Source organism: Rhipicephalus microplus, chromosome X (genome assembly GCF_043290135.1).
Source record: "Rhipicephalus microplus isolate Deutch F79 chromosome X, USDA_Rmic, whole genome shotgun sequence".
NCBI lineage: Eukaryota > Metazoa > Arthropoda > Arachnida > Ixodida > Ixodidae > Rhipicephalus > Rhipicephalus microplus.
This window is the reverse complement of record NC_134710.1, coordinates 253,677,987-253,966,344: the sequence shown is the minus strand read 5'-3', so window position 1 is coordinate 253,966,344 and position 288,358 is coordinate 253,677,987. Positions and strand designations below refer to the sequence as shown.

General features: G+C 44.5%; 1 protein-coding gene across 2 annotated transcripts; it reads left to right on the top strand.

Moving 5' to 3' along the window:
- The first annotated feature begins 128,244 nt into the window (after window positions 1-128,244).
- Window positions 128,245-274,334, top strand: LOC119161591 (uncharacterized). Of its 2 annotated transcripts, none has more exons than XM_075878946.1 (3): window positions 128,245-128,353; window positions 156,181-156,212; window positions 271,906-274,334. In XM_075878946.1, exon 3 carries the CDS (start codon window positions 272,112-272,114, stop codon window positions 273,321-273,323), a length of 1,212 nt encoding a protein of 403 aa, XP_075735061.1. In that variant the 5' UTR covers window positions 128,245-128,353; window positions 156,181-156,212; window positions 271,906-272,111; the 3' UTR covers window positions 273,324-274,334. The 2 variants fall into 2 exon arrangements, with proteins under 2 accessions (XP_075735061.1, XP_075735060.1); XM_075878945.1 differs by lacking the exon at window positions 128,245-128,353 and adding an exon at window positions 154,242-154,376.
- The last annotated feature ends 14,024 nt before the right edge of the window (window positions 274,335-288,358 follow it).

Here is a 288,358-nt window from a genome sequence, read left to right as displayed (position 1 = left end):
CGAATTCGCCGAAGGCCTTGAACGTGAAAACACTATTTTTGGTAAGGCGGAAGAATAGATGCCTATGATCTACAGTTAGATCTCGGCGCACATAAAGAACAGTCCTAGCTTCCGGAGCCTTTCACTCTGGCGTGCATCATAATGATATTTTGGTACTGGCGGAAAACAGCAGATATTATTACCGTTATTCTTAAAATACCAAAGAAATGTACCACTCTAGGGACCAATTTCATGCACCTTTTGTTTCAAGTTCCACTTATACTCAGCAGACCATTTCATGAAAGAGTGAGTCTAACACAAATTGGCTGATATACGCTGTTGCGAACAGTTATGGTAATGAATTGCGTCATGTTTCGAAATCATTGTTAATATATATTTCTTATTACGGCTTACAGATACATGTCTTTAAGCTTATAGACGTACACTCCTGGAGAAGGGTATAAAGAAATGAGGCACAACGTTCGTAAAGCTTTTTTTTTTTTTTGGAAAAGCACATCGCCATAACCCGATCGCCTTGGCAAACTGTATTCCAAAGGTTACTAGTGGTCGGAAAATCAGTTTTCTAAAGTTTTACCGCAAGTACGTTGTTGAAAATACAAGAAGTGTCCTCAAACATCTGAAGCAAGTGATTAAAAAAAAGAATCAAACTGAACAGTTGACGCCATTGAAATGGGTATCTAGGCCCTCGAAAAAGATGCGCGTAGTGCAAAAGGGAAAGCCAACGTTGCGGTATAGATAAGTCTACCAGGGGGGGGGGGGGGGGGGAGGACGGTTGAAGTAGCCGGCAAGAAGACAGGAGGTAGAGCGATATCCGACTTTTATATTGTTTCTACCCGCGCAGGTTTCGAAGTGGTCTTGCAGGAAGGGTGTACAATTAGGAAGTCCGTCTACTGTGAGTGTTCCTGCTCAGTCTCTCAAACGACACGCCAGACAAAAGTCACAGCTGCGTCCAATCACGTCCTAGCTCCTCTGTCATCGCCGACTCTCTTCACTCTCGGACGTTTTTCTGGTGCGCTGTTGCTTTTCGTACGCCCGTCGGATGAAACACCGTGGCGGGTGAAGCGAAACTACCCTTCTTCTTGGCGGCTCTTTCCACTCGCGCGGGCACAAGAGTCAGGTGGGAAGGAGCCGCTTATTTCCTCGCTGGTTTCCTTCGCACGTCAAACCTCCCCGCTCCTCTGTCTTGCGCACACGCGGCTCAGCAGCTCGGAGCCGATCAATACAAGAACGAGAGGGAAGGGTGTCCTGGGCGTTATCGCTTTACAGCCAGCGCATGCGCGGAGATGGAGAGACTCACGATCGCAGCGCCGCTCCCACAGGCTCAGTCAAACGTAAACAAAAGTGCTCGGAGGCTCTCGCGAGCAGATTCAACACGTAGCGAGCGACCCGTGCGGCAATCCTTAGCCGCTGGTAACGCCAGGGAACACCGCGACTCGCGTTGACCGCAGCGCGCCGTTCAAAGGGAACCCCGAGCCGGTGGGCTCCGGCGGCGCGTCTCGTCCTCGTCATACGGAAAACGCACGCCGGCCGCGTGTGGTCGTCCGGTACTCCTTTAGCGACGTCGCCGCACACGGTCTGCTCTACAGAAAGTTCGTCTCCTCGTGCAGCCAGCTTTGGTTGCCGCTAAAGAAAGGTAAGTTGCACCTGTCTGCCACAAATCAAGTTCAATGAGTACGCTGTCGCGATCTTCTCCTGCATTTCGGGCTGTGTAGTGTGATACTTTGTTCTCAAGTTTTAGATTAGTCGTGGTTATTCTCCACTGCTGCCTTGCGCACGGTGCGTGTGTGCTGTGAAGATGTGCTGCAGGGACGCGGTCTGAGTGTCTTGGCGAGGAAGTCTCCTTGTTTCAGCTTGTTTCTCTGTACATTGCGCTTTTGATGCTTAGTAATGTATAAAGATCGCGCATCAGCTTTAAACAGGCAGAACAAAATTAACTTTGGAGCCGTGACTCGCACTTCCAAATCAGTTTTGAGGCTCATAGAAACAAGCGGCACGGGAAAGCTGGAGTGAGCATTCGCAAACATGGAATACCTAACACTTCTCGACACTGACAGCTTCCGAATCTGATGTGATCTGTTTAATTGTTGTTGTTTTTTAATTCAGTGTGTCATGAAAACAGACATGTCCAACAGTTTGCTCGAGCACATAAGAACCGTACAAAATAAGTCATGGCTTGCGCCTCCGTAAGTTCCTGCACAGCATATAATACACCCTTTATTGGTTGGATACTATTCCCTAAGATACGCTACCGTTCTCTGCACCAGACAACATGACTTTCAATGTTGCGCAAAATGTACCCCGTCTTTCGTGTTTTGTCGGTCAATATTTAAAATGGTGGAACAGTTGTCATTGTTAATTACCTTGCTCGGGATCCAGTGGGCTGTATTTGCTGCCAAACTACACATGCTGGTAAACACGTGAGTGAAACGACAGCACGAGGACGTGCGCATGCATACAAAAAACAAAAACAACAAGAATAAAAAAAGCCAAACAACGCTGAAAGCTATTTATATTTGAATGAAAAAAGGTTTAGACTTCATTTGCTTCCTGTAAAATTTTCTTCCGAACTTCTGTAACGACATTCATATCATTCATGTCAGGCTCAAAGCACTGCTTTTATTAACAAGTAATCAAAAAACTATTTCTAAAAGCAATGCCCCCCACATCTTTGCGGGTATTCTGTACAGGAAAAATTAGGCATGAACGTTATAGTTTTAATCCTCGTGTCTTGCTTTACTAGCACGAGTACACGCTTGCACTGCTTCAAAAAGATATTCGCAGAATCGCCTTGCCTTCACTGTCTTTATCGAGCAACATTTATGGAGACGGAAATATTGAGCGTGCTTCGGAAAAACCAAACGCCATGGTGTCCTGTGCTGGCATTTTCTTAGTTATACTCCAAGCTGCCGTTAAATGATATTTCCCTTGTGCTGAGTGAAGAATGCTCAGGTGTTTGCTGTTTCTCTTAACAGACTGTTTTGGTCGACTGGCTCTGGCCTCTGCATACACGTCAAAGCCAGTATGTCAGAAGTAAGAACGTCATGCAGTAAGGCCTAATGAGAGCCGTATAGGGCTCTGATTAAACCAGCTCTCCATGACGTTTTGCTATAGCGCTCACTCCTATAGAAAAATGAGCGGCTTCAGAAAATTACCAGGTATGGGTTACACAAGCTGCTTTGTCCAGGGTGTATTTTTGAAAGCGTACAAAGACGGCATGTTCTTCAAATTTTTTTTACTTCAAGAAATATGAGATATATGTTGAGCAACAGGTGCGTGGCTCAAATATGTAGCACGTCATTGCGGAGCACCAAGTATACTTCACTTTGCCTCGTTTTTACATGGGAATCTGTTTGCGCAATCCTCACGCAATGGCGCGCTTAACGTTAGCAAGCGCGGCAAAGAGCGGAAAAAACCCATCCAATCACTCATTCACGCACCTATCCCGCCCCCCCCTATATATATGTATATATATAAAGCATCTCAATTACTTAAACACTGTATTTGACCTTCGGGAAGCAGCTTAGAGAAGAAAGCGTGAAGAGGACTTTTCAGCCTGTCTGTCTGTCAAATAACCTCAGTGTAACCAGATGTCTTGTGGTAAATTAAAAGATAACGTGAAATCCAATGCTTTATTTTATGTTTAACCCTTTGCTAAACGCGCATAAATTTAAGCACAGTAACACGAAGGTAGTACGTGAAGACGCATTTTAGGTTTTCAACTCGTTTTGGACAATATCTTTGCTATATCAACAAATGTAAGCTGTGAAGAAAAATATTTCGCTATGGTTTGCAAAATAGTTTGTTTGATTATCCTTAAAAACTATATAGGCAACCTAAGGAACGGCCTGATAAAGAATTTTCTAACTACTTCTCGATTAACTAACCTGCTGGCTTAATCGTAACGTTCAATATACAAATTTTTTCTGTGAAGCCGCCATTAGGTATTGGTCGCGAATTTTGGCGCCACATAAGCCATGTCTCTTTTAAGGAAAAAAAAATAAATGCTTAAAGAGCATCAGCAATGCGCACGCATTTCATGAACTTCAATCGCAGTTACTAAACCACCGTAATCTGCTGCTGGTCATCTGTCGTGAGCACTGCAGGATTTTTTTAAACTATTTCCTCAGTGAATGTCGTATGGCACATTTTCTTATTAGCCCCGAGAACAAACACTGGCGTCGCAGCAGTCGCGGCGAAGTGACGTCACGACTCGCCTGCTCCACCACCGACCATCGCTTCTCGCCGAGCCCACTGTGTACCCGCTGTTCAGTGATACGGTGGTCATTTCATCTCAGTTTCGAATAGCAGATTGCTAAAGGTACAAAGTAAAGGTATATATTGCTGTTAAAAGTTAACTAGGCTGCAGAAAGTATGAACCTACTGTGAAATTGAAGCTGCAGGACAGCGACACCACAGTTGTTTTCACCATGCACGTAGTCGAAGAAATCAATGCCGAAAAATATTCGTGCTAATGTGTCTGCGTTCATTACAATTGGCATAGACTACGTTAATAAACATTTGTGTTGAATTATTACAAATGAAATTAAAAAGGATTCAGTTTACTCACAACATTGCGATTTACAGTGCAAGTTATGCCTGCCTGTGCATTATTGTAGCTCATTGTAGCTTTGGAATGCAGGATTAGTTAAATTAATCTGTTTTTGATACACAATCGTTTATAATAGTGGGAAAAAAGTAACGCTGAATACCACAGAATGCTTTACGGAACTCTGAGACGTCTGTATACTCGGATCTCATGTACAGATTTCTTCTCATCAGTTGTCAGGGTTACCTAGTCGCCTACCCTGCTTTACGCGATTAGCTGACTCGATCTACCACCACATCCCAAACGGCAATGTTCACTTTTCGTAGGAGCACTGCTGATAGCGATTGGCGGCAAAACGAACCCCCAAAAGTCGAAATTAACAGTTTCGATGGCAGAGTCCCCTTCGTAGCCCACGTGATAATGAAACGTCCTTTGCCTCAATGAAGGAATGATTAGTCTCGCACGTCATGTTCATATACAGATTGATGCTGTTTTGAGGTAATCAGCCATGGGAAAAGTTTATTCATCAGGTGGCTATCTAAACTGGTACTTACAAGCGTGACAACACAGTTGCTAGGATGTTGGATGTAGACACTATCTGAAATCAATAGCATTTTCTGCAATTATCCTCCACTCGCTTTTTCTAGTGAAACGGAGCCCTGAAATTATTACCAAAAACATAAAGCTAATTAACGGCCTTAGACATGAGCAACTACACACAAGAAAAACTAACGCGCAGCGATATTCTCGGGTGAGAACAAAAAACAAAACGAAAAAAAAAAACCAGAAAACGCTCCCGCAGTTATTCCGATTCGTCCAATGCAGACACAAATTGTGGAAGCGACACAATCACATCTTTTTAAAGGAATTGCCCCTGAACAACGCAACTTGAAATGCAAGTACACTGTCGTATACGTTTCAGAAGTGCGACATGATTGTGAGGCACGCTGCAGAGTAGTTTTGGTCACCTTGCTTTTTTTTTTTAATCTGCTGCACATGCATCGTCTTGCTGGTTACTCCCATCGCAGTGTGGCTGCCGTGGCCGAGAATCAAACCCATCTTCGAGGTAATCGGCGCGACACCATAACAAACCTCATCAAAGGGATTACGCTGGAGCGTAGCTACCGTTGGCGATTCTACCCAAAAAAAAAATTTAGTTTTTTTATTGTTTTACCAGGAACATCATCGATCTTGCTTTAGTCATTTATTTTAGGCGTGAGACAAGCAAAATGGGAACGCTGTCAGCGCAACGGCGTTTGAGGCGAGCGCGTGTTATGTATGCGCGTGACACAGGAAGATTTGAAGAGTCCGTGCCATGACGTCATGCAAGCCTCCCACCGAGCGGCGCCACTCCAACTTCTCGGGGCTAATAATGACGTCGGTTGTTAATTGTTATATACAATGATTTATCTCTCATTTTACGCCACATTATGTGCCAACAAACCGGGTTGATTCCGATAACCTAATCCTAGGGAGGGAGGAGGGGGGTGGGCTATAGCCGGACTATAACGATAAAGGGCCTGAAGGAATTCAATGAGGAGTCGATCGCTACCCTCGGATGGATAACTTTTTACGAAAATTCTTCCAATGTGGGGATTTTCACGGAGCTGGTTTGCTGTTATCGTGGCATTATTCCGCTACACGTCTTTTTTACAAAGCCGCGGAAAATACTTTCACCATCTTCGAAGCTTTTAGGAAACTACGAAATTGAGAGTTGGGAGAAAAAAATAGGAAAAATTAAAGACCGACATGAGGAGCGTAAGAAACGCGTAGGTGCCGTTCAGTGTGCCGCAGGTCTACACTACACCGCGAGAGCGTTTTCCGTGGATTTGCGTAATCTTCTTTTGTGATTCATTTCTTTCTCTTTCCTTCCTGCCAACCTCCGTACATATTAGCACGCCAGAGCGCACAACCTCAGGCTGACAATTTTGTCTCTATTATAGAACAACGGATTCTCCGCATTTCTCGCTCCCCACAGCTTTCCGTTGCTTGGACGGTGACATTACGACTAAATTAGGTCAAAACATCCGCGGAGCAATGGCGCACTCGATAAAGAATTCAGACAGTTCTATACGTCGAGACGAGCTCTTCAAAAGCTTTTACTTTGCGGGAACTGTTTTTGAAGATTTCTCAGTGCCTTGCGACGCGAATGTATGATGATGGTGGGTACAGTTTCTTGGTTTGATAGTACAGGCGGCTATAGCCTTAGAGAGCGCTATTCCTGGTATTTGGTGCACGTGCGACGCATTTGAAAAAAAAAAAAAAAACAGGCAATACTACCGTCTGAAAAAGTTATTGCGTTCGTGAGAGTGTGGAGCAGATGTGCAGTACGAGGGCTGTTTCGTTTCTCTCTGATTTCTTCTAATTCTGCTTTCATTTACATGTGGTGTAACCTCAGAGTGAAAAACAAAGGGGGGGGGGGGGGGAGCCTTAAGCTTCGCCTTTAAAAGTTGAACGCCATAGCGATATTCTGTCACTAGCATGTACGGAGATCAAAAGCTTGCGTCAGTGAAGCTTTCGCATACGGATCCTTTCTGTGTAATGGGTAACATGCTTTAAAGGACGGGCAATAGTGCGCGTGAAATCATTTCGGACTTGCTAGGCACCCACTGTGTGGCCTTAAGGGGAAAGGCGAAGTATCGTGTGTGCCTTTTGTAGTGGGTAGCCCGCTTTAAACAATGAAGTCAGGATGATCATGTGTTCTGACGTCTGATCACAATGCACGCTTGATTGATATGTGTGGTTTAACGTCCCAAAACCACCATAAGATTATGAGAGACGTCGTAGTGGAGGGCTCCGGAAATTTCGACCACCTGGGGTTCTGTTCTTTAACGCGCACCCAAATCTGAACACACGGGCCTACATTTCCGCCTCCATCAGGAATGCAGCCGCCGCAGCCGGCATTCGATCCCGCGACCTGCGGGTCAGCAGCCGAGTACCTTAGCTGCTAGACCACCACGGCGGGGCGACAATATACACTTGTACTACGCATTCTTACTGCGATCGTGCATGTTGCATTGTGAAGCGTGCATACAAGACGCGTGTGTTTGTAAGGCACGCCAGTTACTTTCACGGCATTTCCAAGCAGAGCAAGTTATTTTCACTGTACTTCCAGGCAGACACGTGGCTCTGTGGTAGAACACTTGCCTGCCGTGCAATGATTTAAGGTCGATCCTTACTCATGCCCAGAATTCATTATTGTTTTTTTTTTGGCATCTGTCTTGATCTTTCAGTTGCGCACAAAGTCACTTTTTGCTCCCAACCAATGACACCGACGCCGACACCGGACTTTTTGTGAAATGAGGTCTTTAACGCTATAGCATTGAAATTCCAAGTCTGACGGCTGGTTTTGTGCAGCTACAGCAACAAAGCCTTTTGAGAGATGTTGTCCATGAACCGTCATTCACGCTCTACAGTTTGCTCAATTCTTAACAACAGACTCTTGAGTACACTTCCACAATCTGTGTACTCGGAAACGTTCATATTAGATTGTGGACACCCGCGACACCCTAAAGAACTGAGCTCTTAGGGCTATAACAATTTTCTGCGTGTGATCGGACGAGAACCGGCGCATTCAGCATTGGTATGGCCGATGGCAAACCAACCGAGCCAAGCTTGGTTAACCTCCCTGCCTTTCCTCTATATTTATCTCTCTCTCTCTCTCTCTCTCTCTGCGTGTGATCAACCCCAAATACAAGAGATTGCCGGTGTAGAGACGAATCCGGTCAAAGTCAAAGGAGAGATACGTGCACTACATAGAAAAAAATTATTGAAAACGCAAAGGGAGGCGGGATAATGCCAAGGAACATGTGTCTCGTTGGATAATACATTTTCGGGCAATGAGAATACAATGGAGTTCACGGAGACGTCAAAGAAGAGGTTGAAGGCGAAGGTAAAGAACGAATGATGCGGTGGTCCGGAAGACTCATCATTTTATCATTATCATTTGCCTGTAACTTGTACCAAAAATTAACACGGCTACACTTAATATTTTCCCTAAAATTCTTCTATTTTGTCATCGAATTGAGTAGCAGTACAGCTACATTGTTTCCAAGATGAATAACTCACCGAGCGCACGAATTAAAATGAGTAAAATGATAACATTAATTATGCACGTCTCTAATCTGTGACGATCAGTTTATCAGAGTAATGAAACATGCGTCATATCACTGCGGGCTACATGCAAAAGCATTGCGGTTGGGATCTGAAAAAAATTCTAAAAGGAATTGGCCCTGTATCGGCATGTTTAACTGCAAATGTCGTTGAAAGTTGATAGACTTGCGTCTGGAAAGAGTGAACAAAACGTTTATTTGATGTTTTGCGTGAGAAAATCGGTGAATTGTATTCTGGAGGTGCTGCGTTAGAGAGTCTCAATCCATGCAGCGAAGGCGAAAGTGCGCATCGAGGCACGTCAGACACGAGCGCTATCTGGCACTTAACTTTGAAAACGAAGGTAGGCGTATTGTCTTAACAAAGCGTTGGAAACAGTTGCCTTTTTGAGCAACGCGTTGCATTGTCAGGGCAGCGTGATAAACAATACGGTCCTCAGAATCTTATGTATGCCTTCTCTAGTATAAAGACACCCATACAAAAATATTGAAGTGTTGTTATGGTGCCTCAGATATGCGCAATAATTGCCTTTTAATTGACAATCGCACAAGTATGAACGCTGAAACTTGAGCAGTATTGGTGGGCGCTGCGGATGGGGCTGACCGTTTGGGATATCATTTGGTGCCGTTTGGGGTATCGTTACTATGAAAAAACAGACAAATGTACAAATTACAGACAGACAGACCAAAATGATTGCGTTGAAGGTCCTTAAGAAAGACTTTCTTCTTTAAATAAACGCGCAGAAAGCCTCATTCAGTAAGCGCATACGCAGCAGGCCTTTACTGTTAAAGGCACTGCGATCGTATTTTGCAGGATGCAGCAGCCACGTAACAGTAGCTGAGCTCTCGAGTTCTCTCGTTTCCTTCAGGGAAGTACGCGTGCTTTCACTCATTTGCACGCCAACTTTGCCTTTCGACAACAGTCTGTGATTTCTTCATCACTTACCCGTATAATTTCCAACCAAGTAAACACAAACTAGGCGTAGTGGTTCATGTGATACGCTGCTCGATTTTCATTGGTTGTCCATTTTTGGCTATCGCACGAATGGTTCTTGCGGCATTTCATGCGATTTCCGCTGGTATCTGTAGCACTTTCTGAGTGTCCCAGGTCGCTGCCTCTGTGACACGGTTATTAGCCGCCAATGTGGATACACGGATTACCCTGCGATCATGATGACCGTCAAACTATTTTTTCATCTTGCCCAAGATTCACCGTGGGTTTTAGGCTGTATTTGTAGAATTACACCAGAAGCCACATACACACTAGAAACACAACAGCTGTCCGGAATGGTTAGACCAGAAAGGCTGCTGCTAAACAAAGTCGTCTGTCCTGTCGTTTATGAGCCGTTCCATTCTGGTTTATACCAAGCCGGACGATAACCGAGTGTTCTAAAATAGGCGTCTGTGGGCGCATTAACTCTCGCTGAGAATGTATTTTGGCACCTATCTGCACTTGCAGGTGCAGAAAAACAAAAAAATAAAGCAGTCATGGTATTCTCGATAGCACGATTGGCAGGCGTAGGCCATTAACGCGAGGAAGATGTTTACGTTAAAAACACTTATTTGACGGAATACTTTGATTTATTGCCACAAATTGCAATAGTAATGTTCGAGCAATTATCTGGAACATCTTAAATTAGAGCTTATTATATGCTTGAGTGACAAATCGCTGTCGTTGAAATTAGGAGCAGCCTGACAATGCGCAAAGCCAAATAAGGAGGGAACCGAATCAAGCCAGAAAAAAAAAAAATGCTGCCAAAAGGACGGTGTCAGTGCAATATGTCTTTAGGTTAGATAGATAATGATGTCCTGGACTTTTGCTGTTGCTCGAAACGCGTAGTCTTGGTTGTCTAATAATACACACATGAAAAAGAAAATATGCACAGAGAGCCCCCGCAAGGATGTATGCACCAAAACTGGAATACACAATTAAACTTCTACAGCTTTTCTTTTTAACTTCTACAGCAGTTTTTTCACTATTCGTTTTCGATGTAATTTGTAGACGTATTTGTAATCGCGCAGCTACTGGTGAAATCATCTTTGTTATCACAATTAGCCCGCGCTGACTAACAAAACCATCTAGCATACAAGGCCCCTTGTGGAAACAAAAGCAGCAATGCCCGCAGCCTCCACTGGCGTGTGTGAAGAACAAAAGAAGCAGGCTATTGAGATCACTAGATGAACGCTGTTGTTGAGAAGTACGTCCTATTTCTGCAAAAGAAGCCCTACCAGTGCGTCAACCCACTGTATACTTGTTATGCCTTACGCAGTTCACCTTGATGACGATTTCCACGTAAAGACAAGTGTTATTTGCAGTCAGAAAACATGGTACAAAGGTGGTGGCTTGTAGCTTAGTGTGCCTTATCACTTTCAGAAGCTGTTTTTTTTTTTCGTTGTGGGGTCAGAAGCACGAGTAGACGCTTGCTGACTATCGGGAAGTATATGCCCTGTAAAAATCTGCCTTAGAATACCTTGTTCAGATAGTGCTGTAGAGCAGCACTACAAGAGGAGCGCTTTCGGGCTGTGCGCGAGTCTTTTGATGGCCACAGATATTATTACGCCTTCACAATATCTCTCATTCCATGATAATGAAAACGTATAATGTCTAGGAAAAAAGTAGACGAGGAAAAGGGGAACGGCTAAAACGAGAGATTGCTGTTAAGTAATTCTCGTATATAGGTATGATGCTTGACCATGTTGTCCTATCAAATACTGTATTACTGCCACCCCTATTATGCGGCACTCAATATCGTGAACAATTGCTTTAAATACAGACTGCTCGAGAAGCAACAAAGCCTTGGAACAAAGAAAAATACAGGACTGTTGGTCGTACTAGGGTCATACTCATCGCTCGAGTGAACATTATGAGAGGAACATGAACTTTCTTTTGTGAGTTCAGCTGACAATCACGACGCAGAAAGAAATTTGACAATGATATTACTACGTTTAGGTAATACAGAAGACTTTACAGTTGTCAAGGATTGAACACTTAAATGGACACTGCCATTAATTTTACCCACTCACCGAGCTCTGCATGACAACTAGCCCAACCTGTGACCAATTCAAAAATAACTTAGAAAAACGGTGCGGGCAAACAAAACTGGCTACCATCTTGTAAATCTAAATAAAAGCAGACAACAAAACACGACATACGATTTGGTGTTTCATTCACTCAGAGAGATAATGCGCAGCTTCGTCAATACATGGCTTAGAATTTGCGGTACTAACCTTTGTTCAAATTGTAGCCTTCACTGCAAGGTGCCGTCACTGTAACGTGTCTTTTCTATGGGTTGCGTTAACCATTTCGGCCGATACGCCGACCGCTACTTCCACTTGAGCAGAAAACGCATTCTAGGCTGATAGCATATATGCATTGAAATCGGAAGTTTTGCCGTTATAAAATAAATTGGTTCGCCCTGACACAGAATTGCGAAGTGCACTATGCTGATGCCGACAGCGCTTTGTTCATATGGTTGAACTGCACTGTCTGTGTCAAATGCGCGCAAAATGAAACTTTACTGCTCATATTTGTGTCTTTGTTGCTTGATGTAAGCAGCATAGCATATATGTTTGTATTCTGATACCCCTGTTAATAAGTACAGTGTTATCGCCCCACTGCGGTGGTCTAGTGGCTAAGCTACTCGACTGCTGATCCGCTGGTCGCGGGGTCCCGGCAGAGGCGCGGCTGCATTTTCGATGGAGGCGAAAATGCTGTAGTCCCGTGTGCTTAGATTTAGGTTCACGTCAAAGGACCCCAGGTGGTCTAAATTTCTCGAGCCCTCCACTACGGCGTGTCTCATAATTACATAGTGCTTTTGAGACGTTAAACCGCTCATATCAATCAAGTAGTGTCATCCACCGCTGTGTTAGAGCGCATGGAGTGCCCTCTTCGTTGATCAAAGCGACGCCTCGCGGTTATTGCAAAGCGATTGCGTGTAAAATCACGCATTGCACAACAAGCCAGAAGACCTTCGAACATTGAAATTAAATGGCGCTGACTTTTGTAACCTATTTCGTAACACCGTGTCTCAGCGTGGCTTGAAGAAGTTGTCTCACTGCGATACCGTTCAATTAAAACACGCACGTTCAATTTTTCGCGTCGCTGAGTATGACAAGTTGCATCTGTGCTCACCTATTTTCGATAATGTCAGCATCCAATAAGGCGATTAACGAAACGCGTGAAGTGTAATCATATAAAGTGTACAAAAGCCAAACGCCTTCACCGATTTCCTAGTTCTGCTACGGCTTCTCGAAGAACAGAGTAAATGGACATTTCCAGCACTCAGCCTTGCAGCGAAACGATTACCAGTGCATCATTCATTCATGCGTCAATCTAGGTCATCGTGGTGAATCAATAACACGAGCGTCACAAGATGTTCCGCATATTCAGCGAGACAAAGCAGCTTATTGATGCTCCCCAAGGAAAGCAGTTCTTCATGTATATTTTAAGCAGCGCGTGCCCATATACTCTCATTCTGTGACGTAGCAGCCCCTGCCTGGTGTCTCCCAGCAGAGAGTAGAGGGCCGTTCGCCTGCTCTGCGCAGCAATACGGTACTGTGGATCGTAACTATGAGCAATACATTCTTTATTCCCAACCAATCAATGCTCGTAGCCTAATACATCCTATTAATTTTCAGAAATTGTAGATGCAAGACATTACATCAGCGCGGAAGCTGATTTTCATATATGAGAACAATGAACGCATTTATTACGCCGTTTCTCACTGGCACGACAACCATCACGAAGTCTAAAAGTGCAGCAAACGTACAATAAAAACACCATGCATAATTATAGGTACAGACTACCTTTAAGGCATGTTAGTCGAGACAGAATGCTGCACTATCCAAATAATTGCTTTCATGGACATAGTCAACATTTCCCGAAAAGCCAACAACACCGTTCCAGCGCAGCAGTGCGTAGTTTCAACAGATAGATGTTGAACACTATGTACGTATACATGGAAGAGTGAGATGGACACAGCCGTGAAGTTGGTGAAAGCTGGCACCATTCAAAGAGGGATTCAACGAGCACATTTCACCTTCATTATTACTGAGTGAAAAATCACACAGAAAACAGGCATGTCATGCAGGAAATGCAGCCGGATTGGGGCCATGGTGTAGGAGAAAAATTGTGGTTGCGTGTTGATAAAGCAAATGTGGAAGTACAATGTATGATTATCCCGTGCTGCGGCGAACGCACGACGTTACTGTGCCAATTGCTATCGTTTGTGTCGGTATCTCTTACGCCAGCTGCATTGAATTCCTTGTGTCATGCGTAGAAATTGCGGGTGCGTTCTCAGATTTTCCCACATACCGCTACACATGGTGCCTCTTATAAAGGCTGATTGATTGATTGATATGTGGGGTTTAAGGTCCCAAAACCACCATTTGATTATGAGAGACGCCGTAGTGGAGGGCTCCAAAAATTTTGACCACCTGGGGTTCTTTAACGTGCACCCAAATCTGAGCAAACGGGCCTACAACATTTCCGCTTCCATCGGAAATGCAGTCGCCACAGCCGGGATTAGATACCGTGACCTGCGGGTCAGCAGCTGAGTACCTTAGCCACTAGACCACCGCGGCGGGGCATCTCTTATAAAGGCTACGCTTGGGGCAAGTGTACGTTGTAGATAGACATCGCAGGGAATACTTAAATTTCAGACTATATGCTCTCGAGACTCGAAGTACAGGTGCTGCAAAAAAAAAGAATCATACAAGCTGTGCCCAAATTGGGCAAAACTGCATGCCAGCGTATTCTATAAGATGTGCTGTAGGAAGCGAGAGTGCGTTGGCGAATCTGGCTAACCAGCGCTTCCTATAAATAAAATAAAGCTGGCGTTGGTTGGACCCATCTTGATATTCTGTGGCTTACCTTATCACCGGTTCGAGCCAAGGCGCGCTGCTACCATTACTGCTCATGAGGGGGCTCTTTCAAGTTTAATGCATTTCTTTCGTCATGATGAAATCTTCGGAGGTAGGCATTTTCTGGATAGCTAAAGATGTCACTCCTTTAGCCCCTGACGAGCAGTGATGGCTGTATCATGGCTTTGCTCAAGCTGACGATAAAGCAGATTATCAGAATATCGGGATGCGTCAATCGAATATGCCAATGAACTCTCGCTTTCTGCAGCGCATCTTCTGATAGAGCACACTGAAATGTAGTTTCATTCAGTTTCGCCACAGCCGGCGTGCTCCCTTTTACTTTAGGAACACCTGCATATGTTTCTGTTCACACAGAATAGCACATGCATAACGGTGTTGAATTTCAGGGTAGCCAGCCGGTCTGAGAACTGGCTAACCTCTCTGACCTTGTAAAGACGATAATCTTTTTTGGGGATTTTCGACGCAATAATTTTGGTCTGTCTGTTTGTTAGCCTTTAACAATACCCCAAACGGCACCAAACAATACTCCAAACGGCCAACACCATCCGTAGCGCCCACCAATATTGCTCAAGATTTAGCGTTCATACTTTTGCGCTCGTCAATTAAAAACCAATTATTGCTCATATCCGAGGCACCATAACCACATGTCATTATTCTGCATGTGTGTAGTTTCACTAGAAAAGGCATACATAAGTAATTCTAAGGACTGTAGCGCTTATCACGCTGCGCTGACGATGCAACGCTTGCCCGAAAAGACAAGTGCTTCCAACGCTTTGCTAAGGCGACACGGTGGGGGTATCTACCCGTCGCCTTGCGTTCTACACCTTATCGCCTCCGAGACGAGCGCACACGCCGCGCGCTTCGTTTTCTAAGATAACTGCCAGATAGCGCTCATGTCTCGCGTGTGACGTGACTTGATGCGCTCGTTCGCCTCCGCTGCACGCTAGAGGCACTCTAACGCAGCGCCTCCAGAATACTATTCAGCGATTTTCTTGCGCTGAACATCAAATAAACGTTTTGTTCAGTTACTCCAGACGCAAGACTATCGTCTTTAAACGACATTCGTAGTGTAACTTGCAGATACAGGGCTAATTTTTTCCTTCCTCCTACTGTGTTGAGTTTGGAACAAGCTTTTCGGTTTAACCTCTCTATAACTGAAAAAAGAGGAGGAATAATTCACTTATGAATTCGACGTGAAAATGTCGTATGTATTAAATCAGTCAATTATTATCTAATGATTTGTTCATTGGTTAATTTGGTTTGATGTACTGGGATACATTGAGTTAGCGACTGTATCGGGTTGTGACACAACTGCTGAGCTCTGTTCGCGTGATATGTTAGTAAAGTGAGTGAGGATAGTAGATATGTGGTGTGTTCATTATTCAGCCAGTTAACTTAGTGATGGCGTGGTTCGTTAAGCAGCATATTTTCGCCTTCTGATCGCTGCCTCATTGGCACTCCGCTGGTTCTCGCGTTTCTCACATCAAAACAACTCGCACAGTTCTTACCATATCATCCATCCTTTGGCAGACCGCCATTCGACGTTCTAAAGGCGCGAAAGTTCGAAATGCAGCCGCTTGTGCCATATCATCTACTTACTGCGGGAACATTCGCTAAAGTGGAAACGACACCAGCAGCAGCGGAGGCTTGTTTCTTGGGTCGCACCTCACTCAGAGCATTTTCTTGGCACAGTGAACTCATTTATGTAAAACTATTAAATTAGATCCTAAACTGTAGGCAAATGCGTTACAGATGCATTGTGAAGCTTGAAAAGCTGGACTGCTTGGTTCATGTTTAGATGCAAGAAAAACTATCGAAAAATAAAAACAAAGACCAAGAAGAAGGCACATTCAATCACACACCAAACTTACTAATGCTACTTTGTTGACGCCAATTCACGTACACTTAAAACACCTAACCCACTCAAGCGTACAAGCCACAACCCAAGGCCTATCGTTGTATTGTTGCATGGCACTGCGCGCCTCATGAAAATGGACGAAGATTCAGCGAACACACATATAACGGGCGCCTTTCAAATGATTTTCTGGCTGCTGAGCGCACATTGTGGCCATCAAGATGCCAGGAGGACGGTGGTGGGTCAAGACTCAATCTTATTGCGCTATATCTTATTCGTCCTGTAAGTTATTGCAAAACTATTTGTGCCGAGAGTGTCACTCTTTTCCTATTGAGTGTGGTGTGGTTTTGTGCAGCTACCTCACTCTCTTTTAAAGAAAAAGAAGAATCAAGGACGCTATACTTGAGCACGCGCCTAAGTACCAAAGGGAATAACATATTCAATATGTACTGCGTATATTTATTATTTAATATAAGACGGATATATCATGATTACCTATTTCTGTATAAAGTTATTCATAATAAACTCACGTCAGCATTCACCGTCGACTGTAACTTTTTGCGTGCTGCTCAAAGATTTGCGAAATCCCAGCATTTTTTGTGTGAGTGTGCGAAATAAGTTAGTTCCTATATTGGTGAGATACACATTGTTACACGCCGTGGACGCCAGCCAATTGATTTGCCTTACGGTCTCAGGATTATAGCCCATGTATTTGCTATTTGACTTCTGTCCTGAACTAATTTTGTCTGTATTTACTTATTTTCTGGCTACATTCGTGTACCACTGTTTTTTTTTCAGTTTTTTCTCAGTTTTTTATTCGTTGTGCATTAAATGTGCGTCACAACTAAGCCGTTTATGGGCACTTTTTTTCAAAGCTTTGATGAATGACCGAAATAATGAAAGAATTATTGATAGGAACAAGCTTCCGCCCTTCCCTCTCTCCACCTGGGAGATTAGGACGTGTTTCATAATTAGCTCATGAGGGTACCCGGAGACTTTCAAAACAACGCGTTCTCGGAGCTTTTCCCAAACCTGCCGCACGAATTCCTGCCACCCATAACCAAGCTTGCATGTTGAGTGCCGAAGCTGAAGCTAACCGGCTCTTGACGCGGGACCCTATACACTGAGAAGAGTCCTTGCAACACACACACTTGTAGCTTGAGCACTGGCGCTACGAGGCGCGCCAGTGACAGTGCTGCATGCCGTGCAAAGCGCTCTGCCCTTTGGCTTTCGTCAACGTCCAATCCTGCCTAAAAGTGCTGCCCTCACTGTACTAAATGCGTCGCTGGCGCCCTTTCCACAGATGAGCCACTTACGTGTTTCTGTCGCACGACTCTTTATTTTATGCGTTCCGACGGACTCAGCGGGGGGCTCAGACGACCGCTGACGCCGGAAGGTTGTCGCCCTCGTGTCCAGAAAATTTGCAGTGGGCGTGTTGCTGCGCATAACTCGATGCAAGCAATAGGTGCGGAGTTGCCTAATTCTAACAAGCGGGTACACCAACTTTGCCGGTCTTGACTGCTATTTCGGGCTTATGTGGACACAGTGCGTGGTCGCAATTAGTGGTTTCCCTAAGAAACACGCTTATAATTATGCACAAATCAGAGATCGCACTGGCGGTGCTCATTTATCATTCGCGGTTTTTTTTTTTCATTGCATTTGAAGCTTGTCGACACTAAATAGGCTTTTCAGGGATTGTGCCCGCATTTGATCTCGATATGCCAAACCTTTGGGCGGAAAGAAGCTCACCAGTACAGCACTGTTTTTCATCGTAGGTGTTGCCTACAATATTTCATTGAGCATACGACTCTTTAAGGGAGCGCATATCACTTAAGCACGTTGACGATACGCATTTACGCTGCATCGGGCAACAGCGGAGGACATTTAGGGAACATACACGTTACGGTAAGTAGCAGACGAACATCAGCCCGAGAAGTGCTCGAGCCAGGTCACATTAAGTAGGAAGTGGAAAGCTGTTTCCACTTATTACTGTTTCATCCATAAAAAAACAATTGTGAATGTGGATGTTTATATTCTGTCGTAAGACTGTACAGAATATTCCTATGATGCTCTTTCGTTGGTGCAAATTTTTGGTCAGTATATATACATCACCTTGATGAACTTTTGGGTACATGCATCAAGATTCGTGGACGCTGCACGTTCTGCGTGTTCGCAAAATGTAGCCTCTAAGCTCTACCCAAGACACCGGGACGACCTAAGCGCGCCAACCTGAAAATGTGATTCAATGAAATGCAAAAAAAAAAGAGGACGACATGATTCAGCGGTGAGTGATTTGCTGTCACAATCATGGAGTGTCTCACCGGGACTGAAAAATAATGAATGCATGTTCAGTCCATTAACGTAGGAATGTTGTGATGCGTTATTGATATAACAAAAAAAGCTTTTGGCTAGAACGTAAGCATTAATTGCGAAATATTTGGAAGCCCTGAAAATCGTTTGCCCTTAATAAAAGGCCTAATTAGGTAAATGATCAATACATTTCGCTACTAAAATTTTTATTCAATCAACTTAGTGCTCGTGGCTAAAATGTTCATCGACTGGGAAAGATTTCAAAATTAGCACCAGTTTTGGTGTAAGCACTGGCATGCGTTTATTCATGGTATTTTAATAAAATATCCCCATTGTTTGCGTGCTTAAACTGAAAGTTTAAAGGCACGCTAATGTATTTCATCGGAGACTATTGGCCTGCAGCTGCCACAAGTGGTGTTATCTTCACAATACGTTTTAAGTGTATTTTTCAAGTTAACGCCTACAAACTATTGATTGTAATATTCCCCGTGATGTTTCAAAATTGATTTACCTACTCGAAAACTTTTAGTACACTATTCATTTCCGTTTCTCGTGCGCGCAATGTACTCCTCTAGAAATAATCTAATTCAGGAAGTATAAGTTTCCTGCATACCCTAGGTTAACTTTACGCTGCTATACATGTAAAAAAAAGAAGCATTGTATATACATAATTATGTCACTGCTTTTTTTTGCCGTCTTCTTCGTTACTGTATACGTCCAATACTTGCTGCTCTTGCTACTGTACCGTTTTAGCATAGGCGTGCGCTGGTACTTTTATTTTATCGAAATGGTTGGCCACATTTTTGCGCTTTTATTACTTAGATCTGTGTGCTTCTGGCATACGCAAGTGTCCACTGAATCTTTTGAATGTTCTGTTTATGCTTTTATTTCTGGCACTGTCTTTTGTATCCATTCCCAACACTTGCCCCGCCGTGGTGGTCTAGTGGCTAAGGTACTCGGCTGCTGACCAGCACGTCGCGGAATTGAATTCCGGCTGTGGCGGCTGCTTTTCCGTGGAGGTGAATGTGCTGTAGGCTCCTGTGCTCATATTTGGGTGCACGTTAAGCAACCCAGGTGGCCGAAATTTCCGGAGCCCACCACAACGGCATCTCTCATAATCATGCGGAGGTGTTATTGGGATTATTGGGATTATTTTTATCATTCCCCACTCTTCAGGAAAGCATACATGAGACATGGCAGCTAGTTACATTTATGCTTTGTGAGGTTTTTGCCTGCAGTCCCGCACAAGGGGTCCAAATGAAGCGAATGTTTCTTTCTCTCTCGCTTTATATTTTCGTTAGATGAAAAAGATTGCCTATTTACGGTTGGCAAGGATCAGTGCAAACGACTGTGTTCCTTGTTTATTGAAATTACTTTTGATTGGGTCGCTTCCGCAGTGTCTATGCCAGGGGCCTTAATCACGCGGCCCGCGAATCTTTCGCTTGCGGCCCGCGGCTTCGCAAGTAATAAACACTCGTACCTGTGTGAAATGGCGTTCGCATTATTTTCTCGCCTATTAAGAATAACGCTTTGTTATAACAGAGCTACAGAGACGAGACTTGCCTCAAGTAACATCTTTCTGAGGTCATACGATGCGGTTATGTGTTGAAACGGGATCGTAGAACAGCAGCTCTGTTTCAGATTTTTAGATATTCTACATGTTGCTATTGATATCCTTTTCAAAACCTACGTGAGATCCCCCGCGGATATGACCCATGCATAAAATATGAAATAAATATGTCTGTCCAAATGGCAATGTCAGGCGATACTGCGCTTCCTCCCCTTTGCTTCCTCCCTGTTCCGAATTTCTGCAATCTACCGGCCCATGTTAAGGCGAAATTTTGGTACTGTTGCTTGCCAGTTGAGTCTGAGAGCCCTGGTCTTGGCATTTATATCACAGTGTTCTCAAACTCACTTCTTAATTTCAGTAGGCAAAATATGTCTGCTTTTCGACTGACTCTTGGTTGGTTAGCCTGCTTTTTGAAATTAGGTCATTTTATTACGCCGCAGCGACAACAAATTCAGGTGCTCCTTGTCTCATTTCTTGGCGTCCTTAGCTATATGCACAACATATCTCCATTATGCAAAATAGGTTGTGTATTTCGTTTGCGGGTTTAGCCGCATCAACTTTTCTATGAATACTTTGGATTACTGCTACTTCGGAAAAAAGATATTCGCAATTCGTAAGCAAATCGTCCGAGAAAACCTTGCGAATGCAGTATATCTTCTATCAATACCAGAGTTCTGAAATGCCTCCTCGCCTTCATGCTTTTTTTGAAGTTTCTAAATAAACCTGCCGGTAATTTCGGCATACCGAGTTTTCATGTTTTTTTTTTTCAATAGCAAGTGCGAGGTTTCTTCGCATGATCATGGCTGTAGCTCTTGGTGGTACGTGCAATGCGAACGCACGCATGCACGTGCCCCTCCCCTCCTCCCACATTCACACGCTCTTTCTTTCTCTATTAGCGTCTTTAAACTTGACTGGTTGAATGACCTTTCCCTAGGAGCTGCCCATTGTTCTTTTCAGTATGTGAATGTTCATACAGAGAACCTTTAGCGCCTAAAGCTTGTCTAGCGTATGCTACTGTTAAATTGTTTAGGGCCAAATTAATTGCACGCATCTCCACTGAGACATCTGTGCACTTTTATGGGGCGCCTCAGCTTTTCTTTATCACGACAGTTTGGTTATAGTGGCCTGAAATCATTACACACATTTCAAAATGAAGCACATTTACTTCCTTTCTCAAGCAAAATGACCTCATTTTGATTCGTTTGCACTAACCAGTGTCAGTCGCCTCAGAAAAAGTATTTGAGACACGAATGCACGAACAACACTGGGTGCAGTAGAACAATTTTTTCAGTTCTGCCATCTTTATTCTATAATCTTCCTTACTGTTGTTATATAAGTAAACTTGGTGGACAGTAATCAGCTGCGGTAGTCTAGGGGTGGTAACGTGCTCAGCTGCCGACCCAAAGGATTGAGTCTCAGTTGTGGCGGCCGCATTTCGATAGACGCGAAAAGCTAAAGGTCTAGGTATTTAGGTGAACGTTAGTAAACAAGGTGGTAGAAAATTTCCGAGACCTCCACCATGGTGCCTTTTACTGTCATGTCGTACTTTTCAGACGTAAAACCCAAATAATGATCATATATGTTTAATCTGATGGTCATGCGTATTTCATGTTATTTTTTATTTTAATTTTTATTCATTTTACTTTATTTTATTTTTGTTATGAGCCTAGTGGATTGGTGAAAATCACAACTTATGGTACTGCGTCACTGTAACACTTTATGGGGTCAAGGCGCTCTTTTATTACAGCTTCTTGAAATAGTGTTTCCTTTTGAGTAACGCTTCTTTTTTTGCGGATATTTCTTATAGTTCACCAGAAAATGCGCGCGCAGAGAACTTGTAGAACGTGTATAATTAGAATTGGAGCAGTGTTCGCTTGGCGTTTTTTGCTCATCTGAGCTGTTCATCTCATTCATGCGTTTTCACTTTGTCTCATAGGAGAGCAAACGAGCATGTCGTGATATAAAGTGCATAACTCACATTAACTGCGACAGCAATGGCAGAGAACGTTTTCCGACAGCGTCGTCGTGGGTACAGTGTACCATACAGTGTGCAAGTGCAATTCCATCCTACCAAGCTTTTCCTGTGGTACGCTCAAGTGTAGAAGAAAAAGTAAAGACGGGAGGAGTGCTCGCGAGCGAAGCCTTCTCTACTCAACGCCGCCTTGAGCGGTCAGGCTTAGGCAGGGGTAATGAAAGGCGGCGCGAGCGCCATATCTTGGGCGCAGGTAATACACGTTCATTCCGAAAATGGGTCAAGCCGGTTGTTGAGTGACTGTATATGCTCCGGCCTCCTTCGATCTCCCACGCCTAATGTTCGCGTTATCTTAAGGAACGAAGACGCAGCTGAACGCAACTGCTAATTTCTACTTGTGCCCTACATCACACCAGCATTCGGAAAGTTTGTGTTCGTAGTAATCCAGCTGAATGAATTCGTGTTCATCTCGCCAAACAACACCAACTAGTTGTAAATAAATAAATAAACAAATAAATAATAAATTAATAAATAAATCATGTTTGTGTGGTCCCTCCACGCCATGCCTGTTAGCTTTATTAGTACGCGAATGTTTGCTGCTGTGTACAAAGCTGACACAAATACCCATAATTTACAGCGTATAATGTCACGTGCTGATATATACACCTGATTATGGCGGCGTAGTTGTCTGCACCCGCCACTGCCGTTGTCCAGCGCAGATATCGCGCGAAATTGGGGGCAAAGTAAATATAGATTTAAAAAGGTGTATGCACGGAGGTACACTGTGTGGTAGTCGAATATTCGCTCACAGAGCCCCTACAGTGGTTCTGATGTTGGTTTTCTTTGTCAGGTGGGTTCATGTATAACGCATGTAAAACGCGTCAGCACACCTAATCTTATTGGGCTTCGCCAAACGCACAACTGTTACGCAGCCAAGGCACGCTTTACAGGGGTATCAGGATGAAAGCGGTATCCCTTGTATCGCTCTCCGCATTTCAACGGCATGTCATTTTTCAAGTAGACAATCTTTGATCGCCAGCCGCTGAAGTCAGCACTCCGAGAAAGAATCGTTTTATAAATTTATGAATATGTTACATTCATTAAATGCACTTCGGTGTTCTCGGCTGATCGCTGATATGGCCACTTTTCGATTGCGGAGTCATTCATTGCGCTCTGCACACATTTCACTCTCATTAGCACTGAGAAATGCGGGCGTACACAATACAGTTTCTGTTTAATGAATCACACACGTAAGCCTACGTTTTTTAATAGGTGACTAGTAAAAAACGGACAACAAAGTTAAGCAGACCCAACGTAAATTTTTGAAGTCTGACGACACAGAGTATGAACGAAGCTCTGTATGATAACTCTTACAGAAGTGTTTTTGAAGGTAGAGTTAATTAGAAAATGATTTTCAAACATGCCTGCGGGAACATTAGTGCTTTCCAGAGAGCCACAAGTGCTGGAATAACATGTTGCTCATCTTCTAGCTGAATATATACGTGACACCGAATTAGTACACATCTGGTGGGAGATTCGTTAAGAGGAAAAGAAACTGCGATTGCCGCATAGGTTTTCAGGTTAACCCTACTTGTGGAGAAGAACTGAACTAACAACGAACATATATCTTAGGAAGCCGCACGGCATGAGCTTTTGTCCACAACAGAAGTCGCAACGTTAATCTCACTTTCGTCGCCGTTGTGAAGCCTTATACAATTTGTGATCCATGCGGAAAAAAGCATATCAAGTTGGACGAGCGCCCGTGAATAACTCTACGCCGTGGTTCGTACAGAACGATGGCGCTTCTTGTGTGAAGAATGTTGATATTTCTTCTGTGTACTGAGAAAAACCACAGTCGTAATGCTTACTTAAAAAAAAACATGTATATAATTTTTGTGCCATAGCGCAGGACTTGAAGAAAATGGGCCCTGTGGCACACAGATAGTGTCGCCAGTGCAAAGAAAATTAGGTCAATCAAAACATCTGTTGAATATAATGCGCTATGTCATAAAAGGATTGATGTACTTTTAAAATATCTGTCAAGAGGTGTCGTATGATCAGGTTCTATAAATGACTGCTTTTTTTGTTGTAACAACATAGTGAGTTACTAATATTAGTATTGTCTAAAAATATTTGAGATGATGCAGTGTAGGACTTCGGAAATTTCGACCTTTCACTGTTATTTAACGTGCTTTGCATCGCGCAGTACAAGAGCCTCTACCATACCACTTCCATCAAAATGCCACTGCCGTGACCGGGATCAAAACCGTGACTTTCTGTCATCAACCGAATGCATACTTTAACTGCTACATCACCGTGGTAGACATGGTCGGCTTTGGTAGCGCTACACTGTCGGCCAACGTAAACGAGGTTTTTCACGTATAACACTGTTTTCTGTACTAGCCTTGGGTGTATACGCCAGATTCGCAGCCTCGTAAATGCATATAAATAAATGAATAAATGAAGCCAGGAGCCACGCCTAATCTGGAATGGTAGAAAAAAGAAGCTTCGCGTGAAAAGTAGTGAAAATGCTGTTTCACTGTGTGCTCCAACTAGCATGCAATTTTTTTTCACTGTCCAAAAATCTACCTTGAACAGCGCCTTCTCGTGAATGCTTCATCATTTTTTTTAAGAATACAGTGACCATGTTACGCACACTTGTGCCCAAGGCATGCTGTTATATTTGCATTCGCCGTTCATACGCCGCAGTCAAATAAATTCAGATGGCAGCGCGCCCGAGAGAGCCCCCTCCCCCCCTCCCCCCATCAAAAGCGCCCGATTAGCTGTAAAGCAAATCATGCGTGTAATGTTGTCCAGCAAAAGTGGCTCTGGTACTACAAAAAGGGTATACGTTGTTTGTATTCCAAGAAAACAGAAAAGGCGACACTGCCATTTTCTTGCAGGACTATTATTCAAGTTACGATTTTCTTTTTATCCCTTCCTAAGTTCGCTCATTCCTTTCTGGGCGGCTGATCGATTTTCATCACCTTGCTTAGGCCCCGTTTTGAGCAATATGTTAAACTTAAAGGAGCTTTTCACGAGCCAGAAGAAAAACAAGAAACAAGCAACGCAATTGAATTTCCAGCGAACGTTGTACCACCAAAGCCATACCGCTTTGCTTCTTGTTCCAGTAAGCGCTTGAGGATAAAAAGTGTTGTGCATTTGCACCCTATGCTTTCAACTCGTAGCGCTTCGACTTTCATGCCTATTGCACGCTTTTTTCTGCGTCGCGCACAACGGCATCGAAACGCTGCACTCACTATGTAAAACGGCTTCGCGCGATCTCTTTACACGCTTGAGCGCCGCTTGCGCCCTGTTTTGTCGGCATAGAAGATTTTTCGCGTGCAATACGTTTGAAAGGCGTGTATAATGAAAAACAAAAGAATAGAAATCAATTGTGTTTGTTGCGTTTCTGTGTGCATTAGACGTTCTGTCAGCTATAGTGACACCAATAAGTGCTTTGGTGCTGCGGAGCATACTTAGCTGTACGTATTCGCCGAAGTAGGGCATACGATATCTAGGAAATCGGAAAACGGCTCGGGAGAACAATTTCGAGTTGAAGACATATACTATGAATTTAAATATTTCGCTTACAAGCGGTCGTACACACAGGCGAACTTGCAGTTGCGAGTTTGTAGATGCATGGCGAACCAAGGTATAGTCGTCACGCGCAGTGGTATACACCCCTGCCTCCCCAGGCGGTCGAAATTTCCGGGGCCCTCCACTACGGTGTCTCTCATAATCATATGGAGGTTTTGGGACGTTAAGCCCCACATATCAATAAACACTCCTGCTTCCCCCCCCCCTAAACAGAAATGCATTACGAGAAACGCACTAAAAGCCGTTTTATCAAAAACTGATTAATATTTCGACAACAAAGCAATATGGTAAACACACTCGATGTTTTTGGCCTTCTTTTATCATGATCTTGATTTATAGCAGTAGGCTACTGATTTTACACTTTGACCAAGTACAAAAAAAGAACAAGAAGTGGATAAACTGGTCATCATCATCAACACCATCATCATCACTAAAAGTTGAAGAAAAAAAAAGAACTGCTAGTTAGCTTTTGATGTGTGTATCTTAGAGGTCTGCCTGCCAGAGGTCGTAATGTTGGACTCGTTATTAGCCCAATCTGATATGAATCAGGTCTTTAGAACGAAAACAATTGTTGCCTCGGTGGTCTCAAGAAGTAAGAATGCGACTCTTTTTCAAAAGACATTTTTAACTTGACAGGGTTAACGAGATCGTTTTGCAGAAATTCTGGCATTGGCGTCGGCGTGGACGTCGTTGGCCGAGAGCGAAAAACCGACCAAAAATTGAAAAAGGTTTAAATCAAATGAAGAATAAAGATTTCCGCTTTCGAGTGGGGATTGTATCCAGGCTGTTCCCGTGGCAAGCAGATGTTCCATGCAGCCATGCGTTTCCTTGAAAATACAGTAAAATAACTTCATTTGCTTCCAAACGCAGTGAAAATAGCTTTCATACTTTACAAACACACGTGCCCTATATACAGGCTCCACAACACAACATGCAATATCGCAGTATTGTTGCGTGGTAGAAGCTATCGGGCATCGAAATATGTGATTATTATAACGACTTTGTGGTATAAAGCAGGCCACCCATTACAGAAGGCACACACGTTACTGCACTTATACCCTTACTTAAGACCACGTAGTGATCTGAAGCAAGTTGCGATTGCAAGTTCGAAAACATTTGACGCGCGCAAGTGCTCATAATTTAAAGGATGATACCCATTACACACAATGTAGCTATATGCGAAAGATTCACTGCTACAAGCCACTTTACTCTTCATTCATTACGTTGTAGCATTCCACAATTTGAACTTCTCGAGGTACATCATACAACAAAAATCATGCACTAAGTGAATATTACGCACTATAAAAATAAGATATAGCTACCGCGTTCAACTCTTAAAGCCAAAGAATAGGGATTCCCAACCTTTTAAATACACCCGTTTGATCAGTGAATTCTGTGTGTTTTCCATGCTAAATCTCGAATACATTGATATTCATTAGCATGAAATGAACTTCGAAGCCTTTATGAAGGATATTGAGAAGCTTCGGAAGAAGTAATTGTATTGCGCGCTAACAAGCTTGCACCAATGCTTTGATGAAAGAGATTCGTAAAGGCGGTTTCGTGACAGTGTATCCCAACCAGAGCCATGGTGTCCCGTCAGTAGTTTTATTTCGCACTTGAATCGCTAGCTATGACATTTGAAACACTCCTCGTTGTTGCACAACGGCAAATCCGCAGTGTGAAAAGTCTATGCGTGGGTTTCTGATCTCGCGCGAGCAAGGCAAAGTTCATTTATTTCTGGCAACTTTGGACACACTGCTAGATCGTAAAGGTCATATAAATTAAAGAAGGCTTGAGCTTTAAAAAAAAGATATAGAGACATGCAGAGTAGCTGTGCTTTGCTCGCCACTTGAGCTTTAAAGTAATTGAGCGTATAGTATGGGTATGAGCTCTTGCGAAAAACATCATGCAAAGGAACTTGCAAGCATACTAGTTTGTGTCCTATATGCTCTGGTTGGACATAAAAAGCACCACATCCGCAGATCCTGTTTAACAGGAAGTAGGATTGCTCCACAGCTTCCAAAGATTTTCCCTCACTCAATGCACGGTATGCTGGTATTTACAGCCAGCAGCTCAATTATGTCAGTGTACATTTCTAATACAGCCCACGTGGGCTGTTATAGTGTAGGGTTCGTAGGGTGCCCATTGCGAGTAGGCGGTTAGTCGAAGCTGCACGAAAAAATGTATACGAAGAAAGCGCTGGGGCCTGAAGTTGGAACAAAACTCGTTAGGCGTCTTTCCAGCACGCACCCGTCGCTACTGCTACAGCGTGGCGTCCGACTCAAAAAGGAATTTAGATATCCTGTTCCATGGAACTTATCGTACACACGGCGGCAGCTCGGAGCCACCTTGGGCTGAAATCATAGTCCATTGTTCGCGAGAGCTTTTTGTGGTCGTTTGCTAACACATCATTGGAAGTCCCTGTTTAATAATTTCTATTGTAACGAATCCCTTTTATACTGCTACAAACTGCATCGTTAGTCGATCTTTGCTTTTAGGCATCAGTATTCTACCTGACCATCGCGACGGCGGGATAACTTTACTCGGAAAGCGGAAATGGGTGGAGCGGCTACTCAGTTCGGCTTCTCATTTAGCAGGCGAAGGGACCGGGATACGCGAGCGCGCAAAGCCTGAGCAAAACTTTCCATTTGCACGGTGTTCTCCGATTTTCCAATTTCTTTCGGAGCTTTCAGCCGGTTCGCTCCGGTTTTTTTTCTTCCAAGTGATGTGCTTTTTTGGTTTCCAAGATATTTCAAATCGTTGTCCCCGGAGAGACGACGTGCCGGATGGGCGACGACGCGTTCGGAGAACCGACCGACGGAGAGAAATAACGAAAGAGCCTTATCCTCGCTGGAGACCGTGGCGGTAGCAGCAGTAACAGCGTCGTTCATTTCCATCTGACAACACCGGGGACAGAATGTGGTCCCCTCTGATGAAAGAGAGGGACCGAATGAAAGGCCGCATGCGTGGCTTCGTTGAATGGAGTCGCCAACAAAGGCGACCGAGCCGCCGAGAGCGACGGCCCTTTTTTTGCTCTAGCTTCCTCATAGTTCCCGAGATCTTCGCCTTTGCTTCGCTGCTAAGGATGGTGGTGATGGCAGCGTTCGCTAAATGGAAGCTGACCACATCCCCCAACAGGTAGTCGTGCTAGTGAGACCAAATTGAAGTACGTGAGAACCACGGAAAAAGAAAAAGAAGCGCCCGCCTTCTCGAGCACACTATTTACCTAAAAAAAAAACAAAACTAGATTACCCACACCCTCTCAAGTGATCTCTATTTCCAAGAGATATCCAATCATTGAAAAAAAAAAAGCTGAAGATTCTGCACGGCCTTAGCAAAGCCAACATCTAATATGGCAGGTCTACCTTTAACACAATCCAACTGATGTGACCCCTTGGTCTGTAAAGAATCGCGTGCTGTGGTTAAAGCGAATGGAGTGTGAAAAGAATGAGACCAAAAAGATTTGAAAGTTAGAAAGAACAAATCTTGCTTATAAAAAAATTGAAGACACGCTTGAAGCAGCGCCGGGTCACAGATTCGGAGTTTATGCTGAGGATGTGTCATTTAGCGATAATCATGTATATTTGCAGCAGTACGTCTACTTATTCGCCATAATTACATGACAATACCATCATGAATTCGGAGTAGTGCACTACTGTAGTACGGTTAATGTGATAGCAGATCATGTTTAGGTATATAAGTTGTCGATGTTATATAGTTTACACGTTACAGTGAATTTCCAGGAATTGTTACAAGTAATACCTCAAACATTTTGGCCATGCACGCCACCGCTAATGAAAAAATATCCATCATTTTTTTAATGTGTCAAGGCAGTATGCACAACTCGCGCTTTTACTTGGATGTCGTCCACATGAAAAACTGCAGCTGGTGGCGTTCAGGTTTATTGCCACGCTATTATTACCCTCATGTGAAAAATTCTGCACACAATGATAATAAACTTATGATGCGCTTTCTTCATCTTTTTTAAGAATTAAAAGGAGGCGTTCTGGTTTATTGACACGCTATCATAACCCTCGTGGCAAAAAGTCTGTAGACAATGAATTTTAAACGTATTGTGTACTTTCTTCATGTTCCTTTCAAATCCAGACGCAGGAAAATTAGGAAAATATTGAACTAAACTAACTCCCCAAGCTATTCTGCTGCGAACTAATATTTCAAGGCTTAATTCATAGTTGACGCTTGTACACCTACAAATCAGCGTCATTCCGTCTGAGTGCTCCACGATTCCCTGCTTCTTTTCACCTTGGTGGGTATATGCTCTCTGTTGTGATGTCGTGGCCATGGGCGTATACACCTATATACCAGTTGTGAAGCAACCAAAATAATTGGAAGGCGCATTATTGTTATACTTCAGAATGTGTGCGAACGCCATGGTTGGTAGTTCATCTAGTGGCCAATTATAAACTGTACATGACACACTGACAAGTCGATACACGTATATGCATATTCTATAATAGCTTTATATAGCACGTAAGGCAACACACCATCTAACAGGCAGCAGAGACCTATAGTTGCCCCAGTCTTTTTTAACTGTTGAATAAAAGTTATTGTTACATTGTAAAGACAAGCAAATATTTAGCTCTTTTTAGACGCATAACCGTCATAGAACTGTCGGGCTGGTGGGGCCGAAAACATTTTGAACTTGAAGAAAACTATAGTGCAACTTTTGATTCTGCTAGAATAACCATGACTTCAACGGGACCAAAATTATGCGCAATAGTGCCGGAATAATGTTGCTTGTGATTTTTCGCATTATTGATTGCTTTAGTAGAAATAGTGATTGAACCTCACTGCTAGAATCTCATAAGTAGAGATTGCCAGTCACTTATAAACCAGCCCTCAAGCAAAGAATCCATTATACTGTCTGTTTGAGTAACAGGCGTTCTATATTTGACGTACGTGCAGATTATATATATATATATATATATATATATATATATATATATATATATATATATATATATATATATATATATATATATATATATATATATATATATATGACGCTATGATGACTGGGTGACGTGGCCCGGCTCATATTCCATGTTTATTTTGTTCTGCACTTCTTCCTTCTCTGCCTCTACTAACTATCGCTTTATACGTCACACGATTCCCCCTCCCCCCGAAAGATGGCACTGGTTATAAACTATAACAAATTAAAAAAGTGAAGGAACAAAACAATGCCCAAATTCACAGTTCCACGTCCAGACAGAGTTCCACAATCTCACTAAATCTTCAAGGCCGATTGAGCAGTCCGATGAATTTTATGGCAACTCTGGTGGGCGAGGTTGACTATTGCGTTCTGGCCAACAGAAGCACGCCTTGAACGTAGAAATTACTGATGACACAGCGATTCTTGTCATGAATGAAAAAGGGTCAAAGTACTTGTAGCATTTGAGAGTCGGATGTCGTAGGCACGAAGTTCTCCGTCGTAGACGCTGCTTTCTGTGTCGTGGCTGAGACATAACGAGTGCTTGCAGCCTGCATGTGCGAGAACCGAAGCTGATGGTATGATGCCTTTGTTCCTTCATTGTACACGTGGTAGCTGCACGTCTCTTTCGTAGCTTTCTGTGGTCTTCTCTCAGTTTGTTGAATCGTAGACACGGCGTTGAGAACTGGTGCAGAAAACTTTGTCGGCGTTGCTTTCTGTTAAGATGGTTTAGGGATTGACTGTGTCTTTGCTCCTTTAATTGGTGTTGTCTCCGATTAAGTCACAAGTGTACTAGTGAGGAGGTTTCACTTGATCGTTGTTCTTGTTCGAGTAAGCGTTGTAGTGCCTGGGGTTCTTGGAGTTGCATTTGTTCAAATTGCTCGTTTTGTTGTGAAAGTTGGTCAGATGGGTATTTTTCAGGAACATGAGTCTCCTTTTCTTTGCACGATGTTGTGATCACTAGATAGTCGGCAGTCGATACTCTACTGCTGGGCTCGTTTCGCGATGAAAGCAGCGTGACAGACTGATGAGAAAGCTCCCAAAAAGGTTGTGCGTCATCATTGATTGTAAATGCTTCTGTCAGTTGACAATGTTCTGGCATTGGCGGATTCGAAACTTCTGCGGTGCTTCGACTCGCATGTGTGTTATCACTTGACGATGAGGGCACAACAGACATGGCTTCAGGTGGTTCTGATGGCATATGTTTTTCTTTTTGCAGCGTAGTTAGGCTGACAATGTCTGTCGAACGACCCTGGTCCGGAACGTCAAGGTAGGGGCTGGCATTGGGAAGATTCACCAGCTCGTCACGCGTAAATTCCGTCGCACGCTCGAAACCATCTGGGCCTTGTGTGTGACACGAAGCATCAAGGGATTCGGGTGGTTCAGTAAAATGTGAATTTTTGTGGTGCAGTGAACACGTTGAAAATGCCGATTTCATTGTTCTTGGGAAAGCCGGCTTTAGGTTTACTCTTTTGCCGAAATGGTTTAGATTCCCTTCGGTATACGGAGGCTTTACCTTGTCTGTTGCGATGTGCAAGTTACCAGTCAGTGTTCGAATGCGTGACGTTTTTTCGGAAGAGTTATATGATGGTACAATGGTGGTAAATTTTCTCTGAGGTCTCGTTTGGGAAATAGGCTTACTGCGGAAAGACTTCGCGTAACTCTGATGGGCGAGTTGAAAAGCCTTCCGCTGATGAGGTATGGACAGGTCTTTATAGTATTCTTTGAAACGGGTGATCATTTCTTCTTTGATCTTTTTCCAAGACTCATCGTTCTCGAAGATGTGGGTGAGGTAAAATTTGAATGCCTCACCTGAGATGTAGTCAGTAAAGTTGATGATCATCTCCCGTTCCGACCAGGATGCAGCGGCGGCGTGGAGTTCGAACAAGTTGAACCAGTCCTGTACGGGTCCGTCGTCCGCTGCTCCGGTGTACTTGGGGATGGGAAGGTCAGTCGATGATTCTGTCATGGTGCTGGTCGCTGTGTGCGGCCAGGAGATGATTCCGTAGTCTATGTATGGTCAGGGCGTCTTGTGGAGAACTGCGTCGATGATGAGACACTGATGAAGTGGCTGGGAAGTCTTCATGCTGTCGACTTGTGTGACGCTATGATGACTGGGTGACGTGGCCCGGCTCATACTCCATGTTTATTCTGTTCTGCACTTCTTCCTTCTCTGCCTCTACCAACTATCGCTTCATACGTCACACACACACACACACACACACACACACACATATATATATATATATATATATATATATATATATATATATATATATATATATATATATATATATATATATATATATATATATATATATGTATATATATATATATATGTATATATATATATAACTGAAATAATGAACGCAAACAATATGATTCTCGATGGAAGGTCCTTACGTAACTGTTGCCTTATCGGCATACTTTCTGCTGCCTGCCGACATTTACTTTTATTGTGAGAGCAATTATAAGGACACTCTCGCCTGGATTTTGCCGCCGACGTCAACGTCGCCGTCACTCACCGTATATGTATACGTATCTATACTTATGAAAACGTAAGAAAGAAAATCCAGAAAATAATTCCGCCACTCGGAATCGAACTTGGACTTCCGAAACGTAAGTGTGAGGCGTTAACCACTAAGCCACCACAAAGCACGTCCCTAAACGTTCAAACCGCAATCTATTCATATCTACCGCCTACCTCTGGCGACGGGAATTTCAGGGGGAAATTAACTATCGTGTTCTCAGCATTAGCAGCAAGATGGTGCATTTAGCGTGCGTCGCCACATCATCACGGTGCGGCGTTGCGCGCTGTCATCTCCCACGCGTACTTTGTCCCGCAGTGGGGAGGGGGTGGACACTCACTCGCGCGCTTTTATCTCGCAGTGGTAGTACGTCTTGGCTGGCCTTTGGTTCTCACCGGAACGATTGTTGTAGTTGCCGGGCGCACAAAGGTCACTGCAATCGCTTCAGAGTCTGCGTTTCTGAATAGAGCACTATTTTCAGACACAGTGAAGAAACAACTGAGACGCTTATTCGTGTTTGTGTGTGTGTGTGTGAAACGCGGGGCACGTTTTGATGTGCTCGCCATACTGCGCGTGACCTTCCAATGTCTTGCTATCATGCTGATTCCTTCGCCTTTGAGGCAAAGCTGTTACTTTTTTGTGTATCGGCCACATTGTGATGCTTACATTTCTTATTTAGTTCAGCAAGTCAAGAGAAGGCTATTCTTTCTACCAAGTAGTTATTGATTGGACCGGGACTCACACACAGATTGATCGAACATTGTATGGCGTTTCTGCCAGTGAGCGTATATTGAGCGGCACCGAGACGGCGCAAGCTCCGCATTAGGCCTGCGCGCAGTTTTAGTGTTCCAGCAACCGTAAAATTGGTGCGTCTTCAAATAATCGAAGTAACGTTTTTATTTCTTATTGGTGAAAAGTTCCAGAAGGAGGCTTATTTATGCCTGCCAGCAAAAATCTGCAATCTAAATTTTAGGTATGACGTTTTAAAGGGGCCAGCTCAGTGATAGGAACTGCTCGCTCGGCTGCGCCCATAACTGTTCGATAGAATGGGCGGCCTCTTTAAAGCTGTTTGTTTTGGGGATTCCCCAATTGGTGATTCTCCGCCAAACTTTTCCATACTCTCCATCAATGATTGTTTGAAGAAGGTTCCCTACTTGGTTCGCTGGTTCACAAGATAAAGAACAGTCGCCGTCCCGCAACACATAAGTTCATCGTGGCCTAATGATATACTTAAGCAAATCAAGGCACATTATGTCAACGAGAATGACAGTCAGCTATGGTCGTCAATATATGGGAAGAGTAACTATAGAAACGACGGCACTGGTATGTTTCATAGTGCTAGCGGACATGGTTGATGCTGTGGAAGGAAGATGGTGGTTTGTGGAAAGGGAAAATGCTTATTTCTTCAAACCATAAGTGAGCATCGTGCAGTGCCATTAGAGTGAAGGGGAAAGAAGCGAAGGTAGAAAGCGGGAAGGGACAGCCCATATATTCGGGATATAATAACCCGCGTCACCCATTGCGAGACCTGGAAATATCCCTCGTCAACACAAAAACTGCTGGGTTTCCGGCACCACTAGTAATTGCACTGGAATTCGAACTATGGGTGGCGCAAGTCCAGACAGCCAGACGTTCACCGGAATTCGCTGAAGTATATGTGGTGGTGTTTCGCAGAGAGTGGACTCAGGCAGATGGGGACTAATGCAACGCACTGTATACAGTAAACTGTGAGCCAATTACAGAAGGCTGTATAATACAATCCTTAGCCATAGAATCAATGTTTTTGTATCTCCTTGATGCTGTTTATTGCGTTATATGAGCACTCTGGGGTAGTTTTCTGTCGCATTCACTGTCTTGTCCAGTACATTATATATATACATACATACATACATATATATATATATATATATATATATATATATATATATATATATATATATATATATATATATATATATATAACGTAATTCAGAAAAGCCGACTCCGCCGTGGCGAGTATGGCCTTCAGCATACACCATTTGTTGCTGGCGGTATACACATTGCCCGAAAGCTGTTCAGCGTGTTTTCTTTGTCAAAGGTGAGATGGTGCAAAGCTTGTCGTCCCGTTTGTGGTGATACGCGCTGCTCCTACCTCTACCACCTGTATTTTTCTCTATAGGGCATGGTCGATTGCTTGTGGGCGCACGCGTATCACGTGATAGCGGTGGTTCGTAGGCATTGTGCCTTCTCCGCAAAATTTGCATTGAAGGTACAGAGCGCACGAAAGTAAGTTCGCTTGTGGCAGCGGTCGCGCTCCCGAAAAGAGCATGGTGCTCAAACATATAACAAAGAAGACGTTTGTTAGTTCGAGCTCGTCTTGTACGTACGGGCGCGTTCATTTCGTACGGAATTCTTTGTTACAGGAGAGCGCGTTAAGTGGTGTTGAGCTGTGACAGTTGTGAGATTACGCGTGTCTTGTGTGTATTCTTTTCGTGCACTTTTTGTGCTTCAGTGGTGAGGGGTCAGTTTGAACCGGCTAGCCATTTTTCTCGTGACCCACCAATTTGTTGCTACTTCCTTCATTGCTTCTTACTTACGCTGAAACTGTGGCTTTCGAATGCGAAACATTTTTCAGCAAATCAAAAGCCCTTTAAGTGTTTCTATCTATCTATCTATCTATCTATCTATCTATCTATCTATCTATCTATCTATCTATCTATCTATCTATCTATCTATCTATCTATCTATCTATCTATCTATCTATCTATCTATCTATCTGTCTGTCTATCTGTCTATCTGTCTGTCTGTCTGTCTGTCTGTCTGTCTGTCTGTCTGTCTGTCTGTCTGTCTGTCTGTCTGTCTGTATGGTCTGTCTGTCTGTCTGTATGGTCTGTCTGTCTGTCTGTATGTCTGTATGGTCTGTCTGTCTGTCTGTATGGTCTGTCTGTATGGTCTGTCTGTCTGTATGGTCTGTCTGTCTGTATGGTCTGTCTGTATGGTCTGTCTGTCTGTATGGTCTGTCTGTCTGTCTGTCTGTCTGTCTGTATGGTCTGTCTGTCTGTCTGTTGCTCTCGGGATTGTCTCTTTGATTTGGTGTAGACGATAATTGGTGTGGCAGAGTAGGCGAGTTAGACAAATATAAATGACTTGTAGTGGCTTGAATAAAGTGAAAATTCTGTCGCGTATGTCATCAGACAATTTTCTCTAGACATGTCTGACACAAACCTGTATACCACGGGGTATGCTATGGGGATATGCGTGATAGGTGGTTGATGGTTTATACCAACCCAGCAACAGCGAAATTAGACAGTGGTAATTTATATGCGAGAACATTAGAAGAACTGACATACGCAGTGTTGACCCGAGGATTGCATATAATGAATACCGGGGTTGCAGCGGGCAGCGAACTCAAGCACTCTGTGTGACAGTCAGATATTCTGCCCGATATTCACAGCAGGTCCTGAAACTCTTTGGGAAAATACCCCATTCAGGCTTAATATCAGTGTAATGTCCATTATGGTCAGTGCTAGCTATTCAATTTTTATAACAAAGCAATAAACATTACAATGTACTCCTAGGACACATTGGGCGATGTTGGGTTAACGTCAATTGTGGTTTCAATGTTGTTACCTCTTTTTAATAGGATAATTCTGAGTTCACTTGTGCTCCTATATAATATTCAGCAAATTACACTTAAGCAACGCTGAACCTTGAAGGAATGCGCTAACAAAATTGCTTATAATATCTAAATCAACGCACGGTTGAGTGTTCTTCGTTTCTCTTACTCTGATCTCTGTGCTCTTGCAACAATGATGAAGGTACGGCATACCTTACACACCTGTGTAGTAGGCGTTCATGTTAAGTGCACGAAGTACATACAGACACTAACTTTGCAAAATCACGTCGATCCACATCGTAATGCTTGGCTTGAAGCAAAGCAAGCAACAAGCAAGCAAGCAAGAAAGAAAGAAAAATATGGGGGGTTGAAAGTTGCAGTGCAGGCATGTAGGCAAGGGGGGCTCAGGCGTCCCCTTTTTACTCCGAGATTCGTACGGTCGGTCAATAACCCCAGAGCAGACAATCACAAGTACAAGCATCAGCGTGTGCATTTAAACAAATGAATTAAAAGCAAATGGTTTTTAGGTAACTAACCAAGAACAGCTATCAAAGATTGCTGAAAACATGCCAACGCTCACCGAGAAATTCAGCGTCCAGCCAGTGAATCAACACCACAACAGAAACACCAATCACTCATAAGTCTGAGGCGTCAGTGAAACTAGTGCCTGTTCAGGAAAGAAGACATCCGAGTAATTCACAAGCCTGCGAACACATGCTCTGTACTTATTGCCAAACACCATCCACAGAGAAAAACGGTAAAAGGCAGTCTATACATGAATAGCCTAGAAAGGTGAAATTTAGTGCAGACTGTGGCAGCTTCGACGACCCATTATTCCGTACGACCCCACCTGAGTCCATGCGAACTCCCCGACCATTTCTCCGCTGCCTCGGTTTTCGGGCAGGCGCCCGCGTAGCGGAAAGAGTAAGTAGGGTAAACAATTTGTTACAGTTATGATACCCAACTGTTGAATAAATGTTTGTGCAACTTTTCAGTTAATTGTCTACTTGGTGCGGACGGAAGTGCCATAGTTGGCGAACTTGCTCATTACTCTTGGGAAAGTAAGCAGGTGACCACCGCTCTTATTTATGTCGTTGAGCGTGTGGTCTCGCGATGTTCCCTTTTCTGTTTCCACTGAAAAAAAAAGCTGACCTGACGTACAGTGGCAATTATTGATATGTGAAGCACGAACGAGGAAGGTTGATATGTCGCTTTATTATCAGTAGAAGGTTATGAGTCAGATGTGAATTATGCTGTACATCACTTCCATGACATGATTTCATGTCTGGAATTTGTGTTCACGGTGCGTTCACGTCACATATTATCAAATTTGGTATATGCTATGTGAGCAAAACGGCCGCGAGCATGCCAAGAGCGCAGCTTGTAGTCATGTTTTACATGACACCCATGTAATTATTACATGTTTTGACGTGTACTTCACCCTCTTTGTCCATTCACGTCACGTGATACCAAATTTTGTATATCTTGAGCCAGTGAAACGGCCACGAGCACGCTATGAGCGTAGCGTGTAATCTTGTTTACATGACACACATGTCATAATTATTTTGTTTGAACATATAGTTTACATTCGTCGTCTCTTCACGTCACATGATACCAAATTTGGTATCTGTGGAGGTAGCGAAACGGCCGCGAGCGCGCTATGAGCGTGGTATGTTGTCATGTTCTGACATGACGAGCATATCATGGTTATCATGTTTGGACGTGTCATTTACCTTCGTCATCTATTCACGCAACGGGATATTAAGTTTTGTATATGAAGCTAGCGAAATGGTCACGAGCGAACTATGAGCATAGCGCTTAGTCATGTTTTACATGACACACATGTGATGATTATCACATTTAGATGTGTAATTTACCTTCGTCTTCCATTCGTGTTCCATAATTATTGATTGATTTGTAGGGTTTAACGTCCCAAAACCACCATTTGGTTATGAGAGACGCCGTAGTGGATAGCTCCGGAAATTTTGACCACCTGGGGTTCTTTAACGTGCACCCAAATCTCAGTACACGGGCCTACAACATTTCTGCCTCCATCGAAAATGCAGCCGCCACAGCCGGGATTTGATCCCGTGACATGCGGGTCAGCAGCCGAGTACCTTAGCCACTAGACCACCATGGCGGGGCATCCGTAATTATTGGTTTGGTATATGTGAAGCTGGCGAAATGGCTGCGAACGCACCATGATCGTGGCGTGTAGTCATGAATTCCCCGTTAGGGTCTGTCTGTCACTTATGATACCATACCAGTTTTGCAATATGTCATGTGAACGAGAGCAGCGCAAAAGCAGCAGGAGCATGAAATGTAAGTCAGGGCATTCGTGACACACATGTCATGATTTTTTTTGTTATGACTTGTCAGCTATGCTAGTTATACACATATGTTCTGGCATACCAATTTTAGTGTAATGCCATTATTGAAACGGCCAGGAGAGCTAAAAGTGATAGGCGGCAAAGTAGTTAGATAGATAGATAGACAGATAGATAGATAGATAGATAGATAGATAGATAGATATATAGATATATAGATAGATAGATAGATAGATAACTATACTAGAGTGATAGATAGATAGATAGATAGATAGATAGATAGATAGATAGATAGATAGATAGATAGATAGATAGATAGATAGATAGATAGATAGATAGATAGATAGATAGATAGATAGATAGATAGATAGATAGATAGATAGATAGATAGATAGATAGATAGATAGATAGATAGATAGATAGATAGACGGACAGACGGACGGACGGACATTTCTTGCCGAAGTTCTTCAAGAAATGCGAAGATCTTCGCGTTTCTTGCCGAAGTTTGCCAAGAAATGCTTCGCATTTAAAAGCAACGTCTTTGCATGTGTGGTAGCTGAAACTTCTATGGATGTCTAACAATTGCTCTGAGGGGGCATGCTTAACACTTACAAAAACTCGCCCGCAACTCAGTTTTACTAATTTACCTCAAGGCCTTATGAGAAAGAGCGACGGAAGAAATAGATCGCTGCTGTGCGGTGGGACATGCGAGCCACTCCGACATTGTGCGAATTAGTCTGTCACAGCTTTCGTTCTGCCGTATTGGCGCTCCTTACATGCACTTGTTCATGTTGACACTGGTAAACGACGAAAATCATCGAAGCTTAAGCATGTAGTGATTCCGTTCTAGCACCGTGCAAGGGCACTTCTCTCGTACGTTCGGTATTTATTATTTATAGAAACAGCAATGCGGCAATTGTGGACTTCAGAAAGAAAAAGCAGGGATTTAGACTTCGCATTTGTAATCGAAACAAATCGGATGTTCACAAAGAGCTCCACCTCATATCTGGGCCTTGTTACGCTGGTCTACGCGTAGTTCCTGTGATATTCGCCGGCTTGGTGATTCACTCTACGTAGATAGCAGCGCTGACGGGTCGTTCACCTTCGCAGTAGGAAGTGATCACGTCTCCTCGACGACCCTCTTTAAAACTTGTCACTGCTCCCACGGCGTCATTTACCGATACTTTTCAACAGTCCGACTGACCGCACTACACCACCAAACAGGCCTCCTCTGGTCGAGCGAACCACGCTACCCTTTGAGCAACAGACTTCGCTAACTGTCACCTCACTGAAACTTCCCTCCGTGTCTCCGTCGCCGCGCACTTGGGCCAGCGAAAACGCAGCACAGAGAAAGCTGTGGGAAAAGGGCCACATCCCTCTCAGAAACTTGTCTGTGGAATCGGACGGTGCCAAATCTGTTTCTAGAGTACTACTGACCTTGGCCAGTGACGGGGCTCAGAGGTTAGGAGGATCCCACCGCTGCGACCAGTTTGTTGGGACTTGGTCCGGCCGGTCTCGACTGTTAGCTGGCCCTCGTCACCGGGCCTATCTTTTGTTGTGAGGAAATGTATATTTGCAAGACAGGTGGCTTATATAGTCTTTGGCTTATATAGCCAGCAGTCTGACAGCCCGGACGCGCCCGGTGTCTTAAGCTTTCGCCTTTGAGAGGGCTCGAAGGCCCGGCGGCAAGGATGAGACTAACTTAGGGGAGAGAAGAGGGTCGTTGACTTCCAGGGGGGCAGACGCTCATCGGGAATGAATTTCCAATGGATTTGTACACGCGTTGCTCGTCTCACTCCCTAAACCTTTGTTTAAGGGACGCCTTAGCTGTCCTATACATTGGACGGGCCTTTCGCACAATTAGTTAACTGTATTTTCTTTCGGGTGTCACTAAAAAGGACAGAAGTCCTGGAAAAACATCTAAAAGCATCTACAGTGTCATTCAGCCGGCTGCGCTGATATTGTGAAGCAAAGTGTATGGAACATCACGCTTCATTTCATTGCTTCGAGCAGTGCTTTTCTTGATAGTTGGCTCTCTTGAACAGTTCTTGGAAACGTTCCACGAAAAAGCAACAGCGTCCTCCAGTCATTGCCTCCATCAGCGAATCTCTTCGGCCAGCTTTTTATATGTATCACTGTAAGTGAGACATTCTCAGGTTTCACACTCCGCATGTCTGTGTATCTGCAGAGCACATATATTGGCACATGAGCGTCGTCTTGTATATAGTAGGTTGACTTGGTGCTGTATAAGCTGGAGGAGATGGCAACTGACGTAAAGGCGAAATTTCGCAAAATATTTTCTGTATGCTGCAGAGTGGCGGAGTTCGGAGTGAAGCGAGAAATTCTAGGGGTGGTAGGAACTCAGAGATACCAGACAAATTATGATTGAAGTTCTGCGGAAGTTCTACGTAGTTCTGTGTAAGTTTTGTGAATTGAACAGGCGAGATTTGTTAAATTCGTACATAGACGACCTGGAATCTTCCCTTAAAAGTCGCTTTGCAAACCATCCAGAACACTGACAAGTTTGCGATTTGTGTTGCCAAAGCATGCCTCAAAAGGCAAATTTGAATCTGTGCAACCGGCTTATGATTTTTACCTGAGAGATATTACAACAGCTCTTATCCTCACACTAAAAGGTGAGTGGGAAATATGGAAAATAAATGGCAAGCCATGCAAGAGGAGGAATTTCCTCGCTTTGCGACGGACGCTTTAGCTGCAGGAAAAAAAGCCCTATTCCCTAACAATCACTCACTCCTCGAGATATCAGCAACGCTCCCAGTGAGTACAGATGGTGAATAACGCAGCTTCTCGACATTGAGAAGAGTGAAAACGTATTTGAAGAGTCGGATGGCTGAGGAGCTGCTTCATGGTCTGGCCCTTATGTCCATTCAGTGGATCAAAGTGAGTGTCGATGAAGTTATCGCGGTTGTCATGAAGAAACTGCGACACATAAAATTTAAACTGTGAACCACTCTCATCGTCCTGACTTCATGTTCGTTTTTTTTTTGCATTGACCTTTACTATACGGTGAAATCATTCGCAATGCTATTCTTTAAAATTGCTTGCTAAAGTTAATGTTAACGTTCTGCCTCTTTTGTGAGCAAAGCATCCGTGTTTAGTTCTTTGTTGTCTAATAATTTTTTTTCACAAATGTGTCTTTGTTTAACAATTTATGTCATATAATGGCTCCCGTTTTTTTTTCGCAGGCCCATTGTTAAGACAATGTGACAAGCTCGGCAAAGAAAGCCTCTGATACCTTTTTTTTTTTTGCCGCACGTGCGTAAGTAGACGACCCCAGGCCTTCAGTTCCACCCATATCTCATTTTTTGTCTTTTCGCTACTTGTTTTTTATTACTAACTCTGTATGGACCTTTTTGGTCGGGAATATTCGGTAGAAAAGCATTATTTCTGGAGTACACGCACGAACGTTACTCCAACGTCTAAATCTCATTTATATCGTTGAATAAAGCTCCGCTTGTGCTGCATTCCAGATGTTCTCAATTTTCTTCCAATAATTAGGCACAGTAATTCTATATTGCCGGGCAACTTTCTTTCTCTTTTTCCTGAAAAAATACTTTTTCAAACAATTACACCTTGCGCCTCCCTCCCCTGGAAAAAAATCCTGGCTACGTGCCTGATGCAGTGTTTCAAGCGAGGCTTTTTTCATGGGGCGATATGGGTGCCAAGCCTGAAACCGGACTTGTAGAGAATTGTGTTGTGTTTCCACTTCTCAAGTGCCATCGCGATTCAGTTTACCCTTATGTGATTCCTCTTACCACCACACCCGGATTCAGTTTACCCCTACGCCATGTAGTGAAGGGTATTTCTATTCTAACATTGTCGGGTAGTTGTTGCGCTAACTCTCTTCTTTTCTGCGGCGGCTCCATTTCCGATGGAGGCGGAAATGTTGTAGGCCCGTGTGCTCAGATTTGGGTGCTCGTTAAAGAACCCCAGGTGGTCTAAATTTCCGGAGCCCTCCACTACGGCGTCTCTCATAATCATATAGTGGTTTTGGGACGTTAAACCCCACATATCAATCAATTTAACTCTCTTCTTTAGCATTACTAGTAAACAGGTGGCAAGTAGTGGGATTGCGCCATTGAGGCGAAAACTCGTTTTAATGATGCACCATTGCTACATGACACACTGTGACGACAGGAGACACTGATGAGCCTAGCTCCTAAGGTGCTTAGTATAAATTTCGCATTAATGCCAAATTTATATTAATGCCAAACAGTCAATTAACTGTTACTCATTCACTGCTCGGCATGAAACAAATTCCTACAACACGTGGGATGTGCCGAATGTTTATTGTTCATGTTTAGTCACCATGCCTACTTTTATGTAACGCGAGTCACTGAATTCACTATGTACTTTGAGGTCAATGTATGTGTATTACGCTCCCTGCCACGGTAGTCTAGTGGCTAAAGTACTCGGCTGCTGACCCGCAGGTCGCGGGTTCGAATCCCAGCTGCGGCGGCTGCATTTCCGATGGAGGCGGAAATGGTGTAGGCCCGTGTGCTCAGACTTGGGTGTACGTTGAAGAACCCCAGGTGGTCGAAATCTCCGGAGCCCTCCACTACAGCGTCTCTCATAGTCGTATGGTGGTTTTGGGACGTTAAACCCCACATATCAATCAATCAATCAATGTTTATTACGCTGAATGATAAGTTATTGATGCGCAGTCGATCAGTGTACTGAGTATAGATATCTGAATTTTGTGAGCCACATCGCCTGCCCAGAATTTGGATGTTTGTTTTTTCAGAGACAGTTTATTTTTACTGCTGCAACAGTGAAACTGAAAGCTGAAAAAAGAACTTGGGCCATCTCCTCGAAGGGAACCCAAATGGAATGCGAAGCAGCAGCGTTGTGCACAGGTGGCGTCTTGGGCTGAACAGTGCTCATGTGGGCTTTGTGGTGATTACTCGAAGATTCGTTTGAAGCGATGGTTGGCGTAGTTTTTCTAGGTGACATGTACAGGCATGTTTCAACGCGTACGTTAGGCATGCGTTATGTTAATTGCGTGTGAACCGACGAGCCGCTGGTGTAACGAGCGGTGGTCACGGCAGATGTTGCTGGTGAACGGACGAGAAGGAAGCTGCGGGTGCCGCAGTGAGTGCGCTGCAGGCGAGAGAGTGACGTCAGCGCACACTGCGAAGGGAGTGTGTTTGCAATGCTTAGCGGTGGCGTGACCTGCTTGGCACCACACCAACACTTGCGGCGCGCGACGCGTTCGTACGGGGCCAAAGCGTTACGCAGGTTAGTCAAAGAGCTGCTTCGCATATAACAAAGGTGGTGTGACTGTCTTCAGCTGTTTGTGGGATTACCCCTTATAAAAGACGAAGACAGAGAAGACAGCACGGGTGGCCGCATTTCGGCTTAGTTAATGAAGAATCGCTCATTACCACCCATGTTGTTGTTTCGTGTTTCCATCCCTGTTTTCGCCTATAATGAAGCGCAATCAAGTCAAGCAGTAAAAACAATCGAGGTGAATTTAATGATATTCTTATGGTTTCATATTTCGTGGGCCGTGAACTGGCACCTCTAGCCACGCTTTGCTGTCTCGTCTGAAGATGTGGATGATATATGTAGATGTGAGCGATTGACCTTCGGGCAAGTAAGACTTTACTATGGCTAAATTAACGCCACTTCTATTATGCCCTATCTAGTGAATTGCCAAACCGAATGAGGCCAAGAATGTACAGGGTGTGGAAGATAATAGGGCATTTTTTGCAGTCTAGGTAAACCATACGGTGAGCACGGGCGTGCCAATACGTCGTCGTCGCAACGTCACTATTATGATTTGCAAGACGTGTGCCAGTTACTGTAATCATTACACCTTGCAACCGCATGCATCAAACAACTGGCGGAGCTAAAATTTCTTAGGAGTAACATCTGGCAGTGAACGGTGATACCTTAGCTTAAGCGACATGCATATAGTATATCTCTGACTGCTAAAACACCCTACACACTTCGCCTGTGGCGAGAATAGCACATTGCAACAGTGCAGCAGGAAGAAAGAGAGATAAACGTTTATTGGGCGAAACGGTATAGTGGTGCAAGTTCCGCTTCTACCCTAGGTGGGAGGTCTCCTCATTCCAGGAACCCTCTGGCTTTTACTGCCTTCCTTGTCCTAGCGACGAGACTTCGTTGTTGGTCCAACAAGAAAAAAAATTACGAAGAAACATGGGCTGTACATTGGCAGTTACGCTCGAATACGAAGCAGTAGCAACAGAGGTTGCGAAGACGTTCGAATACCCACTGGAACCACTTTTTTTTCCTCGTTCAATTGAATTTGAGGCAACCTGCGCACAGGTTTTTTCTGCGATATATTTCTGATAATTCCCGTGTCACAGAATGCGCCAAGTAAGTTTTTTGCTTTAGAAAAATAAACTATTGATTAAATAAATAATAAAGTGTGCACTGCATAATTCTTCTCGGTGCATTATTTTTTATGTGGACGAGAAAAAGAAATTAAAAAGTTGTACATTGCGATACACGCAATGTACATTGCGATACACATTTGGCTTTATTACGTGTATTACGTAACAAAGACAGTTTGGGCTTTCTTACTTCCCAATGTAAACGGTTTATGCGATTATTCGCCGCTGCCTCGTTTCTGGGGAGAAAAGACGGTGGAAACGGAAACGATGAACGCAGTTGCGTATTGAAAAAAAAAGCGTCTAATTGGTCACTCCATGTTAGAGAAAGGAAAAGGGAAGTAGAAAGATGAAAAAGAGAAGGGAGTAGGAAATATTCAGTGAATTTATCAATAGCATAATCAGCAGCAGCACATGGCTAATGAAGCTGCAAGGTATTATGCCCTATATAAATATTCGCTCCAGGAGCACTCAACAAAGATGGTTCAAATTTGGAACAATGCGATACGTGACCGGTCGCTTTCGTTTCTTCCCAGTAATTGATAGAGTTGTTATAAAGCGCTAACGTCACAAGTAAAATAGGACCTTCCAGAAAATGCCATAGAGCTTGGGGCGCACTTGTCCTACAAGCTAAAGCAATGATAAAATTTTAAGACCTCTTATTTGTGCAAGAAACGAAACTTCCTATGCTATAATACAACTGTTCGCAGAAGTGCCGAATCAGATAGTTTTCCTTGCTTCATTCTGTGCATGACCATTCTACCGACTTCTGCAAGCCTGCTCTCTTGTGTTCAAGTAACGTAACCCTCTCCAAATTTCTTTATTCACTCTAACTGGCACCTGCCCAACGGATTCTCATACATTCAGTGAACCGCAGCTACTGTAAACGGTAAGGCTAATACAAATAATCAGTGATTTCTGCCACAAGATCGGTGGCTTGAAGAGTTCCCTTGACTGCATTGTTAAACCAGAGTTTTAAGCAATCGGTTAATTACCACATCAACTGCTAATCTCACGTGCAATTTTCGTGTAATTTGTAAGGCATAGTTTAAACTAATAATATTGGTTCTTATACTTTATTTCCCAGTACTCTCCATGGAACAACATTGTGTCTGTACGTTCATCATGTTGCGTCCTTAATCCTTCTATATATGCGTAATCTGCCTCATGGGGCTTTTACGAGGTAACGAAGTGAACGAGGAGTAAACTACAATGAATCATGATAATATAAGTATTAAAGACAGCGACCAATCAATGTAAAAGCACCTACGAACAATTTGGTTTGTATATTTGGTGCCAATGACCGAATTGGTAGCGTTCTTAAAAGCCAGTAGTTTTATCATTGGCCAGGTGAATTCACCACCCAGGTGCGTGACATCAGATTGCCTGAAACTTACTCTTGCGTAAACTTTTACAGTAACAACTTCTGCTCAGATATAGACTCCAAGGTAAGCGTTTAATGTTTGTAAATTATTAGCAACATGTTCTCCAATGCTGCGCATTGAAAGATAGCTCGTGACGTGTAGAATAAGATGATTGATAATGCATTATATTTTTTTATTAGAAAGCATGAAAACCACATATACATATATGTATTGCAATAATTGCCGAGACAAAACTAAGACAGCCAGGATCACAAATATTTGCGTCGTTCCGTCTCTAAAGCATCTCCTTTGTTAACAAAATTATCGGGTATGAAGTAGTTTTTTTTTTGCTTTGTTAGATCCATTACCCATTTGACGACTGCCATCGGTAATGACGTATATATAATTGCCATAGGCACGATCTATGAATTCACGAGAAACTTTACCTTACCAACACATGTATGTTCAGAATTATGACTTCAGTAGATATATTTGTAAGTATACGTAACGCTAGGAGCCGTGTAATGAAATAGGATGGGTACGCCTTTATCTCTTCGTCCCTCTACTTTCAATATACAGTTGATTAGCTTGTAGACTTGTTTAATGAATTTAACGTCCCAAATACACTTGGGCTATGGAAGACACTGTAGTGTATTGCTCCGGGTAATTTAGACCTCCCAATGCTCTTTAACATACACTTATATCGAACTGTTCACAGGGCTATAACACTTAGCCTGGAAAGACCAGGATCAAACCAGCGTCTTTTGAGTTGGCAGCCGAGTACTGTGACCACAGACTTTCAATATATGAAAAACAATGTTTACCCTTTGTAGCTTCTCTATTTGAGTAACATTTTAAATTCATATGCTAGGATATCACATAGGAAACTTTTTTCAAGGAGAAAACAAAAGAGGTTGGAGGCAGAGAGCGATTAAGCATCAGCTGGTATATTTCCCTGTTTGATTATATGCCTGTAATATACGACAAACACACGGCACACCTGTACAGCAGTGCAGCGGCATGTACAATTGGGGTGAGCCCGAAAAAATTTTAAAGGGGAGGCCCAAAATGACGTCTCCTTCCTCCACCATTATAACTTTCCACCAACCTATATGTGCGTGCCTTCGAGGAATTCAAGAAGACAAAAAAAACAAAAAACAAAGTGCCGAGTGCTTGACAAAACATGACGAGAAAAGAAAGACAGAGAGTTGTGTAAAATGTAGTTATAAGATGGCATTCATTCTGGTCCTGATGTTCTACAGCGGTGCAGTTTACATCGAAGGGTGCGGAAATTAAGAGCTAATTAGAGGAGTGTGATGCGACTCTTTCAAGACCGTGCTCGAGAAGCACTGCTTTCTACACCACTGTATACCTAATCCCACTTATTGACTATTCCTGCCAACAATATATTTTTGGGGATTTGTTTTTCGCCATTATGGAACAATTTTAATTTCTATATAGGTATTAGGCTTCATACACTAAATTTCAGTGTTCTACTGCATTACGTAATTCAATATTGTTTATTCCAAAGAGATGGAACCACCAGCGTAAGGATTAATCAGTCATTAGACTTATTAAAAAAAAGAATACAGAGAAGCGTAGCATGACCAGAACGCTTGAAAAAATGATGCTTACGCAAATTCTGGAGACAAAATTTTAAAAAGTTAAATAACGCAGCGGCGATCTTTGTATTATTGCTGGCGAAAACCGCCTAGCCTGTGGTTCTTGACCTTACAAAGCAATGACTTGGCAATTACATTATCGTTTTAAACCAAGAACGAAATTACTTGAAATATACCTTAAATAGAGAAGTTGTGTTCGTCATATAATAAGGACAACTCTGTACAGGGATACGGTGTAAAGATGGGATACACGGAGATAGCGGAAATAAGCTGCGTCACTGAAACAAAATTATTGTGACCATTCACATAGCCATGTCATGAATAAAAATAACATGAATAAAAAGGTCACGAATAAAAGTAGGTGAACTCGGCAAAAGAAGGGGCCGACAACCCGTGAATAGACACGGGCCTTATAAAATACACGGTGAATAATTATTGCTGGGTTCACCTACCGGCTCGAAATGCATATACGATAGCGCTGTCAAGAGCGGAGAGCCCACAGTTGCAGCCGTTAATCATGGGCTCTTGTATTCGTGGGTGCTGGAAGTCCTAGAAGCGTCCGTCTCTCCCTGAACTGTTATCGATCGCCGGTTTACTGTTATCGTGCAATTCAATAAAATAAAATGGGTGAGAAATAAATAGTGTGGTATTCGAATAAGATTAATTTGATCCTGGCGTTCAGTGATGCCGGTCAACGCCCAGTAGCGCAGTCGTCAATAATCTACAGGAGCGCCACCAGCAATCAAATATGAAATATTTCAATCTGCCATAAAAGCCCTGTCTCACATGTCAGTGTCGCGAGGTGCAAAAATAACGGAGATAGAAGAAAAAGGTACTGATTATGAGCGCAGGAAGCGCCGTTGGCTTGTAAAAGCAGTCGCTGAATAAATAGCGGTTGCCGGCGGCAGGCGGGGTTCATAACCGGCGAATTTTGGGGCTCTTTTTGCGCTGAAATGTCCTTGCTGCATTTTGCTGTGTGTACAGGTACAATAGACCCACTACTTCTATTTTCGCTGAAAATCGCAAATGTTTGAGTGACCGTGTCAGGCCTCCATCAAATCTACAAGGCGGCAAGATCGTGAAATCTTTTTTACGTATTTTTTTGTGTGGATGTCTGAATAACTACTACAAAACCTGCATACAGTCGCAGAATCGAAAAATTGCCCATTAAAATACATTCATGGAGACTAATATAGCAACAAAAACTTCAAAGAAATTTTCTAAATTTAGATTTGTCGATCTGCACATTCCCTTACCGGCCTCGACGCTATCTATAGGTGCGCTTTATCTGTTATTGTTATTAGTTGGTAGCCTATAGGTTGGAACAAAAGCGCAATGAAGCTCGGAATGAAGGTAGTTGCTTTCCACGGACGCTGCTCAATGGAACTTTTATTTCTTGGGCCAGCCTACTTTTTCTCGATGTCGTGCAAGCGTGGCAGTGGACCAAGTTTCATTAACCCGCCTCTCACACCCACGGTCGTCAAGCCGCCATTGCTTGCGTAATTACGACCCTGCTGGCGTAACGTGTCCGGCAGGAGTGGCCACCGAATCAGAATAAATGGCACCTCGAGGACGTCATTGAAAAGCGAACCGAATCGAGACGCTGAGAGGAAAGAAAATGGATCGGAGTTGAGTGTGACACGTTTCATTGGCGTCATGCTCAGGACTGATGCAACCACACAACTGATGGTGGACTCGCAAAGCGCGCTTGACGCAGCAGGTGCTCGTTTTATTGGAATCAACGTCGTGCCTCTCAAGTGGTCACTTCAACCATATTTACAACTAGAAGGGTCTGCGTCGCCCTCGTCATTTGTGGAATTTCTCGCACAATGCCTGAAACAGTCGCTATTATGATTACGCGGAGTTGTAGCCACGGAAGTAATTCGACGTGTTCTTTCCTATCAGTTTTTTTCTTTTTTTTCATTTTTCAATCTACGCAATAGCAGAATATCGGCAGTGCTTCTGTGAATAGCGGTAGTCAATACGCATACATGGGAAGAAATCTGCATTGTTTCATTGTGTGCAACCTGCCAATGTTCGCCATTAAAATTGGCAAGGGCTCACGCATGAGAGCCGGTTTGGCGAGTGAACTATCCAGTGCGGTAACTCAGCAGACGTTCCACTGTTTAATAGGTGGTTTATTTCCCGTTCACGCCTCATGAATTTTTACCCGAATGGACTGCAAAAACGTTTAGAATTATTACGTATACCAAAAGGACGAACAGCTGCTGGGCGCCGTTATGTACGAATGACAGGAAAATTGGGCTGGACTTTCCCATTCCCCACAACCTTCAGAAGAGCCCTAAATAACTTCTAGATGACAAAAGGTGCTGTTAGGACAGTGTGACATTCCACCATGATACAAAATTGTATAGTCGTAGTATTTCAGGCCAAAGATGCTGTATAAGTCCTCAAGGTGAACCAAAGTTGAGAAATGCCCAAAATAGCACCGCTGAAGGGACACACTATATAAACAGCTACAAGTTTTTTATGGCCGTGCTCTGGCTTGGGAAAGTTAAGGCCCATTAGTCGAATTCCAAATAGCTTTGTAGCTGTTGCCCATTCAACCGAATCGTCCGCCACATGTTTGTTGATTTTGATCCAATGGTAATTTTACGTTTTCAATTAATTATTATGCCGTTTTACCAAGTTTCTCTTTCACAGCTGGTGAATGCAAGTAGTGATGAAATTATATCGATCACGAATTTGTATTGCGTTGGAATTTTTGTAGGGAAAACTATATTACGTTATGTTACTTTAGCAAGTGCTGCGGCGCGACAGCTAAATATTTGATAGTTTGATAATAAGGTCAGTCAGGTCTAAATATTCTTTAACCTTTATCGCCTAAAATATTGCTCATGGTGGTATTATATTACACTCTCTCTTCCCTCTCCCCCTCCCCGCAAACGTCATATTTGTTTCTCTCTCTATCTTCGAGGTATGCATACAATAATGTTTAGTATGTACAGTTTATAGTGAAGGGATTGAGGGCCACATCATGAGGTGTCACAGGGGCACAATCTAATGCTAATGTTCCCACCCCTCCACCTCTTGAGAAATATTTTCCATGCAAATGGCCGAGCTTCAGTTACCTGCCCTAAAGCGGAGTGTAGCAGTCTTAACACATGAAGACCCTGGCTGCCACCCCTTTTTTGTATTTTAATTTTTTTCCGAAAACATCACTCGTATTACTTGCATAATAAACTCAATGTGAAAAGAAGCCAAGTACTTCTTATTACTCTAAGCACATTCGCAAAATGAGGTAGTTTTACAGTTATATCCGCAAGTAATTAGACCTGACTCTCTATGTTCTCGTGTTGTTCTTACTTTGAAGATAACACTTACCAAACCTCCAGAACTAATAAAGAAGTGATACTTAAAAAAAACTAAACGCGCCCAGCAGTCACACAGGGGGGGGGGGGGGTCTGCTTTTCGTTTTTTTCTTAGGTTGTGGAAAAGTTACATTACATTCAGTTTCACGTCTATGGTAACGAAAGTGCATTCAGCACGCCAGCTATTGTTGTATGTAATGCAAAAAAATCCAGAAAAGCTGCTTCAACATGCATTGCTCTCAATAATTGTCCTGTCTCCACTTTATCTGTGCGTAAGTGTTTTGATAGAAGACTGGTTTATGCACAACACGTTGTTAAGACTTACGAATATAAAAAAGTGCGTGAGAAAACCAATACCAAGGCACAAAGCTATGTCGCTATTTAGCAGATAACAGCGTATTTGACCGACAGCATATCCACTATTACAAGAAAATCACATACTAGAAAACTGCGCCTCGAGCTTTCACAAGTTCTTGGTATATCATCTCTTAATTTCTGGTTGTGCTCTCTCTTCCATTATTTGCGCAATAGCTTCGCTCACGGTTGTGTGTAGAGGTGGAGCGAAGAAGGCACGGCTGACAAAAGAATGCAGGCAACGATAAACGGCAGAGAGAAATGCGAAGATATGAAATTTATATATTTATTTATTTATTTAATACCCACAACGCTCATACAAGCATAACACGAAGGGGAGAGGGCACAGAAAAAGAACAAACATGAAAATGACAGGTTGGCATATTTATGAAAAAAAAAAGAAAACTATACATTACTTAAACAATAAGAGCTGTATCACAAATAACACGTGCTGAGAAATTAGGAAAAAAATAAAGCAGAAAGCATAATGATAATATTCATTCGAAATGCGAAGAAAATGACAAGAAATTCCGGCACGGGTAAATGCTACAGTAGAAGGTACAAGGAAAGCGCTGAAGTGAAATATTTGACAAATGGGTTACGGTACAGATCATGGTGAATGCGAGGCGTAAGCACCTTTGAGGCGTTAGCACTTGCGAGGCGTAATATATTGCAATGTTATGCTGTACATCCCTCAAAAGAGGAGGTAAGAATGCATGTTTACAGAGCTCGTCCTTGCTCGAGTGGGTCCAAGGTTGCTGAAGTCTATAGATAAGGGAAAAAAAACTGGATGGTGAAGAGGGGGAGGGCGGGAACAAAGGCTCAGTGGACGGAGTATACGCCGGAGGCTGCCGAGGAGAAAGAACCACATAATGGGCCTGTGTCTGTCTTCGTCGAAGCGCGCTTTTGCGTCAGTAATAAGTCTGGAGCCTATCTTGTTCGCCACACCCGGGCTAATCCGATTCGATAGTGGCAGCAAGCTTTGCCCGCCTTCTCGGCGCACAACGGGAGGAAGAAGTCCCCGAGAGAATGGTTCTGGCGGGTGGCATGCCATACGGTCGGAGGGTGACGGCGTCGCTGAGCGAAAATCAAGATGCCAACCGGAATGCATCAGCGTAGAATTAGTCGCGAAATTGGTTTTTGCGAAACCAGATGCTCCTCGACCCACGCTGAAGTTCGTAACAGACAGCATATCCCAGCGGCCGTGCGTCACCCGCGGGGAATGCGGCTCACGTTGCCCAAGAATTCATTTCGACCAATCGTGAAATCTGGGCAACCACCTCCGGGTTCTATCAAATTCAGCCGAAGAAAAAAAAATAGGCAGCTCGGTTATTTGGCATGTGTTGCTGCATGTTGCACGTGGCCACATTTGCTCGTGAATGTTCAAGAAATATACTGCGGCAAGATGGCGAGTTTGTTAGGGCACATTATCACCCTGAAGCACAAACGCAAAAACAAGCTGTCGTAGTTTAACTTAGGCCACACCAAACAAATTCACAAAGGCAAATCGACCGCATCTCTTAAGACATTCCAGTGGTCACCAAAAACATTTCCACATTCTTGGAAATTAAAATACTTATGAAGCAGCACTATGAGAACATCACAGAGATGGCAAGGTTTCATCCCAGCGACAAAAGATCGCTGCATTTTAAGAACAACGGTTTTTATAGGTGCAAAAACGCGTGGTTTGCTCGTAATTGTAAAGACTCTCACTTATGTCATATGGTAATGGTTACCCCGGCTATAAGCTGTACAGATTTATTTGTATTTGGACAATATAATTGCATTGCCCGTGGTAGACAAAAAGATGTGGTTTGCCTCTTGACGAGGTCCAGCTCGCGCTGAGCGTAACAGCGGTAGTGCTAAATAAACATCCACAATTTGGAAGAACATTGCTTATACATTCGGAAAAAAGTTATTACATGAAATATACATAGTCACAAAAATAGCCATCAGCTTGACAACAGAACTCTGCACTAGATGATGCCTAGAACAAGTAATACTACTTGACACAGTTGCCATATCCGAGCCCAAGGAGGTTAAAAAGCAAATAACAAGAAATGCATGCGATTGCGAACAGATATATACACACATACATCACCATCACACACACACACACACACACACGCGCGCGCGCGCACGCACACACGCACACACACACACACACACACGCACACACGCACACACACACACACACGATTGATATGTGGGGTTTAACGTCCCAAAACCACCACGTGATTATGAGTGACGCCGTAGTGGAGGGCTCCGGAAATTTTGAACACCTTGGGTTCTTTAACGTGCATCGAAATCTGAGCACACGGGCTTACAGCATTTCCACCTCTTCAGGAAATGCAGCTGCCGCAGCCGGGATTCGATCCCGCGACCTGCGGGTCACCAGCCGAGTACCTTCGCCAATAGACCAGCGCGGTGCCCCCCCCCATATATATATATATATATATATATATATATATATATATATATATATATATATATATATATATATATATATATATATTATTTATTCATTTATTTATACATACTCATACACTGAACCACTCTACACAGCATTCATAGATTACGAGAAGGCATTTGATTCAGTAGAGATAGTAGCAGTCATACAGATACTGAGAAATGAGGGTGTCTACGAAATATATATAAACATCCTGAAAAAATCTACAGCGGATCAACTGCTACCATTGCGCTTCATAAAAAAGTGACATAATACCAATAAAGAAGGGTGTAAGACAAGCAGATACGATCTTCCTAATGGTATTTACTGCATGATTACAGTAAGTTTTCAAAGGCCTAAAATGGAAAGAGTTAGAGATAAGAGTTAATGTTGATCTCTATAAAGCTCCTCCGCTACTTTAACTATCCTATTTATATTAATGATTACTTTGCCTTCCTTGTCCCTTAGTGCATACATATGGTTTTTGTCCATCGTAAGTTTTTTCTTCACCACTTTAACACTTCCTCCGTTTTTAGAGCATGTTCAATTCTCTGTATATTATGCCAACTTGCATCGGATACCTTACGCCTAATAATCGACTCTGAAAGCTCTGCCAGTTCTATTTTGTCTATTGTGTTTGGGGCCTTATGCTTTGACGTTTCTTAATGATTTCTTCGTCTCGTGGGACAGCTTCCTAGTGTCTTGTCTAACTGTGTACCCAACATCCACTGCAAACTCCATAATGATACTCGTCAAATTAACATTCATTGCGTCAGCGCCAAGGCCAGTCGCCTCGATAAAATCCTAATATCTCTTTTGAATCCAGACTGCATTTCCCTGCATTCTTCCTCTCAGTGCATTTTCCTGCAATTTCCCTCTCAGTGCAAGCTCATTGATTTGCTTCTTGCGTATCACTTTATGCCGTTCCTTTTTCAAATCTAGCTGAATTCGAGACCGTGCCATTCTATGGTCCCTGCATCGTACCTTGCCAAGCACTTTCACATCTTGCACGGTGTCCAGATGTGCACCCAATATGAAGTCTATTTCGTTCCTTTTTTTGTCATTAAGGCTCCTGCATGTATACATACGGTTCACTCTTTTTTGGTAGAAGATATTCAAGATCCGTAAATTATTGCGTTCTACTAATTCTACTAATAACTACACTCTGGTATTTATAGTACCGATGCTACAATTCTCTACTGACTGGTCTTTAGTCTGCTTTTTTTCTACCTTGGCATTGAAGTTGCCCATCAGTATAATATACCGTGTTTTTACCCTACTCATTTCCTATTTCACTTCTTCGCAGAAGCTTTCAAATAAAACGTTAACATGGCTCAATGTACGCCCGTAAGCCTGTACCACCTCCATCCAGTATCTCTTATTGAGTTTAATTACGATACCTGCCCCCCCCCCCCCCATTCATATATGCTATAGTATTTTTCTATGCTGCCAGCTATATCTCTGTGAATGAGTGATCCCACGCCCAGTTCTTTTCTGTCAGCTAATTCAGAATAGAAAAGGATGTGTTCATTCTGTAACACAGTGTAGGCCTCATCTGCCCTGCAAACGTCACTCAGCTATATTACATCCCATTTAATACCAGCTAGTTCCTTGAATAACACAGCTAGACTTGCCTCAATAGATAAGGTTTTAGCGTTAAACGTTGCCAAGTTCAGGTTCCAATGATGACTTGTTCGGACCCACACATTCTTAGAACCCTCTGCGGCGTCGCAGATCTGACCACTACCATGGTCAGTTGCTTCGCAGCCGCTGGAGACTAAGGGCCGAGAGTTGATTGGCGTATCTATGAGGTACGTAGTTTACAGGGATCAGTAGAGTAACCGAGACAACCATTACATAATGTAAGAACTAACACTACCCCAGAATACTCCAGACCAGTTATGACTCAAGTCAGGAAATCTTTAGACGGAATGAAAAAAGGCAATGCTGCTGGTGAGAATAAAGCAACTTCAGATTTGCTCGAAAACAGAGGGCAGATTGTGTTAGAAAAACTGGAGACCCTGTTTACGAAGTGTCTCCTGACGGGAATGATGGGGGAATCTTGGAAGAATGCTAGCATCAGCTCAATCCACAAGAACGGGGACAACAAGGACTTCAAGAACTACAGGCCGATCAGCTTGCTCTCCGTCGTATACAAGTTATTTACAAAATTTAATTGCTAACAGAGTTAAGACAACACTAAAATTCAATGAACCAAAGCATTGGGCAAGATTTTGCACAGGCAACTCACCAATCGACCACTTTGATACTATCAATCAGGTGATATAAAATGCTCAGTATGCACCCAACCTCTATATACAACCTTCATAAATTACGAGGAGGCATTTGGTTCAGTAGAGATATCAGTAGTCATGGGGACACTGGGGAATCAGGGTGTCAACGAAGCACGTATAAACATCCTGTAAGAAATATACAGCGGTTCAAATGCTACCATTGTGTTCTATAAAAAAGTGGCTTGATAATAATAAAGAAGGGTGTAAGACAAGGAGATATGATCTCCCTAATACTATTTACTGCGTGCTCACAGGAGGTTTTCAGAGGCCTAGAAAGAGAAGATGTAGAGATAAAAGTTACTGTAGAGTACCCTAATAACCTGTTGTTCGCTGATGGCATTGCCTTGATGAATAACTCAGGGAACGAATTAAAGCTTATGATTACTGAACTGGACGCGGAAAGCAGAAAAGCTTGTCTGAAAATTGATATGCACAAAAAAAGTAATGTGTAACAGTCTCGACAGAAAGCAGCAGTATACGATAGGTGGAGAGACGCTGGAAGTTGTAAAAAATTATGTCTACCTAGGACAGGTAGGAACCACAGAGCCGAATCTTGAGAGTGAAATAGCTTAAAGAATAACGAACGGATGGATCACATTCGGCAAGCATTCTCAAACTGTGAATTATAATCTGCCACTAACTCACAAGCTGATTATTCTTGAGGCTTAGGACCTTACTTTTTAAATCCTAGCCTTCCAAAGGGCCTGTGCGAGGGTGGTCAGGTTTAACCTGACCATCTTCGAGTGGGCCTAGCCAGGTGACGCTGAATGAACTCGGGTCTGTTGTGGGCCTAATGAAGTTATTACACTCACTCACTCACACACTTACCCTCAAGAGGAAGGTATGTGACAGCTGCATTTTGCCAGTACTTACCTACGGAGCAGCAACATGGAGGCTTACAAAGAGGTTTCAGCTTAAATTGAGGGTGATGCAGTGAGAGCAATAGAAAGAAAAATTACATATAACCTGAAGAGACAAGAAGAGAGCAGAGTGCGTCAATGAAGAAACCAGGGTTATGGATGTCATAGTGTAAATAAAGAAGACGAAATGAACATGGGCTGAGCACGTAGCGCGCCGGCAGAAAAAACGCTGGTGAATATGGGTAACTGACTGGATTCCAAGAGAAGGCAAGCGTGTGAGGGGAGACAGAAAGTTAGATGGGCAAATTTGATTAATAAATTTGCGGGTATAAATCATCAACGACAAATCATCTTTTCTGTGGCCGAAAAATCAAAAGCGTCGCAAATAAAATAATTAATAAAAATCTTCGGTTCGAGTGAGAAAAGAAAAAAAAGGCCGTCTGCATAACAAGTAGTTCTACCACACACTCACGATGTGACTTATAACTGCTTGCGAAAGAAAAAAAAACGCCAGTCCTGCGCTCAACACGCAGCACAGTCACAGCAAAGGCTAGAAGAGCGGCATTTAAGAGCCTTTTTTTAAGCACTCATTGGGTAGGTGCTGCGCGCACATTTCAAAATGCCCACTACGCCATTATTCATTGTGTAGTAAGCAGTCATTCACTATTCCATCCTTCATCACTCTTCGGAGAAGCGTGGTACCTGCTGCACACTTGCAAGCAACTGCGTGAAATTTAGGGGTGTGGCTGACGACCATGAAGAATTACGCAAAATATTTTGTAATCCTCACAATCCCCTACAGTGAGCATGCGCCACAGTAATTGTTGAACAAGAACAAGCTTTTGTAAAGAATTGGAGATTTTGACGACGCACTCGTTGCTCAATTCGCATAATCTGACACCTGGTTGTTCCTGTGCTGCCATATAACACTTTATTAATCATATTAACGCAATTCAGTTCCCGACATAGAGCCTGCCCAGGGCTAATTTGTGATCGCGTAAGACTTTTAAACTTGGCATAATATTGTTCTGAGTAACTATGTCTTGCCACTGCACATTAGCAGTGATAAACACGGTAGTGAATTATTAGAAATCATTCTTGTACACGTGGGGTTCCCTGAGGCATTGCGGCATCAAACTGTAATGTATAAGTTGGTAACTCAGAAAAAGTTTGTTTTCCTTGAAATGAGCTTCTTGTGTTTTGATTGGTAGTCTGCGCAATAATTTTCTAAGGAGCTATTCTTTGCCGCCATGAAACGCCCTGGAGCAGAGCGAAGCGTGAGCCCTATCGGAGTCATGTGAAGTGTGAGCAGCGCACTGTACGCCCGGCCAGTCCAAGTCGTCTAGTGCCGCCATCTAAGATGGGCGGGCCCTTGTGGTAGTCTATATTTTTGTGTTTGTTCCCTTTTGATTTGGCTTTGGATCTATCTGCCTACGACTTTTAACTCTCCTGGCCGTTTCGATAATGGTATTGATTCCAAAATTGGTATGGCATAACATGACTGTATGATGAGCAGAAGGGACTAATCATAACTTGAAAGTCATGCCATGCATGTAAGTTTTGAATGTTATGATTTGCATTTCATGGCCTTGCTGCTCTTGCGTTGGTTTCATCCATATCACAAATTGCAAAACTGGTAAGGTATGACATGACTTCATGGTGAACATTACTGACAGACCCTAACGTGGAAATCTAGGCATGCATGTCATGTAACCATGACTACACGCCAAGCTCATGGTGTGTTCGTGGTTGTTTCGCTAGCTTCACATATGCCAAATTCGGTATTACGGGACGTGAAGGAATAACAAAGGTATATTACTGGTGCAAACATGATACTCACGAAATGCGTGTCATGTAAGAACATGACTACATGACACGCTCATGATGTGCTCGCGGCCGTTCCGCTAGCTTCACATATACCAAATTTGGTATTGCGTGACGCGAACAGACGACAAAGGTAAATGACACGTCCAAACATGACAACTATGACATGCGTGTCATGTAAAACATTACTATATTCTAAGCTCATAGTGCGCGTGCAACCGTTTCCCTAGCTCCAAATATACCAAATTGGTGTCACGTGGCGCAAATAGAGGAGGAACGTAAATGACACGCCCAAACAAAGTATTCATGATATGCTTTTCCTTGATATGTAGGGTTTAACGTCCCTTAACCACCATATGATTATAAGAGACGCCGTAGTGGAGGGCTCCGGAAATTTCGACCACCTGGGCTTCTTTAACGTGCACCCAAATCTGAGCACACGGGCCGACAACATTTCCGCCTCCATCGGAAATGCAGCCGGGATTCGATACCGCGACCTGAGGGGCAGCAGCCGAGTACTTTACCCACTAGATCACCACGGCGGGGCACTAGCTCAACTTATACCAAACTTATTTTCAAGGCACTTGAATAGACGACGACGGTAAGTGACACGTCTAAACATGATAATGATGACAAAGAAGTCATGCACGCTATAATTTATGTCCACCTCGTAACGTTGTTACTGATTTTAAAGTGACAAATCAACCTTCCGCACTCGTTGCCCACAGCGGTACTTTAGTGGCTGAGGTACTCGGCTGCTGAACCGCAGGTCGCGGGATCGAATCCCACCTGCAGCGGCTGCATTTTCGATGGAGGTGAAAGTTATGTAGGCCCGCGTGCTCAGATTTGGGTTCACATTAAAGAACCCCAGGTGGTCGAAATTTCCGGAGCCCTCCAGTACGGCGTCTCTCATAATAATATTGAGGTTTTGGGACGTTAAACCTTATATATCAATAAATCAATATAATGTTTACCGCGCGGGTGACCAAAGTGGTCGGTAAACTTGAGTTAGCGACAGCGAATATGTGACCCCGGTCGACTGCCGTTTACGCGCCAACACGTCCGACGAAATCCTGCCGTGCCCAAGTTACATCAGTCACCTCGGGACGCTTTTGTTTAAATATGCAACTAGGTAATACAGAAGTGCTTTTCTTTGAATTTACTTTGAACAAACAAAAAGCGATAACAATGTCTGCTACGTGCGCCTTTCTGATATGCCATGGAAACAGCGCATGTTTTAATTGTGACTAGAAACTTGTCTTGCTTACTGTTTTCTTGAAGTTAATGCAATTGCATTTTTTATCGAAGAGCGTTATTATTATTGTAACAAGGGGTTTTTCATAAATAGGCATGCTGAGAAAATAGTGAGTAATATTCACTTTTCTGTCGTGTGCCCTTTTTGAAATAAAAGCCTCGAAAGTAGGCAAAAACGACGTTTTCTGCGTCAATATTGAGATTTTTTTTAAAAATATATGCATGCACTACCCAGAGAAGTGAAGAATTGTTGAACGTAAGTAAAACATGCATATATTTAGCCAAACTAGATTGAAGTACTTATCTTTGATATATTTTGTGTAATTCATCACCAAAGTGGGAGAGGACAGCGGAGCATGTAAGCGCGGCACTCACTTCTTCGTCATTATTGATTTACTCGGCTTCGAAAAACATTTTCCTTGCAATACCAACCGCCCTGCCGCGGTGTTTTAGTGACTAAGGTACTCGATTGCTGACCCGCTGGTCGCGAGATCGAATCCCGGCTGCGGCGGCTGCATTTTCGATGGAGGCAAAAATGCTGTGGGCCCGTGTGCTTCGATTTGGTTGCACGTTAAAGGACCCCAGGCGGTCAAAATTTCCGGAGCCTTCCGCTACGGCGTCTCTCATAATCATATGGTTGTTTTAGAACGTTAAACCCCACATATCAATCAATCTTGCAATACCAACCGAGGATCTCTGCTTTCCACTCATTAGGCAAAAATCTATACAATTTCGAAATAAATTTAGGAAGTCGACCAGGCATGCTTTGTTCGATCTTTCGTGAAATGACCCTGACCATAATCAGATGCAAAGGCACAAACAAAGTGAATGGCTGCAGCCACCGCGGTGGTGTAGCGGTTAAGGTCTGCAGCTCACCATATTGTGTCAGGTTGTATTCTGGCCGTGGTGGTAGCAATTCATTGAGGTGAAAGACTTGATTCCTGCACCTTTGCGATGTCAGTGCACGTTAAAAAACACCAAAACAATCAAAATATTTAGTGCCCTGCTCTACGGCGTTTCTCACAATCATATCATGGTTTTCAGAAATAAAACCGTAGATATCATTAAATGGAGCAGCACGTAGGTACTCGTGTTGTCTTGCCGACACGTAGTGATGGTATTTTTCGTTAGTCGCGAATTGAAGAATTATGGCGTTGTTGGCACTTAACAACTCTACTTGCAGTAGGCACACCTTGAAAGTTTCAAACGGCCAATGTTACGCGCACTGTCATTTGTTTCCTTACAACCTAGTTGAGGAGTGCACCAAGAAATTATGCTAGGCCATCCGACTCGTGCGCTGCGGCTTTGAGGGTTACTGGTGGTGCCACCAACGGCGAACGGCGGCGAAAAGCAGGCGAGCACGCTACTAACCGTTTTCTCTTTTAATTCAGTTTATATTCTGCTTGGACATTTTCACTGCCGAAGCTGCTCCACTAGACAGCGGCGATGGTTCTAACGTCTATTGTTCTATTTTATTTCTTGAATACTCAAGTCCGAATGCAGTATAATGCATGCATTTCTAACGTGGACGCTTTGAACTAGTTTGCGTGGCCAGCTAACACAAACGAAGCAAATGCTGTTGCAATGTAGAAAGGTCTTCTTATTTCATTGAAGAACCTGAACAGTAGAATAACAACGCAGATAATCATTACATGCATGCTTAGGAAACTCACAAAAGACACATTTTCAACTTCGTCCAGATAATTACGCAGAAAAACATCAAAGTCAAAGCTAATTAACGTTGTAACAGGTGTCACACAGTTGCATAAGATGTGTGAAAGCACCAAAGCAAATGACTAACAAAGCCCGATTGTTATTTTTTTTGTTTAACAGACCACAGAAAAATTATGAGCAACTTAAAAATGTATAACAATCACGTATTTCTGAAAATGGAATCAACACTATTCAAATCTTAATTTTCTGTAAAATGTACTTTTAATTACGCATGAAAAACTGGGGTTTTTACAGGAAGTTTTTTGTGTACATTACTAAGATTTAAATAAGAAATGCGCACGCGTGTAGTATACATACATCGCACGCTACATTCTCCTCTGCTACGTCAAAATCCACAAGACATGCGATTCTAGAAGTAATGTTTCTGAATTAGCGAAAATATATAAGGCCGACTTACAACCTCACTCACCTTTGTAAAAACAGTATTCCAATAGCTATTAAGCATTAACCAACGCAACAACGATAGCAACACTTGTTACCGCACCCTGCTGTGAAGTAGACGCGATAGGTCAAACTTCGGGCTTCAACTGTAGCACAATCGTGCGCGTACAGTAACGTCGTAAATGTTGCCGTCGTACCAGTGGTACCCACCATGTAACACCTGTTTTCTTTGTTGCGTCAACAAACTACCGCGCGCCGAGAGCTACACACATAGCTGACTGTCAGGGAAAAAGGCGGTCTTGTAGGAGGCCATCTTGCACAGCGACCAACAAACAAAAGTGCACGTCTGAAGCATCTGAAGCATCACCGTTGATGCGATGACAGCTGAGTGAAATCAGGGATCGTCCGACACATGGTCACCACGTTTACGCAATTTTAACTTTGCAATGCCCAAGGAAGACGCAACGGCGACGAAAGAGATGAGCCCAGCGGTCTTGTTGGGTGCGCTGCCGACTGCAGAGAGCATGCCTCCCACGGTTACCGAAAAGTTTTTTTTTTTAAGTCGAAAGAGGGGTTTACTTGGAGCCTTGGAGCGTGCCAAGGCGGTGGAAGCGAAGAGTCTCGTCGTTGGTATGAAACACTTTGAAGAGATGGCGCTCGTTTATTTTTTCACAATAGAAGCGCATATTTTATTCAGAATGCAAGGAATCCTCCGAGGGATTGTGAGAGGGTGCAATTGTTTTCTCCTCATTAGTCGAGTGGCGAGCCGAGCGGTGGCGCCATCATAATGGTGAAAGAACCGTATAGCAACTGGAAAGGCAATGCGCCGAAGGCCTGATCAGGCTATGGCGTTATATATACTCTTGAAGGCAAAGCTGCAGCGCCCTCTAAGATTTTGTGTTACCGCATATGCCTATATTCTGGTGAATTGTGTCCGTAGACAAAAGACGCGAGAACCAATTTCCGGCGTCTCTTGCGCATCGCTCCCTCGTCACAGGATCCTCTCGTCCCCGCCAATATCTTCCTCACTACTGTCACAATACTCGGTGACGGTACTTCCCACGAAGCGTTGTGTCCGCTTATCTTGTAACGTACGGATTGAGCTAGCACTTCTAAGAGCAGTTGCCCTTTGGTATTACTATAGGATGGGCGCGTGTCGATCGCTCGAACGAAAAACAGCGGGAATTCAAGGAGCGCCAACGGGCACAAAACGCGCGAATGGGCGCGTAAATGACGTGAGAGCCGCTGCGGCAGAACGGGCAGCCGTAGCCGCTGGATTTGATGACTTCCATCTTCATAATAGTGGAAGGGCTCTGATTTTTTTCTCATTGTCTATTGTGCAGCGTTATAAGTGACTGTTGAAGGGGGAAAAGGAAGAAATAAGCGCAGTTTCGTTACTGCCTCAATCTCAATTGAGGGCACCTTCACAGTTCTGCGCAGGGGATAGGGGTAAGGAGAGAAAACAAAAAGATGGGGAGGAATTAAATCTGTAGAGATAGAGAGAGGAGCAGGAAGAGGGAGAGGTGCAGGGACAGTCACGTACGGAAGTAAGGAGAAGATACGAAAGATGGACACGGTCGCAGAAATCCGAGTACGGGGCGCCACTCAGCGAGAGCTCTTGTCGGCGTCAGGAGATGGCATAGGGCGAGCCAGTCGGCCAGAGCTGCGCTGTCGTCGGAGATCGCAGGGGCACAACCGGTCGGCACGAAATACAGCGAGCGGGTCTTGTGCAACGTCGTTATGAACTTCGGGACCAACGTCAAAGAATTCCGGCACCCATTTGCTGGCATACATGCTCAATGCAGACACCTTTTTTTTTTTTGCTTTTTAATGAATCAGGGCACTGGAATAAACGAATGAGTGTTGTTTGAAAGAGACACATCAGAGCCAGTTTGAGATTTATTTATTTATTTATTTATTTTTTTATTTATTTATTTATTTATTTATTTATTCATTTATTTATTTATTTTCTTTATATATTTATTTATTGAGAAAAAGAAAAGTGGCTCTGCAGAACAAAATCATATATCTTGCTTGCGCAAATCTTGAGAGCAAGGCAGTTGTCATCGTAGGGAGTGCGTGTTTAAGACTCCAAAGTTATATTTGTCACCAACTTGGTTTTAAGCTAGCGAAAAAAAAATATTGGTCTTGACTGCTTTGGTGCACCGCTGTCACATCTCAGGCAAGTTACATTAGTTGCTGCTGGCTTGCCTTCAGGCTGTCGCTGTTGTTTCATCCTTTCGGGGTAATCAGCTTACTTTTTCTGGGCAGTCTGCTTTCCTACATTGTAGGCCCGTGTGCTCAGATTTGGGCGCACGTTAAAACACTCCAGGTGGTCAAAATTTACGGAGCTCTTCACTACGGTGTCTTTCATATAATCATATGGTGGTTTAGGGGCGTTAAACTCCACATATCAATCACCAATGCTTCCCCTCCTAAATTGTATATAATTATCTCGTTCTTGAGTTGTTCTGCAGAACCCTTTAGGACGAGATTTGTCACTCGCAGGTTTAGTGCTGTGCATGTTTACCTTGCTTTTGACATTGACTATAATGATTCTAAGATTGCTGAAAACATTTCTGCTACTATGTTGGGTATGTTCTACGGGAGCTGAATTGGCTTAGTTAAGTCAGTCGTATGTACTATGGGAAAAATTTTATCTCTGAAGTAGCATGCAACTGTCATGGGCGCCAGGCTATAGAAGGTGGATGCTATATGTGTTCTGAAAGTTTTACTGTTATTGTGTTATGTTCGTCCCAACAGATGTCGATCTACAGTTTCTATAAGCTTGGTCAATCATTGTGCTGCTCCCATGAGATTGCGAATATATAGCATCCGCTTTTGGTAGCGCGATGCGCTTTCTGAAAGAAACATTGCATTCCTGTTACACTGAAGTAAGCGAAAATGGTTCTCCGTGCGGGACTGACATTATATGAAGTGCAGGTTTGGATTGAGACTGATGATGGTTTTCAACATTGTTAGTCAGGATCGCAGAGCGAACCATTGTAATAATGCCGTTCACTTTGCTTGCAACTTTGTTCATCATATCTTTTCACGGCTTGAGTTTGTTTCCACGTCTTTTATTTCGCTTTCTTTGTCAAGGGTTTATTAATCACAGTCAGCTTCCTTCAATAATTTTATATGTGCTGGCATGGTTTTACCAAGGTCTGGTTCATTTTGTATAGATACCAATGCTAGTCCCAAAGTTTGGCAGTGTCCCTTATACCTCAACAATATATAAATGCAAAACCAAATACAAAGCGAACATCTCGTGCTATAGTTAATTTACTGCTGAAGAGGCCCGTTTGCTATTATCAACCTGTCTTGCATATGTCTAGCAGTGTTCACGTACAAGTTTTGTGCCTTTCACAAAACTTGCTTCACATGTGCTTCAGCTGCAAGGAAACAAAAAGCAGCCCTATATTTCAAGACAAGCACGTCTGCAGAATGAAAGACGTATACAAAAACTGAGATGACTTCATCCCTGCAATGGAATTCATGCTCACTCACAGGAGCAGCACATAGAAACACTTTCATCCGCTTCCGATGCGAGCAAAAAATACCAGAGACATTTTTCTACGCCTACGAGCGATGATTCGAGTGAGGATTGGAACGAACATAAAAGATGGCCCAAGTGCCTCTGCAACACAACGGCTAACGCCCCCACGAGTGAGGGGCATCGCGCGCTTGGCATGCAGCTGTCAGCATTCCGACTTGGGCGTACGATGCTTCCTACCCAGTGGCGCATTTTCATTGCGCCAACTTGATAGATTGATATGTGGAGTATAACTTCCTAAAACCATCATATTGTTCTCCCATTCATTACATAAGCCTATAATACGGCAACGCAAGCGACAACAGGCTTCTCCCCTTTTTACCTCCTCTACAGCCGTCACCCCTCCCACACCATTGACACCATTTTGCCCTATCGACCAGACGCGTCCGAGTGCCTACCGATCTTGGACGCCGCCAGACACGCAGAAGAATGCCGCCAGTTAGCTCGTCGCTTTACCTGCGATGACCAAAACAGGCAAAAAGCAATTCATGATGCCCAGACCTCAACTCCCGTTTTTCTTCCGGGTTCTCTTGTATGGCTGTCAGTGCCGCATCGCACACCAGGGCTTTCTTCCAAACTTCTGCCAAAGTACGATGGGCCATATCGTATTGTCGAACAAACTTCGCCAATAAACTACCTCAATGAGCCTCTTACGCCACCATCAGACTTGCGACGTCGCAACCGCGAGGTTGTACACGTCCAGAGGCTCAAGCAATACCACGGTTCAACGCCGCCTGCCCAGGACTAAGTCGCCAGGATGGCTCCTTTTTTCTCCGTGGGGCCATTGTAAAGAAGAGGAAGTACTCCGGCGCAGAGGCAGCAGCATCGAGTGTGCAGCAGCGGCTCGAGCTCGGAAATTGCGGCTGGAGCATCGCCTTCCAAGCATCAACCTTTCTGCTTAATAAATCTCCTTTATAATATGATTATGAGAGACGCCGTAGTGGCGGGCTCCGGAAATTTTGGCCACCTGTTGTTCGTTAACTTGCATCCAAATCTGAGCACATGGGCCTACAGCATTTCCGCCTCCATCGGAAATGCAGCCGCCGCAGCCGCGATTCTATCCCGCGACCTCCTGGGGAGCAGCCGAGTACCTTAGCCTCTAGACCACCGCGGCGGGGCATTGCGCCAACTTCCAGGCGGCCAGCACGCGGCGGGCGTTCTGGCATTCGCTGTGAAAGCAGTCGCTGCAGCTGCTGCTTTCGTTGTTGCTGCTGTCATTGTTGTTGTCGTACGCCAATCTCCCAATCCATCTAATGACGGGGAAGCGAAGCTGGTGGTTGGTCTCGTTCTTACCAAATTTTTCCTTCCTTTTTTTTCTGGATGTTTGCCGCTTTAGTGCTTGGTTTTCAATGCTGTAGCTTCATTTACTATAAAATTACAATTACTTAAATTACTTAAAATACAAGTACATTTACAATTACCTAAATTCATCGCTGTGCAGCGATAGAAGCACAGAAGGACATGGCTCCGTTGTAGGGTTGAGGCTCCGTAGGCCGTGGGTTGTTCTCTCCGCCGTACGTAGTATGTATCTTACTCTACTTTATGTTTTGCTCAATAGATGGCGTTGTGTATATATGTTCTTGGGATTGATATACCTGTAGACGGCGTTAGTGGTTTCCGCAGCATATCCACGAATTGAATGATGATGATGAGCGTGGCGAAACATCCACCCTTGCATCCGTCTGTCCAACCGTTCGTTCTCCCTTCCATGCATCCGTCCATGCGTACGTCCATCTATCTGTCCGTGCATGCTTCCGTCCATCCGTGCCTCCATCATCCGTGCTTGTGTCCGTCCGTCGGTGCGTGCGTGCGGCCATGCTTCCTTGCATCCGTTCATGCGTCCGTGGTTCGGTCCATCCTGGCTTCCGCCCACCCGTTCCTCCATCCGTGCTTCCTTTCATCCATGCGTTCGTCCGTCTGTCCGTGCGTCCATGCTTCCCTCTGTCCGTTCGTTGTTGCTTTAATCCATCCATTCGTGCGTCTGTCTATTCGTGTGTACGTCGAGATACATACAATTATTTGACGTATGCATGTGGAAGGTAGTGGCCAGATACTGCACCAGGGTGGCCAATCCTTCTCTGGTGAGGGAGTGCATTCCCGGCGGTGGTTACCGCTGAGGCCGCGCCACAGGCCTCGTAATGTAGTTTCATCACTACGTGGATTTTTTTTTATCCGGTTGGGAACTGTGCGGCACCGGGATTTGAGCCACGGCCCTTTGGCATGCGAGGCGGATGCTCTAACCACTACGCCATCGCTGAGGACATACAATTACGAACTTGTTAACCAACGGTTAGAAAGCCTTCACAAAGTTGTCTTGCAATACTTCTCCAAGTAGTAATCGAATGGGTTCATTGAAGCAGTTTATTGCTTCCCGATTCAACAGCTGTACAAATATTTAGAATTCGTCAACTACGAGCCCAGCTGATGCTGATGACCTCTGATGGATGGCACTTACCCACAAAGGGGGATGGGCCAAGAACCGGGCGGCAGGATACTTAAATGAAACTAAATTGAGAATGAAGCCAATCTGAAAAAGTAGCTTAAAATAATACTACCAAAAAGCAAAAATGTTTGCTGAGCAAGCGGTCAAACCATCTTTTGTTTTTGAAAGACATAACTACGAATTATAAACTAAAGATCTGAAAAGGTAGGCGTTCACTAGCATGGTAACCTTTGAGTTGCGTTGATGTAATCAAACACAGCGGAGCATACGTCCCTGTGGCAGTAACCAAATGAAGTTCCACCAAGTGACAAAATTACTGGTAAATTTACTTGTATTCTTAGCTTTTGTAATGGGGCTACTAAAAATCTTTTTCTCTGATAAGAATAACGATGACAGAATAAAAAGAAATGTTCAATTGTTTCAATTTCGTTGCACCTAATGCATAGCGGTGACGCCTTGAGCCGAGGTTTATTACGGTAATAATTTACTTGTGGAACTACACAGCGCAATCTGGTATAGGTGACCTTTAACTGGCGAGATACACACCACTGTTTATTCCAGCAATAGCTCAAATGCTCGAAATCTTTGAATTTATCCAAATTACCTTTTCCCCATTGCAGGCAAGCATTTCGGAACCTTAGCGCGGTTACGTAAGCCGTATCTGGCAAAACTGAGATGGTGGGCCCACCCAGGGATACTGCTGCTAAAGAGTCCGCCATTTCGTTCAAATATAATCCGTGGTGGCCTGGTACCCATAGCAAGTGCAGTTGTTTTTTACGTTTTTCGGTACTAAATGCCGAAACGTATTCATCAGCTCTGAATTTACTGCCGCAGAAAGTGCATTACAAACTGATAACGAATCTGTAATGATAACTGCTAATGATTCGCTTGAGGGTAATATGCGTAGGGCAAGAATAATGGCCAATTATTCTGCAATGAATACCGGGGTATAATCTGGGAGTCCAATCGAAAAGGACCAGTCCAAATAAGGAGAGAAGATGCCAACCCCAGCCTTTTCTTTTGACACAGATGCATCAGTCGCTATGATATTGCTTATCTCTAGGTGAGCTAGATAATCTGCTAACTGGTCATTTAAATACCTATATGCCAATTGTTTCGCGTTATGAGGAAATATATCATCGAATTGTATGCTAAGCATTGACTTTAGGTTGTGTATTGGACCAATATGTCTAATTTTTACATTCAGTTGCTTTAGTAGCGCTTGTGCAAATACTATTTGCGGGGTGTGTAGTCGCGACCAATGGGTTTCGAAAAATAAAGTCGGTTCTTGAATGAAAGCGTAAAATGAGAGTCTTATATGTGAACTGTATATCTTTAAAAATGCTTGCACAGTAAGAATTCTAAACCTATTTAGCAGAGAAGGTAGGCGAGCTTCCATATACAACACGTTATTTGCTACAAACTTTGGTAGACCCAGACACAAACGCAACGCTTCTCTTTCCAGCAGTATTAGTGGTCTCATTTTATAAGCTGCGCTGCCAGAAAATAATACACATCCGAATTCCATGATGAGCCGCACATAAAGTTTATATATCATTATTAGCACATCTCTTCTTAAACCCACTTTACGGTTTGCAAGCTTCCGTAGCTACCCCATGGCCCATGTTGCCTTGGAGTACACATCATCAATGTGACTTCTCCGATTTAATGTGTCACTATATATGATTCCCAAATATTTAAGAGAATTCGCCTGCGGAATGAGCTCATTACTGTACATTAACGAGATGTTGATAGGCCGCAGAAAAGAGAATGCAAGAAGCACACTTTTCTTTACGTTCAGGGTCGTATGAATATTTTTAAGCCATCTTTCTATCATATTGAGATAATTTTGTAGACTGGTGTAATGATTGAAGGTCGGTATCAATTGCAAAGAAAGCAATATCATCTGCGTACACATATAACTGAATATCCTTAGTTGATGGAATGGAGCTTAAGAAAATGTTAAATAAAAACTGGCGACAGGACAGCCCCTGTGGTACACCACGTGTCTGCTTATATCTATTCGATGAGTACCCATCTTTAAAGCAGTAATATTCTCTCTCTCTTAAAAACTCCGACACCCACGCAGTGATGTAGTTGGGAAAGTGGTGATATTCCATCTGTTTTAATAAAATTGAATGCTCAACCCTTTCGTACGCTTTAGCCAAATCTAGAGTAACTAAAGCACAGTATTGGCGCCGACGCCGAGCCAGTTGTATTCGACTCTCTAAATCAATACCAGCTGGAGGCACGTGTCGCCCACTTAAGCACTTTCTTCTTCCTTTCGTACCACGGAGCACGGTTAAAGCTTCACAGAAGGAGTATGAAGAAGTGGCAAAAAGCTACTACATCCGTTAGTCCGCGCGTCAGGAATTTCAGCGTGGTTACGTGGCCACTTTCCGAGGAGTCCGCGGTAACTATGCGGCTCACAAAACTCCAATGAGTCAATCGCCGGGGACTTCTCAATTAAGGCTCCGCCATTTTGGTTTGTGGCGCCATTTGCTGAGCGAATACGGAGTTACTTCTAGCAGACTTCGAGAATAAACTGTGAATTTCAGGCCGCGTGCTGCATGCGTTGTAATGTTAAACTCACAAGTTCTCAGGAATCTCGATTACAGATCGGAAGCGTTTTCTGACCCTGCTCAGAAACTGTTGCAAGGCCCCTATAAGTAGCAAATATAAGAAAAAAAATTGTTCACAAACGTGGCAGAGTTATTCGAAACTTGAAGCGCTCATATGTATAGCAATGAATGAGATCATAGCAAGAAATGTAGTTAGTGCTTTTTATTTGACATTAGTCGCTGTCATCATCATCATCGTCATCATTATGAGCTCTGCTTTCAATGTTCACTACTGTTAGGACTCCGGGTCCTGCCGGTCTCGTTTTCGGTAGCTGGCCCCGTCGCAGGATCCATCGTCCAACAATTCAGCGAGAAGAAGCGCCCGAACGAACAACAGAGATTTATTTACATGTGGAGAAGTGGTCAACTGACCCAAAGAGAGAAGAGTGCGTGTGATACAAAACGTCTTCGGCATTTTATAGCGCCGCGCCGTTGACACTGGGCGCCCCGTCCGCATCGTCAGCCAATACGGTGTCTCCGGCCCCTCGGCCACGAGAGAGGGGGAAACACACCTCACAACACATAGAGTGGCACATCCCAACACGAGGTCCATATATGGTCACGGCGCCCTAAAATGTTACCAAACATGGTCACGAACGCACAGCAGACCCCGGAGCTCTCCCGGCGAGGAGGAACCCGAATGGGGAGGTGGGGGTGGACGACACCATCAGGTCAAGAACCGGTTCTCCCCCAAACTCCTCATGCTTGGCTCCCCAGGGCCGGTCGTAACAGTCTCTCGCGCGGGGGGGTGAAGATCTCGATGGGCTGAGGTTTGCAGCCACTGTCCGGAGAGATCAGCGCCGGCAGTCGGTTTGGTGACGACCGTCTTTGATGAAGTAGAGGGCAACACCTGCTTCATTGAGGGCTCAACAGACATCACATACGCACATGAAAACACAACTACTCAGCCGGTGAGCGCCGGACAATTCCGCCAAACTCCACCAGGCAATTTTCCCCTTTAACTGATATTAAAGGAAATACACAATTTATTCAAAATGTTACTCACACTTTAAGGTGACACAAAACAACAACACTGGAAGCACACCGAACCCGAAACCCTGGATAGCCGTGTCTTCAACGTTTTCAAACAAGTACACCTAAAAGAGTAAAAAAACAATCACTAGCTCTTGTCTAGGTCAGCAAAAAAAATGCCAGAGTTCTCGAGACATCTTCTCGCGTCAGGGGCATCGACTTAAGCCATCAGCGTTGCCATGGAGTACACCCTTTTTGTAGCGTATTTCAAACGTATATTGTTGCAAAACGAGGCTCCAACGCAGCAGGCGGCCGTTCTTAGAGGACATGGTCTGTAGCCAGGTGAGAGGACAGTGGTCCACTTCCACAATGAACTTGCTTCCGGCAATATAACAAGCCAGTTTCTGGACTGCCCAAACCAAGCACGCACATTCCTTTTCGCTAGCGCTGTAAACCTGCTCGCGAAGGGTGAGTTTCCGGCCAACATAGAGGACGGGATGCTCTTGATCCCCCTCATCCCTTTGACTAAGAACTGCCCCCATGCCTCTATCACTAGCGTCGCATTGGACTATGAAAGGCCTCGAGTAGTCCGGTGAACTAAGCACAGGTTGGCTCTTAACACTCGCTCCATCACGGAGTAAAGCTTTTCTATCGAGTTCGACTGCGGATGGTAGAATGAACTATGCAATAATTTCACGCCACACCGCTCTAGAAAGGTTGTCGTTAAGGCACTCGTGAAAATGGTGCCCTGGTCTGATTGTATCTCGGCAGGAAAGCCTACCCGGGCAAACACGGACAGAAGTGCGTTCACTACTTCCACGGAACTTAGCTCTTTTAGCGGGACCGCCTCTGGAAATTTAGTAGCGGGGCAGATTAAGGTCAGGATGTGACGGTAGCCTGAAGTTGTCTTGGGCAAAGGACCTACTGTGTCAATTACCAACCGACGAAAGGGCTCAGTGATTACGGGTACCAGCTTCATTGGAAATTTCGCCTTATCTCTCGGCTTACCCACTCGCTGACACACATCGCAAGATTTTACAAACCTCTCTACATCTTTAAAGCATCCAGGCCAGTAGTATTCCTGTAAAAGACGATTTTTCGTCTTCTTTACGCCTAAGTGGCCTGACCATGATTCTCCATGCACCAAACTAAGCAAATCTTGACGATACGCCTGAGATACGACTACCTGGTCAAACTCTACTCCTCGCCTATCTAGATATTTTCGATAGAGTATGCCGCTCCTCTCTTGGAATCTCACATTTCGTTTGGCGATTCCCTCTTTCGAACTGTCCTGGAATTGCTTAAGCGTCGGGTCCCCCTTTTGTTCGGTTATTAATGAAGCGGGACTCACCTGCAGCAGCCGACTGAAATTATCCGAAGTTGGCATGACACACAACTCTTTTGTATTTCCTAGTACCTGGAATGTGTCACCCTCTGTGCTATCCTCTGTACTACCAGGAATCGGCTTAGGAGCAACGGCATTTTCTATTTGCTCGGTCAACGAGGCGTAATTGACCCCTTCCAATTCGGGAGGAGGTTCATCGTCGCCTTTAGGAATGGTTGCTTCCGCTACTACGGCTTCTGCAGCCTGTTCTCGCACAAGTCGATTTGTTACCGTGGTGTCCAACTCGCAACCAGGCCCGTTGTCGATTTGAGGCTTGTTTGCCTCAGTGAATGTTGCTCTTGCAGCCAGCGCACGTGCCTTCGATCTAGTCAGTGCCTGCACTATGCCTTCTCCCAACGTTAGACCTTTCTCCTTCAGCATTTGATCTGACTTATTTGAAAATAAGTAAGGATACTGAGGGGGTAGATATGGCGATACCGCGGCTTCCGTTTCCAACGTACTAAATGCGCCTTTAAGGACAACTTTAGCTACGGGAAGGCACTGACTGTTTGCTTCTACGGCTTGTCTAATCCAGGCACAGTCTCCTGAATACTGTCCGGACTGAACAAAAGATGGATGAACTACGTCCATAGTGGCTGCGGAGTCTCTAAGAACCCGACACTGCTTGCCGTTCACGGTAAGGTCGTACATATAGGGCTCTAACAACTTCATGTTCTCGTCGGCTTCATTTATAGATAAAAAGGCCACCTTTTCTTTCGGGCAGTGTTTCGCGAAGTGCCCTGTTTCGTGACAATTGAAACAAGCAGCCGGTTTTCCCGCCTCAAATTTCCTTTTGCTTGCCTCTGCCGACGCCTCATGGTTAGATGCCTTGTTTTCCTCACCCTTTTGTGCGAGACTTGTCGGTTGTTTTCTAAACGGCGCCTTATTCGGTCGTAGGAATTTTTCCCTTTTTGGCTCGCTGCTTGCCCCGAGGGCGCGGCGCGTAACGAATTCTTCAGCGAGCTCTGCGGTTTCGTTACGGTGTTCACGTCCGGTCTATCCTGCACCCAGAACCTCACCTTTTCTGGTAACCTTTGAAAGAATTGTTCCAGACCGATACACTCGAGCACCTTGTCGTGATTCCCATACGCCTTTGCCTCTTTGAGCCACTCCCCCATGTTGGCCATTAACTTGTAAGCAAACTCCGGGTATGAATCATTGTTCTCTTTTACGGCGTTGCGAAATTTTTCCCTGAAACCTTCCGCTGACAACCTGTATTTCTTGAGAAGGCTCGGCTTTACCTCACTGTATTCGTCAGCCTCCTCTTTTGTGAGGCGCGCGATTACTTCTGAGGCCTCCCCCGGAAGTAGGGACAACAAGCGTTGAGGCCATGTATCCTGGCTGAAACCTTGCCTTTCACACGTTCTCTCAAAGTTGACGAGAAACAGCCCAATGTCCTCCCCTAGCTTGTACGATCTCATTAGGTCCGTCATTTTGAACCTGACCCGCTCTGCGGTACCGGATGCCTCGCTGCCTCCTGTTCTACTATTATGGCTAATCTCTAGCTCGAGGCGCTTCATTTAAAGCTCGTGCTTTCGCATCTTATCTACCTCAGCTTCTGCCGCTTTCCTTTCGGCCTCGGCCGCCTTTCTTTCGGCCTCTGCCGCTTGCCTCTCCTGAATCTCCTCGACACATTCTGACAGCTCGTCATCCTCTGCCCCCAATGCGAGAATCGCCTCTATCAGCTCTGGCTTTCTTTGAGAGTCCGACACCTCCAGATTCAACTCCCTTGCAAGTAGCAACAACATAGACTTTCGCAGGGATTTCAGATTCATGGCTGCTTCCAGTACCACTGTCTCTGTTCCACAAAGATTCCTGTCCTGCAACTAATTAACCTTGACGGCAACGACAGCTCTAGATACCTGCCTTGCCTCAAGTTTTCCGTTAACTTAGTCTACAAATAAAGCTTCAAAAGCTCTTACACGGAATCCTGCCCTGTCACTGTTAACCTTGACGCCACTGACAGAAAGAGCTTAACCAAGCTATCAAACAATTTCTGCCTGACGCAAGTTACCTGTTAACCCAATGACCAAGACAGCCCCTCTCTACCAGCTTTTACTTAACACATAGAGTAAATGCCTGGTAAAATTTAACAGAGAAAGCCGGCACTCACCCAGTTCGCAGTCATGTCTCCGGCGTCGTGCTTCTCTCAGAAGTGCCGTTCGATTCCCTCTGGAAGTCGATGAGCTCTTGTAATCCTTCTCCTGTCGTCCCGTTGTTGAACTTCGGGCTCACTCCGTCCAGTGGTCGCTTTCGGGGTTATCAGCATCCCGCCGCTGCCATCCAGTTGTTGGGACTCCGGGTCCTGCCGGTCTCGTTTTCGGTAGCTGGCCCCGTCGCAGGATCCATCGTCCAACAATTCAGCGAGAAGAAGCGCCCGAATGAACAACAGAGATTTATTTACATGTGGAGAAGTGGTCAACTGACCCAAAGAGAGAAGAGTGCGTGTGATACAAAACGTCTTCGGCATTTTATAGCGCCGCGCCGTTGACACTGGGCGCCCCGTCCGCATCGTCAGCCAATACGGTGTCTCCGGCCCCTCGGCCACGAGAGAGGGGGAAACACACCTCACAACACATGGAGTGGCACATCCCAACACGAGCTCCATATATGGTCACGGCGCCCTAAAATGTTATCAAACATGGTCACGAACGCACAGCAGACCCCGGAGCTCTCCCGGTGAGGAGGAACCCGAATGGGGAGGTGGGGGTGGACGACACCGTCAGGTCAAGAACCGGTTCTCCCCCAAACTCCTCCTGCTTGGCTCCCCAGGGCCGGTCGTAACACTACCAAAGGAAGGTATCTCGTCACAGTAATTTCCCATTGACCCTATCTTGCATCAGCAGGTTCCATCTTATCCATGAAAACATTTTACTTTTATTGTTCCTTATTACTTGCTGTCGTTTTCGACTTTTTTTTGTCTTTTTCCTCGGTACCCTTTTTCTTTCCTTTTAACTGGACCACACTTTGCATGTGGTACGCATTACATGGCCGGCCAGGTCTTTCTTTTTTGCTTATTCTGAACTACAACACCAGCTACCTTTGTTTGATTCCTGTCCTATTTTTCTGTCTTCCTTGAATCAGTGTTACGCCCTACAATTTTTTGTACTATTGCGCAATGCGTAGTTCAGACTTTTTCTCGAGTTTCTTTGTTATCCTCTAATTTTAAGCCCCGTTTATCGTAAAGTTTTAAGCAGACTTTGTGAATCTGCATTGTTGACATAATATCTCTTTATCTAATAAAGCAACAGAAATATGGCTGATGCACTTTTCTTTTGGTCGATCAATCCAAAGGGCTTCTACTATTTCCCTCGCAGTTTTGTCCTGGTCTTTGCATAAAAAAACAGTGCCTCCAGGCTGAGGTGTGCCTTCACATTTTTTACGGTGCATGGCCTAATGCGTGATAGGGCGACCTTTCAGGCTGGACACGTGTTTCCTTGGATCTGGTGTGCAAGCAATGCCGAGACTGCCCCACGTACGCATACCATACGTCATAGAAATGTTATAGACTGCATTAGTCGCGCAATCCACGAATTGTTTCTTGCTCGGATGTTCGATACTGCATTCTTTCCATGCCCCGCCGGGGTGGTCTAATGGCTAAGGTACTCGGCTGCTGACCCGCAGGTCGTGGGATCGAATCCCGGCTGTGGCGGCTGCATTTCCGTTGGAGGCGGAAATGCTGTAGGCTCGTGTGCTCATATTTGGGTGCAAGTTAAAGAACCCCAGGTGGTCGAAATTTCCGGAGCCCTCCACTACGGAATTTCTTATAATCTAATGGTGGTTTTGGGACGTTAAACCCCACATATCATGCATTCTTTCCATATTTCCTCTTTGCTTTTGAACATCTTTTGAGCTTGTAGTACACCTTTCTTTTATTTTTATAGGCTGAAAGCACTACATTAACTCTTTGTACCTTCTGTTCCTGTATTAAGTAAAGAAATCTCGCAGCTGTCTGCATGTCTCTCATGACGTTTTCTTTTCATTTGGTCAATGTACGTGCGTTTGATGTGTTTTTTTTTCTTTTTTATGAGTATATGTGGATGTGGACGCGATGAGACCTTGTAATCCAGAATGATTGGCATATGCGCGGATGGTTTGCGCTCTGGTGGAATCGCGCAAATCACGTTGGGGTTTAAGGAGACGTTTATTCTTAATAAATTGGTTAAATGGCGCTTGTCTGTGTGTCTCCTTTCTTTGTCCCCATTTGTTCCGCGCAAAGTACTTCATGAATTCGTTTCAACTACACCAGCTAGCAGATTTGCTTACAACTGGTGAACTGAGATCACGCTGGCATGTTTTTCTTCTCACCCACGTGGTATGGTGTGCGGAAAAACAAAAGAAGTTGTAGAATGATTGGCCTCTTGATGCCTTGTTGGCGACTCCGATGAAGAAAGTCCCATTATAACTGAAAAATATTGGAACCTAATGACTCGCCCACATCAATACCCATTTACCAGGGCGTAAGGACGATCCACCGTGCTGGTATTAAAAGCTGACTCCACCTGTAGGAACATAATTAAAATTACGTGGAAATGAACATTAGGTGAACACGTGTGCCTGATTTTTTTCTATATTTCGCAGAACGTATTGTAATCTGCCATGGTGCTCTTGTTTATTATCCTTCGTGTATTCACAAAAAATCACTGCCCAAGCACTTCGTACAAATGGTTAGCCAGCGATAGCTGAAACGTGCGGCCCCGGTATTTAGCCGTGGGTCCAACCCAATGTGGCACTGAAGCCTTTCACACTTATTGATTACATGTTCGTGCTTCCTAATAAGGTTAGAGACATATTTGGTTTGGGTTAACCATAGTGTTTATTTCAAAAGTTGTGCATTGTTCATCGAATGATCATGGTCATGCTGGAGTGTAATTATTGGTTAAATGCGTTTCTAAATGCGTTAATCATGATGGTTGTTAGCGAGCCTAAGGTGGTAACCGACGTTGCAGCCAAAACCTATGTGCCGCTGGGAAAACTCCCGCCGAAAGAGGGGTTCGCCCCGACGAACACGCTGCCGCACTCATCACGTTGACGCCGCAACGACGTTGCTAGCGCTTGACATCCCGAGCTAACTCGGTGGCGTGGTTTGCAGCATCCGCCGCCACCAGCGCTTGCATTCCCGTCCATTATTTAGCGTGGCTTGGAAGGCTGTCGGATCATTAGTACGCAGTTTGTACCGGCACTCTGCCTCCCAGGCCTGTTTTTGTGCCCGGTCTGCACCATCTGCCCGGCGTTCGGCGCTCTTCTAGAGTTGTCCGTATCATACCTATGTGGAAGGCGTCAGAAGAAACTAATGCGTGGGCGCTCGGAGCCACTTCTGTCACGGGAAGCACGACGTCACTCACAGCGCAGCCAATGGCGTGCATTCTTTGGTAAGATGCAGCGAACAACGTAACTGACAACACAGCCAATGGAGACCGCTCATGACACTGCTACCAGACAGATTTCCATTTCTCTTAGCTATATATACAGCTTTCACTGTAAAAACTGTATGACAATACTGTGGATATTACAGTAATCACACATTCTCGCAACGGAGTTCTTGCTGGGGGAAGCTAATACTTTTTCTCTACAACATTCAGAGTGGTGGGAAAGAAAGACGTAGAATCTGTCGCATAAACGTAACCCCAACAAAACCTCGCTTAACGCAGCTGCGCCTATGAGCAAGCACCTTTTTAACGTGGTCACACACTCCACGCATAACTACCTCTCCTGCATCGTTATTACTGAATGTAAACTGCACTTCAGCGTGAACGAAAGATCAAGAACGCCAGAAGAATTTGCTTCGGTACGGAATGCCAGAACCATCCGCTTCAAGCAAATTAGATCATTAAAATTTGTACATTGCTCAACTTCCTCGATCAGCGTGCGCAATGACTCAGGAAATTGCAATGAAACGCGTATATATATATATACATATACATATATATATATATATATATATATGCGTTTAATTTACTTGAGTGAACTTCGAAAGATACAAGCAGGATCCAAGAACTACTGAAGGTTTTTTAAATTGAATAATCATTAATATGCAGAACAGCCTTCATCACAACAGATATCAAGATCAAGTCAAAAGTGTAATAAGCAATTTATTTTAAAATAATTGTGTAATTTTAATTTGTAAAGGCACCCATAAAGCGCAAGAAGATGAACAGCTGTCCTGAGACTGTGTTTTTGTGCAGTGCCTCTCACACGGCTTGTTGCTGTCACACAAAGTCTCGCTGCTTTCTATTAAATGCGAAGCATTTCTTAGTGAACCTCGATGACTTTGAGCGTATCTATCTATCTATCTATCTATCTATCTATCTATCTATCTATCTATCTATCTATCTATCTATCTATCTATCTATCTATCTATCTATCTATCTATCTATCTATCTATCTATCTATCTAGCTGCTTAGTTTGTGTGCTCTCGAAGATACCCCCTTATCTTGGCGTGAACCAAAATTAGCATTTAAGGGTAAGATGGTTTGAAGAATATGACGCGCTGATCAAGACATGAATAATGTCACAATCTGGTCGCGTACATCGTCAAACACATCCCGCCAGACAGTAGCACATACCCACGGGTGGGTATGTACCGCTGATATGTGGGTATGTGCCATAGGTGATTGACTCTTAGTATCTACCCAGGAACGACGAGAACACAAATGGGCAATTTTAATGCGCCAGCGTTTAGAAATACCAGACACCAGTAGCGTTGACCCGACGAATGCGAAGAATAAATGCCAGAGTCCCAGCTGGAATCAAACCAAGGCATTCTGCGTGGGAATGAAATATTCTACCACAGAGCTACGTCACGTCTCAAAACTACTTTTCAAATAGACACTCATTTTCGTTAAACGTCAATAGTGCTTGCAGTACTGCCTACTCAATTTTTATAAACATTACGAATGGACTCCTTTGATACAGCCGTCACGTCAAGCTAATATCAATTGTGGTTAGTTGCCACGCGATGAGTTTTATTTATTTAGCATTGTCTAGGGCCAGCATCCTCGCAAGCATCGGCGTTTCATATCGGCATCTGGTGCTTAATACGCATGTTCCAGTTGGCATCGTTGGCGAGTGCGAACAACTGGTCATATAAACATCTGCAACTATTCAACATATGTCTGTGCGTGAAACATTTGTACTTATATTTAGCGTCATTTCATGACGTATCGCTCAATGAAAAAATTGCAACACGGTCACCTTCCCTCTGCATGCTTCGCATAACGTTGATTCCCAAGTACGTGGGATTTCTTACAACCTTCACTACAACAACCTTCAACCTTCACTACAACAATCTTACAACCTTCACTAGAGATGCAGAATTTGAACCTACCTCATTCATTGCACATTCATCGCACTCTTTTTTTTTTCGCGCCACCGTGGTGGTCTAGTGGTGAAGGTACTCGGCTGCTGACCCGCAGGTCGCGGGATTGAATTCCGGCTGCGGCAACTGCTTTTTTGATGGAGGCGAGAGTGATGTAGGACTGTGCGCTTAGATATAGGCGCACGTTTAAAAACCTCAGTTAGTCAAAATTTCCGGCGCCCTCCACTACGGCGTCTTTCATAATCATATGGTGGCTTTGGGACGTTAAATGCTACACATATCAATCAAACGATCTTCTTTTTTAATTCTAGAGGAACGCGCTAAACAATTTCCAAATCTGATTCCAAATCTGATACTTCTGTACCGGTACGAAAGCGCACACGGCTTGTTTTCGACTTCCGCACGGCCGCTTTGACTTGGCGACACTGCATCAACGCGTGGCCTGCTCTCTGTGGCGGCTGCCTACAGCACCATCAACCGAGAAGTGAAGAAAGCACGTTCGCTTTTCGGCGTCATATATGGCCACGCAAGATAACGAGTGATGGCCGGTAGACAAGCGTTGCTAGATTACGTTCCCTCCCCACTCCCGTGGCGAGCAATATTCGGCGATTACTGCAGCCAGCGCCGTGGTCGCGCACAACGTCTGATGTGTTGGCAGTGGACTATGCACTGCAGGCCTGAGCAGAGAGGAAGTGAAATATAGCAGCGCTTGTCTACCGGCTATAACTCGTTATTATTTTTTTTGCAACAGATGACGCTGAAAGTTTTTTTTTTTTTGCTGTCGGTTGATAGTGCTGTAGGCAGCGGCCACCAAGCGCAGGCCCCACGTTGGCGTGTTTGCTTTCATAAAGGACGGGCAGTGAACGAGCAATTTTAAATCACCGACGATGGATGGGTGACTTCCGATGTCACGCATATATATATATATATATATATATATATATATATATATATATATATATATATATATATATATATATATAGCTCAGTGGTTAGAGCATCGAACACGTTACTCGAAGGGCGTAGGTTCGATTCCTGCTCACGGCTGGTTATTTTTTCACCCACTTTTCTTTCTTATCTACATTCCATTGGTTCTAATAACTTCCCCCTGTACATTCCTTGGCATTACTGTCTGTTAGATCTCATTAATATTGTGTCAAAAACACGGAAAAACGAGCCCTTAGGTATACACTTCTTTCTCTTATATATATATATATATATATATATATATATATATATATATATATATATATATATATATATATATATATATATATATATATATATATATATATATATATGTGTGTGTGTGTGTGTGTGTGTGTGTGTGTGTGTGTGTGTGTGTGTGTGTGTCTGTGTGTGTGTGTGTGTGTGTTCATTTTTCATTTTATGCCAAGTGTCCCAGGCATGGCGCCGGACCATCGCAGATTCTGCCGTTAAAACTTACACCCTTAGCGTGCATATCCAAAGGAGTAATGCGGCCAGACATTCTTTCTTTAAAAAGTTTTCCAAGACCATGACACCCCATCAAAGTTCACTTGCTTTTCCCAAAGTGGGCACAAAAGAAAATATATATAAAATCAATATTTTTTGCAGAACTTCCAAACAGAGCGCGCTTGGACAACTAAAAAAGTTTTTTAGTGTTACTACTGAACAGTACAACATTTTTGCGTTTACTTGGCAGCTATAGGTCTTTTCGAAAATCATAAAAATTTTTTATGTTCGCCATTTTTTATGCTTGCTGAAACACTCTCAAAGCAATGTTGGCGTTATTGTTATTCTCAGTAATGTTTGCTTTTGTACAAAAATGTCTAGGGACGCAACAGACTTCAAATCTTTTGGAAAAATATTTTGAAATCAACAAATTTGTGCAATTTGTCCGATATTTGACCCTATTTTTCGTAATAATTCAGTCCAAGAAGAAACTCTAAAAATACGGTGTTCGGCAGAACACTTTGGTCTAAGTAATTAAAAAAGTCTAATCCAATCGTTTTTTTGTTTTAAGAAAAAATAATTTTTGAAGTTGGGCCTCAAAACGCATCCCGCATTCCATTGTTGCCACTTCTCTGCAAAGCTAGGGGTCGCCCTTTTGTCTGACACTCGTCACAAGAAGTGGCAAGGTGCGGGAAGTATGTAAGCGGTTTGTGGGTGGTCGAAATTTTTGTTGGTTTGATGTCAAGGCCACGAGTATTGAGTTCGCTTCACGATGTGAGGAAGGTAGTATGGAAGCTGTAGAGCAGTTTCCAGTACCGTTGGCACATTGTGCTACAGGGCTCTCTGCACCACTAGTACAGAGAGACTGAGACAAATAAAACACATTGTGTACATTTTCGCTTACGTGTAGTATTGTTGTAAGTTTCCAAATTACCGTTCCATATAGCATATTCAACCCTTTTAAGAAGCCTGCCAGTATATAAAAGCATCTGTGAAAACAGCGAGCAAACAATGCCGTTTCAAGTTTTTTGAAAAATATTGGGCACATTTCTCGAAACCATATATATATATATATATATATATATATATATATATATATATATAAGACCTTTCTTGGCTTGCCAAACTGAAGCATGCCTAGTTGGAAAAAGAAACCTACCTTATTGTATTTGTTACTTTGACAAAGTATGGTCCACCAACGAAACGTTAGTGAAAATATACAGTGCCAAACCAACGAAAATCTTTATTCTGTATTTCTTATTATACTGGGGGCCACGTGGTATTTTCCCTTTCTCTCTCTCTCTCTCTCTCTCTCTCTCTCTCTCTCTCTATATATATATATATATATATATATATATATATATATATATATATATATATATATTTACTGTGTGTGTGTGGTGTGTGTGTGTGAGTTTGCGTACTGATTGCATGCCTTCCTCAACGCACTGACCTTGTCACAGGCCATAGCAAGTACCTATACTCTACTACCACTCGCAACAATAAATATCTCCCGACGAATAGTGAATCCGAGCAATATCCGTATTTTTTTCTTCCTCATCGTCCCCCACTATGTACTAGTTCATCCTACTTTATTTATGGGTTCTCTCCATCCACAAGAAGAACAAAATGCAACATAAGACATTTCTAGAGAAGCACTGTGACGCCGTGGCCTCATGATCTCAACAGGCCACAGTTTGCTTACATAGTACCAGGTTATGTAATTTATGGCACCTCTGTGGAAAGCAGCCACGTGAAGAAGCTCGAGGCGTCATTTGTAGACGTACATGACTTACTCTTATCATTTGACGTGGAAATACATATGCACTTACACCCAAGTCTGTACAGAAATATGCACGCACAGGTGCACATGCGCGCAACCAGTTCCCGCTCGGCCTTTTATTTTTATTTATGGAGTCCGAGAGTGTAGGAGGTTCACCTGTCATTGCCAGAAAATGCTATGGCGTCAAAGTGTGACAGGCCATTCATTCATTCAAGTAGTCTTGGTCACTGCAGGCTCTACGACGTAGGTCTCCACGCAGCGACAACTTGTACCTGCTTTAGTATAGACATTAAAATAAACTTTCGCTTAGAGGTGGGGCTCTTTAAGACTGTGTGAAAGGCAAAAAAAAAAAAGAAAGGCGTGGAACCTTGCTTCCAAGTGGCATAGTTAGCAGGTGCGCCCACGCGCAGGAATTCGTCAAAGGCGACACTCGATGCATACAGACGCCACCGATATATTGCATTCACACAGTAAAACCATAAAATTACTACAATATGAAAGAGGCACGTGTCTGCGTTCGGCAACGAACGCGTATATATCACAATTCGGTTGCACAATAGCACGCTCCTGTTGCACCCTATGCATCGACTGTGAAAGTCCAGCAGTAACCGAGTGTTACGATAACGACAAAAAAAAACTTCTCAAGAAAACTGCTCGCATAAGAGCGGAGGAAGAAGAGCGTATCAGTAGGAGCCTTGAGGGGCAGACCTTGATCTTTGATTGATTGATATGTGGGGTTTAACATCCCAAAACCACTGATGATTATGAGAGACGCCGTAGTGGAGGGCTCCGGAAATTTCGACCACCTGGGGTTCTTTAACGTGCACCCAAATCTGAGTACACGGGCCTACAACATTTCCGCCTCCATCGAAAATGCAGACCTTGATCTTTGAAGCTCTTTGAATTGATGCACCTAGGCAACATCATAGATCGAGGTTTAACATTGAAACCATGGGTGCTATGAAGGATACTCTGAGCTCGCTATACGGCGTCCATGACATGAAGAGAGTGTGCATCTTGATATAAACTTTGATAAAGATTGCTGTAAGAACGCGCGTGGCGTTGTAAATGCAAGTTAAACAATTGCGGTGTTTATGAAAGAAGCACCGCGTGCGAACACGTCAGTGCCACCACTCAGTCAACATTTTAACAGTGCAGCGACGTCAGCGTGATTGTCGCACTATCTTTTTGCCAACTCGACACGCGCCTCCCACAGGCATGTTCGCGGGTGTTTCCTCTTTCGGAGATATTCTTTCATTCCACCTGCAGCATGGAAATTTCTGCTTTCGAAGGCAGCAAGGATGCACACGCAGCACTCTCGTGCCGCTCCTTTCTCTTCTATATATTGCAGAATAATATAAGGACAGGTGGTCGCCAGAGGCTCTCGCCTCATTTCGGCAACGTGGTTTTGGGAGGATACGTCGTGAGCGTGGTGAAATTGAATGTGAGACATTGTAGCCGCGTGCTGGTATCACTTTTATTTTTGTTTGAGTTAGTGCTTAGTCTGCGCAATAAAGCTGATAGACTAATGATGACGCTCGACGTGTGTACTGCTTCTCGGCAAGAGCAAATGTGGTGGGTCTACCTGATAATTGCCGTCGGCGTGTGCCAATCAAACTGATTGACGCGTGAACTCGGATACGAACTCGTTGACTATAAGAAAGAAGACCCCAGTTCTGCTCGTCAATGAGATGGGGCTGGTATGACAGTCAAGGGTTTGATGCGGTGAACGCTAAGGGGCATATTCTCTTTATATAAAATAATTTTGTCAGCATCCACAAAGATGGATCGGGTGCAGCCACATTACTGAAGCTTCAAGCAACCGTAACGCAAGTTCCACACATGGTACAACGGGTGTCAAACAAAAAACATGGCTTGAAAGAACACGACACCATCAAATTGATTCAAGCACTCATCATTAGCAGAATTACTTATGGGACCCTTTTCTTCGATCTCAGGAATTCTGAAATTGAAAAAGTGAGCACTCTTATATGAAAAGCCATCAAAACTGCTATAGGAATATCTGAACCTGCTGGCACCAGCGACTACTACGCTTAGGCCTCCACAACACCTGGGAGAATCTCGTCGAAGCACACAAAGTAACTCAACTCGAATGGCTTATAGACTAACTGAAACTGGGGCAAGTGACACTTCGAATATTTGGTTCTTTTGAAGCAAAGCAACAATATGATGAGAAAAGAAATATTCCACCAACAATTACACAGAATATCGCAGTAGCCCGCATTTCACAAAGTATGCATGCAACCTATCATCTCCAGAGAAGAAAAGCCAGAATAAAGAAGCTCCGAGAAAATTACGGGCGCAATCCGCACACAAGATACACTGATGCAGCGAAACATCCAAGAATCTCACCCATGTTGTCAGCGTAGTCTACAGCGATGGCAAAGAGAGAACGGCAGCTAACATCTTAACTACATGCAGAAATCGACAAGGCAGAAGAAGCAGCGATAGCTCTAGTATTCTCAACCTGTACTGACACAGCAGTACCGATTCGCAAGCAGCTTGTCGAAATTTTCAGAGAGGGAGAATTTCCAAGCAAGCCTTAGAAATTATCGTCACTGCAGCGAAGATGAAACTACCTGACACGTACATCGTTTGGAATCCAGATCATGAGTCTCTGATGGCAAATGAGGCAGCCAATGCTTTTGCCCGAGCTCATGTTCACCAGGCCATCCCACAGGACGCGCTAAAGAGGAAAAAGATGTACCTAAAAAGTACAATAATATATTGCAGCACTACAATCTTAACAGAAATGTTTATCCCCCAGCTCACTCCAGTCTCGTTCGGGAAGAGGCTGTAACTCTCAGGAAGCCGCAAACTAACACCTACGTTTACGGTACGCTGCTTCACCGCATCGCACCAAGCAAGTACTCGTACAACTGCAAGCACTGTGATGTTCCAGTAACCCTATTCCATATGGTATGAAGATGCAGACAAAGCCCTCGAGCCACTACACTAACCGAAGAGCAGTGGGAGGCTACGTTATTAGACCCGGGCCTGAAGAATCAGCGCAGCATGGTTCAACGGGCGCGGGAGATGGCGAAGGCTCGCGGCTAACTGGAATAAGGAGGCCACCCCCACCTTGGGCGCACAATGCGTTTGATCAAATGAAAGTTTATTGTCCCTCCTTTTCGCTACTTGTGCAAGGCTGGAGCCGTGGAGGAGCTTGTGATAACCTACCTTTTTCCAGCTTTTTAAGTTGGTCGTCTTTTCATCTGCTTGGTCGGCTTCGAAGTGAAGACTGCCTCAGCTCTGTCTCAATATTCATTATACTTATTGACTAAGGCCTAATGACCATTGCACTGAGCTGTTTTATACTCATTGATTTTAATAAAAGGGCAATTATCTCCGGTGCACTTAGCAAGGTCTTGATAATTATAGAGCTATGGAACGTAATCCTGATCAACACAATTTAGTTATCTCCATATTAGTAAGCGCTAACTGGCGTGCGGTTACTTAGTGCGCTCATGATTAGTGTCGCGTTAATTAGCACGGTATAGTTAGCTCATCGACTAGCATGCTTTAGTTACCCAGTCATTTACATGGCTTCATAAACACAATATTTTTAAGATGTGGCGTAATTACCGTGGCATGGCCTTACTGGCTACGGTAAGGCCGACACTTGGCGTAATTAGCTTGGTCATAGCATGTCCTGGCCTAAGTAGCCAAGTATACCGTCCAGCCAAACAGCTAGCAAGCCGGGCGGACGTGCTCGTGTGCTGGCGGACGATGAAGATGACGAAGAGGGTGCACACTGGCTAAGCAGCATTCTAGATTGTGCAGGCCGATTATGATTATTTAGCTGCAGTTTAGCTGCGGTCGCGATGTTGTAAGATTGTAAGATACTCGGCCGGAACTAATCGCAGGGGATACCGTGCTGATTATTTCAAAAGAGACTTAGTGCCCCAAAATAATTTGAATACCCCGTGCCTTAAAAGTATCATCACGAAAAGTTTCCGACACCTTTATTGCATGGGTGCACTTCTGCACTCAGTTGAACGAGAAACAAACGGAAGAAGATGCCTCTTGCTTGAAAACGCCGCCAAACTTTGCCGACAATCCTTTACGCGATCGCAAGATCCATCGTAACCAATGAAAAAAACAGTGCGCTTAGGGGTGTATTTGACTTTTTCGTGCTGATGGCTCATTCAAAAGGGGGTGTCACCAGAGCTCAGAAAGATCCCGAGTTTCACGAAACTCGGTCGATCCTGTATGCACCCCAAGGTTACGTATACTTCTGTTCATTTAGAGTGCTTAACGCCGCGGGAAATGCGCAAGAAGTTTGGTGAGCAAAATATTATATAACACCGCGTGATTTGTGGTAGTCATTCTTCGTTTATTATTAACGGTAAAGGTGCAGTAAAGATCCCGACACAAGAATGGTTCACACTCTAGCGCTATATGTATATGTGCGTGCCATCTTGGTGTCGTTTTCTCTGTAGCATATTTACTGTTTTTAAATATATGCTGAGATTGTCGACTAACATTGTGCCCAGATTGTCGGTGTGGCCAGCTTTTATCTCTGTCGTTTCTTAAGTGAATCGCGCACCAGCCATCGTGTGAGGCGTCTCGACAGGCTTGTAAGGAAAAATGAAAGAAAAAAATCAATGAAGGGCTAAATTATCTATTACCAGGTATTAACAGCCATGTAATGCAGTTCGTATATTTCTAAGGCGCAATACATTTCTACTTTGTACTTATAAAAAAACACCAAACTATTTCTTGGTACGAACAGATCTACTGTGAGCTGCCTCGCTAACCTCTAGAGCATTGCGCAATACGTGTAAAACAAGGTATAGGGCAAAGCAAGCCCGTAGCCGGAACATCTATTTTCATCATGTGTTCTCGACAAAACACCTTGCCCCCAATTGAAATTTCAGTAGGGGGAGGAGGGTTTAGGGTACCCCTACTTGCTACGCGCCTGGCGCACTCTCCGTCACGCGCGCACTCTAACATGAAACATGCAGGTGCGTGACGAATTCTTATAGCAGTCTGCGTATACGCACTATACGTACTTACACGACCTTCAGTTCCCCGGGGAAAGAGGAAAGAGAGAAGCGCACAGGGATCGTGGTTTCCGAAAACGATTGCCACGTACCATTCATCCTCGTCGTTCTGCTCATGGAAATACAAGGCATCATATCATGACACGTCGTAAGACCGACTACCATCATATCGGCGACCCCAAATGTTACATATCCAGCGTACACGCAAACCTTGTAGCTCGAAACCGTGAAGACGTATACAGCTCTATAGGCACCTGCTGCAACCGGGAGAAAATCCAGCCTGCACATTGTATAAATGAAGTAATCATTTGCCACGTATAACCACAGGACTTTTGTAATACATGATAAGGCAATCCGCTGAATTCCGGAGTCTGCGTAGAAAAGGCTCCATTTCCAACTTTTTGGGAGCGCTGCAAATGCCACGAATGAAGACGAAGCATCATGTGGATTCATAATTTTACGGTGCTTGTAAAATATTCACCAATTTTATGTTCAGTTTTGGCCCCACGTGGAGGACATTTCACTTTTATTGTGTTCCTTCATTATTTTGTTCTTCCTATTTGTTCTTCCCGAAACAAAACGAAGAAATCTGCCCCGGTAACAGTTTCGTTTGTGTTTGAATGGTAGGATAAATCGGCGCTCGGTGATAACGTACGTGCCCGTTCGTGGTGGCAGCGCTAGCTATATATAACTAATCTATCCGTATATATCCTGGGCGGGTGAGAAATATGCTCCTCCGGAAACTCGCATTGCACATGCCTTCAGGTTATGTGCACGACCTTAACAATGGTTGTCGTCGCGCTTGTCAGAACGTGTTGAAATCTTCGCCTAATAATAATGCTGAAATAAGACCTGATAATATTCAGTACCGTGTAAATACTGGCCTAAAAAATGCGAGATGATGGTGTAGATGCTTTGCATCTACATGTGCTCTTACAATCTTTTTCCGATTGGGCGATGTTTGGAATCACACTGATCGGCGTGTAGGAATCTCATCGATTCGATATGCAAACAACAAACGCCTCCGGGAAAAACAAAACTTAAGAGAAATGTACCAGCCCTGATAAAAACTGTTTGATAGAAACTATTGAAACTTGCTTCAGTGAATAAACGGAACACCTAAACAAATTGGTTTGTTACAGTGTGCTCTCGTCGTAACTCTGCGAAATAATTGTTACGCTGACCCAAGTTGCGGGCGCCCTTTATGCTACTCTTGATTTCACGAAGCTTTGATATGCAGGTTCGCTATCGATGCTCCACAGCTGCCCTTGAGCTTTCAAAAAAAAAACACACTTCCTTGAGTGTCTTAAAATAAAGAAGAAACAGCGTCAATATTCAAAGGTGATGGAGGCATAAATACGGTAGACCCGTGTCCTCAGATTTGGCTGCATGTAAAAGAACCCCAGGTGGTCGAAATTTCCGCAGCCCTGCACTATGGCGTCTCTCATATTCATATGGGGGTTTGGGAGTGTTAAGCGCCACATATCACTCATCAATCATAATTCAAACGTGGAACATGTTGAGCAATGACGCCAGACATTCGTGTGGTAAATGCGATAATTATTGAAATGCTTGAGAGATGATGAGAAAATCTCCTAGCTCCAATGGCAATGGCTAAAAAAAGAGAAAGAAATGAATGTATCGCCCATAAACAGGAATTTCAAGGAATTTTACAAGCACGAATATTCAACGCGGCTGCATGTAATACATTTTTGCAACATTCGTGAATATTTTGCTTGCTGTTTTTCTTCTTTCTTTCGAGATAATATCAGCGCGCCGATCCTCGAAATCTCTTCCCGCGAATCTCTGCTGGTTCCAACACTTCTTTCGCTCAGTAGCTTAAGCATATACTCTGGGTTCAATTGTTCACGCATCGTAAATGCCGAAGTTGCCAGGCACCTCAATGGTTCCTTTTTTTTCTTGTTTTCTTTGGAGAGTTCTCTCGGTGGCCACTCTCATCTGTTTAGCCCATCGCGCACTTTTGCGAGCATGTTTGCAATGTGGGCGCTTCCTTTTTTTCCATTATTGCGGAACGAGAGCGCCGCTTTTCCCGACGGTTGCAAGGCAAATCGGCCGGCAATACCACCGGCCATTGCACAAACAAGCGTGCCTACGCAAATCGGATAGGTTTGCTCTATTAGAAAAATAAATGAATAAACCAAACAAAGAGCAATGAAGTAGGGGTAGAACAGGCTTGGTTCTCAGTGAGCGATGGTGTTTGAGTCTAGACGCAATCAAGCCATCCGTGGACGGGAAGCAAGAAAGAAGAGCTCCAGGTCCGCAGCCGTTTGCCGAGACGAGCGGTGGAATAAACACCATCAGCACAAGCAGCAGCTGCCGTGAGTGAAATCCGCAAGCCGCGATTTTCCCGTGGGAACAGAGAAGCAAAGCAACTGGTAGCGGACAGGGTATACATTCTGCCGAAGTTGCAGCGAGGAAGAAAAAAATGCATACATATATCATCGTCTCGGGAAAGCGTGGGAGGTTGCTCAAAGGTACTTTTGTTATTTCTTTATAGGAAGAGCCGGAACAGAACGCATGCCACTACAGGAGTGAACATTAAAAAGCATTTTTTTCTTGGTTTTGGTAGCTTTCGAAAGTACAAGAGGAAAGGCGGGAAATTTATTCAAAAAGTCCGTTTTAACTTTCTTCCTGTACGAGTTTTTGTTACTAATTAGTTAAAGAAATTATTAACTTTTTTTTCTACACCATTTTGCAACATTTAACCATATGGTGTAGTAGCGCAAATTTGACGGGGACGAAGAGGACAAGAAAACACGACACTCGCGTGTTTTCTTGTCCTTTTCGTCCCCGTCAAATTTGCGCTACTACACCATATGGTTAAATGATGTCTCACCAACTAGCCCAGCTATCAACCCTACTGAACACTTTTGCAAGTTGTACACAGCTACATGCCTTCTCTAAATTGATTATGCTTCTCCGATCTGGAATGAAATTTCTAGTTTCAGTAGTAACAACATTGAGAGAATCTAGAAAAAAATGCTAAGCACATACACAAAACCATTGCTTCACTAGGAATGACCCTGTATCTCATTATAGCGCTTGTGGATTACTATCATGGCCATCCCTTCGCTGTGGACAGAATAGCACTGCTCTTCTATTTGTATTAAAGTGGTGGTGACACCAAATTTCGAGGCTATCAAGCCTGTTGTAGGTTTCCTCTTTATGCAAGGACTCTTCACACGAAGAGTTGTACACAACAAACGCGTAGAATATATTTCAATTCACTTCTAAAAGTGTAGCTGAATGTTCACTTTCGCGATCTAGGCAAATCGCTTGCGCAGCAACATTGACGTTTCAGATTAGGAAAAGCAATGGCAGTTGTCGTGACGTCACACCAAATCTGCAGTGACGTGAGTGACCTCCGGCATCTCCGAAACACGTTTTGTGAACAAGGAGAGAACGAGCACGCCTGCTGTTACGCGTGCGCTGCGTTCCTTGCAGAGACACTGTGTGCGTCCCTCAAGAAGTCTGAGTGCTTTCAAAAAGACACTTGACGCGTCGTTCAGACACGCTGCGTGCGTCCAAAAGCGGGGCTGTCTCATCCTCCATCAGCATCTAGGCGCCTATAAAGGGCCGGCGCATCAAGCGCCGGGCGGCTTCCTCGTCCACGTTCTGTACATACGTTGTAAATATAAACACTTTGTTTCCTTCTTGCTGCCTTTTGCCTTGCCACTGTCTCGATGCTACTGCAGCTAGCCATGGCGGCTCTCAGCACGTTTGTTTTGCTGGCGCTTGCTGTGGCACGTGTGTATGAGAGCAGACGAAACTCAACACGATGTGCGTCACAGCCTTGTGTGCTCACGTGACCAAACCACCTATGCATCGACGTCACTGCCCAATTCAGCACCGCGTGATCGAAACCGAAAACAATCTACATAAGTAGAGCAATAATAAATTATTTAGCGAAAATACACGAAACTTGGTGTGTGTATCATGCTTACTGTAGCTGAAGGAAACGCTCACAGCAAAGAACACGCATGCCACGAATTCGGTGGCGCCACTCTTTAAAGCTTATCCACGGTATCATCACCTGCCCTGAAAGGATTCCCTGCAATAATTTTAAAAATCATCGTAAGATAACCAGAGAGCATAGACCATTTCACGTATTTGCATGCACCTGCCAACTCTCAATCACACACAAGATATAAAGACATCATGATGCTTACTTCATTGATCTCCCTGAATTCTCTTTTATTGTTGTTCTTCCTTCCTTTCATGTTTTTCACAGCTCACAGTTTATATTTTCATCCGAGCTTTGCGCTGTATCAACATTGTGTCGTGAATTTTTGCATATTTTTTCCTCCGCTATCCTTCAGCTTACCTTGCACATTTTTGCACATTTTTAGTTATTTTATTTGACATTGTCTTTCTATAGTGTTCACGTTATCTTATTCCTTTTTAGGGGGGGGGGATCCTGAGGTTTTTTTCACATTTTAGCGTTTATTCATTCCTTTATTGTCGTGTAGACTGTCTCTAGCCCATTGCTTATCGGTAGTATCTATTTCGTTCTACGCCAGTATCAAAAACCTTATGAACTTCCTCGGTGTCAAAGTAACGATTCTTTATTAAGGCATTTGTTTTAATGTAGCTGGTTAAGTAACCCACCTTTCCATTGTTTAAGCTACAAACGTGTAAGACAACCTTGTCCTTTAAAAATCACTCGTTTTTCTATGCCGCGCAGAGCAAATTGCGGTACTAATATTACTCACGGGAATAATACGGTCTTTTTGACCACCGCTTATACTGCTGGGGCAAACATTAGGCCACTAAGTAAGTTCACAGTTAAAGTATTACGTCAGCGAAACTTGAAATATTTAAAGGAACACGTGCGATATGTGCACTATGGTAATTTTTTTGTGCTGTGATTTTTGGCTTCAGCGTGGACTTGTGAACATTATGCTTTAAGAGTGTATTTCGCACAAGGCTATTCGATGCCCCTTACCTTGCCTCAATGACAGCACAGGCGCAGGGGAATCGCCCAACACTCTGAATGAGGCGCTCACTTCACGCGCATGGGCCAGAACTTGGCTTAGAGCATGCTGCACAAGTCTTCGTCCTTAATGTTGGGTTCTTCCCTGGCACGCTTAGAAATATGTATCAGGCATTTCACTAAGCATGTGGAGAGCTTCACTGCGGCATACTGCCAATTTTACGGTAACTCTGAGAGACGGCGTTGATAATAACAACTTTATTTTCCAACAACAAAGGAGGCCCCCTATTCTCCGTCCTCGTGACACAGGTCTAGGAGACGGGTTACGGCAACTCCGCGACCAAAAGCAAGTAAAGAAGTCTTGATTCTTCGCGACTTTATTCGGCAAGCGCGGCGAATGGCTTGTTGCTCCGAAGCAGGGTTCCCGCTTCGCAGGAGTAATTCCCAAGCATCTCTAGAATTTAGTTTTGCTTTAGACCGTGGCGCGCTGTCACATTCCCAAGCTATGTGGTCAATGGTCCCTCTCGTCCTACAGTGCTTGCACTTATCGTTTTGCCTACCATTCATCTGATCATGGTATGATCGGACGAGGTTTACAAAGTTCTCAGCTGGCCGGAAACTTGTCGGCGACGTCGCAGTCGTGCTCTGTACTATGTCCAAGTGCGATAATATTTTATTGCGCATCGGTAGACACAGGGGATATACCCCCGCATTCACAAACGCTCCCCGACTCGACCCTTCACTCGAAGCGCTACTTGAATGGCGTTTTCCTATTCACAAACCACTCTTCACTTAAACGCTTCCTTCGCTTGAGAAAGTCTCGAGCGTTTCCTTGATATTGTCAAGGTAGGGAACGAGCTACCTTTAATAGTCCCTTGAGTGAAGTTTCTGCGCCAACATCGTCCATGGCGGAGCCCGTCTAGCTTTGACGGCGTTTGTCGACCAATTAGGCTGCTACCGCCGCGTTCTTTCGACAATGACGGTACGCATTTACATCAGAGCTGTCTTTGAACGGTTCGGCAACGGCTACTGTGGCGCCGGGACAGGCGAGCGTGGTGTCAGAGGAGCGCTCACCAGTGTAGTGATGTGTTGTGTTCCGTGCATGAGCCAGTGGATTACCTGCCTTCGGGCGTGCGGATACTCGTGGTGTGAGTGCTTCAAGACTTACTGCAGACGCCATTGCTTTCAAGTGTTTCGATGAAGCTCGCACACCACATCAGTTCAAGAGTGGTGTGAAAGCTTGACAAACAAGCGGAGAGGAAACGTAATAGCAAACTTTCGACGCGCTGCTTTCATCGTACTCCTTAGCGGCTTCTTCTCCGGTGAATCTTTGCTACCTTAGCCGAAATATACGCGAAGCATACCTTCGTTAGATGATCATCTGTATCAACGAGAAGGTAAGTTCTTCTGTTTTTTTAGTTAATTTTCCCCCTGCTTAGGTCAGATCACTATTAGAGACAGTTTAGGTAAAACAAAACACAATGCAATTGAACCCAGTGAGTGTGCTGTTGTTGCTACTACGAGTGAAACATACCTTCAATATATATAGTGCCTATGCAGGTCACAATACCAATGAACAACCAAACCCAGCAGAGGTTCCTGCTCTGTGAAACATGCGTGTACACAATAATGCATGGAGTGTCGTATAAACGCAAAAATGTGAAATATAAATACAGCAGATACGTTATAAGGTGTTTTTTATGGTTGAACCTCCCCCCGCCCCCCGAAGAGATATTGCTGGCTACGCCAATTATTCGTGCAATCAGATAATGAAATTACATAACCATATGCCTAGTCAGCTGCCAAAGTGCCTGAGCCAAACATATGTCAAAATACTCAAAACTCAATAAATCAACCATGTCTGTTCTTCATTGCAAGAAATATTAATGAATGCGAGCACGACCGGAAGTAAAAAAAAATGCGGCTTTGTTGTCCTAACTCTTACGGTTTTCTAATAATATTTGTTGCCTTTTTTGTGCAGGGGCCAGGCTACCGACAGAAGAACACTGAGGGAAAGTCTCCTAAAACGTGCTGTATTAGGAATGCATTGCAGAGTTTGCACGACTGTATACAACAGGACAAAATATGCAATGAATGTGTGCAGCTGCACTGCATTAGACACGCTATTGTGTCTACTACCTCGATCTTATTTATGATGTTGTACAGGCTCGAACTTTATCTTTACAGTGTGTCAGCTGCATTTGCTTGATTGATGAACACTTGGCAGTTGCACTCTTGTGTTTGCCACTTTGCATGCGGAAAACTTGAGAGTGTGTCCTGAACCAGGGGTCATCATAGGCGATTTCAATGTGCACCATCATGCATGGGGAAGTACGCGGACAAATGCAAAACAACGCAGGTTAGCCATCATCGCCTACAACTATGACCATACTTTCCTGAACGACGGTACCGCCCCTTTTCTTCGAGGGGTGACATACGGCAGCTGTTTCGACCTTGCTTTTATTTCCATTTCCCTCGCGAGATACTCAAGTGGTTTCTAGATGTTGAGACACGATGAATTGATCACATTCAAATCTACCTTAACAATAAAGGCTTGTCTAGTTGTGGTCCATGGACGACCATTCGAGCAGTTCAATGGACCAACTTTATATCTGACATGGAAGATGCTTGCAGCGATGGCCTACGATCTGAGTTAGAGCAAACAACTAGGAGCACAATGCAAAACACTACTCGCACAGTGACAATATCTTCTGCGCAAAATGATTTTGACATGGAGTTGGAGTGACTCCGAGCACTTCGACGCCGTGCGGAATGTCGGTATCAGCGCACGAGATCAAGTCACGACCTTAGGGCACATTCAGCGTCACATAGATTACCGTCGGAACGTTGGACAACGTTTTGCCAGTCACTAGACCCTCGCAATCTACTCTCACACATTTGAAAAACGGTGCAAGGTCTGCGCCAACCTACGGAACAGCGTTTTTCATCCAAATTGCTCGCGCTTTTTTAAGGGCGGCAAGACATTGATGTCGCAGATTTCTGTGCGCGGATCACCGTCCAAACCACTCGTCGAGATTCCCTAGTGAGAAGTGACGTCCCTTGTTCCCGTGACTACAACATGACCTCCTTTTACAATGAAGGAGCTCAAGGCGGCACTAGCTTTCTGCAGGCGTTCAACTTCTCCGGGTCCAGATGGTATTTCGTACCGAGCCTTGTGCAACCTTGGGGAAGGTGCAAGGAGAAAACTGTTGAGCCTTTACGACATCTTGAGGCAGAATGGCAATGTTCTTGACGACTGGAAAGTAAGCTGCTTGGTACCCGTCTTGAAGCAGGCCAAATCCCCACTCAAACTCGCCTCATACCGCCCAATAGCACTGACCAGCTGTGTAGGAATGATAATGAAGAAGATGATACTTGGCCGCCTCGAATGGTATCTTGAATAGTACAAGATTTATCCGAATTTCATGACTGGTTTCTGACGTGACTGCTCTTCCATAGGCAATGTCGTTGGTCTAGTTTCGTACGTTTATCACGAAAGATCACGAAAGATCTTTGATGTTAGATGTGAAAAGCGTGTACGATAGTGTACTACATGAGGCCATTTTGGGTGCTCTTGTGGTGGTTGGCCTTGGTGGGCGAGTCTTACCGTGGATTTCGAGTTACCTGGCTGCAAGGTCATTCTTTGCGTTAACAGAAGACGGCCCGACTACGCGGCGCTATACTTCCAGGTGTGTTCCTCAAGGCGGAGTTCTTAGCCCGACGCTATTCAATCTTGTACTATTTGGCCTTGCTGAATACTTGCCAAGTACCATTAGGATCTCAATATACGCAGACGAAATCTGTGTCTGGAATTCAGCAGTCACACATCCTCAGATACGTGCCCGGCTTCAAAGAGCAGCAACTATGATTGCCATATACTTGTTAAAACAAGGTCTAAGCATATCACCAGAAACATGCGCGCTGGTGGCCTTCACGCGCAAAGCAAGACCCCTTATGCCATCTCAATCAGCAGGTGACCCGTTTTTACATCAGAACCCACCAACTTTTGGGCATCATTATTGATAGGGACCTCTGTTGGAGTCCGCATGTGGCCCGTATGAAGAAGCGCCTGACCGCTATTTCCCAATTGTTCAAGTTCTCTGCAGGAAAGACGAGGGGGATATCAGTAGACGCAATGATGGAACTCTACAGAGTCCTGTTTCTCGGTTTCCTGAGATATAGCTTGCCCGTGCTTAGAAATACCTGCAAGACCAATGTTCGTGTTCTACAGGCAGTACGAGCCCAAGCACTGGGAGTGTGCCTTGGTCTTCCCAGATATACGTCAACAGAGGCAACAATTGCAATTGCTGGTGACTATCCAATACAAACTCGCATGGCTGTAGAAATCCTGAGGACGCACATTAGACAATTTGCGCGTGCTCCCGCTCATCACCTTGCACTGTTGCCTTCAGAGAGGCGCCAAGCATCGTTCGCTAAAATGATTGTGAAGTACAACGACAAACTTCCCTTCGACTTCACTCCTGCATCTAAACCATCGATACCCCCTTGGTGTCTCATTCGACCCACAGTGCATCTTAGCGTACCAGGGATCCGGAGGAAATCGGAGCTTTCGACACCTGTGCTTTAACAACTGTCTCTGCTTCGTTTGCACGAGAAATATTCAGAAAATTTACATACATATACCGATGGCTCCGCGAACCAGGAATGTTCGTCCGGTGCAGTAGTTTTCCAGCAAGAGGTGCTACCATCAGTGTAAGGACTGACCACTCCACGGCGTCTACATGAGTGGAACTGGCAGCTTTGCGCACTGCACTTTGCGTGGTCAATCGGGAACCACCGCAACAATAGTCAATTTTCAGCGACTCAAAGACCTCCCTACAATCTGTGCTCTAAGCACTGTGTCGCGGGCAATATGAACAGCTTGTTTTCGAAATTCGATGCCTTCTCCACACTTCACATGAGAAAGGGCACCATGTGGCGTTTCAGTGGCTGCCAAGTTACTGCGGCGTCATAGGGAACGAACATGCCGATACTGCCGCGCGGGCCGCTCTTGAAGATACACAAGAAGCCATACCACTTTCGTGGTCCGATGCTGCCAGTCTTTTTAGACGGCTTGCGCGGAAAATAACGATTTCACTATGCTGCCCACCAAGCAACCAGACCACCCAGATGAGTCGTCAACACCACCTGTCCTCTTTGATGGCTCTCCGCATGCCCACTGGGCTCGACTGAAGAGAAACCACCCTTCTTCATCGCTTATGGCTAGGGGTGGCATTTACAAAATCTTATTCATTTATCATAGGAATGACAGACAATGCTCTCTTTTATGCACGTCGTTACGAAGAGACGCTACACCACATCCTGTGCGACTGTCGGCTGTATGACATCTATAGACGAGTCACTAGCGTCCGTTCTTGCACGCATCGACAACAGCCAAATGTCTGTGGACTGTATTCTTTCAAGTGCCCAAGACAAGACATTAAAACAGAAGGCGACAAAAGCACTGTTTGAATTCCTAGGCGACACGGACTTGATCAAGCGGCTGTAACAGCAATGTCACACATTACGAAAGAGAAGACTCGGCTATGATTGAGTGTTTAGGCGTGTGCTGCTTAATGTGCTGTGTTTCTCTCTCTCTTCCCTCTATCTTCTCTATCTTTCATTTCCTCATCTCCCTCTCATGCGCAGGGTAGCAAAGCGGCTGCCTATAGACTGGTTAACCTCTGCCGTTCTATTACTCCTATTCTCGTTCATTCCCTGCTCTTCATCTGCCACATGTATTAAAAGTTCATTTTGAGATTCAAAATTTCTGCCTTGTTCATTTAATAATACTTGATTATCGTCATGTTTCTCATTTCAGGAGGAGACAAGATCACAAAAATCCCTTTTCTGATTCTACAGGAAAGCAGTTTCACAAAAATCAAACTTGTTTAATATACAGCAGCACAACTCCCCTTACACAAAATTGAGATGGCGTGTTTCCAACGTGCAGACATGCTAATGTTGCAACAATGGCGAATATTTTTACAGGGTTCTGACCAGATGTATCCGTGATAACTGCAATGCTCTTGAGCACTTTTTACCACTTTTTGTCACTGGTCTTTGTTAAATCAGCAGGGTAAAATACTCTGCTTCTTGACAACACTTTTTTTCAAAGTTCAAAGAACCCACACGATCGTTTTTAAGACAGAACAGCGCCAAAAGACGGAAACGGCTTCAATTTCATGATTTCCATAAGAATCACACATATACTATAAATTAAGTACTGCCGATGTTTTCTGATGCAGCACAGACACTTCGATCATTTTCATGAGGTATTCTTAGCAATCATACTCTTCAAATAAAAACCAAACGCCTTTGTAATGTGATAAAGTAAAAATTACTCACTTCACCAGGTTATTTGTTAGTTGGTTATACTAGTGATCAGAAGGCTCTCAGCAAAGCGAAAGCGAACAAAGCAACAAACCGTGTGTTGTGCTTCATGTTATCACTCACGTATTTCGTCCCCACGGTGAAAGTAGGGTCTCAAGCAACACACACGCAGACACTACCGTAAATATAAACTACAATTAATGACGCATACGGGACGAAATAAACTAAGCATGTAAAAACGTTCAGCAGCAGACGAAACGCCATCAGTTGTTCGCTCAGCTGCCTTGGTGCGGCTGTTGCCAGACTTGAAGCGGAGATTTCGTTAACTCTACCGGCTCAAGGCTTACGGAAACCAAGCTATCATTCTAAAAGCATGTATTTTGTTGTAATGTCAGTATATAAAAAGAATAATTAAAAAAAGCATTCATTTATTGTAGAGAGATGGTCAATTTTCGACCACAATTACAAATACTCTCGTTATCAGGCGTTTTTCTCAGCCCATGCAGTTCATTCAAGTGAAGGCAACATTTACAAGGCCTTCATTGGCGAAGGAAGTGTGGAGTAGCGTTCATGAAACGCAGCAGCTCCTTCAGTGGAGGAGCATGCTCCGACTTGACTTCGTCAAATCGAGTGGAGCCCTTGAGTGAAGGAGCGTTTGTGAATATGGCGGTTAGAGGCACGAGGGATACGGTGAGCGCACTCGAATAGGACAGGCGATGGGTGACAGGAGAGGGTGGGTGGGGCGATAGAAACTATAGCTGCGCGAAAAGTTTCTAATAATAATAATAATAATAATAATAAGTAATGAAATATCTATGCTTTCACGTCCGAAAGCGACGATATGATTATGAACGACGCTGTATTGGGGTGCTCCTGGATATTTGCACCGTCTGGTCTTTAACGTGCGCTTGTATCGCACATGGGCCTCCACCATTTTACGTCCAGTGAAATACGACCGCTACGGCCGAGATTAAACCCACCACCTTTGTGTCAGCAGCCAAGCACCGCAGCCACTGATATATGGTTGCGGATTGAATACTCCGCCTGTGAGTGTATTCGTGAGAAAGTTAATTATGGCTGCGGCAAAGTTCGTAAAAAATGGCGAAGCTTGCATCAGGTCGCGCAAGCCTAGAAACAGTGAAGCTGCGCGATTCTTATGTCTAAGCTGGTTGCTTCCAGAATGTTGCTCAGCTTTAGCTACGCGATGCCAGACTGTGGCTGCTTCTCAGTGCTAAGAAGTTTGGGTTAAATCACATAGTCACAGACATGATACGGATGTCAAAACTCCACAAAGACAAAAACTTGCACTGAAACTGACATCTCGTTCACCTAGGGATTCCATCGATTTGGGGTCTTCTAACAGCCCCCATTGATTTTCAGCTTTTTCAGTTTTCTAGAAATTTCCCATTGTACGTAGTCGAGTTTTTCGGCTCGCCACTATTGCGTCGCAGTCATTTCTTGGGGTGACTGAAGAATCCACTCGTCGTCGACGCTTACAATCTCAGCAAGCAGGACAACGCAGGACAACGCGATTCTTTGTAAACGGCTTCTTTTTTGGCAGTGCGAATTGTCCTCGGCCTCCCTATGGCTAATTCTAAAGTGCCACCACAACTGCACAAACAGTGCGACGACTCGGAGGAAGAGGAGCGCGTGCGCGGTTTCCAGCCACATCATGAGATTTGGAGGCTAGCGGCTTTGAGCAGTGTAAAGGTCAGTGGTGGTGGCCTTCTTCATTTGTAGTGAACGAGTGGCGATTAGTGAGATTTGCTGAACTACTGTGGCACAGAACCGATGATGATGATTTTTTTCACACACCGCAGTTTTTAAAGGGTGGCTTAAACGGCCATCTTTTTAAATAACAGCGCTTGTTTGTGTCTTTTCTCCTCGTCCCGTGAGTTTGTGCACTGTTACTGCCCATAAAGCTAAACGGCTCCGCTGAAATAAAAATCACAGCATATCTACAGGGCGATTGATGACGAGTGGTCGAAGCTTCGGGGGATCATTAACTGTGAATTTCCCCATACATCGCCAGCACTGACGTTTCACTGCAGCTGCGCGAGCCCTCGCCGCCTCTGGATCAGCTTGTCGACGTTTCCGTGCCGGCGTAGCTTCGCGAGCTTTCAGCTCCGGGTTGGCTTGCCGGCGCTGCCGTTTCGCTGCAGCTTCGCGAGCTCGCAAGTCTGGATTCGCTTGTCTGTGCTGCCGTGCTGCAGCTGCTCTGCGAGCCCGAAACTCTGCACTGCGTTGCCGCGCAGCCGCGCTACGTACTCCATGACCACCACTGTCGAAAGAAAGAGAGGGAGACAGCCGCGCCCCTAGCGGTATCCTTTTAAACCACAGCACGCGCTAACAGCGAGCGCTGGCACCACCCTTCCCTCTACCGGACGTTTCCAGTACTAGCGTGTCACGCCGATGGACAGAGAACGTTGCTTGACCCTAAGGAGCTTCGCCCCTAAAAGACAACCGGTGCGAGATCAGTCTATTGCTGGCAATTCTTCAGTGCTTTTCAACGATCACCGGGCCAGTCGCTTCGTGATACTGTCTCAGCGGGCATCTCCGAGTCCCAGTGCGTTTACAGTTGAAGCCCACGTGTTCTTGAAAAAAAAATAGAGGCAATTGAACGCGTTCGCTCACTTCTTCCTGCCATTTTCATAATGCCAGAGTGTTGAAAGACAGTGTCTGCGATCAGTGAATGAGATCTGCATGGAGGCACCACACCCATGAATTCAATTACTATGTGGATGTTCACATCAAAATATGAGGCGAATGAAACTACGCATATATCTATAGGAGATGCTCGATGTATTGCTATCGCTGTCAGTGCATTGCCTCTCGGACGAAGTTATGTTTTTTTTTTCTGATTCTAAACTTTCTACACAGTATTAAGAAACTGTTTAACCACATCGTCTTGTCTGTTTACTTTATTCCTAAATCACGTTTTAAATTATGGTGCGCGCAAAAAATAACTGAAAAAGGTAGTATTATTTCGTTTTTCTTCGGTGGTGCAGAGAAATGAAGTGTGCGTCGCATGCCTTTGCAGAGGTCAAGTTCCTTGTAATCAGAAGATATATGTACAGTGTCAATTTTTATGAAAGGGAACGCGGGAGCGTCTGGCCTGCGTGCTCCTGCGACTGCTGGCAGCGCGTTACAGTGGGAGCGAAAGCAAGTACAGCGCCTTTTTGCGTCATCTTGAGGCGAGCAAAACAAGCTGTCATTGGCGATATGAAACTAGCGGCAAGACTGCAAGCACTTCCACATTGAAGGCAACTATTCAAGCGGTTGGTAATCGCCATGATAAAGGAGGCGGTTGCAGTCTTGCCACTGGGTTCATATCAGCAATGTATCGATCCCAGTTTAATGCGCTTCCAGCAGCCGTCCGAGCACGCAGGCCACGCGCTCCTGTGTTCCCTTTATTAAAAATTGACACTCCACTACGGCGTCTCTCATAATCATATAGTGGTTTTGGGACGTTAAACCCCACATATCAATCAAAAATTGACACTGTACACGATGGTACGTAAGGTATTCTGGGTGCGATATAGCGCCTATGATAGAAGCTGAAGTAGAGAAAGCCATGTATATACAATGCAGATGGTCAGGCTTACATGCTCGTGCTCTTCTGAGAATTCACTGTGAGGAACCCGATGAAAGAGGAATAATAAGAGGGTTAAAAGAAGACACTTCATGGCCCGCAGTGGTTTTTAGCTCTACCTTACTTCTCGGTATATACTTTTCAAGGCTCTCATAACGGGACGAGCTGCAGGACGAGCACGTCATCAAGTTATTTACTCTGGGGAATAATATATATATATATATATATATATATATATATATATATATATATATATATATATATTTATTTATTTATTTATTTATTTATTTATTGAGGCAAAAACCTTCTTCGAACATACTAAATTATTTCTAGTTTCGGTGCTATTTTGTTCTTGAAAAAAATAAAAAAATAGAGGCAATTGAACTCGTTTGCTCACTTCTTCCTGCCCTTCTCGTAATGCCAGCGTTGAGAAAGATAGTGTCTGCGATCATTGAGTGAGATGTGCACAGAGGCACCACGCTCATGAATTTATTTCAATTTCGGCGCCTTTTGTTAACCGTCACTCGTAGACGACGTACGACATTTATGTGTTTGCACGCGAGCTTGCAGAGAAAGCTAAGTTCCTATATAGCGGTGAGCATAAACTGTAATGAATAGAAAACACACATAAGACTGATTGAGTGCGTTGAATTCACATCGCTACGCGATCTAAGGTTTACGTGACCGACGCCTGAAACACAAAAAAAACATTGCGAAAAGTGAGTATGTGGCTTTGGCGGTTTAAAGAGCCCACGCATACTGCACAGCTTTACCGTCAATTCATGACCGAAGCTACATCCGAAATTACGGCGAAGATCCTAGAAACACACATGCGATATCATTCCACGATGATGTGGTGTCCCGCACTCATGGGACTTGAGGGTAATGAGAGACCAGATGGCAGAGCTCACGGAATCAGTGGGCGATCACCCATCTTCTCGAAGAACCTTCTAACACCTTCGTGATATCCTTGAGGCACAAATAAAACAAAGGTGGAAAACAGCGTGGCACAGCCCAAACCATAAAAAGGGCTAGCCAGGGACTGGCGTCAGCTGCAAAATGAACACTTACCCCGATCTATCAATTCCCCAGTAAGATTCTCTTCCTTCTTTGTTAAATTGCCCAAAAGCATGACACACGTCTAGTGTCAGGAGCGGCCATCTCTCACCCGCATAAAGCGAATCACGCCCCTTCTTGCCTCTCTCGCAAAACCAGAAAATCACCTCCACCTCTATCATCCAGGTGTCGCAGGTCCCGTAAAAGAGGAAGGCGATCGTTGGGCTAATTCCAAGGGCCGAAATATCGCTCTCCGAACTGCACCACGAAAGCGCAGACAATTTAGAAGTGGTCCTATTTGGCACATAACCACACGCCGGCTTTGGTCCAAAGAACAAGTCGGAGCCGAGAGTTGACAAACAAAACAAGTATATACTCTCGAATATGGCAGATTAGACGATACACAAAAATGCACACTCGACAGTGGTTGAATACAATATGTCACCAATCAAACACCGTACTACAAAGTACCATCAGCTACACTCGAAACAATGAATACAAACAACAATACGCACTACAATGCAATCACATGCATCGAACAACCAAGACGCTTAAAGACTAAAGAGTTCGAAAACTTATTCAGTCCAAAGTTATAGGAATAAAGTCTGAATGCTACTCTCCCAAGAATCACTCACTCAAAGTCCAGTGCTGTTGTCGATCCGCTGCCCCCGAAGTTTCTCTTTTAAGAAACCTCGCGTCCTCAATTGGCCGCTCTCCAAGCACCAAACTTCTTCGCCAGTAACACGTCAGCTTCCCACGCGCAGCTGCTGCAACGCGTCTTCGCTCGCAGGCGGTAGACACACTCATTTGCTTGTATCACGAATCTTCACCCCTCATGTGGAAACTATCTTCATCACCTGCTTTGTCACTGAGGACAGAAGCCTTCGCCGACAGGGCGAAATGACCCTACGCACACTTGCGCAAAACTTTCTTCATCTCCTGCCCACGCACACGGGCGTAAATACTGTCCGCATCTGCTGCTTTCCTTTCTCCGCTCCTCGCTTAAATAACTTTCGCGCTAGACTCCAAAAAATTCTTATCGTTTCGTCGGCGCGATGCACAGCCAAGGCTGGGGAAAGAGCGAGACGTTTCGAGGACAGTCCGTGACCCGTGACGCAACTCTACATCACCACGGCCCTTTCCTTCCAGATCTGTCTGGGGCTTGCTCGGCTGCCGATGTGAGGAGGTTGTTCGGCGAAACTACGCGTCCAAGGGGGAGAGACGGCGCGCCCGCGGAGTCCTTGGATGCTTATTTTATTGTTTAGCGTTGACCTTGAGGTACCCCTCCGGCGCCCAGCACCGTCAGCACCGTCTGAACTCGGCGTGCGCCCCCTTTCTGAGCACTCGTTTGTGACACCAGGCCAAACTCAGTCTGGTCTGAGGACAAAAACTCGTCTACCAGACACCGGAAATGCAACTGAGGCTTGGCCTGAACTCTTTAACGTACATGCGCCTGATGATTGACGTCAGATTTTGACAGTAAGGGGCACTCAGTCTACTTCCTATATCGATTAACAGATCTATATAGAGAATTATTCACCGTGGTCACTCGTCTAGTGAGTAATATTTCTGTGCTCATGAACACTATACTGACACCGGTAACTGGATGCGCGTATAAAAATGGTGGATGCCGATAATGCAGCTCTCACAACTGAGAAGATTAAGCGCAGCACCAAAGTTTTGATTACAGGCCCACGGGACAGCACATTCCAGTCGTATAATTCCACCTACGTGCAGCTGTAATTCCTGTTTGATGCAACAATAGTGCGCACATTTTTTCTGAAAATATTTTCCCCTTCCCCATGGCAAGATAACCAAGCGGGTGCCGCGTCATCGTAAGAAAGCCAACTGGGCAACGCAACTGATCTGCATTTAACATCTCTACAAAAGGCATTACTGACCGAACAAAATTATGTCTTGTGTATTGAATTTAAAGAAAAATGATCGGACCATGTTAATGCGGAACAATTTACTATCATAAAATAGGATACTGGTACCTTGCCCATGTTTTCTTGCATGCATAAAGCAACAAAAGCCCAACAGTGCTACTTAAACACGACGGGATTTGAAGAGTATTTGTGAACCAACACCGCAAACCCGTGTTGTGTGTGATCACACTAACTGTTGATTTATTCTTGTTCTTACTCTTGTTGTTTCTTTTCTATTGAATCTATTATTCCCAATTTCCCACACTCTAGGTATAGGGAAGCACACTGAGTCAAGCTTGGTTAACCTCCCTTACTATCTCTCTTTATCACTTTCTCGAATCACAATAGAGGGCACGAGATATAGAGAGATGCTGCTCACATAGACTAGCTTTCATTTTTTTCTCTCTCTCGCTTCGTGTGAGTGTGGGGGAGGAAGGGGTGTGGGGAAAGGGGGGTGCTCGTGCACGTGTGTTTTCTGCTCGTATATTTCTACGAATGTAGCCAAATTCGGAGCCGAAAAATTCTCGATTGTCACACAAAACCTCGGTAATGCAGTGGGGAACGACTGAAACCGACATTCTCAAAACCTCTGAACTTCAGTAACGTTATCCAGTACCTTCAAGTTTATAGTTCTCCCAAACATTTTATCTTCCTGACTCCACAACTATGCATGAAAAATTGTTCTTCACAGAGCGTATGCTTTGCTAATTGAGATGTTTCTCTCTTTTCGTTTCTTCAGACGGGGTCAGTCCGAGCACGAACGCCTTTCTGTCCACTGTGCGCTCGAGAGGTGAGTATTGCAATTACGGCTACCGCGTCGAGTTAGCAATCGAATGGTCGCCCAGCGTGCAGGCCACCGCACACGCACCGCGCCATAATGGGCTACATCACGCCGCGTTCTGGCGCTGTGCGTCGCGGCTGTGCCACCCCTTCCTCCCCGCGGAGCACGAGTTACGGTCGTAATTAAATTCCGCCGCGCCCCGAATAGCGCCACGCAGGCCGCGGGGCGCCGAAACGGACTGGTTGTTCGTCCTCCCCGTCTTCGTCGATGCTCAACGACGCAGCTGCATGTTTGTTGGCACTGCTCGCTGGTTCTAGAAGACAGCTTTGTTTGTAGCGCGCACGTGTGCTTGAGATTAAAACGCGTAGAGTCCAGCAAAGAAAACACACTTCAGTCTTCTGGAAACTCGAGGGTCCAACACATGCTTTCAAATGGAAGGCGTTCATGCTTCACGCAAAAAGAGCATGTATAGGATAAAGAGAAAAAAAAACCTGTGCCAAAAGGAAAATGGGTATGTGGGCACGTGCGGCAGGAACGATGAGCGTCACAGCAAGGGCTAATAAAAAAGTATCTGGAAATAGTGCAGTACGAGAGGAGACCAAGTTGTTTATAATAGTGTTTTTAAAGAACATTATTCGTGCGGCTTAATGTTAGGCGACGCATGATTTTTATCAGAAAAAAACTGGTATCTTGTTCATAAAGCTTAAAGTACGCTTCAGCAGTTCTTAAGAACTGGCACGTCTATGTTGATGCTGGGTATTAGTAAAACACTGCATAAAAACGTTTTGCGACGCGCTGAAGCATACCCACGATTCCATGACGTTATTTTTAATACACTATGATTATAGCGACGTGGCAGGATAAAAAAAAAACACTTCAGTAATTTCAGCACGATCCTAGCTTTCTTAATTCACCATAGAAACTCATTCTGATGGTTATCGCACCCACAGATAGGAGCAAGACTTCATTTTTTAAAAGGTTAGCGAAAAGCACAAACACGTTGTAAGCGTGCGATCGAATGTAATGATGTTTAGACGTAGCGTTTTCTGTCACTTGTAAAGCCGCACATATACTAGCATACATGTGATTTTATGAGTGGCATTATCTCCTCTAATCAAGGTGTGGTTCGATGAGCATGCTTCCTTTCAAGCTTTTTGTTAATGTTTCTCGTCTTAACCTCATTGCAAAGACGCTCAGTAATTAAAAATTTCCCACTACCACAGAAATAAAATGTAGCACCGTTTTTTGCGACTTCAGCAGAGCTTTCTGTTCTTTGCGACCAGAACTAAGTGCGCGTCATCATAATGGTCACTTAATTAAAAATGCTGCTCTTTTTTGTGATCTCCTGTCATGTACTGCTGTTTATATATATAAATAAATATATATATATATATATATATATATATATATATATATATATATATATATATATATTTAGAAGAATGGGCGGGCGAGTACCAAAATGTTTTAAGTCGCTAAAAGCTGTTCATTTTTAATACCCCATCCCGCCGCCCCCGCTCTTGTTTTTCATTATTCGGTTATTCGGTGTGCCGTCATCAAGGCAGAACTATCCAACTAATTACTCTCAGAATTTCGATTGCGTCGCTTTAATTTATACTCTCCAAGATGACAAATTGCCTGACTTCAGCTGTATCACATTAGACGGCGGAGGGTTTTGTCATGAAAGTATTTACATCACAAAGAGAATCACACGCGCAGGATCTATCATCTCTTTCCAGCTGTTCATAATGCCCTTGTAACTTCATTGTTCTCACTTGTACATAGCCATCATCATCGTTCCTTCTCGTTGGTGTTCGGAGTCGAGAGACAAGTCACGGAATAAACGGTTCTGGTGGCCTTGCGGTCAAGTCTTCCTGCGCTTTTATTTGTATGTATGTATGTATGTATGTATGTATGTATGTATGTATGTATGTATGTATGTATGTATGTATGTATGTATGTATGTATGTATGTATGTATGTATGTATGCATGCATGCATGCATGTATGTATGTATGTATGTATGTATGTATGTATGTATGTATGTATGTATGTATGTATGTATGTAGCTACCAGCACCGAAAACTCGCACACGCTGGCACTGCTGAGATATTGAGAAACAAGCACCACAAGACAACGGGAGAAAATGGCGAAGAACGGGACAAGTTGCCGGGCTGCGCCTGTCTGCGCGCTGGCAATTTGAAACTGCTTTGCCTGCCTTTGTTCCCGTTTTATTCTGCTATGGCAATTATATAGACACTCTCAGCTGTATTTATCCCGGCATTCACCCTATATATATATGTATATATATATATATATATATATATATATATATATATATATATATATATATATATATATATATATATTCAGTGGGGAAGTTCAGTGGGTCTGGTACGTATAAGAAAAGAAGCTGGTACACGTACGAGAAAGCAAGCAGTTACTTTATAGATTTACGTTTCGGCCGTGGCACGGCCTTCGTCAGAGAATAGACAGTTATAGTTTAGCGTTAGCAAGATAGCGTAAGTTAAGGGAATGGTGTTACCGTGCAACAAACGTTCGTTGTGGGCAGCATCTTATAGTTTAGCGGGATAGCGTTTACGTGGTTTACGTGCCCCATATAGGTAGCGGCGCCACCTATTATATGGTTAATAAATTAAACAGTGAAAATGAAAAGAAAACGAGAATGTTTGCCTATGCCACCGCGCGAAGCATTCTTAGAAGTTTATTTCAGTGATAATAAAAGTAAATAAATTTGAACCACGAACCACACGCGAAAACATCTACGTTGCCGATTTGTTTACATCGATATTGTAGTTAGGCCTAGGCGCGTTCGAAATTGGAAGCGATATCAAAAGCTACGCCAACTTATCCGTAATACTCGGTCATCGAAGCTAACTGAAGGCAAGCGAAGCCACTTTGAACAGTCGTTTGCTGCAAACAAGGTGAATCTTTCAACAACTACGCCAAAATCACTTCGAAGCGGGCGTCCGAGAGCAGCGCCATGTTTACGTACACTACGTACACCTACGCTACCACGGTAATGTGAAATCTGAAAAATACCGCGCGTACGGGAAGCGGTACGCGTGACGTGCGTATCTGCGCATGCGCACTTCGACTCTGGTATCGCAGTACACCTGGTAACCCGGTAAGGCCGGTATACTATAACTCTCTCATGACGAAGGCTGTGCCACGACCGAAACGTAAATATATAAAGGAGCTGCTTGCTCTCTCGTACGTGTACCAGCTTCTTGACATATATATATATATATATATATATATATATATATATATATATATATATATATATATATATATATATATATATATATATATATATATATATATATATATATATATATATGTGTGTGTGTGTGTGTGTGTGTGTGTGTGTGTGTGTGTGTGTGTGTGTGTGTGTGTGTGTGTGTGTGTGTGTGTGCGTGATCGTACAGACAAGAGAGAGAGAGAGAAAAATGAATAAAAGTAAAAGCAAGGGACAGGGAGGTTAACCTATAGAGAAGAACTGCTTTGCTACCCGGTACAGGGGTGAGCGAAAAGGGTCGCAAATAGGATAGAGATACAGAGATATCAAATAGATTAGAAAAAAAGCACATGCGAACACATTCAGAGAGTTCCGATCACAGTCGTTTGGACAGACCGGTTGAACGCAAGAAGCGCAGGATTGCCTTCACAGCCTTCTTCTGCGACATAAAGTCCTGTCGGTAGCGCAGGATTCTTTCTTCCGAAAGAGTCTGGTTGTCCAGTTCGTCTAGTGCACTGCAGAGTGACTGTCTCTGCGAGCAGTATTGTAGGCATTCACACAAAATGCGCCAAGTTGTTTCGTCACTGCCGCAATGTTTGCATGCAGCAGTGTCAGCCATTCCTATGCGGAACTTGTACGCATTGCTAAATGCAACGCCCAACCATAATCTGCACAGCATAGTAGCGTCGCTTCGGCGTAATTTTGGAGGAATTCGAAGACTGAGAGTTGAGTCTAAAGTACATAGTGGTGCATGGGGGAAATTGGACTTGTTATATTGCGACGTGGTGCGCTTGCGAGCAAGCATGCGGAGTTTCCGTGCAGCGTGAGTTCTGTAGAGCGACTTTGATATTTCATCGCTTTCAGTATGGGCAGAAAAGGCAGCTCGATTGGCCCATTCATTGCCAATTATTCCATAATGCCTTGGAAGCCATTGAAAGGCTATCTCATGTTCTTTCTCAATAAAATTGTGAGTCTTTTCTGCAATCTCAAATACCAGCTCTTCGTACGGGCCGTGGCGTAAAGGTGATAGAAGGGATTGCAGTGCCGCCTTTGAGTCACTGAAAATTGTCCGCTTTTGTGGCTGTTGATCGCTGATGAATCGCAATGCGGCACGAAGAGCTGTGAGCTCTGCTCCTGCTGATGTTGTAAGGTGGGAGGTCTTGAATTTTCCTGTCGTGTCTTTTATTGGTATAACAAATGATGCCGTTTAACTGACAGAGCCATCGGTGTATACGTGTATAAAGCTTTGATACGTCTCGTACAACAAGAGCAGAGCAAGCGGCCTAAGAGCAGGTGACGACATATCTGTTTTTTTTTCTGAATGCCAGGTATAGTTAGATCGATGTTAGCCTGAGTCAGGCACCAAGGAGAAGTCGAAGGCTTGGCGGTGGGTGTGAAGCATGTTGGCAAAGAATCGCGATATGTGGTTGCCATTTGGCTAAATGATGAACGTGGTGTGCTGGTAAAGAGGCTAGGTGGTGGCAGGGTGTCCGAGCAATATGCCTTATATGTGTCCTGAGTGCCACAAAGTCGATATGTGTCGTGATGACGTGGTCACTGGTGATTGCTAAAGTAGCCATTGTCGACGCACTATGAGGCAAGCCGAGGCGAATCCGGAGTGCCTGGAACTGAACACTCTGTAACGTTCGTAGGCTTGTTTTACTTGCATTGGTCAATGCCGGTAAGCTGTACCGCAGGAAACCGAGAAACGGTACCCTGTACAGCTGTACCATTGCACTGGGAGACATTCCCCAAGTCTTCCCTACAAAGAACCTCAGTGTATTACCGATGTCTAATAACCGTTTTTTTTCATGTATGAAACGTGATCGCTCCATGATAGATTCCTGTCAATTATGACGCCTAAAAACCCTTGCGATCGAACGTATGGAACACTTTGACCATTTATGCTTATGGTGTACTTATCCATAGGTTTTTGTGTAAAAGCTACGAGGGCGCATTTCTCGGAAAAAATTTCCGAGCCTCGATTTCCGAGGTATCGTATTGTTTCAGTTGCAGCTTTTTGAATTCTCGCTCGCAACTGCAGGCGTGTTACAGCCGATGCCCAAGCGCAGACATCATCTGCGTACATTTATAGCCTGGCTGTGCTTGGCAGATGCTCAGTGAGAGCAATTAGCGTCAGATTGAACAGCACAGGGCTGAGTACGTCACCTTGGGGGCTGTAATGTGGAGAGGTTTGACCGTCTTCAGTGTTCACAAAGAAGGATCACATTGACAAATAACTACGTATCCAGCGATACATCCGACCACCTACTCCTACATCTTCAAGAGCGGTGAGAACAGCTTCATGCGTTCCTAACAGACAATAATTACAAGGAAAGTATAGCGGAAGTTATTAAACCATATTGTAATGCAAATGTGAAGAAAGAAAAGCGGTTGAAACGTTAACTTATCATGGGCAGAAACTGAACCTGCACTCTTCGAATAACGCGTTCGATGCTCTACCACTGAGCTAACACGAGAGCTACCCTTCCAGCCACTTTATTGAGTATATACGTGAATTTACACGTGGAAGTGTCAGCCAGTGCCACCAGTAGCCATGGCGGCGAGTGTGACACACTGTTTATGAGCCTGTTTGGTGTCAAGTAGCACGTTAACTTATTACGAGGTGGCAGCTGACCAATAGTCCCTCGTATACAACCTAAAGGCACCAAGTCTTCCAGTAAGAGACCCTCGTTAATGAATAAGGAAATGAAGTGTATACTTGAGGGCTCGTTTTTCCGTGTTCTGACAAAATAATAATGAGATCCAACAGACAATAATGCCAAGAATAGTATAGAAGAAGTTTTTAGACCGAATTGTACTGCAAATGTGAAAAAAAAAAAGTGGGCGAAAAGATAACCTTCCGTGGGCAGGAACCAAACCTCCAACCTTCGAAAAACGCGTTCGATGCTCTACCACTCAGCTACCACGGCGGCAATCCTCCCAGCCACTTTATTGGGTATATATTTGAAATTAAACGTGTGAGTGTCAGTCAGTGCCACCAGTCAAAATGATGTGATTACCCAGCATTTTTGGAGCAATCTGAAGTATTATCACTAGCAAGTTTCAAGTTTCGGTATGTTTTCTTCAATTCAAATATCCTAAGAAGGACGGCATATGGAAGCCTCACTGATTCTCTCGGATACGCCGCTCAATTGCGATAGGCAATGGGCTGGTCTTGCAGCTGTGGTGCTGAGATGTTTGTGCTCAGAGCTGTACATGCTCGAAGACTGTGTGTCCTCCGTAAAAAGAAAGATACAAAGGAAACCTGATAAGGCAAAGTTTGGCAGTGTACTGGAAATATATGAAAGCAGGATGGAGGGCCGAAAGCAATGACGGAAGATTGAAGAGCCCTGCAAACATAGGCACGCGCGACTGCTCAAGGGCCTATTGCGCACGGCCGCCTGTCGCTCTTGCCTGCCAGCTCCGTTCTTGTTTTCTGGATGATTTTTGGATACGCGATACGTTTTCTCTTCTACGGACGCTGTCGATGACGATGCTTTTGCTGACTATGTTACAGGTAATGACAGAATTCTGGTTTTGCGAATGAAGTGGCAGTAGTTATTTCAGACCACAATAGTTGGCGTGATCGCTTGATATTTCAGGCGAGAAAACAGGGTTTCCCTCGGCCAAGAGAAGAGATATTAATGCAGTGGGCTGAGCCGACGATCAGCTGTGTCAGCCTATTTAAAAAACAAAAAAACAACGAAGAGATGGCATCAACTAGAAGTTGACCTGCGAGGCGAGGATAGATATAATGTTGCAGTGCATATGCTGTGGCATGATTCTAAGTATGGTATTATCTGGTACTCTTCAAACGTTGATATTATCTGTAGGGAAGAGTACTTCAAGGCACGCTTTTGCTTTCGGTTGCGCCATACGCGGTAGTGGAGAAGCCGCTCAGTTGTTTTGCAACTCGGACAGCCCGACTTCTTGTGAAGTTGCAGGTGACATATTTTCTCTGTTGGCTCAGGCATTTGGGCAGATTCCAGACAAGAGCAAGCTTTGATTTTAAAGAAGCGAATCTTAAGTTAAGTGAACGGTGTTAGCGATGTCGTTTAATTGGGAGAAGTAATTGCCAGTTATTCAAAATAGCTACAAATTGAGATGAGCCATACTTACGAGAGTTTTCAGCAACTAACGGCAATTTTGCCCGCTTATTTGTGCTCATGTGTACTATCTATGCGTCTTTGTTATTTGTATATATGCCTTATAAATGGCAGAAAGCTGCATGATACATACTCTGGCTACTGACGTACAGATAGTCCACGTACAGCTATCATTTACCACCAGCAAGCGGAGCGCTGCAAGGCCGGCGAAACACGCAGAAGCCTGGAGAATATAGAACCCCGCTGAATATTTTACTTGTTTGGAGTGCAAACCACTCCACATATTGTGCCGCTTTTCCACTTGCACCTGAATGATTCAAGCGGCTATTCCAAACGAAGTGAAATAAGTGTTGTTCTGTAAAAAATTGCCAGCCACTCTCATACAAAGCATCCGTACTTTACTTGCCGAAGAGTAGCTGGTACGCCTTTCACTTAAGGAGAGTTATGACAAACACACGTTTTTTTGTTTTCAATATATCTAAGCGTCTTCGATGTACAGACTCAAAAGCACCGACCTGCATTGGATGTTGTTGTTTCTGGAAGTTTAACGTTAACGTAATGCTCGAGGGATGTTAATGGCTTAGTTTCAAACTCCACAAAATGCTTGCGAACTCAAACACCCCTAGAGAGTTTGCAGCCAAAAACGTGCCCTGAATTTTGCATAGCACAGGCGTCGGCGCGACAGTGCAGGACCTTAATCTGGTGAAAGAAAAGCACACAAAACAGACAATTGCATAAAAATAGAAAAGAAGATGGCGACAAGAAAAGAGAGCACCAACTTACTTTTCGATTGAGAATCCTTTTACGGGCCACCTATGCAAAATATATTTTCATAGGGAAGCGTAACTTCCGAATAGAGTGAAGTGACTTCTATTTTTTTTTCGGTGCATCAGGATATCTCAATCCTGTCCGCTGTTCCAGCATCGTTTAACTCGACGGTAGTAGAAATCTCGTGCAATAAATAAACAAGGGAGCATTCTAAATGCGATGTTACGGTTGAGAACCACGCTCAGTCAACAGTCGCTTTCTTCGTAACACACCTAGCATGGCGCGCCTCTTTTTAAGGGCTTTTGAAGCTGTCAGATTTCCCCAAATGGCTATCTAAGGCAAACAGTAAAGTCACCTAACCCAGAGTAACGTAAACCTCAATATCTCCGACGAATAAAAGAGCAGGCTGCTCAAAATATATCATGACGACGGGGCCACGTAACTCATTCTCTATTGTGGATGAAGGTGTTATCGTCGGGCCGCCAGCAGTCACGTGGTGCTGTGTATATATATGTTGGCTTATTGGAACACAGCTGTGTAGCAGTGTGATGCCCGACTATAGTTTGCGCATAGCTGTCAGTGTTAGCGCACTATTTCTGGGCTTTAACGTCTCAAAACCACCATATGAATATGAGGCACGCCACAGAGGAGGGCTCCGGAAATTTCGACCACCTTGGCTTCTTTAATATGCACCCAAATCTGAGCACACGGGCCTACAGAATTTTCGCCTCATCGAAAATGCAGCCGGGATTTGATCCCGCGACCTGGGGGTTAACAGCCGAGTACCTTAGCCACTAGAGCACTGCGGCGGGGCTCAGCGCGAAAAGTATACTTGGTGCTCGAACAGCAAAGAATACACGGCCCGCAGTGGGCGAGTATAGACGATTTTCTGCAGAAGCGCCCGCGCGCTGCCATGTTTGATCACGTGACCGTAAACTGGCCTTCTCCTAGCCATAGAGTTTCCCAAAATTAACTAGAGGGCACTCTGGCGCTGCGATCGTTCAGCGACCATGAGAATAATGGGTAGTACACAATATTGCCTTGTCTTCGTACTTGCGGGTGCCGAATCGTACTTGCGGCTTCGTTTATTGCTGGTTACGATTTTGTTTTGAATAAACAACGAAGCCTTTTGAACTTAGTGATTTGATTCCAAATTGTAAGCCTAAAAGAATAAGGTTGTGAAACGCAAATGGTGAACATTTGCTTTTTATGTTTTCGTAAAAAAACAGCTCCAAGCCACACGAACACACACGGAGCCAGAAGCAGGCCAGAAGTACGAAAATTAGACAAATGTGTGTACTATACCCATCATTCCCATGCTCGCTGAAGCGCCGTGTGTTGCAGCTCCCATATACACTAGCGCCAGAGTTCCCTCTAGTGTTTATGAAGAAACTCTATGCTCTTAGCCACTTGCCCAAGCCAACGCATTGGGCCAGTGAAGCGGCCGTGGCCGTAAGCGCAGGTAGCGGGGTTTATAAGCCAACATGGCAGCACCTGGGCAGACGCGACCGCCCGCTTCGATCTAAACTCACGCTTCCTACTCGTCCACTGTTGTCACAGCATTGATTGATTGATTTGTGGGGTTTAACGTCCCAAAACCACCATATGATTATGAGAGACGCCGTAGTGGAGGGCTCCGGAAATTTTGACCGCCTGGGGTTCTTTAACGTGCACCCAAATCTGAGTACACGGGCCTACAACATTTCCGCCTCCATCGGAAATGCAGCCGCCGCAGCCGGGAATCGAACCCGCGACCTGCGGGTCAGCAGCCGAGTACCTTAGCCACTAGACCACCGCGGCGGGGCTGTCACAGCATTGAATAAATAGTGAAATCAGCTACCGCGTCGTGCCGTTTCGCGCTGGGGACAAGACATCAGGTATGTTTTGTCTTTTTTTAAGAAGGTTAGCTTTGTTTATTTGCGCCTACTAAGCCATGTCTCCAAAAACTCGAGAATCAATTTAGAAAACACTGCAAGCAGCGACGAATAGATTGCTCTCGAATCTTCAGCATGTAAATATAAAGCAAATAAACGGGTGCGTTGCGAACTTACGGGTCACGCAGCGCAGGATGGTGACGTGGTAAGATCGAAGCGGAAGGAAACTGCACCCTTACGCACCTCCATATTGTCTTTTTCTACCGTGGCTTTCTTTCTGTTGTGCCCTTCTGCGGCACTGTTGAACGTCTGCGTTGCTTCGTCTGCTTGGCGTCCCCATAGCGTCTGCTTCGCTTTTACTCGTGGTCACGCAGACGCTATGGGGACGTCGAGCAAACGACTGAAAGAGGTTGTTGAGCAGTGCAGCAGAAGGCCACTCCAAAAAGACAGCTATGATACAGAGACGTCTACGTTGTCCTGGCTCCCTCTAGATTTGAGTAATCAAACAATCTGCGGGATATGGTTTAGAGTTTATGACCAATGCAGTATTTCTGTTTTTTTTTCACAGACTTCACCTGCTGCAGGCAATAGATGCGCAAGCATTCATCTTTCTGGTGATCTAAACCTTGCGCTCTTTTTATCTCTTACCCCGACAACGCGTGGGCGTGGTGAACTTCAGAAAATTGAGCATTCAGACCCCATAAATGCAGCTGGCTTCAAAGATTCCCTGCCTACCGAACGAACAGTTCTTCCTTTTTTTTCCGCTTTATCTTCAAAGAACCCTACTCTCTTTTTTACATTAAATGCTTCAAGTTGGGCATCTGGTTAGTTTCACTCTGATATGCGTGGTGCCCGTTCCTCCCCCCCCCCGCTTTTTTTTTTGTGCGTACTCTCGCCTGTGGTTTTTTCTTTTCTTTTGCCCACTTTTCACCCGCATAGAATGTTGTTTCCTTATTGAAATCTCTAGAATGTGCCACTCTCGTTCTTGTTTTGCTCCTTAATTCTATTCTCCTCACAGAATAGACACTATACTACTATTACAATATCAAAACCAATAATAATAATATTAATAATAATAATAATAATATAAAAACTAATAAACACAAAATGACTAATACCGCACCGAACCTGCTTTTTGTTTATTTATGAGTTTAGAAATTTTGACTGCTCTTAAACCTCTCGTATTCAGCATCATTTATGTCACAAAGTTATCTAGTCGGCCCTACTTTCTTTGATTAAACATTGTCGCAGTACAAGCTCGTAAATTGTGGTGCACCATTTACAAGAGAAATAGCGAAAAAAAAATTTGGCCCACTATCTGCTTGTTAATCTGCAAATGTTGTCGAAAGACGACAGTCTTGCGTGTGGACAGAGTGAACAAAACATTTATTTGATGTTCCGTGCAAGAAAATCGGTGAATGAAATTCTGGTGGCGTTGCGTTAGAGTGCCTCGAGCACGCAGCGGAGGCAAACAAGCGCGTCAAGTCGCGTCACACATCAGACATGAGCGCCATCTGGCAGTTTTCTTGGAAAACGATGCGCGTGGCCCTGAGATGGGTGTGCGTGCCCGTTTCAGAGGTAATAAGGTGTAGAACGCAAGGCGACTGGTAGGTACCACCACCGTACCGTCTTAGCAAAGCGTTGGAAACACTCGACTTTTCGTGCAAGCGTTGCATAATCAGCGCAGCGTGATAAGCGCTACGGTCCTTAAAATTACCTATGTATGCCTTTTCTAGTAGAAGACGCACATGCAGAATGTATACGTCTTGTTATGGTACACCAGACATGCGCAATAATTGCTTTTTAATGGACTTTTGCACAAGTATGAACGCTAAATCTTGAGCAACATTGGTGGGCACTGCGGATGGGGTCGGCACTGCGGATGGGGTCGGTCGCTTCAAGTACCTGGTGCCGTTAAGAGTGGACAGACAGACAGACAGACAGACAGACAGACAGACAGAGTAAACTTTTTGCGTCGAAGGTCCCCAAGAAAGACTATATTGTCTTTAACCGACTAGTGTACTAGAAATGCATTGTAACTTTCGCAGACTTGTGATCCGTTGTTGCACGTGAGTGCGTTACAGTGTACTCGTATAAACGTTGCTAGTAGCGGTGTTGAACACGCTTTCGTAAGCAGTGGATTGGAAAGGAGAGCGCTGGGCATCAGACTTCGTACAGCTGACATGTTTATTTATTTCATAATTTACGCTGTGCTAGGGACGAAGTCAAAAGGAACACATAGTGCACAAGATGAGCGCTGTCTTGCAGCTGGTAGATTTATTAGAAAAAAATGGCAGATCCTACGGACCTCGGTAGTAGATGTTGTGTGAAGCATGTGAAGAGAACGTATGTGTTGTAATTTCTTTATTCAGTGGAACTTAACAAAATCACGGTAAAGATGTGTACAAATGTTGTAGGTACACACATATGTTATAGAGTCACATGTTTACTGCTGCGTAACGATGCCAATAGCAATGAAGGTATTAGCAATGCCACAAGCAGCAGACTGATATGTAGCGCTTGTGCCAGCTAGGGTGGTGGTGTTGCACTCTGCTAGATAAATGGGTTTCAGTGGATTGCGCTTCACTACAGTCACCGTTAACCCGACGTGATGGCTGTATGATAGGAGTATGCTTGTGCTGTTTATGAGATCGGATAGCCCCAGCGCTGCAGCCAGAATTGACGTCTAACAAACATTACGTTCTATTTGAAAAGCAGTTCCGAAACCTTGTGTGGCCACAAAACCAAAATAGAAACTGAACCTCTGCACAACAAAGAAAAAATTCGGCAGCGCTCAAGTTCCTGGGAATGAACGTTATGCGAAACATGTGGAGGAAAGGTGACCGTGTTGCAATTTTTTTATTGAGTGACAGGTCATAAAATGACGCTAAATATATGTACAAATTTTGCACGCACAGAATTATGTTGAAGAGTTGCAGATGTTTATAGAACCAGTTGTTTGTACTTGCGCCACGGTGCCAACTGGAACATGCGTATTAGCCACACCAGAAGCTAATATGAAGCGCTGATGCTCGCGAGGATGCCGGCCCTGGACACTGCTATATAAATAAACTTCAGCGCATGGCAACTAACCACAATAGACGTTAACCTAGATAGATGTTTGGGGTTTAACGTCCAAAAACCACTATATGATTATGAGAGACGCCGTAGTGGTGGGCTCCGGAAATTTCGACCACCTGGGGTTCTTTAACGAGCACCCAAATCTGAGCACGCGGGCCTACAACATTTCCGCCTCCATATAGATATAGACGTTAACCTGACGTGACGGGTGTATCAAAGGAGTACATATATAATGTTTACGAAATTGGTAGGCAGCACTGCAACCACTATTGACGTTTCACGAATATTAGCGTCTATGGTAAAAGTAGTTTTGAGACCTGGCGTAGCTTTTTGGTAAAATGATTGATTGCCTCGCAGAATGCTTCGGTTTAACCTGGGGTTCTTTAACGAGCACCCAAATCTGAGCACGCGGGCCTACAACATTTCCGCCTCCATATAGATATAGACGTTAACCTGACGTGACGGGTGTATCAAAGGAGTACATATATAATGTTTACGAAATTGGTAAGCAGCACTGCAACCACTATTGACGTTTCACGAATATTAGCGTCTATGGTAAAAGTAGTTTTGAGACCTGGCGTAGCTTTTTGGTAAAATGATTGATTGCCTCGCAGAATGCTTCGGTTTAATTTCAGCTTGGACCCTGACATTTATTCTTTGCATTCGTAGGGTCGACGCTACAGATGTCGGGTATTTCTCAACACTCGCGCGTTAACATTGTCCATGTGTGTTCTCGTCGTTCGTGGGTAGATACTAAGTGTCAATCACCTGTGACACATACCCGCATACCAACGGCACATACCCGGCCATGGGTATATGCCTCTGTCTGGCGTCAAGTGTTGGACGACCTACAAGACAATGGTCAAGACATTGCTCATGTCTTGAACAGCGCGCCCCACCGCGGTGGTCTAGTGGCTAAGGTACTCGGCTGCTGACCCGCAGGTCGCGGGTTCGATTCCCGGCTGTGGCGGCTGCATTTCTGATGGAGGCGGAAATGTTGTAGGCCCATGTACTCAGATTTGGGTGCACGTTAAAGAACCCCAGGTGGTCAAAATTTCCGGAGTCCTCCACAACGGCGTCTCTCATAATCAAATGGTGGTTTTGGGACGTTAAACCCCACAAATCAATGAAATCATGTCTTGACCAGTGCGTAATATTCGTCAAACCATCGTACCCTCCCATGCTAATTTTGGTTCACGCCAATTTAAGGGGGTGACCACGAGAGCACCCAAACGTAAGTGGATAGATAGATAGATAGATAGTGATTGATTTTGTGAGGTTTAACGTCCCAAAACCAACATATGACTATGAGAGACGCCGTAGTGAAGGGCTCTGGAAATTTCGACCACCTAGGGTTCTTGACCATTCAGCCGAATCTGAGCACACGGGCCTACAGCACTTTTGCCTCCATCGAAAATGCAGCCGCCGCAGCCGGGACTCAATCCGGCGACCTGCGGGTCAGCAGCCGAGTTTCTTAGCCACTATACGATCGTGGTGCAGTAGGTAGGTAGGTAGGTAGGTTGGTCAAACCACTCTCTCCTGTTTTATTAGATGAGCCAATCTCAGTGCCCTCGGTAGACTTGACTTTCCATGCGAGCACTTCATAAATTAGGTTCTGGTTGCTCGTCGTCCGGTGGATGAGGGATTCATGCTTGACCATGAATCCGTTGTTTGCAGAACGTTTACTAGAGAAGCGTCTTCCATTGATCATGTCTCCTGTAATCGGAACATAAAGTTGGGGATCGCTGTCACATCAGCGCACGAGTTTAAAGCGCCCGTACTGTGTTTCTGGTTCTGGTGATTGTCTGGTTGTACACTGTAACGTTCCCCAAACCTATATGAACCATCTCGCCAAATTTCAAGTTTTGTTAAATATTCTATAGAAGAATTCACCCAGGCAATTTTTTGCACGAAAGCGTGTGTGCGTGATGATGTTTGATAAAATTTGATTACACTTGAAGAGTTGAAAATAAACCGAATGCCTAAGGAAAGCGGCTTACGTAAGTAGTACCAGTTTCAAAAATACCGAGCCGAGTTATTATTATAACCTGTGGAAAAGTGCATTATTGAAGGACAGATCCAAACATAAAGACGCATTGACTGTTTATTCAACTCTAGAATGCAGCATCGGGTAATCATTCTGACGATCTATTCGTTTGAGGTAGTGGAGCCTTAATCCTCTAACAAGCTTGCAGCTTGGTTTCGCAGCCACCGATGGTGACGCATTTCTTCTGTGACGCTGCGAGGGTGCTAACGCTTATCGGAGATGTAGTGTAGCCTGCAAGTGTGTCACGCTGGTTTAGATAATGATGATGTGGAGGCGGCGCGGATGTATGCGCAGTGTGCGTCACCAGAAACATAATATGGTGTTTAAATCTTTGTTTAGCGTAGTGTCATATTATTATACTTAACTAGCGACATTTATTTACCCCAAAGTGCATTTGTATTGCGTCGGGATGCATTGCCTGTAATTACCTAAGCCGCAGCATTGAATTATTCTTTCTCGATATATATTTTTTTCAGCCGAAAACAAAACATTCAGTTTCCTCAAAAACATTTACGTTTTCCGCCTAAAAACGAAATTTTTGTATGAGTGACAGCATCTGCGCAATTTAGTTTGTTTTTTCTGTTCTGATATTTGAAATTCAGTAAGTAGACCTTACCGCCCAGCATGTAGACCTAATGCCCGACAGCAATGTATTCTGACTGCGAAATTTACCTCCACTTCACCGCCGTCGTTATGGATCGGTGGCATGTGAGATTCGCATTCTCAGCTTGAAGAGCAGAAGCGCAGTGCCACGTACTTCTCGAGGGCGCTTCAGAGGCACTCACATTTACCAAAGGCAACGTGCATGCATTCATAGTAAAAGGTGCGTTGCCCTATCGAAACCCCTCATTTGTGATGCAGTTGTGAGAATGGACCCAGAAGCCAAACCTAAATATGAACTTTTGCATTGAGCAAACTTGAGCCCCGAAAAAAAAAAACACACTAGTGAACGCGAGGGGTGTCACTGACTGGCGACGCCACTCGTCCCTGGTTTGGTCATCGTTAAATTCAGCACAATTGCTTGAAGGCGTGTACGATCCAAAGCGTACCTTTAGTCTTCGTAACATGCACGTAGTTTGATTGCAACAAAAGCGCTTGTCGTTGTTACGTAAGTTAAGGCATGGCCTATTGCACCGAGTGACAACACGTGCAGCTGTTTTAACCAGTGAAGCCGCGTCACAACGAAACACAGTTCTTCACGGAATATCGTCGAATTCCCTACCGCCGCCCCGCCGCGGTAGTCTAGTGGCTAAGGTACTCGGCTGCTGACCCGCAGGGCGTGGGTTCGAATTCCGGCTGCGGCGGCTGCATTTCCGATGGAGGCGGAAATGATGTAGGCCCGTGTGCTCAAATTTGGGTGCACGTTAAAGAACCCCAGGTGGTCTAAATTTCCGGAGCCTTCCACTACAGCGTCTCTCATAATCATGTAGTAGTTTTGGAACGTTAAACTCCACATATCAATCATCATCAATTCCCTACCGCCATTTCCCCTCACCAGACACTGCGTCGTCATCTTCTGGGCTCGTAGAACCGCTACATAACAGGAAAGCAATCGCTAGAACTGGCAGATGTGATAAAATACGAGACAGCAAGCCGATGATTTTTTTCCTATGTATAAAAAAAGCGCTGTAGGGTCGTAACTCCGACATCAGAGCTTTTTCGGGTGAAGCAGGCAGTCATGAACATAGAGAGCGTGAAGAGTGAAGCTGTCGACCATGATATGCGCATGACCTGCTCCTTCAGATGAGGTTACTGAGAAACGATGAAAAGAAAACAAATACCTTAAGAAGAAAAAGGTTTCAAAACGCATTCGTAAGAAGGACTTTTGACGCTGCTCTATTATAGTGGCAGCGCACAAAGAAATACGAAACACGTTGAATCCCTGTCACATTTCCGTAATCACTTCGTTCATGTTCTTTGGCCAGGTGAGCGTTAACGCGAAAGCGTACAGGCGTTCCTAACGTGTCGATTTTGCCGACAGGGCAATACGAGGCAGCGGAGCGGACGGAGATGTGTGGCAACCGGCGTCCGACCCCTTCGCTGGCACCGATGGTGGGACTGACAAACTCCCTAATGTGCTTGCGGCGAGAAAAACTGCCCCCTTTACGCAAGCACACGCTGCGACCAAAACGGCTCATTTCCACGGAAACTCCCCTGGATCCGCAAGAAAAAACGCGTTGATTCTTGAAATGCATCGAAGACGTGAGATGGCCAGAGCGGATAACATCGACCTTCATTGCTCTTTCTCATTTTTTTTTGGTGACTGGGCGTTTTGGCAATGTGATACCACCTTACTACGGCAGCATTTCTGTTAATAGCTACGCAGTTTTTTTTTACGCAGCTGCTGATGCCGTCGATTCACGCCGCCTCTGTGTGTTGCTGAGGTGTGGTAAAAGAATGTGCGAGCTGGTAAAGTGCCTAGCTTTGTACACACGTATCACTGAGGCCGCGCACTTTGCATGTTAACCGAGCAGTATTCCGATAGCCAGCTTGCTCACCTTATACTGAGCCAGGTCGGTGGTGGCTGTCAAGCGATGGCAGTTATTTATTGCGAAATAAATTACGGCCTTTTTTTGCGGGTACGGACGCACTAGGTGCTCTCACAGCTCCGCCGGTGAAAGCGTTCGGCGAGCGAAGGGGCCAAGCCATCCGTTAGCAATTGCCCTGAATAAATGACTGTCATCGAGACCGCTGCCGCCTTCCAAACTTTGTTTGTCGCCAATACTCTCTCTTTTTTTGCTTCTTGTGACAGAGTCAATGCAATGCAATGTGGGATAGTGCAAAGAGCACTGATGTCACTTTTGATGCGAATGAAGAAAGTGACCGTTGGCTCGAAACCACACTTCGATTGTTTGTTAATCTTCTTTGAGGAGTCTTTGAGCAGCTAGTTGTAATTGTCTACAGTGGTCTTATCCTGCATGACGTCCACTAGTCCTTTGAGAACACACAAGATTCATCCTTTTGGCGTCTTAATTACAATACTACTGTTCTTCTTAACGCAAATATCATGTTAAAAACAGTGGACATTGCGAACGCCAAAGGAATTGAGAAGAACGAGGAATAGCGCGTGGGACGTAAAATGATCTTGGATGTGCGCCGCAATTAACGCCAGCGTTGAGACGCTCTGCTCTTCATCTCCAGGCGTATTTGTATTTTAAAACGGTTATGTATGATATAAGTATTCGGATTTTACATGGTACTTATCAGAGAAGTCATGTTTTCTCCGCTTATCGAGCAGTCGCTGCCGCTTCTGACTGAACTCGCTCCGTCGTCCGCAACTGCCATCAGCCGCTCCGTTCCTTTCAGAACCAGCAGATAAAGGGCGGCCCTCTACATAGCCTCTGCGGTATACCGAAAGCGGAAACCCACGTGTAACAATAACGGGACGGGCGCTGTTTGTATGTATATTTTAACCGGGCCCAGCAACCCTTTTCGATGTAATCGTTGAATGGCTTCAGAGATTTTCGGCTCAAGAATGAACTGCCGCAAAAATGTTTTGAATCCTTCAAGTACGCGTAGAGTTAGAGGAATTGGGAGCACGCCTCGAGCGCTTTCTTTCTCCTTTTGTACCAGCGAGAGCACTGAAAGCTACGCAGAGATGAGGATGTCCAGAGGGTATGGAGGGTGTCTCTTCGTCGGGGTGCGTGATGACCTTGAGCGTTCTTTTTTCTTCTTAAAACATGAGGCCTAGCAAGTGCGTGAGCATGTGGCGGCATCTCGTGACAGCTGCAGTACCTATGCAGCTCACGATGCTCAAATCAGCCAATGTCCGTAGACTTTGGGTAGATGGCATAATTTTTCAAGTGATCAGGGAAGGATATCCGGCTCACCTTATCATTTAGGGGTAAATTTCTGGCCGCGTGCGGCGCTATAACGTTTGGCTCGTGGGTGCTTTGAAGCCTCGACAACCGATCGGCAGTGACTACGCTGAAGACACGTTGCAGGTTTTCCTTAACTCTACCACGCAGGCACTTGTTGCTAAATTTGTTCTATGTACAACTACTCAGTTGATTGATTGATATGTTAAGTTTAACGTGCCAAAATTACCATATAATCATGAGAGACGCCGTAGTGAAGGGCTCCAGAAATTTATACCTCCTGGGGTTCTTTTACGTTCTTTAATGGGCAAGTTTCTCCGCGTTGCAAACCCGGACAGATGCGTTGCGTTCGTTACGTCAGAAAGTGTGTGGTCTTCATCGGTCGTGAGGACGAGGGGAAGCGATAAGCCAATGAATGCTTGCTGCAATCTCGTAAGCGTTCCTAATACTGACCGAGGCGTTCCATTTATCAAGTAAAAAAGTGGGTGGTCGGCGTCGATCGCAAGAACGAGGAGAAGTGAACAGCCAATGTGGGAAATGGAGGCCTCTGTCACAATGTTGTCGTCGTCTTGGGGACCGCATAGCAAGTTGAGATGTGTTTCTAACAAGTTGAGGAATGTTCACCTAACATTGTTTTAACTACTAAAATGTGTTCACACTAATTTTCATACGTTGAAAATGGAATGCGGTGCAATCAAAACATATTTTTTCCGTAATAGTTCTGAAATGACGCTAGGCGACGCCGCCATTTAGCGGCACGTTAAATGCTCGTTCACACCAAAGGCAGGGTGTCCAAAGTGGTGAGGCGGCAACGCGGAAAATGGGAAAAAACTCCTGTTCAGGTGGCAAAAGCGGGAAAAAAACTAGGCGGCAGGGGGACCGCTTTCGGAGCAATTTTTCGACGCCTGCCGAGGGTCGCCGCTTTGCCACAGCCAATCAGAACGCCATGCAGCCGAGGCGCGGTAGTAGCGCTAGTGTACATATAGAAGAAGCACTGACATGTCATAGCGACACGTGCACAAAAGCGCGAGATACCCGCCTACTTTGAACAGGCGCACGCACTGGCCGCCTCTGCCGCTTCGAAAAGCTCGCTTGCCCGTTTTGCCGCGCTGCCTTCGGTGAGTAGTGGCACTAGGTAATACCCCATGCTAGAGTGCCTCTTTAAAGCCCCTAAAACCAACATTACTAGGTTATTCTCTAGTTTGCAAAGTCCGCTGAGACGAGGCGGCGAAACGCGGTCTCTTTCGTTCCCTGCTCCCTAGGTGGCACTTCCGATGCCATTTGACCGGTCGCTGCGACGTAATTGATTTTATGCACAGTGGTAAACGGAGTTATTGCGGTTAATTTGGTGTTGCGGGAGTTATTATCCGTGATAGTGCACTAAGGTTATTACGAGTGGGCAATTGAAGCCCCAGTTGTGAGGCTAATTTGGTGCCACATGGTGGAGATGCGAGTGCGATGCCTGAATCTTGCGGGCATTGTGTTAATTTAGCCGTATTGCGTTTTTGTTCTTTAAAAGTCCACCGTATATATTTAAAACCCCTTGCAGTGGGCTTAAGGGTAAATGCTGGAGGACTATTCACTTGAACTCAGGTGGATCTTAGAGAAACCACAGGCGGCCAAAATTTTCAAAGCTCTTCAACCCGACTTGACTCGTAATCGTATAACTTTAGTTATTGTTATATGATGAGGCACACATCACATTCATCTGATGCCACCGGAGATGTTGGAAGTGCATAGCCAAAAACAACCTGTTCGTTCTAGGTGCTTGAAATTTTCGATATGAACGTTTTTTTTTTCAAGGAAAGAAAGCACTTGAATTCAGCAAATGCGTGTCCTTATAAAGCTATGAAATGCAAAATACAATGAGTTCAGTAAGGTCTTACTGAACAAAATGTATTGAACGCTACAACAAACTGGAAGGCGTCTCTCATAATCATAGCGTGGTTTTGGAACGTTAAACCCCACATATCAATCAACAAACTGGAAGTCACTTTTGTTCAAGGGCAAGAGCCAGAGTTCCAGGAGGCGTGCCTTTTTTTTTGCTACAGCCACCTTTTCCTTGCTTTCTAAATGGTGGTTGAAATCACTCGTGAAGAAATGCATTCTTGTCACAATAACAAAGTTCAATTTTCGGCAAGTGAATGATGATACATGGACTGAACGGCCCAACAAAACAATGCTGCACTTTTCAAGTTCTTTTCAAGTTCGCAGATTTCGTTGAGTCGTAGCTGCTTCGGTAACCAGTGACAAAGCATCGAGACATGTTTTATAACATCGAAAAAATGTCACATGACGCATGAGAGCTATGCAGCTAACACCCGGCACGATAACGCAACAGAGCTGACAGCAAGTGGGACACAACGTCAATTGTCACCATGATATCGCAGTAAGCAGCAGCAGGAGCACAAACTGCGTGAGCGTCGTCGATCTCACTGAGACTCACAATGATAGCGATTGCCACGGAACACACTTGCACTATACTTGCACGCTACAAAGAAGCACCTGCTGTTTTGCTTCGCCGGCGTGGTCGGTGCCGTGCGCATAACCGTGACCCTCGTCAGATTGGTCAAAAAGCTACGAGCGTGCCCCCTCGTGGTGGTGCACGGAAAGGTGACACCTGTGGCGGCGCAATTTGCAAACTGAAAGAAAAATCTAGTAACGTTGCCTAAAACATAATAAAGTAGCGACGTACGTAGTTATTCACCCGCCTCCTTTCTTTCCCCCCTCCTCCAACCTGTCCGAGACCGGCGCCGCGTCGGTATTGGCCAGATGCCTTCACGTGGGATCGCTTACAGTGTTAGTTTGTTCACAATCGCCCACGACTGCCATCTTTGCTCTGGAGGCACGAACTTCTTGGGGCGCAGCACATTTGTTTTGAAGGATACGAACTTGTCTTTTTCTGCGTGCTGGGCTGTGAAATACTTTTCACCCAAGAATGACGTCGCTGTTCGTTGTCCAGAGTGTTTGTTGCGCCTTCTGGTACAAGTTGCAGTTAATTGTGCAGGACGTCGCGATCTCTCACTAAGGTTTCATTAACTCTTCTGTAGGGGTTGTTTTTTTTTTTTTGCCCACAATACACCCTTACGTGTTCTGCTTGTCATTATGTGCCGACTGATTTGAATTTGCGGTACTGCTTTGTGCGCTTAGAATGTAAGCGGAAATACGCCCGAAATTGCGATTACGGAACATCAGAGAACTTGCGTTGCTGTTCTGAATAAACAAAACTGGAGTGCAACAACGAAAATCAAGATTGGTACTCTCCGTTGGGTTTTGTCGCGTGCTAGTATACTTCAGAGAAAATTGCTCTTTGTGGCTCTTTTGCGTTGACCGATTAGCCGGGGGACTAGCGATGCACGGGCATGCAGCTATGCAAAGCGTACATGCCTTCGAGACATTCACTTCGTGCATCGTTTAGGAGCCTCACACATACGTGTCGTTTCGCGTGACAGTTTATTTGCTATTTAGTGTGAAGGTTTGTATCCGCGAGTGGCGCTCTCGCGAACTAAACGCGTATGATGGCACACTAGTTCATTCATACGCTGGCTCATTCATTAGGCGATATAGTTCGTATGTGAGATACGTTCACAAGGCACACTTCTGGAATATTATTAGTGCGTCTAATCACTTCACGAAACATCCATAGCTGTTCGAATGTAACAACTTCGCTAAAATAGGCCATCGGTGACATCGCCGTGCCTCGTTGACGCGAGTTGTAGCTTTCATTGGATGACAGTCACTGTGAATGCTCTTTGCACATATTGTGTACCCTTCACACGGTGAAGCTTGCACCACCAATGCGCTGAGTAAAAAGACAGCCGCACTGTCCCTTCAGGCGCAATCGTGCCAGCTAACAGAAAGATTAGCCATAGCAGCCGCACATGAACGTTTCAGCAATGTTATTTACAATGTAAAGCTTATTCGGAGACGCAACAAACGATGGGCCAAGTAAAAACGGGTAATCACACTAACGAACACATTTTTACGTTTAAGAACATACTAAAGGGTGACGCTCACAAAGATGACACCCGGTCACTGCGATGCCGAGTGACTCGATCAAGGCCTGATCACAAGTACTATCAGCGTCAAGAAATCCAAATAGCGACAAGCATTCGCGATTGTATAGCGTGCACCGTCCAGTTATCACCATTAACCGACACGCGCGTGGCGTTCGGCTGCTCTGCGCATACACGCCTGCCTATCCATGGTGATATGTGGACGTCGCGCGCTGTACCATCGCTAAGACTTCCCGCTGTTCAGGTTTCATTTGACGCTGATAGTATGCGTTGCACTTGGCACTATATAGAGCTCATATGGGCTAATACTACACTCGCTAAGATAATTTGAAGACGAGTTAGACGACTGGCGCGAATGCTCTTAGCGCGCTGCCCGCCGAGCAAGAGCTCTCTTCGCGAAAGGGCGTCTGCTACGCAGGAGCAATGCAGGTGGCGCCATGTTCGTAATGCCAGTGCGAAAGAGAGGAGACTGACCGTCGTATTCAAGAACGTCCCTTCACTCCACGCTTCACCTTGACATGAAAAAGCCGATGGAAGCTCCATCTCTTCGCAGATGAAGCCACTGCATATTTTCTATAATCTGTAGCGTTTCTTGGAAAGCGCTGCGTTAATTTTAGTCGAGCAGCGGTGCAGTGCTCAACTAAGCCAAGTGAAGGGTGAAATTCGAGTCGAGGAGCGTTTGTGAATACGGGGGTGAGGAGAAACGTGAGCGGAGGAGGAGAGTGTCACTACTTCACGAAGTCCTAGTTTTACTCTATGCCACTTTCGGTGAGTGGTGGCGCTAGGTTATACATTCTTTCAAGCAATTACTCTACTCAAGTCTCCACGCCCCGCCGCGGTGGTCTAGTGGCTACGTACTCGGCTGCTGACCCGCAGGTCACGGGTTCAAATCCCAGCTGCGGCGGCTGCATTTCCGATGGAGGCGGAAATGTTGTAGGCCCGTGTGCTCAGATTTGGGTCACGTTAAAGAACCCCAGGTGGTCGAAATTTCTGGAGCCCTCCACTACGGCGTCTCTCATATCATATGGTGGTTTTGGGACGTTAAACCCTACATATCAATCATTACTCAAGTCTCCACCACTATTTAAGGTGAAATGGCGTGACTTTTGAAGCTGTTGGCTCAGTCGAGCGAATCATGGTGGAGGGCACATCAACAGGTAGCGTCTCCTCTGCGTTCCCGAGGCTCAGCGCGCGATGGTGCTCGCCTTCATGGAGGAGCATCCCTAGCTCACTGCGAAAGTGATCGAGCTGGGTCACGGCCTTCACCGTCGCCAACCGGCTTCGGCTGTGGCAGGACCTAAGTGACTCACTCAAAAGCATGAAGGGCCTGCCCTGAAAAAAAAAAATCGCAGCATATCCACACAGTGAATGATGATGAGTGGGGCAAAGCTTGAAAGGGTTTCATCGGTAAACCGTGAAATTCCCTGTCTATCCGTCCATCCTTCCATCCGTCCGTCTGTCTGTCTGCCTGTCTGTCTGTCGATATGTCTGTCTTTCCGACCATCCGTTTTTCTGTCTGCCTGTCTGTCTGTCCATCTGTCTGCTGTGTGTCTGTCTGTTCTTCTATCCGTCCGTCCTTCTGTCTGCCTGTTTATCTTTTTGTCTGTCTGGCTGGCTGGCTGTCCGTCTATTCGTCTGTCTGTCTGTCCATCCCTCCGTTTCTTCGTCTGTATGTATGTCTATCTAACTCTGTGGGTCTACCTGCCTGCCTTCCTGTCTGTTTGTCTGTCTGTTCGTCTGTCTACGACAACGGACAGACAGGGTGGCTACGACAACGGAGGGAGGATTCAGTCACAGCGTTAGGCCGCGTTCACACTGAGCATTCCGGCCGCCGAAAGTGCTCCGAATCCGGTTCGGCGGTGGCGAGTTCTGCCGAAAGGGCCCTCTTCGCGCCGATCACTCTCGGACCGATTTTTGCGGCGTCTGCCGCCGAATCGGTCACCACGGACCAATAGGAGCGCTAGTCGAGGAATTTAGAAAAATGGCGGCCAAGCCCTACTCACTTGTTATGCCGCAGTGCACGTAACTGAATGTTGAAACCAACGGGAGTTTAACCTACTCTGTGCCTACTTCGCCTCCGTATTTCGTGAAAGAGGTGACCGAGCTTGCTGTTGGCGTGACGGAGCTTGTTGCGGTCTTGCAGAGCAAAACAAACCCACCAACGCCGCTGGCGTCGGTGGTTTTTCTGCTCTTCGTGCATTACAAGACAGCCACTTGCCAGCAAAGTAAGCAGTACTGTCTTTTCTTGCTTCTTGCGTACGAAAATCGTCGAAGTATACACCACCGGATAGCGTAGTATCGTTAGCAAGCCGCGACAACAACCGGGTGACAGCGCATCCATCCCGCGTTCGCCCCGTAGTAGATGGCCTATTAGGCGGCGCGGGGCGCGTCCAGTGCGAACGACGCTGCGTTTCGGCGGCAGGGGAATTTCGGTTGCTGTAGAAAGCGGATGTTTCAGTGTGAACTAGGCATAAGCGCGTGAGGCCCGCTGCGACGTCATGTTCTCAAATTAGCCGGATACTAAAAAGGTGCGAATTGCTTCCATTTCAATCCAATCCATGCCGCCTCACACCCATTTCAATCCATTCATTTCGTTTAGGACGTTCTGTCCGACCGTTCCTTTGCCTCTGCCATTAGGTAAAAACAGATGCATGACAACTTGGCTCATGTGACATAGAACGTCATGGCATTTGTTAAGGCTCAAGTGGGCCAAGCAAGTGTGACTCGATGAAACGGAACGCCTTCGTCCGTATTAGGCTCACGTGACATAGAACGTCACGGTATTCCTGACTGCTCAAAAAGTCAACAAGGTGCGACTCGATGGAACGGAACACCTCCGTCTGGATTTGTAACGCGTATAATATTGCACTACTGACCACACGGACCCTACGGCCTTTTCGCCTGCATCGAAAATTTAGCCACCACAGCAGGGAATTGATTTAGTCAGCCAGGATTTGATTTAGTCAGCAGCCGAGTACCTTAGCTACTAGACCACCGCGGTGGGGCGCAACTACACAGTTGCGGACCAAACACTGCATGAATAAACTCAGTGCAAGAAATAGCAATAGAAAATAGTGTAATAGTAAAGAAACCGAATCTTGGATTCATGGCAACATATTAATTTGTTTGGTAGCTGTACAGGCTGACCTGAGTCAGCCTGTACAAACAACTAAAAAAAATGACCTGATGGTGAAGAAAAGAACGGAGAGAGCATGTGCCGGTTCATGGCGACGATCAGCGCTGCTTAGGATAGACACATTATGGCCAGGTTAACCAGCCTCCCTGTTTAGAACTGAAATGATCGTGGGCTTCTTATATATATATATATATATATATATATATATATATATATATATATATATATATATAGAGAGAGAGAGAGAGAGAGAGAGAGAGAGAGAGAGAGAGAGAGAGACGTTCGAGCACTCTCGTGGAGTTTTTGCTCTAAAGAGACGTTTACGATGAAAAGTCTCCGTCGTTCCTAGTACATATTCAACCGATGAGCGAAAGTACTTTAAAATGGGACGCAAACTAATGAGCGCCTGATTTCGCTGCAGGCTTTCATGAAGGCGGTTGTGTAGGGAGCGGGTGGGGAAAGCGTCTGCGGCACTAGGGGATGGAAACGACTGAACGAACGAGTGTGGTGCGCACGGTGCAGCGCAAGCCATCTGCCTGTATAGCGTGCACCTGTTGTTTTTATCGGCGTGCTTGCCCGGCTCAGGGAGCTTCCACGGTGACGGTGGGTTGCGGGCCTGAGAAGCTTTGCTCCTAAATACCAAGACAAAGTCAGTGGCACAATAAAATGGGTCAGTGACATTCATCATTCTGTTCTCCCTTGCAACTGAATAATGAATTCGTCCTTGAAAGAAGATAGTTCTGGTTTAGCCTAAATAAAATTAGTTTGGATAAGACTACCAGTCTCCGCAAACCATGTTAGCCTGATAAGCGTAGACAATGAAGAAAGATTTCCGGTGAGTACTCAGTGTTAGCAGTACAAATTTAGAAACAAACAAGAAAGAAAGAAAGAAAAAAGAAAGAAAGGAAGAAAGAAAGAAAGAAAGAAAATGGCATGAACCTGTGCTTTCGTGGTAAAATTTTAACTGTGGGCTTTCCGGAAACATTTTTGTAGAAGTGTTCTTGCATATAGATTGTAGAGTTTGTGCTTGATTCTACAGAAGTGCACTCAGCGCTCATGCTGTAGAACTCATTGTGTATTTTTGCTATTGAAAAATCAGGAGTAAAACTACTTTTGAACTAAACATGCCCAGAAGCAGAGTCGCCGTGCCTTTCGGGTGAATTAGTAAATAATGAAATCCAGTGAGCAAGGGAAACTCGGCAAATAATCAGTGTATAGTCTTGGTCAAAGCCGGCCATCTCAAGTGCTTCTTGCGAAGGTACTCGTCCTTAATTTTTTTTCTTCTCTCTATTATTTTATACATTACCTCCGAGAATAGGTGCGCCATCTGCTCAGAGGCGTGCAGAGAAGTCCAACTTATACGAGATTCGTCAGAAGCCCTGCAGCTCTTACAAACTCGAAATTGCCTTTTTAAAGAAGAAAAGAAATTGAATTTCGCTCTCTTTAAAGCCTTCCAATGGTCTGGTGGAAGCTGAACACTAACCACAGTAGTCGAGCAGCCGCTGAAAGGAACCCCAGCTCGTAAGCGGGACCAAAGCTGGTCTTCTTCTTCTTTTTTTTTTGCCGAGTTTGAAAGCTCTCCTTACCATTCATCCTCTGAACTTTCAAGGCCGGTCCGGCTTTTATCTCTTTCGGTGAGTGAACAAATGGTCCGAAAGTTGCCTGAATGTTCGGAGAATATGAATTCACGCTAGGGGGGAATGAGGAAAATTAGGTAGGTATGAAATAATAGTAATATTAATAAAGCTAAACGCAGAAAGAGTTAAAAAACGACGGGCCACAACCACAAACAAAATACAGCGGCAGCGAAACATTAAATTCGCAGTTCGCATGATTATGTGCTGCGAGGCATGCACAGGTGAAATGGGTGTTCGCCAAAGCGAAACTTGTCGCCTTCTTCCGGTCCTCACGTCGCTTTTCCGTCGTGCATTTCGATTTCGCGTACGCTAATCCGCTCCTTTCCAATTAAGAACAGAAAGAAAAAAAGGTCCACTTTGCTGCTTTCCGACCGTCACTCTTCCCCCGCCCCTCTTTTTTTTTCCTCTGTAAGATATGCCAGAAGTATTTAAAGAAACAGAAATAAAGAGGACTAAGCTCGAACTCTCAGTGTGTGTGCGCGCGCAGCGTGGGTCGATACTTGCCAAACAGCCGCCTCTTTGTACAAAAAGGGCTAGATTGCGGCTTCACCAATGGGGGTGCCCGCACTGGCCTCAGCTGTGGAAGGTCGCTCGCCGTTTGACGTCAGCGTGCAGCCTGGGTGAAACACAGAAAAAGGCCGGCGCCGAGGGGGATCCCCGCGGCGCATTTCGCGCGCCCTCGCTTATTTCTGCCTAGCGGAATATGAGAGCGAGCAGTGCGAAGGGAGATGAAAGGCGTCAGAAATCCCCCTGCACACGCTTTTTGCAGAAGTAACTGTTTACTCTTCATCAAGGACTGAAATATGCACTCATTTCTGTCTTATCCCCACTCGGCACGTTTGCCCAAAGCTTTTCGGTTGCCAAGGCTGTTGACGTCATTCGAATGCGAATTTCCCCAGACGGTAACCGTGGACTTGAAAGCTTTTTGAGAAAAAAAAAGTGCCTTGTTGAAATCAAATTAGCCCGTATTTCGTTTACGAAAAATCAGGGCAACATACCTGTTTATATAAAAGAAAAAGGGAGTAAATTGAGAAGGGTTGGCGAAAGTAATACTGCTGCTTCCGCGAATGACGCACTTCCCGATAAACATTCCGTTCATGAAAAAAAGTTTAAAGGCCTCATTATACCGTGCTGTGGTTTCTTTGTTTCTCATTGCTACCCTTCCAGTGTTCTAAATGCTCTGACAAAGCGTCCAAATGTACACGTACAAACGAAACAGCTTTGTTTTGACAAACTTTGTTACAAACGGCAATAAATATCTCTACACTTTTTGTGAATACCGTAAGCATCTGTGTGTGCTGATTGGACGATTGGTTGCGCCTTCAACGGGCATAGTATCAAACTAGCTACACTCCCCTTGGTTGCGCCGACAAGTTCTTTATTATTCATTTCATAGAAAATATTGCGCAAGAAGACTTGTTGCAATAGTTGATTCTCTGTGTATCTGTATTTGTGTCTTTGCACAACAATGTGAAGTTAAAGAATGATAAAAATCTCTGGGGTTTGACGTTCCGAAACCAAGATGTGATCATCAGAGACGGTGTAGTAGAGGGCTCCGCAAACTCCGACGATCTGGTGTTCTTTAGAGTGCACTGACATCACCCAATACACAGGTCTCTATACCATTTCGCCTCCATCGAAATGTGAACGCCGCTGCCGGGATCAAACACACGACCTTCGCGTCACAGTGGAGTACTTTAGGTGCTACACGAGCACGGCAAACTGTGACGTTCAAGAAAAAAAAACAGAAGAGTTTTGGAGCACAAATCAAGGGTATCGTATGCGGATATCAGTACGCAGTCCGGGCTAATGCACCCAAGACAAACGCAATGAATGACGTGAAGTTTCCATGAGTTACAGCAAAAGTATGTCTAGTTTGAGTGCGTCGTTCTTTCATTATCATCGCCATGAAGAAGCGGCACTTTCAAAATAACAAAAAAAACAAAGCTACATTGGCCATTCAGGTGGAACTCGCTCCGCAGCTCATAAAGTTGGTGACGGCGTTGACGTAACTGCGCTTCTAATAAAAATCTTTAGCTGGACTCTAAACAAAGTTTGACCATACATAACTAAAGGGGCTCATATCCCGGTGCGGGATCTGCGAGATTTTTGCCACACGATGTGGAATTTTATACTCCATAAAAGCAATGATCGTAAGTGCCTTATAAATATCCATTTGTGCTGTTGGTTGCCGAACATCATTTGTGGTAGTGGCGGTTCGCAATTTGCTAACCCCACCTAATATGCTGCACTAATATATTCTTCACTTCTTTCGTGTCTGTTTTGCTGACAGTTTCCTTGCCAAGAGCTTCGGGAAGTGATATATATATATTCAAGAAGCTTTTCTAGTTGGCCACACGTATACATAAAACGGAAGAAACACAACTTAGCAGTTGTCTTAATTTTATTTGTCCACGACGTCGGCTAGCAGAGGGTATACTAAGCGATACCTTAAAAAAATCTCTCTCTCTCTCTCTCTCTCTCTATATATATATATATATATATATATATATATATATATATATATATATATATATATATATCTGTCTTTGGTTGCCGTAGATAAATAGGAAAAAAGACCAATCTCTCGCTTGTAGCTCGCAAATCGAGCCACTTTAGGTTCGAAGGGCGCCAACGAATGCAAATGCGAAGGTATGGAACTGGCGTCCTTTCACTTCCCAAGCAGAACGATATATATATATATATATATATATAGTGAAGAATAAAGGAGCACACTTACGAAAATTTGATAATTGTTTACTCTACGTTTCGGCCGTGGCACGGCCTTCGTCAGGATTAACAGAAATACGAGTATGTGGCCGCTTTTATGGGCAGGCATGAACACGTCAGTACAAAACACGTGCGATCAGCATGTGAGTGTCACAAAAATTCTTTTAAACAGCTTTGACTACACTACAAACGATTAAAATCTAATACAATAGACAAGATTGTGGGCATGTAAAAGACATTTCTAACATTCACCATTGACGACGGGGATGACGCATGAAAAAAGTATAAATATGTGATAACCTTTAGGAAGTATATTATACGTCAGGGATGCTTCTTTAAATATTTCTCAAAATTTCGGACGTAAGGGCATCGTAGAAAGGCATGACACTTTTCCTACGCATTCGTTAATGCCGGATAACAGACTGTTGAACTTGTGAATCAAGAACGATTCTCGAATTTCGCGATCATGGTGGGATTTAAAGCCAGATTCTAATAGTGTTACCATAATCTTGTCAAACGAATGACCTGGTAGATGACAATGCTTGGACAATGGAAGATGTGGCAAAATGTTTACGTGTGTTTTGTGGTTGTTGAAACGGATGCGAAAAGATGTCTCGGTTTGACCGATGTATTGCATGTGGCAGATTGAGCATTCAAGCAAGTAAATGATGTTGCTGCTATCGCAGTTTAAGTCCCCTTTAATCCTAAGTGAAAAGTTAGATGCCGTGCTTTTAGCAACAGTTGCAGTGGTCATGTGCGCACAAATTTTACATCGGGTTTTTTTACAGGGGTGACAACCAACGGGAGCAATGAATCTAGTCTTGGAAGAAGTTACCATGTCGCGCAAGTTCCTTGATCTCCGATATACAACCCGCGGTGATTCAGTGAAGATGTCCTTAAGCCGATCGCTCTGTGTCAGTATGTTGCAATGCTTTCTGAGTATATACGACACGTTAGGAATAGATGAAGAATGCGTGAGAACGAGGTTGGTTCGGGAAGGTGGCGCTAATCGCTTGTCTTTACTGATGAGCTCTTTCCGATCGAGACATTTTGCTCGTTGGAGAGCGTCGTCAATTATTTGTGAAGGATATTGTTGTTCGGTTAATGCTTTACGGAGCTGGTCACAGTTGCGAGTGAAATCCCTGTTGTCCGAACAAATTCTTTTAAAACGGATAGCTTGGCTATAAGAGATACTTGTTTTGCAGTGTTTGACATGGCTACTTTTAAAATGAAGATATCTTTGTCGGTCAGTGGGCTTCCTGTATAGGTTTGTCGTTAGTTTACCATTGCTTAAAGCTACATTGACGTCAAGGAAGTTTATGGTGACTGGTGAATAAGAGTGGGAAAAGGAGATGGATGGTTCTACTTTGTTAAAGTCTGCAATAAAAGATTGTAATGCCACTTCACCATGGTGCCAAATTAAGAAAATGTCATCAATGAAGCGTTTGTAATAAAGTGGTTTAAGGTCACGAGTGGCGAGAAAGTTATTTTCTAGAATGCCCATGAAGATGTTTGCATAATTGGGACCTATTTTTGTGCCCATCGAGGTGCCGCTGGTTTGAACATAATGTTCACCGTTAAATTCAAAGTTGTTAAGCTCGAGTATCAGTGATAAAATAGGGCCCAAGGTGGAACCGTCGATGGGTTTGTCATTTACCAAGTCATTGTATGCTTGGAGTACAAAACGAATCCCGTCTGCATGGGGTATATTTGTGTACAGTGACACCACATCTAGTGTGACCAGAAGAGCCCCACTCGGAACACGCATATTTACAATGTCACGCAGAAAGTGATTAGTGTCCTTGACATATGAAGAAAAGTTAGAAGGAATTGAACTAATTAGGCTGTCTGCATATCGAGACAGGCTTTCCGTAATGGTTCCTATTCCTGAAATTATTGGCCGGCCTGGATTATTTTGTTTATGAATTTTAGGAAGCAGATAAAATCTACCAGCTACCGGACTCAGGGGGACTAAGGATTTAAGCACAGTTTCTGGAATTTTATTTTTTCTTACAAGCTTTTTTAAAGTTTCTTTTACTTTGGTCTTGAATTCCTCGGTTGGGAGTAGCTCAAATGTCTGTAAAATGTGAGGTCATTTAATTGCCTGTAGGCCTCACGAAGGTAATCAGCCTTATTCATTATTACGATTGCTCCCCCTTTATCGGCCGGTTTGATGACGATGTCGTCTCGAGAAGCCAGGGTCTGGATCGCTTGTTTTTCTTTGTCGCTTAGGTTGCGGTGAAACGGCGATTGCTTTTTGTATGCTTCGAGTACATCTCGCTGCACTGCTCGGATGTAAATATCGAGACATTTATCCCTTTGGGAAGGGGGAGTCCAGTGCTTAGTAGAAAAAATTGCTGTTTTGATAGATGGAGGCTGATTATGAAAGTATTCGCGTAAACGCATGCTTCTTTCAAAATTGTGTAAATCACTGATTAGTTGGAATTCATTGTATCCTCCAGTGGCAGGGCAAAAGTTCAAACCACGGGAAAGAACGCTCAATTCTTCAGCTGATAACGTGGCACTAGAAATATTTACTATATTTCCAGCTTCTGCGGAGGACGAATGCACTGAAGACGTTGCGACATCAACAGTGCTGACGCTTGTGCAAATGTTATCGCGTATCAATTTTTTATATTTTTTGTCGCTGAGCTCGCGAATTTTTTTTCTTGCCTGTAGTTATCAAGTGACGCTCTTTCATCGGCAGTGAAATTCCGCGTAGCAAAGAGTTGGTTCTCTTTGTTCCTTAGCTGTTTTCCGGATGACTCATAATGGTTAGTCACAATGCGCGTGAGTTCCAGAGACGCTTCTTTGAGCGTGTTGTCCCACCTGGAGAGATTATTGCTAGTCATTTCAGACGTAGCAGGTCTTAAGTTAAGGCTTAAACCCTTAGGTACTGTTGATGTAGCAATATACATCTTTAAAGTGGAAGCATGGAGGTCACAGCGAATACGCTTTTCTATCACTTTTCTAAGCTTCAAAAAATGCACTGAGGCATCCCCAAAGGGAGTCTTACCCCGGCTAGGTGGTAGTCATTCGGTTGCTTGGGTAGGATCAGGCCGCTTGCTTCTGAATTGGTACCTTGACTGGGACGACGTGGCCCCGCTGGGAGGTGGAGAAGCGGCCGGTGTTGCCTTGCTGCTCACTGGATTGTTCGTAACCCTGTAAAAAGACACTGCTTTGTCTGTCATCGTCGTGGTAATTGTCCTTGCCGGTGTCTTGTTTCTCGTTGTCAGGCTGGTCGTTGCGTTGGTTGAAGGTACACAGCTTGGCGATGTCTTTTTTCTTAGTGTCAGCTTATTCACTGCATCACTCGCCGTGGCCTTGTTCTCAGAAGCCCTGCTGGTCGATGGCCGCCTTGTCGTTGGCTTGCTTGTCGCTGCCCTGCTTCCATGTATGTTGTTTGCTGTTGTCGTCGCACTTGATCGCCCTGTCGCTGAGCGAATTTTTATCGCTTTGATACCACTTGGTGGCATTCTAGCAGAGGGTGCAGTCACTTTCTCAGATGACGGAAGATTGTCGTGAGAACGAGCTTTCGTGGCACGAGGCACATTACAAATAGTTCCGCTGCTTGTGTAGTCTTCCCAAGCAGCCGATGACGCATCACGTGGATTTTTGAAGCACAACTGTCGAAAGTGACAGGCAAGTAGCGCAAAGCCCTCGAAACTTGGGTGGAGACCATCACTTGCGAGCACGCGAGATGACGGGAGCCATTCAAATCCATGATCGACGTGAAATACCAGCTTTGAACGTTGGCCAAAGTTCCGAAGGAGCTGGTTGAAAAATCTTGCAGACTTGTTGCAACGTTGCACAAAGGCTTCGTTTCTGCTACCTTGACGGCGGTTGCAGGATCGTGGCAGGACCAGGCTTGCGTATATTCGACGTATAGCGGGGCGCCGTTTCATTACGATATCCAGCATCTCGCGGTACCTGGCAAAAGCCACGTTGCCGGAACACTTTGGGATGTCATTGCTGCCAACGTGAAGGATGAGCGTTTCCGTTAACGGAGGCACGAAGTCCAATAGTGAATTTACATCACTGATGGTAGCACCACTCTGAGAGATGAAGGCTGGTGTACCCGCATGAAGCGGATCAAAATGCTGGTATAAGTATTTTGTCTGTGAGTCACCCAAAATGGCTGTCGATGTGACACTCTTAGGATATTTGCAGTCAACAATTTTCGTAGTGGCTTTTCCGGGACCCATAGTGGTAAAATGATTCAAAAAAGAAATTCTGTGGGTCCGGTGCAAATATAGTGAAGAATAAAGGAGCACACTTACGAAAATTTGATAATTGTTTACTCTACGTTTCGGCCGTGGCACGGCCTTCGTCAGGATTAACAGAAATACGAGTATGTGGCCGCTTGTATGGGCAGGCATGAACACGTCAGTACAAAACACGTGCGATCAGCATGTGAGTGTCACAAAAATTCTTTTAAACAGCCGTGACTACACTACAAACGATTAAAATCTAATACAATAGACAAGATTGTGGGCATGTAAAAGACATTTCTAACATTCACCATTGACGACGGGGATGACGCATGAAAAAAGTATAAATATGTGATAACCTTTAGGAAGTATATTATACGTCAGGGATGCTTCTTTAAATATTTCTCAAAATTTCGGACGTAAGGGCATCGTAGAAAGGCATGACACTTTTCCTACGCATTCGTTAATGCCGGATAACAGACTGTTGAACTTGTGAATCAAGAACGATTCTCGAATTTCGCGATCATGGTGCGATTTAAAGCCAGATTCTAATAGTGTTACCATAATCTTGTCAAACGAATGACCTGGTAGATGACAATGCTTGGACAATGGAAGATGTGGCAAAATGTTTACGTGTGATTTGTGGTTGTTGAAACGGATGCGAAAAGATGTCTCGGTTTGACCGATGTATTGCATGTGGCAGATTGAGCATTCAAGCAAGTAAATGATGTTGCTGCTATCGCAGTTTAAGTCCCCTTTAATCCTAAGTGAAAAGTTAGATGCCGTGCTTTTAGCAACAGTTGCAGTGGTCATGTGCGCACAAATTTTACATCGGGTTTTTTTACAGGGGTGACAACCAACGGGAGCAATGAATCTAGTCTTGGAAGAAGTTACCATGTCGCGCAAGTTCCTTGATCTCCGATATACAACCCGCGGTGATTCAGTGAAGATGTCCTTAAGCCGATCGTTCTGTGTCAGTATGTTGTAATGCTTTCTGAGTATATACGACACGTTAGGAATAGATGAAGAATGCGTGAGAATGAGGTTGGTTCGGGAAGGTGGCGCTAATCGCTTGTCTTTACTGATGAGCTCTTTCCGATCGAGACATTTTGCTCGTTGGAGAGCGTCGTCAATTATTTGTGAAGGATATTGTTGTTCGGTTAATGCTTTACGGAGCTGGTCACAGTTGCGAGTGAAATCCCTGTTGTCCGAACAAATTCTTTTAAAACGGATAGCTTGGCTATAAGGGATACTTGTTTTGCAGTGTTTGACATGGCTACTTTTAAAATGAAGATATCTTTGTCGGTCAGTGGGCTTCCTGTATAGGTTTGTCGTTAGTTTACCATTGCTTAAAGCTACATTGACGTCAAGGAAGTTTATGGTGACTGGTGAATAAGAGTGGGAAAACTAGATGGATGGTTCTACTTTGTTAAAGTCTGCAATGAAAGATTGTAATGCCACTTCACCATGGTGCCAAATTAAGAAAATGTCATCAATGAAGCGTTTGTAATAAAGTGGTTTAAGGTCACGAGTGGCGAGAAAGTTATTTTCTAGAATGCCCATGAAGATGTTTGCATAATTGGGACCTATTTTTGTGCCCATCGAGGTGCCGCTGGTTTGAACATAATGTTCACCGTTAAATTCAAAGTTGTTAAGCTCGAGTATCAGTGATAAAATAGTGCCCAAGGTGGAACCGTCGATGGGTTTGTCATTTACCAAGTCATTGTATGCTTGGAGTACAGAACGAATCCCGTCCGCATGGGGTATATTTGTGTACAGTGACACCACATCTAGTGTGACCAGAAGAGCCCCACTCGGAACACGCATATTTACAATGTCACGCAGAAAGTGATTAGTGTCCTTGACATATGAAGAAAAGTTAGAAGGAATTGAACTAATTAGGCTGTCTGCATATCGAGACAGGCTTTCCGTAATGGTTCCTATTCCTGAAATTATTGGCCGGCCTGGATTATTTTGTTTATGAATTTTAGGAAGCAGATAAAATCTACCAGCTACCGGACTCAGGGGGACTAAGGATTTAAGCACAGTTTCTGGAATTTTATTTTTTCTTACAAGCTTTTTTAAAGTTTCTTTTACTTTGGTCTTGAATTCCTCGGTTGGGTCGTAGCTCAAATGTCTGTAAAATGTGAGGTCATTTAATTGCCTGTAGGCCTCACGAAGGTAATCCGCCTTATTCATTATTACGATTGCTCCCCCTTTATCGGCCGGTTTGATGACGATGTCGTCTCGAGAAGCCAGGGTCTGGATCGCTTGTTTTTCTTTGTCGCTTAGGTTGCGGTGAAACGGCGATTGCTTTTTGTATGCTTCGAGTACATCTCGCTGCACTGCTCGGATGTAAATATCGAGACATTTATCCCTTTGGGAAGGGGGAGTCCAGTGCTTAGTAGAAAAAATCGCTGTTTTGATAGATGGAGGCCGATTATGAAAGTATTCGCGTAAACGCATGCTTCTTTCAAAATTGTGTAAATCACTGATTAGTTGGAATTCATTGTATCCTCCAGTGGCAGGGCAAAAGTTCAAACCACCGGAAAGAACGCTCAATTCTTCAGCTGATAACGTGGCACTAGAAATATTTACTATATTTCCAGCTTCTGCGGAGGACAAATGCACTGAAGACGTTGCGTCATCAAGAGTGCTGACGCTTGTGCAAATGTTATCGCGTATCAATTTTTTATATTTTTTGTCGCTGAGCTCGCGAATTTTTTCTTGCCTGTAGTTATCAAGTGACGCTCTTTCATCGGCAGTGAAATTCCGCGTAGCAAAGAGTTGGTTCTCTTTGTTCCTTAGCTGTTTTCCGGATGACTCATAATGGCTCATTATATCTCATATATATATATATATATATATATATATATATATATATATATATATATATATATATATATATATATATATATATATATATGAGATATAACAGACAGTAATGCCAAGGAATGTACAGGGGAAGTTATTACAACCAATGGAATGCAAATAAGAAGAAAGAAAAGTGGATGAAAAAATAACCAGCCGTGAGCAGGAATCGAACCTACGACCTTCGAAGAACGCGTTCGATACTCTAACCACTGAGCTATCTCAGCGGCCTTGCATTGTGAACCCTTGCATTGTTTTTTTAAAAGCTTATTAAGAAACAAATTAATATTAAAAAACCAGGTGCTTATTGTACGCTAAAGGTTGCACGTGAAATCTCCCCTCCCCTGTTTTCACTTGTACAGGATCACAGCTGACTGCGTCAAGCAACGTATGGGTGTTAAACACATCAGTCGAAATCAGGAAGAAGAAACAAACATGCGCAGCGCATAGAGTGCGCAGGCGAGATGAGTGCTGGTTAATGAGAATAACAGACGGGATTTAGAGAGAAGGCAAATGTGCGAGTGGGAGACAGCAAGTTAGTTGGGCAGATGACATTAAGACGTTTACGGGTATAACGTGGCCACAACAAGCGCAGGACCGGGTTTATTTGCGGAACATGACAGGGGCCATGCAGCAGGCGCAGTCAGCCTGATGATGATTATTATTAATACGCTGGTCTCTGTTGCTTAGCAATTGAATGGAAGGAGCAGGTGCGAGGTAGGTGACAATCGGGCACACCACTGCAGTCCATTAACTCCTTGAGAAATGTCCGATACCCCCTTTGGTCATTTGTCTCCATAGCGATGGCAGCGATTTTGTGTCGCGAAAGAAACCAGCGAACGGCAGGGTGTAGGGGGAGCATGGGCGTGACTGGCGCATGACGTCTGAAGTCGACAAGAGAGGTAGCTGTTTAGCCAGCGATGGCCGCTGTACGTCGAGCACGCTCTATTATCTGAAGGATGTCGGGACACCCCTGAGGCCTGCCGTGGAAAAGCCGAAGGGACGAAAAAAGCCCAGCCAAAAGTGACATTCCCCCTGAAGGGAGCCGTCAAATGGATGCCGGGGCGTGCGCTCTAGTCTTTGTCAGTAAGCTTGTTACCTCGACATGGATAAAACACCCGCTACGAGCTAAAGAAAAAAAAAACTGCGCATCATGCATCGGCAAACCGACGCTTCACGCATTCCTGTGCCGTTGTGCGTTTTCAGCGTCCACGTGTCGTATACATTTTCGGTCCCTCGCTTGTTGCCCGCAGGTAGATGCAAATGGAGCCACTTTAGGCTCGAAAGGTGCCCACGAATGCAAATGCGTACGCATGTAACTGGAGTGCTTTCACCTCCCAGGCAATTCGGTCCCTGTTTCCCACCTGCTGCTGGCGCCCTTGTTTATGTGTCAACATGGACGCGTCCCGTGAACACCCGAGGCGACGTTAGAAGTAAAGATGGTTAAATATTTAGCCAGCAGTGGCACTTTGTAGACGACTCGAAGAAAGGCGGTGCAGTCTGATGCGTATATTTCTTGACGGAATGCGCTGCGATTCACAACGGCTAGAGTTGCCAGCCCACTTGTTTTTATTCAGAGAAGTAAGCAAAGAATAAAAGCGAATATATTAAGCGATTTGGGGATAGCTCGTTGAGCACATAAAGAGCATTGGGCACTTATGGTTGCATTTCTATTTTTCCTTTGGTGTTTTTTTTCTTAAAAATTTGCCACTCCGCACGGCATGATAGCATAGCGACCAAGGTGTTGCGCTGCTATGCTGTTGTTCACGTGTTCTACTCCCGCCCACATTCCATATTTCTACGTGACTGAAATGCCAAGCACACCCGAATATTTTCGTCTGATTTAGGTTTTGTTGTATATTAAGAAAACTCTGGTGTTTAAAATTATTGTGGAGTTCCACTTTACGTAGTGCACCACCATCACTGTTTAGCATGTATCATTGTGTTATCATTGGCGTTTAAAAGCCTAAACATTATTTACGTATACATTTCCCTGACTACACTATGCTTGTATAACTCTTGAATTTACTATCCGACACATATAGGAATATATAAAGACATAGAACCCACGTCCTCCGTATATTGTTCCTGCTTCCATACTTCTTCGAAAACCGCATTTCAACCCAAAACATAGCAGCCATAGTACGTATGACAAGATTGTTACTGCTTCGGCCTTAAAGCCTCACAAGAGGCGTTGAAATGCAGACTCTCCCAAGTCTTACATTTACGTTCAACTCTCGTTATTCTCGTTCAACAGATCTAAACTCAGTGATAGGAACAGAGGGATATTATAAGTTGAACTGAATCGTCCGTGTCAGCTCTGCGATATGAGATCAGGTGTTGGAGGCTATATGGAAAGGAAAAAAAAAGAGTACAAGCAGTGAAAACGACGAAGCAAATAAAGAAATACGTCAAAAAATCTAGCAAGAGATTAAGAAATGTCTAAAGCACCTCAGAATCAGAATTTTTATTGATACCAATAGAAGAATGTTACATGTGTTTAGTATATAGGAGGTCCCTAAGTGGAAAATTGTATCGGGACCTGACTGACGTAAGTGTAACAGCAAGACCATCATGTCGCAAATTCAGTTTTGTCTTTACATTTGCCCTAATAGTCCTAAAATCGATAGCACTTGTGTATCGATGCAGTCAAATAAGAAGTGGTAGAAGAGGCCTCAGCCAGCTTGTTGAAGTTGGCTAGAACGTGACCGAAGTGAAGGGGGACGTGCGTGATTGAAAATTGTTTTGGTTGTTCGAATGTTAGCAGGAGGTACATGCTTTCATCCAAAGAGGACGAGGGTTTTGACATCTTATATGGGTCAAAAAAAGACGCACGAGTGGGTCTTTTTGTGACCCGTTCTTCATTCACGTTTTACTTATTTATAGTTTTGTAGCGTGTCAGCACTGCTCACTGTCAAAGTCACGGTGAAAGTTGCCAGAAAGCTGCCTGGATAACAAGGAAAGATTGGCCACCAAGATGGCTGCACGTCCTGCTTCAACGAAGAAAAAGAAAGACGTGCTAGCTAGACCTTTCCCATTTTGGTTCCTTTCTACATAATTTACATAATATTATAAAAAAGTTTCACTCCTCACCACGTGCCGGAATAGAGGATACAGCGACATTACATGGGCTAAATGTCGCGTAGGGTTCTCATTTTGCACAGTGATGAACTGAGTTGGCCGATTTCAAACTTAAACCTACAAATTTAGACTACCGCAATGCCTCTATCGATAAATGACGTCCTGCGCGTTTTAGTTTAGCATTTTACGCGCCAGTATGCAGCCAAGGAGAGCGGAAGCGTGAAGCCGCACGTGGCCGTCGCTTGGCCGCAAGTGGTCTGTGCCGAGCGAGAAACAAACCCCCGTATTCACAAATGATCCTCGACTCGACTTTAAGCCTTCACTTGACAGAGTTGAGCACTGCGCCGCTGCTCGGCTGAAATTGACGCTGTGCTGCTCGAGAATCACACCACATCATCGTTGATATGCAGTGACTTGCCCTGCCTAGAGAGGGTGCTTCCATCGGCTTTCTTAAGTAAAGGTGAAGCGTCGAGTGAAGGGACGTTCTAGAATACGGGGGAAAGTCTCTATGCAAGTTCCTGAGCGTCGTCAGCGAGCGACATTCGTGGGCGCACCGGCTTGGATTACTCTAAGGCCTCCAGAGACTTCACGCTTTTCAACAGCTTTGCGTACGTCTGCGCCGCAAACCCACGAAAGCAGACACGGATCGCTTGTGCGCTAACGAATATTTGAGGAAACGCAGTGACAGGAGCAACACAACCCAACTCACAAAGACGTCGTAAGTGTGTTCGCATTAAAATTGTTTACAGTTCATCTGGAATGTGGCGTCCCAACCAAGTATGACGCTTTACTTTTCATTTGATAAGGAAACCAGTAGCGTATTACTTGCAACTGCACGTCTGTCACAGAACGAGCGCTAAAAAAGAGAGCGCGCCGCCAAATCCTTGCGACAACGGGCGGTAGAAACGCCGCGAGGTAAAAAGAAAAAAAAAGAAAGCAAACATCCAAGGCTCCCGGGCGCGCGCTCTCCCCGCAGAAGCACGGCTTCGCAGACGAACCTCCTCACCCCACAGCGGCGGCCGGGCAAGCGCTAGAAATTTCCAGAACGAGGGAGGCGTGGCTACGCCGAGCTGAGTCACCCGACGCGGAGGGCTGACAAACCGTCTCGCCTCTCTCCAGCCTTCGCTGCGTATCGCGCCGACGAAAGGACGAGAAAATTCTGGAAAGTGGCGCGGAAGGTATTTAATCGAGCGGCCGAGACGAGAAAGCAGGAGGTGACGGAAGTTAACGCCAGAACGCGTAGGAATTCCGCCGTGTAGTCGGCGAAGGTTCTGCCCGTAGTGACAGAACAGGAGGAGACGGAAGTGAGCGCCTGAGTGCGTAGAGAGTCCGCCGTGTAGTCGGCGAAGTTTGTGGTCCGTAGGGACGGCTCGAGCTACAGGCAAGAGTGTGTGTTTACCGCTATCGAGCGAAGACGCGGGCAACAGCTGCGTGTGTGAAGCCGACGGATTTCCGGCGAAGAAGTTGAAGTTGGAAGAGTGGCCAATTGAAGACGGGAGGTTTCCTGGAAGAGAACTTCGAGAGCTGCGGAACGACAACAACGCTGGACTTTGAGTGAGTGATTCTCGGAAGAGTATCATTCAGACTTTTGTTCCAAGGACTTTGGACTGAATAGGTTTTATATCTCGTTGGTCTTTAAGTGTCTTGGTTGTTCAATGCATGCGACTGCATTGTAGTGCGTATTGTTGTCTGTGTCCGTTGTTTCAAGTGTGGTTGATTGTACTGTGTAGTACATTGTTTGTTTGGTGACGTATTGTATGTAACTATTGTGGAGTGTGCATACGTGTGTATTGTTTTTGATCTGCCGTTAATGAGAATATAATTTTGTTTGTTTATCAACTCTCGGCTCTGTCTTGTTCTTTGGGCCACAGCCGGCGTCCGCTGGCACACCAATAAGGACCACTTCTAAATTGTCCACGCTTTCGTGGTGCGGTTCGGGGGGGCCGATACTTCGGCTCTTGGAATTAGCCCGGCGATCGCCTCCCTAATAAACGGGACAGGTGTGACAATTAATCTGGCGTCCGCGACAGGACCTTTTGGTGCACAGTGTGTCCAGAGTAGTGAGAAAGAGCCTCGAGTTGTTGATAGTGCTATCGGAACGATTTTGTGTGTTGTTCAGTGTTCTCGTTAACGAGTGCAGGGGAGTGTTCCGATAGACAGATTTAGGCAGATACTTTTTGCACGCGGCAAGGTTTTATTTACGAGTTGCGAGACACAATGGATCTCGAAAAGTTAGTTGCGCTTGGTGAGAAGATGGGTCTTTCCGGCGCCGAACTACGGAAATGGGTAAGCCAGAAGGAGAAAGAGGCGGTGGAGAGAGAAAGGTTGGCAGCTGAGAAAGCCAAGGAAGAAAAAACAGCTGAGTTGGAACGAGAGAGGTTGGCGGTCGAAAGAGCCAAAGCGGAAAAGGCAGCTGAGTTGGAGAGAGAAAGGCTGGCCGCTGAAAGGGCGAGAGAAGAAAGAGAAGCAAAGGAGCGACAGCTGAAGGAAGAAAGAGAGCAGCAATTGAAGTTGGAGCTGGAGAGAGAGAAGTTGGCAGCCGAAAGGGCGAGAGAAGAAAGAGAAGCGAGGGAGCGCCAGCTGAAAGAAGAAAGAGAAGCGGAGATGGCTGAAAGGGAACGGCAGCGGCAGCACGAAATTGAACTCGAGCGGCTCCGTTTGCAACAGCGAAACGAAACTCCCGTCCAAGCTAGAGTTGAAAGCAGCGAACGGGAAGATCACGGCTTCCGCTTGAACCCAAGCAAGCTGCTCGTAGCGTTTGATGAAAGGAAGGACGACCTAGACGCGTACCTCCACAGATTTGAGACGATTGCGAGGAGCCAGAATTGGCCGGAACAGCAATGGGCAACTGCTTTGAGTACCTGCTTGAGTGGTGAAGCGCTCAGTGTGTACGGTAGGCTGACGCCGACCGATGCAGCCAACTACGCAAAGGTGAAAGCTGCTTTGTTGAAGCGATTTAGATTTACCGTGGAAGGATTCCGGGACAGATTTCGGACAGGAAAGCCAGCTGATGGTGAGACAGCTACGCAGTATGCTGCCCGACTTTGCCATTATTTCGACAGATGGATTGAACTTTCAGGGACAGCACAGGAGTACGATGAGCTTAGAGAGCTGCTAATTAAAGAACAATTTCTTACTAGTTGCCACCCAAGCCTGTCGCTGTATTTGAAAGAGAGGAAGGCGGAGTCATTTGAAGGAATGCTTGAATTGGCTGATCAGTTCTTAGAAGCGCAAGGAGGAACTAATTTGGCCAAGGTCAAGAAAGATTGTCCCGATGAGTCGAAGGAATTGGCTCCCGAAGAAAAGAAGCGTGCACCAGAGAGCATTCCGCGATGTTTTCTGTGCAACCGAGTGGGTCATCGCGCGAAAAACTGTCGAACGATCTTTACGAGCCCTACGGTTGTAAAATGTTTTAACTGTGGTCAGACTGGGCACAAAGCAGACGCTTGTCGGAACGGAGTGAGTCAAACTCACCAGGTATCTTGTGTGCAAGCGGCACCGAAATCTGATAATAATGCCGTCACCGATGGATTCGTAGAGTTGAAGAATGGGGAGAAAATTCCTATTGTGGGGGCTGTAATGTCAAAACAGCCAACCGGTGTTACGAAGGGAATGCCAACGCTTCCTGGAAAGATTGCAGGCAAGAAGATTACGGTTCTAAGAGACACCGGTAGCTCCACGGTTATCGTGAGAAGAAATTTGGTACGGGAAAGAGAGTTGACAGGCAGAACGAAACCGGTTTGCCTAATTGACCGTACGGTCCGGATGCTTCCCGAAGCAGAAATTGAGGTTGAAACCCCGTACTTCAGCGGGAAGGTTACTGCTTTATGCATGACGACCCCCCTGTATGACCTTGTCATCGGAAACATCGACGGGGCGCGAGGGCCAAGTGATCCGGAATGTTTGGGAGAAGACCCGAAGATAGAGCCCTCGCCAACACAGCGGCCGCGAGATACAGTGGAGGAGCATCCCGTGACGGGTCTCACTAGAGCCCAAGGTGAAGCTGCGGCGCAAGAGACAGCGAAGGAGAAGACGATCGTGTCGAATGAGTCCACGGGCCGAGCAACTGGACTTACGTCGGCACGACCTCAACCGACAGACAGTATAAAGGAGACGGAGTTGGCCAGCCGGGCAAAATGTAGAGGCATTATCAAGCGGGTAAATAAACAGACAGGACCCGTCGAATGTAATGACGCGTTAACGGTGTCGGAAGAGACAACGATGGCTGAGACGACGCCTCAGATATCGTCGTGGGAAAGGGCTCGCCGAAAAAGAACGTGGAAACACAAGAATAGATCGAGCGAGCACCGCAAAAAGGGGCGCAAGCGCTGTTCGAAGTACTCAAGATAGGTGCTGAGGTGGAATCAGAATGTGTTCGGCAGGGCTGAGTGACATATGTTGTGTTAATATTCTTGTTATCCTGTGTCTCAAGTGTATGTCGAGTGAGTCAGTGTTCTGTGCGATGGTGTGATGTATAGTGTTGTATAATTGTTGGATAGACAGAACTTTGTACGGTTGTATTGTTTAGAATGTGTGATGAAGTGTTGTAGGCATGTACCTGTGGCTATATTTCATGTGTTGTGGAATTGAACTACAATGTACGATTGTATTGAGTGATATATTGTGAATGTGAAGTGTCATGAGCGACGGATTGTGTTACAGTCTGTGAGAATGTGTGGTGACTGTTCGCGCTCGTTTGTGTGGTTTTGAATATTATGAGATAATATTCTTAAAGTGGGGGGCAGTGTCACAGAACGAGCGCTAAAAAAGAGAGCGCGCCGCCAAATCCTTGCGACAACGGGCGGTAGAAACGCCGCGAGGTAAAAAGAAAAAAAAAGAAAGCAAACATCCAAGGCTCCCGGGCGCGCGCTCTCCCCGCAGAAGCACGGCTTCGCAGACGAACCTCCTCACCCCACAGCGGCGGCCGGGCAAGCGCTAGAAATTTCCAGAACGAGGGAGGCGTGGCTACGCCGAGCTGAGTCACCCGACGCGGAGGGCTGACAAACCGTCTCGCCTCTCTCCAGCCTTCGCTGCGTATCGCGCCGACGAAAGGACGAGAAAATTCTGGAAAGTGGCGCGGAAGGTATTTAATCGAGCGGCCGAGACGAGAAAGCAGGAGGTGACGGAAGTTAACGCCAGAACGCGTAGGAATTCCGCCGTGTAGTCGGCGAAGGTTCTGCCCGTAGTGACAGAACAGGAGGAGACGGAAGTGAGCGCCTGAGTGCGTAGAGAGTCCGCCGTGTAGTCGGCGAAGTTTGTGGTCCGTAGGGACGGCTCGAGCTACAGGCAAGAGTGTGTGTTTACCGCTATCGAGCGAAGACGCGGGCAACAGCTGCGTGTGTGAAGCCGACGGATTTCCGGCGAAGAAGTTGAAGTTGGAAGAGTGGCCAATTGAAGACGGGAGGTTTCCTGGAAGAGAACTTCGAGAGCTGCGGAACGACAACAACGCTGGACTTTGAGTGAGTGATTCTCGGAAGAGTATCATTCAGACTTTTGTTCCAAGGACTTTGGACTGAATAGGTTTTATATCTCGTTGGTCTTTAAGTGTCTTGGTTGTTCAATGCATGCGACTGCATTGTAGTGCGTATTGTTGTCTGTGTCCGTTGTTTCAAGTGTGGTTGATTGTACTGTGTAGTACATTGTTTGTTTGGTGACGTATTGTATGTAACTATTGTGGAGTGTGCATACGTGTGTATTGTTTTTGATCTGCCGTTAATGAGAATATAATTTTGTTTGTTTATCAACTCTCGGCTCTGTCTTGTTCTTTGGGCCACAGCCGGCGTCCGCTGGCGCACCAATAAGGACCACTTCTAAATTGTCCACGCTTTCGTGGTGCGGTTCGGGGGGGCCGATACTTCGGCTCTTGGAATTAGCCCGGCGATCGCCTCCCTAATAAACGGGACAGGTGTGACAACGTCTACCGGCTTTTTTAAAAAAATAAGGTATACGTATATGTTTTGCAATATAAAACTGACATGGTCTGCTTTTTATTTAATGCTTTGTTTCACTACAGTGAATATGGTCAGAGAGCGTTAGCAGTTGCGAAAGGTTGAGAAAGGTCCCCTGTACCAAGCTGCACTGCGCAAAACACATGACATAAAAATGGCCGTTGTGGCTAAGTGCGGCAATTCGGAGTAGATCAGAGCGGATCCTGAAGACGCTCAAGAAAATCAATGTAATAAAAATGTCTTTTCTGATTAAAATATCTATTTGCTTCTCACCTCTGAGGCCAGAATAATATAAAAGCTTAGAGAGGTTCCTAAGCTGCTTTACCATGTACCAGCCTGAACGAGCCGTGCGCTTCTTGTCCGTGTCTACCTTGCCTTCTTTTATTGTGCATATTATTATTATTATTATTATTATTATTATTATTAGTAGTAGTAGTAGTAGTAGTAGTAGTAGTAGTAGTAGTAGTAGTAGTAGTAGTAGTAGTAGTAGTAGCAGCATTAGTAGTAAGTAGTAGTAGTTTTAGTATTGTGGAGGTCCGAAACTTTTGTAAGATTTTCCCAGAAATTCAAGTTCGATACGTAAAACCAGTGAAAGAAACGCATATCTGTACAACAAAATAACTATATTAACTACCCAAAATTAGAAGACGTCGCGAAATTCAACGGACGTAATTGGATAGAACACGAATGCAAATTATTTCTGGGTGAGACAGCGATGACTGTGGGTGGATCTTTTTTCTTCTAAAGTTGTAATCACTTTGAGATAAGTTTGATTCGTCATCATCATGGGATACACGTATACTAAAATAGACAGGGCGTGCAAGCACGGACACAACAAGAAAGCCAGGACACCGAAAACAAAGACCTGTCTCTTTTAGAATAAAAACGTACCAGCTGGCTCAGCTCCCTGATTATAAGTCATTCATATTTTGGTGCGCACCATGCGACACTGTCCATTTAGCAGGTCTGTTGAAGTATGCTATGTCCTTAACTATTTGCACTGACTCTTTACCGACTCTCATTGAGTGTCAGGCGTGCCAAAATATGTCTGTATGATGCTAAACACAATAATAATTATTACATATCTGATTCGCACAAGGGTAAATATTTTATTCTAATTCTTTTTTTATCCACATGTGTTTCTTTCTATGCACGCGATTATGCTAAAGTTTTGAAAAAGCGATATATTTCGAAGGGCGAAAGCTATCTTGAGTACTGTTCTTGCGCATGCGCACCAGTCAGAATAAACTGATTGGTATTCGCGTATGGTCGCGTTGTACTTTCGTTTATCTGTTTTTTTTTTTGTGTCTTTCAGATCAAACACTTGGAGCAGGGTGGCCAAGTTTTGTGAGTTATTTCTTTGTTTTATCTTTCAGTCCTGGTCTTCCCACAGCGCTATAGATATACATTTGAAGGGCTCACAAAAGTTCACTGCGGTGCTAGTTCACTCAAGAGACGATAAAACAAAATTCTTCCCGTAAGCGCTCAAGAAAAGAAAAAAAAGTTCCGTGATCTTGCCAGCGCAACCATGGTGGCGCTTGTCTACGGCTGTCGGTGGGAGTTATGACAGCTTAATAGACGGGATAGACAGGCGCTGGCGGCCGAGCAGTTCTCTATACGTCCTCTCGTGAGCTCACCCAGAGGGGATAAGACCCATAAATGTCTACAATGTAAGCACAGCGTAGTTCAAGACAGGGACTGTGATAAATGAGGCTTCGAGCTTTTATAGTAAGCAAGTGCGCTCTCACAGACACCGTAGTAGAGATCACCGGGTACTGTAGTGAAAACTACCGGGGCCGCCTGGGGTTCCCTAAATGTCATAGAACGCTCAGCGGAAAATGTTTGGAAAAACAAGCTGACAACTTTGCGCAGAGAGCGTCTGGGCTAGGTTAGCAGTGAACAAGGGTTCCTGGCAGCAATTAACTAAGAAAGTTTATCAAAAGAAAACTAGAACTATAATTAGCGTGTATGCAGCTGCAGCGTGAGTTTGTCCGAGCGAGAATAACGTGCCGAATTGGAAACAGAGCAGACCATTGGTGTGTGTAAAAAGCTCCTTCAGTCATGCCGAACTTCGCGCGATGGTGTAAGTTCTCGCACAGTAACAGTCAAGCTTGTCACTGAACAATGAACGACTAAATTTCTTCATTTGTTAACCAGTAACAAGATTCATAACTTTATGGAACGGCTATAAAAGGTCATATGGTTTTCCATCAAACTCTTGGCTAGGATTCTTAAATTACAGGTTCCAATTGGTTGAATGCTATAATTCAGTGCAATACGAGCTCCAACTTTTTATGGCACAGAATAAATCATGACAGCTACATATAAACACGCAAAAAAATGGTGACGCTTGCACTAGGTCGCGCAAGCCTTGAAACAGTAAAACAGCTATAGGACGATTCTAAAAAGTAGTGAGGTTGTTTTTATGTTCTTTCTAAGCCTTATCTGGAGGATGAGAGCTGTTCATAGATTGCTTCTAGATTGTTGCTAGGGTTTAGTTAGGTAATGATAGATTGTTCACATTCTGATTCTCAGCGCAGGGAGGTTCTCTAAAATGTTCGGAATTAGACGCGACAGTATTGCATCCATACGCAAACGCAAAGGGAAGCCACCTGCAACCACCGGGCGAAATTCGAGCTCTGAGAAGGGAGCGACCAAGGCGAAAGATCTATTTATATCGGGTACCCTAACAAACGTAATATTCTGAATATAAAGGCTGACTCGAGCGAAGTTACCTGACACCAGCAGTCATGAAAGATATATGCTACAATTCAAAAGCCATTATACATTCTTTATAATCAGGCTATTTGGTGCGATGATTATAAGATGTATCTTGAAGGGCGGGCGATGGCTTACGTAATGTAATTCGGCATCATTTATCAGCTTCCGCTTCTTTCCCTACTTTTTATTTTTCTCGTATGCACTCCAGGGACTGACTACTCATTCTGCTGTCTGATTGTATATAAGAACAAACAAAGCGAGTTGGTATCTAAGGAAGATGAGAGCGAACAGAAGTAATTTCCCCTGGGAAGGATGGGGGGAGCTGCAGTTCTTGAATTCTGCACTTTTGAGCCGAATATCTCGCTTAACACGGCTTGAGATTTCCAGTTCTTGTACGAGTGCATGACGCTCGTATACTATACTTTGAAGAAGTATTACTTTCACCCGGCATCACCCGGCATACTTAGCACAGAAGGCCATGGCTAACTTGGGGAAAACTACGTGAAAGAAGACTGATTGGATAGGCTGTGTAAAGTGTAGTAAACATCCACTTCCAAACTTTAATAGCATGCGTGTACATGCAATTACGGATAGATTTCGCTGGGTTGTGCCAGAGATTCGTCAGGCAAATACTGGTGTAATTAAGAGCGCAGGCCATTGACGACATCTAACTTCACGCCTATATCTCTCGCGTCTCTCATGTGAAGATGCCCTGAAGGCTTCAAACTATGCTACAGACGGAACCACACTTGTCTATATAGCGCCCAGCTTGCTTTTTCAGCTTCAGTTTTATGCCAAAATACGCGTACACCAATGCCGTAGTGATGCATAATATAGCCCTACTGAATGCTGAGGTCCTTCAGCTGTAATTCAAGCGTTGAATTAAACTTGTAACTAACGTGAGTAAGCAGCTTCAGACAAACACAGCGTCCACAGACCCGCACTTCACCGCTCTATAGACAAGTGTGATTTTGTCTTTCCATGAGGGCGCCCATACTCGTAATGCCACTAGCCATGTCGGCTCCTTGTGCCCGCGATTAATGATTGTAACGATAAAACACACGAGTCTACTAACTTGCAATCGCTATCGTAATACAACAACAAAGTGTCGCACGTGGCTCTCAGCACCTCTTCGTTGTTATCCATCAGCTAACGAAAGTGCCGAAAGGCAGCAGTTCTATTCACTGAAACGCCTTTGAGGCAAATGCTCTGCACAGATGTATAATGTGAATGCGCTTTAAAAGTTACTTCGCTTGTTATACAACGCGGCCCAAAATAGGAGTTCAGAATGTTACGTGTTGCAACTATTTTGTTACTAACCTGAACTGAACTTCGCGAATTTTTCATTTTACGTGCAAGACCGTATTTCATGGGCGGCTGATAAATAGTGTGAAAGGCATTTTAATATATTGACAATTGTGCAGAAATTACCACTTGAACCATTGTACTCCCTAATAAAAAGCTGACAAAACCACGCACATATCAAAATAGAACCCTGCCTTTACTATTCTTCGCTAACGTGGTAGTGGCCTATTGAATAGGCTATCGCCCCCCGCTCATTTTTTTTTCCTTTTTCGCCCGTTTATTTTGCTTTTCGCTTTCTTTCTCATCTTTCTTCCTCTTTTTCTTAGTGCAGGGTAGCAAACGGGATGCTTCAATTTCTGGTTAACCTCCCTGCTTTTCCCAATTTTTTTTATTGCGGCTCTCTCTCTGTGCTGCTACCTGATGATTACATAAAATGTTTTAGTGTTGCTCGCTCTTTCATATTTGCCCACATAAATCTCGCTAGCTTTGCGAGTTCACCCTAAAACATATCACGCATTTTTTTCTGTGTCTTGACTGTTTTCATTTTTACTGTTTTAGTCATCCTACCACACTCATGAGAAGAAACATGAAATACTCCTGAGAAGCACTTAGATTGAAACACAGCAGAACCGTCCCGAAACTGCTGCATCCGCTTCGCATGCGCAATTATATTTACCGTGGTCGTAAATCTGTGAACTGCCTTGACAAAACATAGGCAAAGAAAAATTAATAGAAAAAAGGACAGGGTGTAAAATATGTAAATAATTCTGGCGCACCTTTGGACGCAAAGAGAGTGGATAACCTCGGGGCTCTGTAACCCGCAGACTGTTTTCCGCGAACTGTAACAGAGGCCAAACTAAAGATGCCGCGAATGACCCAATCTTCATAGCCGCATCGGTACGCTCCTTCCTCAGTTATTTCGACTTTTTATCTTCTCCCATTTCGGACAATTTTGGAAAGCTTTGCAGAGACAATTAAAAGAATTCATCACCTCGAATGAACTCAGCACGTCTGGACACAGCTGACAACCCGCACGTAATAACTAAAAGAGGATGCGCTTTGTCACACTCGGCGCATTAAAAGCTGCCGCCTTGCACAACTCGACGGTGTTTTATATTAAGCGCTACATGAGCGTGGATGTTCCGTCAAAACTCAGGGGGTCAAAAAATGCACCTTTGTGTATCCTAGAAAGAGGCCTCAATATGGCTCAACCTTCAGCTCTTCATTCGATGTGTTCAAAAATGAGCGGATATCATCATAACATTTTACTGGTTAAAACATATCGACGAAAACTTCGAAGTTGACTTCACCAAGGAAGCCAATAAGGGCCATGCAGCGTGCGATGGTACAAGAAAAAAGCAGCAAACCGGAAGGTAAAAGTGGTCATCCACTGACTAATTAGATGCACAAATGATGAGAAAGGTCTGACGATATTACTTTTAATGCAATGTACTGTTTCCAGCAAACCTACTAAAACATACACGCCATTATCAGCTCATTTTATGTTCACTTCCGGACCAACTCCTCCCCTAAAGACCGCCACTCAACCTGTATTGCGTGAACCTATTCCATTTCAAACCAGCAAACTTTCTCATGTCGTCACTCCGCCTGTGTGTTTGCCACCCTCGACTGCTGTTCTTATACCAAGGCACGTGCACTATGTCCATTTTATGGGCAGCCGGCTATTTGCCCTATACCTATTAAATGGCCCGCCGAGCTCAATTCTTTTTTGTGTAGTCAAACTATTATATCGGCAACATCTGTTTGCTCTCTAGTCAGCACTTCAGAGTCCCGGTTTCTTCCTAACATATTTTTCACTCGGTCATGCGCCGCGCTGTTCTTATCTACTTCTCGCATTTCGCTAATTTTCTAGTGTTTTTCCCCTATATCTCCGAACCGGGTAAATACAATGACGGCACACACTTATTTTCAACAGTAGTGGTGAGCGGCCGTTCGTAGTTTCGTAAGCTTCTCTCTTGATAGAATCTCCTGCTACATGTTGACCTCGCTGCGCACTGCTGCACAGATTTTTTAGGCATTCAGACTTCATGTTTTCTCGTCAAAAAACAAATGTTGTCATACAGTTCTACACATTAGTCTTAAGCCATGATTTAACACTAACCTGATAAGATATGGAACATTCGCTGCTGTTATTCACCAGGACTCCCAAACAACAAAATGTCATCGGCAAACTGAAGGTTGCCGAGATAATGGCCGTGAGTCCACGTCGGTGGGTCAGTGGCTAGGGTGCTGGGCTGCCGACCCACAGGTCGCACGTTCACTCCCGGCCGCGGTGGTCGCATTCCCATGGAGACAAAATATTAGAGGCACACGTACCATGTGATATCAGCGCACGTTAAAGAACACCAGATGGTCGAAATTTCCGAAGCCCTCCACTACGGCATCTATCATAATCATCCCGTAGTTTTGGGACGTAAAACACCAGATACTGATACTGGCCATCAATCCTTGCTCCTATTCTTTCCCTATATAACTGCCGAAGTACTTCTTTCGAAGCGTACAACTCTACACTGGCGTAAAGTACTGCTCTGAAGTGGTTGTGTCTCCTCACGTGATCATTTTCTTCGGAGCTTTTTTTCCGCTTTGCTTGTTGCAAAGCTAGCTGTGAAGTCTTCAAGAATATTTTCCGAGGTATGCACAAAGTGTTTTCAGAACAACTTGACAACGCAATTCCTTCCACCTCCACCCAACTGGTACTATCTCTACTTAATCACGTGCCTTTGCCCCTTTCACTGTAAACAAACACAGCCCCTTCGTGACATCCAATTTCGTCCACCAATGTGCAAAAATAGCATCGGTGGGTAAGGAGAGCTCTAGGAAATCGTCCGCTGATTTTCTGTGCTTTCTTTTTCTTATTTAACAAAATATATTCAAATAAATTTTTTGAGCAACATAAAAATTTTGAAATATTCACATCCACTTTACGCACGCTCCGGTTGTCTCAAAAACTAAAGGGAGACATTTTTTAGCAATCAAAAATGACTTCGAAACTCGCTTTCAGTTTCCACGTTGGGAGCTGGTAAGGCGTTAGGTGACCGGAAGTTTTCTGGGGTACAACGCTTGTGACCTTGAAAACACCCAAAGAATAAGTTAAGAAAGTGTGGACGCCATGCGTCCACCACCCGCCTTTCATACACTTGTTATATAGCCAACTTTTATACATTATATTCTTATTACACTTGAACTTGTATATAAACTATCCTCTAACGTGCCTTTATTCTTTTTCACGTCTCTGCTTGGAAGCGTGCGAAACAGAGGAGGTGATTTTAAACTTTGACACTGCCTGTCTTTCCCGTGCTTGGAATTTTTTATTAGTCTTGTTGACGCGGGAAGAAGAGCAGCTAGTGCCAATAAAGTTACCTACCTTTTTTTCTAAAACAATAATATGCAAAAATAAGAGATAAGGCAATCCCTAGCTGCGTTTAAAAAAAAGAGTACGAAGTTTAGTCTTTGAATCAGCGCACCACATCAGCTGATTGAAATTAATTGGTGATTATTGTTATTACCACGTCAAGGTGAATTTACCTATGTGAATCGAGTTACATGTTGTTAAAGCGTAAAAGCATGTCTCAAATCTGAAACGCACGCATTTCAATAATCTAATAATATGTATACTGTCGTCCTTTATGAAAGCGAACACGCGAACGCGTGGCCTGCGCTCTGCGGCGGCTGCCTACAGCACTATCAATCAGCATCAAAAGAAAACACGTTCGCTTTCAGCGTCATCTTTTGCCCCCCCCCCCCCCCCCCCAAAAAAAAAAACGAGTTATGGCCGGTATATAGGCGCTGCTAGATTGCAATTCCTCTCTGCTCACGCCTGCAGTGCGTAGTCTACTGCCAACATATCAAACGTTGTTCTCCACCACGGGGCAAGCTGCACTTATCCCCCGTTATCGGTCGCCGCGTAAGCGATTAGAGAACGTAATCTAGCAACGCTTGTCTTTTCTACCGCCCATTACTTGTTATCTTGCTAGGCAATAGACGACGCCCTTTAGATGACGCCCAATAGACGAATAACTGCCCTTTAAGTTGAACGCGAGAGACCTGCCGAGAATAATGTACGATAACACTTGTAATAACCTGTGTAGTACGTTGAGGGCATAGAACTCGAGGTGGTGCCCTGCTACTGCATTGGAAGCTTTTGCAGAAGTTCTGTGCAAAATACCAGTAGTCTGGTGCATTCAAAGCCTTTGTGTAGGTACTCTTGCCTTGAATACACGGATTTTTTTTAAAATGCAAAGCATTTATTAGAGAACTTTGGTGATTTTGAGGGTATCTAGCTCACTTCATTTTCGGCGCGGCCAGCTGGCCAAATCTTGCGTGACACAACATATATATCAATCAATCATTTTATTTCCTTTAGATAAGGTGGAGTACAGGACTAAAAGCTCAAGAGCTTGACGAGGTCCTGACCCCGTTCACAAGTTGACAAAGCAGCAGGAATGGTAGTCAATCATGTACAACAAATATGAAATAAACATACAGGTATAACATCACGAAAAAGTAATACATAAAGTTTATGAAAACAGTGCTAAGATAAAGAGAGAGTAGTTCAAATGTATGGTCATGAAGTGGCATGTACATGAAAAGCAATAATAATAAGGAAAAAATCGGCATAAATTCTGAGAGAAGTATCATTGAGGATAATGTATCAGTTGGGCGAAGTGTCTAATCTGACAGTTTTCTTTAGAGGAAGGATCGAAATCTTCGCGGTTTAAAAAATTTAACAAAGAAGGTAGTCTGTAGGACAATGATTGCTTGTCATAAAATGTTCTTGGGGTGGGTACAGTTCAAACTTTTTTGTGCCTGGTGAGTCGAACACTTGTATTTACGCTAAGTTTAGCAAGATGTGTTGTGGTATTGGTACAATGTTTGACAAACTCTTTATAGCATAACATCAGCCTGTAGTTGTACAAAAAGAAAACTAGAAGAATATCATATTTTAGAAAAAGAAGTTTTGTAGAGGACAGATAGTGTTCAGCCGCAATATGTCGTACGGCCCTTTTCTGTAGTAAGTGCAACTTGCGCAAATTCGTCACCTCAACCTCTCCACAGCAAAACAGTTAAAACAGTCATCACACCGGTTGTGCACCACACTAAGCTACAGTACTGTAACAAAGATGATACCAGTGCATTGTATATCATAATTTTGACCTTAGTGGGAAGAAGAGATCGCATACGTGCAAGAACACCAATGGCCGATGACATCTTAGAGTATAGAATATCAACATGTACATTCCACGTGAGGTGTCGTGAAAAATATACACCAAGAATACTAACAGAATAAACCATGTCTAACTGCTGAGAGCCCAGAAATAAGCTCATAATATTTATCAAGGTTTTTCATTTAGGCGTATATAAAATGACTTGTGTTTTTGAAGGGTTTAGTTTTAGTAAGTTCACTGAAGCCCAGGTATCTATAGCAGACAGTGTTTCATTAGCCATTTCTTCCATCTCTGTTTCCATGCTCTCTGTAATAAAAACTGTTGTGTCATCGGCGTAAGAGACAAATGATGCGTTGTTTGTGCAGTGTACAATGTCATTATTATAATTCAAAAATAAAAGTGCCCCTAAAATACTTCCTTGTGGCACACCTACAACGACCGGCTTCCTTGCAGATATTTCATTGTTGGCATCTACAAATTGTGTCCTCTCTGAAAGGTAGGGTTTTGAAAGAGCATGCGCTGTCCCACGCACACCATAATTTTCTAATTTGCTGAGAAGGGTGGAATGACTGATTAGGGCGAATGCCTTAGAAAAATCGACGTATATGCCTAATGCCATTTTTTTACGACTAAATGCATCTATGATTATTTCTTTATGAGTCAAGAGGGCTGTTTCAGTAGAGCGATGCTTCCTGAACCCATGTTGAAAATCTTGAAGCAAATTGTGGTGATTAAAAAATGATAACAATCTGATATGCATTAATTTTTCCATTGCTTTTGAAAACACTGGGATTATTGAAATAGGTCGATAATTGTTAATGTTTTCTTAAGTACCATGCTTGTAAACAGGAACAACGCGTGAAATCTTCATTTGTTTGAGAAATACACCTGTAGATAATATTAAATTATAAATATGGGTAAGAACAGGGCATATGATGTCAAGCACATGCTTTATGGGGCGAATTTGGATACCATCGGCGTCCAAGGAGCGGTTGTTACTAATAGTACTGAAGCAAGAAAAAATTTCCAGTGGTGTAGTTGGGGCAAGAAATAGAGTTACTAAACGCGTTTACAGGCAGGAACTGAGCATAGTTATCGAGGCCATCAACGTTATTTAACTGAGGTTTTAATGAAAACAACTCATGAAACGCATCCGGTATCGCCTTTCCCGAAAGTTTTTGGCCATCGTGACTCAAAACATCCGGAAGTACTGAAAGTGAAGTAGGCTTTAACAAAGCATTCAGTTTGCGCCAGACCACATCACTTTTTTGATTGACTGGGTCACTAAACATTGTTGCGAAATAGGCATTCTTTGCAGACCTAAGCTGACTTGTTAGACTATTTCGATATTTTTTAAATTCGCTTAGGAGGGCTTTATCTCTAGACTTCACAAATTGAGCATACAGGGCATGTTTGCGTTTAATCATACGAAGAAGCTCAGGCGTTAGCCAAGGTTTGCGTGCCCTGGATGCCCGTGCCACTTTTTTCTTGGGAAAATGATCATGGTAAAGTGTTTGGAAAGTGCGAATAAAAGCATTGTATGCAACGTCACTATCTTTCGATCTGTAAACGCTATTCCATGCCTCTTGGGCAATAACTTTGCGAAATTCTTCAAGAATTGATGAGGTAATAGATTGAATAAGAACTGGCTTTGTAGTTTTACTAGGAATGGAGTGCATTTGATTTACCAGTAATATAATACCTAGGTGATCAGTAATGTCAGTGTACAGAACATCGGCCTCTAACAAGTCGATGTTAATGTTTGAGATGAATACATCTAACAGAGATGCACCGTCGATAGTCACACGTGTTGCAGAAGATATCGTGTTTGAAAAGCCGTAAGTTGTGATGAGTGAATGGAAATCTTTTTGTAACGGGGATGATGAAAGCGTGTTTATATTGACGTCACCACCTAAGACCAGGTTGATTTTCTCTTCTAATGAATAGCTGAAAAGCTTTTCAAGGAATACAAAAAATCTTGTTGTGTCACCAGATGGAGGTCTGTACATAACGGAGAACATGTTACTGCTCTGCACTGTTAACACCTCATAATCAGCGGTTATATCAGTAAATTCAACCATGAGCTCAGCCAAGATATTTTCCTTGAGAAAGAGTGCGATACCACCCCCTCGCTTATCACGACGATTTCGGAGGAACGATTGATAGCCAGGAAGCTGAAACATGTCCAATGTGTGCGTTAACCAAGTTTCAGTTAACATTATTACCGAAAACGATGTTCTGAAAGTGTCGAGTAGCAAGCTGAAATCGTCTATTTTGTTTGGCAGTGAACGAATATTTTGATGAAAAAACGTCAATTTTGGTTTTTTAGCTGAGACTAAATGTTTTATCCCGGAAGGCACGTAACCCATTATCAAGCCAAGTCAAACTTGGTTAGGTCCCATTAGCAAATTTTCGACAGGTTCCCTGTGCTTCCAATGACACACACCCGGCTGTCCTCCGTTTCCCTCGCCTTGATACGACAACCATCAGTCCAAAGAAACTTCCACTTTTTTTCTTTTTTCAGAGCTAATGCCTGCGCAAAAAGGCGCTTGTTTTCAGGCGTCAAGTGTTCATTGATATAGATTAGAACGGCCGGGGTCTGTGGGAGGTCAAGGTCTGCCGTAGTAAACCTAGCTTTCCTAGCTTTGCTGATAAAGTCAGCTTTCTTTGCTCTCACGCAAAATCGGGCTATTATGTTTTTGTCCTTTTTGGCGGGTACACGGTGAACGACGTCAATGTCTGTAGAGGTCACTGGACACCCTATCTTGTCCCCAAGTTTTTGCAAGATGGCTTTGCAGTCCTCCCCTTGCACGCAAGGTATACCCTTGATTTCAATGTTGTTGATACGAGAGTATTGCTCTGAATTAGAAAGTCTTCTCGCTAGGTCCTCGTTTTCTTTTCTCAAAGTTTTGTTGTCCAAAGCTAACGCTTCCTGAACTTCTTTCATTTTTTCGTACAGTGAGTTAAACATCTCAAGGCTTTTGCGCATTTCTGCCACCTCTTTTCGAAGTGCGTCAACCTCACGCAACAATTCAGCATTCGTGACCATGGTTCAAAAGGAAAAAAAATACACCGGGTTGGCAGCAGCAGGAGTGGCAAATATGAACAATGGAAAGTTTCAATGGAATAAAACTAACCTGCGTAGTGAAATTCGTTGGTTTAGCGACAGAAAGCCTGTTGCCAAAGCCGCTGCTGCCAACCGTTGTGAGGAACGCTGGGCATGGTTCCGCTTAAGTAGCGTCGATGGCAGTGCCGCACCAGGGACCACTTCCACGTCAGAGCACGTGTCACTCCGTCGTAGCTGCACGTGTCACTCTGTCGTCTTCAAGAGATGATTCCGCCGGCTTGATGTGGTCATCACCGACATGCACTGTCTCGGCGCCTGTGTAGTGAAATTCGTTGGTTTAGCAACAGAAAGCCTGCGCTGCTGCCAATCATTGTATATATATATATATATATATATATATATATATATATATATATATATATATATATATATATATATATATATATATATATATATATATATATATATACACGCCTCCGCTCCGCCTATGCCTGCGTCCCAAAACAAAGCTGAGACCTCGGCACGGGTTCATCGCCACCGTCTCGTCTCTTGTTTCTCTACAAATGGTGACCCGGACGTAATTATAGTGACCCGGACAACGGACAAGCGACCGGCGCTGCACCGCTGCCTCTGAGCTTTGCGGCCATGTTCAAGCCAGCTCAAGCCTTACGGCCACACTTTGACCCGCCTCTGCTACCGTTCCGGACCTGAAGGACCTGGCGATTCTCCCAGACTCACCCGGCAGAGACCCACTGCTTACCGACGGCTACTCCACGTTGACAACCTGGACTTCTCAACGGACACCTTACGCATTTCCGCCCATGTATATAGTATTTCTTGCTCTCTTTCTTTTGTAAATAAGTTTTCGATCGTGCAAAGCGCTTGGGGGGGGGGGGGGGGCTATGTGACGTCACGCAAGATTTGGCCAGCTGACCGCGCCGAAAAAGAAGTGAGCCGCGTGGCTCGTGTGGCGCGAGCCACGAGGAATGGCAGAATGGCTTAGCTCCTAGCCTGGCTGGACGCTGCAGCGGCGACTCCGCTTATGCCGGCTGCTGCTCTACTTCGGCAGCTCGCTTACTCCTGCACGTCTCATCCTTTCATTTAACCTGCGACGACGGCACGTCTACATTGGACGCCATCACGTCGCTGCATATCTATCTATCTATCTATCTATCTATCTATCTATCTATCTATCTATCTATCTATCTATCTATCTATCTATCTATCTATCTATCTATCTATCTATCTATCTATCTATCTATCTATCCATCCGCCTACGACTTTAAGCTCTCCTAGCCTTTTCGTTGATGGTATTGATTCCAAAAATTTTATTGCATAATATGACTGTATGACGTGCTTAAGTGACTAGCCATAACATGAAAATTATTATATGTAAGACACTCATGTCATGATTTACATTTTGTGGCCTTGCTGCTCTTGCGGTGGTTTCGTTCACATGACATATTTCAAAACTTGTATGGTATGACATGACTGCATGGCGAACAAAAGCAACAGACCCTAACGCAGAATCATGACATGTATGTCAAGTAAGAACTTGACTACATACCATGCTTATGATGCACTCACGGCCGTTTTGCTAGTTTCACATATACCAAATTTGTTATTACGTTACGTGAATGGACGAAAAAAATAAGAGGCACGTGCAATCATGAGAACCATAACATGCGTATAATGTAAGAACATGATTATAAATCACGCTCTTGATGTGCTAGTGGTCGTTTCTCTAGCTTCACGCATACCAAACTTGGTATAACGTGACGCGAACGGATGACCAAGGAAATGACAGGTCCTAGTATGATAATCATGACATGCGCGTCATGTAAAACATGACTAGATGCTATGCTATAGTGCGCAAACAGCCGTTTCGATAGCTTCACATACATTAAATTTTGGGTTACGTAAAGTGAATGAATGACGAAGGTATATGACTGGTACAACCATGATAATCATGACAATCGTGTAATTCAAGCACATGACTATATACCATGCTCATGATGTGCTCGCGGTCATTTCGCTAGCTTCACATATACCAAATTTGGTATTACGTGACCTGAATGAATGACAAAGGTAAGTGACCCATCAAAATATGATAATCTTGACATGCTTGTCATTGAAAACATGGCCACACGCTACGCTCATAGCGCGCTCCCGGCCGTATCATTAGCTTCACATATACCAAATTTGGCATTACGGGACGTGAAGAGATGACGAACACATATGTCAGGCGCAAACATTTTAATCATGGTATGGAAGTCATGTACAGCGAAATTTACATGCCTACCGATGCTGGGGCTGGTATTTGAAAACGTTTGCGGTGCCGTGGTTACGCGACTATACTTGCATCTTATCGAGATGCCTGAGTGCACATAACATTTCTGCTTATGTTTACAATGTAGTATATCCATGCACCTCGTAACGATGTGATGATTTTAAAGTGAAAGACTAACCTTCCACATTCATGCTTCGCATATCAGCGATTCCCACGGTACGTGAGATCTGCAAATTTTACTCCTTGCGCTTCATGCGAATGGTAGGCTGAAACAAATCCACATTTCTGTATTTAACAGACGCGTCACTAGAGTTTGTTAAGGTTTTTAACCAATAAATAATAAATATTGAAACAAATACCCAATGAGCTGTACCATTTGCGGCGCAAAAGGTTAAGTTTTGGTTTAGTTTACCTTTCACCTATTTACACTTCTACTTACAATGATCGGTACAAACAGATATGCAGACAAGGGTACAAAAGGCAGTAACTGCAAAGGAAAACCGTGGTTGAAATTGCAAACAAAGGAGATGCAAAAGAAAAAAAATATAGGATATATTTCTGAAAAAACATTAAAAGGAACACAAGACATGTGTAGCATAAAAAGAATCAAATAAGCAAAACATTACACTCCAAGAAATGACTAAAATTAAAGCAAGTAAAGCTATCTACAAAACTATTTACAAATAATATAAAACTTCAATTCATGCCCAAATGTTAGAAGCTTTATGGAGAGTGGAAAGTCATTCCAAGTTTTAAGTGAGGAAAGTGAAGATGTGATTTCACCGTAGTTAGTGTTAGAGCGAGCAAGCAGAAAATTAAGGTTGTGTGCAAGACCTCGGGAATTATTAGTATATAGGCAACCTACCATCAATAAGTTCATAAAGCAGACCGGTATGGCGTAATTTAAAACAAAGAATACTTGAATGATATTTAAAGAAACCAGAAATTGGTAAGATAAAGTTATTAATCAGAAGTGTGCAGGCATTCAATTGCAATGAACTACTAGTGATGATACGAATAGACATTTTCTGTAAATGTTGAATAGATGAGAGGTATGTGTTTCCCCATGTAGTTATCCCATACGTAATATGGCTAATAATATTGCAAAGTATAATTATAATAAAGCCTGTGGTGGAAATGCTGTTTGTCCTCTGAATAATAATCTTATGCCAAAAGCAGTTTTAATGAATGCAATGTGATGAGTAAATTTCAAGTTGTAATTTAGTTTTATTCTAAGAAATGATGCACAGTCTGTCACAGATATTCAATAATTGTTGGTAGTTATTTTAGGTAGGCATGACAGCAACCTCTGAATAAATTTCAATAACATGCACTATGTTTTCACAGGCTTTAAAGAAACGATTTGTCTTACACTACTGAGGGACTATTTTTAGTTAATTGTTTAGCTTAACATGTTATGAACCTATCAGACTCGGAAACAGTAGTGTTATAGGCATGTAAAACAGTCTTGGAGAGCTTGAGATAATCAGCTAAATTGTTAATATATATATGGTAAACAACAAGGGTTTCATTGATTGATTTATTTGTGGGGTTTAACGTCCCCAAACCACCATATGATTATGAGAGACGCCGTAGTGGAGGGCTCCGGAAATTTTGACCGCCTTGGGTTCTTTAACGTGCACCCAAATCTGAGCACATGGGCCTACAACATTTCCGCCTCCATCGGAAATGCAGCCGCCGCAGCAGGGATTCGAACCCGCAACCTGCGGGTCAGCAGTCGAGGCGCTAGACCACCACGGCGGGGCAACAAGGGTTTCATTATTGTGCCTTGTGGTACGCCTTGATTTAAATGTTTCGATTCGGAAAATACTCCGTCAACATGAAGAGATTGTTATTGATTATGTACATCCAAAGCTTCAGTACAATCTAAAATCACCTTTGTCAATATAGAACTCATTATAATATCGGATAGTGCTATCAAAGCTAATCCTCTCGAGCTACCTGTTCGGAAACCAAACTGGTTTGTTATAAACTGGTTCGTTATAGGCAACCTGCTGATAACAAACCAAAAGGCTCGTTATCTGCGGCGCTCAAAACTTAAGCGGTCTTCACACAAAAAGAGTGTTAAGCCCGCGAGCCAGGTTAGTAGCAAGTAAATATACTACTCGATTTGGTGTGTCTATGCTGATTACGGTACAACATAGACACTTCCTCCGTGACCTAAAATATACTGCTCAGAATCATTTTTTTTATTCCTTTGATGTAATCTTGAAACGAAGAGCCTTTTTTACACATTATTTTCATCTTTCGTTGATTTAAATGTTTGTTACAGATACTCAGCGACATTTACTTCAAGTAACTTTCTGAAGGAAATCTCGCTTTTGTCTGACTCGAGTAAGCTTTAACAAAAAGAAGCACGATTACGATTTCTTGTTCTTAAATTATCGCTCTTTTTATACGTCTTGTAAGTTATCTTAATAATGGTTTGCTCATAATCCTATCCCTCAGACTGTCATTTTTTTCTTAGAGGCTCCATGCGTGAGAAAAAGTAGTGTGATTGCTTTTAAAATTATTGACCAGTTTGACACTGACCCAAGCTTCTGGGGTTCCACATGAGGCCCTGAACCACAGAGTGCGTTGTCAGTGCGCTCCCGAGCAAAGACATTGTTCGTCGACCGGAGAGCGCTGCGGTCTCTGAATTCCGACGGGTAGACACTCCAAAAAAAGAGGTCGTTTGTAGCGAAGTGTCTGCTGTGGTAAGGTGTTCGATCTTTTCTTTTATTTTTTTATTGTTCAAGTCTTGCTAAAGGTATCTTGGGCGAAATAATGCATAACGATGTGATAACCCCTTCCGATGCGTTTAGCGCGTCGTCGGTGGTTTGAGTGTACGTTACGCAAAGCATCAGCCGATCAGCAGAAGGCAAAGATAAATATTCGATAGCATCAAGTAAAGTGAATCCCTAGATTATAATGTTATCACTGACCCAACGTCCCTTGATCCGTGTTTGGGATGAATTCGGAGACGATACATTTATGGAGAGCGTGCAAATCAAAAAAGGAAGAAAGGAATTCAGTGCCGTATGTTGCTGAAATTCACCTATTGGACACTTTGCACAGCAGTTTGCGTTCTGTTTTTATTTGTCCTCTATCACATTTTTAGCCATGTGGCATTCTTAATTTTGATGAACTACAGTGTGATAACGGTGGTGCATGTCTTGTGCGAGTCGTGTGTCTTATCCGAGCTAATAATGAAAGGCGAAATATATAAAAACCTCAAATTGCGTAAAAAAATTGCTTCCCTAAAAAAAAGTAACTGCGTGGTTTCCTCACCCCTTTTTTATTACTCACAGCACAATATACTAACGATAAGGCCAAAGCCAATAATAACGAGCGAAAAGAAAGAAATATAAATAAATGTATCGATGGAAAATATATACGCCAACTGCTGGCCAAGTTTTTAAGTTCTAAGCGCGAAGCCCCATCACATAAAGCATTGATTGGATGGTCGTCGCGTTGGGGTTTGCAGCGACCACCGGTATAAACTGCGCAACAGCTTTTTTATTTTTTATCCGCACACTGCGCACTCGAGCCTGCTGCCTCGCCTGCACGTCCACGTTCTACACGCATGGTGGGGATTTCGGTGGCGCAAGGCCCTCTTTGGAAGTAATGGCCTTTCCCTTTTGAGAAGATACCAATTTTGCCGAAAATGTGTGCATTGCTGCCCACGTAGAGTTACGCGTCTGTTTACGATCGATTGCCTGACTATTTCTTGGAATCGATTACGTCTCATGAGTGGGATTCAACACGACAGAGATGTGCAAACTGCTTTGCGAAAGAGGACTTGAAAAAAAAGCATGAAAATTCCCACATCAAGGTTATACTTAACCATGTGAATTTCATGAAGGGCGGAAAATATAATTTCTATTATTCTGCAGTCAGGTTGTCATTCGACGTAACTATCAGTGGCTGACGAGGTAACAAGTTATGCTGTGCATAATAAGCAAGGTCAGATATCAGTGATCGGAGCCACACGTTTTCAAGCTTTTAAAGTCGAACTTTCCGATGAGTACAAATGAAACCCGGTTTGAAAACCCTTTTATGATGTATTTATTTTAGGTACGTGGTAAGGGTTGGCAATTGTGCATATCAGTGCGAGCATGCAGATTAAAACAATGTGCAAAACGTCTCGAAAGCGTAGTCAAAGTTTTGTTAGATGCGTGAGTGAGAAACTTGAAGAAATTCCCAAAGCCTTAAAAGGTCAGTCGAAGCTACCTGTTGCTTTAAATTGTTAGTGTGCTAAAGTTGCTGCTGAGAATAAGTGCCGCCAGTCGGGGGCCCGGACATACCCTTAGAGATTTTGGCAGTCTTACTGTACCACCTCTCAGAAACGCCTTCGTGAATACAAACCGAAATTATTTGTATATGTGTATTCCTATGGCTATTGCGTAGCCATTTTTTTCAGTACCTTGTCATCCTTTTCAGCTAATTCTAAACATTATATTTGAGTCTAAAATCAATAGAAAACATTTAAAAGGTAACTGTACGAGAGTATTTCATAACAATAAAAAAGGAAAGAAAAATACACGTATACCATCACGCGTATCTTTTTTTATGTTTTAATAGGCATGTACCAACTAATCAAACAAGTTTTCATAATTTCTAATTCATAGTCTCCCGCTATGTTACGACGTAGCTCATAACCATACAGAGTGTTTGTTACGTTTGAAATATGAACATAATTTGTTTTCTTTGCTAATAACACCAATATTGTAAAAAAACTCGTGCTTAGACATTTATTAATTAATTTGATGCCTAATGCTGCACTTTTGGGTGGGAGCTCTGTCCTCAATAACTTATGCGACACATTGCATTCGCTGTTTTTCTCCCTCTAATACGTGAGAGCCAAGTTTCTTGACGACAAAGAGGAATGAGGAGATCCTGCTCCCAGACGGTTTTGGCCTTTGCTTTTTTAGTTTTCTCGTTGCTATACCCCTTTATGAACGTGGTATAGCAATGATATATACTGTCTGGTTCCGGCAAGATTAGACACCCATAAAAAGTTAGTTTTTCTAAACACATTGCTTAGGTTGTTGTTTATTTTGTTAACAGACTACAGGTGATTGGTTAGCCGGCTAGAACGCTTCGACGGAGATCTTTTTTCAGAGGTTTTGAAAACAATCAACGTATATATCTGGATATATTATAGCTAAGCGCTATAGACAAAATTACATATGAAAGTATGCAGATAATAAAATCAGTGTTACAATTAAAACAAGACATTGGCAACAGGCAGATAAATTAATAAACTTGAATTTATCATCCCCTACCAGCACAGTTGTTTTGCCCGCTTTGCTTAAGACAGCTTTCTTTTAGTATTTCTTCGGGAGTTCATGCGATTGATAACTGCGCAGTCAGAAAAGTTAAATTTTGTGTGTGACGTTCGCGTCGCAACTTATTCAGTGAATCGCATATAAAAGGGCCAGAAGTAAGTACATTTCGCTCTGTTACGCATTTCGGCGTTGCATGCCGCATATCATCCCTAAAGTGGCCACCTGAAAGAACCCAATAAGCAGGCTTACCTCAGAGATCACATTTAAACTTTTGCTCTGGGAGTTTTGTCTGAATTACTTAAGGAAAGAGCCAGGCATCGGCAAAACGAAACTGAAATGTAGGAAGAAGCAGGGTTGCCTTTTTCAACAAAGTTGAAACAATAATAAAGTTATGTTTATGAGCCTATTGGTCATTATGCCGAACGCTGTCGAATTCTACAATTTTTGGTGCTTCGAGCCCCTCAAAGTAGGTAATCAAATCATCAAACATTCGGAGTTCGAAATATGGCGAGTGAAACTCAGGTTCTTTTGTTGTTGGGAAACCAACTCTCATGACTCGGCGCCCGAGACGCACCACCCGAGGTCGTATCGTGCAGCCGAGTTGTAGGCGCGCGAACAGTATATATAAGTGATTTTTAAAAGGGGAAAGGGAAGAAATAAGCGCAGTTCCGTTACTGCCTCTCTTTCAACGGAGGGCACCTCCACAGTTCTGCGCAGGGAATGGGGGTAAGGGGTGATTAAAAAAAGATAGGGAGGAATTAAAGTTATAGAGAGACAGAGGAGCAAGAAGAGAGAGAGGCGCAGGGATAACCTCATACGGAGGTAAAAACTCGGTCGCAGAAGTTCGAGGACGGGGCACCACTGAGCGAGAGCTCTTGTCGGTGTCAGGAAATAGGGCGAGGCAGTAGGCCAGAGCTGCGCTGTCGTCGGAGATCACGGGGGTACAACCGGTCGGCACGAAATCCAGCGAGTGAGTCCCCGCGCGAACAGTACACGGCCGTGCCAGAAGCTGAACCAATGTGAGGAGTCACCCCTCCGCGCTGGGTCTCGAAAGATGCTCATTGATGCGCCGGCTGAAAGTGCTGGCGCATTCGGGGGTCGTCACCATAACGTTTCTAATCCTACCCCTTTTGTCACCCACGGGAACTTTGGTTTCATTTTCCTGAGTTAACAGAACTCGAAACACTCAGCAGTCTAAGGCACTGCAGCACTTCGCGGGGTGCCGTGAGGTCAGGGGTAATCCGGCTGTACGCTTCTACTGAGCGCCGTCAAACAATGCTGCTAGCCGGAGCAAATGCAGCGCAACAGTCGACATGCCTTCCCAGGCTTATCGCACAACGTAAATAAATGTAAACCAAAAACTGCCACGCAACCACTTCTTACCGAGGTCATACATGGCGAATATGACCCTATGGCGCAAATCAATCATCTAATGTAATTTTCTCTCCCCCCTACCCCCCGCCCTACCTTTCACTTTTACAGCAGCATTGAATAGTTGTTGCGAAAGTCGAAAAATATAATGACCTTACACGTTATGCTCCTGTTTTGAGGTCCAGGGGTGCCAGTAAGGAACATAGAGAACACCACAAGTGTAGTGGTGTTCTATGGTGTTTTGCGTTGGTGGTGTTCTATATGTTTCTTACACGAGTGCTAGTATTTTTCCCGCAAATTATTACCTTCGAAAAACCAAAAAATCAACTAGCCCACCTGAATGCCTCGGAGAGGGGCGCATGTAAATCATACGCATTAAAATTCCTCGCATAATTTCGTCAGTTGCTATACGCTCAAAGACGTGAATTTTCGCACTGCCCTATAATGGTAATTGTGTGCCGTGGGCAGGTATAAAACTTTCACAGAAAGAAAATTAGAAAACTTTTGCTTAGCTGCTGGTAATAAGAACACTGCCAAGCTTCTAGCTCCTTTCAATTACCGTTAACGATCTATACAGCGCATAAAATCAGCGGAAAAGGCTTTGATAACTTGTCGAAAGTTCACATATTTCTTCTGACTTTTATTACCGGGGTTTGCTCAACTTGAAGGATATTCCGCATAAGAAGCAATGAACCAGACACTTCACTTTACCTGTTGCACAAAGCTGCTCATTAACCATGGTAGCTTTATGTTGGGATGGCTTGAGTACCCACGAGAAGAGCTCGGCTCATTACAATATATTTCGTGTACATTGCTCAAAACAAAATACCTAGATAGGATAAATGCGAAACACTATACCATAAAGCTTACGTCAATCAGTGTTAACAAAATTTTAATTGAACATAATAAAAATAGAAGTGAATAATAATAATAATATAATATTAATAATAATAATAATATTATTAATAATATAATAACGTGCCTAAACCACCATATAATTACGAGGAACGCCGTAATTGAGGGCGCCGAAAATTTTGACTGTCTGGGGTTTTTCTAAAGTTGACTCAAGGGCAAGTATATGAACTTCGAGCATTTTCGCCACCGTCGAAAATGCAGCCGCCGCCGATTGAAATATATACCGTGAAGCTGGTAACCCTAACAGTGCACTTAAGTGAACTTATGCAGAACAGTTGCTATTGATTAATTTATATGTGAGGTTTAACGTCCCAAATTCATCATATGGTCGCGAGAGACGCCGTAGTGGAGGGCTCCGAAAATTTTGACCATCTCGGATTCTTTAACGTGCATCCAAATCTGATAACACAGGCCTACAGCATGTTCACGTCGATCAAAAATGCAATTGCCGGAGCTGGCATTCGATCCCGCGACCTGCGAGTCAGCAGCCGAGTACCTTAGCCAATAGACCACAGCAGAGGGGCGAACAGTTGCTATTGGCCAGTGCACCTAAATTGACAGATTCAAAAGGAATCTGTCAATTTAGGTGCACTGGCCAATAGACGTACCGCTATGGTTTCTAGTGGTACGTCTAGACGTAACGATAGAAACCATAGAAGTTACGTCCATACGTAAAAGTAAAAAAAAAAATGTTAGTTAGGTCCAGCGTGACAACATTACAAAACCGCCTGGTTAATTGTTCCAAAACCGATTGGCAGGTGTGGCGTAGTAGGTTAGAGCGGCACAACAAGAACTGGTGAGGTCAATGGTTCGAGCTTTATTGCAGTATTTCTTACTTTTTCTCTTTTCTTTTGTTCGCACATGTATTGTTTTAACATTTTGCTCCTCTTAATCGGCCGCCCGTCAGCCTGACTTGCTGCTGGTGGTCGTCCTATCCGCAGGCTCTTTAATATGGGATGTTTGATGACTCTCGCAGAGTTGGCTATATTTATTATAATAAAGTGTCTTGAGAAAATATATTTTTGATAGTGATAGTGACAAATGTGAGCTCAAATTAACAGTTGGCATAACAAGATTGATTGATATGTGAGGTTTAACGTCCCGAAATCACGATATGATTATGACAGACACCGTAGTGGAGGGCTCCGGAAATTTCGACCACCTCGGGCTCTTTCACGTGCGCCCAAATCTGAGCACATGGGCCTACAGCATTTCTGACTCCATCGGAAATGCAGCCGCCACAGCCGGGATTCGATTCCGTGACCTGCGGGTCAGCATCGGAGTTCCTTAGCCACTAGACCACTGCATAACAAGAAATTTCATGCATCTTCAGTTCTATTTTGAGCTTTCTTTTTCATTTCGCTTTTACTTTGGTGCAGTGTAACTGACCGCACACAAAGTTTCTCTGACCGGGCTCACTGGTTTCCTAGCATTAATATTTTTTTCTGTTCAGTGAATTCTAGCTATGTATTTTTATTATAATTTCAATATGCACTTCTGTATGCAGGCAGCTTTTTAAGTTTTCAAGAGAAGTTATATGCGAAAGGATAAGAATAAAATAATGGGTGATAAGGCTCCGTCACTACATTTTTCTCTCAGAAAGTGTTGCATATAGTACAGAATAATGGGTGGGCGAGAGCACTGCAGTGTGCTGAAGTCATTACCCTGAATCACATTAATCAGCGCAGTTTGTTCTGAATAAATTACGCAACCGTTTGGGCAATCCAGGGTAAGAATGCTGCTTCCCTATCTGACCAGACATGGCTTTTCTTTTGTGTAAAAAATGGCCCCGTATCTGCATTCGAAACATGATAGTCTTGCGTGTGGAGGGAGTGAACAAAACATTTATTTAATGTTCTGCTCAAGAAATCGGTGAATCGTAATGTGGAGGCGCTGCGTTAGAGTGCCTTGAGCGTGCAGCAGAGGCGAATGAGCGCATCAAGTCACGTCACACGAGAGACATGACCGCCATCTGGCAGTTTTTTTTTTCAAAAACAAAGCGCGTGGCACTTAGACAGGTGTGCGCGCCCGCCTCAGAGGTGTTAAGGTGTAGAACGCAAGGTGATAGGTAGGTGCCACCACCGTCTCGCTTTAGCAAAGCGTTGGAAACACTCGTGTTTCCATGCAAGCGTTGGATGATGAGCGCAGCGTGATAAGCGCTACGGTCCTTAAAATTACTTATGTATGCCTTTTCTAGTAAGAGGCGTACATGCAGAATATATATGTGTTGTTATGGTGCCTCAGACACGCGCAATAATTGCTTTTTAATCGACCATTGCACAAGTATGAGTGCTGATTCTTGAGCAACATATGTGGGCGCTGCGGATGGGGTCAGCCGTTTCAAATACCCGATGCTGTTATGAGTGGACAGACAGACAGACAGACACACACACAGAGAGAGAGAGAGAGAGAGAGAGAGAGAGAGAGAGAGAGAGAGAGAGAGAGAATTTTTGCGTTGAAGGTCCCAAAGAAATACTATCGTTTTTAAAAGGCAGAGACTGCTGCGCCGCGCGGCGTACGAGCCTACCCCACACAGAAACGGCTGTTGCGCCGCACGGAAGGGACGTCATGCACTTTTCCTTTTAGGCACTTCATTTGAATAGTCGGAGTGTTCAGCGGTACGTCTAGACGTAATGATAGAAACCATAGAAGTTACGTCCATACGTAAAAGTAAAAAAAATGTTATTTAGGTCCAGCGTGACAACAATATAAAACCAGCTTGTTAACTAATCCAAAACAGATTGGCAGCTGCGGCGTAGCAGGTTAGAGCGGCACAATAAGAACTGGTGGGGTCAATGGTTCGAGCGTTATTGCAGTATTTCTTACTTTATCTCTTTTCTTTTATTTGCGCATGTATTGTTTTAACATTTGCGCCTCCTAATTGGCCTCCCGTCAGCCTGACTTGCTGCTGGTGGTGGTCCTATATCCTCTTTAATATGGGATGTTCGATGACTCTCGCAGAGTTGGCTATATTTATTATAATAAAGTGTTTTGCGAATTATTGCTCTTAATCGGCGAGACGCAAGAGTACACGAAAAACTCAACTGCAGCTGGCTGCATTGGTTTCTCCGGCACACGTGTCACGAATGTTGATTTCCACGGTTTATGAAAGTTTTGATGACAGAAAGGCGCACTGCAACGTAGTCTCAGCAAACTTTTTTATGTCGCTCAGTGTACCATCACCTCGTGAGGTAACTGGCAGGCCGCTTCAAAATATATACTGACGTACCACGTACAGCAATGGTCTAGGCGATCAGCACTTGATAAACGATGCCAGAGAAAAGTCTCGACGGTGTTAGCCCATCTAACTACAAAGCACCTTGTCTGCCTTGCTGAATACCATGCACGGCCAGTGACAGCACGGGAGCATTTACGTAGCAATAGATGGGAACGGCCGTAAGTGTTCGCACTTAACAAAACAGCCGGCAATGCAGTAGCTTCTGTCTTCGGAGATCACGGGCTCCGTAAGAACACTACAATAAAGTTGTTTCAATCCATCGTAGGAACACTTCGCAGACACACTGGGGCTTCTTGCATGTGCGTCGTCAGTCACACGTGAACTGTGAAAAAGCATTTACTTCATCGTCGACCTTGCCCTTCGCGACAAGCAAACCTCGGCAGCAAGGACACTTTCACCTTTGACAACACCACGCTTGGCATTGCAATCTCGAAAATTCAGTACGTCCAACAATAATAATCTGCGCTTCACCCTGAGAAACTTCATGGCGCACACACTCAGATGAAGCTGCGGCATGGTGGACGGCCGTGCTAGCTCCAACATCCAGGTTCAACTGAGCATCCAGCAATCACATGAAGCAGTGACGACACAGGGTCTTCAGTCCTCCTTTGGGGTGGCCTAGGCCATGGCCACAATTTTGTCGGAATTTTCACCACCAGCACACATTGCAGGCAGCTACCACCTCGCAATGTTTACCTTTAGCAACCATAGCGCTCATGGTGCCCCCTGTATATAAAATGCTTGTAATATCTGTTTAATTAACAAATATGGGCTAATTGACTTATCAAACACCTGCTTAGTAAAAGTTTTGTAGGTTTAACGCATTATACAATAATAATTTATACACCTAAATAGATTTAGGTAATAATTTTTAGTGACGTCCACTCCGTACGGCGCAGGAGCCACTTATGTGTGGGCCGGCTGTGTCACCACGTGGTGCAGGAGACGCTGCAAAAAAAAAAAAAAAGCGGGGTGTGACAGAAGTGACATCAGGGGCACACAAGTTATTTGACGTCAGTCACGACCGGGGCAACTTAGCCTCCATAGAAAGCGGTGAATGTGAGTGCGTGTCATTTTTGCGAAAGGATGCTGTTTGAGCAAACAGCATAAAGCATGCACTTATAGCCGGGCGCTCCGATATTACTTCTTCTTTTTTCTACAGAAAGAAAGAAAAAACTTTTTGTTTCTACAGGTATTACCTGTTGTATATAAAGGACGTATCCTGTGTTGCGAGTCAAATAAAGGACTTCATTTTGGTTCTCAGAAAGGTCAACACATTCTTTAGCATTAAAACCATATAAAAGAGAGGCTGTTAAGCTTATAATGTGAAACCGATGCCACATTCGCGATAGCTATCGCTAGTGTACAATTAAAGCGGATCAACTTAAAATTTCAGCTTTTTTTGTGTGTAACGTGAAAAATGTATTTCATTTTTACATAGAGAGTCTGTCTTTTTCTTTCCAAGTCAATGAATGGGGCATGGCACCTAAGAAGTGAAGAGGAGGTAACGACGGCAGCGCTAAAAAGAAGGAAGAGTAAATGCACCTAGAACCCCCTCTTCCCGCTCTCCCTTTTTGTCCGCTTGAAATATCACGGATGCCAAGCAGGCGTTGCCATATATTTGCGTTTTAGTGCAGGCAAACTAGCGGAGGTTCAGCAGCATCAATTTCGTGATTGCCTAAGTGTGTGTGTCGGTTAGGCCCAATACCACGCATCTTTCTTGCGTGAAAACTTGAATTTGAACGCTAACGCACTTAGCGCGTGAAGCGGTCAAGCAAGCGCTGCGGTGAAAGCAATGCTATGCGGGTATACAAATAATCGAGGAGCCAGACATAGGTTAAGCTGGCAGCCACGCCACGCCAAGCGTATGCCTCTTACGACGCAATGTGGATATCACTATAACATGATGAGCATAGGTTCACCTTCCCAGTGCAGGTGATACGCAAAAGCAGTTCAGGACACTTAACGAAAGGTGGCCAGCAATGACCCAGGACATTTCCTTTCTTGTATAAGACGATTGACCAATGACATGCAGCTCTCGCACGCAAAAATGAAAAAAAAAAGAGATGTGAACTCGGCGCATAAATTTAGTGCCTTTCACGTTAGGAGTTCTACCACTTGCGGTGGCAGTTATCGCGTGGGTAAGCTGATCCACCTTGCGTATGCTGTTCCCGAGAATGGGGGTTTCCAGCGCTCTTCAAGGAAACGGCGCTCCGCCCACTTGCCGGGGCCCTCTCGCCACGTCGTTTGCTTAACCTGTTGTCATGCGGCAACAGCAGGACAGATTTATATATCATAGTACGAAGGCGCACTTTGGTTGTGTTGATTCGATCAGCTGCTATAGAAATATCACAAAACAAGGCACTAGAAGAACCACCTGCCAATCTTTAGTGACGTTAAATTTGCAATGTCCTTTGCCACGGTGTCACAACGCTATCATTTTATTAAAATATATGTGAAAAAAAAAAGGAGTGGGCGGGATAATCTTCGAACTACGTAAGATTTATTTCGCGGCACGTGGTAACAGTATGCGGTGTTTCTTGAGAAGGCGGAAACCTTGCTAAAGGCCCTTGAAAAAAGAAAATGAAATCTAATATTGAAAATGAAGCGTAGGTTATACTTTTTTACGCAACAATTTTTCGCCCTTTTTTCCCGCTCTGCTGTCCTAAGGGGCAAATAAAACGAGCCCGCTGCCACAGTTACCTATGTTTGAAGTATCTATGGTGGTCTTACTTTCCATATTCATGAGCTAACGGTTCTTTCACCTTGTTACACAGCTCAGTTGGAAGCTTCCGCGTGGCTAGAAGAAGAGCATTTGAATGCAGTTGCACACGAAACATGTTCACTTTGCATATCAAATTGTAAAGTTAGGGTTTGGTGCGTGAGAGCTTAGCTGAGCATATATTAGGGCGTTCACGATTTTATTCTCATACTGAGCATTCTGGTCTGTTATCATTTTCTTGAAAATAACGCATGAAATGTTCGTTGAAAAGATACTCTTACTTTGACATATTGCCAATATTGTTATTTCAAGAAAACCAGCCTTCAGACCTTTAGAAAGTCTCACACTTTCATTTCGATTGAGGTTGCGCAACATCTTTTTTCAATTCGCTGCAGAAGTAGCAAAAATATAATCGTATACGTTTTATGACATCAAAACTGTTGGCACCTAGTTTTCTCGCTTTTCTAAGAAAAACGATTTTTCATGTTCGAAGTAAACGTTACATCATCTGTGTACAAAAGAAAGGCAAATATTGTATGCATTGCTCAAGTAAAATCTAGCGTTATCCGATCAGACTTGCACGGAAATGCTGAGTCGTATCTCTGTTAGTTTCCGTGGACAAACCTGCCATTGTACTTTTTTCAGCCGTTAAATAAACATTTCCAATTTGCTACTCACAATCAGTGATGATGTATGAATCTAGCACACATTCTACAGATCCGAAAATTTGTGGAACAACAAACGTGGGCGTTGAAAGAATGTTATAAAAAGTGACTACGAAAAAAAACTTTTCGCTATCTCAAGCTTTCACAAAACAACTGAAAACGCCGTGTCTGTGATATCCTGACCAATATACTAAGCAAACAAGTAATATTGCACGTGCGCGTACTTTCTCTCATTTTTGGCGTCATTGTTTATCTTATTTTTATGCCGCTGTTCAGCTTAAAGTTCCCGTAAATCACCTGCACCGTACAGACGACTTTGCAGCAAGGGAGCACCACCTGTTATGTCCAAGCACCCATGCAGTATGGGGCCCGAATTCTGAAAAATTTAAGCTGAAAAAGTTTGTAACAGCATATATAGCTTATCAGCCAAACCTGATGCTGAACATATATCAGCGAAGCCGGCCGACCGATTGCAAACAACACTTACGAAAGACGAGCATTGTGAACTCGGCCCCTCCCATCGCCGAGTTATGTCTGACGCTGAAGCCATTCCATCCGCGCCGTATCATGTCGGTTGATGACGTCCTCCACTGTGTCGCTCCCCTTATTCTTATATAATATCAATCATCAACTGTCTTGACATCTGTGTACCAACTCCTATCGCTGAGCTCCATACACCCGCATCGATAATATACAAAGAGGTGTAGAAACGCTTCCGTGTAACAATTAATTTTGGTAAACAATCATAACCAACACTAACAAAAAAAAAGGAACAGAAAATTGTAGGGACACTGAGCAGTTTTTTTATATGAAGATGCGAGAGCATTACTTGCTGCGTGAGCTGCTGAGTTATGTGACTGAATTTATTGTTGCGACAAAGAAGGAAGGAAGAAGATCAACAGAGAAGGCAGGGTGGTTAACCAGGCACATACGCCGGTGGGTATACCCTACGCTAGGGAAACGGGATATGGGAGCTCACTGCTCCTGCCTGATGTCGTTTCCGTTGCGTGGGATTCGAATCATGCACGCTGCCTCGCTACAGTCTCTGCACCTCGTTGTTTTCACTCCGCTGCCGCTCGCTCTGCCTTTCGAGTTGTCGGGGTGCCAATCTGTTAACTGCCCCCTGACAACGCCCATCCATGCTCACAGCCATGACAATATTCACCACCGTCACCTGTTGCGCAAATGACAAGTTTAACGGTGACATAGCAGTTAGCATGCTCGGCTTTGGAGAGGCACATGTTCGCATGCTCACCATGAAAACTTTTTTGGCTGCACAACGTAAATATTGCATGATCTTTAGGCCACTGTCAGATAAAAAATGTCAATGCTAGATAAAAAATTCCTTTCATCCACTAAATCTGCGTGCTTGTTAGCACGTAAAGGCATCTGCTGTTCATGCGCTAACGTAGACGGCCCCATTGTCTTGAACTTTGATGAACAGAGACACAGATGAAAATCTTTACGCATGTGTTTCAAACACGTGACAATGGTTGTAAGTTTCAGCATCGGAAACTTGTTTTTTTTTCATGTAGAGGAAGGTATATAACAGCTGCATCTTGCCGGTATTTAGCTACGAAGCAGAAACCTGGAGACTTACAAAGAGGGTTCAGCTTAAATTGCGGACGACGCAGCGAACAATGGAAAAGAAAATAGTAGGTGTAATCATAAGAGACAAGAAAAGAGCTGAGTGGATTAGGGAACAAACCGGGGCGAAGGATGTCATAGTTGAATTCAGGAAGACGAAATGGACATGGGCCGGACATGTAGCACGTAGGCAGGATAAACGCTGGTCATTAAGGGTAACTAAGTGGATTCATATAGAAGGCAAGCGGGGGAGACAGACGGTTAGGTGGGCAGATGAGATTAAAAAGTTTGCGGGTATAAATTGGCAGCAGCAAGCACAGGACCGAGTTGACTGGCGGAACAGGGGAGAGGCGTTTGTCCTTCAGTGGACGTAGTCAGGCTGAAGAAGAAGAAGAAGAAGATGATGATGATGATGATGTAGAGAACATGTAAAGATGACAGACCTGATAGCATCCCGGTGGCGCACTTCATCATCGTAATAGTGTCTGAAGTCACTACGCCCATTGAAACAAATCAGAAAAAGAAAGAAAGAAAATTGATTTTCGTCTATATATCTAGCTTTGTCGTATATTTATTTTTTTCGTTTCAGTATATTACCTAAGTCCTGCCATACTTTCTAACACTATAAGCCAAGGAAACGTAAATATTTTGGCCATTCAGACACCTTTACAGAAACACTAATGTAAAGCAATGACTATATTTAGATTGCAATGCTGCACTTTTAAAATTCCAAACATTTAGATTTCACCGACACAACTTTATAACAGTGGAGAGAATTCAAGGCAAAGGTTTCAAAAATGCTTTTGTTTGGGCGAGTTGACCCATCATCAAAGGAAACTTGAAAAGCGTGAACGATAAAGACGAAACTCCAGTCATTTTGTAGGCATTGCGTCGTTGTCGTTTGCACTTTTCAAGCTTCCTGCAATCAAAGTACCATCTTTCAGTTTTGCGCCGAAATCTCAGCGCGGGACATCACAGATTTCAAAGCACGTTTTTTTTGTAATTTAACAACATGCTTACAAAGAAAATTTTCGAAACTAGGTATAATAATTCTCTGGTCCCATTTTGCCGGTTATGATATATGTAAGCTCTAGAAGACATGATCAAAATCTACGACGTCGCTATTATTAGTGCAGGGATCTCAAAGGGGCGTCGCCATCCTCACTTTCCTTCTGCGTGGCTTCTCGCTTACCAAAAGTATTTTCGCAGAAGACGTGGTGATTTTGATCTTGTTGAAGACCAATTTCAAAATAAGGGAAAAATTGTTCTCCTCATCAGTCTTCCTTGAAATACAGATTTACATCTTGTGCAATGAAAAACGAAAATTCCTTACTTTCTCCTACTTGTTGTCTTCCTTTAAGTTTACGTTGAGAGACTATTAAACAGCAGTCACGTCTATTTCTAGTTTGTTTGTTTTATCCTTGTTACATCTAATGGTTGCCACAGTTCTGCTATCCACACCCCTTGCTGCAATAGCCCATGAGGGCCGTAGTATGTACAGTCGCGGCCACTGTTGAGGGATTGCGAAATGGGTGACCGTGCTCATCAGAGTGCCTCGACGGCCGCCGTGTGAACCATTGCGGCGCAAGCGCAGTCAAAGCCACAAGTGGAGTTTGCTGCGCATAGTCTTCTACGGTGCCTCCCATTTCGCCTCGAGCGGCTATACCTAGATTGCACGCGTGCGAAGTGGGAGGCACCGTAGCAGACGACGCGCAGCGAACTACTGTCCTAGCGTTGAGTGCGCTTGCGTCACAATACTTTGCGCGGCGTCCGCTTGGTGGCCCGATGAGAGCGGTCTTGCGTGCCGCGTTCTCTTTTACAGTGGCCGTGACTGTACAAGTATTTAAGAAAATAAATAAATAATATGTTAAATCACTATATTGTGCATATTCAAGACTAATAGATCGATTAATTTAAAAAGTCTGATATGAATTTCGCCTTGAAGTTGTGTTTGGCGAATGCATAAGAGAAGCTTGCAAGTTTTTACTGAAATCATCGTTCTGGTACGTCGAACCACAGCAATTTAGTTTGTTTTAATGCTTGAAAAGTTTATCGGTTCAGTATTACAGTCCAACATAGGCAGTTTGCTGAAAGCTGTACACTTACATTTAAAAATCATATGCAATGAAATGTAACCACGACACAGTAGCAGTATATCACACACACCGGAGGGGGGGGGGGACACCGCATACTGTCGGACTCCGAAGTTGCGCAGCTTTTTCTTTTCCAACAGCTTTTGGAAGGAAGAAAGAATATTTCGCAGATGGTCAGGCTTCGAGCGATATTCAAGTAGTATTGCCATCTTTCGGCGGCGCAACGATCGCAATCGTTACTGCTTACTAGAGCCTGAGGCATGTCATAAACGCTACTTATTGGGGCCCTCTTACAATCTCTTACACACCGGTTGCAGCGAAGTTCCTTATTCGACCACTGTTGATATCATGAGCATGCCTAAAAAAGAGAATTTTTAATGCCAGGAATCTCTGTTGTACCAACGCACCCTAGTCGAACTAAAATACGGCGTACTGTTGTAACGCCAAAACTTGAATTATTTCTTTGCCAAACACATGCAAATGTTTCATAAAACGCCGCGAAATAACTACAAAAAGGCGCTTATAATGCCATATTGAACACAAGAAGCTCTCGCAATGGCGGAGCTGCGTTTTCTTGTTTAATAAATAAAATTTTCTTATGTTCTACCATTCATCACAAGCGCTGTCCTTTGATGCAAGCTACAAGCCTGCCCAGCCGTAGGCATGCGTCAGGCATTGCTTATGCACAAACGTCTCTTGATGTTATGGCTTGTGATGCTTATAGATCCTTTCGATGGCGCAGAGTGAGCTCTTTCTCGGAGAGCGACGTCTCAAGCCGGATTTGCTTCCACTCCATTCGCTGTTATTCCGCGCGCTTACTTTCGTTGGGCAAGTGCTGTACCCACGAGCACAGAAAGACCACTTACTTCTTGTCGTATTCATTGCGAATGTTCAGTGACTACTACTGCTCCAAAGCAGATTGTCTCGATTTCCTCACTGACAGGTGGCGTGGGTGTGTACAAAATGGTCGATAACAGCTTACGAACTTTATGGTCTAGGGCACGCAAGCTTTCTCTTCAGTAATCCCTATAGGCGACGCATTTGCCCCTTTTCTCCATGGCTATGTTCGGGCTGCATGCGCGGGTGAAATGCATGCAGCGCATTTGAACTCGCCGTGGCCACACGTTTTGACATTGCTCTGTTTTTGACGCTCCTCGGGCAACTTGTTGCGCTAAACCAGTAAATTAAATTAACACTGCGGGGATAGAAAAACAAGGCAATGCCAAAAATCAATCCACCAAAAGCTTAAAGCTCGTTCGCATTATCACACGACTGAACTCCGTGGACGTGTATGTGAGTGTAAACTTTGTGCGTGAAATTCAATAGTAATAAGATTTTAGTTTCTTTCGCTGTAATGTTTTCCTGCAAATTAAATATCAGCATGCCCTGGACTAATAAAAAAAGATTAACTCGTTGCTCCTATTGAGTGTCTGTTCAATAGGACGCTAAAACGGAACACTTACGCCCGTATTCTAGAACGTCCCTTCACTCAATGCCTCGCCTTCACTTGAGAAAGCAGATCAAAGCGCCGTCTCTGTGCACGGCAAGTCACTGCATATCAGCAATATTCTGCTGTGATTCTTCAGCAGCTCAGCGTCATTTTCAGCTGAGTGGTGGCGCAGTGCTCAGCTCTGTCAAGTGAAGGAAGCCAGTCGAGTCGAGGAGCATTTGTGAATACGGGGGTTAGTTTATGGCGATAAAGTTACAATCTAAAACTCTACTTCATTAATTTGTTAACAGATTGATAAATAAAAAGGAAGGTAATTTTTTTACTTTTCGTTTCGAAATCCAAGCTATCGACAGAAAAGGGTCATTTCATAGACTGCAAAGCGTTCTTTTTTTTTTCCTAAAAGAAAGGTTGAGGTTGAGTAAACCTTGAAATCTTCCACGTCTGGTAATTTGATTTTCTACAGTTCAATGAACTACGAATGAAAAAAGAAATAGTTTGGATACATAAGCGTTTCTCATAACACACGTTTTCAATAATTCCATTTATTTGTATAACTTATTCCACGTTGCTGTCAGAGCTGCATTTTACTTGTTCATATTTATCACATTTTTTGACAGAAGGTCCACCTTTAGCCAAGTGCTCTGGGGCCTCCTTCTGTATGTTTATGTAAGCATGTATGTTTTGTACGAAAGTAAAAATATACTAAAACTGAAACTGAAGACAAATTGGCACGGGACGTAAGGCATCTGGCGTTTTGTTTTGTTTTTTCTCGCCTTTTCGTAATAACCAATCCTGCCTCACGGCCGTCAGAGTGGCTTTTCAAATATAGCGAAATGCCAGTTTACAATAAAAGATATTTTTATTTTCAGTTACTCTTTGAAAAATGGGATTATAACACATGTTATAATGTGTAAACGGGCTAAGATTTAGGAATCACCCAGAATATTTAAAGACGAGAGAATACGCAGCCAACTGCTAAGACATTGACTAGAAAGTCGTACTTCATAACCAAGACACGTTCATTACCAGAACGTCCATTCACAACCAGGTCCTGTGCGCAAAAGCGTTCCGTCATTGGTCAGCATTCGGGCAACTGTCACTTATGATAGTGATAATCGTGATTGGTCGGCAGTAATGGCCGATCATCAGTGCCAGTAACACGGAGAAGTGAATACGAGCATTTGCTTGTTGAAACCTTGCGCAAGCTGGAGGGGGATAGAGGTGTTAACGAGAAAATACAGAGCAAGAAGACGAATACATCAGTACAGTTTGCCGGCAAGGAACTTGTTGCCTAACGGACAAGCCTATCACTAAAATCAGGCCATTTTGGAAACGTCGTGGCCCAAGCGTACGAAGAAACCGGAAATTGAGAACCATGCCGCACAGGAAACGGAGGGCACTCAACTAACGACTGTGGGTCTTATTTCTAAACGGGCTAACAATATGCATTGGTGGAATTCAAAGGCTTGATTGTGTAATAAGGATTTACGTGTGACTCGTTTCAGGTGCATTTAAGGACGTCGAACTACATAATTCTAGACTTAGGAAAATTTTGCCTGCCGTGAAACTGTCAGCCTGCCTTGGTCGTATTATTCCACAGAAATAACTTTAGAGACTTTTTTACCTCTTGTTGTCTGCGCGAACTAATAAAGAAACAGTGGAGTCAGAAAACAGTATTCAGTTCGCCTCAAACAGACTTCTTGAATTATTGCATTTACTTCAAATTGGAAGCGATATAAGCGATCAAACAACAAACTTTCTTCTCCAGAATAGTATACTTATAAACGTTCGTTCTCGAGTCCTCAGTTCTTGGCAAGTTTACACGTTTTTCTCAAGTGCTGTAGAATCTCGTCAATTAGAATTTCACGAAACCGGAGAGAACATCCTTATAAACGGACTGTTGAATCATCAAAAGCATCGAATTGTCAAGACGTCTGTTACATCAATACGCTTTCATTTTCTTGATGAATACCAAGGTCCTGTACATATACCAGTGTAAAAGCCACAATTTTCGTCATTCCTGTGATTTTGTTCTTAATGCGACCACGGTACTAGATTCCTGTGTCTAGTTATCCCTCACCGTGTTCTGCACATTTTTATATTATCAGGGGCAGAAAATTTTCTTGCTGAGGGAAGGAAGCACCTCTTTGCCTTGGGGGGGGGGGAGTGCATTTCCTTGATGTGGCCGTTCTTCGCTCTGTATGTCATGGCGAAAAAAAAAAACTCGGGGAGGAGGTCAAGAGTCCCGTGCGCCGCCCTCTGTGTGCGCCACTGCAAATTTACCTAGCATCGACCCGATTCCCCACGTGCACATATGATAGTTAGTTTGCAGGCAAAAGGGCCAGCAAATGATAGTTCATCTATCGCGATGTATCGCGATAAACCCCACATAGTTGATATGTATGGTTTAACGTTCCAAAACCACCATATGATTATGAGAGACGCCTTAGTGGAGGGCTCCAGAAATTTTCACCCCCTGGCGTTCTTCAACGTGCACCCAAATCTGAGCAGACAGGCCTACAGCAGTGAGCGAGTTAAAGCCAGCAAGACAAGTGCGGCTGAAATATCTTTATCTTCAAGAGTCACCGCCATGTTTAGGATTTGTGACGTTGCGCGTGCATTGGAATTGACTTAATACGAGGCTTCTGTGAGGAAGATACACATTCGGACAAAACCAGATCATTAAGAGGCCATGTCGGTCAATTAGGGGCCTTGTTGCGACACAAAATTTTCCAGTATATTCGGTGTTATGCGTATTAATCTTTGGGCATTCGTAAACATGCTGGCGAAATGGCAGTGCATGCATGAGGTACAGCACCTTGTTCTTAAGTGAATATTTTTTGAAAGGCGCAATAGACCCGAAAGTTGGGCAACAGTGGTGCAGTCGCGAGCCTCAAAGTAACAAGCTGTTTGCTTTGCGGGTGTCTGCATTCCGACCACCGATTTTTTAGTGGCCATTTCGTAATTCTCGTGCTATCATGCAATTTCATATTTTTCCAGCTTGACAGGGAAACTGAATTATTATCATTGGCTGAGACGTTGGTAAAAGACAATGGCTGTGCCCTACGCAGCACGTGACGTGACACGCCTTGCCAAAATGGCGGTAGTCAGCTGTGGAAGTAGTATATAGCCGGTGGATTCATTTTGAAAAATAATATTTTAGCGTCTATTTTTCATATATGTGTAGGTACAAGAGACCCCGGGCTTCTATTTGTCGCGGAAAACTACATTATTTTGGGAAACCTTGTTAAGGCTTTATTAGGTGACAACGATAGCTATGCGTACAGTACCGCTTTGCACTTTAAAAAATTGCTAGGAAAAGCTTGTAACTACAAGCGAACAATAACAGCAGCTGTTGCTAACCTTCTTGGGCCATTTTTAACTTTTAGCGACCTTTTTACTACCTACGTTAGCAGACACTTGAAGGTTGCAACAATTACTACCTTTTGTGCCCCATTACGAAATTTTCTCCATGCAGCTGTTTAATGAACTTGTTGAACAAACTTTAGATGTTATTATTACGAACATCGAACAACCTATCTACCAGCACAAGAATCCATTCAAGTTCACCGAGGTGATATATGTTAGCATAGTACCCTGTCTTCGATCTTCTATATTAGGCCGTATAGAGGTGTATTATGCCAAATATACATAACTTATATTCTGTATGAGTATGCTTGATTGAAAGTCCGACACTACGTTACCTTGTGTAGCTAATCAAATTGTACTCTCTTTTTAAAAAAGCCACAGTTTTTCCGCAAAGGCGATGCAATGAACGCGATGGGAACAAATTCGAAGGCCACACGCAGAATGGCAAGCAGATTGGAACGTGCCCCTCGTTTCTAACGCACTAATAACGTACAAAACGTACTCACGAATCACTGGTACAGATGAACGCGAATAAGCGTCGCAATTGTTACTTCGCTGTGTCTGAAAAGCACGCCCTTTTCGCAAATGGAGACTGCACAACGTTTGTAGTGACCTTTTTGTGCCCGGTAACTACAAAATAGTCATTACAGTGAAAGCCACAGGCGAGCCAAGACGTACGATCCTCCCCACCACGAGGTAAGGGAGCGCGAGTCCCCGCGGGGTAAACTACCCTGCGAGATGGGAGTGCACGCCGCCGGATCGTGACGGTGTGGCGATGCGCGCTCATGGCGCCATCTTGCTGGCAATGCTAAAAACACGATATTCCCTCCCCCTCCCCGAGATGCCCGTTACCAGCGGTAAGGGGTAGATATAAATAGCTTGCTATTTGAGGGATCAGGGAGGTGCTCTTCTGTGGCTTAGTGATTAACGCCTCGCATTCACGGCTCAAAGGTTCTACGTTCGATTCCTCGCGCCAGAATATTTCTGTAGATTTTTTTCTTCCTTGCGTTTTCATATGTATACATATGTATAGATATACGGTGACGGACGGCTACGCTGGTGGCCAAATACAGTTGAGAGTGTTCGTTTATTTGCTATCGCAATAATAAAGGCACATAACGGAAGTTATTTATTCCAAAGCATAACCGCCCACCAGTACCAGCTGCGTCCCTCAAAAGTAGGGCTATAATTACTCCTGTATTCATTTATAATTTGTACGTGTCGCGTAGACTTGTGTATGTGTGCTGTTCTCATGGATTACAGTATGTGCATCTTGCGCAAGATTTGTTTTTGACATTTTTATGCATGTCATGCAACAATTGGTATGCCACGCAACATTTTTTCGTTTGTTTGTACAGTTCTCTCTTTATCTCTTTTTCTCTGTTACTTCATTTTAGCAGCTGTACTTCCCGGTAACTTGTATTTATTCTCTTTTTACTCTGTGGAAATCTTCAATACGCATATGCAAGGTATTGAATTATGCTGTATGCCTCCTTCCCCTTATGCCTTTTCCGGGGCCTGTAAAGCGTAGTTTAAATAAATAAATAATTATCCAATGATACATCGCAATGTTGATGCTTGCGAATGGGACCGTTATAAAAACGGGTGGTGTATCCATGTGGGAGGCAGCAGCACGCAAAGCACCATGTTAACGGCGGGACATTTGTCCCGCCGTTAAGGCATTAAGAGGCATTTTTCCTGCAGTGGGCGGGCGTAGTCAGACTGGTGTTAACGATGATGAAAAAATGGGTGAATCGTGAAGCGAAATGATTGCCGCGCTACTACATTTTTTCAGTTATTAACCACTACCACCAACGTTATTAACAATTACCGTGTCTGCAACGCCAAAGATAACAATTACTAACACCCCTGCTACTAACTACGCTCACTAGCAGGTTAGTAACATACGTGACAAGTAGTAACGCCAAGTTAGCAAGTACTGCAATCTTTCAATTTTAGCTTGAAAATGTTCTATTCCGTGGTCCACCAAGACTTCACTGACGTATTTTTATCACGGACATGGTGTTGAAATTTGCATAAGCAGCAAGCAAATATGTGGATCACAAACGAAAGTTCGCAATTTTGGATACTCGGGAATAAAACATATTGATTGATTTGTGGGGTTGAACGTCCCACAACCACCATTTGATTATGAGAGACGCCGGAGTGTAGGGCTCCGGAAATTTCGACCACCTGGGGTTCTTTAACGTGGGGAATCAAACATATGACCTCGCGATCAGCAGCAACATGAAGTGCGCATTCAGCCGACTGACCTATAAATGAATATACGAAGGAGTCATTGGATATGCTTTATATATGTCGCACACTCCTTCTTTGTGTAGCCGCGCTTTTCGTTTGCCGCAGGGTGGAGCCGCCGCCCAAGAGCGCAGAAAAACAGGAGGGCATTTCGACACAAACACCAGTTAAGAACGCTGTGGTACTCTGAGCCCCAGGGTGCTTCGATCTAGGCGCGCACACATCGAAACACCTGACGCACCCTTCTCGAATCTCGATGACAACACTGGGACGGGCACTGTGGCATCAGTGTCTAACAACGCCACCGAGGTGCATGGCGTTGGCCCTACTTGAAACAAAGTGTAGTATTGCCTCCACAATCAGCTCTGGGGCTGATTTTACAGACCACAAACGCACTCTGTGATTGCGACGTCCTCTGCACGCTGATTTTACCTGTTGACGACGCAGTTACGTACTTCTTCTTTCGCGTTGTATTGGTTTAAGTTACCTGCTTCGTCTTTCGCATTTTGCTTGCGTATGCTGTGTCGTGCAGCTTCGATACGTAACAATGGTTGTCTCCACCATCTAATTATAAGAGTGCGATGATACCAACTACGAGAACTGCAGGCAAAGTGCGGTTGTTGAACGCGTCCTTGCCGCTCTTTAATGCGGCTTTGTACTCAGCAGCCACAAAGTAGGATTCCCATCGCACCTCGGAATTCATCACCTTTGCACAGCGAAATAAACGTTTCTTTTTATTGGGCATTCTTTTTAATTGCTTATTAAACCAAGGTGATTCCCTCTCAAACCTCAAGGATTTCAGCTGCACAAAAGCGTCAATAAAACGCTCAACAATGTCCTTAAACAATTCCGAATTAGTGTCCACAGAACGCAGTGAAAACTCCTGCAAGTAATCATCGAGAAAAAAAGCTTGCTCACGATTTATCGCGTTGTAGGCAGCACGTTTATAGTCTCTAATGTATTTTGTCTGATTGATGTGGTTACAGACAGGAGTTTCAAGATCGAAATGGAGTAACGAATGATCGCTCAGGCCAGGCAGACACACGAGCGAAGAGATAAAATGCGATACGTTAGTTAGAACGAGATCTAAAATGCTGTATGTGGCTGAAGTAGTTCGAGTAGGTTCAGAGATAAGTTGTGACAGGTTGAAGTCCAGAGAAGTCATCAAAAACTTGTTACACTCAGTCGAGAAAGGGCTGAGATAAGGCGATTTATTATTCGACACAATCGAGAGGTAGTTGAAATCTCCAGGCAAGAGAATAGGAGTGTTGGGAAAACGTACAGTGATCACGTTATGCGCGTCATGCAATTCATCAACGAAAGTGGGTCACGAAGACGGGGGACGGTAACATGGGCCCAAGATCAACTTCTTAAAACGGACGCAAAGCTCAACCCAGACTACTTCCAGGTTACTTGGGGAATTAATGGGCGACGAAACAAAATTATCTGCAACAGCTATAAAAACACCACCGCCACATCTTTGGCCTCTGTCGAAGCGGAATACGTTGAACGTCTTTTTGCAATCATACAATTACATACTCGTTACCTTAGAAGAAAGCCATGTTTCAATCAACAAAACAACATCAGCATCACAGGAATTGATTATAGAGTCAAGTTCATAATGCTTTGGTAATAAACTTTCAATATATGTAAAAAGAAAAGAGACAAAATTTGCGGTAGTAGGTGCTGAACCACTGCCCCTCGCGCAACCCTACAGCGCAGGGTGTGGTAGAACAGTGACATCACGAGTTAACTGCTGACTCTGGACCAGCAGATGAGCAGAGCGATCACTGTGCTCAGTATGTGACAAGTCAGAAATACTAGAATCATCGATATCGTGACGCGATGTCTGTCCCCGAAAATTATTTTCCATAAAAACATGATCACGAGCTGCGCTGTAGCTATAGCACTGACCGTTAATGTACAATTTGTTGTACCTCAGTTTGTGATGCCAGCCCTGATTCTTTGCAAATTGAAGCAGCTTTTTCCTGGCTTGGCGCGTTTCTAAAGAAAAATCTTCCCTTACGGCATATCTTTATCCCTGAGCTTCACTGACTGGTATAGAATCAGCTGCTTCGTTTGAAAGGAACGAAATTTCACGATTACCGGACGGCATTTTCCCTCCGAGAATGCACCAATTTTATGAGCACGATCTAGCGCGTCCTTTCTAAGCACTGGAGTAAAGCAGCTAGAAATCATGTTTAACAGCTTTTACTCTGTGCGCCTCCCATGTTTCCGATAAACTGTCATGTACACCGAATAACAATAAATTGTCTCTTCGTTGCCTGTCCTCCAGCTGTGATTGACTGAGTCGCAATTTGTCATTTTCACGAGCTAGATTATCCGCGAGTTCTCGTAAGGCCAGCATGTCTTGTTGAGCGGTGTCAGTGGTAGGCGTCCTAGTTTCAACAGTGGACAGCCTTATATCAATATTGGCTATGTTGCTTTTCAGAGTTTCCTGAGCTTCTTTTAATTCAGTAATAGACGTAATTAAACGTGACTGTCCCGTTTCCATTCTAGCTGTGTGCGAGTTAACGCTCTGTAGTAGAGTTAACACATAATTCAGTTTCTTCTGTATTGCCTCCTCGCTAGCATTGTCTTTAGACCGCGTAACAACGCCAGAAGCACCAGTAGAAGTGCCAGGGTTTAACTCTACGTTTCCTGACTGCAAAAGCAGCTGACCACAAACATCAAATAATTGCACAAGTAAAACAAGTAGCACTCGTGGGCATGAGAACAGCAAAAGACAGGCATTGCTAGATTTCTCAGCAAACAACGAAGTGTTATTACTGACCTGCATGAACAAACACATGTTGTAAAGCAAACGTCCAACGATGCTGTTCGCACGCCCACTGGAAGGCGTGCGAACAGCATTGTTGTTGCACTTCTTGCGACAAATTGGCTGCAGGCCATGCGGCGTCACACCTAGTTGAGAGAACGAAGCTTACGCAAAGCCGTTTACTCCTTTCGTTCCCATGATTGGTGGCGCGTCATGCATCGCAACCTTCATAAAAGGGTGTCCATTGTGCATATTTTTGAAAAGTAGCCAAAATTGAAGAGTATCCAGAGCAGCCAATTAACTTTAAAGTCAAATTGTAGTCAAATACAAGTAAAATGGTATTGTTTGTATACTTACATTTTTATTCAATATTTATAACTTTGAATATGCAAAAATAATGAAATCAGACTATATTTTTCTTCACTTGCCTGCTCTTCAAGCAGCAGGTGAGTTACATAACCAGGTTTAACTAGTTAGTTTGTTTGTTCATTTACGCATTAATTTATAATTTATTCATGTACAGGAAAGCTAAAAGGCTTATTGAGGAGGGTGCATAAAACAAAAAAACAAAAATTTAAGAAAATATAGCTTTTCTCAAATAACAATCAACAGACATCCAACGTACTATAGTCGGTGACAGCCTAAGAATAAATATACGCTCCACCCACGAGGGCGCATTGTCTTTATTCTTCATGCTTCCGTCGGGTTGCTGCTTCACGCTATAAAAACAATGAAGCGTGATAAAGCTTTACAAAAAACTCAGAACTGTTCCGCTTCGGAGCACATTAAACACGGCAGAATCACATACTTCGAATGCATCGAATGATGACCAGTGAGGATGATGCTGTGTACGTGTGAGTAAGAGCTAAATTTTGTATTGGTTCGTCTTTATCATTATTACGTCATTGCAAAAGAGGTTGAGTTGGCCACGCGTCACACAAAGGGATAGTGGTACACGTTACTTTTTAACGCAACAGCGTTTTAATTAAAAGCTAGTTTCGCAGAAATTCCGGTATCGGTGTCGGCGGACGTCGTTGGATGTGAGCGAAAGTCATCGTCTTAGCGTGTCCAAATATAATATAATATATATATATATATATATATATATATATATATATATATATATATATATATATATATATATATATATATATATATATATATATATATATATATATATATATATATATAATCTTTCTGCGGACGAACAACTTATTTCCGGCCGAGGTTTCTGCGTGTGCGATCATTTATTGAGCGAATAAGTGCACAAGGGCGTGGGGGAGGGGGGGTGCGCCTATGGTTGCTGCGATATCGCAGCAACAATCAGCGCGCGGCTCTTGCCTCCAGAGCAGGGGCGGGAGCTTCTACAGGCTGCGCTTTCAACTCGAGAACACGGTGCCATAGTGTGCCTGAAGCGGTGGTGTACATATGGACGCGCTCTACACATAACGGATTGCCACCAACGGCGACGAATGGCGTATAGCCTTTAGTACCAGCATGTGCTGCCCATGGGAGGCGCTTCTCATCAACTCCGTCACTACGCACCAGCCTTGTTAGGGTCATCTACTGTGGCGGCACTGCAGGAAACTTGATTTCTTAGCAAGCGCATGTTTACTACATTTATTATTGCTCCTGAAAATGCTAGCTTTGTTTCGTAAAACATTTGATTATGATCATTCATTGCTTCGCCCTTTTGGCGAAACTAACTCTTTTACATGCTAAACGAACATGTCGATAGTAATAACTGCCGGGATCTAACGCAAGGCTGTTGAAGAGTTGAGTAGGCAGGCTGTTGGTATTTCAGTGAACGAATAACCTGGCATTTGATGGCGTTTAGTTCTATAAGTCAAATTTCGAACAAGGTAGTCCATACATATAATATTATACGCTTATACTAGGATGCATGATGGGTAAATTCAAAAATAGTGAGAAAGCTCACATCATCACTGATATTATATGTTAAGATTGAACTCCATGCAGACGACTGCATGATTTATGAAACAGTTAAGTCAATCGAGGATCAAATTAGGTTTATTGAAAACTTCCAAAAATCCATATCATGGTGTAATCAGTGGCAGATGACTACTGATTACGACAAAATGGTCGTTATGTGCCTAACCCACAAAAAGAAACTTCTTTTTCTTTACGCGACAAATGGGAACATTCTCTAGGAGGTCGATGAATATAAATATCTACGTCTTTAGTTCACAAATAATTTATCATGATCAAAACTTAGATGTTGCTACGAATAAGCCACTGCGTAAATTATTTTTAAGATGATAAATAATATTATCAGCTCTTTCCGTTCGTTTTCTTGCATACCAGTTCATTATATCTTCCATGATTAAATATGCCGTGCTAATTTGGGACCTATACACCAAAACAAATATTAGCAAACTAGAAAGAACACAAAAAAGTTGTTCGTTACATATATAACTGAAATGGTCGTTCCTCGACTACTGAACTCATCAAACAATCTGGGTTGCCTTCAGTTAGCAAAAGAGGTAGAATTTGCCAAGTGAAATCATTTTACCAAACAGTTAAGACATTAAAACATCCACACCTATCCCATTATCAAATATTCTCATGGATATACAACCAGACAAAGGCATTATTTCACGATAACACATTTATTCCACAAAATAACTGCTTTAAGTTATCTTTTTTCTCTAGAATTGTGGTTGATTGCAGTAACCTAATTGACAATATTGTAACACAAGCCTCGCTTTCTTTGTTTGAAAACCATTTGCAGTAGCTGCTTAGCACTATTGAATATACTTCATTTTTATTATGCAATCCAATATATTGCAGATTTTTCTTAGTATGACAAAGTTTTTGCTTGAAATTCTATTCTTTCTTGTGTTTATTCAGCTTGTTCTTGTACTTTTGCATATTACAGTTACTATTTGCTGTTAAATTTTGTTTTTTTTTGTTTTCTTAGACTCATTGTTTTACCTATATGTTTTGTATTTTTCATTTATGTGCTTCCTTTGAATACTAATGTGCCTTTTTAATATCATGTATCAATGTTTCACACCTGCTATAGTATCTGCTTGAGACTGAAGCATCATTGAATAAATAAACAAATGCGACTCTTATAAATTACGCAATTTGGACAGTTTATACCTGTTATCTGGTCCCGGAGTGCATATGCATGGTTTATTCGCATCAGGTTCTCATTAATTTGGTCACACATGCCGCAACTCTGTTAATTCGTACGATCCTCGGAGCACGCTGTGCTCAAAGCACCACGCATTTGCAACTTGAGCGAGGACGGCGTTTGTAGACAACTGACCCACACTCTAAGAAATGTGTTTTATTCGTCTGATATTGGAATCGGTGAACAACACGAACGCGAAATGGGTTATCACAAAAGCAGTTCAATGTTTATTACACATTTATATATATGCAATGTGCTTTGGTGTTTACTAGCTACTGCTTCCTTAGATGTTCATACCCCCATGTTGATAGCTAGTGGCAGATTCCTGCCACGACAATCAACGACTCGCGATGGGTATACACTTTCCAGATATACTGCACGCACCTGAGCATCGCGCAAATCATTTTTGAACCACAGTGTTCATAAACCGTGCAACTGAAACGCAACGGATTTTCATTCAATAAATTTTAGATGCGAAGCAGCTCTTTGACTGACCTGTGTAACGCCGTACGTAATTGCATCCGTACGTTCGGCTCGCCGCAGCTGTTGGAGCAGTGCCAAGCAGCCACGCTGCAGCGGTGCATTGACGTCACGCTCCCCTCGTACGTTTCCCTCGCAAGTGCATGATGACGTCACTCTCCTACCTCAACTGCAGCACCAGCGCTCGTAGCTGCTGGCTCCTGCGCCCGCTCCCAACTCATTTCTCACTCGCTTCATCCTCTCTACCGCCCGCAATGCTCGACTGCACGTCGAGTGAAACACTCTGTCGGCTCGTTCTTCTGGGATGAAACTTATACAAAAGCCAACCCGCCTCCGGTGTCTTTGTGTTTGAAATGAACGTTTACTCGAGTGAATGCTAAAGTGAGCTTCGCTTCAAACCGTTTCCAGCACCGGTGTCGACGCCCGTTTCAACCGGGTCCACGCCATGCGCACCGATGCTGCTTCGCATCTCATGACGGTTTCTTTCGGGGATATGGTCCAGTATTTTTTTTTAATTTGCTGTCTGCTGCAGCAAAGGAGCGTGATTTGCGGGTCACCGAATGACCCGTAAATGTGTGCTTCGCATGCAGCATCGTGTTGGTGAACAGCGTGTTGCTGATAGGTCGCTTCGATTAATATACGATCATTTCGGTCCTGCATCAGCGTCTGTAATGCAGCCAGTTAGGTCACAATGCAATCAACTTCACAAACGAGAGAGACAGAGTTCTCAGCTTGTGCCCTGAATGCTCAAATGCCTCCCTCTTACCCCTGGAATGTCCATCGCTGCACTGAACTCACTTGCGCGACATTCATGCATCAATGCCGTTCTATTTCAGCGGTGCTTAATGCAACAGTTTATGCTGATTAACAATCCTAAACAGTTTTGGAATGTAATAAACAAGAAATACACCACCACATTGTTACTTACATCTACTGATGGTGTTGCAGTCCCGTCACACGAATGTGCTTCTGTTCTCAACAATGTTTTTGCGGCGGCTTTTTATAACGATGTTTCTCGCGATAATTTTAACTACCCTGTATTTGAAGTTCCTCCTCTGGACCCAGTTATATTTGACGTATCCGGCATTCAGAAGATTATAGAAAATCTTAAAATTTCTTCTTCTTGTGGCATTGACAACATTAATTCCAAATTCTTGATTAATACAAAGTTGTATTGTTCCATAATTGTTAATAAACTGTTTGAACAATCCTTGAAACAGGTTGTATTCCCAATGATTGGAAAGTTGGGAGGGTGGTTTCTCTGCACAAGTCTGAAAATAAACATTGCCCTGACAACTTTCGTCCCATTTCTCTCACTAGTATACCTTGTAAAATCACGGAGCACGTCATATACTCTCATCTCGTCTCTTTCTTAAAATCGAATTCTTTTTTTCACAATAGCCCAGCACGGATTCCGTAAGCCATTTTCATGCGCAACCCAACTCATACGTTTCACGCATGAACTTAATTGCATCTTCGACCATCGATCTCAGGCAGACTGTATATATTTGGATTTTTCGAAAGATTTTGACAAAGTCTCGCATGAACTTCTATTTCTTAAACTACGTAATCTTAACATTGACTCTAATATACTTGCATGGTTGATCTGTTTTCTTTGAAACCGCTCACAATTCGTAACAGCAAACAACTTTGACTCTCATCCTTTACCTGTCTGTTCTGGTGTACCTCAGGGGTTCATTCTCGGGCCCCTTCTGTTTCTAATCTATATAAATGACTTACTGACTAATATTTCGTCTTCAATTATTATTTTTGCAGATGATTGTGTAATTTATCGCGAAACTAACGACAATAACGATCTCTCTTGTCTTCAATCTGACATTAACAAGGTCATGGACTGGTGCAACACTTAGAACATGAAACTAAACATTAATAAGTGTAAGCACATGCACATTTCTCGAAATTCTAGCCCAGCTTCCACTTACCACATTAACAATGTCTTTCTTGAAACTGTGCTCTCTCATAAGTACCTAGGTGTTCACATTTCTTCTAACCTGTCTTGGAGAACTCATATTCGTTATATCATAAATAACGCCGACCGCATGCTTGGGTATATTCGCAGGAACTTCTATCATTCATCCAGTTCAATAAAACTATTACTTTATAAAACACTGGTTCGCTCAAAATTAGAGTATTCTGCATGTCTGGAGCCCTGGCACTGAATCACTCATTTCCGATTTGGAAGCTGTGCAGAACCGTGCCTGCCGTTTCATACTCTCCAACTGTCACCGAACAAGCCGCATAACCGCTATGAAACTAAGTTTGTCCCTTCCTCCTCTTTCTCATCGCAGGTCAGTAGCTTCATTATGTCTTTTTCACAAATTTATTACAACAGCTATCTGAAACAGAAATTATTAACAAGGCCATCATGCATATCAGCTCGCATTGATCACCGCAATAAAGTTGGAGTTCCATCATGTCACACCAAATGTTTTCATGACTCATTCATACCCAGAACTTGTGTCAGTTGGAATGATCTAATGATCTTCCCCATGATAGTGTGTATATTCGTTTATATAACTGATAATTATATATATATATATATATATATATATATATATATATGCGTGTTTGTGTGTGTGTGTTTTTATATATGTATACATATATGTGTGTATGGATAAGATTATTATTTGTTAGTATACCCTTTTCCTTGTTGGTTTGTTGTCATTTATGCCTACTTCATTGCACTTACTTATCTGCTGTAAGTTTTTTTTCTTTTTTCTTGCTGTTTTACATTGCTTCCGTTATGTATATCCCCACTCCCCTCTGTAATGCCCTCGGGCCCTGAGGGTACAACAAATTAATAAAAAATAAATAAATAAAAAGCTTAGCCATACCACTTCACCATCTTCACACATGCTTGCTCGAACTTTACATCAGCTCACAAAGTTGAGAAGGAACCCTTAACCCTTCTTTCATTCGAAAGAAACAGCTGAAACACAAAAATTAACAAAGCCACAAGGACGTTTGCTTAGTCGCAAGCCCGAAGACAAGGAAAATCCATGTACTTCTCCATCACTCCCATGTGGCTTAACGATCGCTGTGCAGCAGTTCTTTCTAGTAAATATTGTCGAAAAATTTACGCCACGCATGCGCTGGGATGTCGTGCCACCGTAACGGCGTTCCAAAATCCGTAAATGAAGCTGCGTGCATTCGTTACTTTCCTTACGGACCAACCATAATTGCGGCCTTCAAGCTGTCACAACTTCCGAAGGAAGGGGGGGGGGGGGGGGGGGGCTCGTTTTTCGTCACAAAAAACTTCCACTCAACACTGATGGCAGAAGAACAAAACGCTGAGAATTTCTTTTACTTACATATTTATTCATTTGCACATCGTGGCAGAAGGTGTTTGACATGAGAGGGAAATGAATGAAATAATAATAGTAAATGGGACATAATTCAGGCTCAATTATAGAATAAAATGTTAAATAACAGTTAGTGCATCTATTTTAGTTGTTGGAACAAAAGTTTTTTACAATTTGTGTAATGAATATACTGCACGCAAAATAAGCGCTCATTGTTTTCACAACGCAAAAAAGCCAGCGTAGGTGTTCGACAAATTCCTGCTTTCTATGGTGAGATGCAGCAAAACAGACGAGAATAATCAAGTCATATATTTAGAAAATATCTGAAAAAAAAAGATAAAGGCGATGATAAGTTGTTCCAATACCATCAAGCTCTTTTGAGAAAAGCAACGTATAAACATATTGAGCGTCTATTATAACACTAACAACGTCTGAATTCGTGCACTAGAAATCAGATTCCAATGCGGAAGGGATTGCGGATGTTACAATGAATCAAGCTCGCATCCGTGTACGTGATTTCTCACTTATACTATCGTACTATGCAGTGCCTCTGTGTGTCGTATTTTCTTTCCACCATATTATTGTTTTCAAGAACATTCTCTTCCTTTTAGCCGGAGCCGATCAGTGCGAAGACTTCAAATGAATGCCTTCCCCCTAAAATTCCGGATGGCAGAAAGAGTAACTGCAGAAAAAGTGTAACTTAATTTTCTCCATTTCTTTTCCGTATCTTCAGATGTTGCACTGAATTGGTATGATGTTTGTTTTAAACGTTAACGCGGCATTGTTTTCAAACAATATAGTGAGCAATCTCGCCTTCAAATGTTGAATATGAAAAAAAAAGAAAAACAAAAGCATACACGCGAAGAGAGCACGCTAACGGTCGGGCTCATGTAGAGTCTCGCCATTGTTCCGTTAAGATGCTTTTAGGCGGAAGGGCCGATTGACTTAGTTGCAGCCGGCCCAGAAATAGTACAAGAAAGCAATACCGCTTCAACATACGCTCCACATTTAGCATCAACGGAGGATTACCAGATGGCAATGACAGGTACCCCGCCGGCATTTCGGCACTGCGTCGACCTGCGGATACGCAGCGCCTCCGCAACTTCCGTGTCTGTGTGTACATGTGTACTGGCTCTTCGGTGCGCGAAATCGCTTGAGAACTCCGTCTGATAAACACCGACGCTGCGCGACTGTTGTGACAAAATTCAGACGCTGAAGCGGAACTCCTGCGCGCTTGTGGACTGTACTCCCAAATCTTCAATTTTATAGCTTTGCTGTACAGAAAAGTGCTTTTGAGGTGTTCTGATAAAAATAATATTTCAGGTCAGTCTAGTGATTCTCACAGCGTTTTTGTTGTTGCTACTGTTGTTACACTAGAGACCATAAATAGGAGTACATGGAAAACGTAATTTACTTCATACATAACAAAATGTATACGGCCGTTAAGAATGGATTCTCTAATTAGCGGACGTATATCAAATTTGGTATTATGGGACGTCAATGAATGACAAAGGTATGTGACTGGGGCAAACATGATAACCATGAGTCGCGTGTCATGTAAGAGCATGACTATATGCCATGCTCATGATGCGCTCGCGGTCATTCCGCTAGCTCCACATATATCAATTTTGGCATCACGTGACGTGAGTAGACGGCGAAGGCAAATGACACGTCCAAACACGATAATAATGATATGCGTGTCATGTGAAACATGGCGACATGCTATGCTCAAAGCGCACTCGCGGTCGTTTCGCTAGCTTCATATACCAATTTTGGCACCACGTGATGTGAACAGACGACGAAAGTAAATGACACGTCCGAACATAATAACCTTGACATGGAAGTCTTGTACTGCATTATTTACGTGGGCCTCGCAACGTTTTGACGATTTTGAAGTGACAAATAAGCCTTCCTCATTCGTGTTTCACATATCATCGATTCCCACCGTACGTGGGATTTGCCGATTTTGTTTTTTTCTACCTTTCCTTCTCCAATCTCTCTCTGCTGCTATATCTGTCTTGGAGTTGTGTGGTTCTCACACAGAAAATTATTGACTCTTACAGAATTCAGTGTCTGGCTTTCCCTGCATTTGCTCAAGCCATCGTGGCCTGCTCAGTTGTGCGTGCATGTGAGTGTGTGTCTGTGTTTGTGTTTGTGTCTGTGTCTGCGTTCGTGTGTGTGTGTGTGTGTGTGTGTGTGTGTGTGTGTGTGTGTGTGTGTGTGTGTGTGTGTGTGTGTGTGTGTGTGTGTGCGTGTGCGTGCGTGTATGTGCGTGTGTGTGTGTGTGTTCGCGCGTCGTTTTTTCGCATTTGTGAGCGCTAAAGTACAGAGTTCTCATGTTTCACATTATGCGGGACCCACAAGGACACACATGTATCCACATAAATTTAGATCAAAACTTGAAATATACAAAAGCGTATCTGGGCAACGCATAACTGGCACGTACAAGTGACAACTCTCGCCTGGTCACTCTGCAATACTAACTCCCCCGAAGACACAGGCATATTTGTAGTACGGAGAAATAACGCAGGTGAGGAATGCTTTCTTATTCTTTTCATGCTCCTGGAGGCAATATAAGATTAACGAGAAAGCACATACACTTCTAAGTAAGTCCGGTGCCGTCGAAAGACGTAGGTAGCAGACATATAGCATTGCGACTGTCTTAGGGGGGTCACAAAGAGGATGGCTGCCTATCGCATTCAAGAAAAAAAAAATCGCGACCGTCTGTCGACGTATGATTGGTTGTGGTCTTAAAGTGCGTTCCCAAATAGATGGCCACCAAGGGGTCTGGTTTGTACTTCCGCCTGCCACGCTTCTTAGAATATTGAAACAGCGTCTCCTGTTGAAACTGCAGTCCACATTTGCCGTCATTTTTATTCACATACAATGGCGTAGCTGTCTGGAACATCATGCACATGACATGGTGCATCGATTGGAATGTAAACAAATAAAGCTTGTTACCGGCTAATACTCTTAATTTTTTTGTGTATGTACCCTTGTAGTGAAGCGGATACTAAAAAAAAAACGTGCCGCGGAATCTTTCAGTAAGCAATGTAAGGCAATCTGGACGCAGCTTCGAATCTCTTTTTTTTTTAACAAGCGTTTCGTGTATTACACGCTCAGGTACGTAGTTTAATGTCTTGTGATTCACTACGCACGCAGCTTCGCATGTGCGTAGTAGTGCTTCCAAAGCATTTAGCCACCTGTATTTCGAAACTTTTATACTACTCTTGTTTGCCCAAATTCTGTGTTGGGTATTATAAAATGGTTGGTATAGATAAAAAACAACTGCCCATTATACTGTCACAAAAGACATCCCTTCGTTCTCAAAAAATATAGGCCCTTCAAAAGCTGCACGTCCTCCTGACATAATAAATACGATAGAATTTGGCAGCCATTCAACGTTGAGAAGGTGTACCAACGACGGATCTGACAGGCGCACTTCAATCTCTGCTGTCGTCGCCATTCTTCATAAGCGCGCTGCATCTCAGGAGTTCTCACAGAGTGCTGTCGAACCATACATTCTGTCTAACCATACGGTCGTGGCAACTCAGCGACTGAACTCTTCTGAAGTAGCGGAAGAAGTACGGAGCGCGTATAGGTTATATTGAAGCTTTTCACTCCTCTCGTGGTGCACCTCACCTCTCTGCCTCCAGTATCAGCTCACCTTTCACTGATCAACTATGCCAATTGCTGACGGCATCATTTGACATCGCGCTGACGTCATGAAGAAGTCGCAACTTTCAGGTCACTGGGGACGTTATGACGACGTCACATCATGGCTTCCCTATATGTGACGACATAGCTCGTTCGGAGGTGGTGAGGTGGTTTCTTTTTGTACGTAGAGCAACGTCAAACGTTCTTGTACGAGGACGCTCACCTCAAAATATATATAGAAGGTGTGCCATTTACAGGTCCGCTGCAAGAAAGTTTATGTCGAACCACCGAATATTTCCGCTACTTTGTATGTTGTTTTTATTGTACCTTTGTCCGTCTGTTTTGTTAGCGCTAAGCCACAATCATTAATTCCCCAAAGTCCCGAAGTGTCACTCGCGTGAAATTCTCGTCTTGAACAATTTCCTAGCAAATCTCTTCCACCTTCCTTCCTCGGGCGCGCGCGCGCACATGCACACACACACACACACACACACACACACACACACACACACACACACACACACACACACACACACACACACACACACACACACACACATACACACACACACAGACAGAAGATAACAGACAAATGTAAGGAGGAATGCCAGGAATGTCGGTCACATGATATATATATAAACTGAAGGCATAAAAGTAAAAATATACGAGAGTGAGATGTAGAAGGAAATAAGTAGAAATAGACACGCGGAGTTCCAAAATCGTCCAACAAGATGGTTCACTCTTTTTAAAAAAGAGTTTGGTTGAGGATTAGGTAGCATCAGGTCTGCTGAAAGACGGATGACAGTTTGTGTTAGAAAAAACGAGTCACCCTGTTTACAAATTTTTATGGCGGGGAGGGTACCCAGAAACTTGGAAGAATGCTACCATCATCTTAATCCACAAGAAAGAGCACGACAAAGACTTTAAGAATTGTGGGCTGATCAGTATGCTCTCTTTCGTATACGACCTATTTACAAACGCAATTGCTAACAGAATTAAGACAACAACATAAATACATCATTCAAAGGAACAAGCAGGATTTCGAACAGACTACTCAACAATCAACCACATTCATATTATCAATCAGGTGAGAGAAAAATGCTCCGAGTACAGCCAACCGTTATACAATAGCCTTCATAGACTACGAGAAGGCATTGTATTAAGTAGAGATATTAGCAGTCATGTGCACGCACTGCGGAATCAGGGCGTCAACAAAGCATATATAAACATCCTGGACGAAATCTACAGAGGATCAACTGCCACAATAGTGCTTCATAAGGAAAGCGACAGAGTACCAATAAAGAACCGTGTAAGACAAGGGTGTACAATCTCCCAAATGGTATTTACAGCGAGCTTACGGGAGGTTTTCAGGGCTCGTGATTGCGAAGAGTTAAAAATACGAGGTAAAGGAGGGAACCTTTGTAACCTGCGCTTCGATTATTACATTGCATTGCTGAGTAGCTCACTGGACGAATCGCAATTCATGATTCCGCAATAAGACAATGACAGCAGAAAAGTAGGTCTTAAAATAAACCTTCACAAATCGAAAGTAATGTACAACAACTTCAGAAGAGAACAGCGCTTCCAGATTGGTAGCAGTGCACTTGACGTTGTAGAGGAGTACGTCTACTAAGGGCAGGTATGAACCACCTAGCCGAACCAAGAGATTGAAGTAACTAAAAAAATGAGAACAGGTTGGAGCTCATTCAGACAGCATTTTCATATCATGACAGATATATTGCCACTATCCCTGAAGAGGAAGGTATATAACAACTGCGTCGTGCCGCTACTTACCTTTGGAGCAGAAACATGGAGGCTTACAATGAGGATTCACCTTAATTGAGGACGACGCAGCAAGCAGTGGAAAGGAAAACGAGAGGTGGAACCTTAAGAGACAAGAAGAGAGCAGAGTGAGTCAGGGAAGAAACCCAGCTAAAGGCTATCATAATTGAAATCAACTAAAAGAAATAAACATGGGCCGGGTACCTATAGCGCGTAAGCAGGTTCACCGCTTGTCATTAAGGGTAGCTGACTGGATTACCAGAAAATACAAGCGGGTGAAGGGGAGACAAGGTTAGACAGGTGGAACATGAGAGATGCAGCGGGCGTATATATATATATATATATATATATATATATATATATATATATATATATATATATATATATATATATATACCACGACGAGAATGACGGAGCGCGAACAGGATGTGGCAGATAAGGAATTAAGAATCTTAGTAGTGGTTGCATTAATGTGCAAGCACAGGATCGGACCGGATCGGAAAGCAATTGTGTAATATCTTTCTGTGGGCTGCAGGCTATTTAGAAAGATTTGTTTTATTGTGGAGACAGCCCACATGAATTCCACCAGCCAATCAATCAACGGCGTCAGGCACAAGGAAATAACTTTTGCAGTCGTCACTCATTGCTATAGTTTTGCCATGACGTCAAGCATTGAGCCGAACATTGGGCAGCGATGCTCGCGTTCTATGCGGCAAAGAAAACCCGTGACGCTTTCTTGCCTTGAGCGCAGTGGTAAATGAAATGGCCAAGCTCGGCGTGATCTCGATGTGGGACGCTATTTGATTTTTTGGGGCTTTCTTTTTAAGGTGGTTCCCCCCTTCCCCCTTCTTCGGCCTCATGTCTGAACTAAGGCAAGTCTGCCCCTCCATTTTCCCCCTCTCCGGCTACTTTTGGTGAGTTGTGCAATTGTCTTGTATTTTGGTGCGCCTGCAGAACAATAGAGACAACTGTACTGAAGATGATGCAACCATACGCATGAAAATAAGAAACACTAGAAGATTTGAAAGATTTAAACTGAACAAGACGTAGCGCAATACGGAGTCACGGACAAAACGAGAGTTTTGTCGCTTTTATTTTACATTTGTCATCTTTGTTTTTTTTTTTGCGAGGGCAAAACAAGGACGCCGTAAAGATTTGAAGAGTTCGTGCGTAGCTCTTGATGCCGTCTTCTTCAAAAGCCACGGCAGGAAAGAGCCCTGCAGTCAGGAAGCCGGAATTTTGTCGGCTTATACTTTTTCTCTTCTTCGCAAAGAATTCAAGACACTCGATCGTATTTTTTATTTCTTTTTGTTAGCCCACTTTGTGCAGTAAACGCTATTTTTGTAAGCATGTCATGTTAGAACAGGCGCCCATATATTCATTGGAATATTACGCACATGTTTCAAGCATATAACACGCATTATCGAAACAGTCTTTATTTGAGCCTGAAAAATATACATAATATAAGCTTGGTGCATTATTTATATCATGCTGCTATTTGTTTTTAAGATCACTTACGTTCACCTTGGCCACATGTCGCTCTTAATAAATGTTCGGTCTTAGCATGCAATATTGGGCAATTACATGATTTACTCTAATTATTGTTATTCATTGCTTGGCAATGATTTCATCAATTTATACGCGAATATTTTTTTTCACAGCACTCTTCGCACTCACAGCTTCAGAATATGAGCTCAAACATGCGAGCGCGTGGCGAAAAACCTCGTACCCTACATCGACTGATTGGTAGTGGCCGCTTTCAGATAAAAAGTTGAAAGGGCGGCCCACTTTCCCTTGCTGTTGACACTCCCGCCTCCATATTGTTGCTGCGAAATGCTGCTTATAGCATGTCTTTGGCTGCTAGTGGTTACATAACCTCACATCAACGCTTACAGCCTCAACTAATGAGGGTATGTAGCTACAAAGATATCGGCTATGACAAAGCCTGCCGTGATGCACATGTCATGCTTTTATACATCTAGGTGGTGTTCGCCGAACATTTTGAAGCGAAGCTTTCGCTTTTGTTTTTGGTGCATTTTCCTTTAGTGTTATCATTGCTAGCGGCCGATGACACGCGATGAGCTGCCGTTTTACAGCAACAATCATGCGGGAGTGCCAACAGTCAGCGGAAAAGCGTCCTCCTCTCCTCCTACTGTTTCGGCAGCGCCATCCACGAATTGTGTTATCTCGGTTTTCTTTCTTTCTTTATTCAATACTGCAGACCTTGTACAGATCCAAGCAGGGTGGGGGAAGAATCCAAGCAGGGTGGGGGAAGAAGCGTACGACCGGGCTCTTTTGAAGCCATTTGCCACACGCTCGCGTGTTCGAGCTCGTATTGCTCACGATAGTACATAACGCACGCCATTTGATGCCACAGTAACTTCATATGGCATGCCGAGTGGCAGCCTCATACAAAGCGGTTATCCAGTGCGTGTCCCCTCAAAAGTACACTGAAGAGAAAACTCTTTTTGTGGTATTGGAAAAAAAATACACTTGCACAATACCGAAAGCACCACCCTTAACTATAGGGAAAAAGTTTGGCAAGTGAGGAAACGCACAAAAATAAGATACGCGGGGCGACGACATGAAGTTTCCCCACTGTGCAGCTTGCCGTGACGTCACACATTTAAATGACATGGGTTTGCGTCTAGCAGATTTGTTTGACGCTAACCTGATTTACATCATGTTCTAAGGGACACTATGTCTTAACGTAGCAAGTTTCAGATTAGGAGTAGGAAGACGGAGGAAAAGCAAAAAGGTAAACTATAGACGCGCGTCCTGTTCGCTATCGTATACGCTCGAAACAGGCAAGTTTCAGAAAAATGGATTGAAACAATTAGGCCAAAGCACACAAAAATAACTTGGAATTCGGAACTTCACGGTAAATTTAAGGCACACAATGGAGCGAGCTTCTGGAACGCAACCTTTGCTCCCATTTTTTTCTCTAATAATTAACCTACTATTGCGAAATCAGTGACTCTAGAGTTCAGAAAGAGCAATTTATCTGTCTAAACTGATTTATTGTGTAGCGCTATTTAAAGCATTGCGCTTCCTTTGAGTGTAGATCACAGTCTTCCCTGGTTTTTACGTTAAGCCGCCCATTTACTATTATTTACTGAATGTTTCGTAAGCAAGTGCCAACTACAAAGCGTGGCCGATTCTCTTTCGCTTTATTGTAATACGCCTACCATACGAGTTGATTGGAATTTTCTCTGGCAAACAATTTTCACCTCATAGTGTGTCGTGTAAATAGGGCGATTCGATCGCAATTTCGTCCCCGAAAACTCGAGTATTTAATTTAGTTGCCACGTGTAACCGACGTCCTTGCCAAGTGCTTTCTCGTGTATGTGTTCCATAAGTGCGTAGATTCTCGGCACCGTATTCGGATGTGTAGAAGTCGCACCCGTATAGCTCTCTGAATTTTGAGCCGAAATAAGCCGAGGAAACGTGTACACGGTGCAGCTTTTTATCTCTGTATTCAAAAAGACTTAGCTGAACTCATATATCATGGAAAGCTCGATGAGCGTTAATTAAAAACGCATACAGTGGCATATTACGCTGGCGCATCGCTGCTTCCGGGCTCTTATACAGGGTGTTTCAAGAAATTTATTTATAATACCTCAAAGGCCCCGCATGGGACCTTACATAAGGCTTGGGCGAACAGAAAAAAAATGGTGGGTCAGGTCATATTTTATGACTTGAAAGATGGTCTTCAACGGGAGCCCTGAATTGAGCAATGTCAGTGATGAGGGCGATATGTGAAAGAAGGGCATTCCATTTGCCAGCAGTATGCAGAAAAATGAATGTTGGTCAGTGGTCGTGTGTGCACGTGGCTAATACACAGCATTTCGGTGTGAGTGGTGATATGAACGAAGTGCAGGAAATCTGTCCATTATTCTTTAAAACTCAGCAAAAGGCGTTATTTGCTCGCTGTCTCTTCACAGTTGTTTTTTTTTGTAGCGACAGGTATGTTACGAGGGTTGAATACATCATTTGAATAAAACTTTAGGAAAGGTAAATTAGTTACCTTCTTTATTAGGTGAGTTGCGTGATTACGCCAAACAAGATAATTGAAGTCCTTCTTGCAATAAACTCATTGCCGCTTTGAGAGTTAGGAAAAGTGGCCTCTAGTTATAACTGCGAATTAATAAAATTTCCCTAAATTCCGCGGTGAAACAGAAACCGAAGCGCTAAAGAGCGCAACTGCCATATTTGTCCGAGACGTCCGAAATGAGGGAGGATCGTTACATCAACCACCAACTGACTTCGTAATGTGTGTGCGCGCGCGCGCGCGCGCGCGCGTGTGTGTGTGTGTGTGTGTGTGTGTGTGTGTGTTGCCCTTGCAATTACAGCATGCATAACGAACATACGTTAACGAAAGGGGAAAAGAACTGCAGCCCTATTGCCACTGTTTTGAATAGTGACATCATTCTATCGTATTCTTCCAGCTCTCATTGGTCCTATGGTTTAAGTTCAACCGCAAAATTTTAGATAACTTCATTAATTTTCAGTTATTATTAGAGGTCGCTTTCACGAAATCTCAAAGCGGCAACGGGTTCTAGGCCTAAATGACTTCACTTCTCCTACTTGACTTAGTTTCCTAACTCCCTTATTTCAAAAGTAAGTTATAGAACTTTCCTACCTACTGTTCTAGATGTCTTCAGCTCTCTTAAGATGCCTGCTGCTATAGAAAAAGCAAACGTCAAGACAGCGAACAAATAGCCCTTTTGCTGATATTCGAAGAATATTGGACACATTTCTTGAAACTCCCTGTATACAAAAACCTTGTGCATTTAGACATCTGTTTTTTTTTTAAATAAACACGGTTTGTATAATTCAGAATAGAAAAACGACGGTTTGCGTCCACAGAAGATATACAATTCTTGTCAGTACTTTTTGAGGAGAAGTTGAAGCCACATATTGCGGTGATGAAACTTAAACTAAATCTAATTTTTTTTTTTTGTCTAAGTAAAAACGAAAAGTACTAAGAATGAAAGGCTAAAAGTAGTATTAGCGTGCCTAATGCTCTCAATTCGTTTTTCTGCATATTTCCGGTGTGTAATAATCTAGTGTGTTAGCAATGTTGAAATATAAGAACAAACTGACCTTTTTTTAATTCAGGGTTTTGTTATTCAGCTTGAGCACAGTGCAGGGCCGGGAGCGACAATAAAATTTTTAACCCTAATAAATTTTAAAAATTATTATTTAAAAGTAGTTTCATGTTTTCTTCTGTTACTGAGTGTTGTATAATTTGTCTAAGTTTTTTAGTTCATTGTCTGTATGACTAAGATATTGTAAAAACATTTTGTGGAACTGTTTTAGCGACAGCAGATAATATATTTGAAACTAAAACGCAAGTAGATATGTGTTACGTGAAATTTTCAATTGTTTTTTTTTCATTCAGTTTTTCGTCGTTTCAAGAAATTCAAAGAGCCTTCACGTGCCCAAAATCTTTCTTCCTCTCAAAAGATCTCTTAAAAATGCGGTCGACATAATAATCGTTTCACTATTCTGAAATAGTTTTAGAGATAATTGATACTGGTCGAGTGCCACGGCTTGGACATGCAGTTGGCGTAGAATGACAGGACTTACCGTCTGCTTTGGCGGTCTCACTCAACTTTTGCCGCCTGTCGTAGATACATTCTTCTCGAGTAAAAATATTGAACTATACCGTAAACTCTGCGGTCATCTTGTTTCGCCTAAAGATCAGACTGAACAATTGGCCATCTAGTGAGCGAGGAAATAACATTCAACTTGCAAGGTCTCATTGCCCATGCCGTTGTTGTCTGCATTGCACGACGCATCATTCATGCTGCTCTACCGTTGCGTGAATAAACGAATTGGCGCAGCTTCAGCCTTCACAAAGAATGCAGTAGAATGTTTATTTTTTTTTGGCGAGCTGCTTAAGGGAGACCGCGTTTGAAGTCACGTGATTTTCTATCTTGAGAGCTTCGCTCCAAGATATTTCTTCCACCCGAGGCAAAAAGTGTTGGTTCTTCTTGAATTGGGTGAAATTGCTGCCTGCATGTCTTCTGTTTTTGAGCACCCTTAAAGTATTTTTTTGTCTACAGAATTTTTCTTCTATCATTGGTGACAGCCTAAGAATATATGTAAGCTCCGACAATGAGGCTGTACGACCCTTATTTTTGATGCATCGCCGTGTTGGTACTTCACGCTGAGGAAACGACGGAACAGCGTTGAAAAACGCCCCTAGCCTCTTTGGTGCACGTCAAGTGTGACACAATCACAATTTTTTATTAGTTCGTCCTAACGATTACTTCATAGCAAAGGGTAGCTCTAGTTGGACGCGCAAAACACAAATGGACAGGAGTGGGCTTTAATTTTTATTCTTAGTTTGTCACTGACTATACATGTGCTACATCAAGACACTTGCTTAAACTGACGCCTGCAGCATGCTAAAAGAGCCGGTGCCGCAATCCAGAGACCTCGCTGACACAGCTCACGAAGTGGTTGCGACATGTTTGCCGTCAGTTTTTTGCGTGCTCCAAGCTTGTGCCGTCATTGCCATTGAAAGGAAAACTGAATACTGTTTCTCAGAAGTGCAGGATGATGTGCGCGTTAATGTTTCATACTAACGATAATTGATGTGACTCATGCGGAAGCGAGTGGTGTCATTTTTTCATCGTCCCTTCTGTAGGTCGTGCGTATATTCGTCAGTACTCTGTATTGTGAACGAAGTTATTGTGTTACAGAGACTGTCGTTATAATCCTGCTGCCATATACGTATAATTAGTTTGTTTGGTGTGAAATTTTACATAAATGTAGTGTAAGTGAAAAAAATTGATATGTGAATTATTGATTTGTGGGCTTTAACGTCCCAAAACTATGATGATTATGAGAGACGCCGTAGTGGAGGGCTCCGGAAATTTTGACCACCTGGGGTTCTTTAACGTGCATTTAAATCTGAGTACACGGGCCTACAAGATTTCCGCCTCCATCGAAAATGCCGCCGCCACAGCCGGGATTTGATTCCGCGACCTGCGAGTCAGCCGGTCGTAATTTTATTGCGATTGCAATTATAGCAATTATATGGACTTTCTCGACTGGATTTTGCGTCGCTGTCGGCGTCGATGTAATGCACCCTATATGTATACGTATCTATATATATATGAAAATGCAAGAAAAATATCCCAGAAAAAAAAAGAAGACTCTGGCGCGTGGAATCGTACGTGGAATCTCCACGTTGTGAATTCGAGGCGTTAACCACCGAGTCACCGAAAGGCACCTAATTCAACATTCAAACAGCAAGCTATTCATATCTACCACTCATCGCTGTTGGTGGCGCGCATCTCAACAGGAGGGGGGGCGGGGACTATCGTGTTTTCAACATTATCAGGAAGATGGCGCAGTGAGTGCGTGGAGGCTCTCCTATCTCACACGTATACTTTGGCCCGCGTAGAGAATAAGGGGGTGTACGCTCGATCGCGTACCCTTATCTGGAAGTGGGGAGAATCGTACGTCTTGGCTAGCCTTTGAGTTCCGTCAGAACAATTCTGTTGTAGTTATCAGGCGCCCAAAGTAACTGCAATTGTTGCAGAGCCTCCGTTTGCGAAAAGGGCGCGCTTTTCAGACACAGTGAAGTAACAACTGAGACGCTTATTCGCGTTAATCTGTACCGGCGAGTACGTCTCGCGCGTTCTTTGTGCGTGAGAAACGTGGAGAACGTTTCAATTTGCTTGCAATTCTGCGCGTGACTTTCCAATTTTTTGCTATCACGTTCATTGCTTCGCCGTTGCGGCACAGCTGTGACTTTTTTTTTCTTACGCGAATGCTGTGAGCAATGACAAAATTTTCATAAATAAAAAGATATGCAGCTACCAGCGCCTATCGCGGAATTAGAAAAACAAAGGAAAGTACTTCTTGTAAAGCTACAGAAGTCTGCAAAGTCAAAATGTGGCGTTTTGCTCCATGTCTCATTTCACCCCACTCTACTCTATACTGTTCGAATGTAGCTATTGATTGAATTATATATGTATGCATGTATACTCTTTGCAATACATCATCCTCATAATCATTTTTAGCCTATTTTATTTACATTCCGGGGCCAACGCCTCGTCCTGTAATGCTCGATTAACATTATCTTCGGCAAGCTGGTTTCATTTTTTGCCGACAACTTTATTTGGTTACTCCACTAATCGCTCTGCCGTCCTCAGTTGCAGTTTTGTCACCATGATGTCCATTTGGTCGCTCTAACGAACTATCGTTATCTGTACCTCGCATGACGTGCGCTACCGAATGAATGATTTTTTTTTCTCAGCTGTAAGCCAGATATTTTTCCTTGTACTCTAGTCAACATTGCTCTCTTTATGTCGTTTATAGTTACACCTATAATTCATCGTTTCATCTTACGTAGTGTGCTCTTAACTTCATTCTCTAGTTTCTTCGACATACTTCAAGTTTCGCACCTTATGTCGGTTGTACGTACATTTTCTGCTCTAGGAACAGCAGAAAATTGCCTATCATGGCAGGGAGATGTCTGCATTCATAGCTCCAACCCATCCATGTAAATCAGTAAAGTCAGGAGTGAATCAGGAGCCTATACTCTAAATCAGTGAATCGGGAGCCTATACTCTCACACTCACTCTTTCCAGTGGACCAGCTAGGCTATTCAGTCTTATTTTTCTTCTTTCGTAAATTCATATTCTTCGCATTGTAGACGTTCCAGGTTTCCTGAAAAGCACGCTGTCGTCTAAAAATGGTAGGTTGCTAAGAAACATCTGTTAATCTTCACACCCATTCCTTCACAGTCTAGTCGTTTGAATACTTCTTAGCTTGCAGAGAACGATACTTACGACATCGTATCTTCGTATGTGACAGCTGTTTCAATGGCAATTACATTGCTTTATGACTATTTATTATTTTTTATTGGAGATGTTGTACTGCTATGCGGTTGGATAAGTCAGATATATTTATTTCAAGCACTCCTTGGCAACAAAATGCTTTCAAGGCTTCTGGTATCTCTGCACAGTCAAATGTCACTTCACCGCCTACGAAAGCTATACCAAAAAGCTTGTTGTTCTCAGATGATTTTTCAATTACATGCTTGAAAAAAATCACCTCGTGGTAAGCGAGGTGATTTAGAGAATGCGGAGGAGTAACTTACTATTATTAGCAAAAATTGTTTTTTTTCCTTTCCAGCGTCTCTTATAGCGTATCAAATGAAACACTGTTGCCCAAAGATTCTAGATCGAGCAGTACAACTTTAGAGAGAGGAAGAGAGTAATGATATGTGAGACCAAACAGATGAGCGTTTTAAATGATATACGTTACACAAGGTGTAATGGCAAAAGAAAGATGAAAAGATGGAGCACCTTGCACATGTAAGAAGATATACATAAGTACTTTTACAATGTACGGCACATTTCAAGAGCTTCACCATCAAGCCAATTACGTCTAACGCCAGCGAAAAATGTAGCATTTGCTCTGGGTACCTCGAAGCCCCTTTTTCATCTTCTAATTGTGGTTTTCATGCCAACTGTGGTCTTGCTTCTAGCCCTCAAAGGTCCATAGTTGCTGCTATTATTCAGCGACACCTACATTATTATTCTTGTGTATATTTTCAACGAGACTAACGTGGTATTTGGGCATGTGCACAAGAAGAAAGCCGTAATTTTCCCCAAGAAACGGATACACGAATACTCGTGCCGCCAAGATGAAATACGATAAAAAGCACTGAGCGTATATCGCAAATGTATGTGACGTTATACATGCGCCAAGAGAACTTTAAGAGAAACAAAAATTAACTTCTCCAACTTGTAAATGAGCTGGTCGCTTTCAGAGCTCAACACATTGCAGAGCTCTCATGTTGTTTAACCAAGCTTCAAACAAATGTAGGAGACCTCTGAGTAACACTGCTGAACATATTTCCTTCCTTCTCGCGCTTACAGTGTGTGTTTTGCCGCCCTAATCACGGTAGCACACGCGCACCGGCGTCACCTCATTTGGCGAACTGAAGTTTTTCGTTTGTCATCGTCGACTTTGCTTACCGTGCACGTTTGCGCCGCGCGTTTCTCTCCGAGTGAAAAATTCTCGAGACGAGCTAAATTACCCCATTGACCGGGCTAATTAGTGGAGAACGCTGCTTCGCACGACCGCAGTTACTGCCCCGAATTCGGTCCGTGCTCACCACACTATATACATAACACGAAAGGAAGACCAGGCTGCCAGAAATGTTGAGACGTGTGATGTCTTGTGCTGCTCGAGACAAAAGATCTGGACCACCAACAGCTCGGTTAACTCGAAGGAGGTGGAGCCTCCCTAGAGTTCTAGTCCGCGCACGACGTCCTCTTCTTGGTCACCTTCAAAGTCAAGCTAACTGCCTCGTCAGCGACAACTGTCGCGGACAAACGTGCTGAACTGGCAACGTAGAAATTCCTCGTAGAATGGAGGCGAAGGCGTGTGGACACTTGGTCCACGTCGAAAAGAAAGTATACACTACGCACTCGTCACGTTCACTTTCTCCACTTTCTTGTCTGGCTTTAGTTTACTACGTTTGCCTCTCTTTATCTCTCTCTCTTTCTATTTTCACCGTCTCATCTGTTTGTTTCTATTCCCGACTACTCCTTGCATTGGGTGAAGTAGAGACGTCTGTTCGCCTGCCAAGTTATTCGTGGAAAGACGCCCCCAAGCGCGAAGCAATCATGGGGAGCGCCTAACAAAGCGAATAACAAGGACATCATAGCCCAACGCACACAGGTGGGCGCCCAGGAAGAAAACGAAAAATGAGAGCTCGTAAAAACGGGAACGCGGACAAAGTGCTGAAAATCTCTGGGCGATGATATGAGATTTACGATTAGCCTCTTTTGACACTCCGAATACCAAGGCACGTGTTACATTCTTTGGCATGCATGCTTGCATGTTTGCATAGGCGGAGCGAGTGCATGGGAAAAGATCCATGGTTCGAAGCACTGTGGAGCCCCGTCGCTCGATTTAGACAGCCTGGGGCACGTAATAAGCACAGCGAATAAGTCACGGGAAGGTAAACAGGTTGGGAAGTACGAACTGCTAGCGAAGACGTAGCGTGGATCTTCAGCCCTAATGCCCCCCCCCCCCCCCTTATTCTTTGTTATTTTTTCTGTTTCTGGTTACTCTTCGCATGCTTATTACATATTCCGTCAATACCAGAAATAGAAAAAAATTAACTAGATTACTTTTCGGGCTTCTCAAACTATGTAGTTGGAACTTCAAGGAGATCTGAGACTCAGATTCCTTGAGTCCTTCCACGTAAACAGCTGACGCACAGCGTCAATTCGGTATCATCCTGAATGCCTAAGGTTTTCCGGTAGCAAGAATACGTTGATAGTCTTGCGGCCTTCGTTTAACTGTTAGGGCTGTCACCGAAAGGTGTGTCGATGTCTTGCATTGTGTGGTCATTCATAGACTTGTACAGAAATACCTGTTACAAAAGCTCGATCCAAGTGTCTATAGAAAATGCTTGCTGTGCTTTTCACATTACACTTTATTTTCGGAAGTTTGTTAATTGCGTTATCCCCCCTTTTCTCTTGTAAGACTCAGCAGTATGTCTCAGCAGTGACTAGAAACAGCAGCAAAATATCAATATGAGCTCACTTTGGCTACGCCACTGGCGTATGCTTTTTTGACTCTATATCTATATCATTCCAAATCACGGCTAAGGTTTTACACTAAAGAAAAAGTCTTCAATAGCTTTAGAATTCAGCGATTGATTGCCTTTCGACAGTGGAAGTCGAATATATAATGTCCTCGGTTCAAAGAATTTGAATACACACACACACACACATATATATATATATATGTATATATATATATATATATATATATATATATATATATATATATATATATATATATATATATATATATATATATATATATATATATATATATATATATATATATATATATATATATATATATATATATACCGGAACACGTAATTGCGACGCGACTAAACGCATGTTGCTCACCGTTGCCTGGAGTTAGACAATTTCTTGTGTTCTCAAATATTGTTTAAGTAGATATGTTTAATTAACTAACCGTTCAAGAAACGAAGATAAATTTCAATGAGAAGGTTCTAGATCAGTTTTTGAAACGTCCGATTAGACAGTTGTGAACTTTAAATCTGTTAGGTATTGGTGTTTTTTCAGCTACTTACAAATTCCCGCGAAATACAAAAAAATTCCACGTGACAACCCCGCTTGTGCGCAAGTGCGCGCAATGATTCTAGTGCTCCCTAACGTTCCGCGTACGAACGACCATAGCTTTTGCCCAATTGTGCTGTCTCGGCAGGGCCGCAACGATGGTGGTGGCTTTACGATGAACTCGTTTTGCTATCAGCCACAAAAACTTTAACCTCTGTGACTGCTTATCGCTGTCATGAACCGGTGCGAGGAAAGTGTGTCGTTTGTACGCGGAACGTTAGGGAGCGCTATACCCATCGTGCGCCCAGACGCGCGAGCGGGTTTGTCAAGTTGTATTTTTTTATTTCGCGGGCATTTGCAATTAGCATGAAAACACTAATATCTAACAGATATAGAGTTCAAAACTGTCTAATCACATGTTCTGCAAACCGATCTACAACTCTCTTATTGAAATCTTTTATCTACCCTCGTTTCTTGAAAAGTTAGTTAATTAATTAGATCTAAGTAAACAATATTTGAGAACACAAAAAATTGTCTGACTAACTACAGGCAACGGTGGGTAACATGCATTTGATCGCGTCATAATTACGTGTTCCGGCATATTTTTAAACTCTGGCTAAATTTACAAAAAACACCCTCTCTCTCTCTCTCTCTCTCTCTCTCTCTACATATATATATATATATATATATATATATATATATATATATATATATATATATATATATATATAATAGGTGATAGTTGAGAGTAAATTGGCAGACTTCAGCGGTACCTGCGGCTAGTAATTACTGCAACAAATATGCATTTTCGCGTGAGCGTAGGAAGACTTCCTTGTGCAATCAAGTTTAGATCTGAGAAAGCAAATACAAAACATACGAAAAAAGTGGGTTTGGGGGAGGTCAAGCATGTTTCTGTTACGCATTTCCTGATGTTCTGGCTTCCCAATTCATGCGGTGCTCATAAGCAAACAGGTTATTTGATGTCGGTGCCCTCGGGGTTCTTGCGTGAAAACATGGTCATTACGTTCACAGGACATTAGTTGAGCTTGAATGGTCCCCGTTAAGCACCCCCCGGGACCACGTGTACAGTGTGAAAAAAGGTCCCGGTCGTCTAATAAAGCATCGCAAAACAAGCTGGGTGACCTCTGTTAACGCAGACGGCTTAATACCTCTCGTGTGAGAGCTCGTTACGGAATGAGTATACGAAGAGAGGGCGTCACACACCACGCCTTTTCCCCCTCCCTTCACACCGTATATAAATTTGCTCCCGTCGCGGCCGTGCAGCAATCTGTGTCATATGGTAAAGCTCAGCGGTAACCACGGTCCCAAAAAGCGATGCCATGGGGTCGCGCGGAGAATCATCGACGCCACACAGCCTCTTTTTGTTCGTTTCATGTCAAGAGCTTTCGTCGGCACGGCGCAGCGTTAACCGTTGGTGGCTCGCCTCACCTGCGCGGCGGCGTAGAAGTGACTGAGGAGGCGACGGGCGGAGATTTTTCGCGGCCGGCGTCAAGTACGCGTGTGTGTCTGTTCTAGTGGCTGGACCGAGCGCTCGGCGTCGGATGGAGGAGGGGGGCAAGGGACGACTTTTGTCGCAGCCACTAGAGCGTTGTCACATCGACCATCCAGTTTTCTTCGTTCGGGCCGTGTTTCCTTTTCGCGATGAGGGTGCAAAGATCGATGGCCTGCCCTTGCGCATTGTGCGCTCGTCCCAGGGCTCGTTAGCGTCGTAGATGCAGCGCCGTGCTCTGATGGCACGAGTACACTTTCTCCGCAAACCCATCGCTCCTTCGTCTCGGTACGGTGTCTCTTTCCCCGCTTCATCTTTTTCTTCGCTTTTTTTTATGTAGTCCTTGTTTTTGCTGCTCACTTTTACTTCGAGTTGCGGCTCACCCTCCTTGCCATCGTCCCTTTACGATCTCGGTTTATTCCAGCATGCACGCAATCTATCCTCTAGCTCGTCTCTCCGGAGAATTCTGTTTTCCGAGCCATTTCCTTTCCCGGGGTATATATACACGCCTCGCGAATGAGAAAAATCGCTGTTTGCCAAGTCCAGCGGGAATGGGCCGGCGACCAGCTCATCGATTATTTTCTTGTAGGCAGGCAGATCGACGGGCGCACGCATGCAAGCACATGTTCGACGCCGCGCATGCACGAGCTTTATTTCTTCGCCCGTGTCAGCACATATGTGCGCGTGACGGAGGCAATAACCGGGCGAAAGGCGTTCGGAGTTTCATTTCTACAAACCACTCCTTCGACAGCGCTAATGAGAACCGACAGACAGTAAGGCGAAGAAACGGAGAACAAATGGTAGAGAAGAAATGGCAGAGAAGTTAACCAGTCCAGGAAAACCGGTTTGCTACCCTACACGTGGGAATGCGAAGGGGGAGATTGAGACAGCTAGAAGAAAAAGTGGAAAAAGAGAGGAACATAACACCGCACGCGCAAAAAGATGCAGTCAGTTACATGCCCATCACGCTCGAGTGGTACGAGACATCGCTGTCAGAGCTGCCTGTCCAAATTAGTTTTTCTTGGAAACTTCAGGGTTTCCTTCAGCTGCGATTTCATTCACAATGCCCACGGCCTATAGGTGGCGCACCGTGCAATACAAGATGGTTCTAGAAGGATAATCAACCCGTGCACTCGCATAAGAAAAGATTGGACGCATGGACGTACTCCCCGTGCCGCTTTCGCCGGATTAACTCTTGATCATCAAAAGAACGTATATCGAACCAAAGTACTTTCCCAACCGTTAGAAACTGCTGAATGTTCGCTACCTCATTTCTTGCCGCAGTGCAATAGGTGGTGAGGTCAGCTGATTGACCGTGTATCAACGACGCTTTGCGTAATTCTGTGCGTGCTACAGAAAACTACGCGAACTAGAATTTACGTATAAAGTGAACGGCACTCCGTGATTACTGGTGCCGAGCCTGTCTGGCGAATTTGCCGCAGTAGTAGGCCACTAGCGAGTAGCACGCCGTCACGGCTGCACAGGACCGAATGATTAACCTAGCGATGGTTCGCAACCATATTACACCGTCATAATTACCTGCTCTGTAAGCATCATGCAGCTTGATTGATATGTGGGGTTTAACGTCCCAAAACCACTGATGATTATGAGAGACACCGTAGTGGAGGGCTCCGGAAATTTCGACCACCTGGGGTTCTTTAACGTGCACCCAAATCTGAGTACACGGGCCTACAACATTTCCGTCTCCATCGGAAATGCAGCCGCCGCAGCCGGGATTCAAACCCGCGACCTGCGGGTCAGCAGCCGAGTACCTTAGCCACTAGACCACCGCGGCGGGGCAAGCATCATGCAGCTGCTTCTTCGAAAGAGCATAAGCATTTAACTTCCCAATAAATAGCACTTGTGTCACAGCCATGATCAGACTCTATAACAGTGCGAAATTCCTTGTACACGGATGTTGGAGGTTCTATCATCGCGATTGAAACAAGAATATTGACACGCGTACGCTTTTCGCAACGTCCACATCGCAAAAAATTTCGAATTACAACGTCGTTCGGACGGCACCGGTGAAGTGAGGAGAAGTTAGCGAGAACTGTAGTCGTAACTGCATATTTAATTGCTCTAACCATTTCAATTCGCTGGTCGAGCTGGAGCGTGTCGGTGGCTTGTGGCGCTTTGGAATATTCACTGTAATTGAGATACATTCAATGCACAAGAAAAGGTATGCTTTTATTTTGGTGTCGCTGAAGGACTTTACACAACAAATACAATCGAATTGACTTACGAGCGTGAAAAAAAAAACGTTAACATACGACGGCACCTGAAGTTCAACTCTCTGATTGTGAGCTAGCAGCTGATCGTTCATTGTCGCTGTCACCCTCAGCGCGTTCACAACTATCTACGACCAGTGAAAAATCCTTGACGTCAAGAAGGTTTCTTTGAACATCACTGTTGAAAGTAATCTGACGAATTCTTCTCTCCACCAAACGGCTTCGATGGCACCAACAACGTGTCATTCGACACGCACGACACCCACACGGCGTCGCTCAACACTTTTATCTGGGGGTGCGGAAATCATTTTGCTCCGATACCCGGCGTAAAAGGAATCGCTTGCAGTGTGCTGCCATCTATAAACGAGCGTAAAGAAAAGCGGGGGAGCGTAGGCCAAGATTTGGAAGCGCAAATCGCGAATCTGGGCTACTTTCCTCGTACGATGAATGTTATGAGATTCGTGCACTTCAAAAGCACTGACGAATGCTGTACGCACGTAAAACAAGGCGAGTTTTAACAGGAATGGTCAGACGGCAAAATTTAACTAACCAAAGTGGCTGCAGAAACTCTCGCTTAGCTGATATGTGTACTCTGCGGGCTATAATTGAAAGTGCGAGTTGCCACGTATTTTCACGAAAACTTGATGTCTCGCAAGATAATCCTACTGATCATCATTGAGAGGACGCTCCTGAATTCTACTAGGTGGCGCGACAGCCAATGAACATTGCGAGTACATTCAACAGGTCGACATACGTCTACTGTCACGGTGCTCTACAACAGACGCCAGTGACTGTCTGATCATAATATACTGGCCCGTCAAACAGCATGTGGCCTAGTGTCTCCTCGCAACAATAGGCATCACAGAGAGCGCTGTTGGCCCATCCAATGTGAAACGATAAAGATTTGGTGAATGCCACACCTACCGCAAACGATAAATAGGCGTGCCATCACTCCGGCGAAGCCAAGTTGACTCATGGATCGTCATCGAAAAACACAGATGGTGTCGATGATTGGTCCGGTTGGTCAGGGTGCTTGTTGGGCACCATAGAGACAGCGTAATCTTCAGTGCAAGCCTTGAAAGACTGCGTGCAGCGTTAGACCTTGAAAGTGGTATGACATCTTGCTGTGTTCCTTGAAGGGTTGCCCGAGCGGCTTCATCGTCTTGTTTGTTTCCTATGACGCCGCAATGACTTGAAAGCCACTGAAACGTCACGTGGTGCCCTTTCTCATGTTCTGTATGAAGAAGACATCGAATTTCAAATACGAGCCTAGGACGCAGCGCTGATAGCACAGATTGCACGGCTGCCTTTGAGTCGCGTAAGCATATAAGTCATATTTTTTGAACGTCATTCTCGCTTGACCCAACTTATTGTATGCAAGGAACGGGCGACAAAACTTTCACGAAAGCGTCCTAACGTTTTCAGCTGGTGGACCATTGATTGATATGTTGGGTTTAACGTCCCAAAATCACGATATGATTATGAGAGACACCGTAAAGGAGGGCTCCGGAAATTTAGACCAACTGGGGTTCTTTAACGTGCACCCAAATCTGAGCACACGGGCCAACAACATTTCCGCCTCCATCGGATTTGAATCCGCGACCTGCGGGTCAGCAGAGCTGGTGGACAAGCCTTAGAGTATTGTAAAAAAAACTCATACCTTGGCTTTAAAAGCACCTTTCAATAACAGGTCAGCGCCGTCGGCACTGGTTAGCATTACAATGCAGCCCCGCCGCGGTGGTCTAATGGATAAGGTACCCGGCTGCTGACCCGCAGGTCGCGGGATCGAATCCCGGCTGCAGCGGCTGCATTTCCGATGAAGGCGTAAATATTGTAGGCCCGCGTGCCCAGATTTGGGTGTACGTTAAAGAACCCCAGGTGGTCGAAATTTCCGGAGCCCTCCACTACGCCGTCTCTCATAATCATATGGTGGTTTTGGGACGTTAAATCCCACATATCAATCAAGCATTACAATGCACATCACAAAATGTTACGTGGTTCAACAACAAAAGAAAAGAAGCGCAAAGGCACACACATACTCAAGACACGGTTCAAGATTCCCTGTATGTACTGTGACGTGGTATCATACTCATATCCAGTTAAAAGATGTACAAGCGCCGCGGTTAACTGGCATTGCATGCAGTAAAGAACAACGTAGTGTAAGACAATAATGCTAGTAAAGTATAGGGGAAAACATTAGACCCAATTTTAATGGAAATATGAACAAATAAATGTTGATGAAAACGTAACTGTTACTGTCATCATTTCACCACTGCGCGCTTGTAAATCATTTAACAGCATAGTACCACGTCACAGTACATGCAGAGGAATCTTGAATCATGACTTGAGTATGTGTGTGCCTTTCCGCTTCTTTTTATTTTTATTTTTTTAAACCACGTGACACTTTGTGACGTGCATTGTAATCCTAACCAGTGCAGATGGTGCTGACCTGTTACTGAAAGGTACTTACTCTGATGAAGGTCCACCAGCTGAAAACATTAAAATGCAAGATGCTTTCATGGAACTTTGTCGTCATCCCTTCCTTGCATATATATATATATATATATATATATATATATATATATATATATATATATATATATATATATATATATATATATATAGCTGCTTTCCCTATTACCTCTGTGAAGCAGTACTTGCCCACCAACTATCTCGTGTTTGCAAGGAACTATAGATTCCCTCCAGCGCCAAGCCTAAATAGGTAGACCTGAATTCATGCACTTACTCATTCATATTAAAGCGAATACTCTGTTCACTCACCTCATAACAAGTTTACAAACACGACCTACAAGATTTAACCATACTCTGATGCTCACGGAACACACCTTTCATACAGACTGTTTCAAAAAATTTTTTTCGATTGGCCATAAGAGGAAGGAATAACCTCCCCCCAAATCATAGAAAGCACATCACTAACGTAATTAGTAAAGGGCCCTAAACCCCTCCGATATTTTCCCAAGCATATCAAGCACACAAGCGCATCGCGTGCAGAATGCGGTCGCGATCAACAATGTCAAAACTCGCAGCGCTACAGGTAGCGGGCGCGCCAAAATTTCGAAAAAAAAAAACATTAGCTTCTTTCTTCCGCTTCCCGCCATTCCCGACACTGACATGTGTGACATCACCAGTGAAACTCAATGACGTTAACACTTTCGATGCTTGCGATTGGCCGAACGAGAACCGACGACTTCTGGTCACTCTGCAAACAGCAGTTCGCGCGCACCTTGCAGTTCTTGGTCGTGTTGTCGCTTGCGAATCGACATCTGCGTCCCGTAACGCAACACAGCTCCATACCGGGACGACTCGTAGGGGCACGGGCCGGCATGACAGCAACAGCGGTCAGTCAACGATCAGTCAACCCGGATGACACACACAACACAGTTGACGGCAAGCTGGGTCATCAAAGGGGTGGTTCGACTGATTTGATTGATTGATATGTGGGGTTTAACGTCCCAAAACCACCATATGATTATGAGAGACGCCGTAGTGGAGGGCTCGGGAAATTTTGACCAGCTGGGGTTCTTTAACGTGCACCCAAATCTGAGCACACGGGCCTACAACATTTCCGCCTCCATCGGAAATGCAGCCGCCGCAGCCGGGATTTGAACCCGCAACCTGCGGATCAGCAGCCGAGTACCTTATCCACTAGACCACCGCGGCGAGGCAAAGGGGCGGTTCGTGGCAACCAGAAGTAGACGCTGTCTCGAACAGTGCGTCAGCGGTGACGTATGCCACGCGAGATGAGGAGGGAAACTCAGCTGACTCAGCAAGGAGGGGCCAAGTGGTTTTAAAAGAGGGTAGCATACGAAAGAGGAAAAGAAGCGACCGTCGCGTTCCGATCACCAAACGCGTGTTACTCCGCTATTACGGCACCGTTTCAAAAAACTGTCACGGCTACGTGTTCGTTGTAAACTCTAGCACAACTTCCTCACCTCAACTAAATTTCGACTAATGGGTGGTTTAGAGGCCCTTTAAATGTACTTGAAGCAAGCCATGAATTCTGCTAGGCAGTTGTTTTAATGACAACGTTCTTTCTTGGGCTCTTCGACACAAAAATTTTGGTCTGTTTGGTTTTCTGTCTGTCTGTCTGTCTGTCTGTCTGTCTGTCTGTCTCTACATTTGTCTGTTTGTCCACTCTTAACAGCATCGCGTATTTGAAGCGGCCGACCCCATCCGCAGCGCCCACCTACCTTGCTCAAGGTTCAGCGTTCTTACTTGTGCAATTGTCGAATAAAAAGCAATCATTGCGCGTGTCTGGGGCACCATAACAACACGTATATATTCTGCATGTGCGCCTTTTACTAGAAAAGGCATACATAAGTAGTTTTAATGACCGTAGCGCTTATCACGCTGCGCTGACCATCCAACGCTTGCACGGAAAGGCGAGTGTTTCCAACGCTTTGCTAAAACGAGACGGTGGTGGCACCTACCCGTCGCCTTGCGTTCTACACCTTATCACCTCTGTGGTGGGCGCGCACACCCGTCTCAGAGCCACGCGCTTTGTTTTTGAAAAAAAAACTGCCAGATGGCGGTCATGTCTCACATGTGACGTGAGTTGATGCACTCGTTTGCCTCCGCTGCACGCTCGAGGCACTGTAACGCAGCGCCTTAAGAATAGCATTCACCGATTTTATTGAGTATAACATAAAAAAAATGTTTTGTTTACTCTCTCCACACGCAAGACAATTGTCTTTTGACGACATTCGCAGATTAAATGCAGATACGGGGCCCATTTTTCTCATTCTTTTCTTTTACTTTATCTTAATTTTGCTCTTATTGACATTTGTCTAATTGAGAGCGTTTGTTTGATTGACCCTTTTTCCACATTTTTATATTTACTTTTGTTGCCACTGTATCGCTCTTTGTGAAATTTGTATTGAAATAATGTATATGCCCTCCTTCAATGATTCCTATGGAATTCCCAATATTTCCACACACACACACATATATATATATATATATTCTATTTATATATCTATATATATATATATATACTCTATATATATATCTATATATATATATATTGATATATATATATATATATATATATATATATATCGAGACGACGTCAGGTACGATGAAACGACTTGTATTTTCTAGTTCTCCAGCATAGGCGCGAGAGCCACAAGTAGCGAAGCTCGCGCGTCTAACGATGATAATTATTACTATGATTTCTTGGTCTACAGAGGAAAATGAAGCAAATAGTCAGCGCTCACACTATCCCCCCCCCCTTTCGCAAAAGAGGGCAGCAAGTTAGAGAGGATGGGATGCCGAATATATCGTTTCTGTCGAGATATATGAGTTATCTCGGTCCTGTGGTGACGAGCCGCGCTGACAGGAGCGACGCGATAGTTCACATAAGATGTTTGTTCCAGCACTGTGTATGGACCGAGATACCTGTGAAAGAATTTTTTACAGAGCCCAGGTACACAAACAGGTGTCTACAGGAGCATTTCGTCGCCGGCACGTAACGTAACCCCCCGCCGTTTCAAATCAATACCGACTTTCCTCTTGTCCTGAATTGTAGTGGTGTTGGCGCGGGCAATTTCATGGCAGCAGGCGACGCTAGCAGCGAACTTTTCTGTTATATAAGAAGATAAAGCAGATGATGTGGACAAAAAGGTGGTGTCCGGAACAAAAGTCAGTGAACGGCCATAGACGAGGAAAAATGGGCTGTAATTCGTCGTACGCTGTATGGCAGTATTGTATGCGAATGTGACGAAGGAAAGTTTAGTGTCCCAGTTTTTGTGATCTTTTTGAATATACATGGAGATCATATCGGACAAAGTTCGGTGAAAACGCTCTCTCATATCATTCGTTTGCGTTTGGTAGGTTTCTGTGGTCTTGTGGATGGTGTTAGATGCTGAGGACTTCAGCAAGGACTTAGGAAAGAAATGTCTTGCCACGAGCACTAAGGAGCACACGCGGGCCACCATTGCGTACAATTATGGAACGCAGGATAAAATAGGCGACTTTAGAGGTAGCACCAGAGAGAATGAGCTGCCGTCTCCGCATATCGAGTAAGGTAGTCGACGGCAGTAACAATCGAACGGTGACCGGCGGTAGTAAGAGGGAGTGGCCCATATAAATCGACTCCCACGAATTCAAAGGGTGTGGACGGACACGGGAGAAGTTGCAATGGCCCCGCTGGAGGAGACGTGGTACGTTTTTGTTGCTGGCATGACATACACGAATCGACGTACTTGGCCACACAAGTGGAAAGACCAGGCGAGATGCAGAGAGTCTTTGCGCGGTCGTAAGTTTTGTGAAAGCCTAAGTGGCCAACTGTCATGTCAACATGAAAAACTAGTAAAATCTAGAGACGAAGTCAGCGAGGGACGACCGGGACTTTTGGTTACCGAGAGGATGGTAATTTTACCGACATATTATTCCATCTTGAAGTTTGAAGCATGCAAGTTGTCGCCTTAAGCGGCTATTTGGGGCTCGGGATAAGCCAGTGAGCTGATCGATGATTGCGCGGTAGTATCAATCTGCATGTTGGAGAGATGCGAAATCTGTGGATGAAAGAAGGTCCGCCGAGGCAGCAAACTCTTTCGGACCAAGAGCCGTCTGCTTAGTCGCTTGGCTGGTCAGTGACGATCAGATGGAAGGTGAAAGTTGGGCACTTGGTAAGAGTTGGGAAAGTGACAAAGCGTTGGTATCTTGCTGTTGCCGACCTGACCTATATTGAACGCTGTAGTCATACTCCTATAAACTTAGCACCCACCGGCCAATGCGTCCCGACAAATTCTTGAGAGCCGATAACCAACACAGAGCATGATGGTCAGTGACGACTGTGAAATGCCGGCCGTATAAGTAGGAGCGAAACTTTTGCACGGACCACACAATGGCGAGGCATTCTTGTTCGGTTATTCTATTACTTCACTCAGCAGGAGAAAGAGTACAGCTAGCGTAGGCCACGACTTGTTCTTCGGAGGCGTCGTTTCCCTGAAGCAGGACCACACTGACGTCAAGTCCTCTGGCATCAGTGTGCAGAGCAGTACGTGCTACATGGTCGAAATGGCAGAACACTGGCCGTAATGTGAGGCGCCGGTTGAGAGTGTGAAAAGCAGTTTCGTAGGCATCCGACCAAACAAAGGGGGGCGTTCAGGATCAAACGTTTGTACAGAGGAGCGGCGATAGTGGCGAAATCATGTACAAAGCGGTGGAAGCTGCGAGTTTTTCGATGTCGTTGGTGTAGAAAAGTGAAGTACCGAAGCAACCTTGTCGGGATCGGGCTCAATGCCATGTTTACTGACGACATGACCTAAAACCTTGATGCGGCGACTGGCAAACCGACATTTCTTAGTAATGAGCTAGAGTCCAGCCTTAACCAGACCTTTTAGAACTTCGTCTCGCCGTTCTAAGTGATGTGAGAAGCTGAACGAAAAAATGATGATGTTGTCGAGATAGCGAAAGCAGGTCTTGCATTTGAAGCCCCGCAGTACCGTATCTATCATGCGTTCAAATATGGCAGCGGCATTGCATAGGCCAAAAGGCATTGCATAGAATTCGAAGAGTCCATCAGGTGTGGCAAAGGCAGTCTTCTCTTTATCGGACTCATGCATGGGGATCTGCCAATAATCGAAGCGTAAGTCAAGACTTGAAAAGTACTCGCCACTTTGTAACACATCTAGAGCGTCGTCGATCCGAGGCGTATGATAAACGTTCTTACGGGTAATCATGTTCAGCGCTCTATAGTCGACGCAGAATCGCACCGACTCATCTTTTTTCACTAGTACAACAGGAGAAGACCATGGGCTTGCTGAAGGCCTGATAACGTTGCGTGCGAGCATGTCTTCATTTTGTTCTTCTATAACCTTGCGTCCAGAAGATGATACACGGTAAGGGCGATGGCAAACAATACGAGATCTCTCTGTGTCAATGCGATAAGCGGCCACAGTTATTTGTCCAAGGCCATCAAAATAAACGTCGAAGCGGGTTTTGTGGTTCATTATACGGTGAGCGAGGTATCAGCCTCGGTCAGAATAAGATCTATGCTGCAGTGGCTATGATAGCGCGAGATAGACATCCTGCGGGTAGACACTGTGGCTAGGAGAAGCCAGGTGAAACAGTGACGACGCATAGCAATTATTCCTCAAGAATGCTGGCAACACTGGTTCTCTCTGGCAGAAGTAGTGGTCCAGGTGTTGTGTTGTAGGCGGTAATGCTTGCATAACCATGAGAAAAACGCACTTGGCAAGAAGAAATGGCTATTCCGCGAACAATGCAGCGCTGGCGATGGATAGCCACTGCGTCACTATCTCTAATGTCTCGGAATCTGATCGTAAGAAGGCACTCTTGACCAGAAATCAGGTGAAAATGCGCAGCTGTAACAAGGTAGGGCGACGAAAAATTGAAAAAAGAAGAATGGTCAGTGTCCGCAAGACGAATAAAAGGTTGACAACACGAAACGACGGATGACGCAGCCAATAGAAAATCTCAGCCTAAGATGATCTGGTGAGCGCACGAATGAAGCACAGCCAACTCTACATGATGACAGATTCCGCCGATGAGCACGCGAGCAGTACACTGTCCGGTAGGGCAAATAAGATTGTCATTAGCACCGCAAATCGCAGGACGAACATAAGGAGTCTGCCCTTTTCATAAATGAAAACACAATTCATGACGAAAGATTGAAATGGCAGCGCCAGTGTCTATTAGAGCATCAACATAAACACCTTCAACACAAATAGGCAGTAAGTTTAATGGGCGAGATGGAGGACTTGTTGCGTTTCGATGTCGGGCAGTTCCCCTCCAGAAGCTGGAGCTTGTAGTTTTTCGGGTGGCTGTCCGAGGAAGATAGAGCAGGACGCAAGGGTGACGACGAACGCCGAAATGGTGACGGAGAACGGTAGCGAGATGAGCGGGAAGAACGAAGCAAGCCTCGGGACTGTGGAGGTGAGGGCGAACGCAGTGAAGAGGCTGGATACTGCACGGGAATGCAGGCATCGGATCTTGGGGCAAAGTCTCGCTTATACACTGAATATCTACGTCGTTCATCATGGTGACGGTGGCGGCAGAAGCGGGATAAAGGGCCTCGTATGCCACATGCCACAGTAAAAGCAGATGGGGCGCGGGGGACGCCAGCTCGGGTAGTGTGGTTGCACGGGCGCCTGTCATCAAAGCCAAACGGTCGCATACAACGTCAGCAGGCACATATGAATCTGATGCAGGGGCCCGTGGTGGAACTTTGGCGTACGAAGGTGGAGGAAACTGCACTGAAGACGGGGCCTGTGTTCGTCCCTAATAATATCACGCAGGTCTGGGGCAGGAGCGTGGGCAGAGGAAACGGCGGGGTTGCCCGGAACGATATCGTGTATACAGTTCCTCTCGAAATATCGTGCGAATAAGAGCTCGTAATTCAGGCTCTCTGGTAAAGCGGGTGGTCCAGGAGGCCTGTGAAAGGCACACGGAATAAAGCGCGTCTAGACGATGACACGTAGTGATGATGTCTTGATTTCTGTTGGGGGTCTGAATGACGGAGGCATTGAAAGCGACAGAGTTGACGCCTTTCAATAGGTGACGGATGCGGTCGGTCAACAGCATTTCACTTTGGGCTAGGCGACCCAGATCCAGCACGTCTTCAATATAGGACGTATAGGATTCATCCAGACCTTGAATGCGGGTGGCGAGTTTTTTTTGGGCCGCTTCATAGCACCCAGCAGACGTGCCGAAAATCTACCGGAGTTGCACCTTGAATGTAGTCCACTCGGGAAAGTAACGTTCATGGTTGTGGAACCATGTCTTAGCGACCTCCTTGAGCTGGAAGGTGACATATAGCGCAGATTGTCGGCCTCGTCTAAATGATTACGAGTGCTTGTTCTGTCATAATTATCCAGCCTCTCCGACATCTACGCAAAGGCTGTGAAATACCGGAGGGTCACGCTGTGGTGTACTCACGGTGTAGTGAGGCCCAGCAGGCTGAGTGGGTAGTGCGAAGAAGGCGGCAGGGGGTGGGTCGTTTTGCACAGCTGTCAATCAGACCGGAGCTCCAGGGGTGACTGGTAGAGCACGAGGACTTTTAAATCACAACACGCTCCACCACTTGAAACGACGTAAGGTATGATGAAACGACTGTTGTATTCTCTAACACAGGCGCGACAGCCGCAAGCAGCGAAGCCAGCGCATCTAATGATGATGATGATTGCAATGGTTCTTGGGTATACACATGAAGATGAAGCAAATCGTCAGCGCTCACAATATATATATATATATATATATATATATATATATATATATATATATATATATATATATATATATATATAGAGAGAGAGAGAGAGAGAGAGAGAGAGAGACCAAAAACAAAATGGCGGAAGCTAATGCAACTATTTATTTATGGCGAAACTCTGCCCTTCAACTAAATACACAAAGGTTGTCCTGAGCTCGCTAATGAAAAACCTCGTCAACGTCTTCTTTATGCGTCTCGCCGCGTGCCGCTCCTTCGAAAAACCACCAGCCTTTTTTTGCCAACGCGTGGTGTGGTGACACGTGCAGCCAGCATTGCATGGCGCGTTTAGCTTGGCGCGTTTCGCTTGTCAGTTGGTGTGGTAGAATTCATAAGAGCAGGAGGCGGCGCAAGACTTCGGTAGATGCCTAATAACATGCGGCATTAGTCCCCCTCCCTAAACGCATCGTCCCGATGCGTACGCTGTCGTCGAACAGTTTTGTAAAAGAGTATTGATCTGATGCTTGAGCACATTTAGCAGTGGTCTCATTCAGTGCCTTACGTAGTACGGTTTCGTTCGTACTACGCTTACGACTTCTGGGTGGTTCCTGCGTCGAGTTGAGCACACTTGACCTTCAGAAATTACTTCGTAGTTTAGCGTCCCTAACCGGCGAAGTACTTTGTAAGGGTTGAAATAGCACCGCATCAGTTTTTCAGATAGGTCAGGTGCGCGTACAGGCGTCCACACCCACACTTTGTCTCCGGGTTGTACTGTACGTCTCTCCGCTTCAGATTATAGCGACTTGCGTCGGAGCCTTGTTGTAAAATGATACGATGTCTTGCCAATTTCAGTGCCTCTTCTGCCTTTTCTAGGTAGTCGCTGATGCCCGGGTCACTATTATTTGAATCCTTGACAGGTAACATCGCGTCTAAGGTCGTTGTGACCATCCGACCATAAACAAGTTGAAATGGCGTGAAGTGTATCATTGCTTGTACATCGGTATTGTACGCAAACGTAGCATAAAGCAGAATACTGTCCCAAGTCCGGTGCTCAACGTCCGCATACATCGAGATCATGTCAGCGAGAGTTCTGTCGAGTCTTTCGGTTAATCCGTTTGTTTGCGGGTGGTATGCTGTAGTCATAGTATGGTCGGTGTGCATGAGCTTCATAACAGACTGCATCAAACGGGCAGTAAACGCTGTTTCTTTGTCTGGTATGACAAACTGTGGTGCGCCATGTCGTAGTACAATCTGAGTGACGAAAAACTGGGCTTCTTCGTTCGCCGTTCCTTTTGAGAGAGGTGACGTCTCAGCATACAAATTCATGTAGTCTGTTGCTACAACAATCCAGCGCTTTGCAACAGACCCGCTGGTTTTGATAGTGGTATTTTGCGTCTTTGGCAATCCCGGCATGACTTGAAATAATGGTGCACCGAATCCCTTAATTTCGGCCATTAATGCTTCCGGCGAGTTCTGGCCAATGTGCGACTACTACCCATATGGCCAGCGGATGGGTCGTCATGACGCGCTTCTAAGATTTCTGCTCGCAGTGATGATAGTGCAAGAAGCAGAAACGTCTCATCACTGTTTCCAAAGTTGCACTTATATAGGACGTAGTTCCAGAGGACATAGGATGTCAATTCACAGACGAAAACTCGTGGTACCCTAATTTGATGACTTTCAAAGTGTTGGATAAGCGGGTGTAGTTCCGGGTCCATTCGCTAAAGACGAGCCATCTCCGACACATTCAGAACTCCAAGAAATGGGATGTCTTGTTCTTGGTCAGATGATGGAGACTCCACAGGTGCGCGAGACAGGCAATCCGCGTCATTGTGCTTTAGACCGGACTTGTAGACCACAGTGATGTCATGTTCCTGCAGAAGCAGGCTCAGTCTAGCAAGTCTTCCTGAAGGGTCCTTGATATTTGCCATCCAACACAATGAACCATACCTCTACGGTCTCCCGTAGAGGTATGGGCGCAACTTCCTAATGGCCCATATAACTGCGAGGCACTCTTTCTCAGTCGCTGAGTTATTGGACTCAGCATTCAATAGAGTGCGGCTCACGCAAGCGATGACCTTTTGTTCTCTATTTTGCCACTGAGCGAGGATGGCACCGAGACCAATGTTACTCGCGTCGGTATGTATGTCTGTATCGGCCTCTTCATCAAAATAGGCGAGAATCGGAGGAGACTGTAAACGGCATCGTAGCCCTTAGAAAGCTGCTTATTGTTCTTGCTGCCAAGAGAATGGTACACTTTCTTTCATTAGTCGTGTCAAAGGCTCAGTAACTTTATAAAAAGTTTTCAACAAAGTGTGTGTAGTAGCCACATAGTCCCAGGAATGGTCTGATGACCTTTTTGTCTTGCGGTTATGGAAAGTTTTCAACTGCTGCAATCTTTTCCGGGTCCGGGCGAATGCCTTCCACACTAACTATATGCCCGGGAAACCGAAGCTGACGAAATGCAAAGTGACACTTTTCCGGTTTGATGGTCAGTGCTGCCATGCGAATGGCATCCAATACCGTTCTCAGTCGGTGGATGTGCTGCTCGAAGGTAGATGAAAAACCACTAGATCGTCGAGGTAGACGAGACCCGATTGCCACTTGAGTCCGGAGAGCACAGTGTCCATCATCCTCTGGAAGGTAGAGAAAGCAGAGAACAAACCGAAAGGGAGCACTTTGAACTCGTATAGTCCGTCTGGGGTCACAAACGCCATCTTCTCGCGATCTCGTTCTTCCACCTCAATCGGCCAATATCCACTTTATAAGTCCAATGATGTAAAGGAGTGAGCATTCCGTAAGTTATCAAAGGCATCATCGATCCGCGGAAGTAAGTAAATATCACGCTTTGTGACTTGGTTCAGCTTTCTATAGTCAACGCAAAATCGCAGAGTGTTGTCCTTCTTTTTGACTAGCACTACCGGTGATGCCCACGAACTGTTGGATGGCTGGATTACGTCATCGCTGAGCATTTCCTGCACTTTGTTCCTGACGGTTTCCCTTTATTTTGGCGCTACTCGGTATGGGTGCTGATGCACAGTCTCACGTGTTCTTCGATCACGATGCGGTGCTTTGCGACGGGAGTACGTCCGACTTTCGACAAAGTGGAGAAGCACTCGCCGAACTCTCCGATGAGGTCAGCAATCTGTTTTTTCTGAGATGACGAGAGCTCTCTGTCATTGTCTACTGATTGGAGTACATTATTTACTGTCTCTGAAGCTTTACCACGAGTGCAAACATCTGAGACTTGCACATACTCACCCAGCGATTCTACGGATGTTCCCTTCGTGACATGCTGCAGCTCAATTCCAAAGTTAGTTAATAGGACATACACACATCCATCATGAAGGCTCACCAGGCTTCTTGCCACGCATAGTCATTTTTCTAGTAGCAGTTCGATGTTTCCGTCCACTAATCCATCACAGTCAAGGAGAACTTCACTCCTCACAAGAACGGTCACACTGGAACGTGGTGGCACGGTTACATTTTCGTCCACAACGTGGAGAGGTAGAACGATTGGTTTCTCCGAGTGACAGATGGTGATGGCATGTCCTGTAGAAAACGAAACCTGGCAATCTTGCAAGTCGACAACTGTATTGTTTGTTTGCAAGAAGTCCACGCCTATAATCATTTCACGGGAGCATTCAGGAATCACAATAAAGCTGCCGACATACACGAATCCTCTTCTTCCTATCCTTGCGGTGCATAACCCCACGGGACTAACTAAGTGCACTCCAGCGGTACGTATTTAAGGCCTGGTCCATTCAGTCATCACCTTCAGCTTCTTTGCGAGAGCATTACTGACAACGGAATAGTCTGCAGCAGTGTCTATTAGCGCAATGGCCTCGACGTCGTCGATCGTGACTAATATCTCGGAGGTAACGTTGCTACATCTGCATTTGTTCGTCGTTGAGTAACTGCCGTCATCCTGTCGGGCTAACAATGGAGGGTCTTCAGTTGTCAGTATATCAGCGGCCTCAGCTCCAGAGGTCACTGGCTCTAGTTTTCCCGCCACGGGCTAAGTGAACGAGGTCTTCGGAGATTTGATGACAGACAAGGACTCGGCGACTGATAGCGCATCGGTGCTGTCGAACGTGACTCCCGTTGTTGTCTAGAGGTGAATAGCGGATGACAAGTACTCTTCGATTTCGTAGGGTCGTTCACCGTACCGCGGGCATGGTGTATTGACTGGATAAGCACGCAGCTTCGCTCGACGATACTGGCACGCCCGGTAGAGTTGACCTGCTTCTCCGCAGTGGTAGCAGAGGGGCCACCGGTCTACAGTGCACCATACATCGCTCTTACGGGGTCTTGCTTCTGGCAATGGTAGCGGCGTACTCGGAGAAAACATCGGAGGTTTCACAGCAGTCGTAGCCGTCCGATTCGTGCGTCCGAGGTTCTGTCGTACAACTTGCGCGTACGACAACTGAGGCGGTGGCTCCAGTTGTGTGCACTGTAGTACCTGAGGTTGTGGTTGAAGAACCGCTTGCCGGACTTCTTCGCCCACAACGTCGGCAAGCGAGGACATTGCTGGATGACCTTAAATCATTTGCATTTTCTGAGATTCTTCCCTTACGAAAGCCCTCATCACTTAACGCAAGAGGTCAATGTTACTCGTGAGGGTTGTCGACGCCGCGCTAACAGATGAGACGCTTATGTCCCTGTTGTACTGGCGCGCGCACTGCTGCTAAGTCTTTTCTATCATTGTCGCCTCTGATCTGAACTCAGAAAGAGAGCGGGGTGGATTACGCACCAGACCGGCAAAACGCTTTTCCTTCACTCCACACATCAGGTGCCACAGCTTCTTTTCTTCAGCCATGCTCGGGTCAGTCCGGTAGAACAGTCGGAACATGTCTTCAATGTACACGGCGACGCTCTCGTTGTTCCGTTGATTTTGCGTCAGAAAAGCGGTCTATGCCTTTTTTTGCGGTCCTTGTTTGGGTACATAGCAAGAAACTCTCTTCGAAAGTCGTCCCACGACATTAAGGACGCTTCGTGGTTTTCGAACCACGTACGCGCAGAACCTTGCAGTGCCACGTAGACGTAGCGAAGTTTCCTGTCTTCATCCCAACCGTTCAGTCTGGCGACGCGTTCGAAACCGTCAAGCCAGTCCTCGGAATCCTCGAAAATATCACCATGAAAGACCTCTGGTATTCGGGGCGGGTCCATGACGATATGAGATGGAAATGAAGTCGCTTGGGCGGCCATTGCAGGAGCTCCGGAACCTACGGCCTTCACTGGTCTCGAAGAATCAAAGAGGGCACCAAACTCTTGGTTCCTCACCTCGTAGGCGGCGACTCTTGCGTTCGTGTACCTGACTCAACTGCGCTGGCTCCAACCTTCGGGGTTCTGGGCTATGTTCCTTAACCTGAGATGGGCTTGGAATCATACCCCGCGCCTCCACCAGTTTGTAACGAACAAATACAATGCCGGAAGCTAAAACAACTATTTATTTATGGCGAACTTGTGCCCGTCAACTAAATACACAGAGGTTGTCCTGAACTCGCTAGTGAAAAACCTCGTCAACGTCTTCTTTATGCGTCTCGCCACGTGCCGCTCTTTCGAAAAACAGCCAGCCATCTTTTTCCAGCGCGTGGTGTAGTGACACGTGCAGCCAGCGTTTCATGGCGTGTTTAGCTTGGCGCGTTTGGATTGTCAGTCGGTGTGGCAGAATTCATAAGAGCAGTAAGCGCCACAAGACTTCGGTAGGAAGGGTATATTTAAAGGCTTGTTTTCTCTTTTAAGACAAAATATATTATTGAATAATGCGATCTAAAAGACAATAATGCAACTATAGGTGAAGTTATTAGAACTAATTGTAATGTAAATCTGAAAAAAATGAGAATGAAAAAATAAATTGCTGTGGGCAAGAACCGAACCTACGACCTTCGTGTAAGGAGTTCTATGATCGACCAAGTTATCTTCCCACCTACTTTCATTCTTCACATTGATATTACAAATACGCTGAAGAACTTTCCCTATACTTTCTTAGTATTGTACTCAGTTCTATGTCATTATTAAGATACATATATATATATATATATATATATATATATATATATATATATATATATATATATATATATTGTTACGGTACGATGGATGCCTTTATTTACAGGAGATGATCAATGCGAGAGTCCAGGGATCTGGCCGATCACTTCTCGTGCCAACCTCGTTCTCCTCTTCTTCCACGCGCATCCTCAGTATCGTAGCAATTCCCCCTTTGCAGACGATGCCCACCGGGCGAGTTAGGCTTCGTTGCGATGATGATAGCGTTTTAAACGGGCAACATGAACGACGTTGGTCTTGCTTGAGCGGCGTCCAGTTGACAACAGCTGAGATATCACGTACGTGACATCGCTTAGACGTTCCAAGACAACAAACGGACCGGTGTAGTTGGCCAGAAACTTTTGGCAGAGGCCGCGCTTGCGAAGCGGCGTCCAAAGCCACACCAAATCCCCTTTCTCAAACCATACGTGCCGGTGACTTCTGTCGTAACGGTTTTTGGAGCGTTTCTGTGAGACGAAAGTTCGAAGACAGGCGATGCGCCGGGCCTCTTCTGCGCGGCAAATGGTTTCGGCGAGAGTAGGTTGACCAGTCTCGGAAAAAGGAAGAATAGTGTCAAGAGCTGTGCGGGGTTGGCGTGCGTAGAGCAGATAAAATGGACTGTACCTCGTTGTTTCGTGCTGTGCAGTGTTGTAGGCGAAAGTTATAAATGGCAAAATCGCGTCCCATGTTTTGTGTCCAGAATCAACATACATGGAAATCATGTTGACGAGAGTCCTATTTGTTCGTTCCGTCAAACCATTAGCCTGCGGGTGATACGGGGTAGTGTGACGAAAATGGCACGAAGCAAGACGGAGGAGGTCTTCAACTACATCGGCAACAAATTGCCGCCCGCGATCACTGATGATGACACGGGGGGATCCATGGCGTAATATAACGTGTGACAGCATGAACTGTGAAACTTGAGTGGCCGTTGCCGCAGGAATCGCCGCAGTTTCGGCGTAACGTGTGAGGTGGTCAACGCCCACAATAATCCATCGGTTGCCGTTCGTTGATCGCGGAAAAGGGCCGAGCAGGTCGACACCTACGACGTCAAATGGTGAACTCGGGGGTGCTATGGGATGAAGTAGTCCGGCTGGCGGAGTTGTAGGACGCTTGTGGCGTTGACATTGCTCACAGCTCGCAACGTATGCAGTCACACTTTTACGCATCTTCGGCCAGAAGAAGCGTTCTTGCGTGCGATAAAATGTCCTAGAAAAACCCATATGGCCAGATGTTGGGTCGTCGTGCATTGCTCGAAGTACGTGTTGCCGAAGACTTGTAGGCACAACTAGAAGTAGGCGAGGGCCTACGCCGGAATAATTCTTTTTGTAGAGAACGCCATCCTTTACGACGAAACCACGTTGACCGTTCGTTCCGGAAACAAAGAAAGAAGCGAGACTGTTGTCATTGCGTTGCTCTGCTCGAAAAGTTGTTAGGTCGGGGAACGGAGTATCCACTACAGCCAAATATTCATCAAAGTTGTCAGCGTCACACTCGGTTGTCGGAAGGGGAAGTCGTGAAAGGCAATCAGCGTCGGCATGACGACGACCACTCTTGTAGCAGACTTCAAAGTCGTGTTCTTGCAATCGTAATGGCCAACGAGCAAGACGACCAGATGGGTCCCGTAGTCCAGTGAGCCAACATAAAGAATGGTGGTCCGTGACAATAGAGAATCGGCGGCCATAGATATAAGGGCGAAACTTGTGCACGGCGAATATGACCTCGAGACATTCCTGCTCTGTGACAGTATAGTTTCGCTCCGGCTTACTTAAACAGCGACTGGCATAGGCAACGACGTGTTCAGCAGCTCCATGGCGTTGGACCAATACGGCGCCAATACCTACACCACTGGCGTCGGTATGAACTTCTGTGGCAGCAGATGGGTCATAGTGGCGAAGTACGGGCCCTGACGTAAGAGCAAACTTGAGTTGCGAAAAAGACGACTCGCATTCCGCTGACCACCGAAAAGGAGCGTTCTTGTTGAGTAGGGACGTCAAAGGGTAAGCGAGGTCGGCGAACCTGGGCACGAAGCGACGGAAGTACGAGCATAGGCCCAAAAAGCTTCGCAACTCTCGTACCGACTGAGGTTGTTTGAAGCTGCTGACTGCTGCGACTTTCTGGGGGTCGGGTCGAACGCCATGCTTGTCCACCAGGTGACCGAGAACGAGAGTCTCGCGGCTGCCAAAGTGACACTTCTTAGAGTTCAGGGTGAGCTTAGCTCTCTCAAGGCAGGTGAGAACAATGTCTAGACGATGGTTGTGTTCATCGAATGTACGGCCAAATATTATAATGTCATCCAGGTAGCAAAGACAAACTTCCCACTTTAGTCCACGTAACACAGAGTCCATGAAGCGCTCAAACGTGGCTGGAGCGTTGCATAGGCCAAACGGCATTACATTGAATTCAAATAGACCATCTGGGGTTATGAAGGCCGTTTTCTCTTTGTCATTCGGGTGCATGGGTATTTGCCAATAACCAGATCTCAAATCCACGGATGAGAAGTACGATGCCGAATGTAAACAATCGATGACATCATCAATCCTGGGAAGCGGGTAGACATCCTTTTTAGTAACAGAGTTGAGCCGTCTGTAATCCACGCAGAATCGCCATGTACCATCCTTCTTTCGGACAAGAATCACAGGGGCAGCCCAAGGGCTACACGACTCTTGAATAACCCTTTTCTTTAACATCTCTTCTACCTGTTGAGTAATGACCTTGCGCTCCGCAGATGAGACACGGTATGGTTTCTGCCGGATAGGGTGAGCGGATCCTGTGTCAATCCCATGGCGAGTACGCCACTCGGGTACACTTATTTGCTCTTCTTTCTGCGCAAAGTCAAATATAGTAGCGTGCTTCGCAAGGACTTCGACCAAAGCTTGACGTTTTTCTGATGTTAGCGACTTGTTTACCATACTCAGAAAGTTGTCTTCTGTATGGTACGTTGCACAAATAGGATCTACTCTCTCGTCACTTAAAGATGCAATGAAACTAGTCACATTTTGTTCGAAGCGGGCGAGTCGCATTCCGCCGGGTAGCATAACAGGTTCATTTGAATAGTTCGACACCCATAAGGCCGATCGCCCATCACTGATCGACAGAACACAATGTGGAATGAGCACATTTTTCTTGGCGCAATTAAGAGGAATGGGCTCCACAAGAACATCAAACTTTCCGGCATCCGAGGCAGAGGCGTCAACGCGTACGGTCTTCATTGAGTTGGGCGGCAAGACAACATCCTCAATGACGGTGATAGATCCTTGACAACACCTAGGATCGTCAGTAAATGCCGATAGCATAATCTCGCCAGCACCGCAATCTACAGTAGCCCCGCACTCGCGTAGAAAATCGATGCCCAAGATGATGTCATGGGTGGAGCTGGTCAGGACGGCGAATTCAGCCTCGAAGACCTTGTCACCCAAAGTGACACTAACAACACACACACCGATCGGGCACAATGTCTCCCCGCTCACTGCACGAAATGATGCACAACTGTCCCAGCGAAACATCACTTTATGCCCTAGCCGCAATTTGAAGTTAAGACTCATTACTGAAACAGCTGCTCCAGTATCTATCAAAGCCATCGTAGGAAGTCCATCAATAAGCACGGGGACCCTATTTTGAGTCATAAAAACGGGTGGAGGCATAGGCGGATGTAGTGACAAATGTTCGGCGACCTCACCTCCATTGGCCGCACCACCTAGTTTCCCGGAGGCGGGGAGGTGACGCGTCGACCAGGAGATGGGGAACGGAACCGGCGTGTTGTGGGGGGCGTCAAGCTTCGCACGGAGGAAGGCGAGTCGTTGCGTAAATTCCGGTGGAAATTGCGTCCTACATGCGTATCACTGTGGGTCGTTTGCTGGAAACCGTCCCCATCGTACACGTCCCGCATTGAACGCATACCACCGCGCCAGCGGTTTTGTCGAGAGGAAGGTGATGGTCCCTCGTAGTAGCGTTGCTGGGGGCGACGCCTTTGACCACAGAATCGAGCCACATGTCCACGGAAACCGCAGTTATAGCACACAGGGGCCTCACGCACGTCGCGAAACCTTCCACGAGGGGCCATGTGCCCATGATCGTCCCACGAAGACACCATTGTAGGTGGTTGGCGGGCAGCGTTCTGGAAACCACGGCGATGATGTAAGTTGTCGGTTGGGGGCTCTGGTGCTCTTGATTGGGGCACATCATATAGCGTGGCATCAACGGCAGCACACATTGCGTCGTATGGCGGGGAGGTGTTGATAGCAGGTGCTCTCGGCGGGTTGACAGCATCACGTCGTCCAAGTTCTTCGCGTACGATTTGCCTGATCATTGAGGCAAGATCACAGGGGGATGTTGGAGGGACGTCGACACTTGCAACGGTGGTGACGTTGGCAAGTCTACCGAATTTGGGAGTGATGCGCCTAGCCTTCAGTGTCTCAAACGTGCGGCAGTGTTGTATTACGTCCGCTACAGACGCCAAGGTGTCCTTGCCGATGAGGAAATTGTAGACATCCTCAGCAACCCCTTTGAGAAGATGCCCTACCTTGTCGTCTTCTTTCATGCGTGGGTCTACAGACTTGCACAATTTCAAAATCTCTTCAATGTACGTTGTGCATGTTTCACCGGGGACTTGAGCACGCTGCATCAAAGTTTGCTCAGCGCGCTTCTTCTTCATCAATGGGTCCCCGAAGCAGCTCGCTATTTCTTTCTCAAACGCTTCCCAGGTCATTATTGTTTCTTCGTGGTTTTCAAACCACACCAACGCCGTTCCTTGAAGAAACAATCCGACGTTGGACAACCGGGAGGCCGCATCCCAACAGTTGTATTTACTCACACGGTTGAAGTGTTTCAGCCATTCGTCAACGTCTTCTCCTACCCTCCCTGAGAAGCTCCGTGGTACCATGTGCCGGGGCCACGCAGCGCCAGACGAAGAGTGCGTGGTGTCGCCGTCAGCAATCGGATCCATAGAGAGCGGTGGTAGACCAGCCAGTCGGCGGCTTCGGCGTAGTTCTTGAGGTAGCGCTTCCGTGATCGTTGGACTTGGATCGCTCCGCTGTACCCCGCACCTTCCACCAATCTTGTTACGGTACGATGGATGCCTTTATTTACAGGAGATGATCAATGCGAGAGTCCAGGGATCTGGCCGATCACTGCTCGTGCCAACCTCGTTCTCCTCTTCTTCCACGCGCATCCTCAGTATCGTAGCAATACATATATATATATATATATATATATATATATATATATATATATATATATATATATATATATATATATAGGGTACCCCAGTTATCTTTAGCCAGATAAAAAATACGCCTACACACGCAGTGAGGACGCGATCAAATGCATGTTGCTGACTGTTCTTCGGAATGAACCAGCCTATTATTTGTGTTCTTAATAATTGCCTACTTAGGTTACGTTTATGCACTATACTTTTTAACAATAAAAATGGGCCGGACCTTTTGATGAGAAAGTTGTTCATCGGTGAGCAAAGCGTCCGGTTAGACAGTTTCGATCTCTATATCTATTAAGTTTAGTGTTTTCCTGCCAATTTCAAACACCCTCGAAATACAAGAAGATACCACGTGACAAACCCGCTCGCGCGACAGTGTACACCACGATTCTAGTGCTCCCTGACGTTCCGCGTACGAGCAACCATAGCTTTTGCCCGATTGTGCTGTCTCCACAGGGCCGCAAAGATAGTGGTGGCTTTGCGATAAGCACGTTTCGATATCGGCGACAAAAGAGATAACCACTGTGACTACTTACCACTGTCATGAACCGGTGCGAAGGAAGCGTATCGTTTGTATGCGGAACGTTAGGAAACACCAGAATCACGGTGCGCGTATACGCACGCCAATGGGTTTGTCAACTGGTATTTTTTGTATTTCGTTGGTATCTGCAATGAGCAGAAAAACACTAATAATTAACAGATATATAGTTTGAAACTGTCTGATTGGAAGTGTTGCAAAGTTATCTACAACTTGCTCATTGAAATTTTTCAATCTTCTTCGTTCTTTCAACAGTGAGTTAAAATGGTCTTATTAAACGTTTGATCACATTCACTCCATACCTCTCGTACAACAGAAACAGACAGTGCCTTCAGGAGGCCAAGGAAAGTATATATGATTGTTTTTTGTGGTAATCATGACGGAAAGGCGAATGCGCACGTTAGTTTACACTGCTTTCTAAATTGAAGCTTTCTGTATTCGTTTTAGTTACGTCTCATATCTCGATTACACTGACCGTGGGTGCATTTATACTCACAAGAGTATTGGTATTTACTTTACTGTAATCTTCTGTGCGTTGACGTACGTTTGAGAAAGCAAATCGAGAAAGCTTTTTTTCGGCCAACAGGTTGATGGCAAAATAGGCAAAACAGCGCCTCGCAGTGACTCAGTGAGGACCAGTGTGTTTACAATACAAGGCTTGTCGACCAGTATCCGGCAAAACATTACTCCCCACCCTGAACTATGAGTGGCAGTACTATCACCGCGTACGGACCCGGCTGTATCCACTCTTAGCAAAAGCGCCTTGAGCTCGCTGTAACGCTCACAGGACGTGCGTCTATGGTAAATAGACGGTTCTAGATATACGTCGACGTACATAGCTGTCTACTTGGATATATTCAACTTAATTGAATGGGAACGTCTGCGTCTCCACTTTTTTGCCCATGCTATCATGGTATTTTCCTCTTTTAACGGCGAAGCTGTTAAAGGTAATTGAAGTTGGTTTGCCGGAAACAAAATAACGTCATCATAAGCGGACATGCAGTCTCTACATCCTCTGTTTCATATACGCTTCCAGAACACCGCCAATTTCTCCGGTGTGACCTGTAGTAACCGTGATAAGACAAAGGATGAGATACAAAGCAAGATAGAAATTCTCGCCGAAAGAAAGCTCTACGAGGTGGAATCTGTACCTATGCCCCCTCGATTCAAAGGCGAGCGTCCTAGCCGATCGGCTATATAGGCACGCTAGCAGTGCAAAAAAATCACAGCCTTATATTATATAGTATAGAAATAGTGTGGGAAAGAGAAGTGAGCGTGAGGAGGAGAAACGCGATGACGGGGAGGAAGAAAAGGAGAGGAAGCGTGGAGAGTGTAGTATAGCACAAATGGGAATCGACGAGAAAGGATTTAGAGATAATCGATAATAATGAAAAAGCAAGGAAAGATTTTATATATATATATATATATATATATATATATGTTGACACAATAATAATGAGATCTATCAAAACTAAGCGAAGCAGTGAAAGCCAGGACTACGTTATGTGGAAGCTTTGTTAATTCTTTCCCCATTGAATAATTTCTCGGCCTGATAAAAAGCAAAGTTATATCTACATATCAGTTTCGTCAGCTCAGATTGTACTGATGGACCAGTTCTTTGCTCATGTTACTTCAAGGAAAGCACTCTTGTCAATACGTATACAAACTTCTCGATGACCCACAAACGCCGTCATTTTGTGGGTCGAAAAAAAAAAAGAAGGATGATCTGCGACGAAGAAATCGGAAATTAGGAGCACAATCATCGAGTGGTCGTGCCAACCTATTTATTTATTCGTGTTCCAGTTTCTTGATTAAGTTTGCACCAGCAAGGTCAGCAAAATGTACTGCCGTGTTTCTAGATTGTGTTACTTTGAGTACGACTTATCTCTTGACAAAAACAGTGTCGTTGAAGTAGGCTCTTGGGCATATTTTCAAACTTTGTGATTGCTTACTTACTTTTTACACCGTTCTTGTTTACTATCTTGCCCTTTCTAACAGAAGTGTATGCATAGAAAAAACAGTTAGGAGTGCACTTTCGGCGAAACCTGGCCCAAGGAAGTACGTCATGACTACGTAACAAACTAGTGCTCTCACCCAACTAGTGCTCTAACCACCTTAAGTGGGTTATTTTTTTGTTAAGCCACACTGCCATAAACAGTAGCTACGACTCGCGCCGATTCATGTACTCGCCATATCAGAATGCGAGAAACCCCGGCAGTACAGCGCGAAGGTTTCGTCAATGTTGGCTGCTTCAGTGTTTTCGTTTGTGAGACAGCAGGTTAGGCACGTTTCAAGCCAAGCTTGTTGAATGACAAGTTGTTGGGCTGGTTGGGTCATTGGTTTAGGAAAACGTTACAACAACGTGAATAGGACACCACGTAAGAAACATAAACATGCTCACATACATTGGGCTTTGTTTTGGGCGTGTTTCTCTGTGTCTTACGTGGTGTCTTATTCGCGCAGTTGTAACATTTTTCTCAAGTTTGCGACGATGGCAAGGTTTACACACAAAAAACAAACACACTTTGCGGCTGTATGCGGTGACGAGACATGAACATAGTGCAACGTATGCAGTGTAGCAAAGCATTTCTGTGTGATGCTCTTCTCATTTTATGTGTTTTGTATGCTCAGCCTCCACCTTGCCTTGAAATAAAAACATCGCGGACACTGTCTCTAGTCTCTTTCAATAATGTATGAATTTACCACTTGTTCAAAAAAAAACAAGTGAATGAATGAAGGCGCAGTGAATTATGCTTACCTGCATCTCTTTTTATTGTTACTTAGTCGAAATAAAAATTATGCCATGAATAGAGAATCGCTCAATCAAAAGGACAAACAATAGTCTTGCCTTTCGGGTGAAGAAGTGTGGTCTGAAATCATTAAATTTTGCTATTGCCAAACGTCGGTTGCGCACAGCAGTCTAAAATTCACGACACTGAAACCCAAACGGGGGAGTGCAGGCAAGTTGCCCTCTCCAACTACCAGGTGCACTATGTTCGATTGGTCCGCCGGGATATATGGGAGTGTCCACTCTTAACTTTTTTTCTTTCTCTATGGTATATGTTTCCATGAAACGCAATCCCTTCGCCTCTGCTAAAACACATGCGAACGATTTGACACCGAAGAGAGGGGAGCAAAACACTACGTCCATACCTCAGCATACAGCATAACCTTGAGCAATTTTTTAAAGATAATATTGTTTTTTTATACTTGAACGCAGGAAGGGCTGTCTGTCTGTCTGTCTGTCTGTCTGTCTGTCTGTCTGTCTGTCTGTCTGTCTGTCTGTCTGTCTGTCTGTCTGTCTGTCTGTTGGTGTCCGTCCAACACTTCAGCCACTCGGCGAAAGTTTAATTCCATGCTCAACACCATCACTTCTTAATCTGGTAGCTGCGTTCATACTCGTGAACGTTATCAATTAAAAAGCAAATTTTATGCATATTTCAGGTGCAGAATCAATACTTAAATATTCAGTAGTGTGTTTATCTATTTAAAAAAATGCATAAATAGCAGTTCTAAAGACCACAGTGAAAATTACGCTGCGCTGACAATGGAATGCTATGAACTGAAAAGCGGGCGTTTTTTTTACGTTTCACTAAAACGACATGGTGCTACCACCTACCGGTACCCCTCCGTTCTAAAAAACTTTTGTTTCTTCTGTTTTTTGCCAGATGATACTATATCTCACGCAGCACTCGCCAATCTTCTCGCGCTGAACGTGAAATAAATGTTGCAATCACTCTCTCCAGACTGGTCTATAGTCTTTCAACGTCCTGTTTTTGCTGTTTTTTTTTTTTGAAGGCGCGGCTAATTTTCAGCGTCATCACGAGTGCGCTCAGTTGATCAGTGGGCGGGCAAGGTGTGGTACAGCATGGTGGCCTCCATAACCTGGCAGCTGGAGCCCTTTTGCTTTTGGACATGTGACGCAGTAAATTTTGGGAATATAGCATCATTTTTCGAGAGAAGAGCGTGCGACTTCTAGCTGACTGTGAAACTTTTTTTGTGAATTCTATGCCACGTGCTGCGCCTTAACGTTTGGCTGGTATGTTAGCACGAGCTTGGACCATCGATGGGCAGCGTTTTCTGACAACGTTGAAAACGTGGTGTGGGGCCGCATTAGTACCGCATGAAAATTTCGGCCATGGGGGCTGAATTCACTAAACTTTGTTTTTCGTAAGTGCGTTCTGCTCTGTTCAATTTTGTTAAGTTCTAACTGGCTTGCTATGGAGACTGTGTTCCGTTCGTTAGTCGGCTTGGCTAATAACATGTCCCGCACAGGAAAGTCTTTAACGAGAGCCGTTTTTGAGAATATGGGCCTGGGTTCTTATCTAAGTCTACGGCTTGGATGCCGGCCGGTTCACAGTTCACCAATGTCGGGTAATGACATCGCCTCTTCTACAAAAAGCAAGCACGTGCGTGCTTTCGCTGCCAGCCTTGTTATCAAGTAAACACACACAAAAATAGTTGAAGTGCGACCATTCACTAGTGGTCACTGCAATTAAAAATATTTAGCGCAAATGTTGCATTTTTGAGGCACCAGCTAAATGAATTTCTGAGCCATTGAAGCTCTATATATGTCCTTGAGTGCCATTGATTTCTTAGGAGTTCTTCAAGAAGCCTTCTGCTTGGCTGAACACAGGAGTGGGATAAAAAGGTAGCAGGAACTATCATTTATAGTTGGACCACCGTCTCGCCTGGTGCTGATAATTCCTCACTAGACAATTCGAAATTGCGTTCAGCTTGATCAGAGATGCGTCCCAGTTGCGCACCGGCTCAGTTTTATAAGTTTTACACCAGAGATAAGAGGGCAAGCCTGTGTAACAGTATAAACGAATGAATGGGCTGTTACAAAATATAACAGAAATGTCAGACTATGTTTGAATCAATACCAAATCTCGAAAGCGAACTTATGCTTTGCAGTTGAACAATGATTTTGCGAAAATCTTCAAAAACTTCCAATGTCTACTTCGTGAGTCTCACGTAAAGGAGGGACGCAGTGAAATTGATAACAAGTTTTGTTTTGTTCAGTAACATATCCAATCGATAGCTTTAGTCACAATTAGAAAGAACATGCCAAAGTCGTTCTATAAGCCCTGAATAATGAAGTGCTTTGAGGAGTAAAATTGGTGGCACCTCGCGGTGGTTTTGCTTAAAAAGATACGTGTGAAAGAACGGGCTAAGAAATAAAATGTATAATTGTGGACTCTCGCATAGTTTCACCTATGAAGATACTCTAAACGTGGCTCTAAACCAGGTAACCAATGTTAGCAATGACACAATGAACAATAATTTGACTAATATCATCGAAGAGTGCGCTAGAAAAGTCAGAGGTGCAGTCGCCATAAACAGGACACTGGCGAACTATTCCAGAAGACAAAAACTCTCATTAAGAGATGACAAATCATGAAAGCTTCAAATTCAACCGAGGAAATAGAGCTAGTGGAGCTTTCGAAGTTGATCAATATACAGGCGTTACGTAGCCGACATAACGTATAACATGGAGAGTAATGAGCACACAGTAAAAAGCGAAGAAAGCCTGTAATCGGTAAAGGCAAGCTTGTGCCTTACTGACGACACCTTGGTCGATCGCTTGTTGTAGCTGTAAATGTTCCTTTGATGCTGTTGTAATTCACTATAACCCTTAACAACAGCAAAACGATACATTTGAGTCTAGTTAGGGTTTTGAGTAGTACAATAAGTGCAACTAGCTTCCCCTCATCATTCACTTGATTTCGCAAGTCTGTTAACACTGTGACAGCGCTAGCAGCAGGACCAGAGCTTCATGAAGTAAACACAAGATCATACTAAAGTGGCCCGATTCCACTCACCAAGAGAGAACCAGACAGAGTGGTATGCGCAGGAGTTGTCACCGTTTTTTGTAAAGACCAGATTGCCCAAAAAACTTGTTTCACCGAGTCCTACGACATACAGAAACGAACAGTCAACAGATCGAGGGTTCTGGCATTATTTCCGCACAGCCAATTCAAAAACTAAACGAACACTGTTATCAGTTGGTACGGTTGTATCTTATCAGTCCAGCAAGGTGAAAGGGGCTGTCGAGGCTAACCCGACCATAAGAAGAGTGACTAAAAAGAGAAGTCACAGCTCTGTAAAAGAGTATATAGAGATTAAGTACATAGAGATTTATTCCGACATAAGAAGATTTAAACTTCATAGGTCACGATGACGGCATAACACTACTAGGAGGATAACATCGCAAATGACCGAGCGCTTAGAGAAATCCAAGGAGTAGTGTGAGGGAGGCTAAAAAAGATGAATGAATATTATTTTTTCTTCAAAAAAAAAAACGTTACCATGCTGTGGTTGTATAGGGTTCTTCTACTGGATCATTGTCTTTAACACGGCAAGGTCAGAAATGCTGCAGGGACAGCAATCCGAAATGCCCCGCCGCGATAGTCTAGTGGCTAAGGTACTCGGCTGCTGACCCGCACGTCGCGGGATGAAATCCCGGCTGTGGCGACTGTATTTCCGATAGAGGCAGAAATGTGGTAGGCCTATGGGCTCAGATTTGGGTGCATGTTAAAGAACCCTAGGTGGTCGAAATTTCCGGAGCCTTCCACTACGGCGTCTCTCATAATCAAATGGTGGTTTTGGGACGTTATAACCCCCATATCTATCTATCTACAGCAATCCGAAGGTGTATATTTTATTCAGATAGCAATTACGTGAACATTATCGGCTGGATTTCGCCGCCGGCGTCGGCGTCGATGTCAAGCAGCATATATGTATACGTATCTATATATATGAAAACACAAGAAAGAAAAAAAATTCGGAGAAACACTTCGGCGTGGAATCGAACGTGGGACCTCTGCGTCGTAAAAGTGAGGCGTTAACAACTGAGCCACCCCGGAGCAAGCTACTTATATTTACCACTTACCGCTGCTAACGAGCAGTGGCGGCGCCCGCTCTAATCTCCTACGAGTACATTGCCTGGCTTGGAGAAGGGGAGCCACGCGTCCTCACGCGCCCTTATCTCGCGGCGGCGAGGAGGGGAAGGTCATCTAACGTGGCTGGCCTCGGACTTTACCTGGAACGATTCTGCTGTATTTACAGGGACACAAAGGTAACTGCAATCATTGGAGTCTCCCGCGCTTTTGAGACACAGTAAAGTAACAAATGAGACGTTTATTCGCGTGCATCCGTACCTGTGAGTACGTTTTGTGCGTCATTTGTGCGTGAGGAACGCGGGGCATGTTTCGATGTGCTTTCCTTTCATTTGTTTGATATCGTGTTCATTACTTCGCCTTTCCGGCAAAGTTGTGACAATTTGTTGCCTAATTATTGTTATAAAGCAAAAAAAAACAATCCTACGACACTCTTTGGGCACACTTGACCCTGGAGCCCCTAAGCGAATTTGCTTCATCATGCTTCTTCCCCACCAAAAATAAAGAACCTCTATCAATCAAGTCTCATGAACACACGAACATAACCCAAAGAATATCTCTACGGGCACCAACATCGAAACTATCTAGTGTCCAACACATCATTTCAGTACATCATCACAATGGTTAGCTTTCACGCGCCCGAGTGAATGAGGCCAATCCTTTTATATACCGGGTGTTCAAAATTAAGCTTTATGATTTTTTTAAAATTAGGCGCTCGAAGGCACGTGAGAACCACTTGTGCAAATAAGTTAAGCGGCCAGGGGGACAGAAAGTTAGATGATAATTATCGCTGTCAGCAGCCCAATTAACTAAAATTTAATAATTAACTTTTTACTGGCTGCGGTAAGTTGGCATGTTTATATTGAAAAAATGTAGGCAGTGGTGTTTGTACACAGTTTCAGTTGGAAGATTTTTTCTAGCACGCCTGTGTTCCGAGATATCCGGCTCCAAAGTTTAATTGTCTTTCGCACGATTACGCATGCAAGAGGGTGAGGGTCCGCGCAAAGCTCCTCCCTAAAGTGACGCATCTGTTGCGTGTGGTGTTTAGTGTGTGAAGAGGGTGGAAGCGTAGGCATAGGTGATAGCAATTACCCTTGCCCTCTTCGGCCGGCGAAATCAAAATGTGACAGCGCGGTGCGCCATGAGCCTTACGCATGATCCTGATGAACGCGATAACAGGAGACCATTTTTCGCGACGTTTTTTCGTGACTTTAGATCACACTGAGACATCTTCTTGTGAACGCGTTAGCAGGACCGTCCTGCACTAGGGTGCCTCCGGTTAGAGCACAGCGTCTCTGCATTGAAGGTCTACCAAGGAAATCCACGTGGAGTCCTTTCGAGCTAATATGGCTGCTTCTGGCGTGAGGTATTCTACCAAAGTAAAAGTAGACGTGGTGCTTGCAATGGCTGAAATGAATGGCAACGCTTCGTTAGCAATGGAGCTTTACGCGTCTCGCCACCCACACCGTCCCCTTCCAACAAGGCCCACTTTCACAAACCTGTTTCGACGCTTCTGCACAACAGGCTCTGTCCACCTTCCGAGACGGACCAGGAAGGCAATCGTCGATGAAGACTTTGAAATCGACGTTGTCGCGTGCGTAACCTCGATGCCAGAGCTCAGCATCCGACAGATTGCCGATCAGTGCGGTCGCAGCATCGGAACAGTCACAAATGTTTTAAGAAAGCACAAGTTCCATCCATATCACGTTTACCTTCATCAGGACCTAAATGAGGCGGACTTTGAAAGGCGAGTTGACTTCTGCAATTGGGGCCTCATCAAAACTGATCAAGAAAATGACTTTTTGCACAGAATAATTTGGACTGATGAAGCTCGGTTTTGCCGAAATGGAAGTGTTAATCTTCACAACGCCCATTATTGGGCACAAGAAAACCCACACTGGCTGAGGCAGCACAAGCATCAAGTTCGCTGGAGTGTGAATGTGTGGTGCGGCATACTCGGGGACAGGATCATCGGACCTCACTTTTTTGAGGACAACTTGAACGGAAAGATGTACACAGAAGAAATATTAGGTGTTGTCATTGATGATCTTGTCTGCAGTCTTTCCCTGAATGACCTGCGCCAAGTATGGTTTCAGCACGATGGAGCACCACCACATTTTTCTACCAGGGCGAAGAACTGGTTGGACAGACGTTTTCCACAACAGTGGATTGGGCGCGCAGGAGCGATGTTTTGGCCACCAAGATCACCTGACCTTTCTCCGCTCGACTTTTTCCTTTGGGGCTACGTTAAAGATCGAGTTTACGTAACAGAGCCCAGCGATGTTAATGACATGAAGGACAGGATAACATCTGCCTGTGCGAGTATTCCTGCAGAAGTACTGCGCCGAGTCATCGAGTCGACGCGACAGCGGTTCATGCTTTGCGTTGCTGCCGAAGGCAGGCATTTTGAACACTTTTTGGGGCATTGACGTCTTGAGAGGTGAAGAGTTTCGATGAGATTTGTGCATGACCGAAATATGCTTATGTAGCAGCAGGAAATATGCGTTAGCAAGGATAAAACTGTTTCAGTTATTATTGGTGGAGTTGTTGCTCTTGTTTCAATAAAAGTTACAGTACTCGGACATCAGCAGTCACGCTATTCGCGTAGCCCAGGCAACGACCACGCATGCTTCTCTAGTGATTATTACGCACGCGCACTGGCATCCAGATTATCCGCTCGCACCATTATCTCGGCATGGTATCTGCCACTATCGTTAGAGGCTCTGCAGTTGCGTGTTACGACACTGGTTGCAAGCGTTCTTCGATTTTTGATTTCGACGGCCGAAGAGGGCAAGGGTAATTGCTATCACCTATGCCTACGCTTCCACCCTCTTCACACACTAAACACCACACGCAACAGATGCGTCACTTTAGGGAGGAGCTTTGCGCGGACCCTCACCCTCTTGCATGCGTAATCGTGCGAAAGACAATTAAACTTTGGAGCCGGATATCTCGGAACACAGGCGTGCTAGAAAAAATCTTCCAACTGAAACTGTGTACAAACACCACTGCCTACATTTTTTCAATATAAACATGCCAACTTACCGCAGCCAGTAAAAAGTTAATTATTAAATTTTAGTTAATTGGGCTGCTGACAGCGATAATTATCATCTAACTTTCTGTCCCCCTGGCCGCTTAACTTATTTGCACAAGTGGTTCTCACGTGCCTTCGAGCGCCTAATTTTAAAAAAATCATAAAGCTTAATTTTGAACACCCGGTATATTCATATCAGAACAAAATGACTTCGAGAAAAAGACGTCCTAAATATAAGCACAGGGTAAAGTGCAAGGACCAAAAAAAAGTCAATTGGAAGCATCAAATAAAATTGACCCTTATTGAAAAATCGCTGAGAGCGCTTTCTACCCGCCTTTGCCCATTAGGAATTAGCGAAAGTCCAAGCACTTCGCTCATTCTGAGTGCACGTCTGCCGATGTGGTTCAAAGGGTCACGTAGGCGATCCCAGAAAAAAGCATGCGATAGGGGGCTACCTTGACGTGACGGAAATATCAGATTAAGATAACACATTCATCCTATTTTTCAAGTATAATATGGGGCAAAAACTTGAGTGCTAACGGAAAAGAAGAAAAACTTGTGATGAGAAAGAGAGCGAGGTTTACTATGAGAGAAAAGCTGAAAGGTCAGCCAGAATGAATTTTTTGTCCAGCTACTCAGCGTTATGCCAGAGAATCGGGTTAGAAATAGACTAGAGAGAAGTTCTTCATGATTATGAGGATGAAAGTGGTGATAGAGTTTACGCAGCGTGGGATGAAAGAAAATGGATAGGTCTATCTGTAACATATAGGAACGAAGCAAAAGGGATAAGAAAACAAACAGGAATAGGTATTATCCTAACTGACGCTTAAAAAAAGCGAAAAAAAGGAGTTGCATGGGTCGCGTTATTTGTAGCACAGAATACCTATCGTCAGTTACAGCGACGACATGGTCAACAAGGGATGAAAAATACCGCGAAGCACGGAAAAGATTTGGCATGGAAGGGGGTGGGCTGGTGAAAGGTAGGTCGCAAGGCCAGCAACGTTGCGATAGTCAATGTTTGTCTTATTATTTAATGTTTTTAGCAGCCCCTTATTTTATGACAAAAGGCGGAATTGTTGCCGCACAGAAGAACATACAGCGCTGTATTTTGTACATCGCTGTACATCGCGTAAAACTTCCACCCATATGACGGTGCGGTCAGCTTGCGTTCCTTGCAGAACTTCTGTATATGTTAACAGTCTGCTAATCAGCAACAAGAGAAAAATACAGCACACTTATATTCAGAATGTACTTTAACAACAAGTATTATCTTGCAGGCCTTTATCAGCGGCAGTTGATGCAGCTCTTGTCCTGTGCGAGTTTCAAAAACGCGTCGTCAGATTCGCAGGGATGTACTGAATTTTAGAATAACATAGAAAAAGATGTAATTAGGAGAAACCATGCCGCACGTTATGGTGAAGATGATATCTTTTTTTTTGCATTGATGCTTCCAAACCGTGTATATACTACACTTTTGGTAAGTTTTCATAGAATTTAAAGTGTACTCGCGCTACAGAAGGGGAACATCCAGCGCAAGAACTCGTACACAATGCATTCGCGCCGTGCAAAATTGATTGAGATTTCCATCTTTCTAGTAGTTTCCACTTCGTTGACTCTCCGATTGAATATTCGCTGAAACCAGCATTTAGCCGCGGCAACAGCGCGGCTTTATTTGTGGTCTTCGTTTTCTCATTGGCATAAACCAGCCAATTTTGAAATACGTCCTGAACGTGCGGTTGTCTTATTCTACAATGCTGAAAAGCACAATTTTTTATGATAGTAACACAGGAAGGTGAAGACAACGCACTACACAAAAAAAGAGAAGGGTAATGAACAATGACGAACCTATTCTAGTTTTTATCATTTTTTATCTATTTAAGTGTACTTTACCGCATGGGCCTTGAGTTAAGAGGGCTTGAGAGAAAAATTGTATAAACCAAAGGTATATGTACGGGAAGTAAGGAAGAATAATGTGAAAAGAAAATGTGTTAAACAAGACAGTAAAATATATATATATATATATATATATATATATATATATATATATATATATATATATATATATATATATATATATATATATATAAAGGGATATAAGTGCATACTTAAGGGCTCGGCACAATATTAATAATGTCCAACAGACAATATTGCCAAGGAAGTATAGGGGAGGTTATTAAGCCTGTTAAGGCGTTTATTAGCCGGCAACGAGCGAGAATATGCAATGGCGACAGTCACAGCAAAGCACGGGCTCCCAGCGCGAGCGGCGTCCTTGTTGGGTAGCCCCACTAGAAGGTACGCAAGAGTTCGACCCATTTCATAGTTCGGAGGCTTCGCTACAATTACCCCGGGGTCGAAGAGGGAGCCGCCTGGCGACCTAACAGCTTGTTATTATTAGCGGGTCATAATAAGCCTTCAGGCGCTCCACGTTGACGATGTCTCGCCCACGGCGGCGCATGTCCGAAGATTGTTCAACGGGTTCGATCAGATAGTTGACGGGTGAGGTGCGCTCGATGACACGGTAGGGGCCTTCGTATTTGGGACGTAGTTTGGAAGAGGGGCCAGCGGCAGAGGTTGGGGTCGAGAGCCATACAAGCGCACCAGGAAGGAACATGGGCTCAGAATTGGTGGAGCCATCACGGACACTCTTCTGCCGCTCTTGATCTTGCGTCGTAAAAGTCTTGGCAAGCTCGCGACACTCTTCAGCAAGCCTGGCTGTCTCGGAAATAGGTGTACACTCAGATGGATCCGGCGTGTACGGGAGTATCGTGTCCATGGTGTGCGACGGGTGCCTTCCGTACAGCAAGTAGAAAGGTGAAAAACCAGTCGTGCTCTGAGGGGCGGTGTTGTAGGCGTAGGTGACGAAGGGCAGTATATTATCCCAATTAGTGTGGTTGGCAGCGACGTACATAGAAAGCATGTCGCCGAGGGTGCGGTTAAAGCGTTCGGTGAGGCCATTCGTCTGTGGGTGGTAAGCAGTAGTTTTGCGGTGGACAGAATGGCACTCCGTCAGAATGGCTTCGACGACTTCCGACAAGAAGACACGGCCTCGATCGCTGAGAAGCTCTTGGGGTGGTCCGTGGCGCAGTATAAATCGATGCAGCAGGAAGGACGCAACATCGCGCGCAGCAGCCGCAGGGAGAGCGGCGGTTTCGGCGTATCGCGTTAAATGGTCAACGGCAACGATGGCCCAGCGGTTACCAGCCGACGTCAGAGGAAGTGGTCCATACAAATCGATACCTACGCGCCCAAAGGGACGGTCAGGGCAAGGTAACGGTTGTAGACTGGCGTGCGACATGTGGGCTGACGGTTTACGGCGTTGGCAAGTGAGGCAAGAGCGAACGAACTGCTGCACATAGCGGTACATCCCGCGCCAGAAGTAGCGTTGTCGAATGCGATGGTAGGTTTTGAATACCCCAGAGTGCGCGCATTGCGGATCAGAATGGAATGATTCACATATCTCTGACCGCAGACTGCGGGGTATCACGAGTAACCACTGCCGGCCGTCGGCGTCGTAATTGCGTCGGTGTAGGAGGCCGTCACGAATGGCGAAATGGCGAGCTTGACGACGCAATGCACGCGTGGATGGCGTTGCGGATGGGTCAGAGAGCATGTCGATGAGCGGGCCGATCCAATTATCCTTTCGCTGTTCGGTAGCGATGATGTCAACATCAATGGCAGAAACAGCAGCTGAGGATACTGGGCAGAGCACATCACCTTCAGGCAGAGGGGAGCGCGAGAGGGCGTCGGCGTCAGCATGCTGGCGTCCGTTGCGGTACAGCACGCGGATATCGTAGTCTTGTAAGCGAAGAGCCCAACGGGCGAGACGGCCTGAGGGATCCTTCAATGATGAAAGCCAGCATAGTGCATGATGGTCGGTGACGACATCGAATGGGCGACCATACAAATAAGGTCGAAACTTTGTAAGAGCCCAGACGATCGCCAGGCACTCTTTCTCCGTGACGGTGTAGTTTTTCTCGGCTCTCGTGAGCGTACGGCTTGCATATGCTACGACATATTCAGGGAATCCGGGTTTTCGCTGCGCCAGGACAGCGCCGAGGCCTACTCCGCTGGCGTCCGTGTGCACCTCCGTTGGGGCTGTAGGGTCGTAGTGGCGTAGAATGGGAGGCGACGTCAACAAATGGCGGAGCTTCGCGAACGCGTCGTCGCACTCGGATGACCACGAATTGAAGGGCCCGTTGCTTCCAAGGAGCTTCGTCAGCGGTGATATGATCGTGGCGAAATTTCGTATGAAGCGTCGGAAGTATGAGCACAGGCCCACGAAACTACGCAGTTCTTTGACAGATGCAGGTTTGGGGAATTCGGCCACGGCCTGAAGCTTGGCAGGATCAGGAAGAATGCCGTCTTTGGACACGACGTACCCCAGTATGGTGAGTTGCCGTGCTGCAAAGCGGCACTTTTTCAGATTTAGTTGTAAGCCGGCATTGCTCACACGTGCGAAAACTTCTTTCAGACGTTGGAGATGCGTGGAGAAATCCGGAGCAAAGACAATGACATCGTCGAGGTAACACAAGCACGTGTACCATTTCAAGTTGCGCAGAATGGTGTCCATCATGCGCTCAAAGGTCGCAGGTGCATTACATAGACCAAACGGCATGACGTTAAACTCGTACAAGCCGTCTGGCGTGACGAAGGCGGTCTTTGGTCGAGCGTCGTCAGCCATGGGTACTTGCCAGTACCCCGAGCGCAGATCGAGAGAAGAAAAAAAATCGGCTCCATGAAGGCTGTCAATCGCGTCATCGATGCGTGGCAGTGGATAAACATCCTTGCGAGTGATCTTATTGAGCCGTCTGTAGTCTACACAGAACCGCACAGAACCGTCTTTCTTCGCAACAAGAACAACAGGAGACGCCCATGGACTGTCGGAGGGCCGAATAACGTCGCGTCGGAGCATATCGTCAACCTGATCATTAATTACTCGACGTTCAGCAGGCGACACGCGATATGGACGTTGCCGTAAAGGTGGATGGTCACCAGTGTCGATGCGATGCGTAACAACGGACGTGCGACCGAGAGAACTTCGCCCGACATCGAAAGAAGAACGATATTCTTGTAACAGGTCCAGAAGTTGGGAACGCTGTACGGCCGTAAGGTTGTCAGCGATGGAGGGGCCAAATACATCAGCAGACGACGAATCAGAAGTGGAAACAGCATTGATGGTACACGACCTGGGAGCGCGCGTGTCATCGGGTACGTCCAGGACTTGTGCGTCGTCGACTGGTTCCACTCTGCCGAGACATTCCCCTCGAAGCAAGGTAACAGCGTACGGGAACGGGTTGGTTACAAAAATAGCAGTGTTGCCCTGGTTGACCTGCACGGTCGCGAAAGGTACTAGCAACCCTTTCCTGCTGCAAGCGCGGTCAGATGGCGAAACAAGTCCAATGGTGTCGGAGAGACCAGCGCAGTAGACAGACACAGCCGTCGTCGAGTTTGGAGGCACTGTTGTATCGTCTCTCGTTATAATCTTGCTCAGTGTCGGGGGACTGTCTTCTGGCGTCAAATGCGAGAAGGGTGAGAGCTCAATTTCGGCAGCGGCACAATGGATGACGGCGTCATGGCGGGAGAGAAAGTCCCATCCTAGGATGACGTCATGAGAGCATGCCTGAATGACGATGAACTGGGCGACATACAGAACGTCCTGGATGACAACGCGAGCTGTGCACCCTGCTGTAGGATGAATCCGGTGCAAACTCGCAGTACGAAGGGATAACCCAGAAAGTGGCGTCGTCACTTTTCGAAGTAAGCGGCAGAGTTTTTCGTCCATAACTGATACGGCAGCTCCAGTGTCAATAAGAGCCGATGCACAAACACCGTCCACAAGCACGTCAATGACATTCGAGGGGCTGCTCTGAGGGCTTTCACATTGCGATAGCGTCGCAGTCCTTGCCTCAGGGACTGCGACGACTAGTTTTCCCGCTCATGAGATGCCGCACTTGGCCGCATGGGAGACAGGGAACGGCGTCGTGGAGACGGTGATCTTCGAGACGGACCTGGGCGAGATCGAGGGGGCATAGACGGCGGTTCTTCGCGATAAGGACGGCTGAGTTGGCCAGCAACAGGTGAAGAAATTGGAGCCGGCTGTACGCGATGACAATAACGGGCCACGTGACCGGCGTAACCGCAGGCAAAGCAGATGGGCCGGTTGTCGGGTGTGCGCCATCTGTTCACCGGGGTAGGTCTCACCCATGTCGCAAGGGCTGATGGACGGAACGGTGGCTGCATGGTGGACTGAAGCTGAGGCTGAGGGGTTACGTCAACATACGTAGCGGGCATACCCGCTGCAACGGACGGAGGTCGTGCAGCAGCTTCAGCGTAGGTCAGAGGGGCGGGTGCTTGAACGACTTGGGGTGGCCTGGCGACCACTTGCGCGTAACTCAGGGACGCAGGAGCCGGAGGCTGTTGGGGGTGGTAAGCAGGCATTACCTCCGCTATTTCCTGTTGAATCGCTCGGCGGATGGGAGGGAGAAGGGTAGTAGCCGATTGTTGAACAGCAGGTTGGTGGGAAAAGGGCAGGAGGGAGAACTGACGCGCGATTTCCTCACGGATAAAGGACTTCAGTTCTGCCATCAACGCCACTTGGTCACAACTGGCCTCCAAGCCAGCAAGCGTTGCAGCTCGTGGTGGGGAGCGTCGGGTCATCGAACGCTGCCGGCGGAGCTCCTCGTAGCTCTGGCACAGTGTGATGACCTCAGCCACCGTGCCGGGGTTTTTGGCGAGCAGCATCGTGAAGGCATCATCGTCGATGCCTTTCATGATGTTTCGGATCTTGTCAGACTCGGACATGGTGTGATTGGATTTGTTGCATAGGTCCAGGACATCTTCAATATAGCTGGTGAATGACTCACCAGCCTCCTGAGCACGTTCACGCAAGCGCTGCTCGGCTTGCAGCTTGCGAACAGCAGGGCGGCCGAAGACGTTGACGATTGCGGTCTTGAAATCGGACCAGGTGGCAAAATCGGACGCGTGGTTGTTGTACCACAAACTGGCGACACCGGCAAGGTAAAACACCAAGTTTGTCAGCTTGCCGTCCTCGTCCCATTTGTTGGGGACGCTCACGCGGTCGTAAATGGCGAGCCAGTCCTCCACGTCAGTGCCATCAGCGCCAGTGAAGATGGGTGGATCGCGGATTCTGGGGACACCGGGACAAGGGGGTGGCATTGGAGGAGGCGTTTGCTGAGAAGCGTCTTGGTACATAGTAGATGGCAGGGTACGTGATCGTAGCTCCAAAGGCATAGACAGGGATCGCAACACTCTCCACCAAATTGTTAAGGCGTTTATTAGCCGGCAACGAGCGAGAATATGCAATGGCGACAGTCACAGCAAAGCACGGGCTCCCAGCGCGAGCGGCGTCCTTGTTGGGTAGCCCCACTAGAAGGTACGCAAGAGTTCGACCCATTTCATAGTTCGGAGGCTTCGCTACAAGCCAAATTTTCTTCTTTTTTGTCTTCACATTTACTTTACATTTCAGTCTAATAACCTCCCCTATACTTTTCTTGGCAATAATGTGTATTAGATTTGAAATATATATATATATATATATATATATATATATATATATATATATATATATATATATATATATAGAGAGAGAGAGAGAGAGAGAGAGAGAGAGAGAGACCGGTCGAAACCGTTGGACATAAAATTAAAGCAACCGCTCAGTTGTCTCTCTTCTCTTATATATATATATATATATATATATATATATATATATATATATATATATATATATATACTTTCATGTCGCTTAGATAACAATATATTATGAGTTACGGTCAGGAAGTGGTTTGAACAGTCTTTCGTTTAATGGCAAAGATTGTTGATTACTATAGCAGACAAAGAATTAAATGAGTTTTTATTCTTTCCCTGTGGCGCGAAAACTTACGTTTTATATTAGAATCGGCGCGTGGAGTCTCTGCAGAGCCTTTTTTTTTTTCGAAAAAGATTGTAGAACTCACTAGGTTGTGTCTGTGTGTATATAAAACGAAGTACAGTGTCTTTATTCGTTCACAAACAACGGACAAGTTTTAAGTGGACGTTGCCAAAAATTAATACGACGTGAGGAAGTTTGCGTGGCAGTTTCAAGCTTTCGTCGCAGCCCTCATCGTTCACATTCCCGAAGGTGAACTTGCGGCGAAAGAGCCGAACTTTTTGACAATTGATGAGTGTAAGTAGATTGCAGTGTTTTGATGCGTTAGCAACCTAATTGTAAAGCCTCTTAAACAAATGCCAGACACTGTGAATTTGTGCGCCACCTCGCGCCCGCGTTGCCTCCAGAATTCACGAGGCACCCCGCGAGTGTGGCACCGTTGGGCTTCCGTTTTCATGTTTTGGGTTATTTCATAATGCAGTGCATCCATATTGCAGCTTGCAATGCTAAAACAAACATTTACACAAAAAGAACCGCCAGCACTCAGTGGCACGGCGGTACTTGCGCGTACCCTCACACAAGAGATCTCGAGGAAGCCATATTATGACGACAGTTACAGCGTGGAAAGGTCTGACATGTGTCACAGCATTTTTGGTCACCGTATAGCTTTCGTCGCTTCCCGAAATTTGTCTTTGAGAAACTGTCCGAATGTGCTGCGCTACAGGTTTTCTGCGTGGACGCGTTCTTTTCTGAATGCAAGGCGCGTTCTCATAATTGACACATAATTATCAGCAATTGCAGTGCGCATGCTGCCCGGCTCTTCTTCACGGTTATGTACAACCCCGTTTCCGACTCTATGCAATGGCTCACGGTTGTTAAGCATGCTAGCGGCCTGGTCCGATTCAGCTCTGCTCTCAAGAACCGCGCCTGGATGCTCATTCACGCAAGCAGCAGCCGAGGCAGAAGCGCGGGAGCCGCATTGTTCGGTAGTTGCTTCGTCGCAAGTAGAATGTCGAGGTGCTTGCGCCTCTTCGCACGCGCGCTGGAGTTTTCACATCAGCCCGAGCGAACGAAGGTGGCATTTGAAATGCTTTTTTGTGTAGCTCGGCAACGCGCGCCAGCCGGAAGTGTTGATGAATCGACCCACGGTGAGGGAAGCGGCGAATGCGTGCGCAGGCCAACTTTGCACAAGCAGGCGCTCAAGTTTATTATCCATTCTAGTATAAGAAAGCGCACCGGAACCACGCGGCATTACAAAGCATTGTGTTGCGCATATTTGCAATGTATATAAGGTCACGCCTTCAAAGAATTTTTCTCGCACTCATCCCTTGCATAGAGACTGCGATTTTATCCTCGCTGTATTTGCTCGACTGCATAGCGCAATGCTCCGTGTTTTTTTGTAATAATTTTTTACGGACCCCAGCCTTTACTCTTTATCAGAATGTCGCATGCAAGCGCACTCGTTGTACAGTACGGTCAATATTTTTATGTCAGTCTTAAGTTATGAGGAAACTAAACTTACATTAGGCTTCTAAATTGCGCGTAATGTTTTGGGAAGTTGTAACTAATCTCTCTGGTTGATAAGTCGGGCTATATCACGTAAAAAGAAAATAAATAACGGAAAGCGATATCTTGGGTCTGCTAAAATGTCCCTAATTTTTGTGAATGAAGGGTAGTTCCTGCACATATGACATCTGGTCGCATTCCGGTTTCAAACAACCAAACAGTGTCATCTATCAACCTTTAAATGGTGACATAGATAATTGTCATCTATTTAGCTCGTTCAAGTTATTTTTCTATTTATTTGCTCCACTTTTGCATAGATATGCATAAGGATGGGTGTGTACACTTACGCAAATCAACCTCACATCTTTTTTTTTTAGATCTTATGACTAAAGAGCCTACTTTTACCTGGCCTACCACTAGTATTAGCACCAGCGAATTTGAGTTTTTCTTTGTGTGGAATATAACCTATAAATAAAACAAATAATTCACAGTTCCCAACCAATTCATTAGCAAACGTTTTATGTCATAGTTGCGAGATATGTCGTACTTGAACAATCTAGGAACAACAGTTCCGTTATTGGATCATCATAAACTACATCATGACGAGTTTCATTTGCCTGAGATGCAGACCGTTGATCTTGCGACCACAGTGAAGAAGGAATGTTCGCTTGATTTTTCTAAAAAATTGGGATGACCAATTATATATATATATATATATATTTATATATATATAAGGGAACGAAGTGTATATTTAAAGACTTGCTTTTCCGTGTTTTGGCACAATAATAGCGAAATCTAAGAGACAATAATGCCAAGGAAAGTATGGGGTAAGTTAATAAACCAAATCATAACGTAAATGTGAAGAAATAAAAGTGGGTGAAAAGGTAACTTGCCGTGGGCAGGAACCGAACCTGCGACCTTCGAATGATGCGTTCGATGCTCTACCACTCAGCTACCATGGCGGCTATCCTCCCAGCCACTTTATTAGGTATATAAGTGAATATATATATATATATATATATATATATATATATATATATATATATATATATATATATATATATATATATATATATATAATATTCCACATATCCTCTAAGAAAACAATATTGCACAGTTTTTGAACACATATTAGTACACATATTAATATTTGAACATAAGTGGCAGATGCCAACGTGGAAATAATGACATGCATGTAATGTAAGTCATGACTCATGACTACACGCCACGCTCATGGTGCACTCGTAGTCATTTCGCTAGCTTCACATATACCAAATTAAGTGTTACGTGGCGTCATGGGATGATGAAAGTGTGTCAAAAGCGCAAACATCAAAAACATGACATAGGTGTCGTGTAAGAACATGACAACAAACCCCACTCATGATGTGCTCACGGCCGTTTGGCTAGCTTCACGCATACCAAATTTGGTGTAACGCCACGCGAACGAACAACCAAGGAAATTACAGGTCGAAACATGATAATCATGACATGCGTGTCATGTAAAACCTGACTACATGCTACGCTCATAGTGTGCTTGCAGTTGCTTTAGTTGTTTCACATTTAGCAAATTTGGTATCGCGAGACGTGAATAGACGACGAGGGTAAACGACAAGTCCAAGCATGATAATCATGATTCATGACATGGAAGTCGATATACAGCATAATTTACGTCTGCCTCGTAACTTTGCGCTGATTTCAAAGTAAAACATTAACCTTCCTCATTTGTGCTTCACATATCATCGATTCTCACTGTACTTGGGATCTGCCAATTGTTTTTTCCGCGTGTTCTCTCTTACATGTTCAATCCCATGTGCTCTGGCTTCATGTCTGCTAAAGTGTGACACGCAATTACGCGTCGATATCCTGTCACACCTGCTGGTCTTTATAGTAAGTGCAAAGCGCGTTAGCTGCTACAATTCGAGGGTTTATTATATCAACAAGTATCTGCCTAATGTAACTTAAAACAAGCCAAGTAATTTAAAACTGCGCTCTTTCCTGTCTCCCTTGTTCTTCTTCAAGTTTGTGCAGCAATCCAATTTTTCAAGCATGAACCAACTAGTCTGCAAAAAAGTAAAGCCAAGTATCTTTCGTAATTCCTTTGCCGAGGAAAAAAAGCACTTACCCAAGGGTAGTGAAGTAATGGAGAGATGAGTATGGTTAACTAACTCACCGCTTTAAAAGGTTGTTTCACACAGTTTCTGCCCCGCGGTGACGGTCTAGTGGTTAAGGTACTCGGCTGCTGACCCGCAGGTCGTGGGATAAAATCCCAGTGGCGGCGGCTGCATTAGCGATGAAGGCAAGGGTGCTGTAGGCCCGCGTGCTCAGATGTAGGCGCACTTAAACCCCAGGTTGTCGAATTTTCCCGAGCCTTCCTCTATGGCGTCTCTCATAACCATATGATGGTTTTGGGACGTTAAACCACACATATCTATCTATCTATCTATCTATCTATCTATCTATCTATCTATCTATCTATCTATCTATCTATCTATCTATCTATCTATCTATCTATCTATCTATCTATCTATCTATCTATCTATCTATTTATCTATCTATCTATCTATCTATCTATCTATATTTCAATCTATCTATCTATCTATCTATCTATCTATCTATCTATCTATCTATCTATCTATATATCTATCTATCTATCACGCATTGTCTTCTCAAATTGCAGCGACTGCTGTCGTTCCAGCCGCTTGATATGAATATAGGCTGGTGTATTCTCTACAGTGTTCAACCTAAGACGCAGATGTTCATGTGGATCTAGAAATATTCGTAGCTGGTGTATTAGGAGATACGCTAAAGTAGAATTGAAGTTTCTTATTAATATGCTTAGTGCTTCATTATTCCTGTCAGAACTACCGACTGACTTGACAGCTAGGATTGCCTTAGGTCATGAAATGACATTTCTTGGTAGAATATTACCATACTATGTGTTATCTGTCATCAGGCTTCGAACTCAATTATAGAGCGCAGCATTTCTGAAGCCGACAACCATATTTTTAGAAAAGAGCTCAGTTCTGATGAACTCCTAGCCCGGCTTCAAAAGAGGATACTCGAACGTCACACAGCATGTCACTACGGCTCATCGCATCATGTTTACCTTTCACAGGAAATGATAAATGGACACAAGTTTCAATTCTTTAAAGCAATAAATACTTTCCCACCGGATGACTTAATATTTACACAGGAACATCCAGGAATATCTGAAATCTTTGAAATGGTTATGCCTTTAGTAGCTGATTATTGACCTTACCACATGCAACTATTTGAGATATGTGGTGAAAAATTCGTCTGCCTTCCAGACACGTAAGGAAGGGCGGCAAGACAATGTTGTCGACTTCGTTATTTCCGCGTTTGAGTTTGAAATTATTCTACCATGTGGCAGATATCGTATCTATTAGCACAGTACATACGTGGTTTGCTGGGACGCAAAAATTTGTGTACTAATTCACAGGTGAAAATGACAAAACTTCAAAATTACAAATTTACACTCAGCGAACAGCGACAATGCCAACGGAGAGACACGAATGTGGCCCTTGATAGCAAATAATGAAATACACACACGAAAAAGTTCACAACAACGCAATGAATAATTGACACTAATTATTCATAGGAAAGATGACTCAACATTTATAAACAACATAATCAGAACATTCTATTTACCATATCAGCTTTAGATAATATAGGCCACCTTTCAGTTGTTCGTTTCCACCCATTCATTACACTCGGAAGACGGTAACTAAATGTTCGGAGTCTGTAATTACAACGAGGATGCGCTACGTGTCAATTCTGCATACCGAGTGAGGTGACTGACAGGGTTTGGTTGCTAGTCAGCGACGTACAGTACGTGAGAGAGCACGTCTACTGCGTCTTTGATTTATGAAGTTGACAAAAGCTGGTATTCGTATAATACCTGGTTAAAGTTAAAATTGCATAATTCGTGAACAATGTGTGTGCGTCATGTGGTACAACGTCAGTGAACTCTAGGGCATCTTTTGTGCCAAGGCCAGGTTTTGCAATGATATTTTATAGTCTATCAATCATACCAGATCACAATAATGTAAATGTGAAGAAAAAAGGGGAGCACTGTATAATAATATTTTACAGGGGAGCTGTTAAGCGTTTTGTTAAGCCATTTCGGATCCACTTAAAATGAGCAGGCAAGCTCTTTATCAAGTGGGATATCAAGTGGGATCAAGCGGGATGCGAGCCAGTGGTCTAAAAAATACACCTAAAACTCTACAAAACTTATGACTATAGTGTGTTCGGTATAGCAATTCTATGTCAGATGTTTTATACAAAATGTACAATGTCTGTGTAGACGAGAGTGTAAACGTGAGCCAACGTAAGGATGTTAGTAATGCTGAAGTTGAGTAGAGAGCGCCAGAGGTCAGCAAAAAATGTAAAGCTCCCTGAGACTCACTGCAGATTTATATTTTGCGATCAGAGCTCACCCGGACTTAGTCTCACCAATGTTTTCTCAGACGTGGGTTCTTACTTTTTAATCCTTGTGTTACTTTCTATATGGTACTGATTCAGGGGTCATGCGTTTTTGCTTGCCCGGCGTTTAAAGACTAACGCTGTGATAATCACGTCGAGAAGCATGTCCAGCTAGGTTCATGAGATGGTCGACGGACAAGAACTTGATGAGGAGAATTGTCAGAAGACACGCACAGCGCTAAACTTACAATAACAAGTTTTTTTAGTGATAGACTATACTGATGACCGCAAAAAGACTAGAAAATTTGAATTTCGATCTTTCTGATCTCACTGTTGCGAACTTGTGGTGTTTTCTGAAAGGTCAATTTTTGTACGAACGTGGTCACAAAAGCCCCCCTTACGCCGTTCTTTTTTAGAAAACGCAGACACTTGACTTAGTGTGTATGACTGACTTTTAAAACAAGGGCGAAATTTAAACCCGCTTAGAACAACATTGTTGCACCAATCCTCAAAAACGTAATTTTAATAAAGCATCTTGCTGATATAGACGAAAGAGACCTTCATAAATGGTGATGTCCAAACAAGTTTGCTAATCTTCAATGCCTATTTTACGGGAATTAATATGACAAATTAAAGTTCATAGATCTCATTTTTGAAATCCAACATTTTTTTCTGTTTCAATTGTGCAGGACACGTGTCTGCTGCTGCCACTTGCTCGGCGGTGATGCATACCTGTTTGGCCACCGAGCAGTGCCTCACGTCTGTCTGAGATGAACCGTGCCCGCGCTTAAGCGCAGCCGGCACCCTGTTGCCCAAGATACTTGTGAAGCTCGCCAGCCCCGAGAATGACGTGTGCTCTTGCAGCGACCACCTAGTGTTCCTGGCGCAGCGCGCCATGGCTGCAGTGCGGCAGATGTCAGTGCCACAGGCGGGGCTGGAAGCAGAGGAGCGGGCTCGGTCGCCATCGCGCGACGAGAGTCGTGGCTCATCCAGCCCTCGGCGCTCAGCCGTCATCCCGGAGAGCACAGTGGTTGTAGCCGAGCCGCTAAGCAAGAGTGCCTCGCAGCCATCAAGCTTCAAAGTCAAGCTCACACGTCGCGACACCTCCAACAAGCTCGTAGTAGACTCGACTGCCGTCAAAGCGACCACCAGCTCCTCGGACGGTGAGAGATGCAAGCCGAAGCCAAACAAGGCTGCGGGTTGGAAGACTTCTAAGTTTTTCAGCAAGACGATGTCTTCGGCCGAGCTCCTGCGTGGCCTAAAGAAGCTCTCGGTGAACACTGCTACGACGAGCACCTCTGATGACCCGGACGCAAAACCTCCTTCAGGAGGGAAGGTTAAGTTTACGATGAAAAAACGCAACTCGTCCAGTGACTCGGCCGTCAACAAAGACCGCTCACCAGAAGGGCTGCGCAGCGGAGAGGGGTCGAGGAAGTCTTCCCGAGAGTCTTCGGACGGTTCGCCCAACGTGTCCCCGCGAACGAGTATCGACGAAGGAATCGTCTGCAAAAAGGAAGACATCCTTTCTCTCATTCATCACAACACGAAAAAGAAGTCGTCTATTGGCTCCGTCACAGTACCGGTCGCCGGTGCCACTTCACCCAAAAAGCTATCACTGCGAACGACGCGTTCGGCAACCATTGACCCTTCAGGCATGGCCACCGACCCTTATGAGCCGACGGCCGAAAATATCCCCAGGATCGTGTCTACTCCGCCAGCACCTCGCAGGGGATCTACCACCCTTGAGCGCAGTACCAGTGAAGAGGCCAAACCGAGCAAGTCGAAGCGCAACAGTGTGTCTGGCAAAAGTGCACCCCAGAGGTCCCTGGAGGATGCGCCGTCCTCTCCAGCGGATGAGTCAAGCGTACGCAAATCCAAGCGGAAGCAGTCAGGTGACGCTGCTCGCGAGGTCAAGAAAGAGACTAACGAAGAAGGCGTCAAGGAACCACCAAAAAAAGATGAGTCGCAGGTCAAGTGGGACGAGGGCAATGTTGTAGATGCCATGCTTCTAGGGGACGCCATTGAGGCATTTCTTAGGGGCTCCATGGGTGGCACATCGGCTGCTATGCCTGCAACGCCCAAGAGGGTCTCTTTCAAAAAAACGTGAAACGTTTTTTTTCTCCATGTGTCGGACATGATGGCATGCCAAAGGAGAATATATCGTTTTTAACCGGTCGGGGCTAGAATATTGACACTTTCATGTTCTTTGGCGTGAAGAAAGCTGCATTTGAAAGGAATCTTGGCTGTGCTCTCTGCGAGTTTCATGAAAAAAGAACAGAAACTGGGGTATTTCTTATGTTACAGTTCACTTAGTGCTGATACCTAGCTTTTTCCCGAAAGCGTTTCGAGCTGGGCATTTAAACTGTTACGTAGGCATGTCATCGTTGTTGTCGTTGTTCTTTTTTTGCACATAGGTGTATGAAAGCTGTGTGTTCCTACTTCATATATCTAAGTGCCATGACCATGGGTAACGTATGCTTGAACTGTGTGTAATGGGATCTAGCAGACCAGTCACGGTCGGGATCGTCTCAAGTAAGTACATCCTGCTCATATTAAAAAACAATCGAGAATTGATGCTATTGATCTCAGCCGAATGTAGTCACCTCAACTTTGACTGCCGTCTGCCGGTCCTTGCTGTTCCGTAAAACCACGTAGTTTGCACATCACCCCTGTAGTAAAAGCACCTGGTAATGTTATACGTCATCATGCATTCTTCACTGTTTCCGGCTTATTTTCATCCTTTGTATTGTTTCCTCCCACAGCCGATAGGAAAACGAAGACATTTGACTTCTTCTTGTGGACAGATTACGTTGCAGCTTTTTTACCCAGTATAATACTTCACTGTGCCTGTTTACTATACAGAAAAAACTTAGCATCGGAAATCCGCAGCTATAGGCACCTCAAAAATTAGATGTTTCCTGACTTAAGGGGTCTTACTGTGATTCATGTCGCATTTCGAAAGCAGCCTTGAGGTAACAGGACTAAATGTTGTACATAATGTGCACTATAGCACTGTTACCAGTGCTGTTTCGCTAGGTGACTGTTTAGTTATTGGAAATATATGCGAGCCACGCGTGTTGATAGAAAATTCTGAATAAATGCTCAAAGTTGTATTTGATATGTGTCGGGCAGTGTGTTCATGTGAACAGACCACTAAACGTTATTAATAATGCTTCTTTACTAATAATGCTTCTTTTACGCCTAGCAACCCCGTGGCATAAATCTATAGCATAAAACCGAAAGTTACCGAGCAATATATCACACTAATTCTGGTAGAAATTTCTTTCACGGTAGCGCAATAAGGCTGAAAACAAAGTCGTTGATTTCTTCAGCAATTTTACCGGTGAATGCCACTAGTAAGACCACTGCTGTCTCTAAATAGACATTCTAGGTGCTACCAGAAAATGACAAATTGTGTTAGGTTAAAGGATTGTGTTAGGACAAAGCACCTTGTAACAAGGAAGTTTACAACAGCAACTCTACATTGATTGTTCTCACATCAAACGCAACTTCACTCAAAATGCGAACCAAGTTGCATTCAAGGAAACTACCGTAATTCTCACGTTAGGGAAACTACAGAAAATAGGCAATACAATCGCCTATGAAACGTACAAAGAAATACTAACTACAGCATGCAGAAATACACAGGCCTATATTACATACTCTGAAAGTTTTATGAGTACCAGGTCTGCGACTGACTACTCGAATTCCGTGGTATGGAAAACATGGTACTAGACCGAGACGTAGTACTTGGACTTTCAAGACGCGTTGCGTCATTCTGTGTGACACCGGATGCCAAGAGGGAGCGAAATTTGGCTACAAAGGCTATGCAGTACCTATAACAATTTCGTTTTTTCTCCTGTTTATTCGTGTTTTTTTTTTCAGAAAATGGAAGCGCTGATAAAATCTGGTCGCAAAAAGGCACACTTTTCTGCAAAAATAGAGTAATATGTCGGATATGGCCCAATGACGGCATTAATTACGTCATCTGAACGCACGATCACAAACGTAACGTTCTCGTCTTTCATGATCTAAAACAGGCTAGTCAGTCGCATCTCTAAACTAGCGCCTTACGAGCAGTTTTACTATGCCACATCTAGCTCAAGTTTGCGATTACTTGTGTTTTCTTGTACATCGTCGAACTTCAGAATCAAGAATGAATATTGACAAATGTAACTCGTCGAACAGAGGCTGGCGAGCAAAGAGAGAGAGATATATATATAACTTTATTTTTATCCTTGCTGAGGTCAAGGGAGCCGGGGACAACGATCCTAGATCTACCAGAGCACTCCTTCTTAAGGCGGCGGTAAACCTTGGGCGTTGGCCAGGTCCTGGCATTGGGCAAGATGCAAGCTACGCGCAGAAGCGCATATCCTTCTAGTATTCTGGGGAGGTTATCCTAAACGTAGGCATGACGCTGGGCTTGATGGCATCTGCATGTCGCTGCGGGACACGCCTGGATAATGTGGTCGAGATTGGAGCGAGCCTCTCTGTAAGCTTTGTATAAGCATCTGAGCCTGTGCGACCATAGAAGGGCGAGTATCGGGAAGGTTTGTATTTGTATTAGTTGCCATTTATTGACATCGATGCTCTACGCGGCTAGAGAGACTTATACGTTGCCGCACCAAAATGTCGTTTGTAGGAGCAGCCGTTGCGTATATTTTAGAAAGAGCCAGAATTATAGGTAATTGTCGTGAACGTAGCCATTTTGTTCACTTCTATCACCAAATGTATAGCTAAATAGAAGTGATGGTATTTGTAGAATTTTTATTATCGCATAATAATGGGTATCTTGATTAAGCAAGGCCATCAACTATATAAGAGCACCATTTTTTTGTGTGACGTTCAAGCCTAAAACATTTGCAAAACAAACTTATAACTTGTAATAAATTAAGTGCGCCAGCATGTAATTGAGGTAGGAGAAGTAGCGCTCTTGCCAGATAGCGAACAGTTTTGGAGAATTCAAGACAGCAATAGGGACGCTAACAATTGAAGCAGTTTTATATAGTCCGCCAGTACAGCTTCAGATTGCAAAATCTGGTTGAAGACCTTCAGTTTGTTGAGATGTTTGTTTTTTCTAAACTCACACGAGAACACGCGCTGCGCTTCAGAATCAGAAACAGCGCGCTATTAGCATATAAGGGGGGCAGCATGAGCTGCGTTATCTTTTTAGATGGTAGATATACATACACACATGTTCAAGGCGAATGAAGAACAGCGCAAAAAACAGGACAAAAGGGCACAGAAATTGCCTGGTCCGCCCTGTTGTCTTGTGGCTTGCGCTGTCTTTAGTTTTCTATGAGCAGTGTACAAATGACTCTTTGCCAACATGCGTGCAACTTCCTCTGTGTTTGCAGGCGTGCAACGCGTCACCCTGAGATAATTCGATGTTCACCAGCGTTATAGTATGGGTGGGTGAAGGAATAGAGGGTGAATTGTGTGCGCGAGTCGGCTGACACTGCAGAAAAGCTGTGTATGTTAGAGCATTTTATCTGCAAATATAATGAAAAATGTCTATTGGCTGCACCAGTACACAAGCTAAAAGGAAGGAGAGAAGAGAAAGAGAGGCGCGCATGCGCATAACGGTGATCACGCCACGCTGCGGATTGAGATCGACCGTAAAATGCTTCGAACCGTTGGGTACTCGGGGTTGATGGCATTTCACTGCTGCCCCCAGTTGTGAAGGGGTGTGGAGGTTCGGCGGGCTTTCGTAAACTGCTGCCCCCAGTTGTGATGAGGTGTGGAGGTTCGGCGGACTTATTTACGATAGCTAGCTCCCCACCATTGTCCACATAGCGGATGTTCGCCAGTGAGGAGACGCATTTTTAGAGTCATAGCGAAGGTTTATTTGCATGATGGAAAAGAAATGAAACTGTACAGCGATTCAGCAATCTTGTACAAAGGCCCTTCATTTCTTAACACGGCAGCCCCACGAAGGTAGTGACCACTGTTGCCTCGAATCACGTGACGTTAAGTTTCAGTGATCTGCACCAAGAAGGGTGCAAACATTGAACCACTCGCTGATGAAGAACGCGGGAAAAATGTCAAATGGGTAACACGAGCGCACCACACAATGACACAACCAGCCTACGCCTTGAAGCTTCTACGCAGGGTGAGGAGGTAGAGTAAGAGAAAAGGGAAAGTTGAGCTCCTATTCCGGGAAGATGACCGCTGACACGAACGTCAGCAGTGGTGCATGGCTACGTTCAGGTACACTGTTCTAGAACTTTTTAAAACATAGTTCAGATGCTCGATTCCTGAGAACTGCTACGGTGACGCCATCTCACGCTTCCGAACCGTTGGTGCTTTGTCACGTCCCCGGGTAGGCGACAATGGCTGAGTGGAGGTGTTGACCTCATGAGAACTGCAACAGTGACGCCGTCTCGCGCTGTTCATCCCCGCACTACAAAGGGTTGTTGGCGAAGCTTCTGTCAAATTTCTTGTAACCCCACCACAGCTGACTGCCTGGCCCACCCGCAGGACGGCGTCGTGTTGTCTGCTTCCGACCAGGCGCCCGTATCGGGGTGAAAGCGTTTTTGAAGACAGGCTCTCACGCAATGGCGCCTGCTAAGACGACCTGCCGGGCCAAAAGTTACAGCATTTTACGACATACAGGTATACACAAGACAAGAGCTAGCTAACTGTCGTCGTTTTCAGCTCCACTGGCCCTCCGTATGTATGGATGTTCTTTTCACGTGCCCTTTTTTGCGTTTGAGCATCACGCAGCAGGCATGGGCGTAGCCATAAACGTTTTTCGGGTGTGGAGGTTCAACCATACATTATTTATTATGTTCATGCGTGAATTTGTATGTGTGCGTGTATATATGTGCAAGCAAAGTTGAAAGTTTTCGGAACGTTTTAACCCCTCCCCTGATTGCGCCCATGGCCGCTGGTGTTTACTAGGCCCAACGCATTTTATTCCGTATTCACAAAACGTTCTTATACTTGTAAATCCAACTCAAGAGATCCTTAAGGACTGTTTTGCGTTGCAATTTCCTCAAAGCGAAAAGTCTCAAGGATCCGTTGAGGTCAATTTTCAAGTCGAGGAATGTTGTATTGTAGCTCTTCTGGATATCAGCGTGATGTTTTTACAAACTACGTTTCTTTACTAAACACACACACACACACACACACACACACATATATATATATATATATATATATATATATATATATATATATAAAGGAAGTGTATACCTGAGGGCTTGTTTTTTTTGTTTTGACACAATATCAATGAGATCTGACAATAATGCCAAGGAATGTATAGGGAAAGTTATTAGAACCAATGTAATGTAAATAAGAAGAAAGAAAAGTGGGTGACTATATATATATATATATATATAAATATAAAGGTATGGGATATGGCACAACGGGAGCGTTGTCAACAAGGATAAATATATTTATTTCCCAACAGTTTCGGGAGGGGACCTCCCTTCATCAGGGGATGAGTTATACTGACATGAACTTCCTTGCTGCCGCGTCCCTCTCGCCTTGAAAGACGTTTGCGAGAGTGAGAGGGAACTGGAAGAAGGAAAAAAAAGAGAGAAAAAAGACGAAAAAAGAAAGAAAAGAAAGAAAGTAAAAAACAGGAAGAACCACTGTCAACACTGAAAACGAAGCCAACTGTCCGTCTACATCAACCTATGGTTCATATCACGTGCTGTTCAGTTCTTGGCGTGTGTCGGGCCACCCAAGATTGTCGCCGCGGTGCCGGGAGGGTCCGGGACGGCGTGCCTAAAGAAAGGGGTTTCCCCGTAATTGGTCGTTTGGTCGTTCGGCGGGCGGCGGGCGGTGTGTGTAAAGGAAAGGTTTCTCGTTAATGGGTCGGTCGGCTATTTACCTTTAATCTTCGTCCGTTTCCCTTCAACGGTCATGAAGTGGTAGGCGAACGTAAACACTTTGTATGTGCATTTGAAGAAAAAAAAAAAAAAGAAGAGGACAGTGTACACGTACGAGTCAGTCAGAAAAAAGCATGGTCTCCAGCTATCAATCTTTGTCACCAATTTTCTCCTGGCTTACTTCTCGGAGGCAGTTGAGTTTTCCGGGGTCCTCATTGATACCGGCTACTAATGTACGAAATTTGAAAATAAAATATGCCTCACGCTGTTCGCGCTCGCGTCTGTTTGAAAAACCGGACTGCAAAAGAGTTACGCTAATATTTTTAAAACTGTGGTTTGGCAGGCGCAGATGTCTAGATAAATATATATATATATATATATATATATATATATATATATATATATATATATATATATATATATATATATGTGTGTGTGTGTGTGTGTGTGTGTGTGTGTGTGTGTGTGTGTATGACGTATGAAGTGATGGTTTGTAGAGGCAGAGGAGGAAGAAGTTCAGAACGGAATAAACATGGGGTATGAGCCAGGGCACGTCTCCCGCATCTAGCGTCACACGAGTCGACAGGATGAAGACCTCGCAACCACTTCATCGCCCGGCCATCATTGCTAGCCTGCTCTTCAGAGGCTTCTGTGACGTGGTTGATTACGGACGCTTCTGAAAGACAACTGTGTACGAGGTTTGATGTATGATTTGCTTCTGAATTGGTTCGATTCTTGGATTGGTGACCACTGCATAAGGGTACCACATGTGACGTCGCATCACCAGGTTGAAAATGCAAATTTTGGCAAGTCTGCGGTGCCGTGGAACTGAACTCTTGCGACAAAAAACATTCAGAGTTGACAGATAGTTAATCAGGGGCTTCTTCTTCGCGGCTCACTATGAGTGGTTCTTGCGCCTGGTAGCATGCGACGTTCGATGCGTCTGAGCCTTCTGTGTTTGGAGTTTCTGGTGGCTGCGCACTGGACGGCAACATTGCAACAGGGGTAGTTCGGTAAAGTTTGAGTTGTGAATGGCCCTCTTTCTGCGCAACTAACGATGCGAGCTGTTCTGGCGCATGAATCTGAGTGGTAAGTCCAGGGCTTGGCGTAGCATCGTCTGAGCTGCGCAGCTCTATCCCGTCGCCCACCCATCATAGCATCACACAAGTCGACAGGATGAAGACCTCGCAACCACTTCATCGCCCAGCCATCATCATCGAAGACCTCAGCGAGACGCAGTGACCGAACGCGGACCACAGAAGAACGTGGACCACCAAGACCACCAAGCATCATGACAGCGGCATCAGATGACCTTCCCATTCCTAAGTACACCGGAGTAGCGTACGATGGACCCGTGCTGGACTGGTTCTACCTGTACGAGCTCCACGCTACCGCTGCATCTTGGTCGGAACGGGAGATGGTTACGAACTTCAGCGACTACGTCACCGGTGAGGCATTCAAATTTTACCTAATTCACATATTCGAGAACGACGAGTCATGGCGAAAAATCAAAGAGGAGATGATTACCCGTTTTAATGACCATGACCAAGACTTACTCATTGCCAACCATCTAGAGACAACTGCACACTATCGTCAATTTCCTAAGCAGTCCTCAAGCATTCGAAAGTCCAGCGCGAATCGACAAGTGCCTCAAGACGAAGTGGCACATGCGTTTACTTACAGACGGCCATGCGTATATTCGGAAAAACCTAACCGTCAAGCGCGCATCCCTTCTGCGTGAAAGTCAGCATTTCCGAAGTCATCGCTTCAACATACGACACGAGACGTCGCTCACCCTACTGATGCCTTTCATGCGTCGTCTCGCATACATGGTCCACCACCTGGTTTTCTACGACGCAGCTCTTCAAAGGCTCCTAACGGTCACTATTTGTGTCATAAGGACGCCTTGTTCATGGTAGACCAGCTGACACATGAGGAAAATGCCGAACAACGCCATGACGACTCAAAGAGTGAAAATCAGTCTTCACACATTGGATCAGCTTATTTTCTATCTAGCACAATTGGGCTACCTCCTGGTTTTCCGCCACTTGGCTCTTTCGTCGCTCACAACGCCCACCTCACATCTAGCACGCTTACAATGGTCGGGATAGAGCTGCGGAGCTCGGAGAATACTCAGCCAAGCCCTGAACCTACCATCCAGATTCAGGAGCAAGAACCACTCGCAGTGAACAGCGAAGAAGCACCTGATGATGTATCTGTCAACTCTGAAGCATTACCTTCATTACCCGAAATGCAGCACAACAGTCTAGAGACTACTACCTGCCCACTCGACACCACATTCAATTGCCCAGAAAGTCAGTGTCATGGTGAAAAAGGGCTGCCACCTCAGGTCTTTTGGCAGCAACATCATCAATGCCAGCAAGTCCAAAAACAACAGAGATTCCAAGGGCTATACGAACAAGGACGACGACGAATGGTATCATCTTCGGAAGAACACACGCGGTTTATGGTAAGCCGTTTACAAACGTGTCAACCAAACCGACGACATATACAAGATTTCTCGCTCGAAACAAAGAAAGCATCGAATCAAGGATATTTTCCCAAGGGACGTCGAGTAAGCTTTCTCCAGTCCAGATCAAGACTCAGGCAACACGACATACAACGTCGAGAAAGGCGCCAAACCATACCCTGTATTCCGCAAGGACGCATAAATCACCGCACCAGCTTCGGTCAACAAGCACGTGAACGGGTGGCGACGCATGGGTTCCAATCAAGACAAATAGCACGACACCTGCGCAAATCATCCAGCCAATGCTTCAAGGTCATCACACCACGTTCATTCATCGCAACAATACCGGCAGTGTTTCCATCTGATTTCACGCTCAAAGCATGCTTATGCTATCCTGGGCGCAACACCCAGCCTCGTCCACCAGAGCTACCCTAGATTTGACCGGACAGCTGCCCTCTGCATTGAAGCTTTTGTGCGAGATAAGAAACTCCCTTATGAAATCGAACTACCGTGCATTTTGACATTCTTCACTTTATGCTTTTTGTTGTTTTGTTGATTGTAACGTGCTCATTCTGTCGGGGGGAGGGGGAATCATGTGACGTATGAAGTGATGGTTTGTAGAGGCAGAGGAGGAAGAAGTGAATAAATATGGGGTATGAGCCAGGCCACGTCTCCCGCATCTAGTGTCATATATAGATATATATATATATGTATATATATATATATATATATATATATATATATATATATATATATATATATATATATATATATATATATTGTAAGACAGTAGCAGCGTTGAAGTCTCGACGGCGTTTATTAGGCCGAATTGCCTGATGAACCCTTTGAACGAAGACGACGTTTTTTGTGATGATGATTATATACAGATGAAGAAGATGAAGGTCAAACGTTGTCATTATTGTGCTTACACTAATTTCCCCCTCGCGCGGAAGTGGCCAATTAGGCCGCTGTTTACGACGGTGGTGTACGGCGCACGAATGGTTTTAAGCGTGACACTTGAACAACCTCCGTACCACGAAAACGGCCGTCGGAAGGCATGACAACAGGGGTTACTAGATAGTTAACATTGAACGTCTGCTCGACTATAGCGTAGGGCCTGATGAAACGTGAATGAAACTTATCACACAGGCCGGGAACCCGCGTTGGAGTCCACAACAGTACTTCGTCTCCAGTATTGAAGTGAACTACGCGGTGGACGCCATCGTAGCGAGTCTTCCGCTCTTGTTGGCTTGCCTGTGCATTGAGGTGGGCGCGTCGGCGACAATCGGCCAGGCGAGAGATTAAGTGCTCCCTCGATGACGATGACGAGTTCACAGGGACGTCAAAAAGGAGATGTCGAGAGGAGATGTTGGTTGACGGCCATAGACGAGAAAGAATGGGAAATAGCCCGTGATGCGCTGCGTAGCGGTATTGTACGCAAAAGTCACGAATGGCAGGATGGTATCCCAGTTGGTGTGGTCGGCGTTGATATACATAGATGTCATGTCGGTCAAAGTTCGATGGAAGTGCTCTGTGAGGCCGTTAGTCTGGGGATGGTAGCTGGATGTCTTATGAATCGTATTACATGCGTGAAGGACTTGTTCGAGTAGTTTCGAGAGAAACGCTTTGCCGCGATCGCTCAATAAGATGCGGGGTGCACCATGTCTTAGAAAGATTGCCTCCAGAAAAAGTGTGGCAATGTCCTCTGCTGATCCTGAAGGAAGTGCAGCTGTTTCGGCGTACCTTGTTAAGTGGTCAACTGCTGTGACAATTCAGCGCTTGCTGCTAGCTGATATTGGTAGCGGTCCGTAGAGGTCAGTGCCAATGACATCGAAGGGAGCGTGAGGACACGGAAGAGGTTGTAGAAGACCGGCCAGGGAGGAAGTGGGTCGCTTGCGGCGTTGGCATAGCGAGCATGACGCAACATATTGCGCTACGCAGTTGGAAAGGCCAGGCCAGGCAAAACGACTGTGGATGCGTTCATAGGTTTTTGAAAACCGAGATGACCAGCCTTGGGGTCATCGTGAAACGCCTCCAAAATATGCGTCCTTAGGGAACGAGGAGCAACGGGAACCCAGCGCTGTCCTTTGGGGTGGAAGACAAAGCGGTAAAGGATTTAGTTTTCAGTCTTGAAGTTCCGCAGCTGTCGATGGGCGCGAGCGTTGGGAGGACGAGAGGAGACTTGAAGGCGCTGCATTATAGAGCGACAGTAAGTGTCGCTGCGTTGGTGGGATGTAAACGTGTCGTTGTTGAAGGAAGAAAGAAAACCGACAGCGGCGAGTGAATGAACTGACGGAGACACTTTGATGGGTTCACTCACAGTTGGCGACAGGCCAGGAGTGCCTGAAGAGGATTGTAAAGGACAACGGCTAAGGGTATCGGCATCGTTGTGTTTCTTGCCGGATTTGTAGATAACGTCAAACTCGTATTCTTGGAGACGAAGTATCCAGCGACCGAGACGTCTAGACAAAGTCTTCAACGTCGACAGCCAGCACAAACGTGGTGGTCAGTGACGACGGTAAAGGGCAGCCGTGAAGGTATGGTTGAAACTTCTGGATGGCCCAGACAACGGCGAGACGCTCCTGCTCGGTGGTGGTGTAGTTTTTATCTGCTGCTGTGAGGGTGTGACTTGCGTATGCGATCACACGTTCGTCATAACGCTCTGTTCGTTGCAGAAGTACAGCGCCGAGTCCGTGTTCGCTGGCATCCGTATGGAGGAGAGTGGGTGCGGCATTATCGAAATGACAAAGCACTGGCTCAGACGTGAGGGCACGTTTCATGGTGTCAAAAGCCATTTGGCATTCGTCCGATCATACGTATGACGCTCCGGAAGAAAGGAGTTGGTGAAGTGGCGCAGCAAAGGTGGTGAAGTCTCGTATAAAGCGCCGGAAGTACGACGCAAGGCCAAGAAAGCTTCGGAGCTCTTTGACGCGTTGAGGCACCGGGAAGCGAAGAACGGCGGTAATTTTGTCGGGATCAGGCCGGATTCCATCTTTGCTGACGGGATGTGCGAGTACTCTAATACTTTTGCTAGCAAAGTGGCGCTTCTTGGTGTTGAGCTGAAGACCAGCAGCTGCGAGACACGTCAGAACTTCATCCAGGCACTGCAAGTGCTGTTCGAATGTTGAAGAAAATATGACGATGTCGTCAGGGTAACATAAGCATGTTTTCCACTTAAGGTCCCGCAATATAGTGTCTATCAGTAGTTCAAACGTTGCTGGCATTGCAGAGGCCGAAAGGCATGATGTTTAATTCGTAAAGCCCATCGGGTGTGGCAAAGGCAGTTTTTTCCTTGTCATCCTCGTGCATTGAAATTTCCAATAACCGGAGCGCAGGTCAAGGCTCGAAAAATATTCCGCTCGTTGTAAGGAATTTAAGGCATCATCAATGCGAGGCAAGGGATATACGTCTTTTCTGGTTACCTTGTTTAATGCGCAGTGGTCAACGCAGAATCGCAACGAACCGTCTTTTTTTCTTACGAGAACGACAGGTGACGACCAAGGGCTTGAGGGGGGGCGGATGATGTTTTGCCTGAGCATATCAGCAACGTGCTTGTCGATGATCTCGCGTTCGCTGGAAGAAACACGGTATGGTCGACGACGGACAATAGTTCCGTCAGTGTGTATGCGATGAGCCACCCCAGAAGTCTGGCTTAGAGCAGTGGAATGTACGTCGAAAGAAAATTTATGCTTAGACAACAACGCCAGTAGTTCGTCTGCTTGCGGGGGAGTGAGATTCGTGCTGATGGTATTGACGAGAACCGTAGTGGGTGGAGCATCTGTTGGTATTAAACGTGATTCCACCAGACTGGTATCCGAAGCCACTACAGAGATAGGTTGTGTGTCCACGCTGGAAACTACAACAGTGCCCTTGGTCAGCAGAATTGGCTCGTTGGTGATATTCAGTACTGCGAGAAATGTGGTGCCGTTGGAAAAGCGGACAAGACTCGATGAAAGTGCAATCCCTCTAGATAGACAATGGGCTGATGGACTGACTAGGACGTCACCGTGGTCGATGGAGTCAGACATAATCGTGATAACGTGCTCGTGGTTAGGTGGCACAAGGAAGTTATGGACTGTTCGTAGCCGGTCACGTGATAATGTCGGGGAAATATCATCCGTCTCTCGCATATGTATGAGTCGTTGTCGACAAGAGATGGAAGCAGCAGCATCAGAAAGAAAGTCCCATCCCAAAATAAGCATAAAAGCACAAGAATCCTGCATGGCAAACTGAATATGATGCCGGATCCAATCAATGAAAACTCTAACGGTGCACTGTGCTGATGGCGGTATCTGCGAGTCATTTGCGCTGCGCAAGAGAGTGCCAATATAAGGTGTGGTAACCTTACGCAGACGAGTACACAAATCCGCATGAATAACAGAAATAGCAGCCCCCGTGTCCACCAATGCCTGAACTGGTACCACTTCCGCATACACTAATATATATATATATATATATATGCGCCTTCGGAGGAGGACGGAAGCCCCGCGCTCTGATTGCGTGAGAGCCTGTGCCGCCTTTTTCCAGCCTTGCCGAACGGCCCTTTTCTGTTACGACTTTGTTGCTGATTGATTGATTGATTGATTGATTGATTGATATGTGAGGTTTAAAGTCCCAAAACCACCATATGATTATGAAAGACGCCGTAGTGGAGGGCTCCGGAAATTTTGGCCACTTGTTGTTCTTTAACTTGGATCCAAATCTGAGTACACGGGCCTACAACATTTCCGCCTCCATTGGAAATGCAGCCGCCGCATCCGGAATTTGATGCCGCGACCTTCGGGTCAGCAGCCGAGTACCTTAGCCACTAGACCACCGCGGCGGGGCATCACTTTGTTGCGGCTTCTCTGGTTCAATAAACCTCTTCCTATTTGGTGGAGGTTGCCAAGCTTTCCATGCACACCTGGAGCCCCGCTCTGGCAAGTTGGCCGAGAAACCACCGCACAACATGACTGACGCAGTCATGAACCAGCCCATCCTAGCACAGCCAGTACCACTGGCTTCCCCGTCTCCCTTTCCCAGTGCTACCCATGAACGGGACCCGCCAATCTTCAGCGGCAGTGGTGACCAGGACGTTGAAGGCTAGCTCTCTCTTTACGAAGGCGTAAGCGCCAGGAACAAGTGGAACGGTGACTTTAAGCGCGGCAGCGTTATTTTTAGGGGTGAAGCTCTTTAAGGCGTTTTCCGATCGTCCTCTGTGGTAACCTCCTGTCCTTAGTTCTTGAACAGGCCATAGAAGGTGCTACTTGTACTATACGCGCAAAAATGCATATGGTCCGACACTAGAAGGCCTTACTTGTAGAAAAGCTACTAATGAAAGGTGAGACGTACGTGTGACGTAAATTCATACGTGTGATGTACGTGTGACGCAAATCCTGTATGAAAACAGGATTTGCGTCACACGTACGGAAGGAAAGAGAGAGAGAGGGAGACGATCGTGCAACTGCCATCGCGTGTTTAGGGGTGAAGCTCCCTATGGCATGACGATACTTATAGAGCGAGAACAAAACGAGGACGCAGAGACAAGAAGGACTCGAAGGACTTCTTGTCTCTGTGTCGTCGTTTTGTTCGCACGCTATAACTATCGTCATGCCATACCAACTAGCCCAAGCTGCCACACTCCCTATGGCGTCGCCCAAGCGTCGACCCCGTCGTAACCGCCGGTGGCACATACCCGCCCCTCGTTAATACTTGAACCGGTCATAGAGGGTGGTACTTGTACAATACGCTGAGAATTGCAAATGATACGACGCTACAGGGGGTTACTTGTGAAAAAATGATTGACGTCACACGTATGGAAGGAGAGAGACACGATCGCGTGACTACGATTGCGTGTTTATCGGTGGCGCCATATGCTAGGGGGCGCTCTATAGTACAACAGAAGCGTCGTTCTTGCGCGCAAGCACATTCCAAGCCTCCGCAATGAAGGATGGACACGGGTTCTGAGCGGCGTACACACAGGGCAGCTGCGGCTCGTGCTTGAAGAAGGGACTCGGACGTGGAGGCAAAAGCGCAGCGTGAAGCTGTGCGGCGGCGCAGCGAGGATCCTTCAGTCGACAACGGGAAGCTGAACCGGAGTGGCTGTGACGTGCGGACCCAGCTTCGCCCCACTCTCCGTCATTTACCCCATGGATACGCTGTCATTTTTAAAGGCGATAGTCTTTCTTGGGGACCGTCGACGCAAAAATTTCGGTTTGTCTGTTTGTCAGCCTGTCTGTTTTGTACAATTGTCTGTTTGTCCACTCTTGACGGCACCGGGTACTTGAAATGGCCGACTCCATCTGCAGCGCCCACCAATGTTGCACAAGCTTTAGCGCTCATACTTGTGCAGTTTTTCATTAAAAAATTATTGTGCTTATTTCGGGCACCATAACAACACGTATATATTCTACATGTGCGTCTTTTACTGGAAAAGGCATACGTAAGTAAATTTAAGGAGCATAGCAATTATCACGCTGCGCCAACTATGCAACGCTTGCACGAAAAGGCGAGTGTTTCCAACCTTTTGCTAAGACGAGACGGTGGTGGTACCTCTCCGTTGCATTGCGTTCTACACCTTACCACCTCTGTGAAGGGTGCGCACACCAAAAGCGACGCGTGCTTCGTTTTCTAAGAAAAAAGCCAGATGGCGCTCATGTCTCACGTGGTACGTGATTTGATGTGCTCGTTCGCCTCCGCTGCGCGCTCGAGGAACTCTAACGCAGCACCTCCAGAATACCATTGACCAGGGTTCTTGCGCAGAACATCAAATAAATGTTTTTTTCACTCTCTCCACATGCAAGACTATCATCTTTCGACGACAATTGCAGAGTAAAATGCAGATACGGGGCCAAT

Coding starts and splice junctions, on each gene's coding strand:
- LOC119161591 (XM_075878946.1), top strand. CDS start 272,112: ATGGCTGCAGTGCGGCAGATGTCAGTGCCACAGGCGGGGCTGGAAGCA.